Raw genomic sequence first — 285,475 nt, forward strand, 5'->3', positions numbered from 1 at the left:
TGGAGCATGCATCCTTTCCACCTCCTTCTCCCCAGCTGGCTATGCCCCCTCATCCCACAAGCCTCTGCTTCAAGTCCCTGAGCAAACGCTGTTGATGCCTGCCTGGACGCCCCACTCTTCCCACTCAGTGCACATCAGCTGACCCCTAGCTCACAACACTCATGTTTATTGCCCGAGGGCTTTCTGTGGCCACTGGGAACCACTCTGCCAACTGCAGGGCAGGCCTGAAGTGCCAGGGAATTAAAACTTCTCTCAAGAAGCAGCCCTCAAACAACGACTGACAGGACTTTCTGTGTAAATACCCCAGTTCTCTCCCTCCTTGGGCAGGGTAATGCTGAGGGCCTTCGTGTGGCTCTCAGAATTTCCCTTTGGGATTAAGCCCTGGTCACCCACAGTAGTAACTTGCTTGGCAATACACCTTCCTTGGCTGTCTTTCCTGTCTGCCCACTTGCCTCGCAGGATGTCCTTTTTCTCCAAAGCTAATTATGTGCCCTGAGTACTTGTCTTAGGGTCTGCTTGGCAGGAACCCATACTGAGAGCCATTGCCTCTGAAAAGCCTTCCCTGGCATCACCAGTGCTCAGACGGGGGATCCAGACGTCCCTTTCTGGCTCTACCACACCCCTTTCCCATCCCAGTCACAGCACTTATCACACAGTCCTATCATTGTCCAGGTCCCCACGAAAACACGGATGATTCACCAGGAAAGAAGTTAAGTTGGCTTTTGTTTGTTTGTTTGTTTGTTTTGAGACAGGGTCTCATTCCAGTCACCCAAGTTGGAGTGCAGTAGTGCAATCTCAGCTCACTGCAATCCTCCCATCTCAGTCTCCCAAGTAGCTGGGACTACAGGTGCGTGACACGACGCCCAGCTAATATTTTGTATTTTTACTAGAGACGGGGTTTTGCCATGTTTCCCAGGCTGGTCTTGAACTCCTGGACTCAAACAATCCACCCACCTCGGCCTCCAGAAGTGCTGGAATTACAGGTGTGAGCCACCACACCCGGCCTGGTTTTTAAACAGTTGAAGGAATGGTGAATTTCACTCATAATTAATGAAATTCACATAAAGAATGCCAGCTGACAAATGGCAACAAAAGGACAAAATTAGAAAATCAGCATTTTCTAATGATAGTAACTGATTCAGTCACAGACCATCAATGAATGAGGAACTGGACACCCACAAGGAGCTGGTCAGAAGAGGAGAAGTGGACATTTACCTAGAGAGGTGTGGTCACCACCTGAAGCCCATGATCAGGCTTGGCATTATTAGCAGTGGGACAGTTAGACATGAAGTGAGGTGAAATGGAGCACATAGCACCACTCGTGAAATATAATTACTTTCTTACCCCAAAATGTTCCACCTAAATCTAATCCATCCATTGGATGTAAATCCTAGTTTTGGGGAAATATAGGAGAGAGTACAGGAAGTTAAAGGACACCACAGTGAAGCAACATGACAGATCCCAGAGAGGAACATTGCTCAAGACAACTGGCCCAGTCTCTTCATGAGTCACTGCCATTGGGGGTCAAAAAAAAAAAAAAAAATAGAGTGAGGACCATATTAGATTAAAATAGACTTAAGACTGCAGGAACAAAATCCATTTCGTGGTCCTTGATTGGATCCTGGTTGAAACCACCTGTAAAGACATTTCTGGCAAAACTGGAGAGATTTGAATATAAATATATTTTTTGAGACAGGGTCTCACTCTGTGGCCCAGGCTGGAGTGCAGTGGCATAATCTCAGCTCACTGCAATCTCCACCTCCCAGGCTCAAGCGATTCCCCCCGCCTCAGCCTCCTGAGTAGCTGGGACAACAGGCACATGACACCATGCCTGGCTAATTTTTGTATTTTTTGTAGAGATGGGGCCTCACCATGTCACCCAGGGTGGCCTTAAACTCCTGGACTCAAGTGATATCCCTGCCTCGGCCTCCCAATGTGCTGGGATTACAGGCGTGAGCCACCATAGCTGGCCTTCATATTGTTAATTTCTTAATATGAAAATTGCGTGTTATGTAAGAAAATGACCTATGTTAGATACAAATTATTTGATACTTTATAAGTATCGAATACCGATATATTTAGTTGGAGAAATATCATGATGCCTATAATTTATTTCAAAATACTTCACTCCCCAATTAAACAAATATGGCAAATTTTTTCCAATGCTTATACCTAGGTGATAGATATATGGATGTTCATTAAGCTACTTTCACATGTTTGAAATTGTTTTGTAATAAGAAGAAAAACAAAAGCAAACTAAGGACATACCATTTTCTACCCATAGATTCACAAAGAAAAAGTTTTAAAATAGGCTGCGTTGGCAAGGGTGAGGGAAATGGGCACTGTGGTATAACCTCTTTGAAGTGATGTTTGGCAAAGCCATGCCCTTCAATTGCTTCTAGGAATTTAGCAAACAGATTATATAGAAATATGGGCAAATATATATAAATAAGGATATTCACTGCAGCTTTATCTTTATTATAAAAGATTAGAAACAACACATATGTCCATCAGTAGAAGTTAAGTAAATTTTTTGTGATCTATCCATATAGTACAGAGTCCTGCAAAGTATAGGGTAGACCTGTTGTGCTGATAGGAAACTCTTTCCAAGATGTCTTGCTAAGTGAACAAGCCAAAGAGCAGGCCAGTGTCTGTCTGTCTGTCTGTCTGTCTTATTGCTATATCTCTGGTGCCTAGCAACGCACCTGGCACACAGTGGGTCCACAATTAATATTAGTTGAGGGAATGAACACGTATCTGAGCATGACTGCTGTGAGTCAGGCTCCCTGAATGCCAACAGTTTCAAGACATTGATAGGGGCCAGATTTTCCATACCATCAAATTTCCACCCAACAGGATGGCCGCTCCTGGTCCAACTGCTGGCATGCAAACCCAGGTGCCAGCTATTCTGGGTTTTCATGAACCTGGAAATCCAGATGTTTGCGTGAAATTGCTCATTTTAAAATTTGTCAATAAAATAACACTGGGGTAGGCATAAGAGAACATATCTGCAGGGTGGGTCCAAGCCAACACATTGTCAGTTTGCAACTTCCGCATTAGCGTATTTAACTTTTGCCACACTGCTGGAGGCAGTATGTTCAGTAACACAGCACTTGTTGCTATAACAGATACAAACCTCAGTGACTTCACACAATAGAATTTTATTTTTCACTCATATAAAGTCCATTTGGCAGCAGGTGTGGGGAGGAACAAGGAGTTTTATCAACTTTCCCTTGGGGCTTTCAAGTTCCTCCAGGCATTGATATTCAATAGGCAGATGGGAAGAGAGAGTGGAGGATCATGGGGGTTTTATGGGCAGCAGCATTCCTCACTTCTGCCCACATTCATTGGCCACAACTCAGTCATGTGGTTGCCCCACCTCAATGCAAAGTGGAGTAGTCCCTGGTGAGTGGCAGCCACTTTCCAACAACTACTGTGTCCTATGGACTGAGAACACTGGGTGACAGTGATCCATCTCTGCCTCGTGCAATTATCATCATCTCTACTTCACAGATGACGAGTCGAATCTCAGAGAGGGTAAGTGACCTGTGAGAAGTCACCCAACCAGGAGCCCTATCTTACTGCCTCCAATCCAGGGATCTTTCCTCTATCTCAGTGTTTCCCAACTGTGTTAGACCATTCTCACATTGAGATAAAGAAATACCTGAGACTGGGTAATTTATAAAGAAAAGAGGGGTAATTGGCTCATGGTTCTGCAGGCTATACAGGAAGCATGGCACCAGCACCTGCTTGGCTTCTGGTGAGGCCTCAGAAAGCTTCCAATCATGGCTGAAGGCAAAGGGGAAGTTGGCATATCACATGGTGAGAGAGGAAGCAAGACAGAGTAGGGGAAGATGTGCCACATACTTATTTTTTTATTTTGCTTTCTTAACCTGTTCCCGACCACACACTTTTAGACAATCAGATCTCACAAGAACTCACTGACTATTGCAAGGACAGCACCAAGCCAAGAGGGGTACACCCCCATGATCCAATTACCTCCTACAACGCCCCACCTCCAGCACTGGGGACTACATTTCAACATGAAATTTGGTGGAGACACAGATGCAAACCGTATCACCAACCTTGCATCTCATGAGAATCGCCTATGGCACTTGTTAAACCTGCAAGATTGTGACCCTGGGAGCATACAGGATTGAATTTTCCTTCAAGATATACCATGCCCTTTTTTGCAAAATCGAACAGTGAACAACAACAAAAATTTCACAAAAGAGTGACAAAAAATGTATGCTGAACGAGGGAGGCTAATGTAGCAACTGAGACTTGATAGAAAATGTAGCTATAGGTTTTGTGGCAGCCAAGGCAAAAGGGAAACCCAGGGGCCACAGAACATCTGTTACCTGGTAGAAGGAGGTTCACCGGTTCCTTTTGAGTACGGCTTACAGCCTGGGGGATGAGGTACCCAGGAGTCCTTAGCAGCATGATGGATGGGGGTGGGTGGTCGGGGGTAAGAGGGAGGACTGAGCTTATCTTCCTAGTACGTCTATTTCCATCTGTTGTCCCAGGGTCTGCTTCTGTATTTCCTCAATGGTAAATAAATTAAAACACAGTATTTATAGTAATGGAAGTATAGGTGTATTAAGGAACTTTTCTGAAGTTCTTATGAATGTTTAGGGCAGACTTTGTGACAGCAAAGGCATTATGGGCTTTCTTTGGGCTCACCTGGTTATGCCTTAGTAGAAGATGCGACCTGGAACCAATGACTTGACATTTCTGAGCCTCGCCTTTCTCATCTGTGAAAAATGATGATTGTGCAGATGAAATGAGATGATGCATGTAAGGGGCTCAGGTTGATAAATGGTTGCTGTGCCGTTGTTTATATTCTTACCATATTATCATGACCTTATGGCTAGGAGCACAGACTCTGGAGCCAGACTGCCTATGTTCACATCAGCCTCAACACCTACCAGCTCGATGACCTTGGGCAAGGTCACTTAGCCTCTCTGTGCCTCAGTTTCCTTCTCTGTAAAATGAAGCTAATAGGACTATTGTGAGAGCTAAATGGGCTGATAGTTGTAAAGCTCTTAGAACAGTGCCTGGGCATACAGTAAGTGCTATGTAAGTGTCTGTTAAATATATCATAGTCTGTTCCCTCTACCCTTCGAGGCCCTTCAGGGGAAAAGTTAGAAGATAACAGCTTCAACGCGAGACAAGAAATTTCCAGACACTAATTTCTAAAGGAACAGATCTCTAGAATCCCAGTTAAGAGGTATTTGCCCCTTAGAAGACCGAGAAGCAGGAAAGCGTTGATGATGGTGGAATCTTTGGCAGGTGCCTGGCCCCACACGCTGAGCTGTTTGGGGGGCACGACCTACTTCCTCGGGTTCCTTCCATCCTTGCAGGGAGACTGACACTGAGGGCTGGCGGCTTTTCTGGCGCGGGCCAGGAGCGGGCCAGGGGGAGGAGAAGGAAGGAGCTCCCGGGATCCCCTTGCCCCCTCCCCCAACTGCCCGGTGAGTAATGACATTCACGGAGCGGGGAGGGAGGGAGGAGAGGGGCAGGCTCGGCGAGGCCATGTGATGCTGGGCGAGAGAGAGCCGCCGCGCCGGAGCCTCCTTCTTTCCTGCCTCTGATTCCGGGCTGTCATGGCGACCCCCAACAATCTGACCCCCACCAACTGCAGCTGGTGGCCCATCTCCGCACTGGAGAGCGATGCGGCCAAGCCGGCGGAGGCCCCCGACGCTCCCGAGGCGGCCAGCCCCGCCCATTGGCCCAGGGAGAGCCTGGTTCTGTACCACTGGACCCAGTCCTTCAGCTCACAGAAGGTAGAGCCGGGCCGGGAGCCGCCTGCGCCGGTGGCCGGGAGGCTTGGGGAGGGGAGCCCCAGGGCTTGAGGGATCTGACGGCAGCGAAAGACTGAAGGGGGAAACCTGGGGTCTGGGGGTCCCGGAGGTCGGGGGACGCGGGGGTTCCTTCCAGGGCTGCTCACCTGGGAGGCGACAGGCCCTGCCTGGGCCCCAGGAGCACAGTTCTCAATTTTAGGAGCATCTATTCTGCCTCTTTCCCTCCCAGAAACAGCAGGTCTGTCGGGGTGCGGGGCGCAGGCGGGTGGGGGGGTGGGTGCTGAGAAAAGAGACAAAGGCGAGGGGAAGAGAATGGGCACTGCTGGGAAGACGGCCTGGTGGGGTGGGAGGTGCTGCTGCTGCAGGGAGGGAGAAGAAGCGCTTCCTGGGGTCCAGCCCCGGTAGCCCCCTCTCAGTCCCTCCCTGCACGCTGCCTTCCCGGACACTGCAGCCCCCCAGGTCACAGCTCCTCTGCCCCTCTGTCTGCGGGCCTTCTTCTGGCTGGGGTTTGGAGGGTCTGTCCCCAGTCGTCGCCCACCCCCCACCCCGTGTCTTGGGCTGAGAAGGAAGGAGTTAAACTATCCCCTCACACCAGCTCGGCTCAGCCCATCAGGTCTCTGTTTTGCTCTTAAAGGCACAGAGTGGCTTCAGCCCCTAAAATGCTTCTAGGACCTAGGGGAGCTGAGGGGCAGTTGGAAATCCAGTCTTATGCTGGATTCTCAGGGTTCCCGCTTCCTGGGGGTGAGGCAGTGAACTGCACCCCTCAGACAGGGGCGCCTCTAGGGGCGCAATCTCCCATCCTAGGCGGTTGTCCCGTCTCTGGGCCACGGATTCAGCACCATGGCCAGGGCCCAGAGGCAGGTCCTGCCGGGGCCTAAGCGGCACCACTGCCTGACACTCTGACTCCTGTTCTTCCTGGAAGATCCTTTTGTTCCACTCGCTTCTTTTTCCAGATGGAAAAACAGATTCCATGAAGAAAAAGGGCCTTGAAACCCAAAGACTTGGGTTTGAGTCTTGGTCCAGGCTCATTTCATCATCTGGAAAGCGGGATAGTGATAATAACAATAGCTACTTCCAATCCCAACCCCTTCTCAGGGTTGCTGATAGCGTTGTTGAAGAAGAGGTATAACTTAGGAACTTAGTGTTATAAACTGGGACTACTCAAACTTGAGCATGCATTAGAATCCCTGGAGGATCCTGCTTAAAACTCAGACTGCTGGATTCTACCCCAATCATCCTGATTCAGTGGGTCTGGAATGGGGTCCAAGATGCTGCTTTTCCAACGAGTGACCAGGTGATGCTGATGAAGCTGGTCCACCAATCATATTATCCACTGACTCACTGTGGCGCTGTGGACAGGTCCCTTTGCCTTTCCAAAGCCTCAGATTTATAATCTGTAAAATGGGGTGAATGCAGTAACTTCCTCGGAGGGCTATTGTGAGAGTGAAATGTGATATGATGCACAAAAAGTACTGATGGCACTGCCTGGCGAGGGGTCAAGACTGTTGATAATGAGTGTTATGATTTTTTTTTTTTTTTTTTTTTTTTTTTTGAGACAGAGTCTTGCTCTGTTACCCAGGCTGGAGTGCAGTGACACAATCTCAGCTCACTGCAACCTCTGCCTCCTGGGTTTAAGCAATTCTCCTCTCTCAGCCTCCTGAGTAGCTAGGACTACAGGCACACACCACCACACCCAGCTAAATTTTTTGTATTTTTGGTAGAGATGGGGTTTCATCATGTTTGCCGGGCTGGTCTCGAACTCCTGATTTCAAGTGATCCACCCGCTTTGGCCTCCCAAAGTGCTAGGATTACAGGCATGAACCACCACGTGCTGCCATTATGATGTTATTAAAACACTAGGTAAAGGAGGGGTCAGAGTTAATCAAGGTCATACTGGAGTCACACACAAATTCTGCACATGCTTGCACATGCCATGTCTCGTGCAAGGAGCCTGGGGATGGGGGCTTTGGAGATGAATCAGACTGCCCTTCAGATTCTAGAATCTCCTTCCACCTAGAACATCAGGAAGTGGGCCCCAGCAGCTGGGACCAGAGGGGGGCAGGGAGGTGGCATCTCCCATAACCATATCATGAGGGAGTCTCCTGTTCTTTGCCCCATGAAATATTTCCTATGTAGCCTGAGCTCAGGGCTGAGGTGGCCCCGGAGTCAGGATGAGACCATCTGCTGCAGCCCCACTTTGGACCAAGTCTCTGGCCAAGCTAACCTGGGCATCTTTCTGTCTCCCATACCAGGGCCTTCCCCCTACCCAGGGGCCCATGGTGGATTCTAGAAGCAGTGTAGCTTGGCAGAAAGGGCATGGGCTCTGCAGTCATATAGTCCTGGGTTCTATTTTCATCTTGGCTACTTACTGGCTGAATGACCTTGGACAAGTCACTTTACCTCTCTGTGCCTCAATGTCCTTATCCGGAAAAGGGGATTTTACATCCTACCCTGCAGAATTCCTTTAGAAGACATAGGCATATGTTAACTGCCTGGCATGGAGTAGGAGCTGAGCAGGTGAGTTTGCTTCCTTCTCTCCAATCCTGAAGGGCCTTAATTATATAAAGAGGGCAGTCCCCCATTGTCAAGCATCTAAATAGCCTGTCTTTAATGGCACATGAAATGTTAATGGAGAAAAATAGCCCAAGTCTAGGAGTGATGGTGGCTCCATTGGGCATCTGGAGATCATTCCAGACCCAGAGGGCAAGAGGACAGTGTGTGGGCCCAGGACCCAGACTCTATGACCAGACTGCCCGACTTCCATCTCAGCTCTACCACTGACCAGCTGGGTAATCCAGTGCAAGCTGCTTAACCTCTCATGCCCCAGTTATCCACACCTGTAAATTGAGAATATTAATGGTGCCTCCCCAACAGGGTCATTGTAAGGATTCTGCAAATGTATCCATGTCAATCACCTAGAATAGCACGTGGCACATAGAAAGTGCTCAGTTAAGTGCTAGGTGCTGTTATAAAGGCATGGATTTTGGAATCAGCCAGACATGCAGTCAAACCCCAACTCTGCCATTCCCAGCTATGTGACTTTGTGCAAGTATCTTCTTTATCTCTCTAAGGCAGCTTTCTCATATATTTGGGGGAGAGGGTTGGGGAGATTGAGTGATATCATGCATGTTCACACACTTAGCACAATGCTTTAAATAATTGCCTGTTAATAGTGAGCTTTCAAGCACTATCATAGGTCATGATTTGGGGCCACAGCGTTTGAAGGAGGCTCTAAATGCCTAAGATCAATGTTAGGATGCTTCTGAGGCTATTCCTGCCCCCAGCCTCCTCATCCTTTGTGGGGAAGAGTGAGGTCAGGAGGGCCAGAAATGCAGGGAGTCAGACCAAGGTTCTAGCGCTGCCAGTCCCACTAACTGGCTGTGTGACCTAACCCTCTCTGGTCCTCAGTTTTCTCAGAGGGAAATGAAGCAGATGTTCGATACAGCCTGCCTCCCTCCTCCTTCCCCAGGCAGGAAGAACTGCCCTACCTCTCGGTGCCCCCTGCCTTTGGGGCATCCATCTGTCCTCCTACCTGCCACTTTTCAAAAACCAAGATTGCTACTTCCTAGCTGTGTGACTGGGCAAGTTACTTACAATCTCTATGCCTGTTTCCTCTTCTTAAAAGTGAGGGTACTGGGAGGTACTAGTACCAATCTCATTGGAATTCACAGGGATTAAGATCTAATGCGTGTAAAGCTCTACAATAGTGCCTGGCACAGAGGAGATGCTAATAAGAGTTGGCTGCTGTTACTGCTGTTATTTCCACCAGAGTGAGTCTCTGAGGATTGTCCCTGGCTCCCTGCAGCAAGCCTGGTTCATGGTTCCTTTACTGCTTCCTCTCAGGGTCTGCCCTGTCTTGGATGTACCTCTGGAGGGCCCCCAGCCCAGCCTTCAGCTCCCAGGGGCAAGAGACCCAAGTCTGGGGCCTCCCAGAGGCCAGTTCTGACACCCAGACATGGCAGGAGAGAAGCCAGGGGTGAAGGATGAAGCAAGGGGTGAAGGATGAAGGGTCTCTCTCCCACCCTGCCCTTGCCTTTCAAACTCTTAGGGCTGGTCCTCCAACTTGTCCATGCTGCACTTGACCATTACCGCCTCCCTTCACCTAAGAGGATCCCCACAGAGGAAAGCTGATGGGGACAGTAACAAGACGAATCCTCCTGCTTCTCTGCTCAGAAGCCTGCTGTGGCTCCCCAGGTCCCTCCAGGAAAACTCCAGAGTCCTCACAATGGCCTCAGGCCCTCCTGCAGGGTCCTAACCTTACTTGAGTCAAGACCTAAGTTGGGGGAAGCGTATGGGCCCTTCTCAGAATAATGTTTCTAAATGAATAAAATAAAATGCATAGGATTTTTAGATTAGAATGAAAACCAATCGTATTGAAGTATGGCGTTATATAATAATATTTATGTTTCTGTATTAACCCCTTATATAACACGGTCTGGTGGCTGGTCTCATAACAACTGTCATGTTGGAGTCGTGATGAATGCGCATGATATTTTGAGGCAACTGCAACAACTGTGAAGTGATGAAAATATCTGATTGCTAGTGGTGACAATATTGCAGGCACTGCTAAACGCTACCCTACTTTATCGCCTACATTCATAATTGAAGAAAATGCTAACTGTCAGTTTGAGATTACTGAAAATAAACATGTAATTTTCCCATCCTAGTTCAAGGAGTCTCTGAATTAATTCATGGACCCCTTGGCCTGGGAGTGTGAATTAAAAGATCCTATGTACAACCTGGCCAGGTGTGGTGGCTCATACCTGTAATCCCAGCACTGTGGGAGGCCAAGGCAGGCAGATCATCTGATGTCAGGAGTTCAAGACCAGTCTGGCCAACAGGTGAAACCCTGTCTCTCCTAAAAATATAGGCTGGGTGTGGTGACTCACGCCTGTAATCCCAGCACTTTGGGAAGCCAAGGCGGGCGGATCACCTGAGGTTAGGAGTTTGAGACCAGCCTGACCAACATGGTGAAATCCCGTCTCTACTAAAAATACCAAAATTAGCTGGGCATGGTGGTGCGCATCTGTGATCCCAGCTACTCGGGAGGCTGAGACAAGAGAATCGCTTGAACCCGGGAGGTGGAGGTTGCAGTCAGCTGAGATTGCACCACTGCAGTCCAGCCTGGGTAACAAGAGTGAAACTCCAGCTCAAAACAAACAAACAAACAAACAAAAAAAATTAGCCAGGTATGGTGGCACATGCCTGTAGTCCCAGCTACTTGGGAGGCTGAGGCAGGAAAATTGCTTGAACCCGGGAGGCGGAGGTTGCAGTGAGCTAATATTGCACCACTGAACTCCAGCCTGGACAACAGAATAAGACCCTGTCTCAAAAAAAAAAAAAGATCCTGTGTGCAACCCTTTCTGCTTCTACCCTCCTTGTCTATTCCTGACTGCCCTGCCCCAGACACACTGGCTTCCTTGCTGTCTTTTGAGTATGTCCAACATGCTTAGAGCCTTAGCACTGGCTGTTCCCTCTGGCTGAAGCTCTCTTCCCCAGGTCCCGGTGTGGACCACTCCCTCACTTCCTTCAAGCCTTTGCTCAAGTGCCACCTTCTTGAGACGCCTGCCCTAATAGACCACCTTAATTAAAATTGCTACCTTTCTCCCCTGATACCTTGGTACCCAGATTCCCCTTCCCTGCTCTATTTTCTCTTTTTTCAGAAGCACTCACCATCTTTTGACAGACCAAATTGCTTATCATCTGCCTGCCCCCACTAACATGTCAGTTCCCTGAGAGCAGGGATCATCGTTTCGTTCACTGCTGAGTTTCCAACAAGACCTGGCACATAGTAGGCAGGCAATAAACAAGTGGTGAAAAGTGATGGATTTGCAAGCTGTAAGGTGTTATGTTAAAAAGCCATTTGACCCTGTAAATCTAAAACTGCTCTAAAAATAAGACCTATTAATTTTTTTAAAAAAAGAATTTGAAATAAGCTGAGGTCAGAGATGCTAAGTGTCTTTTACAAAGTCACACCGCAACTACATGACTAGGCAGAGACACCAACCCAGCCCATCACATAAACAAGGGCCTGGGTGAGGAGCAGCAGAGCCTGACCATGACAACGAGGCACTGTGGGTGATTTTCAGGCACCCACAGGGAAGCTCGTTTACGCAGAGATAGTTGATGTCTGATCACACTAAGTGATGACCACCTAGCTCTTGTCCAGCCTTCAGGGGGCAGAGATGGCAGATGGCCTTGGTAGCTGAATGCCCTTCCCTTAGGCTTGGCTTCCTCTCTGGGTCCCCCTCCTCCACAGGGTGACACATGGCTGTGGCCTGCAGCTCTGCTAAAGGTGAAAGTCTCCTTGGCTGCCTGCCAGGGTGACCCCAAAGCAGCGCCAAGAAGGATTATCAGGCCTCTAAAGATAGTCCCCTCCCCAAATAGCAGCCCTATCTGACAGCTTCAAGGGAGACCCAGGGCAGGTCATGGGAGTGGCCCCTGGAGGCAGGTGCCCTGCCAAGATGGAAGGCCAACCGTCTGGCCCTACCAAGGGCAAAGGCCTGGTTTGGGCTGTTTCCACCCATTCGGAGGTCCCACCCTGGCCTGGAGGATGGAGGGCCAGGTAAAGACAAGAGACGGGGGCTCTCTGCTCCAGCCAAACTCCAGTCTCCACTACTCTGGGCTTCTCCAGGGCACAGGTCGCCTATGAGCTCAAATATACACATGCATACATGCTCCCACGCATGCACACTCACACTGACACAGGCACACACATGGCACACACTCATATGTGCACACATGGGCACTCTCACATCCACACTCACACAGTCCTTGAATACTCACACTTACTCATACACTTATCCATGCACACCCACACTCACGCACACGCAGACACGCACACATATTTGCTCACTCATACACACGCACTCACACACTCAGACCCAAACAGATGCTGCCCCCGGGCTGCTCACTCTCTGCAACAGTTTTTCCACCTCTCTCAGACAGAATCAGAAGCTCTCTCCCACTGCCGAGGAGGGAGGCACAGCCAGCCCTGTCTCCTGCCTCCTGCAAGGTTGTGAATGTAGCAGTGTCGGCTTGCAGCAGGGCTGCGGGGCACTCCGTGAACACTGAATCCAGCCCCCTTGTTTTGTTGATAAGAAAAGGGAGGCTCAGAAAGGGGCAGCGATAGCTCTAAGGTTACACAGCATTGCTATGGCATATCCAAGATGAGGACTTGAGTCCCTGCCTCCTAGCTCAGGGTCTCTACCTGCACCATGCGCCCCACCTATAGGACCTGCTCTTGACTAATGGAGCAAATAAGTCTGTGAATGAATGTTGGGTGTTTCAGGGTAAGTTACCTTTCCCTTCCCATGATCCACTAAACAGGAAGAGGTGTTTATGTTCACTGTGAGGGTGGGGCATGAAGTCCTCTAGGACGCACCAGGGTGTGTGCGTGGTGTGTGTGTGTAATAAGTGATGCTAGAACTCATATATTAAGCTTCTATGCTGGGGCTGTCTCCACAACACCCCACTTCAACCTCACACTTGCATTCCTCACTTCACAGAAGCTAGAAATCAGAAAGAGCAAGTGACTTGCTCAAGGTCACAGAGCAAATAAGCAGTAGAGCTTATTCCAAGTCAAAGTCTGTCTGCCTCCAAAACCTGCCCTCATACCAGCAGCTAAGACACATTATCGCTACTGTGTTCCAGGCACCATTCCACAGGGACTAATGCACTTAATCCTCACAACAGGCCTCCGAGGCAATTACCATAGGACTTCCACTGGATAAAAGGAGAAACTGAGGCACAAAGAAGTAAAGTTGGCCAGGCATGGTGGCTCACGCCTATAATCCCAGCACTTTGGGGGGTCAAGACAGGTAGCTCACTTGAGGTCAGGAGTTCAAGACCAGCCTGGCCAATATGGTGACACCCCATCTATACTAAAAATACAAAAATTAGCCAGGTGTGGTGGCACTCTCCTGTAATCCCAGCTTCTCGGGAGGCTGAGGCAGGAGAACTGCTTGAACCCAGGAGGCAGAGGTTGCAGTGAGCTAAGATCGCACCATTGCACTCCAGCCAGAGCAACAGAGGGAGACTCTGTCTCAAAAAAAAAAAAAAAAAAGTGAAGCTACTTGTAAAGCCAAGTCATCTAGCAAATAAGTGTAAAGCTGGGATTTGAACCGACGCCATGCAGGTTCTGCCCATGATGCCACTTAACTCGTGTCAAGTTCTGGATGCTTAACTTGTTCCAAGAACCACCATCTCAGCTGTGGGTGGAGACACTGATACTCAAGGGGAATGGGCCTTTCCTCTTTTGGGGATACCCTCCCTCTCCCCTGGACCAGAGTGGAAGGTGGGGAGGAAAGCGTAAGAATGGGGCCACTTGCCATCTTGCCAGGGGATCTTGGACAAGTCCATCCTTCCTTCTGAGTCTCAGTCCACAGGCAGGGGGCAATAGGACTAGGTGATCTCTAACCGTCTTCCAGCTCAGAAATATTGGGCTGGGTCAGGAGCATGCCCCAGCCTCAAGGCTCTCTGGCAGCTTCTACTAGCTCAAGTGTTTGTCTGGGACCCCCTAGAAACGTAAAGACTCAGGAAGGGGCAGGCCCAGAACTCCCTGGAAGGAGCTCTCAGGGCAGAGAGCACTGGTTTGGGAGTCAAGAACCTTGCTTCCAGTTTTAAGTCTGCTGCTGAATTGCTGTGTGACTTTGGGTAGAATACTTGCCCTCTCTGGGCTTTAGTTTTCTCATCAAAAAAAATCTACCCCGCTGTAGGGGCTATTGTGAGTTTCCAACCAGGCAACCAGATGAGAAGGTGTTTGGGGGAAATAAAGGGCTCGACTAATGTTGGCAAATTACTTTTCCCCTCACTTAGTATCCCAAATAATTTGAGGAATTTAGCTATTGATTATGACAATGATAAGAGTTTCTGGCCAGGCACGGTGGCTAACACCTGTAATCCCAGCAGTTTGGGAGGCCGAGGTGGCCAGATCACTTGAGGGCAGGAGTTCAAGACTAGCCTGACCAACGTGGGAAAACCCTGTCCCTACTAAAAATACAAAAATTACCTGGGCGGAGGGGTGGGAGCCTGTAGTCTCAGCTACTCGGGAGGCTGAGGCAGGAGAATCGCTTGAGCCCAGGAAGCAGAGGTTACCGAGAGCTGAGATTGTGCCACTGCACTCCAGCCTGGGCAGTAGAGCGAGACTCTGTCTCAAAAAACGAAAAAAACAAACAAACAAAAAAGAGTTCCTGTTAATTTCCTGGCCAGATCCACTCCTGGGGCCAGGCTGAGTGTTCAACTGTGATAACGATGATCACGAATTGAGTGCCAAGCATTTGTCCCAGACACTGGGTTGGTACTGTCAATACTCTCATTTTTAAAATAAGGAAACTGAGGCTCAGAAAGTTTAAGGACTTTGCCCACATTCACACAGCCAGGAATCCTATCCAGGTGTTTCCAGCTGTCAAATCCAGCCCCTTAGCCACCGGGCCGCACTGCCCTTTGTCCCCCAAGCAGAACTGCGTTCCTCCCTCCACCAGGCACCTGCCCCTGGGAGATATCCCCCCCAAACCCAGGTGCCCAAGAACGGGCTGAAAGCAATCGTGTCCCCTCCTGTGTGTGACCTCTGACCTCCCTCCCCGCACACCCCCGCCCCACCTGGGCAGAGTGTCCCCTGTGTCCGCCCGCCTTCCCCGCTCTGACCCTGGCGCCTGCAGGTGCGGCTGGTGATCGCCGAGAAGGGCCTGGTGTGCGAGGAGCGGGACGTGAGCCTGCCGCAGAGCGAGCACAAGGAGCCGTGGTTCATGCGGCTCAACCTGGGCGAGGAGGTGCCCGTCATCATCCACCGCGACAACATCATCAGTGACTATGACCAGATCATTGACTATGTGGAGCGCACCTTCACAGGAGGTACGGCTGCCTCCCCACCCAGGGGCCCACTCCATACCACAGATCCCCAGGGGCCCCCACAGGCTCAGACAGGGTCCCAGAACTTTGGGAAGCCTGGGAAATTCACTGGAGCCATGGGCAAGTCCCAGTCTCTCCAAAAAGGATCCACAGAGCCACAGGCAGGGTTCAGATGCCCCTAAGAGTCCCAGAGCCACAGGCGTGGCTACTGATCCATAAGGACCCCAGAGACCTCCCCGTCCCCTGGTACTGTAAGGGCACAACCCAGACACCACCCCCACCAGGAGCAGTGGGGCTATAGCCCTTTCCCCCGAGCTCTGGAGTCACAGGCACGGCCCCTTCAGCATGAGTGGCTCCAGACCACCCTCTAGGTCCCCACAGACAGGGTCCAGATCTCCCAGGGGTTCCAGAGCAAGGGCAGGGCCCAGCTCCCTCTGGAACATAGATTCCCTAGAAACCCGTAGGAACCTGAAGACATGGTCCCAGACACCCCAGAACCCTGAGATGGGAGGTCCCAGACAGCCCAGAACCCTGCAGATAGGGGAAGCACCCCAGAACCCCGTGGATAGGGGTGGGCCCAGGCACTCCACAACCCTGCAGACAGGGGAGCTCCCAGACACCCCAAAACCCCACAGACAGGGGACGGCCCTGATACCCCAAAACCCTGCAGACAAGGGAGCACCCAGACACCTCAGAACCCCGCAGACAGGGGAGGACCCAGATACCCCAGAACCTCACAGACCCCCCCATCCTCTCCCCACTTAGGCCCTCATCAGGCTCAGGAACTCACTGCCCATTACAGAGGCTCAGACAGACATTGGGAGGGCATCAGGGCCCAGACATGCACTGTTTTAAAAGAATGTGAATTGGTTGCCAAAGTTTAAAAGTCAAGGGGACCCAAGCACTGAACACCCAGGTTGCAGCTTCTCTTAAATCCCGCAACACTGGGGCCTAGGTGCTCGCCAGGCAGCAAGTCTGGAGCTGAGAGGCGCTAACCCTCAGGGACGGCTTGGCAGAGCCCAGTGAGGAGAGATGACCGGGCCACCATTAGGACCCCTGTCTGCCAGCAGCCAAGCCCGAGTGTGGGTGGGCCCGGGGCCTCTGGGCAGAGACATCTTGGGGCTCAGGGATGCCGGGGGCAGGTGGCCGGGGCAGATGCACCTCTGGCTGCCCTGCCCAGCCCCTGGCGGTGCCCACAGAGCACGTGGTGGCCCTGATGCCCGAAGTGGGCAGCCCACAGCATGCGCGGGTGCTGCAGTACCGGGAGCTGCTGGACGCGCTGCCCATGGACGCCTACACACACGGCTGCATCCTGCACCCCGAGCTCACCACCGACTCCATGATTCCCAAGTACGCCACGGCGGAGATCCGCAGTGAGTGCAGGGGCGGCGAGACGGCCCCTCCGCTTCCCCCATTCCCTGCCACTCCTTTCTTCCAAAGGAAGTCCTCCCCCTCCCAGGCCTTTCTCTGTCCTCCCCTTCCTCCTCCTTCTCTCCCTCTTGCGTTCTCCGTCTGTCCCTGCCTCTCTCTGAGTGCTCAGGGTTGGTTTCTGACTCTGCTGATCTCTCTCTCACTCTTGCTCTTTCTCTCTGTGCCTCTTGCTTGCCATCCCCTTCACCTCCGACTTCCCAGCCTTCCATCGCATTCACCCAGTTTCTAACAGAATATGTCTCTCTTCCTGTCTGCCAGTCTCACACCCATCCCCCTCCCCTGCCCCCTACTCTTGTCCTGCCCTCCCATACAGAGACTATGCGGCTGTTTGACCCCACAAGGTTTGTTCTCCCCGTACGAGTTTCAGCCTTAGATAGTCAGGGCTGTGCTCGGTGGCCAAGGGCACTGAGTGACCTCAGGGTTAGGATTACCAAGGAAGGCTGCCCAGATGTGACAAGGCCCCCAGTGGGGTCTCGGATTGAAGGTCACCCATGAGCATGTCCTGTACTAATGGCCAGCCTGGACATGCTCACAGCCTGTCCTTTTGTATCTGACACCCAGTGAATGGATGTTGGATTAAATCAGATAATCCCTCAGCAACTGTTTACAGACTACGATCTAGGCTTTGAACAAACACCATGGGGTCCTACAGCCAAAAGACACCTGAAGATTCTCAGTAAATAATAGGTGCTCAGTAAATGGTCATGTCATCCTCCTCAAAGGAACGTGGCTAATGTTCAAAGGCAGGGTTGAGGCGGTGTTAAGTTGTCCCTTGTCCCTGTCCCTTGAGAACCACTGTCATTGAACAAGACTCAGAATATTTTTTTTCTTCTTTTCTTTTTTTTTTTTTTTTTGTGAGACAGGGTCTCCCACTCTCATCCAGGCTGGAGTACAGTGGCACAATCTTGACTCATTGCAACCTCCTCCTCCCAGTCTCAAGTGATTCTCCCACCTCAGCCTCCCAAGTAGCTGGGACCACAGGCACATGCTGCCACGCCTGGCTAATTGTTTTGCATTTTTGGTAGAGATGAGGTTTTGCCATATTGCCCATGCTGGTCTTGAACTCCTGACCTCAGGTGATCTGCCCGCCTTAACCTCCCAAAGTCCTGGAATTACAGGCATGAGCCACTGTATGTGACCAAGACTCAGGATTGACCTATACATCTGGCTCCCAGCGACAGCCCCCTCAACAACATTTATGAGGCCCTGGGCAGGGGACTGGGGACAAACAGAAATAGATACAGCTTCTGCCATCCCAGGGTCAAGTTCCATGGAAGAAAAGACAAGTCACCAGGCAATTACAGTGCAGGACTAAGTGAGTTTGAACAAGCTCTCAGGAGGGCAGCCTGGCACTCTATGTCAAACATGAAAAAGCCCACATCTTGGAGATTACCCTGCAGTTACACTTGAACACATGCACCAAGAAGTATGAGCAAAGGTATTCACTGCAGCGTAGTTGGCAAGAGCAAGAATATTGCAGGAAATAACCCAGCTGTCACGAATTGGGAACTGGGTAAATAAGTTATGGGTACTTCCATACAATGGAATACTGTGCAGATGTTTTTTAAAATTAATAGGTGTATGGAATGCTCCCTAAGATACATTAGTGAGTGGAAAAAAGTGAAGGGCAAAAAAAGAAAAAAAAAACCATCTAGTGTGCTATCATTAGTACTCAGAAGGGGGTTAAATGGACACACAGGTGCTTGCACTGCAAGGAGTATTTCTGGAAGGATACACAGAAGCTGCCAATAGTTTGTGTCTTTGGGGAGTAGAACTAAGAGACTGCAGCTGCAGAGGACAGAAATTTACTTTTAGAGTGCATTCTTCAATATTGTTTGAATTTCAACAATATACATGTATAACCTGCTCAAAAATAAATTCATTTAAAAATAATTAATCTGGTGCCCATCAGTGTTATGAGCAGGAGATCAGGGAGATTGTGGACATACACGATGTCCACCCCAGCCTCTGAGCCACAGAAGCCTTCCAAAATGCAGCAGCGACCGAGGATGTGTAGCAGGTAGAAGGGGAGGAAGAGGGAGAATTCTTTCACATTCTGGAGTAGGACAGGGTGTGTTGTGTTTGGGGAATGGAGGAAGTTCAGGGTGGTGCAAGTGTAACCCAAGGTGGGGTGGAAATGGTCGTGGTGCGTGTCTGGGGACAAGGGTCTGGCAGAATTTGAATTTTGTCCAAAGAGCAGTGGAGACACGGTGATGGGAAGTGATGTGGTCAGATCTGCATTTTATGAAGATCTCTCCTCTGAGGGAAGAATGAACGGGGCAGGCCCTGGCTGTTGGTAGGCAGGGGCCTGGCCGAGGGCTGGAGGCAGTCCCCAAGGGCTTCTGGGAGTTGGGGGCACTCCCTCAATCTTGCCCTGAGCCAGAGCAGACCCAGCCCACTCCCTCCCTCCCCCTCATTCTCTGAGGAGGCAGAGAGGATCTCAGGACTCTAGTCCAGCTGGGCGATGAGGGGTGGGAGGTCCCAGAGTGCAGAAGGAGTAGAAGCCAGCCTGCAGCGACCCCTTAATCAGTCTCAGATCTTCTCTTGGGCTGGCCTGCCCTCCTGGAGTCTAAAGCCAGCCACATGGGCAGCACGGGTGACAGGCAAGAAAGAAGATGCTGTCCTTGACCTTCACATTCATAAAACATCAATGAGACTTAATATAGCCCTGAAGCTGAATGATCTGGGAGTGTGTTTACTGGGATTTGTGTCAGGACAGGAGATGGGGCAGTGGGTGGTGAAATCTCAGAGGACAGAAGCTAAACAACCTAAGTCACTAATTCATTTCATTCATTCATTCAACACTCACTGAGCTCCTGCTCTGTGCCGGGCCTGTGCTGGGTTTTAAGGGAACAAAGATGAATCTGACATACTGACGTAGCCACTTCTCTCCAGAAGCTCAAGTGTTAGAGGGAGATATGCACATTCAGCGATAACTACGTTAGCACTAAAATCTCCATGTCCAGCAAGCAGGCAGGTGGTGGACTGCACAACTCTGGGAGGGCTCCATAACATACAGCAAGGTTAATGGAGTTGTGACTGGCAGCTCTGATTAGTGTGTTTGCTTTCCCTGGCCTAACTCTGTAGGGTGTAAATTGGGGAAGAAAGACATCGAGTGGGCCAACGTCCTAGAGAATCAGGAAGGGCTTCATGGAGGAGGAAATCTTTAGCTGAATCTAGAAGGAGGCTTTCAGGAAAGGAGGATAAGGCTAGTTTAGGAAGAAGTAGTAGTACGAGCAGAAGCCTGGAGGTGTGGAGTGATCTGGCACATTCAGGGAACAGCAAGCATGTAGAGTGGCTGAAATGTACATCTTGGGACAGGAACAGCTGAGGAAACTCAGTGAAAGATGGAGTTGGTGAGCGGGAGGGAAGTGGATCCTGAAGGCTCTTTGAAGGCAAGTTGAGGAACCAGGATGTTATCTGAGGGCAGTGAGGAGCCAGGGATGGGTTTTCAACAGAGAGTGGCATGGCCAAGTGTGTGAAGAAGATATCTCTGGCAGGGGTGGGGAGAAGGGCTCGTAAGGGAGAGAGGAGAGGTGGCAGAGGGTGGGTAAAATCATCCAGGTGAGACATTAATGGGGTCTGAACTAAGAGTCAGTTAAATGGAGGAGGTTAAATGTGAGAAAATATGAGAAAGATGGAGGAGGAAGAATCAACAGGACCTGGGAATGACTTGATGTGGAGTGAGGTAGTGGGAGGAGCTGAGGGCAAATCCAGGAATCTGGCTGGGCTTTGTGTCGGGGAGGGGATGCTGCAATTTGGGAAGAATGCAGGGGGAGAAGCAGTGAGGCAGGGAAGATGACCAGGTCTGTGGTCGGGTCTATCGGTTTCTGGCATCTACTACTCGTCCTCAAGGGTAGAGTCTCCTCCTCCGTGAGATTTCTCATCCCCTTGTGCCCTAGGCAGGCAGCCCCTAGGTCCCTCTGCCTTGCGTTCATTCTTCCCTACAGATTAATCATGCTGTACCATAGAGTTTACTTTTATTTTTTTAAATGTGTATTTTATAATATTGCTGAAGTGTATTATTTATTTATCTTGCCTTTTTTTTAGAGAAGGGGTCTCACTCTGTCACCCAGGCTGGAGTGCCGTGGTGCAATCATAGCTCACTGCAGCCTCGACCTCCCAGGCTCAAGCGATCCTCCTGCCTCAACCTCCTGAGTAGCTGGGACTATGGTGTGCGCCACTACACCTGGCTAACTTTTTTTTTTTTTTTAAAGATGGGTTCTTGCTATGTTGCCCAAGCTGGTCTTGAACCCTGGACTCAAGTGATCCTCTCACCGCAGCCTCCCAAAGTGTTAGGATTACAGGAGTGAGCCATTGGCTGAGATTTATGTGCCTGTCTCTCCCACCAGCCTGAGCTCAGGGCAGGATGGCATCTCATCCGTCACTATAGCGCAGCCTGCAGTGCTCCCTAAGCGTTGGCTGTTGACAGTATTACTCCTCTGACCAGAGTTTGGATGGGGCCTACTTCAAGTTGTGTAAGGGAAGTGATGGGGGAGCAACCCAGGTGTCAGAGGGATGGGACCTTTCCTATTCTCTCCCCAGGACATTTAGCCAATGCCACCACAGACCTCATGAAACTGGACCATGAAGAGGAGCCCCAGCTCTCCGAGCCCTACCTTTCTAAACAGAAGAAGCTCATGGTGAGTACCTCCAGGCCTGCTGAGTCCCCTTCCCTACCAGCTGCTCCATGGAAATGAACAAGAGGAGAAGCTAAGTAGAAGATAAGCAGTTCTAAGTAGAAGATCAGCTGATGATATGAAATGGAAAAGCCCCTGGCTTGCTTTTCCAATCCTGTCCCCTGCCATTTACTAGCTGTTAGACCTTGGGTAAGCCACTGCTGCCCTGGGGCCTCAGTTTCCTCATGTGTTAGGTTGTGTCTTTAAAAGCAGAGCATTGGCCAGGCATGGTGGCTCACTCCTGTAATCCCAGCCCTTTGGGAGGCCGAGGTGAGTGGATCACTTGAGGTCAGGAGTCCGAGACCAGCCTGGCCAACATGGTGAAACCCCGTCTCTACTAAAAACACAAAAATTAGCCAGGCATCATGGCAGGCACCTGTAGTCCCAGCTACTCAGGAGGCTGAGGCAGGAGAATTGCCTGAATCTGGGAGGCAGAGGTTGCAGTGAGCTGAGATCGGGCCATTACACTCTAGCCTGGGCAACAGAGTAAGACTCTGTCTCAAATAATAATAATTACAATAAATATATAAATAAATAAAAATAAATGCAGAGCACTGAACAGGGGTTCTTGGGAAAAGGAGGTATTGAAGGATTGCTCTGAGGGGGACCTCAGAGGGATGGGAGGGATAAGGAAGAGGAAGCAGCTAAGCCTCATTTGATTCCACAGGAATCTCTGGAGCACAAATGGCACCACAAAGGTGATCAACCTTGAAGTAAGGGGCCAGTCTTTTATCCCCTCATATCAGTGGGACATTGGCTACAGATTATTGGAGGGAGGGTGAGGGCAGGTAACCTCCCAAGTATTTGTGGGCAATGCAGCTCCTTATTGGCTGAGAGAAGGGACAACTGTGAGCCACTAGCAACCAGCCCTCCCAGCATTGGGGTATAAGAATGTACCAGGGATCTAGGCAGGACAGTCAAGCTCACAGGACTGTTGTAGGCACCAGATGAGGGTGCTTCAAAACAGGGGGGCATCCTATACACTTAGGGGGTATTTGGAGGCTGGGTTTGCAGAAGTTTAGCAAAGCTCCTTCCATCCCTGAACATCCTGGCTCTATTGAGGCCAACTCAGCTTCTCTTGGCCCTGTCCTGCCCCCAGGCCAAGATCTTGGAGCACGATGATGTGAGCTACCTGAAGAAGATCCTTGGGGAGCTGGCCATGGTGCTGGACCAGATCGAGGCCGAGCTGGAGAAGAGGAAGCTGGAGAACGAGGGTGGGTGCCAGCCCTGGGGGAGGTGGGGGCTGCAGCCCACCTAGCCTACTCTGCCCCTGCCCAGTCTCAGCCTCTTTTTTCCCTAAAGGTCTCAGAGGACCTCCCTAGGTGGTTAGGAGGATGGGCTATGGAGTCAGACTAAGGTTCAAGTCATAACTTGGCCACTTCCTAGCTGAGTAACTGTGCTCAGGTTCTCCCCTCTCTGAACTTCAGTTTCCCATCTATAAAATGGGGATAATAGTAGGACCTGCCTCAAAGAGCTGTTGAGACATTGTGTGAAATAATACATGTAGAGTGCTTAGATTAGGGCTTAGCACATAGTAGGTGTTTAATAAAGGTAGGTGAAGATGATGATGAGAGTAGTGATGGCCACTACCCTCCACACCATCCCACTTTCCCTGCCCAAGAATGCATTATGACTCCTTCGTGCTCCAGCCAGACATCCAAGCTCACCCAGACTCTCCTTGTCCTTGACTCTTCCTGCTCCCAGCTGGGCCTCTAGACTTGGACATGCCAGCTTCATTCTACCTCCACACTTTTGCCCCCACAGCCCCTCCCTCCTGGAGCACCCTTCTTATACCACTCCACTCCATTTTGCCTGTTACACACCATCTTTGCCACAGCCCTTCTTCAAACCTCATTCTGAGCCTTCCCATCTTGCTCCATTTAAGACCTGTGAGTCTTGTCTCCTGAACAATGCAAATTTATGGAGCATTTGCAACAGCCTCCTGCATATGCATGACTATGTGTACATATATATCTCTATGTATGTTAGAGTAAGAACAACTTGAATTAGAGTTCCAGCTTTGCTGCCTGAACTATGTAACCTTGGACAAGTTGCTTTCCCTATTGGAGCCTCAGTTTCCTCATCTATAAGATGGGATGGTAATAATACAACTTAACCCTCTCTTGCTGGACTCTTGTGAAAATTCAATGTACTCAACACACTGCCTGTGCCATTACTAGTTTAATACATAAGGCAGCTAAAGGCACGCCCATTCTCCAGGTGAGGAAACTGAGGCTCAGAGAGATGAAGCGAGTTGTTCAAGGTTAGGCAGCTCATAGACATCATGGTTAGGGCCAGAACTTGTTCCCTCTTGATGGGTCCAGTGTTGTTTCCAGCATCTCACAACTGATGCCACAAGCACAAGACACACACAGAGACCTCATGTCTCGAACAGAGACATCATCATGCATACTAAAGCCAGCTGCCTTAAATCTTTTCTGGAAACAAAGCCTGGTATGACTAAGTGAGTAAAAAATAATAACACATCTCAAAGGGGAACTTTTGGCTGGGCTCAATGGCTCATGTCTGTAATCCCAACACTTTGGGAGGCCGAGGCAGGTGGATCACTTGAGGTCAGGAGTTCGAAAACAGCCTGACCAACATGGCGAAACCCCGTCGCTACTAAAAATACAAAAATCAGCTGAGTGGGGTGGTGGGTTCCTGTAATCCCAGCTACCTGAGAGGCTGAGGCAGGAGAATCACTTGAACCTGGGAGGCAGAGGCTGCAGTGAGCCCAGATTGTGCTACTGCCCTCCAGCCTGGGGGACAGAGAGAGACTCCGTCCCCGCCCCCCATCACACACACACAAAAAAAGGAACTTTCCTGTTTCTATACTAATGGTAGCTAAGGGGAGCTGTTGCAGAGTTAATGGCTCTCAGGGGCCAAAAGGCTTGGTAGTTCAGAGATGGGCCTTTGGGGGACAGAGTCCCAGCTCTGCCATGCTCTTGGTGGGAGACCTTGGACATCAGGTATATGTTATTCACTTATGCATTAGTTTCTTAGGACTTCCATAACAAAATACTACAGACTGAGGGGCTTAAAGAGCAGAAACCTATTGTCGCACAGAGCTGGAGGCTAGACATCTCAGATCAAGGTTCCTTGGGGTGGGTTTCTCCTGAGGCCTCTCTCCTTGGCTTGCAAGTGGCCGCCTTCTTGCCGTGTTCTTACATGGCCCTTCCCCTGTGCTGCACAAGCCTGGTGTCTTTGAGTCCAAATTTCCTCCTATAAATACTTTAGTCCGATTGAATGAGGACCCACCTTAAGGTCTCTATTTTAAGATAATCATCCCTTTAAAAGCTCTGTTTCCAAATACAGTCACATTCTGAGAGTTCAGGGGTGTCCAATCTTTTGGCTTCCTTGGGTCACACTGGAGGAAGAATAATTGTCTTCGGCCGCAAATAAAATATGCTAACACTGACGATAGCTGATAAGCTTTAAAAACATCGCAAAAAAAATATCAGAATGTTTTAAGAAAGTTTATGAATGAGTTTTGGGCCACATTCAATGCCATCCTGGGCTGCATGTGGCCTGCGGGCTGCAAGTTGGACAACCTTATTCTAGGGCTTAGGGCTTCAACATGTGAATTTTGGGAGGGTCACAATCCAGCCCAGAAAAATCTATGTATTTAATAGACCTTACTGTGTGTCAGGCACTGTTCTAAGTGTTTCACAGATTTCAACTCACTCAATCCCCGTAACAATCCCAGGAGGTGGGTAATACCAGCGATCCTGTTTAACAGATGAGGATCCTGTTTAACAGATGAGGAAGCACTAGCTCTGGGCTCTTTCCTGTTCTATAAAAGGGTGACAGATTGGGCGCGGTGGCTCACGCCTGTAACCCCAACACTTTGGGAGGCTGAGGCAGGTGGATCACTTGAGGTCAGGAGTTCGAGACCAGACTAGCCAATATGGTGAAACCCTATCTCTACTAAAAATACAAAAAATTGCCTAGGCATGGTAGTGGGCACCTGCAAGCCCAGTTATGTGGGAGGCTGAGGCAGGAGAATCACTTGAACCCAGGAGGCGGAGGTTGCAGTGAGCCGAGATCACACCACTGTACTCCAGCCTAGGCACCAGAGCGAGACTCTGTCTCGAAAAGAAAAAAAAAAAAGGTGGAGGGTGATAGCATGAGTGCCTACGTCCCAGGGCTGCTGCGAGGACCAATGAGCAAATGCATGTAAGGGGCTTAGCACAGTGCTGGGCACACAGTACAGAAGTGTCCATATATATTGTGATCCAGAGAGACACAGGGTCTGACCTGGATGGAGGCTAGGGTGGATGATTCTGGAGAATAGCCTCAGACATGCATTCCTTGTGAGATTCCTAGACTGGGATCCTGCGGCTGACCCCTGTCCTGAGGTCTTCTGAGAGGAGACAGCACTGCACTGTCCCATGGTGAGATAAGTGGGGTTGTTCAAGATGGAGAGGTGTCCTTGCATCCCTCTGGGGCTGGGGGAGGTAGCAGAAGCCCCAGGGAAGTGGTTATGGATTTTAAAGGTCTGACTGGTTGGGCCCACATGGCCTCTGTTGCTCATCCAGGTTCCCTGAACCTGACTGGGTGAAACACTTGTATGCCTTTCATTTCTTCTCTTGTGGGCACAGCCCAGTTTTGGAAGGGATTTTAATGTCACAGTTGAGACCCCTTGCATGGAGCCAGATGGCTTTGATGCAGATTCCTGATCAACCACTACCTAGCTCTGTGACCTTGTGGAATTCACTTCACCTCTCTGAGCTCATCTATAAAATATTGATAATAATAGAATCAAAGTCATAGCAGGATTGCTGGTGGAGGATTTGTTAAGATAGTAAATGTTGAGTACTTTGCACAGTGCCTAGTTCAAGGTAAAATGTTCTAAAAATAATTATTATTACCATTCTTTTTCATTCGTTTAATCAAATATTTACTGAACACCTACTAGATGCTAGGTCCTGGGGATAAATTAATGAGTAAAACTCAGATCTCATTATTGCTTTCATGGAGTTTGCAGTCTTACAGAGGAAAAAGACATTAAGTCAAATAATCCCATAAGTAAACACAGAAGTGCACACAGCAATAAGTGTTAAGATTGAGGGTAAATGAACAGGATTAAGTGGATAAAGTTTCCCTGAGAAGGTGATATTCAAAGTGAGACCTGACGGATGAGAAGCAGCCTAGAGAAGAATCAGGGAAGATATGACCCAGACTGAGGGATGCCATGGAGTGGGAGAGAACTGGTAACTCTTCAGAAACGGGCTGCTGCGTGGGGAGTCCTGGGGACAGTGGTGGGAATGAGGGGAGAGCTGCACTGGGTGAAGTGAGATCATGGGCCTCAGAGTCTACATTTACAAGTTTGGATTTTATACTAAGTACAATGGGAAGTCTCTGGAGGGCTTTGAGGAGGGGATTATATCAGTTAGTTTCTGCTGTATAACAAACCATTCCAAATCTGAGTGACATAAAAGAAGGGCCTTTTATTTGTTCATGATATGTGGCTTGGCAGTGTGGGCTCGGCTTAGCTGGGATGGCTTGCCTCTCACACATGGGGAATGGCTGACCTCATTCCTGCATTTCGGGCCAGCAAATTTAAGACAGTAAATGTTGATTACTTTGCAAAGTGCCCAGCTCAAGGTGAAATGTTCTAAAAATTATTATTATCACCATTCTTTTTCATTCATTTATTCAAATATTTATTGAACATCTCCTAGATGCTAGGTCCTGGGGATAAATTAATGAGCAAAATCCAGACATCATTCTTGCTCTCACGGAGCTTGCAGTCTTTGGGAAAAAAACCATGAGTCTTAGATAGCAGGAGGAGCAAAGCCATCAAGATGCACACATTGCAAAGTGGCATGTGTACAGGAATGGGAGGGACTCGTGGCCCTGTTTGCAGTCTCCATGGGGCTGAGTAGTTCTAGTTTTATATTTGAGAGGATTCCAATGGCTGTGTGAAAATGGACTTCAAGGGAGACAGAGGGGAGGCCGGTGCAGTAGCTCAGGTGAGAGATGATGTTGGCGTGGACCGAGATGGTTGCAGTGGAGATGGTGAGGTGTGAATGGACTTGAGAGGTAGTTTGAAGATAAAATGAGCAGGAATTTACATGGGGGTTGGCAGTGAGGTAAAGGGAATCAAAGGTAACTCCTGGGCCAGGCATGGTGGCTCATGCCTGTAATCCCAGCACTCTGGGAGGCCAAGACAGGTGGATCACGAGGGCAAGAGATCAAGAACATCCTGGCTAACACGGTGAAACCCCATCTCTACTAAAAATACAAAGAATTAGCTGGGCATGGTGGCGTGTGCTTGTAGTCCCAGCTACTTGGGAGGTTGAGGCAGGAGAATTGCTTGAACCTGGGAGGCGGAAGTTGCAGTGAGCTGAGATTGTGCCACTGCACTCTAGCCTAGGCGTTTGGGAGACAGTGAGTTTGTGACACCCAAGAGAGGATGTCACAGAAACCACTAGATATTCCAGCCTGACTCTCAAAGGAGAGGTCAGAATTTGGAGATTCAGGAGTCCTCAGCCAATATATGGTATTGGACATTTTCATCAAGGAAGAGAGCAGAGTGAGACAAAAAGAGGAATCGGGACTTGCTGTATTAGTTATCTATTGTGGCATAAGAAATTGCTGTCAACCTTGGTGTCTTGAATTTTAAAATCATTTATTATGTCACACATTTTCTGTGGATATGGAGTTCTGGAGCAGCTGAGCTGGGCAGCTCCGAGTCATGGTTGCATGATGCAGGTTGCCTTCAAGCTGTCAGCTGGGGCTGCAGTGATTTGAAGGCTTGACTGGGGCCGGAGGATCCACTTCCAAGTTGCCTTATTCATGTGGTTCTTAGCTAAAGGCCTCTGTTCCCTGCTGGCTGTTGGCAGGAGACTTTAGTTCCTTACTCAACATCCTATTGAGATGGGCCTCTCGATAGGCTGCTTGCGTTTCTTTACAGCATGGTTGCTGGCTTTCCCTGAGCAAGTTATCCCAGAGAAAGAGAAGGCACAGAAGCCACATGTCCTTTTTTGAGACGGAGTCTTGCTCTGTCACCCAGGCTGGAGTGCAGTGGCACGATCTCAGCTGACTGCAACCTCCACCTCTCAGGTTCACGCCATTCTCCTGCCTTAGCCTCCCACGTAGCTGGGACTACAGGCACCCACCACCACGCCCGGCTAATTTTTTGTATTTTTAGTAGAGACGGGGTTTCACTGTGTCAGCCAGGATGGTTTCGATCTCCTGACCTCGTGATCCGCCCGCCTCGGCCTCCCAAAGTGCTGGGATTACAGGTGTGAGTCACCGCGCCTGGCCAATCACATGTCTTTTATGATCTACTGCTGGAAGTCACTCTGCCCCATCACTCATTAGAAATCACGAAATACAGCCCCTATTCAAGGGGAGGAGACTTGGGCTCTGCAGAAGGGAGGAGCATATCAAGTAATTTGTGGCTGTACTTTAAAACTACCATACCTGGGCCAGGCATGGTCATGTGCACTTGGGAGGCTGAGGCAGGAGGATTACTTGAGCCCAGGTTTCAGACCAGTCTGGGCAACATGGTGAGACTCTGTCTCTACAAGAAAGTACAAAAATAAGCTGGTGTGGTAGTACATGCCTGTAGTCCCAGCTACTCAGGAGGCTGAGGCAGGAGGATTGCTTGAGCTTGGGAGGTTGAGGCTACAGTGAGGCATCTTCTGGGAGACAGAGTGAGACCCTGTCTCAAATAATAATAATAATGATAATAATAAAAAACATAACTACCGTATCTATGCAGAGGTTCTCCCACACTGAGCAGGGATCAGGGCAGAGGAATCAGCAAAGTGCACTGAGGCCAGTGAAGTAGGAAGACCCTCATGTTAGGAGGAACCATGGGAGGACTGGGTTTTAAGGAGACAGAATGGTGTCAGTGCTGCTGGGAGCTTGAGCAAGCCAGGATAGGAAAGCATGCCCTTGGCTTTCTACCACGGATGTCGGCGGTGACCTCGCCAAAAGCATTTCACTGCAACTTGGGGCAAAAGCCAGACTCTAATGGACTGAAGACCGCATGGGAGGCGAGGAATGAAGATGGTGAGTGTAGATACCTGTTTTGAGAAGGGTAGAGGTGAACAAAGAAGGTGGTGGTGGCTGAAGAAGGACGTGGGGTGACAGGAGGAATTGTTTTTGGACAGGAGATGTACAAATATGTTCTCGTGCTGGTGGAAACTGCAGTGGAAAAGAGGAATCGGGGGTTCAGGACAGCGATGCAGACGCCACGAAGACAGTAAGGGTGTGGTTCAGGCAGGGGCCCCATAGAAAACAGAGGACATCTGCAAACGGGGGAAATGGAAGAAGGCTCAATAAAGGGACTGTTTACCCAGGCACAGGCGGGATGCAGGGACATCCCAAGGCAGAGAGGAATACCCCAGGCCTGAGGTCTTGAGATCACAGGGTCATGAGAGCAGATTCAGGAACCTGGACAGAGGTGGTTGCTGGCAGCCCATGGTGACTCGCAGAGAGGAGCTGAGGGAAATCAGTCCGACGTCACTGCTGCCTGCCCCTGTTTCCTACTTGCCTAACTTTCTGAAGCCAGAGGGCATGAGCCCCGGGGATTAGAGCCAACCAGTGAGCTTCTTGGGGTGCAGAACAACATGGAGAAGGGGGAGGAGGACTTAGAAAGGCAACCTGAAGAGATGCAGGGATGCGGCGCGGAGCAGGTACAGAGGGCCCATGGAGGGCTTGGCCGTGGGGTTAGGACACGCCCTGTATTGTGTCCGCATCAGCAGCATGGAGCGGTTATGCAGCATATGCAGGTGGGGAGTGTGGGCTTTCATGTCTGAAAACTGCTGTCTTCTGAACGAAGCATGAGGTGATGTCATCGGCTGAGAGGAAACTGGGGAAAGGGCGTGAGAAGTGTGAGAAGAGAGGATGAAAAGATGCAATTGTCTCCACAGGGAGCAGGAAGCACTCAAGAAATATAATAGGATTCTGGGCAGCACGGAGTGCCCTCCTGGGCTTTGCGGTCCAACATTAAAGTGTAACAAGTTGGCCTCATTGTGAGATCACCTCCAGCTGGCAGATCCAGAGAAGTGCAGAGAGGGCTCATCCAGGCCTGGGGTTGGCAAAGGGAACACACAACTGGAGAAGAGAGAACAGGGAAGGGGTCAGATACCAGATCGCTGCCCAGGCGCACACACAAACACGGACGCACATAGAAGGCCATCAGCATTTGCCTGCAAACATAAACACAGGCATGAACATAATAGTGAACATGTCTAAGGCAAACATCCAGATGCACCTGGGCTTATGCTGCACTCACATGTGTGGTAATCCCATACCACGTGGACACAGATGTCCATGGGAGCGGATATCCACGTGCATATACACAATCGGCTGCATGGGTTTGTGCAAGCAGGCATGGGGCAAACATGCAGCCTATGCAGGATACAGACGCATGGAGAGATCTGCACACAGACCCGAGTAAAGAACGCACGTACTGAAGGGGGCCTGAGTGGTCATGGAGATACCTGCTGTGTCCATGCTCATTTGTATGTGGAAATAAGTAGCTTAATAGAGTGGTTACAACCACAGAATCTGGAACCAGATAGCCTGGGTTCAAATATAGGCTCTGCTTTGACACATATTAGCTGAGGTTTTGACCAAGTTACCTAACCTCTCTGTGCCTCAACTGCCTCATCTGTAAAGTGGGGATAATAACATCACCTACTTTATAGAATTGTTGGAAGGTCCAGGGAATTACACCACACTTTCCTGGTTCATCTCCTATCTCTTGGGCTGCTCCTTCTCACATCCCTTGCTGGTTTCTCCATGTTGCCCAGTATCTAAACCTAGTCCCTGGGCCCGTTCTCTGATCTGTCTACCCACACTCCCTTGCTGGTAGCATGCAGTCTGCAGCTGGGGACTTATGTCACTTGATCCTTTCACTGTCCCTCACTCCCATCACAATCGCACCTCCCTCTGTACCAAGTGGTGATTCCCTGGTTCATCATTAGGAGAAATTTCGTGCCTGCACATTCGACTCCCTGGCCCTCCATACTCGCTCTGCAAAACCTCAAACCTTGTTGAACCCAGCTCTCCACCTACTCAGCACCTTCACCTGTGAACCTATATGTGGCTGGAGAAACACGCAGGATGCTGGCGGGACTTACTTTGTATTCACGATTGCAAGCCTTAGGTGACCTCAATGCTGCCCCAGGCCTCCCCACTTCACTCTCTAGATGACTCCTTTATGCCTTCTCCTTCCTCCTCAGCCCTCCAGCCACCTCCTCCACATTCTCACTCAGAGTGATCACTTTAGGTTAGCATAAAAATAATTGTGGTTTTGGCCATTAAAAGTAAGGCAATCTGTCACGGAGAAAATCAAAGCATTAGAAAGAGATCTTCACAGCTCTGATCCCCACAATGATCCACCCACTGTATCTATCAATTCTAAGATGCATCTTTGTTAGAGCACATCTTAGCATCTCTGACACTGGAATGTTTCTTCCAGTCAATAGTTTGATTCTCCTTTCTTACTTTTGGATAGGTACTTACATTTAATAATAACTTAGATTAGATGAAATATGGTAGCACATATGCTCTCTTGTTACCAGGGATGGACTGTTCTTGTCCTTGTCCAAGGATGGAAAGGGTTGTCCTTTAAAACCAATCCCTTTCCTAGTGCACCAGATCCCATCCACTCTCATCCCTGTAAGAACACCACATCCGTCATTCTATCCACTCTTCCCCATAGAATCTTTCCCTTCTCTGCGGCATCATCCACAAACACATGCTATTTTATTCCTCCCAGCTTATGAAAATGCTCTTGACTTGTATCTCACTACTGGCCCATCCTCCCCATTCTAGCAAAACTCCGTGGCAGAATGATCTTTGTTCCCCATCTCCAATTCCTCTCCTCCCTTTCTCTTTGAACTCCCTCCAAACCAGCTTTTAAGTCAGCATTCTACTCCAGCTCCTCTTGCCAGGGTCGCCAGTCGGTAAACGCAGTCACCAGTTCTCAGTCCTCCTATTTGACCTCAACACAGCGTTTGAACACAGTTGAGCACTGTCTCCTCCTCAGAACCCTGTCCTAAGTTGGCTTGCCGGACACCACACTCTCCTGGTTCTTCTCCTACCTCAAAGGCGGCTCCTTCTTGTCATCTTTGCTGGTTTCTCTTGGTGTCAATATCTAAAGTTTGCGGAGGGACCCAGGGTTCAGTCCCTTGCCCTATTTCCAAGTCTGGCTATACTGATACTGTCCACTCTCCTGGCTTTAAATACCACCTCCACATTGATGGTGCTTCTCTGAGCCTAGAACCTGCATCACTAACTCCCAACTCATTATCTCCCCTCTGGGGGCCCATCAGGTGTCTTCTTTGTTTGTTTGTTTGTTTGTTTTTGAGACAGGGTCTCACTCTGTCACCCAGGCTGGAGTGCGGTGGTGTGAAAAAGGCTCACTGCAACCTCGACCTTCCGGGATCAAGCCAACCTCCTGTTTCAGCCTCCCTAGTAGCTGGTACCACAGGCATGCATGCTACCGATTCGGCTATTTTTTTTTTTTTTTTTGAGACGGAGTCTCGCTGTGCTCCCAGGCTGGAGTGCAGTGGCGTGATCTCGGCTCACTGCAAGCTCCGCCTCCTGGGTTCACGCCATTCTCCCGCCTCAGCCTCCCAAGTAGCTGAGACTACAGGCGCCCACCACCATGCCCGGCTAGTTTTTTTGTGTGTGTGTATTTTTAGTAGAGACGGGGTTTCACCATGTTAGCCAGGATAGTCTCGATCTCCTGACCTCGTGATCCACCCGCCTCGGCCTCCCAAAGTGCTGGGATTACAGGCTTGAGCCACTGCGCCCGGCCGATTCGGCTATTTTTAATTTTTTTTGTAGAGAAGAGGGTCTCGCCATGTTGCCCAGGCTGGTCTCAAACTCCTGTGCTCAAGCAATCCTCCTGCCTTAGCTTCCTAAAGTAAGAGAGAGAGATGTGAGCCACTGCGCCCGGCCTCATCAGGTGCCTTGAAGGTTACCTATTCATGGATAACCTTCTGATGAGAGCCTTCATTACACTTTAGCCCTTCACCGTGACGGTGACCCTCTTGAGGGGAGACATTGTATTGTGTCATGTCTTCACGCCCAGCACATACTGCCAGGTAGCCACTTGCTGAATGAATGAATCCGTGACCCAGAAGATGCAGAGCGGAAGGAGGGGGCTCAGGTTTTGATGGTAGGGAGCACTGGATTCATGGAATTCCTGAACTGAAAGGAGCAACCTGTTCAAAGGTGCAGAGGCAAGCCTCCCAGGAAAGCAGCCCTCACAGGAAGGGAAGGGAGAGGCATTCGGGCATGGGGTACAGCAGGGACAAAGGCCTGGAGGCTGAAGACAGTGGACCAATGGGCAATTCATGAGAAGTCAAGATTAGAGACGTATATTAAAGCTAAACTCACTCTCGAAAGGGCTTAATAGCTAGGCACAGGAACTTGGACATGAAGGTGCAGTCAGTGGGGAGAATTAAAGATTTTTGAGCAAAGAGGCGATGTAAGAGACCAAAGGGGCTCCAGAATTTCAGGTCAAAACAACTAGGAGAAAATATTGCACAAACAAGAGTTTCCTAAAAATGAGGCTAATTGTTTCTTTCTTAATCCCAAATGCGAGAGTCAGGCTAAATTTAGATGACACAAAAACATGGTGATAAATAATGTAAAACCACGTCGTGAGAGTTATCCTCTTTTGATTACATCAAAGAAAGAGTATTAGTAAGATATTAGTGCTTAACCCCTTTATAACATGTGTTTAATATCTGCCCCTTTCTTAAAAACAAAATGAGGCCAGGTATGGTGGCTCACACCTGTAATCCCAGCACTTAGGGACGCTGAGGCAGGCGGATCATCTAAGGTCAGGAGTTCGAGACCAGCCTGGCCAATGTGGCAAAACCCTGTCTCTAGTAAAAAATACCAAAAAAAAAAAAAGCCAGGCATGGTGGTGCACACTTGTAGTCCCCGCTACTTGGGAGGCTGAGGCTGGAGAATTGTTTGAACCCTGGAGGTGGAGGTTGCAGTGAGCTGAGATTGCACCACTGCACTCCAGCCTGGGTGACAGAGTGAGACTTTGTCGAAAGAAAGAAAGAGAGAGAGAGAAAGAAAGAAAGAGAGAGAGAGAAAGCAAGCAAGCAGGGAGGGAGGGATGGAGGGAAGAAGAAGAAAGAAAGAAAGAGAGAGAAAGAAAAGAAAGAAAGAAAGAAAGAAAGAAAGAAAGAAAGAAAGAAAGAAAGAGGAAGGAAGGAAGAAAAGAAAGAAAAAGAGAGAGAAAGTCTTGGGTGCAGAGACCTTGACAGGCAGTAGTATCCAGCTGGAATTTAATTACATTTGTTTTGTTTTTGTTATGTTTACTTTTACCATTGTAGATAGTTTATAGCGAAGCATTTAATACTACAGTTAATGATACAGTTTATTTTTTCATTCATCAATAATTCAGTAAAGATTTATTGAGCACCTATTGTATGCCAGGCACAGTTCTAGATGCAGAGGATACAGGCACAGACAAGACAGACCAAAATCCCTGCCCTCATAGAGTTTCCACTCTAGAAGAGGACAACAGACAATAAACAAAATGAGAGTGTCAAGTAGATGGTGAAATGTGGCGCTACGTTCTATGGAAGAAAACAAAGCAGGGGAGGGGAGAGTGACTGCTGGGTAAGGTCTTCCTCCACCTCCTTCGCATCTTTGCTCACATGCCAGCTTCTCCTGGGCTTCACAGACCACCAATTTATAATTTCCATTTAAAACTTCCATTTTATTTATTTTTATTTTTATTTTTATTTATTTTGAGACGGAGTTTTGCTCTTGTTGCCCAGGCTGGAGTGCAGTGGCACAATCTTGGCTCACTGCAACCCCTGCCTCCTGGGTTGAAGTGATTCTCATGCCTCAGCCTCCCGAGAAGCTGGGATTACAGGCACCTGCCACCATGCCCAGCTAATGTTTGTATTTTTAGTAGAGACATCTCGGCCTCCCAAAGTGTCGGGACTGGGATTACAGGTGTGAGCCATGGCACCCAGCCAAAACTTCCATTTTAAATTGGTGGTCTGGGAAGCCCATGAGAAAATGGCATGTGAGTAAAGATGTGAAGGAGGCAGAGAAATGAGATCTGAGGATGTGCAGGAGAAGACTGAGGCAGAGGGAACAGCCAGGGCAAAGGCTCTGTGGTAGGAATGTCCCAGATGTGAGGAGCTGCAGGAGTCTGATGTGGCTGGAGAAGAGTGAGGAAGTGGGAGAGAAGCAGACTCTGAGGTCTGAAAGGTACCTGGTGGCCAGATCACACAGGGCCTTACAGGGCTTGGAAGGATTCCCACTTTTACTCTGGCCCCAACAGGTGCATCATCATTAGAGGGGTTTGAGAAGGGAGAAGTGACGTTATCCGACACTTAAATTTTAACATGACCCCTTTGGATGCTGTGCCAAGAATAGATTCTAGGGGACAAGGGCAGAAACGGAGAACTTTTAAAAGGACATTATGATAACTTAGAAGATAATGGTTGTTTGGACAAGGACGGTACAAGTAGAGGCGGTATCAGATTCTGGATGTATTTTGAAGATAACACTGTTGGAAATTGCTGACAAATTGTATGTGGAGGGTGAAAGAGAATTCATGGTGGGGCCGGGCGCAGTGGCTCATGCCTGTAATCCCAGCACTTTGGGAGGCTGAGGTGGGCAGATCACCTGAGGACAGGAGTTCAAAACCAGTCTGGCCAACATGGTGAAACCCTGTCTCTACTAAAAATACAAAAATTCGCCGGGCATGGTGGTGCATGTCTGTAATCCCAGCTACTAGGGAGGCTGAAGCAGGAGAACTGCTTGAACCTGGCAGGTGGAGGTTGCAGTGAGCTGAGATCGTGCCACTGCACTCCAGCCTGGGTGACACAGCAAGACTCTATTTCAAAAAAAAAAAAAAGAAGGAAAAAAAGAGAATTCATGGTGGCTCTGAGGATTTTGGGCAGAGCAACCGCAAGGGTGGAGGTTCCATTACTGAGATTGGGATGAGCATAGTGGCTCTGGGGGCGACAATCAGGAATTCCATTTTGAGTTTGAAATGCAGAGCGTACACCAAATGGAGCTGTCAAAGGGGTAGTTGTATATGTGTCTGGAGTTTCATGACACATATTTGCACTTTATTTATTTGAGATAGAGTCTCACTCTGTCACCCAGGCTAGAGTGCAGTGGCACAGTCTTGACTCACTGCAACCTCCATCTCCCAGGTTGAAGCAATTCTCCTGCCTCAGCCTCCTGAGTAGCTGGGATTACAGGTGTGCACCACCACACCCAGATAATTTTTATATTTTTAGTAGAGATGGAGTTTCACCATGGTGGCCAGGCTGGTCTTGAACTCCTGACCTCAAATGATCCGCTCACCTTGGCCTCCCAAAGTGCTGAGATTACAGGTGTGAACCACCACACCTGGCCACGTATTTGCACTTTAAAAGTCAGCCGATGTATCAGCTATAAAATGAGGATAAGAAAAGAGAAAAAAAATTCAATTTAAAGAAAATAATAATAATAGAAGTAGCATAAGGATATGGCAAAAATCACTGAAGTTGTACAGGAATGAGTAACCCTCAGAAAATACTGGGGCAGGGGTGCAGAAGCCGGAAGAGCTTGTGGAGAGAAGTGAGTGTGCGTGTTAGGGGAGGTTGATCCCCTTGCCTCCTCTCTCTTCCACTCTAGGGCAGAAATGCGAGCTGTGGCTCTGTGGCTGTGCCTTCACCCTTGCTGATGTCCTCCTGGGGGCCACCCTGCACCGCCTCAAGTTCCTGGGACTATCCAAGAAATACTGGGAAGATGGCAGCCGGCCCAACCTGCAGTCCTTCTTTGAGAGGGTCCAGAGACGCTTTGCCTTCCGGAAAGTCCTGGGTGACATCCACACCACCCTGCTGTCGGCCGTCATCCCCAATGCTTTCCGGCTGGTCAAGAGGAAACCCCCATCCTTCTTTGGGGCGTCCTTCCTCATGGGCTCCCTGGGCGGGATGGGCTACTTTGCCTACTGGTACCTCAAGAAAAAATACATCTAGGGCCAGGCCTGGGGCTTGGTGTCTGACTGTCGGTGTCTCTGTGCTGTGTGATTCCCCGTGAGCTCTCAGTAACTCACTGTCTCATGAACACTTGGACAGCCCTCCCCGCCCTTTGTTCTGAGTAATAATATCGTCAGTGTGAAAACATTCCATAGTTTAGAAGTAGACATTGCCAATGCTGTGACTCAAGGCCACGGCTCTACTAAAAGAGAGGAAGCAAGAGAGAGAAAGACAAAAACCAGAAACAAAACACGAATGCCTTTTCTTTCGATGCAAGGTCTCAAGATGGAACTGTGGGGACTGGTTAGAATCTGAGATGAGTCCCAGGATGTTTCATCCACCAGGGCCCAGATTCTGGGATGTGCTGGGGACTCAGAGGGCCTGACCCCTCGCCTCCCCTTCCCTCTTGCCCAGGGAACTCTTCCACAGGACAAAGCCAACATCAAGACTCAACTCCTCTAACCGGTACCTCTGAATGGGGCTGGATAACTGGAGACCCCATGGGAGGTCCCTGAAGATCAGAAGGGGCTTCACGCTTCTCCTGGACATGGACTGGCTTGAGCCAAGGCAGTGGCACTCCAAAACCAGGCCGCAGTGGGGACGGACACCATGAGCACACCCTCTCATTGCCCTTCAGATTTGGCCCATGTGTTGGGTTTGGCGTTAATAGAAATCTCTGAAGGCAGCAGCCATCATCCTCTTCCTACCTTGAGTTTTTCTATCCTGTGAGGTGGGACTTTCAGTAAAAGCCACATTGACCCTCTCTCAGAAGGTCAGTCCAGCCCAAGTGCAGGGGCGGATCTGGAGGTGGACAAACCTAGGTCCCCCTTCCAGCCTCTGCCCAAGCCACCTCCTTCAATACCCCCTCCCAGGGTTGCCCCCATGCTACACCGTGCCATGGAGCCGGGGGGAGGGGGGAAGTCTCTGCATCCACGCCACCCACCCCGGTTGGGTCTCACTTTCCTGTGCCTTTTGCATGTTGGGAAAGGGTCTTGGTGTCACTGCCGCTCATGCACAGAAACCACCGAAAGCCCCAATAAAGCATCCAGGAGGAGCAGTTGCTTTTCATTTCTAAACCTGTGTTGTCCATCTAGTTCTCATTGCCAAGCGCTGGAGCCAGAAGGGGAGAGATGTGAGGTTTCAGTCTCAGTTCTTCACAAGAGCAAGCAAGAGTTGACTCCCAGTCTCAAGTTGCTGTGTCTAGGGCTGGCTTCCAGATTGACTTTCCAGGGCTCTGACCTTAACATCAACCCAGCTCATTTAGGCACAGCATTTTACAGGTTACAGGGCATGTTTACAACCCTTTGCTCTCATTAACCTGTGCAAGGGCCAGGTGTAGTGACTCACATCTATAATCCCAGTGCTTTGGGAGACCAAAGTGGGAGAATTGCTTCAGGCCAGGAGTTCAAGACAAGCCTGGGCAACATAGCGAGACCCCATCTCTAGAAAATAAAATAAACCTATATATGGACCTCAGGGGGCACCCAGGGCACATGCCCCCCACCCCAATTTCCCAGAGGGAAAAATGTATTTTAAATGCCCAAGTAACATTAAATCAGGAGTATAATGTATAGAATATAAGGCATAGTTTTACTTTATTTTGCAAAAAAAAAAAAAAAAAAATTAAGAATTTGCACATCTTTTTCATCAAGGTAAAAAGAAAGCTTAGTCATCCAGGGCCAAGACAGGGCAAAGGTGGAACTTATAGACCATGAACACTGTCTGGCACCATCCATCCCCTTGGCTAATCAAACATTCACACAGGCCGGGTGTGGTGGCTCACACCTGTAATCCCAGCACTTTGGGAGGCTAAGGCGGGCGGATCACAAGGTCAGGAGTTTGAGACCAGCCTGGCCAACATGGTGAAACCTCGTCTCCACTAAAAATACAAAAATTAGCTGGGTGTGGTGGCGCGTGCCTGTAATCCCAGCTACTCAGGAGGCTGAGGCATGAGAATCGCTTGAACCCAGGAGGCGGAGGTTGCAGTGAGCTGAGATCGCACCACTGCACTCCAACCTGGTGACAGAGCGAGACTCCATCTCAAAAACCAAAGAAACAAAAAAATCAAGCATTCACACAGATCCTCCCCATTCTTCATTCAATTTCTGCTCAAGAACAACAACATACTCAATCCTCACAGGATCTACTGCCCTCCTGCAGTGAGAATGTGCTAACCCTCTCTCCAAAAATGAGACTCACAAGCCCTATCAGTCAGTAACATCGCTCTAGATAATGGTGGATTCTCTTCTCATTCCTCCTCTAGCTCTAGAGATCACACCTATACCTCAATCTACTATAATATACAGATGAAAACATAAATTTGACCATCACTAGCATTCCCTATAGTCAATTATACACATACACACACACACCACCCCCAAGCAAAGAAGAAAATACTCAGAACCGCTATAGGTCTCATTTCTGTAATTGATTCCAAGGACAGTGTTGATATTTATAATTTCTCTTTTCTCACTAGCTATTCTAGGTTCTCTTTGCCCTCAGCCAGCACCTCAGTTAGTTAGGGTATTTTACCTAGTGACATGACTCAGACTCTGGTGGTCCTTGGATTGCTACAGTCTTCCATTACTATCGGATGTGGAAGTATTATGTGGCACCGCAGACAATCCCCTATTCTTCCATGCTATCGTTGTGCAGGAGTAACCCAGTTTAGCCCTGGTAATCAGCTCAATCATCCCAGCCTGTAGAGAAACACACTACTTTGCCTGCAGTTTCAAGGGTATGAGGAGCTCAAAATGGCCAAGTGGCAGTCTCAACTTCTAACTTAATTGAGCCACTGAATTATTCCTCAATAGATGGACTCCTCCCTTAGGAGCTATAATTTCTAAACTATTAAAATCCAAAGCTTCAGGGATGTGAAGCAACAGTTTTAGGAATGGGTTATTTGTATAATAGTGAGAGTCTCTTCCACCTCAGCATTGCTAGACTCGACTCGTGTTCTCTGGTAGTGGGAGAAACAGCACTGTGGTTGGTTCAAAGTACATACTGTATCCTGTAGGACAGCACTCCACATTGCAGTGTCTCCTGGCTGTCACCGTAACAGCCTTCAAGAGGTCATTTCAGTATTCGATAAGACCAGCTCCTTCTAGATAAGAGAGTACATGGTAAGGCCACAATATCCCATGGGTATAACTACATTGCTGAATTTCTTTTGTGGTAATATCAACTCTTTGGTCAGAAGCAATGTTATCTGCAATACCAACACTGGAACCAAGGCATTCATAAGTCCATGGATATAGTGGTCGGAGAAGTCAAACGCATACAGAGAATAAGTGAGTACAAACTGCTGCTTCCTCTGTGATGGAAGGGGTTCAATGTGACCTATCTGCTCTCAGATAGCTGGTTCCTATGGCAAGCGGTGTCATATTAGGAATTGTGCACACTGGGCGCTCTGCAGTGGTATTCACTAAATCAGTCTTAATCAGAGGAAGTCCATGTTGTTGTATCCATCTATAACCTCTAGCTCAATTACCATGGCCCTTTTGTACATCAGCCTATTGAGCAAGCACTAGAGTGGCTGGGGAAAGAGAATGACAGACAGCTACAGAACAAGGCATCTTGTCCATTGGTTTCTTGAACAATGGTTTCCTCTGCAGTGGGTACTGTTTGGGGGAACATGTGCATAGGACACAAATACCCTCCCATTCTGTGTCCATTGTTAGGGGCCCATCCACATTCCTTCTCCCACAGAGCTCCTTATTATCAATCTTCCAATCTTCTTTCCATGTTCATGAGCATCCACCGAAACCATCTGTCCCATGAATATGTACAGATCTGTATTCCTGGACTTCTGTCTCTAGCTTGATAGGGCAGACAAGCAGACATACTGCTTGAAATTCTGTTCACTGCGAGGATTTGCCTTCTGCAATGTCTTTCGGAGCATTCCTGTAGTGCTGCAACTATCCACTTCCAGGTGGTGCCAGGCCTGAGTTTTTTCTTCCTCCACCAACTGATTATAGGGCATTTGCCATAAGGCCTCTGGTGTTGACTGAGGGAGAGGCAGCAATGTGGTGAAATAGATGCCATCGTCTGAGCTATGTCACTTTCACTTGATGGTAGAATGATGCTACTGTATATGCCTAGCTTTATGGCTTGATGGATCAGATGATACCCAGTTCATGATGGGGAGATCAGGTTGCATAGTCACCTGGTGTCTCCTGGTCAGGTGTGCAGTCTCTACCAGGGCCCAGTAGAAAGCCAGATGTTATTTCTCAAGAGGACCATTATTGTTTGCAGAAGATGACATGACTTTGTTCCAAGTCCTAGGGATGTGCACTGAGATTTTCCTATTAGTGCTTGCTGGAAGCTCCATACCGGATGCCTATGTCACAGGTGATTTAAACACCACTGGATCTGCTGGGTCATAAGGCTGAACTCACAGAACATCTTACATGGCAGCCTGAATTTGCTTTGGGATCCATTCAAAACTGGCAGTCTTATGGGTTATTCAGTAAATGGTTTGGAGCAGTGTACACAAATGGATGTACTGCCAGGTACAGTGGCACATGCCTGTAATCCCAGCTACTTGAGAGGCTGAGGCAGGAGGATCACTCGAGCTCAGGAGTTCGAGACCAGACTGGTCAATTTAGTAACACTCCCACCAAAAACAAAGACAAAAATAAAAACAAATGGGTGTATGTTGCCTCCCAAATCCAAAGAGGGCCACCAGTTGTGCCTTTTTCTTAGTAGGAGGTGCAGCAACTTATCTTTCACTTGGAGGGGATATCCTGACATTTCCTAGATCCCTGGGTTGCTAAAAACTTTACCAAGCTTCCAGGACTCTGAATGTTCATGGAGTTTACATACCACCCTCTGGTGAGCCTGGATCTTAGTGAATCATCTGGTGTACTTGATGCGTCCTGCTCATTAGTTACAGCATGAGTCATCAATGTAGCAGATCAATGTTTTGTTATAGATAATCAAGATAATCAAGGTCTCTACACACTAGATTATGACAGAAAAAGAAAAGCTGATATAGTCCCGTGGAAGAAAGTGATATGCTACTGCCCTGTCAAGTAAAAGCAAATAAGGTTGGGCACAGTGGCTCACACCTGTCATCCCAGCACTTTCGGAGGCCGAGGCAGGTGGATCCACCTGAGGTCAGGAGTTTGAGACCAGCCTGACAAATATGATAAAACCCCATCTCTACTAAAAATACAAAAATTAGCTGGGCATGGTGGCGTGTGCCTGTAATACCAGCTACTCGAGAGGCTGAGACAGGAAAATTGCTTGAACCCAGGAGGCGGAGGTTGCAGTGAGCTGAGATTGCACCACTGCACTCCAACCTCAGTGACAGAGCAAAACTCCATCACAAAAAAAAAAAAGAGACTTTTGGTGATTCTTATTAATTTGATATATAGAATAAATGTTTTCTAGACCAAGAGCTGGATACAAAGTGCTGAAGACTGTGTTGATTTGCATTAATAAAGAAACCACATCTGAAAAAACTGCAGTTTGAATTACCACCTGAGGGGGTTCACAGTAAAACCTTATCCTTCTTCTGGACCCATCCCTTTTACAGTATTGCTTTTAGTTTACTAGTCTAGTGTGTGAGGTGGTGGTGGTGTGAAGTTCCGGGAGCTTTCTCTTGGCCCTTTTACCCTAAGTAGTCCTCATTCCATGGGTCAAGGAGTCCTGTGTAGGCTCTGCTAGTTGTTAAATTTTTGTTCCAACAACATATTCAGGACCTGGGGTAAAAATCACAGGTGGGTTCACAGAGCCACTGGTCCACTCACTATGAGATGGGTTCAAACCAAAACTCCATTTATCACCTAATCCCAATAAGCCTCATTAAAAATTATTTGTTAATTTATTTACTTTTACATTTCTGTGGTATGTATGGGGTACATGAGACACTTTGATACAGGAATACAATGCATAATAATTATAACAGGGCAAATGGGGTATCTATCACCTCAAGAATTTATCCTTTCTTTGTCTTACAATCCAATTATATTCTTTAGTTTTTTGTTTGAGATGGAGTCTCACTTTGTTACCCAGGCTGGAGTGCAGTGATACGATCTCAGCTCACTCTGCCTCCCAGGTTCAAGTGATTCTCCTGCCTCAGCCTCCCGAGTAGCTGGGACTACAGGCATGTACCACCACACCTGGCTAATTTTTTGTATTTTTAGTAGAGACAGGTTTCACCACGTTGGCCAGGCTGGTCTCAAACTTCTGACCTCAAGTGATCTCCCCACCTCGTCCTCCCAAAGTGCTGGGATTACAGGCATAAGCCACTGTGCCTGGCCTCTTTAGTATTTTTATTTTAAAATTTTGTTTGTAGAAACAAGGTCTCACTATGTTGCCCCAGCTGGTCTCAAACTCCTACACTCAAGCAATCCTCCTGCCTTGGCTTCCCCAAATTTTGAGATTACAGGTGTGAGCTACCATGCCCAGCCTTTTAGTGCTGACACCCTTGTTGAAAATTAATTCAGTGTAGATGTACTGATTTAATTCTGGGTTCTCTATTCTTTCCCATTGGTCTATCTGTCTGTTTTTATGCCAGTACCATGCTGTTTTCGTTACAGTATCATTTGAAGTCAGGTAATGTGATTTCTCCAGTTTTATTCTGTTTGCTCAGGATAGCTTTGGCTATTCTGGATCTTTCGTGGTTCCATATAAATTTTAGGATTATTTTTTCTATTTCTGTGAAGAAAGTCATTGGTATTTTGATAGGGATTGCATTGAATCTGTATATTGCTTTGGGCAGTATGGACATTTAAACAGTATTAATTCTTCCAATCTATGAACATGGAATATCTTTCCCTTTTTTTGGTATGTCCTCTTCAACTTGTTACATCAATGTTTTGTAGTTTTCATTATAGAGATCTTTCACTTCTTTGGTTAAATTAATTTTCAGGTATTTTATTTTACTTGTAGCTATTGTAAATGAGATTATTTTCTTGATTTCTTTTGCAGATTGTTTGCTGTTGGCATACAGAAATGCCACTGGTTTTTGTATGTTGATTTTGCATCCTGCAACTTATCAGTTCTAAATTTATCAGTTGTGATAGTTTTTTGGTGGAGCCTTTTGTTTTTTCCAAATATAAGCTCATATTATCTGCCAACAAGGATAATTTGACTTCTTCCTTTCCAATTTGGATGCTCATTATGTCTTTCTTTTGTCTAATTGCTCTAGCTAGGACTTCCAGTACTAGTTGTATAACAGTGGTGAAAGTGGGCACCCTTGTCTTGTTCTAGATCTTAAAGGCTTTCAGTTTTTCCCCATTCAGTATGACACTGGCTGTGCATCTGCCATACATGGCTTTTATTGTGTTGAGATATGTTCGTTCCTTCTATCCTGTTTTTTGAGGTTTTTTATCATGAAGGGTTGTTGAATTTTGAAATTGTCATGTGGTTTTGTCCTTCATTCTATTGATATAATGTATCACACTGGTTGATTTGCATATGCTGAACCATCCTTGCATCCCTGGGATGACTCCCACTTGGTCATGATTAATGATCTTTTTAATGTGTTGTTGAATTCTTTTTGCTAGTATTTTGTTGAGGATTTTTACATCAATGTTCATCAGGGATACTGACCTGTAGTTTTCTTTTCTTTCTTTTTTTTTTTTTTAATGTGTCTTTGTCCGGTTTTGGTATGAGGGTAATACTGATCTCATAGAATGAGTTTGGAAATAAGCCCTGCTTTTGATTTCAGTAGCATTTTAGGTCCCCAGGGAGTAGCTTCAACTCAGAGCCAGTGTAGAATATACCTTGAAAGCTTTGGGTATTTCTCTCTTTCTTGAAATTTCTTCCTTTTCTCTGGGATACACCCAGGTAAGTGTCAGGCTTCTCCGAAGAGCTTAAAGGAAGATAGTTTATACTTGTGACAGTCACAGTAACTTTTCTCAAGGAGATCTAGCCTTCCCTACATTTCATGGGCCCCAGGACACTCAACTGGGTAAGAGATTACTTCTGCAGGTCACTTCTGCAGGACAGTTCTCTGGGTGTCCTTGGACTGACCCAGTTCTCCCCACTTTCGTGTTTACAATTCTCTAAAATAACAGTAGAATGTGCTGGAATGTAATATCTTCACATAAGAAGGGACTAGCCAGAACTTCCTGGGCTCTGTTCCAATCCCCCCAAAGCCCGCCCAGAACAGGATGCCCTTCAGTGCTTTAGCCCAGTGATCACATTGCCCTGGGGCATAAAACCCAAGCCAAGCTACTTCCGGGTTCCCACTGCTGCAGTGCAAGTGAGGCATACACAGTCAAGACATTATCCACCTTGGGTGGCATTCCTGAGGCTTGGGGGACCAGGCTTCTGTTGTCCTTTGCTGCCTATCTGTAACTAATAAATCTGCTTCATGTAACTTGTGAATATGAGTGTTCTGTCCCATCAGATTCAGACAAGTTGGTAGCCAGTGCATGGTGAGTCTGTTTCACCACTTTATTAGTCTGTTTTCACACTATTGATAGAGACATAGCCAAAATGGGCAATTTACAAAGGAAAGAGGTTTAATTGGACTAACAGTTCCACGTGGCTGGAGAAACCTCACAACCATGGTGGAAGGCAAGGAGAAGCATGGATGGCATGCTTACATGGATGGCAGCAGGCAGAGAGCTTTGTGCAGGGAGACTCCAGTTTTTCAAAACCATCAAATCTTGTAAGACTTACTATCACAAGAACAGCACGGGAAGGACCTGCCTCCATGATTCAATTACCTCCCACTGGGTCCCTCCCACAACACGTGGGAATTCAAAATGAGATTTTGGTGGGGACACAGCCAAACCGTATCTCCACTTAAAGTTAGGTCTCTGCTCACTGGATCCAAAGTTTTTCTGACTATACAGAGCAAGTAAGACTTTAGTAAACTGCTCAAATGTTTGATTTCTAGGGACAATATGATTAATTTACCTCCAGTAAAAGTCCCTGTGGGTCAAAATATTCCAGTGGTTGCTATGGCTCTGCTGCCATGGTGGAGTATTTGCACCCAACTCATCTCTGGCAGTAAGTGCTGCCACTTAGACTCTGCCACACCTCATCAAAACCAGGAAGCCCATTTCAGTGGCAGCACTTCCCACTATCACACCTGGCTATAGAGGAAAGTACTCCAGGCTTTTGAATGGTACTAGCGCTTTCTCTGCCAGTGCTTGCTCAATGCCTTAGTGAAAGGAGTGTCCTCTGGGCCCTCCAGGTGGACTTAAAGTAGCTGATAGGGTCAGCGTCAAGTCATACATAACGACTGGGTGTGGTGGGGTGCCTGTAATCCTAGCTACTCTGGAAGCTCAGATGAGAGGACCAACTGAGGCCAGGAGTTTCAGACCAGCCTGGGCAACATAGTGAGACCTTGTCTCAAAAAAATTAAAATTAAAATTAAAAAAGAAAGATGTTACCCCATGATATTTTTTAAAACCACACATAGTAAATCCATCCCAACATTTCTATTTCCTTAAAACTTTGAATTCCTCCCTTAACAGTATCTTAGGGAAATTCTGGCATCTCAACTTCAATGAATGTAGACCACCACTAAGTCCAGGTTTCAGTTAATCAATCCAGGAAACCATTAGAATCACTTGCAAATGCTGAGATAACATATTAAATCTAGACTCTCCAGAAAATGCATGAATATCCATAAATTTAACCCAGCCTAACATGGTTTGTTCTTGGTCTGGCATCTTCATATTCCATTGCCACACATACTCCCCCAGGTCTCTGTCAATATACATCAACAAAGCATTTTTATTCTTTGGTGTCATAGACTCTCTTCGGGGTCAGACTCTGAACTTGCTCTCCTGGGGCATGTGTGAGTCTGGAAGCAGTGAAGGGTGCTGGAGTTGGCTTTGAGATGAGGCACCCCCTTGCAAGGAAACTGTCTTGGATGAGGTCATTACAAGTCTTCAAGAAAGAGAATGATCTTCTCAGAAGAGGGGGAGGGCTGCTTCCACTGTTAAAGAGGGCCCGGGTTGATTTGGAGGTTCAAGGTTGGCAGATTCATCTGAGTTCACCCACAGGGGTCCAGACTGTATCTGAATAATGGAATGGAGCCCATGAGCCTGCCATTGCTACTGCATGACTGGGGGCACTGCTGTCGCTACTGAAGCTCATGGAACTTCACCACTGCTGCTGAAAGAAAACCTGGAAACCCCCACTCCTGTTGATTGCTAAAATGCTTTTCATATTGTTAGAGCCCAGGACCATCTACAGTCACCTTCAGTCACCCACTGCCACTGTCAGAGCCCATTTCTAGAATCAGAGAAAAAATCAAAAATGTCCTCGTTTCCTCCACTTCCCAGTCTCCACCAGTGTCTTCCACTGGCAGAGCCCAAAGGAAAGCAGGATGAGAAATGCACAAGGTAGGCTTCCCATCCTGGGGATACAGAGAAGCATGCGGAGGGGAAGGGTGGAGGTCAGAGGCAATGGACATCACCCAGGACACTAACCTTGCTGAACTTCAGGTCCCTCACCTCTTGTTAAATACAAGATATTGTATTTAACCTTTTAAATACAAGGTTAAAAATTCATCCCCTACTTACCTCAGCAGATTAGGGTGAGGAACGAAGACAATGATTCTGACATTACTTTATAAATTAATCAAGTGCTATACATTTGCAATGGAATGTTACTATTCCAGTTATTATTACAGTTGCATGGGTTATTAATATTGTTGTTGTAATAGGTACTGGGACTGCCACCTTTGTTTCCCCAGTGACTGGGAGGATTGGCTATTAATGGCTCACAGCTGAGTCCCTCTTGGGACACTGCTTCAGCTGAAGGGAGCTGTCTCATTCAAGGTTACTCCACTTCCCTAAGGGTAGCTCACATCCAACGACTGGTAGGTACAGAGATAGAAAGGTCTGACCCTTCTTACTTCAATTTAGGACATCTCTGAAGGGCCATCCCAGACCCACGACTCTCCACAGGATCGGCTAAGGTTCTGGAACAACTGAGTCATAGTTCAACTTCTCTCTCTGCCCTTCCCTGCATGTCTCACTCCCTTGCAGGTGACGTTTCCAAGAGCACTTCCCAAGAAACCTTCTAAATGTAAATCTCATCTCAGAGTCTGTTTCTGAGGAAACCATCCTAAAGCGATTATTGTGGTGCTTTCAAGCACCGTCACAAACATTTGACTCTGAAGACCACCCTAAGGTGTGGAAAGGGCGCAGAGTGTTACACATACTCCTCGTTCAGATGAAGAAGTTGAGGCTCAGAGAGATTAAATAGCTCACCCAAGGTTGCTCACAAAGTCAGGGTAGAATCAGATCTGAGTACAGCTCTCTTGACTCTCTGACAGGTGTTTTGACCATTTCACTTCCAGGGAGAAAGCAGAGATGCCTATTTGGGGGGAGGTCAAGGATTAGAGCTGGGAGGATGCTTCGAGTCAGCCTCTTCTGTCTGCTGGAGCAGAAGCAGATTAGCCTTGCCCTGGGCTTGGGATCCCTAGCAGGAGGACGAGGAGGAGAATCCATTCACAAACACTCCTGAAGCACCTACCCTGGGCCAGAGTCATTAAATAGGACCCAGTCCCCAACCCCAGGGAGCCTCCAGCTTTGGGGCTGAAGACAGCAATATTGCTTGAAGGTAAGAGGAACTCTGGAAGCAGGATGGAAAGCAATTTTGGCCAGAACAATAAGTGAAATACTGATCAGCAGGAAGAGGGGGAGGTTGGTTTGGTTTGGTCCTGCTGAGATTTGGAGATGACTGCCCACAGCAAAGACAGAGAAACTCCCATCTCGGTTTGGAGACAGGGAGGGTCTTCAGATGTTAGAAGAGCTGGCAACTCTTCCTAGAACCTGTGGAAAGACTGTTGCCCAACTGAGTTTTCTCCATTAAATAGCCAATACACTGTAGCTTTTCTAAGGATATCTGCATGAAGAGAAAGAGTAACACATCACTTCTGCTCATATTCCAATGGTAAGAATGGAGGGCCTCACCCAGCTGCAAAGGAGGCTGGGAAACGTATTCTCTGACTGGGTAGTCTATTGCTAAGGAAGAAGAGAACAGATTTTCATGGACAGCTAGCAGCCTCTAGCATAAGGAATAACTGTGAATGAGAAGAAGATCAGGTAGACTGCTGGAGAAAATGGTAGACTCTGGCTGGGTGTGGTGGCTCATGCCTGTAATCCCAACACTTTTGGAAGCCAAGGTGGGTGGATCATCTGGGGTCAGGAGTTTGAGACCAACCTGGCCAACATAGTAAAACCCTGTCTCTACTAAAAATGCAAAAGTTAGCCAGGCATGGTGGTGCGTGCCTGTAATCCCAGCTACTAGGAGGAGGCTGAGGCAGGAGAATTGCTTGAACGGGGAGGCGGAGGTTGCAGTGAGCTGAGATTGCACCAGTGCACTCCAGCCTGGGCAACAAGAGCGAGATTCCGTCTAAAAGAGAGAGAAAGAGAGAAAGAGAGAGAGAGAGAGAAAGAGAGAAAGAGAAAGCAAGAAAGAAAGAGAGAGAGAGAAAAAAAGAATGAAAGAAAGAAAGAGAAAGAAAGAAAGAAAGAAAGAAAGAAAGAAAGAAAGAAAGAAAGATAGATAGATGAAGGAAGGGAGAAAGGAAGGAACAGAGAGAGACAGAAGGGAGGGAGGAAGGAGGGAAGGGGGAGGAAGGAAGGAAGGAAGGAGGGAGGGAGGGAGGAAGGAAAGAAGGAGAGAAAGAGAAAGAGAGAGAGAGAGAAATAAAAAGAGAGAAAGAAAGAGAAGAAAGAAAGAAAGAAAGAAAGAAAGAAAGAAAGAAAGAAAGAAAGAAAAAGAGAGAGAGAGAAAGAGAGAAAGAGAGAAAATGGCAGACTCAGTATGGGCTGGAAGACATTAGAAACCCCTCACCCACCTGTTCTACATATGGGACACCAAGGCCCTGCATGGGGTGATGTCTGGTTTGGTCAGGATCTCACTGTAAGAGGGACAGAGCTCCAGGAGTCCTTTCCCTGGTCCCATTATTTTTATTTTTATTTTTGAGAGACAGAGTCTGACTCTGTTGTTACCCAGGCTACAGTGCAGTGGTGAGATCATAGCTCACTGCAGCCTCAAACTCATGGGCTCAAGTGATCCTCCCACCTCAGCCTCCTGAGTTGCTGGAACTACAGGCGTGCACCACCATGCCTGGCTCCTGGTCCCATTCCGTCTCTCAGAACATGATGGAGAAAATCGAGTGGGAGACAGGAAATGTCAATACACAGGCATTTACTCAGAAATCCGTCAGCTGCCTAGTCTTCTATGAGTTGCCATCAGGTGCTTCAGAAATGAAGAGGATGGGGGCTATCAGAGTTCAGTAGTCATGCAGATGGACAACACTGCCAGGACTGTGGTAGCAGGTGTCCCCAAAGTTTAGACTGTTAAGAAAGGTCTCTCTGTTATTACAGGATTCCTGCTGGGGAGGGCAGTAGGGGCTTCTAAAGGGCATATTTTCTTTAGCTCGTTGGTTCCTCACTGCCAAAGTCACAGACTCAATTGCCCAGATCACATCAGCCTATCTCCAAAGACCTGTTTGGTTCCTTTCTAGCAACCTACATTACCCAAAGGCCTTAGTTTTCTCATCTCTGAAATGGAGCTGATGATAATAGCTTCCATTCATTGACTACTAACTATTGCACTCTGAAATTTACAAAAAAAAACTCTGTCAAAAAAAAAAGACAATTAAAGCCTAGTGCAGCAGAAAGTATTGTCCTCACTTCGTAGTTGAGTAACCAGCTCAGAAAAACTAAGTGATTTGCCCAAGATCACACAGCTGAGGAGCTGATTGGCAGAACTGGAAGGTGGTCCGCTTGGCTCCAGGTCGAGTGCTTCTAATAACTCTCCAGATGAGAGTCCACTTATGTCCCCGTCCATTCACTCCACATCACTCCCAGCAGCACAGCGGGTGCCTGACAGATGGAGCATGATCAGGAAATGCAAGCAGAAGGCAGGAAGGGTTGAGAGGAGTGGAGGGTGGGAAATTAGCAACAGCAGCTTGTTAGGGCAGGGCCCCAATAACTTTTTCTTTCTTTTTTTTTTTTTTTTTGAGATGGAGTCTCACTCTGTCGCCCAGGCTACAGTGCAGTGGCGCCATCTCAGGCCAGGCCACTGCAACCTCCACCTCCAGGATTCAAGCGATTCTCCTGCCTCAGCCTCCTGAGTAGCCGGGATTACAAGCATGTGCCACTGTGCCTGGCTAATTTTTGTATTTTCAGTAGAGACGGGGTTTCACCATGTTGGCCAGGCTGGTCTCGAACTCGTGACCTCAAGTGATCTACCCACCTCGGCCTCCCAAAGTGCTGGGATTACAGGTGTGAGCCACTGCACTCAGCCCCCAATATCTTTAGAAATTAAGAGACTAACTAGAGGTGGCTCCCAGGCTCCCACCCACCTACCTCCTAGGCACTCCCACACCCCAGATGCACATGCCCTGGGCAGCCACACCCTGACAGAGAAGACATGGCAAGTGGCAGGGCTCAGTGAGAAGGTCCCCAGCCTGGTCCCCAAAACTAACCAGCCCAGGAACCAATGCCAGGCAGCTCTTAGCTCACCTTTGGGCAGATAGCACCTCAAACAAGATGGGGACCTACTTAAGCCAAAAGGACACCACAGACACAATGTGCTCTTTCCTTTTACAGCTCTCCTGAAAAACAGTTCTTATTCTCCGTCATCCCCTAGTGAACCCCGAAACCAGACTGCAGAGTCTCAGAAACTCCATTCCCATGCTGGAGCACTGGAACCCGGCCATTCACTGACTACACTTTTTTCTTTTTTTGAGACAGGGTCTCGCTCTGTCACCCAGGCTGGAGTGCAGTGGCGCAGTCTTGGCTCCTTGCAACCTCCACTCCCTGGGCTCAAGCCATCTTCCCACCGCGGTCTCCCAAGTTAACTGGGACTACAGGTGCATACAACCATGTCTGGCTAATTTTTTTGGTATTTTTAGGAGAGACAGGGTTTTGCCATGTTGCTCAGGTTGGTCTCAAACTCCTGAGCTCAAGCGATCCACCCTCCTTGGCCTCCCAAAGTGCTGGGATTACAGGCATGAGCCACTGAGCCGACCCTGACAGTACATTTTGACTACCCATGAGTCTTTAAAATTTAAAAGTCATATGCATGGGTTTTCCCCCCCTGATTTTAAAGTAAGTTATGGTTCTGGTGGCACATCAGAGACTTACTGAGCACTTGAAAGACATTTATCTAGTACCTCCCATGCGTTAGTTCCTGTTCTTTTTATTTTATTTATTTATTTATTTATTGAGACCAAGTCTCACCCTGTTGCCCAGGCTGGAGTGCAGTGGTGCAATCTCGGCTCACTGTAACCTCTGCCTCCTGGGTTCAAGTGATTCTCGTCCCTCAGCCTCCTGAGTAGCTGGGACTAAAGGCACCCACCACCACGCCTGGCTATTTTTTTTTTTTCATTTTTAGTAAAAATGGGGTTTCCCCCATGTTGGCCAGGCTGGTCTCGAACTCCTGACCTCAAATGATCCACCCACCTTGGCCTCCAAAAGTGCTGGGATTACAGGCGTGAGCCACCATGCCTGGCCTCACTAGTTCCTGTTCTGAGTATAAGTGTTAATTCATTTAGTTCTCACAACCCTTTAAGTTCTAACACCCATTTTACAGATGAGGAAACTGTGGCCCAGGGAGGTCAAGGAACTTGTTAAGAAACAGCCAGAGTGTGGCAGAGTCAGGATTTAAACGAACGCAGTCCATGTTAATCTCGCCATTCCTTTGCTTGTCTAAATGCTTTATATAAACCATCTCTGCCTGAGCTGGTAACAGTGTCAGGGTAGATTAGGGAAACACCTGCTTTTGACCCTCAGCACACTTTGGGGTCTCTCCTTTCACTGTCTATGCCCAGTTAGACTGTAGACCTACTGAGGGCAGGTCTGTATTTCTCTGAGTTAATGGTGTATCCCCTGTGCCTAGCACTGAGCCTGGTACACCTGGTGCTCCTCAGCTGTTGGGGCAGTGAAAGCTGAGTAAGTTGAGGCACTATTAACCCCACCACATGCTTCAGAAACTGACGCTCAGAGACACTGACTTGGTCGAGGACACACGGCTGTGAGTTCTAGTCAATATGAGCCCAGGGCTTTCTGCCTCCAGGTTCTACACTAGACATATACCACTTACTCTTTTTTTTTTTTTTTTTTTTTTTTTGAGACGGAGTCTCGCCCTGTCGCCCAGGCTAGAGTGCAGTGGCCGGATCTCAGCTCACTGCAAGCTCTGCCTCCCGGGTTTACACCATTCTCCCGCCTCAGCCTCCTGAGTAGCTGGGACTACAGGCGTCCGCCACCTCGCCTGGCTAGTTTTTTGTATCTCTTAGTAGAGACGGGGTTTCACTGTGTTAGCCAGGATGGTCTCGATCTCCTGATCTCGTGATCCGCCTGTCTTGGCCTCCCAAAGTGCTGGGACTACAGGCTTGAGCCACCGCGCCCGGCCACCACTTACTCTTTTTATTCCTCTTCACCTTCCTTGTGATGGTAAGATCACTTATTCTTTGCAGTGACTGCATTTATCACTAAAATGGAGTTGCTATAATTTATCTAACTGATTGGCATTTAGGTTCTTGATAATCTTTCACTCTTAGAGCCAGCTGTGATAAAACCTTTGTCCTTAGCTTTGCTCACTTCTTGAAGCATTTCTAAAGCCCACATCCCTAGATTGAAATCACTGGGTCTACATATTTTAAGTGTGTTTTGTTTTATTTTGTTTTTTGAGAAGGAGTCTCACTCTATCGCCCAGGCTGGAGTGCAGTGGCACGATCTCGGCTCATTGCAACCTCTGCCTCCCGGGTTAAAGCAATTCTCCTGCCTCAGCCTCCCAAGTAGCTGGGATTACAGACGCGCACCACCACGCCCGGATATTTTTTGTATTTTTAGTAGAGACGAAGTTTTACCATACTGGCCAGGCTGGTCTCAAAATCTCCCAAAGTGCTGGGATTACAGATGTGAGGCACCGCACCCAGCCTACTACTAGGTCGCCATCTAAACAGGTGGGACCAACTTACCTCCCCTTTTAAAGTATGAGAATACTTGTTTTCTGTACTCTGTGTGTGTTCAACTTTAAAATTCCCCAGAGACTGTATTCGAGGTTTCTGGGACAGTTTCTAAAGGTGTTTAAACTGTAAAGAATTTCTCCTAACAGAACCTACCTTCTTGACAGTTATCAAAAATATTTTTATTTTGGAGACTTTTTAAAAGACCTGGCCAGTCACGGTAGCTCACTCCTGTAATCCCAGCACTTTGGGAGGCTGAGGCGGGTGGATCACCTGAGGTCAGGAGTTCGAGACCAGCCTGGCCAATATGGTGAAACCCCGCCTCTACTACAAATACAAAAATTAGCCGGACATGGTGGTGCATGCCTGTAATCCCAGCTACTCGGGAGGCTGAGGCACGAGCATTCCTTGAAGCCAGAAGGCGGAGGTTGCAGTGAGCCGAGGTGGCATCACTGCACTCCAGCCTGGGTAAGACAAGACTCTGTCTCAAATAAATAAATAAATAAATAAATATTACAAATAAATAAATAAATAAGACCTCTGCAGTTTATTCCTCTGGGAACTAGGTCCAGCTCCCCATGTCCAGTAAACCTATGTGAACACGTGCAACCAAGCCTGAACTACATTTGTATGTTGATGTGGAAAAAAAGGAGGCAGGGCTGCAACAAAGTGCACCCAGAGGTCTGCTCCCCCATCACTCACCAGGAAACCAGCTGCCACATCAGCTGTGAGTGGGAGTTTCTTTTTATGTTGTTTCCAAAAATAAAAGCCATAGTCAGCTTGGGAAGAACTTTTCATCAAGCAGAACAGAGAAACAGAGTAGAAAAGATTCGAAGACTTGGTGAGATTATACAGTCCACCCCCATCGTTTATTATAGGAGGAAATTGAAACCCAGAGACATTGAGTGACTAGTTCAAGGTCACACAAATGAGTGGAAAAACCAGCAGCAGAACCCAGTTCAAAGCCAGCTCAAAGCCAGATGCTCTAACTTCTAGCTGAGCATCTTAGTCCATTTTGTGCTGCTATAGCAGAAGACCATAGACTGGGTGACTTATAAAGAACAGCGACTTATTTCTTACAGTTCTGGAGGCTGGGAAGTCCAAGATCAAAGGGCTGGCATCTGGCTAGGGCCTTCTTGCTACATCATCCCATAGTGGAAGGCAAAAGGGTTAAAGATTTTGGGGGCTAGGGGGACAAACTCATCCTTTATAAGGATGCTCCTCTCATGGTAACAAACCCACTCTCCAAGTAATGGCATTAATCCATTCATGAGGCCAGAGGCCTCATAACCTGATTACCTCTTAATGGTCCCACCTCTCAATGCTGTTGCATTGGGGATTAAGTTTCCAAGACATGAACTTTGGAAAATACATTCAAACCACAGCACTGAGTTTTCTTTATGTTATAACAGGGATTATCTATGGTCTCCACTCACAGTCCTTTAAGGCTTCCTTTCTTCCAATCTCAGCTGCTTTTAAAAATGACAGGAAAGTGAGGCTTCTTGAAAATGGATGTCCGCATAAAAATCATGGTAACATATCTATGTGCCTTTGCGTGTGCTGTCCCCACTGCCATGGATTCCTTTCTCTGCCTAACTGCTAGAACTCCTCCTCATCCATCAAAACCCAAAGAATTGCGGCCTTCTGTGAAAATATTCCCTGACTCTCCAGGGCCTCTGGTTGTTCCCTGCTCTATGTTCTTGGCCCTGACCTTGCACCGACACTCAGAACACTTTACGGCGGGACTGGTTCTTCTCCACGAGAGGGAAAACTCTTCCAAGGCAGAGATGGACCAAATTCAACTTTGCAATCCCAGCACACAGCTTAAGCTACAAAAGGATGGACTTTGAACCATAACCTTCATGAGGAGAGGAGTTTATCATTCCACCCCAGCTCCCAGCTCACGGTGGGAGCCCAAGGAGGGTTTGTTGCTGCCGAAGGAATCTGAACAGGGAAGTTCTGCAACGGGAGGAGATTCTAATCCTGGAGCCACGGAGCTTTCGACAGACACTTCCTGGACGTGCCAAGCAGGTCAGGCTGACAAACGAGTGGGCACTAAAAGGCACAAGAAGCTCTCACATGTGAACAGGCCTCCAGGGCTACAAAGCACTTGCTAAGGTGACCTCATCTGAGTAAACTTTGAAAGTGCTCTTCAGTGTTGCTTCTGTGAGGCCTACTTCACCTTTTACCAAGAGGACTGCTCCCAAGTCTGGCTGATCCAGGCCTCAGGACTGTAAGACACGAAAGTGGCACAGAGGGAAGGAGTAAGTCAAGCTAAGAAATACATGGCTGAACACGCATTTTTTTTTTTTTTTTTTTTTTTGAGATGGAGTCTCGCTCAGTTGCCCAGGCTGGAGTGCAGTGGTGCGGTCTCGGCTCACTGCGAGCTCCGCCTCCCGGGTTTACGCCATTCTGCTGCCTCAGCCTCCCGAGTAGCTGGAACTACAGGCGCCGGCCGCCACACCCGGCTAATTTTTTGCATTTTTAGTAGAGATGGGGTTTCACCGTGTTAGCCAGGATGGTCTTGATCTCCTGACCTCGTGATCCGCCTGCCTCGGCCTCCCAAAGTGCTGGGATTACAGGCTTGAGCCACCGCGCCCGGCCTGAACACGCATTTATGTTACAAGACCTGGGGGAAAAACAGGAGCAACTCTAGCCATAAAATAACCTGTATATGACAAGTTAAATTGAGAAAGAATTACCTACTTTCACCAAGTGGGCTGAGGTTTACTGGGCTCTGTACTTCCTTAAGAATATTAGAAAAGAACACACACAACGCTGAAATGTGGGATTTCATTATCTCAGTTTACTTTCATTTGCTTGTTTACACACACGATCTGTGTGTATATAACAGTGGCAAAAGTCATTCTCTAAATACAGTCTGGTACCCAGACTATGACAGATGCACGTGGAAAATGAGGCGTCAGTGAATTAATCTCAACATACAGAGGCAAAATAAGCGTGGCAGTATTCTATGATCACAGATGCCCCCAGAGCCTGGGGGTGACAGACACTTTTCAACACAATACAGTTTAAACAAAAGACCCAGACTCCAAATGGCACCCAAAATATATTCGTTTCTCTGCCTTCTCTAAAGGAGTGAGAAAGTTCTAAAGGCTTACTCAAGAAAAAGGAGGCAGGGAGACTATGGCCTGCTAAGCACAGACGCTGCGCACTTTACATGCCCCATTTCCCTTCATCGTCTCCACCTGACAGACAATGGAAACAAGGTTTGCCATGATCACACAGCTATCAGGAATACTGCCAAGATATGAACCCACATCTCATGTTTGCTTGAGCCCAAATCATTTCACTTACAGTTGAAATGTCTCACATAGGAACAGAAAGCATGCTCCCAAGGAAAACGCAAGGGGCCCAAGCATGGACAAGTGGCGGAAGCCTCATCGACACAGAAGGCTCTGCAATGGACACTTTCCACATAGAATTAATTTAGTGCTGAGCCTGAATCAGACCCACGTGGGATAAATATCTGGAGATTTAAGTGTCACAGATGAATTTCTGGGGTCACCCTGTGCCTGTTCCCTTTTAGTGCTGAACACAACACTTAGGAGATTTTTTTTTTTTTTTTTTTTTTTTTGAGATGGAGTCTCACTCTGTCACTCAGGCTGGAGTGCAGTGGTGTGATCCTAGCTCACTGCAACCTCTGCCTCCTGGGTTCAAGCAATACTCCTGCCCCAGCTTCCCGAGTAGCTGGGATTACAGGCGTGTACCACCACACCTGACTAATTTTTGTATTTTTAGTCGAGACAGGGTTTCACCATGTTGGCCAGGCTGGCCTGGCCTCAAGTGATCCTCCCATCTCGGCCTCCCAAAGTGCTGGGATGACAGGTGTGAGCCACCGTGCCCGGCCTAGGAGAGCTTTCAATCCCTTCAACAAGCCCCTGCCATCTACTCCACGGCCACTCCCACCACTGGCTTATGGGTGTACGCAACAAGGGTCACATCTTGCCAACACCTCCAAAGCACCATGGTGCCACCTCCCATAGCTCATCACCTGTGTTTCTGCTCCTTTTGGGTGCAACAAATCATGACTCATTGTGACTGATAAAGTTAACCTGCAACTTGATAGGATATGAAATATTTAAAATATATCTTTATAGTAAAAGATTTTACGCCAAAGATTCACCCTCAACCACCTAAGCGTGTGTGAAGCCAGTCAGGTGTAGTGCTTCTCAGTTAATGCTACTATGAGGCTTGACTGGAGAGAGGGGCATCAAGGCGGCTTTAAGGGTGATTACCCCAACAGCAAGGGGCTCAGTTTGAAAGGCTTAAGGAGACAGTCTGGGAGAGAAGAGGGGACATCTTATCACAGGGCGTGGAACTGTGCCTTTGCGGATGGAGATGACAGGATTTCTAACCCTTCCCAGCATTGTCACAGCAAAGGCCACAGAATGACAAAGCTGGAAACTGAAAAGTGCTGCAAAGGGGAGAGAAAAAGGAAACTGATTTCAAGACCAGTTCAACAGGCCCAGGCATGGTTTGGTTTAATTCAGTTGGTGATGCAGGTAACAGGAGGGAGGAGCCACAGCCATGCCACCCTTTAATAAGGGTGATTTTGCAAACAGGTTGGCTTTCTGCCATCAGAGGGAGGCATTTTACTTCACTTCTGAATTATCATAATCTTGTCCAAAAGGTACAGATGCCCTGGGCCACAGCAGAGTGATCAATGTACTCAGCACACGACCCTGAAGCACACTGTTCGGCCTATACCACTGATACGTGGTCAGGGAAGTTTCGGTGAAAGAACGCATTCTGCAAAATTACCCTGATTCACCTTACAATTCATCAGGTTGTTACTAAATGCCTGCTTTCTGGTTTGATTATCTTATTTATTTACAGAAACGGGGTTCTCACTATGTTGCCTAGGCTGGTCTCAAACTCCTGGGCTCCAGTAATCCTCCTACCTCAGCCTCCCAAAGTGCCAGGATTCCAGGTGTAAGCCAGTACACCCGGCCCAGGTTTCACTGCTAACAGAGAAAACAGCCCCATGAGGTGGAATTTAAGATCATAATCTCAGCGCTTAGTTTATAACAACCACATTAGTGTTCTAAACCAACCAACCAACCAACCCTCAAAACAACCTACATGTGCCAGAGTGTAGCACTGGTGTTGTGAGTTATTTTCAGGAGTTTTATCAACAGAGAACAAATGCCATAGTTCTTATCAAAAACTAAAAGATTCGCTCAAAATAAAACAGAAAAAAAGTAATCTTATTGCTCCAAAAAACCAGCATATAGTAATTGAAACATGGACAGAAAATGATCATAACCCACTACATACAAATCATCCAATACTTGGTTGGAGAGGCACTGCATCTAAAAGGGCCTATTTTGGTGGCTAATCACAAGTCATAAACATTTCATGGATGAAACAAATATTACAACCAGAGAATGTCCTTCAGGCACCAGGGTGTTGTTATAAAGAACGCTGCCTGAGCTGGGCGCAGTGGCTCACGCCTGTAATCCCAGCACTTTGGGAGGCCGAGGCGGGTAGATCGCCTGAGGTCAGGAGTTTGAGACCAGCCTGACCAACATGGAGAAACCCTGTCTCTACGAAAAATACAAAATTAGCCGGGCATGGTGGCGCATGCCTGTAATCACAGCTACTCGGGAGGCTGAGGCAGGAGAATCATTTGAACCTGGGATGCAGAGGTTGCGGTGAGCCAAGATCACGCCATTGCACTCCAGCCTAGGCAATAAGAGCGAAACTCCGTCTCAAAAAAAAAAAAAAAAGAACCCTGCCTTAAACAGATGCCTATGCAAAATTGACCAGTGGGAAATACTGTTTTGTTTTGTTTTTTCTGTAACCCAGGCTGGAATGCAGTGGTGCAATCTCGGCTCACTGCAACCTCCATCTTCTAGGTCCAAGCAATTCTCCTATCTCAGCCTCCTGAGTAGCTGGGACTACCAGCGCCTGCCACCACACCCAGCTAATTTTTGTATTTTTAGAAGAAATGAGGTTCGCCATGTTGGCCAGGCTGGTCTCGAACTCCTGATCTCAGATGATCCACCTGCCTCAGCCTCCTAAAGTGCAGGGATTACAGGTGTGAGCCACCATGCCCGGCCGGAAAATACTGTTAAGTAACAGCAGTAAGAGCCATGAAAATCTAAAGACTACCAGAACCAGGGAGAAGGCAGCAAAGGAGTCCCAAGGCTCTGGGCTCCCCTTGAGCCACACCATAGAGGTTTTCCTGATTCTGCCATTTTGCTGAGCCTTAGCTCCCCACTCCAAGGACAAAAGGAGTGTTCCAGATAAAGAGTGTTACCAGGGACAAAAAGTGCCTAACTGGGAATGGTGGTGCTTGCAACACTGGTGATGTTGCCAAGAATAGTCTGAGGACTAAACTCACTCCCCAGACTTCAGCACTACCCACCAAAACTGCCTGGTACACTTTCCCTCTGAAGTAGGATCAATAATTTAGCCAAATAACTAAGCAAAATATATATTTGAAAAATCGATTAGCCATTGTCCTTCTGTCCCCACCCTGTTACTCTTTTATTTCTTGTAACTATCTTGCTTCAAATTCAAACTACAGCTCTGGGGAGGAAGTCCTGGGGAAAAGGCTTTTGGATACCAAAACCCGTATGTCCCGTACCAGCCCAGCAAACCGAACAAGGTGCCAGACACCTTCTGGGACAAGTTGTGGAAATAAACAGCTGTGCACAGAAACATCAACACCCAGATGAAAGTCAGAATGCCCAGGGCCACAACCAGGGTGGTGATGGCGGTGTGGAGGCAGTGGCTTCGGTCCGTCTTCACCTCATGCAGCACGGACATCTCTTCAACAATCATGAGGGCGCAGAAGGTCAGCAGGAAGGAGTGACCTGAGATGTCAAAGCCATGCCAAAAGCCCCCTTCCTGGTGGCACTGCTGCTTGCTCTGGTGTTCCTTTCTGACCCCCTCCAGGGCCGGGGACTGGTAGCAGCTGCCCGTGTAGTGTTCGATGTTGGAGAAGATGGAGGTGCAGATGTACCAGATGGCCGTGCCCACAAGCAGGGTGCTCAGCCGCCGCAGGACCAGGCCAGCCTTGCCGGTCAGATGGTAGTTGGTGAGGGCAATGAAAGGCAGGAGGAGACAGAACGTCCAGGCCCAGGCCATTTTGACAAAATACCTGACAGAGGAGGAAAGTGGAAGTGAAGAGAGGGAACACGGCGGAGAGGACACCATGTCAGGACTCAGGTCTCTAGAGTGCCAGGGGAGGGAAGATGAGAAAACCGATCAAAGCTACAGATCATAGCAACTATCATGCTTTAAGTACTTAACCATATACTTCACTTACTAAGTACTTCATTTATTTATTTATTTATTTATTTATTTATTTATTTTTTGAGACAGAGTCTCGCTCTGTCACTCAGGCTGGAGTGCAGTGGCACAATCTCGGCTCACTGCAACCTCTGCCTCCCAGGTTCAAGCAATCCTCCTGCCTCAGCCTCCCGAGTAGCTGGGATTACAGGTGCGTATCACCCCACCTGGCTAATTTTTGTATTTTTAGTAGAGATAGGGTTTCACCATGTTAGCCAGGCTGGTCTCGAACTCCTGGCCTCAAATGATCCGGCCACTTCGGCCTCCCAAAGTGCTGGGATTACAGGCATGAGCCACCATGCCCAGCCCTCCCCTCCTCCCCTACCCTACCCCTGTGTAAGTACTTTAAATGTATTAACCAGGTAATCCATTCACAACTCTATGAGTTAAGTACTGTTATTATCTGCCTTTAACAGAGAAGAAAACTGAGACAGAGGGAAGTGCTCCACCCAAAGTGGAGGCCGAAAGTGGAGGAGCCGGATTCAAATCCAGGATCTGCGATGTCAAGCACTATGTTATTTACTTAGGAAAATAATAAAAATATATAATAATAATTGAGCATCTAATGCCAGGAGCTTTCACACACATTCACTTTCCCATAGAGCACTCACATTTACCCTGGGAGGAAGGTGCCATTGTTCCATTTTATAGACAAGAAATCCAAGGTTCAGGAAGTTCAGTACCTTGCCAGGGTCACACTCACAGAACCAGCATGCACAGATTAAACCACGGTTTAGACAGCCCCCAAGCTCATGCTGTTTCTCCCATACCATATGTGGTTTTTTATTTTTTATTTCTATTTTTTAGACAGGGTCTCACTCTGTCGCCCAGGCTTGCATGCAGTGGCACAATCACACCTCACTGTAGCCTCAAACTCCTGGGCCCAAGCAATCCTCCTGCCTCGGTCTCACAAATAGCTGGGACTACAGGTGTGTGCCAACGGCCTGGCTAATTTTTTTTAAATTATTATTTTTGTGGAGCTGGGGCCTTGCTATGTTGTCCATACTGGTCTTGAACTCTAGGCCTCAAGCAATTATCCTGCCTCAACCTCCCAAAGTGCTGGGATTACAGGTATGAGCCACTACACCCAGCCTGGTTCTTTCCTAATGGCAGAAACAGTCTTAAAACAATGAGCTTTACTTTAAGCCAAAGACACGGGTTCAGATTTTGACACTCACTTATTATACCTCCTACCTCTCCAACCCTCAGTTTCTTCAGCTATTAGACAGCTGGGAGGAACAAATGATTTTTAAGATCCCTTCTATATCCCAGGATTCACTAGTTCCCTCTCATTAATCAGCATAGAGGCTTGGAACAAAACTCCAGGATCCATGACTACCTCCAAACAACAGGGGTGTGTTGTCAGCCAGGCCACTTGGCTCCCAGCTCACCTAGGCCAGAGGAAGCAGCAGCTGCCTTGTCCGCCTCCCGGTGCTCACAAAGGGCGGCTGACCTAAACCCAGGACAGAGACTTGCGGCCACTACCACTCTCCTGCTCTATTCTTAGCCCAGCCTCTCAGGGTGGGTGAGGAAGGAAGGTGGGCCAAGGACAGAAGGACTCTTTTCTGGGTTCCAATGGCTTCTCAGGCACCACCCCCGGGCCTGTCACTAAAATCTTCACTGGGACTGATAAGGAAGATCTTGCCAGAGCCAAGACCCGTCAGGCATTTGAGGAAGCTGCCTGTGAAAGGAACCAGGGTTTTAAGCAGATAACCAAAGTTGGGCTGACTTTCAGGACACGCCGGAGACACTTATTCTGGAAAACACTTAGGTTCACATCAAGGGAGCAGTTTTATCTTTTAGAATTTCCCTTTATGACTGCAACAGAGTTTTTGTGCAATAAACTTTCTAACCGGGAGTTGTGAAAAAAGCAAGCAAGCAAGCAAGCAAGCAAAGAAGTGGATGGGTGAAGTTAAGGAGATGTCTCAAAGCGCCCAGCTGGGATTGCTTTTCTGGACCACTGCCATGCATTCTGAGTGGCTGAGATGATCCAAGGAGATCCAGGGGAAAGGGCACAGGCTAGGGGGTTCCACTCCTCTGTGAGTATCTCGGAGCGGGGGCTCTGCCTGTCACAGGCTGAGGCGAGGCTCTTCCACCGGTCGTAATGGGATTCTGCCACACGCTGGGGGGATCTGATCTGACGCAGGGTGGGGTCTGTGCAGGGTCTGACACAGGCAGGCAGGGCAGAGGTGAGGTGGCATCTCCCAAACAGGGCAGGGATCGGCTCCTAACTCCAAGGGGAGGCGGGGGAGTGTCGACATGGGCTGGTTCGTCCCCACCCCATTCCACATCCTTACACACAGAGACACACACGACCCCGCTCGTCACCACCTGCCCAGTCAAGCTCAGGCTGCCCAAAGTGGGTCTGCAAACACGAACTGCTAGTGACACCAGCTACCCCGGGGCCTCCCAGGCGTGACACGCGTACAGATGCTGCTGTCACGGCTAGGAGGAGGACCTCCCTCCAATGACTCGTCCACCACGGCAGGTAGCACCGGCTTCTCTGGGCGAGGCTACAGCGGGCCGGCTCTGGCGGGGACAGCAGAGGATCGGGGTGCACTCACATGTTGAGGACGTTGCGCTTGTTGCTGAGGTAGCTCTCGGGCAGCGGGGACAACTCCTTGAGGAGGGAGCCCGCCAGCATGGAGGCCACCAGGGCCCAGGGCAGGTAGCGCCGAACGGCCGCCCGCACCAGCGTCCCCCGCAGCAACCACTCGCAGCGCTCCAGATGCTCCATGCCCGATCTCGTCGGCCACCGTCCTCCGCTCCGTGCCCTCTCGGCCACCGTATCGCCCTTCGCCCGGACCTGCGCCTCCACCTTCCTTCGGACGCATGCGCACCGCCGCGAGTCCCACCCCTTGAGGCGTGCTTGGGCTCCGGAGCCCACGCGCCCCCCCTGGTGGCCGCTGCTGTCTCAGGCCCGTGCTGGTCCCCGAGCTCCGAGCTCCTCTCCTCTGCGCTTTCCCGGCCGCTCCCAGTCCCCGAGCCTCCGCGTCTTACTCTTGTCGGGGAAAAAGCGCTTGTGAAAGTATTTGCTGGAGGCTGGAGGAGGATAAATGTAGCCCTGGAGAATTGGAGCAGTAGTCACAGCATCATTGGTCTTTCTTGGAGCCTCGGAGACACCTCTGCCGTCTTAGCCTTAGTTTTCTCATCTGTAAAATGCCGGAGACAAGAGATCAACCTTTCCCAAAAGCTAGTTTATGAACTCAGGGGTTCATTACGTTGGTACAGGTAGAGGCACATGAGATGAAGTTTCCTTAGGAATAATTATTGTATTTACTTATTTATTTATTTATTTCTTGTTCAGTTAATTAGAGAGGGGGGTACCTCTCTGTCGCCCAGGCTGGAGTGCAATGGCACCGTCACAGCTCACTGCAACCTCAAATTTCTGGGCTCAAGCACTCCTCCCACCTCAGCCTCCCGAGTAGCTGGGACCACAGGTGGGCGCCACCACACCTGGCTAATTTTTTTTTTGAAGGGGTGGCCTGCCCCTCCACACCTGTGGGTGTTTCTCGTTAGGTGGAACGAGAGACTTGAGAAAAGAAATAAGACACAGAGACAAAGTATAGAGAAAGAAAAGCGGGGGCCCAGGGGACTGGCGCTCAGCTTACAGAGGACCCACGCCGGCACCGGCCTCTGAGTTCCCTTAGTATTTATAGATAATTATCTTTACCATCTTAAAGATAAGGGAGTGGCAGGACAATAGGATCATTTTTAGGGAGGAAATTAGCAGTAAGACATAAGAACAAGGATCTCTGTGACATGAATAAGTTTAAAGGAAAATCCTGTGCCTTGAGATAAACCTTTTAGCAACATTGTTTCATCCTATCACATGGGGATAAACCTTGGACAATACCTAGCTTTTCTAGGAACAAAGACACACCCTGCACGCCCAAAATCCATTAAACCTTGAGTTACCACAGCACATGTCTCTTGCAAGGACAAGGTTGGGGGTAGGGTCACAGATTAACAGCATCTCAAATACAGAACAAAATGGAGTCTCTTATGTCTACTTCTTTCTATATAGACACAGTAACAGGCTGATCTCTTTCTTTTCCCCACATTTTTTTTTTTTAATTTCAGTAGAGACAGGGTTTTGCTTCGTTGTCCAGGCTTGTCTCAAACACCTGGGCTCAAGCGATCCTCCTGCCTCGGCTTCCTAAAATGCTGCAGTTACAAGTGTGAGCCACCACGCTCTGCAATTATTAAATCTATTGATTTATTTATTGATTTATTTTGAGACATAGTGTCGCTCTGTTGCCCAGGCTGGGATGCAGTGGCGCGATCTCATCTCACTGCAGGTCTCTGCCTCCCGGTTCAAGCAATTCTCCTGCCTCAGCCTCCTGAGTAGCTGGGATTACAGGCATGCGCCACCACGCCCGGCTAAATTTTTTTTATTTTTAGTAGAGATGGAGTTTCACCATGTTGGCCAGGCTGACCAACTCCTGACCTCAAGTGATCTGACCTCTCCAAATCCTGACCTCAAGTGATCTGCCAGCCTTGGCCTCCCAAAGTGCTGAGATTACAGGCGTGAGCCACCTCGCCTGGTGCAATTGTTACGTTTAAAGTTCATATTTCTAAATTTATTTTCGCCTGGGCAATACAGTGAGACTCGGTATCTACAAAAATTAATTTTAAAAACTAGCTGACGTGGTAGCTCAGGCCTGTGGTCCCAGCTACTCAGGAGTCTGAGGTGGGAGGATTGCTTGAGCCCAGGAATTTGAGGATGCAGTGAGCTGCGATGGTGCCATTGCACTCCAGCCTAGGCCACACAGCGAGACCCTGTCTCAAAAACCATACAAAGAAACACAAAACAGCTATCTATGCATGTTGAATGAAAATGCTGGATGCTGGGGGTTAAGGGAGGTCACACGAAGGTGTTGGAGACTCAGTCTCTCAGTTTATCACAAAGCTAACCCCTCACCCCTAGTTAGGGCTGGGTGTCTATTTCAGTTTCCCAACCTTGGACTCATTCCTTTAGCCCAATGTTACTTTCCTGTGGCAGCTCTAATAAATTACTATAAACTCAGTTTATTTTTATTCCTTTTTTTCTTTAGTTTTAAATAGAGATGGGGTCTCACTATGTTGCCCGGGCTGATCTGGAACTCCTGGGCTCCAGTGATCCTCCTGCCTCAGCCTCCCAAAGTGCTAGGATTATAGGCGTGAGCCACCATGCCCAACCCTAAACTCAATTTTAAACAACAGAAATTTATTCCAAAGTCACAAACCCAGCCAATACACACATATAGAGTCATATCAAGAGATGGGCATTTTAGGCCAGGCGTGGTGGCTCATGCCTATAGTCCTAGCACTTTGGGAGGCCAAGATATTTCGATCTTGGTTCACTGCAACCTCTGCCTCCCGGGTTCAAGCAATTCTCCTGCCTCACCCTCCCAAGCAGCTGGGACTACAGGCATGTGCCACCACACCTGGCTAATTTTTTGTATTTTTAGTAGAAACGGGGTTTCCCCATGTTGATCGCGCTGGTCTCGAACTTCTGGCCTCAAGTGATCTTCCTGCCTCTACCTCCCAAAGTGCTGGGATTACAGGTATGAGCCACTACACCTGGCCCAAAGAAAACATTTATATCAAAATATTCATCTGACTAGCTGCCCAAAATAATTTCATGTCTCTATACCAAGGACAGCTGCCACACTGGGAAATGTTAGCCTGATTTATGCCTACAATGGACTAATGTTTATAGTCTCATGCAGAGAATCAACAAATTAAAGAAAATAATAATTCCTTAAAACCATCTTAAGATGACCTTCATATCTGTAAATTGCATTTATCTGATTAGAGTTCTTATATAGCAAGATGTTTCCAGGCCTTCAGAATGTTTGGTTTAAAAAATAAAATACAGTGATAATTATACCAATTTGGCATTTCATGATTGGGAATAAAAACTACACAGCCAGAAAGGTGTTATTTATGAAGGCAGCTTGTAAATAGTATTTGATACCGTCTCTCTCCTTAGGTTTGTCAGGTGCTCAATTACTGTGGCTTTCCTTAGCAAACAGCATAAGAATTTAGAGCAGGGAGGCTGGGTTTGAGTGCCGGTTCTCCTCCTTATTAGCTGTGTGGTTACCCCAAAGAAAATCCAGATACATCCCCCAACCCAAGAAGAAGGGAAAGACTGCTCGGTGAATACAAACACTAAATATCACCCCGAGGGACTGTCCAAAGAGTGCCTTCTGAAAGGTTCAGGATTTGTGTTTTTGAGAAAGGAAATGGGTTTGTTTCATTTGAAACTGAAGTTTCATTCCTAGAGGGTCCTTCTTTCTTTCTTTCCTTCTTCCTTCCTTCCTTCATTCATTCATTCCTTCCTACCTTCCTTCCTTCCTCCCTCCTTCCCTCCCTCCCTCCCTTCCTTCCTTTTTCTTCTTTCTCTTTCTTTCTTTTTCCTTCCTTCCTTCCTTCCTTCCTTCCTTCCTTCCTTCCTTCCTTCCTTCCTTCCTTCTTTCTTTCTTTCCCCCCCTTTTTTTCTTGTTGTTGGGTTTTTTTGTTTTTTTGAGATAGGATCTTGCTCTGCACTCCCAGGCTGGAGTACAATGGTGCGATCATAGCTCACTGTAGCCTTGAACTCCTGGCCTCAAGCAATCCTCCTGCCTCAGCATCCTAAGTGCTGGGATTACAGGCATGAGCCACCACGCTTGGCTACCATGGCTGAAGATTTTTGAAGACTGGGTTAAACTCAGCCTGAAAAAAATGTTGCAGGTCTCTAGAGAAGTTTTTGTATTTAAAAAAAAAAAAAATTGAACCAATATTGGGAAATACATATTTATGTTGTGAGTGCAATGATGGGCTATAGCCAACTCATACCAGCCTGCAAGAGCTGATGATTAAATTTTCAGAATTTTTGCGGGCCGATTGTCAAACACAGCCGTATTAAGAACTGCATTATAGGGCCTGGGCCTGTTGGCTCACCCCTCTAATCCCAGCACTTTGGGAGGCCAAGACGGGTGAATCGCTTGAGCCCAGGAGTTCCAGACCAGCCTAGGTAACATAGGGAGATCCCATCTCTACAAAAAATACAAAAATTAGCCAAGCATGGTGGTCTGTGCCTGCAGTTCCAGCTACTCAGGAGGCTGAGGTAGGAGGATGACTTGAGCCCAGGAGACTGAGGCTACAGTGAGCTGTGATCATGCCACTGTTCTCTAGCCTGGGTAACAGAGCAAAATCCTCTCTCAAAAAAAAAAAAAAAAGTTATATATGTTAAAAAAAACTGAAAATACTCAAAACTCATTAGTTACTAATTATTTTACTATGTTTTATTATTATCTGTGCTCTTGGGGTAACTTACATCTATTGTTCCTGTATAGTAAGCTCCTACACAACTCTTCCCAACTCTATTCAGTGATGTCACATTGGGAGCTTGAAATCAGCCACTTGGGGGAGTATTTACACTATGGAAATTGGCAAGTGCTACAAATCAGGGATCTATTTGGTTTGTCTACACTGAGAGTCAACTCCATTTGTCAAAATATGGTTGAATTGAAACCATAGTTTGCCTATGGTTACAAGAATCCAACAAAAATCAATAAAAGCATTCTGTGAGAATCAATTAGCTATAGTTATAACAAAGGGTATTTATATATTTCCTCCCTCCCTCCCTCACTTCCCTCCCTCCCTCCCTCCCTTCCTTCCTTCCTTCCTTCCTTCCTTTTTTTTCAAGTTCTCACTCTGTTGCCCAGGCTGGAGTGCAGTGGCATGATTATGGCTCACTGCAACCTTAACCTCACTTGGCTCAAGTGATCCTCCCACCTCAGCATCCCGAGTAGCTGGGACTACAAGCGGACTAAATCAGCCACCACCTCTGGCTAATTTTTGTATATTTTTTTGTACAGATGGGATTTCACCATGTTGCCCAGGCCGATCTCAAACTCCTAGGCTTAAGCAATCCACCCATCTCAGCCTCCCAAAGTACTAGGATTACAGGTATAAGCCACTAAGCCTGGCCATATATTTTATTATTTGTAAATAATGTGCTACACATTATTTTATATTAAGAAACATTTATAATAAACATAGGTAGGTATATGCTTGTATCTATTTCCCTAGAGAGCCAATAGTTCAACTTTTGTTTTTTTTTTTTTTTTTTTTTTTTTTTGAGACAGAGTCTTGCTTTGTCTCCCAGACTGGAGTACAGTGGCACAATCTCGGCTCACTGCAACCTCTACCTCCTGGGTTCAAGCGATTCTCCTGCCTCAGCCTCCTGAGTAGCTGGGATTACAGATGTGCACCACTATACCAGGCTAATTTTTGTATTTTTAGTACGGATGGGGTTTTACCATGTTGGCAGGTGTGAGCCACCACACCTGGCCTTAATAGTTAAACTTTTATCAACAAATCACTGGTTGTGGTCTAGTACACACATAAAAATTTATATAGTGTATGAGCAAATATATATGCTAATAGGAATATAGAAATAATTTTATGGCTGGGCAAGGTGGCTCACGCCTGTAATCCCAGCACTTTGAGAGGCGGAGGCGAGTGGATCACCTGAGGTCAGGAGTTGGAGACCAGCCTGGCCAACATGGTAAAACCCTAACTCTACTAAAAATACAAAAATGAGCTGGGTGTGGTGGCACACGCCTGTAGTCCCAGCTATTCAGGAGACTGAGGCAGGAGAATCGCTTGAACCCGGGAGGTGGAGGTTGCAGTGAGCTGAGATTGCGCCACTGCACTCCAGCCTGGGTGACAGGGTGAGATTCCATCTCAAAAAAAAAAAAAGAAAAGAAAAAAGAAAAAAAGAAATAGTTTTATGACAATTTATGGCACAATTTGCCTCTACCATGTGTGAAGCACTCTGATGAGTTCTACTCAGAAATTTAATTCAATTTTTTAAAATGCTGGTCATGACCCACTGAAATGATTTTATAACTCACTAATGGGTAAGAACCTGTAGTTTGGAAAACACTGCATTAGATTTTGAGGCATTAGAGAACAATGCTGCTACACTTCCCACCAGAGGGTAATAGAAGACCACAAGTATCAGGGTTCTGCCCTGCCTGAGACTTCAGTGGGACCACCTAATTGTTGGTTTCCACTTTTCATTTGTCTATTCTACAAATACTTATTAGAAGTATATGGTATCTGCACAAATAAATGAAAAGATATCCATTCATGGACTGGAAGATTTAATATTGTCAAAGTGCCCATACTGCCCAAAGCGAGCTATAGATTCAATGCAATTCCTACCAAAATTCCAATGTCCTTTTTCATAGAAATAGAAAAATACCTTCCTAAAATTCATACAGAATCACAAAAAAACCCAAATAGCCAAGGCAATCATGAGTAAAAAAACAAAGCTGGAGACATCTTACTACTTGATTTAAAACTATACCACAAAGCAACAGTAATTAAAACAGCATAGTAATGTCATAAAAATAGACATATCAACCAGTGGAACAGAGTAGAGAGCCCAGGAATGAACCCATGCATATATGGTCAATTGACTTTTGACAAAGATGCCACGGATATACAACAGGAAAAGGACAGTCTCTTCAATAAATGATGTTGGGGAAAACTGGATATCCACATGCAGAAGAATGAAACTAGACCGTTATCTCACACTACGGACAAAAATCAACTGAAAATGGAATAGAGACTTAATATAAAACAAGAAGTTATAAAACTACTAGAAGAAAACATACGGGAAAAGCTACACAACATTGGTTTAGGCAAATATAATTTGACCCTGAAAGTACAGGCAAGAGAAGCAAAAACAGACAAAGGCGATTGCATAAAAATAAAAAGCAGGTCGGGCGCCGTGGCTCACGCCTGTAATCCCAGCAGTTTGGGAGGCCAAGGAAGGTGGATCACCTGAGGTCAGGAGTTTGAGACCAGCCAGGCCAACATGGTGAAACTCTGTCTCTACTAAAAATACAAAAATTAGCTAGGCATGGTGGCGGGCACCTGTAATCCCAGTTACTCAGGAGGCCTAGGCAGGAAAATCACTTGAACCTGGGAGGTAGAGATTGCAGTGAGCTGAGATTGTGCCACTGCACTCCAGCCTGGGTGACAGAGTGAAACTCTGTATAAATAAATAAATAAATAAATAGATTGTGCACAACAAAGGAAATAATTAACAGAGTAAACAGACAACGTACATATTGGGAGAAAATATTTGCAAACCATATGTCTTATAAGGGATTAATGTCCAAAATATAGAAAGAACTTAAACAACTCTATAGAAAGAAAACAAATAATCTTATTTTAAAAAGGGCAAATGGCTGGGTGTGGGTATCTTCCACTATAGTCTCAGCTACTTGGAAGGCTAAGGTGGGGAGATGGCTTGAGCCAAGGAGTTCAAGGCTGCAGTGAGCTGTGATCACTCCACTGCACTCCAGCCTGGGCAATGGAGTGAGACCCTGTCTCTAAAAAAAAAAGCAAAAAGAAAAGGCAAAGGATCTGAATAGCTATTGCTCAAAACAAGACAACATAGAAATGGCCAACAGATATATGAAAAAATGCTCATCAACGTAACTAATGATTAGGAAAATGCAAATTAAAACCACAATGCAGTATCACCTTATACCTGTTAGAATGGCAATTAGGCTATTATAAAAAAGACAAAAGATAAGTGTTGGTGAGGATGTGAAGAAAAGACAGCACTTGTACACTGTTGGTGGGAATATAAATTAGTACCTGCGTTATGAAAAACTGTATGGAGGTTACTCAAAAACTAAAAACAAGATTACCATATGATCCAGAAATCCCACTCTGGGTATTCACCCACAAGAGCTGAAATCAGTATGTCAAAGAGATGTCTGCACTCTCAAGTACATTGTAGCACTGTTCACAACAGTTAAGTTACAGAATCAGCCTAAGTGTCCATCACTGAGTGGATGGATGGATAAAGAAAATGTAGTATATATACCCACCGAAATACTATTCAGCCTTTAAAAAAGGAAAGAAATTCTGTCATTTGTGGCAATGTGGGTGGAATTGGAGAATGTTATACGTATTGAAATAAGTTAGGCACCCAAAGACAAATACCATGTGGACAAAGACAATACTTATATGTGGAATCTAAAACAATCCAACATGGCCAGGCGTGGTGGCTCACACCTGTAATCCCAGCACTTTGGGAGGCCAAGGCAGGTGGATCACTCGAGGTCAGGAGTTCGAGGCCAGCCTGACCAACATGGCAAAACCCTGTCTCTACTAAAAATACAAAAATGAGCCGGGCGTAGTGGCAGGTGCCTGTAGTCCCAGCTACTCAGGAGGCTGAGGCAGGAGAATCGCTTGAACCTGGGAGGTGGAGGTTGCAGGGAGCTGAGACTGTGCCACTGCACTCTAACCTGCGGGATAGAGCAAGACTCTGCCTCCAAAAAAAAAAAAAAAAAAAATGTAAAACAATCGAACACATACAAACGAAGAACAGAATGATGGTTACCAAAGGCTAGAGGGTGAAGCAGGAATGGGGAGATGATGGTAAAAGCGTACAAAGCCTTAGATAGAAGGAATAAGTTGGGTTTTTTTTTTTTTCTTTTTGAGGGCTATTGCATGGCATGATGAATATAGTTCATAATAGTGTACTGTACATTTTGAAATCATTAAAAGTAAATTTCAGATGTTCTTGCCATGAAAGATGATAAGTATTTGAGATAATGAATATGTAAATTAGCTTGATTTAATTATTCCACATCGTATTCATAAATCATAACATAACTTGCCAATTTACAATAAACTTTTTTTTAAAAAAGAAGTATATGGTCTCTGACCTCAAGGAACTTAAAATCTAGTGAAAGTGATAATCATTAAATTATTCAGTCAACTACCATTTATTAGCTACTTACTCTGCACCAAGCATTGGGCTAGATGTTGGTACTTCTAATATCTTAGATAGGTGAGTTTCTTTAACAACTGCAGATTTATCACCTTTTAAGAACACAGTTTCCCAGGTTTGAGGCAGAATATTCAAGATGAGGCTGGATCAGCTTGTCAACCAAAAGCAAGGAAATGTTAAAGCAAATAAGGAGATCATTAGGCTGAGGTTGTCTCCTGTGTCTAGAGCTCTTATGTAAACAGACCAAAACTTAACTAGGAGGCATTTCTTGTAAATGACAAAACCAAAATAAAACAAAACAGGCTCAGTCGATCACAGTCAACCAGCCAATTGGTTGTGTAACTAGGGTCTTCCCATTACACCATACCCACATAAGACAAATGCCTAGTTGTAGCCAATTAGGCGATTTCTGTTCTTTGCTTCTGTGGTCAGCCTATAAAAGCTTGCTGCTCACACAGCTAGTAGAGTGAAGCTCTCTGAACCTCTTCCAGTTTTGAGTGCTGCCCGTTTCATGAAGCGTTCTTTGCTCAAAGAAACTCTGTCAAATTTATTCTGTCTGAAGTTTTTCTTTTAACAGTTGCTATAAGCTCTCTAAGACTGCTGTGGTCAGGAGAACACAGGAATCAATAGAAAACCCTCCCACAGGCCAAAGATGGGCAACTTGAGCATAAATAATAACCGCAATGAATGGAAACATACAAATATGTTTAAATCCATTGGTTCATAATGGTACTTGAAAAACTAATACCAACTTTCAGAGGAACCAACTCATTATTTTGAAAACTAGTAAACAAAAGTAAAGAATCAAGCAATTTTTTTTCTGTCTTTCCTATGTGAACTGAACCACTGAGCAGCCAAACAGTAGGTGAGTTTCTTTTTATAGAAATATCTCAATAAATGGCTGGGTGTGGTGGCTCACTCCTGTAATCCCAGCACTTTGGGAGGCCAAGGTGGGCGGATCACAAGGTCGAGAGTTCAAGATCAGCCTGGCCAACATGGTGAAACCCTATCTCTAAGAAAACAAAAATTAACTGGGCGTGGTGGTGCGTGCCTGTAATCCCTGCTACTCGGGAGGCTGAGGTAGGAGAATCACTTTAACCTAGGAGGTGGAGGTTGCAGTAAGCCAAGATAGCGCCACTGTACTCCAGCCTGGGTGACACAGCAAGTATGCATCGGAAAAAAAAAAAAAAAGAAAACAAATATTTCAATAAATGAAGAAGGAATGATAGAATTAGAATATCACCATATGCAACATGCAAGTAAAAATTTAAGTTTGCGACAGTGGTGAGTCACATTCATTAAAGAAGAGTGAGTTGCAGATATTCATAAACAGAAAAGTCTTTATTTGTTTTTGATTTTTTGTTTTTGGTTTTGTTTTTGTTTCGAGACAGGGTCTTGCTCTGTCACCCAGGCTGGAGTGCAGTGGCAAGATCTTGGCTTACTGAAACCCCCACCTCCTGGGCTCAAATGATCCTCCCACCACCGTGTGCCACCATGCTTGGCTAATTTTTAAAGCTTTTTTTTTTTTTTTTTTTTGGTAGAGTCTCACTATGTTGTCCAAGCTGGTCTGGAACTCCTAGGCTCAAGAAATCCTCTTGCCCAGCCTCCCAAAATAGGATTACAGGCACAAGCCACTGCAACTGGCCAAGAAAAATTTAATAAAATAAATATCAGCAGCACTTTAAATCTCTAAAAATTCACCTTATAAGTTTTAAATTTTAAAAATCAGATCATCAGAATTTTGACCTTTGCTCAGAATTTTATATTTTAGGCTTCTTAGAGTCGGATTTTGCAGAAGCACATGGCTTCACATTTACTGTGGAAATGAACTATAACCAAAAATACGTCTGCCTCAAAAAAGTAACATTTTCCTATTGCCAACTGTAATTTCAAACTCCATATATATGTCACTATTTTGGCAAGAGTAGACTCTGAGTCTCTCTTAGGCAAATAAATACTTTTTGAGTTTTTAAAAAATCACCTTTACTTGTCTTTTTATTTTGATGACAGTTTGAGTTTTTGAAAAACATAAAATCACTAAATTTGTGGAATTGTTACATGAAAATCATCTGAGGTTATGATTAGTTATATATATTTATAATATATATAATATTCTGTATTATTAATATATTTATATATTATATATTAATTAGTATGTGTGTGTGTGTATATATATATATAAAGATTAAAGTAAAAGGAAAAGTAAAGTAAAGTAAAAACTACTTGGAAGGTTGAGGCATGAGAATCGCTTGAACCTGGGAGGCAGAGGTTGCAGTGAGCTGAGACTGCAGCAGTGCACTCCAGCCTGGGTGACAGAGTGAGACTCTTGTCTCAAAAATAAAAAAAATCAAGTAAATTGGTTACAGGGAGCTATGGTTTCACCACTGCACTCCTGCCTGGGCAACAGGGCAAGACCCTGTCTCTAAAATACATAAATAAACACATAAATAAATAAATAAATAGGCTTGCGTCACTTGGTTAAATGGCAAAATGTAGGAGGTCTTTATGGGTTAGGAGTATCGATCAAAGATTCCATTTAAAATATACTTTATAATTTACTTATTTGTGTGTTTCTGTTCTGTCTCTCCTGGAATGTCAGCTCCAGAGGGTAGGTCACTTTATCTGTCTTGCTCATTGATGCATCCCAAGTGTCTAGAACTGTGTCTGGCAACCACTAAGCACTCAAAACAATGTTATTTTGTGGTTGAATAAATTAAAACAATCATTATTAACACAGTGATCTGAAGGAAATCATTTTCAAATTTAAATTGCTTCTTTACAACCAGAAGAGAAACAATGGAAAATAATAAAAATTATGAAATTATTATTTTAGAGTGATGCCAAAAAAAAAAAAAGACATTATCATTGTTTTAATCTTAAGAAGTTCCCAAAATTATACATCTCTGTGAAAGGGGTTTTCTGGTCTATCAAGTCTGAAAGACGCTGTGATAAAATGACAATAGTTTAAGTAGAGGGTGCTTGGGGTCAGGGAAGAGTTCTTGGAAGGGATGATTTCTGTCTAAGTCGAGGTCTGAAGGATTGGCGGGAGGAACAGTGGGAAGCAGTCGTTACAGGAAAAGCAACCAGCAGGTGCCCTTTTGTTGGCTGGTGTGCATGAAATAATTCACTCTGGGTTGGGAGTCAGGGGCAGCAGCCCAGTAATTCTCCCAGTGGGAGGCCCTCTTTGTCCACAGCTACTGGCCAGTGAGCAGGAGGATTCATCTCCAGCACCAGCTCCTTCCTTCTGAGCTCTCCTCTGCAATGCCTCCCCACCAGCCACCTCTCCTTCTGCCAGGAAGGGAAGACTAGCCACTCCCTGGGGTGAGGCAGCTGAGCAAAGCTGGTGTCGGCCAGAGGCCAGGCTGCCTGACTGCCCAACTGGGAAGGGCTTGTCTCCACCGGCTGTTCCCTGAAACACACACAAGTCCAGGCCTACCAATCACCTGGCCCCATCTAGGGCACAGGGTCAGCAGGGCTGGCGGCTTTACTCAGCTGCAGGCTGAGTGGCAGGGGGATTCCTGGGACCCTACACATCCCTGGCAGCCTTGAAGACCCTCCAGCTTCCTCCACTGGTCACTGTCTCCTGCAGACTCCAGGAGTTCATATGGAACCAAAAAAGTTCAAAGTTCATATGGAACCAAGAAAGAGCCTGCATTGCCAAGACAATCCTAAGCCAAAAGAACAAAGCTGGAGGCATCACACTACCTGACTTCAAACTATACTATGATGCTACAGTAACCAAAACAGCATGGTACTGGTACCAAACAGCATGGTACTAGTACCAAAACAGAGACTTAATAGACCAATGGAACAGAACAGAGCCCTCAGAAATAATACCACACATCTACAACCATCTGATCTTTGACAAACCTGACAAAAGCAAGAAATAGGAAAAGGACCCCCTATTTAATGAATGGTGCTGGGAAAACTGGCTAGCCATATGTAGAAAGCTGAAACTGGATCCCTTCCTTACACCTTATACAAAAAATTAATTCAATTCAAGGTGGATTAAAGACTTAAATGTTAGACCTAAAAACATAAAAACCCTAGAAGAAAACCTAGGCAATACCATTCAGTACCTCCTATCTTAGGCAGGTCATGGCCTGGGAGGAGAGGCCTGAAAGACCAATGGTAGGTCAGGCAAGGTGACTTATGCTTATAACCCAGCACTTGGGGAGGCTGAGGTGGGAGGATCACTTGAGCCCAGGAGTTCCAGACCAGCCTGGGCAACAGAGAGACCCTATCTCTACAAAAACATTTTTTTTAATTAGCTGGGCTCAGCCGGGTACAGTGGTTCATGCCTGTAATCCCAACGCTTTGGGAGGCTGAGGCACGCAGATGTCTTGAAGTCAGGAGTTTGAGACCAGCCTGGCCAACTTGGCAAAACCCAGTCTCTACTAAAAATACAAAAATTAGCCAGGTGTGGTGGTGTGCACCTGTAATCCCAGCTACACGGGAGGCTGAGGCAGGAGGATCGCTTGAAACTGGGAGGCGGAGGTTGCAGTGAGCCAAGATCATGCCACTGCACTCCAGCCTGGGCAACAGAGTGAGACTCTGTCTCAAAAATAAAATAAAATTAAAAAATAAGCTGGGCATGGTGGTGCACTCCTGTAATCCCAGCTACTTGGGAAGCTGAGGCAGGAGGATCTCTTGAGCCCCAGAGCTTGAGGCTGCAGTGAGCCATTATTATGCCATTGCACTCTAGCCTGGGCAACAGAGTTAGGTGGCTCAGGCCTGTAATTCAGCACTTTGGGAGGCCGAGACGGGCGGATTGCTTGAGTCCAGGAGTTGAGACCAGCCTGGGCAACGTGCAAAACCTCGTCTCTACCAAAAAATACAAAAATTAGCCAGGCATGGTGGCATGCGCTTGTAGTCCCAGCTACTCAGAAGACTGAGGTGGGAGGATGGCTTGAGGCCAGGGGTTCCAGGCTGCAGTGAGCCGTGATGGAACCACTGCACTCCTGCCTGGGTGACAGAGTAAGACTCTGTCTCAAAAATAAATACATTTTTGACTGGGCACAGTGGTTCACACCTGTAATCCCAGCACTTTGGGAAACTGAGGCGAGTGAATCACTTGAGGCCAGGAGTTTGAGACCAGCCTGGCCAACATGGTGAAACCCTGTCTCTACTAAAAATACAAAAATTAGCCGGGCGTGGTGGCTCACACCTGTAATCCCAACACTTTGAGAGGCTGAGGCAGGATGACTTGAGGTCAGGAGTTCATACTAGCCTGGGCAACAAAGTGAGACCCCTGTCTCAACGAAAAGTAAATTTTTAAAAATTAGCCTGAAGTGGTGGTGTGGTTGTAGTCCCAGATATTGAGGAGGCTGAGTCGGGAGGATTGCTTGAACCCAGGAGTTCCAGGCTGCAGTGAGCAGGGTTGCGTCACTGCACTGCAGCCTGGGTGACGAGGTGAGAGAGACTCTGACTCAAAACAAAACAAAACAAAACAAAGAAAATAAAATAAAATAAAATTAAATTAAATAAAAAAGATATCTTTAGCTGTTCCTAGTAGCTTGAGAGATAGGTCAGGCAGTGTCACCATCCCCATTTAACAAATGGGAAGGCTGACTCAGTTTTGAGGCCACAGAAGAGCAAGGAGGCCCTGAGGGTCTCACAAGTCCCTTCTCGCCCTCGCCCTGTTGAATTCTTAGGGTCTGGCACCAGGACATGGCCGCGGGGCCCTAACTCCCGGCCCGCTCAGGAATGTGGGGTGCCCGCCGGCCCGGTGGCAAGGCGGGCAGGCGGGGGGCGCTGACACCGAGGCTTTTCTGCTCCAGCTGCACGGGCCGGCGACACAGCAAATTCCGAGGGCATACCTGGCTGTGCAGCTGTCCCGGGACGACGATTTCCCAGTCCTCCGGTCGCCAGCCCCCCAGGGCACGGCCTTGATCCCGGGACTGCGGGCCCCGCCAGCCCTCGCGCTCCCCGCTGCCAACCCCAACCCCCTGGCACTGGGTGTGGAGGCATCTCTGCCTCTGAAGATGGCCCCGGCCCGCGTGGCCTCGCCAGCTCCACCTTCCAGGAACCCCCTCCCCACCTTTTCAAAGGGTGCTAGTCCTTTCCAGCACCCAGGAGGGTGAGGGGCACCCTGACTCAGCCCTTGATAACCCCTTACTTAATGGGAGGGGAAGGATGAGGAGGGGTGGCTCAGGGGACCCTCTTGTGTTCTGCGTTCTGGGGGTCCGTGCGAAATCAGTCCTATGAGGATGGACTGGGATGAGGGGCCCCTCTTCCCCGAAGGGCTAAGCTATCGCTACCTCCTTCCCACCCTCATCCCCCAGGCCCCACAGGGCGCCAGGACCCTGCACAGGGCAAGGCCTCCAGCCCTGCAAAAACTGGCCTCTGTTTACCTCTGAGCCCATCTCTCCATCCACCTCTCACACTCTTGACCCTCTAGGTCCTCCCTAATCTGACCTTCTTCAGTTCTTTTTTGTTGTTCTTTTTTGTTTTAGGGGTTTTTTTTGTTTGTTTGTTTTTGTTTTCGTTTTGAGACAGGGTCTCGCCCTATCGCCCAGGCTGGAGTGCAGTGGGGCGATCTCAGCTCACTGCAACCTCTGCCTCCCAGGTTCAAGCCATACTCGTGCCTCAGACTCCTGAGTAGCTGGGATCACAGGTGCACACCACCACTCCTGGCTAATTTTTTTTGTATTTTTAGTAGAGACAGGGTTTCCCCATGTTGGCCAGGCTGGTCTCAAACTCCTGAGCTCAGGCAGTCCGCACACCTTGACCTCCCAAAGTGCTGACCTTCAGTTTTTGGTTTTGTTTTTCTGGAGACAGAGTCTCACTCTATCACCCAGGCTGGAATGCAGTGGTGCCATCTCAGCTCACTGCAACCTCTGCCTCCTGGATTCAAGCGTTTCTCCTGCCTCAGCCTCCCAGGTAGCTGGGATTACAGGTGCAGGTACCACCACGCCTGGCTAATTTTTGTATTTTCAGTAGAGACGGGGTTTCACCATGTTGCCCAGGCTGGCTGGTTGCCAGGTGATCCACCTGCCTCGGTCTCTTAAAGTACTGGGATTACAGGCATGAGCCACCACACCAGGCTCTTCTTCAGTTTTTAAAATGAACCTGATTCCTTCTAGCCTCAGAGTGTGGGCCCAAGCGGTTCCCTCTCCTTGCTCTGCCATCTTCCCCCCTCCTCCACATTCCAGCTTCTGGTTTTCCTCATCTGACGTCCACTTATTTTTCTGTTTTCTGCTTAGTTGTCACCTGTTACTAACATTGTGATGGATGAAGTGTTTTGAAAATCCTTGAACCATAGCTCTTCTACAGGAAGGTTAGAATCAACCCTCCAGCTTCGCCTAGATACCTTGTTGGAATTTTGATTGGGATTGTATTGAATCTGTAATCCGGAGTGAACTGACAACACAGCTTTACCAATAATGCTGACATGAGTCACTGACAATACAAATTAGACACAGCTCCTTCCTTCAGAAAGCTTATTTATGCGCTTCCTATTTTATTTTACTTTATTTTATTTTGTGAGAGAAGACCTTATTGGGTCCATTTTACAGATGAAGAAACTGAGGCTCGTGAGTTGATATGACTGGCTCTGGGTCCTATGGTGAGGAAGAGGTGGGGCCAAGACCCCACCTTTGTCTGTTTGGCTCAAGAATCTGCCTATTCAGTCAATTCTGTCCTTGGGTTTGGTAGATGGGGTTGAGAGGGAGTGTAGGCGTGTCTGCTTTATTGGAAGGTAGCTTCTATTTGGGTTGGCGTCAGGGTCATTTGCAATGTGTGTAGTGTTGGGGGGCTAGCAGTTATATTGGGGAGGATATTTATGTGTATTGGGTAGGAAGTGTGTGTTGGGGGAACAAGAGCAGGATATTTCTGTTGGTGTGTGTGTTTTTGCTTAGGTAGGATTTTACTTTTATACCTGTTCAAAGTGCTCTTTTAAATTGAACAAATGGCCAGGAGCAGTGGCTCATGCTTGTAATCCCAGAACTTTGGGAGGCCAAGGCAGGAGGATTGCTTGAGCCTAGGAGTTAGATACCAGCCTGGGCAACATGGCAAAATCCCGTCTCTACAAAAAATAAAAATAAATACATAAACAGATATAAAACATGTAAAACACCCCTGTAGGAACTCCCTCATGCCTCCTCTGAGCCAGTACACCCCAACCCCTTGCAAAAGGAGCCACTGTTCTGACTTCCATTACCCTAAGTTAGGTTTGTCTGTTCTTGTCAGTGGAATCACACAGTATTTCTCTTCGGGGAGGTTAATAGCTGATATTGAACTAACTTTACCTCGTGTGCTAAAAACTTTCCATATCTCACTGAATTTCTCATAATAGCCAAATCAGCTAGCACCTGTTTGTTTGTTTGTTTGTTTGTTTATTAGAGACAGGCCGTCTCTCTGTCGCCCAGGCTGGAGTGCAGTGGCATGATCACAGCTCACTGTACCCTCAACCTCCTGGGCTCAAGCAATCCGCCCACTTCAGTCTCCTGAGTAGCTAGAAGTACAGGCGCATACCACGAGGCCTGGATAATTTTTGTACTTTTTTTTTTTTAAGATGGAGTCTCGCAATGTTGCCCAGGCTGCTCTCAATCTCTTAGGCTCAAGTGATCCTCCCACCTCAGCCTCCCGAAGTGCTGGGATTACAGGTATAAGCCACCATGCCTGGCCAGCACCTATTAATTGTTCCCATTTTACAGATTAGCAAATGCTTAGAGAAAGCCCATGACTTGTTCCAGGTTGCTCAGAGTTATCAGAATCCACAGCTCTGGTCCATGCTCATTAGATGGTCCCGCCTCCCTTGGGGTGATCTGCAGAGGAGGCGCACTGCTATCTGAGTGCAGAGAGCAGAAGACAGAGCCTGGAGCTCAGAGATGCTTCTGTGCGTGATTCATTTCCCGAGTCTCTTTCTCGGAATCTGTTGTGAGACCTCTCCAACCCCGCCTTGCTGGGCCAGGGATCAGCAGCCCAACCACCGCTGTGCTGTGGAGACTCATCAAGCTATGGGGGTTAAGTCCCGGCTCCCAGACTTACTTGTTGTACAACTTTGGGCGAGTTGCTTCTGTCTTTGAACCTCAGTGTCCTCAACTGTTAAAAGGAGGTTAAATTTCTCCTGCTTGGTTAAGAGGTAACAGATGGAAGGTGTCACTGTGTAAATTGCTACTGTTGTTATTTTCTTTAAAAAAAAAAAAAAAAAAAACACATAAAACCCCTTTTTATTTGTAAGTTGAAATGTTGAAAGTCACATAAAACAAACATGGAACCTACTAGGTTATTATGAGGTTAAATAGCTTGTAACCACAGGCCAGATCAAGAAATAGAGGCCCCACCAGGCGTGGTGGCTCATGCCTGTAATCCCAGCACTTTAGGAGGATGGGTGCTGGGATGGAGGCCGAGGCAGGTGGATCACATGAGGTCAGGAGTTTGAGACCAGCCTGGCCGACATGGTGAAACCCTGTCTTTACTAAAAATACAAAAAAATTAGCTGAGCATGGTGGCGGGCACCTGTAATCCCAGCTACTCCAGTGAGGCAGGAGAATCGCTTGAACCTGGGAGAGGAGGAGGTTGCAGTGAGCTGAGATGAAATTGCCATTGCACTCCAGCCTGGGCATAAAGAGCAACTCCGTCTCAAAAATATATATATATATATATATATATCTGTGTATATATACACAGACACGTATACATAAATATTTATAAAAGCCCCTCAAATGCCACACCCTAGCCTGCCTTTATAGTAGCTTTTTTTTTTTGAGGCGAGGAGTCTTGCTCTAATCACCCAGGCTGGGGGTACGATGGCTGGATCTCAGCTCACTGCTGCTCCACCTCCCGAGTTTATGCCGTTCTCCTGCCTCGCTCCAGTATGAGACAGCAGCCATACCTCGCCAGCCCAGTTTTGTATTTTTAGTGAATGGGGAGTTTCACCGTGTTAGCCAGAGGATGGTCTCGATCTCGACCTCGTCCACCGTCGGCTCCCAAAGGCTGCTGAGATTACGGGCGAGCCGCGGCGCCCGGCCAATGTTTCTTTACAGTTTTACACCCAAATGTATAGCCTTTAAGTCTATAGTGGTCACTTCCATCCTTTGTTTCACTTACAGTTTGTCTTTTTTTTTTTTTTTTTTTTTTTTTGAGACTGAGTCTGGCTCTGTCGCCCAGGCGCTGGAGATGCAGTGGCGGGATCTCAGCTCACTGCTCCGCCTCCCGGGTTTACATGTTCTCCTCAGCCTCCCGAGTAGCTGGGACCACAGGCGCCGCCGCCGGCCCGGCTAGTTTTGTATTTTGAGTAGAGCGGGGTTTCAGTGTTAGCCAGGATGGTCTCGATCTCCTGACCTCGTGATCCACACCGTCTCGGCCTCCCAAAGTGCTGGGATTACAGGCTTGGCCACAGCGCCCGGCAGTTTGTCTTTTGAAGAACCTGGGGCATTGGATTTTAAGAGTTTCCGCAGGGCCGGGCGCGGTTGGCTCACGCCTGTAATCCCAGCACTTTGGGAGCCCGAGGCAGGCGGATCACTTGAGTCGAGAGTTGGAGACCAAGCTGACCAGCATGGAGAAACCCCGTCTCTACTAAAAAATACAAAAAATTAGCCGGGCGTGGTGGCACATGCCTGTAATCTCAGTACTTGGGAGACTGAGGCAGGAGAATCGCTTGAACCCAGGAGGGGAGGTTGTGGTGAGCCGAGATCGCACCATTGCACTCCAGCCTGGGCAGCAAGAGTGAAACTCCGTCTTAAAAAAGAGTTTCCTCAGAGCCTGGATCCTCGCTGCTCTTTTCACTCACACACCCGTCTCTCTGGCTTCCTCCCTCCTCCTGTTTGGATTTGGAGTAACACAGATCTGGGTTGCAGTCCTGAGTCTACTCATTCCTGTGTGACTTTGGACAAATCACTTAACCTCTCTGAACCTCTTTCCTCAACTGACAAATGGGGGAGATGACCTAGGTCATCTCTAAAGGCCTTCCCGCTTTCTCAGTCTCCTCTCTCAAGCACCAGGATCTTGCCCCACAGTCTTTTCTCAAAAACAACTTTTTTTTTGTTTTGAGACAGCGTCTTGCTCTGTCACCCAGGCTGGTGTGCAGTGGCACAATCTCGGCTCACTGCAGTCTCCACCTCCTGGGTTCAAGCAATTCTCGTGCCTCAGCCTCCCAAGTAGCTGGGACTACAGACGTGTGCCACCATGCCCAGCAAATTTCTTGTATTTTTTGGTAGAGATGGGGTTTCGCCATGTTGCTCAGGCTGGTCTCGAACTCCTGGCCTCAAGTGATCCACCCGCCTCAGCCTCCCAAAATGCTGGGATTATAGGCGTGAGCTACCACACCCAGCCAAAAACAACTTTACTGGGTGAAAAGAACACTGGGTAAGAGTCAGAGAGACCTGGCCTTGGAATCTAGTTTCTACTGGAACTAGCTGTGTGAACTTGAGCAAGTTAATTAACCTCTCTGAGTTTCCACTTCCTCGTCTATAGAATGGGGATCCTGACACCCAACCCATGAAACTGGAATGAGGCTTACCTGAAGTCATGTCCCTAAGACATTTAGTGTCTGGCATCTGGTGTGTGCTACAGAAATGTTGACTGTTATTGTTATTAGCTATTATTATTTATAATTTACTGACTGCTTGCTCTGTGCCAGGCATTGTGTCAAGTGTTTTAAGATGTACTAACTCATTTAATCCTCACAGTCATGCTATGAGATAGCCCCATCTTATAGATGAGGAAACTGAGGCACAGAAGGGTTAAGTAAATTGCTGATGGTCACACAGCTAAAAAGCCATGGAATTGATCCATAAACCCAGGCTGTCTGGATGCAAAGCCTGCCCTATTACCCACCAAGCTGCACTGTCTCAAATACTACTACTTTCTGGAAGAATGTTCTCTTTGCTTGTCCAAGCCCAGAGATAATTCCAGCAGAGGTGAGGATGGAGCAGTAGCTGAATCCAGTTGCTCAAATCCAGGGATGAGAAAGATGTTCTTACCCTAATGCGAGATGAATGTCCAGGGCATTAACTTGGGCTGGCCCAAGTGCAGTGGCCCACACAGGTAATCGCAGCACTTTGGGAGGCCAAGGTGAGAAGATTGCTTGGGCTTAGGAGTTCCAGACCAGCCTAGTCAACATAGCGAGACCTTGTCTCCACTAAACATTTTACGAATCAGCCACGTGGTAGCACGTGCCTATGGTCCCAGCTGCTCAGGGAAGCTGAGATGAAAGGATCATTTGAACCCGGGAGATCCAGACTGCGTTGAGTCATAATTGTGCCACTGCACCCCAGCCTGGCCGACAGAGCAAGACCCTGTCTCAAAACTAAAATAAAAATAAAAATAGGCCGGGCGCAGTGGCTCACACCGGTAATCCCAATACTTTGGGAGGGAGTTTGAAACCAGCCTGGCCAACAAGGTGAAACCTCATCTCTACTAAAAATACAAAAATTAGCCAGGGGTGGTGGTGGGCGCCTGTAATCCCAGCTACTTGGGAAGCTAAAGCAGGAGAATTGCTTGAACCTGGGAGGCAGAGGTTTCAGTGAGCCGAGATTGTGCCACTGCACTCTAGCCTAGGCAACAAGAGTGAAACTCTATCTCAAAATAAAATAAATAAAAATAAGTTGGGCCACGCTGATTATTTCCTGACCCCACGCCTACTATTTTATCCATTGAAAACCTGCCAAAGTGCAACTGGGACCAGCTTTCTTCAACGGGGGCAGCAGAGAGGGCCTGACTGGGATGTTGCTGTGTGTTTGCTACCAGTGTAAGTTTCTGGGTTTCTGTGGACGCATGAATGTGTGGAGTAGGAGACGGTGGTCTTGTCTGCGTGGCTGGACTGCGAGGTCTTCCTCAATGTCTGTTGCTCAACACTGTAGAGAGGCAGTGTGGGGGTGCCTGTCCCACCTCTCCCACCCACAGGATGTGTGACCTGGGGCAAATGACTCACCTCTTTGTGCCTTAGTTTCTTCATGTATATAAAAATTGGATGATGATAATAATAGGGTTATTCTGAAGATTAAATGAGATTGCCCATGTAATGTGCTTAAAACACTGCTGGCCACTTATGAGAAAGTAGCTAATACCATCAGCTTATATGTAGTAGACATGCTTAAGTATGTAACCTGTGGGTTTCTGTATATTTACACAGGACACCTGTGGTGTACAATGGAGAGGATATGAGGGCCTGGCGGGGACGAGCTCTCTGTGATTTGTGGAGGAGATGCGCTTATATAAGTATGTGCACAAACATGTGTGTGCTTGTGTACACATACGTGTGTGTTGTGTGTACAGCAGATGCATGCGCCTTCTGCACGTGTGTGAGGACATTCACCGCCAGGACCCAGGTTACCACACAAACAGTCTCCATCCCTAGGATAAGTCACTGAGGCTCACGTGTGCCTCAGTACCTTCATCTGTACAATGGGTGGAGTCACTACCCCAAAGGGAGCTGTGAGGCCCAAGTGAATTGAGGATGTGAAGTTCTGAGCCATTGCAAAGTGCCAGTTACATAGTAGTGGCTTGTGCTATGTGTTCTGAGAGAGCCGGCCTTACTTATTGACACTCCTGGGTTCCTAGGTGCCAAGGCTGTTTGTGTGGGCTGCAGAGTTCGCCCTGGTGTACCGAAGATCCCAGCCTGTTGTAGTCAGAAGAGCCAGAATTGGAAACCTACCAAAGCGAAACTGGGAACAGCCTTCTTCACTGGGGGCAGCAGTTTCAGTTCAGTTTCTTCACTGGGGCATCCAAGGCCCAAAGAAGGGTAAGAACTTGCCTCAAGACACCCAGCACGCTGGAGGCAGAGATGGGGTTAGATCGAACCAGTCTCTCTTGTCCTTCTGGCATAGTGGGAGAACCCCCATAGGGGTCAGGGGTTGCAGCCCTCACCCCTCACTGCTCTGCCCTCCCCGCTTTCCCCAGCATCCAGCCGTCACTGCTCCAGCAGGAAGGTGTGTGTTTTGGCAGCCGCACTGTCTGGGCTGCCTGTGGTGGGAATTCCACATGTCTGGAGAGGACCCGTCTGCAGTAGTCCAGTCCCAGCCCCCAGCCCTGCTTCACCGACTGGTCCAGGGTTTGGCCTGCTTCCCCGAGACTAGGTTCAGCCTGGGAATCCTCAGAGGTTGCTAGAAGAGTAGTCTGAGGATTGCAAATTCTTCATCTGTGTTTTTTATATAACACCTTTCTGTTGTAAGTCTATCCCCTTGTATTTCAAAAGTAATGCTTGTTATTTTTGGGGAATACAAGTAATGAAAGAGAAGAAAATTGAACTCTTAACCTAGGACTTCAGCAACTCAGAGACCAATGAGACTTTACACACACACACACACACACACACACGTCCATTATCTACATACTCATACATTCACCTGGGGACACATGTGATCCAAGAACACTCAAACACACACGCATGTAAGTATGCTTGTACATTCATACACAAGTGCATACTCTCATAAGTACACACGTACACACAAACACAATCACACACACACTCCTAGACTGCATACTGTGTGCCAGCCACTGTACTAAGGCTCCACAAATGTTCACTCATTTCATCCTCGAAGCAAGGCTACAATGTAGGCACCATTATTTCTCCCATTTTACAGATGAGGCACACAAAGGTTGAGTAACCTTCCCAACACCTAGTTAGTGAGGGGGTGGGATAATGGAGATTTGAACCCAGATTTGTGGGCTTAATTAATTTGCTGATGAATAGGCTGTGTTTGGGTGGTATCATGACGAACATTCCCCTAGGCTTTTTTCCTTATGCATCTATATTTAGTTTGGTTAGAAAATAGCATCTTTGGCTAATATAAAAAAATTAACCGAGTGTGGTGGTGCACGCCCGTGGTCCCAACTATTCAGGAGGCTGAGGTGGAAGGATCACCTGAGCCTGGGAGGTGGAGGTTGCAGTGAGCCGAGATTGTGCCACTGCATTCCAGCCTGGACAACAGAGCGAGACTCTGTCTCAAAAGAAAAAAAAAGAAAGACAGCCTGTCCAATATGGTGAAACCCCATCCCTACTAAAAAATACAAAAATTAGCCAGGTTTGTTGGTGTGCACCTGTAGTCCCAGCTACTTGGGAGGCTGAGGTAGGAGAATTGAGGTTGCAGTGAGCCGAGATTGTGCCACTGCGCTCCAGCCTGGGAGACAAAGTGAGACAAAAAACAAAGGAAGAGGAGGGGAGGGGAGGGGGAAGGGAAGGGAAGGGAAGGGAAGGGCATCCTTTTTAGATACTAACTGGGCCTGGGGTCAGATCTGGATTTAAATCCTGGCGTGATTGCAGACTAGCTCGCTTGACTTTGGGCTTGTTCTTTCTCCTCTCTGGGGCTCGGTTTCCTCATCTGTGAAATGAGGAACTATAGTGCCTGCTTCTGAGGGTTGGCTGAGCTTGTGTGTAAAGCACTCAACCCTGGGCCTGGCACATAGCAGGGGCTCACTAGATGGGCCATATTAACTGCCTACTCCAAGGCTGGAGGGTGTTGTAGGGAAAATAGTCAGAAAATACTCTCCAGACGCAAGGTGGCTTTAATATGTCAGGATGTGGAAGGCAGAGAGAAGCCTCGGGGTCTGGGATCTTCCGTAGGGGATGAGTATTTTTTCCTGGAATCCCTGCCCTGTTGCTACATCACTACCCTGACCATTTGCCCAGCCCAGCCCTACACGCTTCAGGTGAAAGCAGAGAGAGAGGGGGCAGGAGAGAAAAGCCCATTGAGCAGCAGGCGGAGCCTCCCTGCAGGAGTCTGGCCTGGCTGGAAGGGGAGGGGGCTGTGGGGCCAGGGACGTCAGATGCCAACAGCGCCCAGGGGACCCTTAAAGTCGCTGCGCTGCCAGGTGGGCGAGGGTGTCGGCAGAGGTCCCCTGCCTCCTCGGCTGCCTCCTGAAGCCGCCTGGGCTGCCCGTCCTGGGTATGCACCGTTGGAGCCTCCTGCCTGGTTTCTCATGCTTCTTTGTCTCTTCTCTAAGCCAATTTCTCGCTCCTTCTTCTGTTTCTGCCTCTCTCGCTATTTCTGTCCTCCCCCGGCCACATCATTGTCTCTCTCTCATTCTGTCTTATCTCTTTACCTTTCTATTTCTCATTCTTTTTTCTCTGTAACTTTTTTTCTATCCCCTTTTTAGTCTCCCTTTTTTCTCTGCCTCTTTCATTCCCTGCCATTGGGTTTTCTCTGTGTCTCACTCTCAATTCCTAAATTGCAACAAACAAGGGACAAAAGGACCCCGCAATACGCCTTGGGGTAAGGTGGGCCCTGCCCTCCAAGGGCATTGACTGAGCCCACTCAAGCAGGATTGGTGAAGACGATGTCTAGGCTGGAGAGGGCTGCTGTCTGTCTCCTCGGCTGGAGGGACAGAGCCCTGGCTTTGAAGTGGTGGCACCATCTCACTCCAGGGCCATGTCTGGATTAGCCACTGTCTGGGCATTTTTTCCCCTTGCCCAACCCACTCAGTCCCCCGGGGTGGAAAGGAAGGGGTGCTGGGCATCTGGACCAGAGCTGCATCCAGAGGTCTTTGCCAGGTTCCCAGGAGGCAGCATCCTCTGGGTTAGCACTGCTGGAGAACGCCCAGGGTCTGGTGCTCCCGTATCTCTCTACCTTTCTATTTCTCGTTCTTTTTTCTCTGTAACTCTTTCTTTCTGTCCCCTTTTTGGTCTCTCTTTTTTCTCTGCCTCTTTCATTCTCTGCCATTGGGTTTTCTCTGTGTCTCATTCTCAATTCCTAAATTGCAGCAAAGCGGGGACAAACCTACCCTGCTTCGTGCCTACCCCTTCCAGGCAGCTGGCTCTGATTGCACGAGGCAGACAGACCTGTGACCCCTCCATCCAGCTATGCCCCTGCTACCTAGCACCGTGGGCCTGGCAGGCCTGCTCTTCTGGGCTGGCCAGGCAGTGAACGCCTTGATGATGCCTAATGCTACCCCGGCCCCAGCCCGGTCCGAGAGCACAGCTGTGCGGCTCCCGAGTGGCCTGGGGGTGCCCAGGTACCGCCGGAGGCGCCACTTCTCTGCGAGAGACATGAATGCCTTACTGGATTATCACAACCACATCCGGGCCAGCGTGTACCCACCTGCTGCCAACATGGAATACATGGTGAGTCCCCGTGCCCGCCCCCCCCACCCCCTGCAGTGCCCCTTCTGGCAAATGCAGCCAACTCATCTTGGCCTAGAATGACTGGCTTTTAAGAGCTGGACCACTTGCCTGCCTGGCCCCACTAGCCAGTATCTGGGTGTCGACCTGTGGAAAGGGCAGGAGTTAATCTGCCCATTTTACAGATGAGGAAACTAAGGAAGTTACACAGCTCTTCCCGTGAGTCAGGGGCATGGGACTACTATGTAAGGGACGCCTTTGTGCACCAGGCACTGTACGTGAGTATCATCTCCATTTTCCAGAGGAAGAAACTGAGACTCAGAGAATTAATTTGCCCAAGGTCACCCAGCCAGGATTTCAAACCAGGCCTGCCTGCTGCCACCTGGCATCACCACAACTGTTAACCATCGTAATCCCCTACCCAAGAATTTTGGCTCCCCACACTGGGGACCTGCACAGGGGTGTGTGGCTGGTACTTTCCATGCTATTGTCTCTTTGCCCTAAGGGTTTGACTGACACACCCACACCATCCTCCACAAGCCCCTGGAGGCAGGCTTGGAGCAGTGGGGACAGGTACTGGGGAATCTCAGGCTGAGGAAAACCAGCAGCTGACCAGCAGAGGAAGCTGGGATGTCTCCCCTCAAAGAGGCAGGGCTGGTGGCTCTCACTCCAGGCCCCAAGAAGTCAGAGGAGGGCACCAACCTCTTTCTTATAGCTCCTCCCCTAGGGCCATTGTCCAAAATCAGCCTAGAGGGATGGGTTTCCAGCCCACCCAGAGATGTGTTTAGGGAGTTTGCCATCTGCCCCCTGAAAGACCAACACCTGCCACTCGATAGCCTGAAAACTTAACTTTTTCATCGTATCCATTGACTTATCCTTGGAGTACACTTGGAACCAGGCACCGTGCTAAGCCTTATGGACACTGCTGGGAACAGAATGGGCAAGGCTCCTTCCTTCATGGAGCTGACACTTTAGTGGGAGTAAGAAAACAAGCATCAACAACAAGATATTAATACATGTAAGGTAACGTGAGGTGGCAATACGGTATTGGGAGGGGTGGGGGGAACAGGAGCTGGGACGGTAGGCAGCTAGAACACAGGGGAGTCATTGACTTGTTCATTCATTTGTTAGCACCTAGAACGCCCTCCATTTTTCAAACAAATGGCACATTTATTGAGCACCTGTTGTGTGTGTGTGGCACCTGCCCCAACAGCTGTTTAATGACTGCAGGCGTCACGGAGCAGAAAGGGTTAGATGTTTCACCAGGGACTCCAGGGAGGGCATGAACATGTAGGTTTCATGTTTAGCCTGCTCCTCCCCTCAGTTTACCCCAATGTAGCATGAGGGAAGCATTCCTCTGCTCTCCCTAAAAGACTAGGCCAGACGGCTGGGTGCGGTGGCTCACGCCAGTAATCCCAGCACTTTGGGAGGCTGAGGCGGGTGGATCACCTGAGGTCACGAGTTCCAGACCAGCCTGGCCAACATGGTGAAACCCAGTCTCTACTAAAAATACAAAAATTAGCTGGGTGTGATGATGGGCGCCTGTAATCCCAAGCTACTTGAGAGGTGGAGGCAGGAGAATCGCTTGAACCTGGGAGGCAGAAGTTGCAGCGAGCCGAGATCCTGCCAGCCTGGGTGAAACTCTATCTAAAAAAAAAAAAAAAAAAAAAAAAAGATTGGGCCAGACAACCCCGGGAAGGTACCTGGACCCCTCTTTGGATGCCCCATTTCTCCCTCCCTAGCTGACTTCTACTCACAGAACAGGCTGTCCAACTCAACAGCCTTTGTCCCAGCAGCCCTTCTCTCACTGCCCCAAGAAAGTTTGGCTCCCATTTCTCATTCTCACACCGACCAGGACTATAATGATCAGCGACTTGTTGAAGGCCTTGTTGCCTTGCTACCCTGAGTCCTCAGTGCCTAAAGATGTTGTTTGATATTTGATGAATGAACAAATCCTATCTCAGAGAATCCCAGGAAGTCAGAGCTGGAAGGGAACTCGTATTTTATTGACATATTTTCCGGTGATAAAACTTGGGGAGTTCATACATTGGAAGGTTATAAAACTGTTAAGGAAGATGAGGAGGGCATTCATTATGTACTGATGGGGAATAATCCCTAAGACGAAAGAGCAAGGTGCAGAATAGAATGCTGCCATTTGCATATGTGTATATATATGTGTGTGTGTGTGTGTCTATATAGTGAGAGCTGCTTGTACAGGTACAGAATATATACCTGTATACAGAGGACACAAGAAGCAGTGGTGACTGCCTCTTGGGATGGCATGCAGGGTGGTGGGGTTGGGGGACAAGGATAGGAGAGAGATGAGACTTTCTACTGTTCCTCCTTGGATATCTATTTTTGTTGTTGTTGTTGACACAGAATCTCGCTGTTGCCCAAGCTGGAGTGCAGTGGCACGATCTCAGCTCACTGCAACCTCTGCCTCCTGGGTTCAAGCAATTCTTGTGCCTCAGCGTCCCAGCTAGCTGGGACCACTGGCACACGCCACCACGCCTGACTAATTTTTGTATTTTTTTTTTTAAGACAAAGTTTCACTCTTGTTGCCCAGGCTGCAGTACAATGGTACGGTCTCGGCTCACTGCAACCTCCATCTCCCAGGTTCAAGCGATTCTCCTGCCTCAGCCTCCCAAGTAGCTGGTATTATAGGTGCCCACCACCACACCCGGCTAATTTTTATATTTTTAGTAGAGATAGGGTTTCACTATGTTGGCCAGGCTGGTCTCGAACGCCTGACCTCAGGTGATTCACCCACCTCGGCCTCCCAAAGTGCTGGGATTACAGGTGTGAGTCACCATGCCTGGCCTAATTTTTGTATTTTTAGTAGAGAGGGGGTTTCTCCATGTTGGCCAGGATGGTCTCAAACTCCTGACCTCAAGTGATCTGCCTGCCTCAGCCTCCCAAAAGTGCTGAGATTACAGGCGTGAGCCATCATGCCCAGATGGATATCTTACATATTCAAATTATGCATATTTTCACAATTTAAAAAAGCCTTTGAATTAAACATTTTTAATGTTAAAATAAACACATTTAGAAGACACTGCAAGGCCGGGTGCGATCCACCTGCTTCAGCCTCCCGAAGTGCCCTGTAATCCCAGCACTTTGGGAGGCTGCGGCAGGTGAATTGTTTGAGGCCAGGAGTTGGAGACCAGCCTGGGCAACATGGCAAAACCCTGTGTCTACAAAAATTAGCCAGGTGTGGTGGCACACGCCTGCAGTCCCAGCTACTCAGGAGGCTGAGGTGGGAGGATGGCTTGAACCAGAGAGGCAGAGGTTGCAGTGAGCTGAGATGGCGCCACTGTACTCCAGCTTGGGTGACAGAGTGAGATCCTGTCTCAAAAAAGAAAAGAAAAGAAAAAAGAAAGAAAGAAAGAAAAAGAAAATACTATAAATACAATTTAAGAATTAGTGATTTTCTCATCCTTCTGGGTTCAGTCACTTCCAGGGACTGCTGAGAACTCCTGTATGAACACCCTCGACCCTGCTCAGAGCAGAGCCCAAGCTCAGAGTCAAGAGATCTGGGTGTGGACCCCAGCTCTGGTATGGACTCACGGTTGCCCTTCAAGTCATCAGCAAGCTGAGCCTCAGTCTTCTACTTTGTCACGGGGGTTTGTTGTAGGGTTCCAGGGAGATGGGGGAGAACCGGCACCAGGTAAATGTGCATCTCTGGACACGGTTGTGATGATGGTGGCTATTCCCCTGGAGAATTTCATTGCCTTTCTTTCCCCAGGTCTGGGACAAGCGGCTGGCCAGGGCTGCCGAGGCCTGGGCCACCCAGTGCATCTGGGCACATGGGCCTTCACAGCTGATGAGATACGTGGGCCAGAACCTCTCCATCCATTCTGGCCAGTGAGTGACCCTCTGCCCTTCCTTCACTCAGTCATTCAACAAACGCTCATTGAACACTTACTCTGTACCAGGTGCTGCACTTGACACTGGGATACAGTGGTGAGCAAGGCAGACAAGCTCTCCACCTGCAGGGAGCCTGCATTCTAGTTAGGAGGGGCAGGCAAAACCCTAACAAAGTTGTGTATACATTGAATTGAGGCAAGTCTTGTTTTGAGAACAAACAAGTGCACAGATCGTCATGGAAAGTGAGGAGGGATTGGAAGACTCAGAAAATAGGATAAGGGGGCCGGGCACAGTGGCTCACACCTCTAATCCCAGCACGTTGGGAGACTGAGGTGGGCAGATTACTTCAGGTCAGTAGTTCAAGACCAGTCTGGCCAGCATGGTGAAACCCACCTCTACTAAAAATGCAAAAGTTAGCCCAGCATGGTGGCGCATGCCTGTAATCCCAGCTACTCGGGAGGCTGAGGCAGGAGAATCACTTGAACCCGGGAGGTGGAGGTTACAGTGAGCTGAAATTGCACCACTGCACTCCAGCCTGAGTGACAGAGTGAGACTGTGTCTCAAAAATAATAATAAATCAATAAAATAAAATAGGGCCGGGCGCGGTGGCTCAAGCCTGTAATCCCAGCACTTTGGGAGGCCGAGACGGGCGGATCACGAGGTCAGGAGATCGAGACCATCCTGGCTAACACCGTGAAACCCCGTCTCTACTAAAAAAATACAAAAAAAAAAACTAGCCGGGCGAGGTGGCGGGCGCCTGTAGTCCCAGCTACTCGGGAGGCTGAGGCAGGAGAATGGCGTAAACCCGGGAGGCGGAGCTTGCAGTGAGCTGAGATCCGGCCACTGCACTCCAGCCCGGGCTACCGAGCAAGACTCCGTCTCAAAAAAAATAAATAAATAAAATAAAATAAAATAAAATAAAATAAAAATAAGGGGATAAAATAAAATAAAGATAAGTCTGAGAATGGCAAGCCCACCCTTCTGGCCTGACTCTCTCACCGCCATTCTAACTCCCAAGTCAGACTCTGGGGATCTTCTGATCTGGGTGGCCTTGGGAAGTTATTTCCACTTTCTAAACTTCTAAACCTTGGTGTCCCTGTTTCTAAAACAAAGGTGTTATCCTAGCTCAGTTCTTTCCAGACTTGTGGATTTCACAGGCCTATAAAACTGCAAAAAGACGCCTGTGAAACTGCTACAAAATTGTCAGATTTTTATTTTGCCAAATAAGGACGTTAGAAAAACAGCTACCTTCCCATCTTCGCCATTCTGCCATCACCCCGGGGAGAGTGGGAAAGAATTAAGACCAGTCTTTTCAAGTGAGCTCAGTGGAAATTCAAGGCCCTGTTTGCGTTTTTTTCATGTCCTTGACTGGTCACGACCAGCACCAGCCTCTGAGAGCCGTGAATGGTCGCTCAGAGCCCTACAGAGCAGACGTCGGGTGATGCCTCCATTTCACTTCTCCTCTCCCCTGCCAGTGAACTCTTCCTGCCAGACTCCACCCCTACCCATGGCCATCATTTGAGAGGCTCACAGAGAGAAAGAAAGCGGTGTTAGAGACGAAGCTGTGCTGTCATAAATTACGGATGTGCATTCTTCCAGATTTTCTCCCTTACTAGTCATTTATGTATATTTTTATGTATTTGTGCCTCTGTCAAATATGTGTGATAGAAAAAGCCCTCAAAGGCCAGGGGCGGTGGCTCATGCCTGTAACCCCAGCACTTTGGGAGGCCGAAGCGAGCGGATCACCTGCGGTCAGGAGTTCGAGATCAGCCTGGCCAACATGGTGAAACCCCGTCTGTACTAAAAATACAAGAATTAGCCAGGCGTGGTGGTGCACACCTGCAGTCCCAGCTACTTGGGAGGCTGAGGCACAAGAATTGCTTGAACCCAGAAGGCAGAGGTTGTAGTGAGCTGAGATCACACCACTGCACTCCAGCCTGGGCAACAGAGCGAGACTCCGTCTCAAAAAAAAGAGAAAAGGTCCTCAGGTCTCCCCAGACGGCTTTTCAGACTGCAGAGGGTATCTCAGGGTGTCACACCAGTATCTGCCTTCTCCTCACATCTCGGAGGCCTAGGAGATGGTCCAAGGAGCCCTTCCTTCCCTAAAATATAAGCTCCCCTATCTGAGATGCACCTCCTGCCTGGCCCTCTGTATGACAGTAACACATATGCTTTGTTGAGGACTTACCATGTGCTAGGTACAGGGAGGCACTTCACAAGAGTTCCGAACATGCCTGTGAGGCAGGAGCCACCGCCCTCCTGCTCCCAGATAGGAAACTGAGATGAAGGAAAGGAAGCAAAGTGACTCACCCAAGGTCACCAGCAAGTTGGCGGCCGAGCCACTTTTCCATCCTCTCACCCAGCTTCTTCCGTGTTCCCCGCCTCCCCAGGTACCGGTCCGTGGTGGATCTCATGAAGTCCTGGTCTGAGGAGAAGCGGCATTACTTGTTTCCCGCCCCGAGGGACTGTAACCCACACTGCCCCTGGCACTGCGATGGCCCCACCTGCTCCCACTATACCCAGGTACTCCTCCGTCAGGGCTGGGGGCCCTGGGATAACACATCCTGCTGCCTTAGAAGAAAAGGAATGTGTGGAGCAGATATGAGAATGCAAACAAAGACCTTTATGAGCTTCTTTTCACCAAAGAAGCGCATTCCTGGCAAGTTGTGTGCACACTGAACTGAGGTGAATCGTTTCTGTTTTTTGTTTGTTTGTTTGTTTGTTTTTTGAGACAGAGTCTCACTCTGTTGCCGAGGCTGGAGTGTAGTGGTGAGATCTCGGCTCACTGCAACCTCCACCTCCTAGGTTCAAGCGAAACTCCGTCCCCACCCCCCAAAATTAAAATAGTTATATATATATATAAAGAAAGAAAACGACTGGGTGCAGTGGCTCACGCTTGTAATCCCGGTAACTTGAGAGGCTGAGATGGCAGGATTTCCTGAATGCAGGAGTTTGAGACCAGCCTAGGCAACATAGCAAGACCTTATTTCTAAAAACCTTTTTAAAAATAGGCTTGGCCAGGCGACGTGGCTCATGCCTGTAATCCCAGCACTTTGGGAGGCCAAGGGGGTGGATCACGAGGTCAGGAGTTTGAGACCATCCTGGCTAACACAGTGAAACCCCATCTCTACTGAAAATACAATTAGCCAGGCGTGGTGGCGTGTGCCTGTAATCTCAGCTACTTGGGAGGCTGAGGCAGGAGAATCACTTGAACCCAGGAGGCAGAGGTTGCAGTGAGCCAAGATCGCACTACTGCACTCCAGCCTGGCCAACAGAGCGAGACTCTGTCTCAAAAAAAAAAAAAAAAAAATAGGTTTGATAGTGCACACCTTTAGTCCAAACTACTTGGGAGGCTGAGACAGGAGGATCGCTTGAACCCAGGAGGTTGAGGTTGCAGTGAGCTATGATCCTACCACTGCAATCCAGCCTGGGTGACAGTGAGACCCACCGCTCTAAAAATAATAATTTAAAAAGGAAATGAATAGAAAAGTATAGAAAATATATTGGTTGGCCGAATGCGGTGGCTGATACCTGTAATCGTAGCACTTTGGGAGGACGAGGTGGGCAGATCGCCTGAGGTCAGGAGTTCAAGACCAGCCTGGCCAACATGATGAAACCTCATCTCTACTAAAAATCCAAAAAATTAGCTAGGTGTGCTGGTGGGTGCCTGTAATCCCAGCTACTCTGGAGGCTGAGGCAGGAGAATCACTTGAACCCAGGAGGCAGAGTTTGCAGTGAGCCACTGCACTCCAGCCTGGGCAACAGAGCAAGATTCTTTCTCAAAAAAAAAGAAAAAAAAAAGAAAGAAAGGAAAGAAAAAGAAAGAAAGAAAATATGTTGGCTAATAAAAAAAGAACAAAATCATGTATTTTTGCAGGAACATGGATGGAGCTGGAGGCCATTATCCTTAGCAAACTAATGCAGGAACAGAAAACCAAATACCACATGTTCTCATTTATAAGTGGGAGCTAAATGGTGAGAACACATGGACATGGGAATGGGGAACAACACACACTGGGGCCTGTCAGAGGGTGGAGGGCAGGAGGAGAGAAAGCATCAGAAAAAATAACTAACGAGTACTAGGCCTAATTCCTGGTAATGAAACAATCTTTACAAACCCCCATCACAAGAGTTTACCTATGTAACAAACTGAACATGTCCCCCTGAACTTAAAACAAAAGGTAAACAATCCAAAAAAGAAAAAAAAAAAAGAAACGCAGATACTTTATTTCAAATTATTAAAAACATTAGATGGCTGGGCGCAGTGGCCCGCACCTGTAATCCCAGTACTTTGGGAGGCTGAGGCGAGTGGATCTCCTGAGGTCAGGAGTTCGAGACCAGCCTGGACAACATGGCAAAACCCCATCTCTACTAAAAATACAAAAAATTAGCTGGGCATGGTGGTGCACGCCTGTAGCCCCAGCTACTCGGGAGGCTGAGGCAGGAGAATCACTTGAACCTGGGAGGCAGAGGTTGCAGTGAGCCAAGATATCACCACTGTACTCCAGCCTGGGTGAACACGAGACTGTCTCCAAATAAATAAATAAATAAAAGCATTAGTGACTGTCAGAAAAAAGAAAATATATTGACTAGTCTGAAGGTAGTGCGTTCTCTCAATTGATTGTTTACAGTCAGTTACAGATCCAACTCCCTTCTCACAGCTGCCCTTGACTGAGTTCAGTATGAAATGAAAGAAAACATATCACACATGATAACATGACAAGGCTAGTGATTCATAAAATTCTTGTTCAAATTGTGTGTATATGTGTGTCTATTTGTACACCTGTAACAATATAAAAATTATTCCCTACTGTTATAGTAAAAAGAAAAAAAAAAGATTGAGAAACATTATGTTACAATACAAATGCCTCCGTTTCCTCCCCCAACACCTTGGAACAGGCAGACTGTCTCTCCCAGGAAGACGTCACCCAATGCAACTGTACAACCCCAGGGAGCCCAGGTCCCACTGAGCCCTTCTCATAGCCTCCACTGTCTCTGTCCTTCATCAGATGGTGTGGGCATCCTCCAATCGGCTGGGCTGCGCCATCCACACCTGTAGCAGCATCAGCGTCTGGGGCAACACCTGGCATCGGGCGGCATACCTGGTCTGCAACTACGCCATTAAGTAAGTGCCCGCATCTAAGGCAAAGGGGGCCCTGGGGCAGGAGGGTGGGTCCTGAGAAGTCAAAGATACGGTCCCGGCCGGGCGCGGTGGCTCAAGCCTGTAATCCCAGCACTTTGGGAGGCCGAGACGGGTGGATCACGAGGTCAGGAGATCGAGACCATCCTGGCTAACACAGTGAAACCCCGTCTCTACTAAAAAAATACAAAAAACTAGCCAGGCGAGGTGGCGGGCGCTTGTAGTCCCAGCTACTTGGGAGGCTGAGGCAGGAGAATGGCGTAAACCCAGGAGGCGGAGCTTGCAGTGAGCTGAGATCCGGCCACTGCACTCCAGCCTGGGCGACAGAGCAAGACTCCGTCTCAAAAAAAAAAAAAAAAAAAAAAAAAAAGATACAGTCCCTATCCCTTCTTCATTCTAAGTGCCCTCAATACCATATAATTTGGGTAGTTTTTTTTATTAAGGCCGAGCACGGTGGTTCATGCCTGAAATCCCAGAACTTTGGGAAGCCAAGGTGGGCAGATCCCTTGAGCCCAGGAGTTCAAGATCAGCCTGGGGAACACGGCAAGACCCTGTCTCTTAAAAAAAAATTAGCTGAGTGTTGTGGTGCTCATCTGTAGTCCCAGCTACTGGGGGAGGAGTGAGACAGGAGGGTCACATGGGGGTAGAGGCTGCAGTGAGCCATCATCATGCTACTGCACTCCAGTCTATGCAAGAGTTAGAAACTGTGTAAGGGTGAGAAACTGTCTCCAAAAAAATAAAAGTCAGTTAATAGTCCTTCCTTCCTTCCTTCATTCCTTCCTTCCTTTCTCTTTCTTTCTTTAGAGGCCTTGCTCTGTTGGCCAGGCTGGAGTGCAGTGGCGTGATCTCAGCTCGCTGCAGCCTCCACTTCCCAGGTTCAAGCAATTCTCCTGCCTCAGCCTCCTGAGTAGCTGGGATTACAGGCGTCTGCCACCATGCCCAGCTAATTGTTGTATTTTTACTAGAGACAGGGTTTCACCATGTTGGCCAGACTGGTCTCAAACTCCTAACCTCAGGTGATCTGCCTGCATTGGCCTCCCAAAGTGCTGGGATTACAGGAGTGAGCCACTGCGCCCAGCCTATTTTCCCTTCTCTTTTTGAGACAAGGTCTCACTCTGTCACCCAGGCTGGAGGACAGTGGCACAGTCACAGCTCACTACAGCCTCGACTGGCTGGACTCAAGTAACCCTCCTCACTTCAGCCTCTCAAGTAGCTGGGACTATAGGTGCAGGCCACCATGCCTGGCTAATTTTTTTGTTTTTTGTAGAGACAGGGGTCTCACTATGTTGCCCAGGCTGGTCTTGAACTCCTAGGCTCAAGCAGTCCTCCTGTCAAGGTCTCCCAAAGTGCTGGGATTACAGGCATAAGCCACCCTGCCCAGCCCAATAATCCTTTTCCTTTACCCAAGTTTGAGAATCACGGAGAGAGACAGGACTGACACAGGTGGAAAGACGGTGTTGCTGAAGTCAGTAGTGGAGAATGTGGTTTAGATCTGCCGATACACCAGCCAAGTAGGCTTACAAATATCTCACTACTGAATTAGACCTACACATCCAGTGGCAGGTAACACTGGACAGCCAAAGGCCCCTTCTTACAAGTACAGGGCCAGCCCTCTAAGCTTACGACAAGAAAAATACAGCCAAGAACACATGCTCCCTGCAGGGAGGCAGATCCCAAAGAAAAGGAAGGAGGAACGAGTGTGCTTAGCTCCTCCAGTTTGCTGGGTGGGAGAGAGTTTAGGAGATGCCTTCATACAAGCCTCTTGGAAACAGGGAGCAAACGTAATGAAACTTGCAGACATTACAGATTCTCAAAGAAAAACAAGAACAGGCCAGGTGCGGTGTCTTACGCCTGCAATCCCAGCACTTTGGGAGGCCGAGGTGGGTGAGTCACCTCAGGTTAGGAATTTGAGACCAGCCTGGCCAACATAGCGAAACCTCGTGTCTACCAAAAATACCAAAATTAGCCGAGCGTGGTGGCGCGTGCCTGTAATCCCAGCTACTTGGGAGGCTGAGGCAGGAGAATTGCTCGAGCCTCAGAAGTGGAGATTGCAGTGAGCTAAGATCACACCACTGCACTCCAGCCTGTGCAACAGAGAAAGACTCAGTGTGTCAAACAACAACAACAACAAAAATGAGAACAAATTATTTATTTATTTATTTATTTATTTATTTTGAGATGGAGTCTTGCTCTGTCACCCGGGTTGGAGTGCAGTGGCGCGATCTTGGCTCACTGCAAGCTCCACCTCCCGAGTTCATGCCATTCTCCTGCCTCAGCCTCCCAAGTAGCTGGGACTACAGGTGCCCACCACCACACCTGGCTGATTTTTTGTATTTTTAGTAGAGACGGGGTTTCCCTATCTTAGCCAGGATGGTCTCCATCTTCTGACCTTGTGATCCGCCCGCCTTGGCCTCCCAAAGTGCTGGGATTATAGGCGTGAGCCACCACGCCTGGTAAAACAAGAACAAATTTTAAGTAAACATGATATTTAGAATTCCTTTTTTTCTTTTCTTTTTTTTTTTTTTTTTCTGAGACAAGGTCTTGCTCTGTTGCCCAGGCTGGAATGCAATAACCAGATCATAGATCACTGCAGCCTCAAACTCCTGGGTTCAAGCAATCCTCCCACCTCACCCTCCTGAGTAGCTGGGAGTACAGGCATGCATCACCACACCTGGCTAATTTTTAACATTTTTGTAGAGATGGTGGTCTCATTATGTTGCCTAGGCTGGTCTTGAACTTCTGGCCTCAAGCAATCTCCCTACTTGGCTTCCCAAAGTGCTGGGATTATAGGTGTGAGCCACGCACCGTGCCTGCCCCAGAATTCCAAAATTACGTAATAACCACATTTTACTGTTACATAGCCTTTGATCATTTGCAAACTACTTTCACATTATCTCACTGAAGACATGAAAAAGGAAAAAGGGGGAACACTAGTAAAACATTATTTCTTTTTACAAATTAAGAAATTGAGGCTCAGGGAAGTTGAGTAATTTACCAAATGTCACAAAACCAATAAGTAGTAGAGCTAGTTCAAAAGAATCAGTTTTTGATTTCAAATTCCTTCTATTGCATTATTCTGATGTTCTTGAAGTCATTAGTAGCCTGAAAAAAATTATCAAAATAAGATACTTGTTGTTTGTTAGATATGGCATCTATTGACAAAGTGTCACATTACACCCCAGCTTTATCAGACACAGAAGAATACAAAACCAAATTCCATTACAAATAGCTTCTTTTATATATATATATATATATATATATATATTTTTTTTTTTTTTTTTTTTTTTACAGTGGCGAGGCCACAGCTCACTGCGGCTTCGACCTCCCAGGCTCAAGTTTTCTAGTTTGTTTGTTGACATATCAAATGTTTGAAGCATTGAGTGTTATTACTATAGTTGTTAAGATTTTTAGCCTCTGGGGCCAAGACTGCCAGGGTTCAAATTTGTGTTCTTACTTAACTTCTCCATTCCTGTTTCTTCATCTGCAAAATGGGAATAAAATAATATCCAGTCTTGGAACTGAGTGAGATAACCCAGGTAATACCCCCAGGCTGATAATAAATGGGGAATAAGACTGATTCCTATTGTTATTACAATAGACCTAGGCTTGATTCCCCTCTGCAATGCATGTACGAAGCATTTGAATACATCATTTTATCTCAGGCCTCGGCCTTCCCCTTCCCTTCTTTCCTTCCCCTTTCCTTTTCCCTTTCCCATTTCCCCTTTCTCCTTTCTCCTTTCCTTTGCTTTCTTTTCTTCTGTCTGGCCCTGTCACCCAGGCTGGAGTGCAGTGGCAGAATCTCAGCTCTGCTACCCCCACCTTCCTGGTTCAAGCAATCCTCACACCTCAACCTCCCCTGCGGTTGGGACTACAGGTGTTCACAACCATGCTTGGCTATGTTTTGTTTTCTGTTTTTGTTTTTTGTAGAGACGGGGTCTCGCCATGTTGCCCAGGCTAGTCTGGAACTCCTGGGCTCAAGTGATCTGCCCACCTCAGTCTCCCAACGTGCTGGGACTACAGGCATGAGCCACCAAGCCCAGCCCCTTTGGGGGTTAATACTACCTGGCTCACAGAATTTAAGGATTAAAATATAATGTGAGGCCGGGCATGGTGGCTCACGCCTGTAATCCCAGCACTTCGGGAGGCCAAGGCAAGTGGATCACCTGAGGTCAGTGACCAGCCTGATCAACATGGTGAAACCCCATCTCTACTAAAAGTACAAAAATTAGCCAGGCATGGCGGTGCATGCCTGTAGTTCCAGCTACTCGGGAGGCTGAGGCAGGAGAATCACCTGAACCCCGGAGGCGGAGGCTGCAGTGACCCGAGATCATGCCACTGCACTCTAGCCTGGATGACAATGCAAGACTCTGTCTCAAATTAAAATAAAATAAGCCTCTGTGGTGCCTTGCCCATAGTACCTGCTAAATAAATGGTGGCCATGACTAGAACTAAGTTATAAACTCTTGGGCGTGGGAAAGCGACCGTTTTCATTTCTTTTTTTTTTTTTTTTTGAGACGGAGTCTCCCTCTGTCGTCCAGGCTGGAGTGCAGTGGCGCGATCTCCGCTCACTGCAAGCTCCGCCTCCCGGGTTCACGCCATTCTCCTGCCTCAGCCTCCCGAGTAGCTGGGACTACAGGCACCCGCCACCACACCTGGCTGATTTTTTTTGTATTTTTAGTAGAGACGGGGTTTCACTGTGTTAGCCAGGATGGTCTCGATCTCCTGACCTCGTGATCCGCCCGCCTCGGCCTCCCAAAGTGCTGGGATTACAGGCATAAGCCACCGCGCCCGGCTGACCGTTTTCATTTCTATATCCTTCTACTACAGCGATTGCAACCCTTTGTTTTTTTAAGCAGAACTTTTTTCTAAGTGGTTAAATTAAACAAAAAAAGAACTCCATGTCATCCCAGGTATCACCACCACCCACTCTCCCTGCCCCCAAACTTCTGAGAGCACCTTTTTAAAACTGAACTGATAGCAGCTGGCACAAATTCTGATGTTCAATAGGTGCTCCGGAAGTGTTTGTTGAATGACTAAATGACCGAATGAGTCCTGTTAGGAAACCAGCAGTGAGTGTTTTTCTGAGCACGTCAGCTGATTTCACTCACGGTCACTCAACAATCACGTTTGGAGAAAAAAGATTCTATTTCTGCTCAAAGGTGTGTTCATTTAAGGTGTGAGAAAACAAGGCATTGGGGCTTGGCAAAGATAATGAATGTCTCAGGCCCATGGTGAGATTATCAGGCAGCCACGAGCAAGGGCCAGAGGAGCAACTTTAGGCTCTGAAAGGAGAAAGAGGGAGAAAAAGACTGGGCACGGTGGCTCACGCCTGTAATCCTAACACTTTGGGAGACCAAGGTGGGCAGATCACTTGAGGTCAGGAGTTCGAGACCAGCCTGGCCATATGGTGAAACCCCGTCTCTACTAAAAATACAAAAATTAGCCAGGTGTGGTAGCATGTGCCTATAATCCCAGCTACTCAGGAGGCTGAGGCATGAGAATCGCTTGAACCCAGGAGGTGGAGGCTGCAGTGAGCTGAGATCGCGCCACTGCATTCCAGACTGGGTGTCAGAGTGGGACTCCCTCTCAAAACAAAACAAAGAAAAAGAATAAGAAAATCAACCCTTACAGGGGAGGCACTAATTGGTAAGGCACTAATTGGCCAGGCACAGTGCTAGGTGCATACATACATGTGATCTTTGCTGAATCCCTTAGAAAGAGGAGGTCTTCTCTTGGTTTACAAGAGAAACCAAGGTTTACAGGTTGGGCACAGTGGCTCATGCCTGTAATCTCAGCACTTTGGGAGGCTGAGGCAGGAGGACTGCTTGAGTCCAGAAGTTCCAGAGCAGCCTGAGCAGTATAGTGAGACCCCCATCTCTGCAAATAATTAAAAAATTAGCTGGGCATGGTGGCATGTGCCTGTAGTCTTAGCTACTCAGAAGACTGAGTTGAGAGGATTGCTTGAGCCCAGGACGTCAAGGCTGCATGTCAAGCTATGGGTGACAGCAACACCCTGTCTCAAAAACAAAAAACAAAACAAAAATTAAAAAAAAAAAAGGAAAGAAAAAAAGAAACCAAGGCTTGCAGATGTGACTTGCCCCAGGTCCCAGGGCTGGTCAGTGGCAGCGCTGAGATCTGGACATCTGTGTGAAGGTTGCTCACCTAATGCTCCTCTGTCTCCCTGGGACCTTTTCTCTTCCAGGGGCAACTGGATTGGCGAGGCCCCGTACAAGATGGGAAGGCCGTGCTCCGCCTGTCCCCCCAGTTACCAAGGCAGCTGCAATAGCAACATGTGCTTCAATGGGCTGAAATCCAACAAGCTCCCGTGATTCTGAATTTTCTCTGGGCTTTGGTGTGCCGCCAGCTGGGCCTGACCCTCCATGTCCTGCCCTCAAAAAACTGGGTGGAGAAATAATTTCTTCTTTAAAGGAGATGAGTTAGAATTACCCCCTATTTAATTTTCCCTCCTAGATTCCCTTTCTTAAATGTCCAACATGGGTCAAAAGAAAATGACCTCCTTGCCTGCCTTCTTTCCTAGTTGCATCTTTCTTTTCTTGGGCCTCCGGGAAAGAGTCCTGCATCTTTCATTAATTCAGTTCTCAGAGAACCAAGGCTGGAAGGCATAGAACTGGCACCTTAGGATCAGGCATAATGGCTCACACCTATAATCCCAGCATTTTGGGAGGCTGAGGTGGGAGAATCACTTGAGTCCTGGAGTTGGAGAACAGCCTGGAAAGCATGGCAATACCCCATCTCTATTTCAAAACAAACAAACAAACAAAAAACCTGGCACCTCAGTTTTGTAACTCTCAGGCTTTGCCAAAACCAAATGACTTTGTCCATCCAATGAAAGGAATTCCACCAGGTGTGGCTGTTCACACCTGTAATCCCAGCATTTTGGGAGGCTGAGGTGGGTGGATCATCTGAGGTCAACAGTTTGAGACCAGCCTGGCCAACACGGTGAAACTCCATCTCTACTAAAAAGACAACAATTAGCCAGGAGTGGTGGCTCTCACCTATAATCCCAGCTACTCGGGAGGCTGAGGCAGGAGAATCGCTTGAACCTGGGAGGCAGAGGTTGCAGTGAGCAGAGATCAAGCCACTGCACTGCAGCCTGGGGACACAGCGAGACTCTGTCTAAAAAAAGGAAGGAAGGAAGGAAGGAAGGAGGGAGGGAGGGAAGGAAGGAGGAAGGAAGGAAGGAAGGAAGGAAGGAAGGAAGGAAGGAAGGAAGGAAGGAAGGAAGGAAGGAAGGAAGGAAACCTGCTTTCATTCATTCCATAACAGTCAACCAGTTTCTGGGCAGCCTTTGAGGACTTGTGATTCCCTCCCTGAGTTGGGCGCATTTCAGATCCATGATTTCAAAAAACATTGAAATTGGCTTGTGGACATCCCCCACCCCCACCCCCACTGCATGGTATTGGAGCCACCACAGAGTCTAGGCCCCCCTTTTTACAGATGGGTACACTGAGGCTCAGAGCAGGGTGTAACTTACCCAGAGCTGCACAGCTTGTCTTTGATGGCCAAGGTGGGAGCTCAGTCTCTGACGGCCCCTTCCCACTTCCTGGGCTCTCAGAACTGAGAAGTGAAAACCAAAGTTGGCCTGAGGGGACTCTCTCTGGGCCTTTTTTTCTCTTTCTGTCTCTGCCTCTCTCTTTTTGTCTACTGTCCGTTCTATCTCTGCCTGTTTTTGTTTCTGTCTGTGTCTCTGATTCTTTTTCTTCCATATCATCTTACTCTCATTCCAATAAACCATTTCTCCTCTCCCCACCATCCCACCCAGGGATCATAGCACACAAAAGTCCTTTTGTCTCCAGAGATAGTAAAATCTCCTCCCTCAGACCTTGCCCTGCAGCTGGGGCCCACTCCCTGCCTGTCTGGAGAGCTCCTCCTTTGAAGACCTGGGATGGAAAACAGGCCCTTTTCCGTGGAGTCCCTACATTGTCCTGGATGGAATGAGTTTTCTCATCCTGTGCATGTCACCCCCTCCCATCCCACCCCTCAATAAAGTCTTTTGAGATCCTGTGTAGTGGCTCTTTCTGGTCCCTCCTTCTCTCAGCTCCCAAGAGGGTCAAAAGACAAGGAATGGGAACTGGGTGGGGGAAGATGGGTGAGAGGAAAACCAGCTCAACTGGAAGACCAGGGGAAGGAACTAACAGCGCTTTGGGCCCTGCTCTGCAGAAGGCTAGATCAATGCACAAGTGCATGCACATACACTATTGCTCCATTTTACAGATGAGATAAACGAGGCGTGGAGTGAGTACTAATTTCTAAATGCTGGAAATGAGTGAAATAAGAGAATTAAGAGGTCAGGCGTCGTGGCTCATGCCTGTAATCCCAGCATTTTGGGAGGCCAAGGCGGTCAGATAGTTGAGGCCAGGAGTTCGAGGCCAGGAGTTCGAGACCAGTCTGGGCAACACAGTGAAACCCTGTCTCTACTAAAATTACAAAAATTAGCCAAGCATGGTGGGGCACGCCTGTAATCCCAGCTACTCGGGAGGCTGAGACACCAGAATTGCTTGAACCCAGGAAGTGGAGGTTGCAGTGAGCCAAGACTGCACCACTGCACCCCAGCCTGGGTGACAGAGCAAGTCTGTGTCTCAAAAAAAAAAAAAAAAAGAGAGAGAGAATTAAGGACACTGTTGTGAGTTCATTATTCTTAGACTATATCTTTCCTACTTTATTTTTTGGAATGGGCTCTTGAAGGCAGTATCAGAAATGGAAAACCCAAGAGATCACGTGGAATTCCCACCTTACAGTGGCACTTTTTGCTTGTCTCTTCCCTGGCACGGTGGCTCACACCTGTAATCCCAGCACTTTGGGAGGCTGAGGAAGGTGGATCACCTGAAGTCAGGAGTTCCAGACCAGCCTGACCAACATGGTGAAACCCCGTCTTTACTAAAAATACAAAATTAGCTGGGCATGGTGGTGCGCACCTGTAATCTCAGCTACTTGGGAGGCTGAGGCAGGAGAATCGCTTGAACCCAGGAGGCAGAGGTTAAAGTGAGCTGAGATTGTGCCATTGCACTCCAGTCTGGGCAACAAGACAACAAAACTCTGTCTCAAAAAAAAAAAAAAAAAAGAACAGATTCAATGAAGCTTCTTGAGCCTGTTTTTGTATCTGTAAAATGGGAATATTGACTGGGACAATTCAATGACATTAAGAACATACAATGCTGACAAAACTAACCAGTTCATAAATGCCAGTGGTTGTCATTCTCATTATCCTGGTGCTCAAGAAGGCGATGTGAGACCTGTTGAAACAGCATGGACTTTGGGGTCAGATGATGCTGAATTCCAGTTCTGTGTCGGCTCCTTCCTAGTTATGTGACCCCATGATGCCACTTCATGCAGGGGGTCACATACACTTAAATCTCTAGAACATTTTGAGAAATTGACATAGGGTTAGCAAACTTCCCCCACCCCCATATAAAAATATTAATACTTTTTTTTTTTTTTTTTTGAGATGGAGTCTGGCTCTGTCACCCAGGCTGGAGTGCAGTAGCACAATTTCGGCTCACTGCAACATTTGCCTCCTGGGTTCAAGCGATTCTCCTGCTTCAGGCTCCCAAGTAGCTGGGATTACAGGGGCTCACCACCATGCCCAGCTAATTTTTGTATTTTTAGTAGAGATGGGGTTACACCATGTTGGCCAGGCTGGTCTCGAACTCCTGACCTCAAGTGATCCACCTGCCTCGGCCTCCCAAAGTGCTGGGATTACAGGCATGAGCCACTGCGCCCGACCAAGAATAGTAATACTTTTTTTTAAAAAAATCGAACATACATTTATTTATTTATTTATTTATTTATTTATTTTGAGATGGAGTCTCGCTCTGTCGCCCAGGCTGGAGTGCAGTGGCGCTATCTTGGCTCACTGCGACCTCTGTCTCCCAGGTTCAAGCGATTCTCCTGCCTCAGCCTTCCGTGTGCCACTATGCCCGGCTAATTTTTTTATTTTTAGTAGAGACCAAGTTTCACCATGTTGGTCAGGCTGGCCTCAAACTCCTGACCTCGTGATCTGCCCGCCTCGGCCTCCTAAAATGCTGGGATTACAGGCATGAGCCACCACGCCCAGCCCCAAAATCTAACGTTTGTTATCACTGTTGTTTTACAAAAGAAAGGGCATTTTAGTGCAACCCATGTCCATCCATAGTGGCTGAAGGTCCCTCTCAAGTGGTTGATAAAGCTGAAAAAAGAGACTATGAGGAGAAAATAGGAATGTATCAATTAGCTATTTTAGAGGCAGGGCAAACTATGAGCTAGGTGTTTCTATAAGGAAATGAAATAATTTACCAAAAAACATACAGCAAGGAAACAGTAGAGCTGGAGTTTTCTGATTTTTCTGAGTCCAGAATTTGTTTCACTGTTCTCATTTCAGTTCTCTCTAACAGGATGAATGACCTTGATTTCAGAATCCCCAAGCAGGTGGTGAGATCCAAAATTGAGACAAAAGAAATGGGGCTGTTCCAAAAAAAAAACCTAGGTGGTAGGTGTCTAACATGTCAGGGAGCTAAAACAGGGTGTGCAGGTTTCAGCAGCAGGTTGAATTTAGAATGGGGAAGGAGACCAGAGGAGGCGCCAGACAGGATGACTTTGTCCCATTGGCCTGGAGGCAGACCCATGTTTCTCCACCCCTCATATCACCCTCCAGTTTGTAACAGTATCTTTGAATGACGATCTGATTAAGGTCGGTCTCCTCCATTAGTCCACAAGTTTTGGGGGTACATCTACTTTGCTCATTTCCGTATCACCAGAATCTAGCACAAGGCCTGGCACATAGTAGGTGCTCAATAAATATGTTAGATGAAAGCAAGATAACACCTCTATGTCACTAGCGGTGACACTCCAGGCCTGCAATTTCTGTCCTTCAGTCTCTTCATCTCAAGGTTTAATTTAAATGTGATAACGCCTGTATGCAGCTCCCAGCATCCAGTAGGCACTCACTAAACACAGTTCTCCACCTGCCCCTCCCTCGGTTTTCCCACTACTTCCTGCATGGTGACACACCCATAGTTTGGAGCCATAAAACCCAACCCAGGTTGGACTCTCACCTCTCCAGTCCCTTCTGCTCAGGCCCTGTCCTCAAATTGGGGGGCTGATGCCCCCATACACCTGGCTCTGGGTTCCCCTAACCCCAGAGTGCAGGACTGGGACCCGAGTGGACCTCAGGTCTGGCCAGGTCGCCATTGCCATGGAGACAGCAACAGTCCCCAGCCGCAGGTTCCCTAAGTGACTGGTTACTCTTTAACGTATCCACCCACCTTGGGTGATTAGAAGAATCAATAAGATAACCGGGTGGTGGCAGCTGGTCGCACTCACCGCCTTCCTGGTGGACTGGCTCCTGGTGGCTCTGCTGCTGCTGTGAGCGGGCCCCTGCTCCTCCATGCCCCCGGGTCTCCGGCTGGGTGGGCTTGGCCATGGTCAGTGTGAACGCGCCCCTCGGGGCTCCAGTGGAGAGTTCTTATGGTAAGTGGGGCTGGGGGGAGACTGGACAGGGCGGGGCTGCGGTCAGCTTTGGGAGGCCGTGGGACATCTCCCCGTGTGTTTCTTATGGGCCCAAAGCCCCTCCTAGAACTCCACTGGAAGGGCAGGAAGCCCCACGGAGGCAACGTGACTGCCTCCCTAAGCTCTCAAGCCGGGGCATGGCCTGTTTGGTGCGAGAAGTGCTGGGAGGGGCCCAGAAGCCCTGAGGCAGGAGCTTGGCTCATTTTGTCTGTCCAGAGGCCTTCCTGGGAATGCATCTCGGTGGTCTTTTCAAAATCCCACAGAGGGTGGGGCTTGGAAGCACCGTCCTGCTTCGCTGCGGGGCAAATTGAGGTCCACCGGGAGAGCCTTGCTGGGCCTAGGTCACGTTGCTGGTGCATTGTCAAGCTGGGCGTGGGACCTGGGCGCCTGGGTCCCTCCACACCTCCTTTGGCTCTGGATAATGGGAAGGAGGTAGAAAGCGCCGCGCAGCGTGGAGCGCTGGAAAATGGGAATATCTTGTGCGGACGCGTGAAACTCAGATGCAGGGCAAGAAAGCGTGTGTTACTGGGAGTGAAAGGCTCAGGCTCACTCCTTAGGGTGACCCCCACATTGGAAGTAACCCAATGTCCCTCAGCAGAGGGAAGACAGGTAAATAAAGCTTGAGGCGTCTTTACAATGGAATGCTATCCCATTGTTCAAGGAAAAAACGCATATCTGTGTGTGACAAGGAAGAACCTCTCAGTTACATTAAGTGAAAACGGTACACTGAAGAACTGTGTAGTTGCTGATAGTGAAACGGATATAGATGTATACATGTACATACACGTCATAGATGTATATATGTACACACGCATATACATGTACATTCCACGCATATAAAATTCATGGAATGACACGATGAAATTGTTGACAGGTTTGTTTCTGAGGAAGGAAATTCAAGAGAATCTTTTATCTTTTGGGGACGCATTTTGGATTTTTAAAAGTTGGGTGCATTTTATAAACCTGTTCAAATCACACACCCGCACAGAACTTGGCCTCTGGAATCCAGTAGACTTCGGGTCTAGTTGTGACTCTGTCGCACGACTCAACATTCATGTGCCTCTTGCTTTCTTTCTGAAGTGGAGACAGGACTAGGAGGTGTCTTAAGATCACGGTGGATGCCGTGGGGAGCAAGGGTGATACCACGCGCGTTGCAAAGATGTAATCAACATTTATGTCATCATTTGCTGAAGACAGAGGGCCAGTGAATGACAGAATCAGGGCCTGATCTCCTGACTCTAGTCAGGCAGAATCTGCTTTGACCCCCATCAAACAGGAATATGTGATGCACTGGAAATGGCAGAGGCTGAAGAAACCAGCAGCCTGGGAACCCATCCCACACACCAGCTGTGTGACCTTGGGCAAGACACTTCCCCTCTCTGAACCTATTTCCTCATCTGTAAAATGAAGATAACAACAGGACCTATCTCCCAGAGGGTGGGGAGATTAGAGGAGATAGCATAACTAAAGGGTGAGGCCACCCTTAATCCACAGTTTTAAGACCTAGAGTAAAGATGCCAATGGATGACTTGGTTGAACCTGTGGCCAGAAAAAGACATGGTCTCTCAAAGGGGCCAGACAGCTTCTGGAGAAGGACAGCCCAGGTCATAAGGCTAAGCTAGGGGTGAACAGAAGGCCCCACAGTGTCTCTTAAAGGATGATACAATAATATAACCTGACAGCCTTTCACTGTCTCCCAAGTTTCTGTACCTTGTAGGGTGTCCTCATATCCCTTCATCTCTGCCCCTGTGTCGTACTCATTATATAGCAAGCATTCAGCAATTATTAGAATGGTTGCATGTATCGATGGGTAGGTGGGTGAATGGATGGATGAATGGGTTAGTGGATGTTCTACTATTATCTCTCAGACAGCTGTTTCATTTTCCAAACAGCTGTCTGAGATAAATAATATTGTAATCTCCAAGGACAGAAGAGAAAACTAAGGTTCAGGATTAAAAAAAACCACACACACACACACAAACAAAAAATATCATGACTCGAGACCTGACACAATCCAACTGTTGCTGGCCCTCTGCTCTAGGCCACAGATATAGCTGGATAGAGAAAGGAGAACTCCAATGACCTTGCAGCACATCCATAAAAAATGAGCACTTTTGTCCTGGGGCAGTGGAACATTCGCTGCAGTGTATATGTAACTGTGTGTATGTGTGTGAGAGTGGCTGAAAGACCCTGATTTGATATTTTTGATAAAATACATCTGGGTTAGCATCCTAGCATCCTAGATCCACCTTTCTTTAAAAAAAAAAAGAAAAAAAAAAAAGCTGTGTGGTCTTATGAGTCAAATCATTACCCCTCTTTGAGCCTCGCATGCTTTATCTGTAAAATGAGCTAGTGAAGTCTGCTGGGAGGCTCCAGAAAAAAAAAAAAAAAAGAAAAGAAAGAAAAAAGAAAAATTCACTTTCTGAGAAAAGAAACAAGTGCTCGGAGGAAACAAACCCCTCTCCCAGGCCAGGCGCAGTGGCTCACGCCTGTAATCCCAGCACTTTGGGAGGCTGAGGCGGGCAGATAACTTGAGGTTAGAAGTTTGAGACCAGTCTGGCCAACATGGCAAAACCCCGTCTCTACTAAAAATACAAAAATTAGCCAGGCATGATGGTACGCGCCTGTAATTCGAGCTACTCAGGAGGCTGAGGCATGAGACTCACTTGAACCTGGGAGGTGGAGTTTGCATTAAGCCAAGATCATGTCACTGCCATTGCCACTCCAGCTTGGGCAAGAGAGCAAAACTCTGTCTCAAAAAAACAAAACAACAAAACAAAAAACAAACAAACAAAAAAATAAAAAACCTTCTTCTGGGGTTCCCTAATGGGGATAACATTAATCATCTTCTAAGATGACTATAGTAGAGGTGCATTGGTGAGTCAGGGACATGGCACATAGCACAGCCTCAGTTAGAGACAGAGGGAGACATGGCTGTTATGAGGATCAAATGGAAGAACACATGAGTGCTTAGAACAGTGCTGGGTCCAGAGTAAGCACGCAAGAAATCATCGTTGTGGTTTCATGTTTTTGAGCTTTAGCAGGACGCTAAAGAGCTGCTCTTTGGTGTGGTGATGCTGGGCAGACTTGGCCCTCCCTGGACTGCCGGTGCTTCCACGGCACACTGGATTTGGCTTTGCGGTTCTCCTCATGGCTCTGATCAGATAGTTGCTGGTGTGAATTGTGGACCAGTGCTTCCACGGCACACTGGATTTGGCTTTGCGGTTCTCCTCATGGCTCTGATCAGATAGTTGCTGGTGTGAATTGTGGACCGGTGATTCCACGGCACACTGGATTTGGCTTTGCCGTTCTCGTCATCACTCTAATCAGATAGTTGCTGGTGTGAATTGTGGTGTCTGGCTCTCCCACCAGACTATAAACTCCGTGAGCTCTGGGACCTGAGTAGTTTGTTCAGCCTTGTTTGTCTCACAATGTCTCACATGGTGACTGGCACAGAAGAAATGCTCAATAAGCATTTGTTGGATGAGTGAAATGATGGGCTGAAAACAGCGCTACAGCGATGATCATCAATGTCAGCCAGATCCCACTCTCTTCCCTTCCTTCCTGTCTGCCCTCCTCACTGCATTGGCTTTGGTCCTTGTATTTGCCCCATTATAACCCAAGCTGGCTGTCCCAGCATCAGTTGTTATGTCTGGACTTATGTGTCTGAAGCTGCAGGCAGGAGGAGAAGAGGTTTTCCTCAGTGCCCTTGTTTCTTTTATCCAAAAGCAAAACTTCCGCAGAAACCTCCTGGTTCAAGGAAAACTGGGAAGACAAGTATGTAGTGGGAAGAGATGGGAAAGCCAAGACGGGTCTAGACCAGTGATGTTTCTCTTGGGGTGTGGCACACTCCTGCTTCAGACAGAACTGAGGCTCTGGTATAAGTGAGTTTCTCAGCCTTAGCACTGTTGAAATTTTGGCCTGGAAGATTCTCTGTGGTGGGGGGCTGTCCTGTGCATTGTAGGATGTTAAGCAGCATCCCTGGCCTCTACTCTACTCCCTAGGTGCCAGTAACATCTCTCCCCATCAGTTGTGCCAATGAAAAATGCCTCCAGAAAGCCAAATGTACCCTGGAGCACATATAACCCCAGGGTGTTATAGGAGAACAAGGTAGTTCTAGGGAGTGTCTACCACAGTGGAGTAGAGTAGACTGTGACTCTTGTGGTGTTCTGCATTGAGTGCCAGGACCTTGCTCAGTGCCAATCTGGGACTACCCTGAGTAACTGTGAGGATGAGATGCTAAGCATACATATCTGTGTGCTACCCTGACTCCTGGCCTTATGACTTTTCTACCCTTATTTTCCTTTCAACAAGTTTCCCTTGGTTGTTTATTTTGCTTCTTTGGTAGTTACTCATTTCTGTAAGTACCTCGAATCTCCTTGTAGGAAGGGTAGGTGGTTAGGGGAAGGATGGATGGACAAATGATGTGATGAGTGGGGAGATGAAAAGATGGTGGGTGGATGGATGGATGGATGGATGGATGGATAAGAAGGGGTGGGCTGAGGTGGTCTGGAATAGCAGCACCTTCAAGTGCTCTAGACAGGACAAGTGAAGAGATAGGGGATGTCAACAATCTTCCATCAGGGCAATACTGCATATCTGTTTTTCAGTGCCGGGTGAGCCTAATTTTTCCAGCTATGTAGGCCTAGTCCCTTTGACCAATAGCATCAGCTTGAGGACCAATCCGAGGCCATTGTCGGAGACAGTTTGGTGATGTGGCTCTGCCCCTTGAAGCTCTGTGATGATGGTGCTTTGCTTCAGTTCTCTGTTCCTCAGTTTCTTCACCCATCAAATGAACCTTGGTTGTTGTGAAGATTCCATGAGCTAATGAAAGAGAAAAGGTAATAGAAGCTATAACAAATATGCTGTGTCCTTGTGAACGGTGGATAGGCCCAAAGTCGAGTAGGACCCCAGATGCTGGCTGGCTATGGGACTGTGTTCAATATCAGGCTATGGCAGTTCCCACCCTTCATTCTCAAAATATGGCCCCTCTCCAGCCCTTCCCCAATCTCCCTCCCACATCACCTTCCCATTCTACCTCAATTCAGTCTTCAGCCCCTATGATTCACAACCCTGGTTGCACATAGGAAACTTTTTAAAACAAATTTTGGGACTCCACTCCAGACCCAGTGAATCAGAGTCTCCTGGGGTGAGTTCCAAGAATCTGTAATTTTTTGAGCTCCTTATGTGATTTAGGGTATGCAGTTCAGCTGAGGTATGGAAACCACTGCCTCACTTTGTCCCATTTAGTAAACAGAGGAACTAGATACCCAGAGTGCATTTTGCCTCCACCCAGAAGCCTCCCGTATTCATTAATTCATTGTTCATTTGTTCATTTCTTCAACAAACTTCCATTGGAGGCTTATGGTATTTAAGGCATTTTGTAAGGCACTGGGGGAACACAGGAGGATAAAACTCTGTTTCATGTGGTGGCTCATGCCTGTAATCCCAGCACTTTGGGAGGCCGAGGTGGGTGGATCACCTGAGGTCAAAGACCAGCCTGGTCAACCTGGTGAAACCCTGGCTCTATTAAAAATACAAAAATTAGCCAGACATGTTCGTGGGCCTCTGTAATCCCAGCTACTTGGGAGGCTGAGGCAAGAGAATCACTTGAACCCAGGAGGCTGAGGTTGCAGTGAGCCAAGATCATGCCACTGCACTCTAGCCTGGGCGACAAGAGTCAGACTCTGTCTCAAAAAAACAAAACAAAACAAAACAAAACAAGCAAACAAACAAATGAAACCAAAAAAAACAACTTTGCCTCAGATCTTCAACAGTACCCAGTTTGGCGGGTAGACAGACAAGCCAGCAGCAACCAAAGACAGAGTGCCATGATAAGGACAGAGAAGGCACCATGGGATACAGAGGGACTTAGGAGAAGGGGAAGGGGTCACCGACTTCTTGACCCTGGAGGAGTAGACTGATATCTAAGCTGGAACCTAGGTTTAGCAGGAGTCAGCTGGGAGAAGAGATGGTGGAGAAGAGTGTTCCCAGCTGAGGGAACAGCATATGAAAAGGCCTGGAGCCTGGCCACACACCGCTCTGATTTTACTTGTATTTGACTGCAATTAATTCCGTCCTTTACTGAAAGTATCTTGAGACTTGTCTGGTTGTTTCATGATTGATTAATCTTGTTCCTAAAAGCAGGCTGAGGCCGGGCACAGTGGCTCATGGTGGATTACACGCCTGTAATCCCAGCACTTTGGGAGGCTGAGGTGGGTGGATCACTTGAGGTCAGGAGTTCGAGACCAGCCTGGCCAACATGGTGAAACCCAAAAATTAGCCGGACATGGTGCCAGGTGCCTGTAATCCCAGCTACTCAGGAGGCTGAGGCAGGAGAATCACTTGAACCCAGTTGGTGGAGGTTGCAGTGAGCCGAGGTCACACCACTGCACTCCAACCTGGGCAACAGAGGGAAACTTGTCTTAAAAAAAAAAAAAAAAGCCTGCTGAGATGCTTAAGTGAAGGAATTGCACCTTCCGTTTTTCCTGACTCATATGCCTGTAGTGTACGGATGGGTCAATGATAAGGAAGGAAATTTGTTTTCATTTAAGCTCCTTTTATGTAATGGGCAAGATGCTAGCTATTTGATATGTTTTCTCCCTTTTAAGCCTTTTTCACAATAACCCATCCAAGTAGGAAGTATTACCTCCATTTTGTAAACAAAGAAATTGAGATTCAGAGTTGTTAAGTTGCGTTTCCCTGCATCACCCCGCAAATAGGTGATTAAAATCTACTCTGACAACAAATCTTCATTCTTTCAGTTATCACGTCATAATAACATCCAAGGGGGCTGGGTACCATAGTGGTTAGCAGCTCAAGTCAGGCTGCCTGGGTTCAAACTACCACCTACTAGCTATGTGACCTCAAGTAAATGACTCAATCTTTTTTTTTTTTTTTTTTTTTTTTGAGATGTAGTCTTGCTCTGTTGCCCAGGCTGGAGTGCAATGGTATGATCCTGGCTCACTGCAACCTCTGCCTCCTGGGTTCAAACAATTCTCCTGCCTCAGCCTCCTGAGTAGCTGAGATTATAGGTGCCTGCCATCATGCCTGGCTAATTTTTTGTATTTTTAGTAGAGATGGGGTTTCACCGTGTTCACCAGGCTAGTTTTGAGCTCCTGACTTCAAGTGATCTACCCGCCTCAGCCTCCCAAAGTGCTGGGATTACAGGCCTGAGCCACTGTGCCTGACCGACTCAATCTTTTTTGCCTCTGTTTCTTCATCTGTCAAATGGGGCTGATGATAATACCATTTACTTCATAGGGTTGTTGTGAGAAATAAACAAAGTCAATATTTGTAAAGTGCTGAATGTCTAGTACATAGAAAGTGCTATGTGAATTTGAACTATTGTTATTATTATACCTATAGAGTGTGCACCTACTATATGCAAAGGATTGGATGCTTACTAGGTGCTAGCATCGTTTCGGCTGTTGTAGAAACAACAGAGATGACTAAGGAATAGATAACTGGTCCCAAGATGCAACTGTCTCTGGCTGGAGAGTTAGGACAGGGCTTTGTTAAGAGCCTTCTGGGGCCCTGGGATTCCCAGGGTCTCCTTTTGGGGGTGCTGGTTCATAGATGTTACAAGGGGACCGTGTGGCTCCTCCACAGAGGAGGAGGCAGATGAGAGGCATAGAAAGGGAGGGGACAGACTTATCCTCATCAGAGACCTGGGAGATGGCTCTGGCCCTGACCCTAGGTGGCTGTTTGTGACCTCACTCAAGTCCTCCTGCTATTTCTCCATCTCCTCTTTTTTTTTTTTTTTTCTCTGAGATAGAGTCTCAGTGTTACCCAGTGGCTCTATCTCTGCTCACTGCAACCTCCACCTCCCGGGTTTAAGCAATTCTAATGCCTCACCCTCCAAAGTAGATGGGATTACATGTGCACGCCACCACACCTAACAAATTTTTGTAGTTTTGGTAGAGATGGGGTTTCACCATGTTGGCCAGGCTGGACTCCTGGCCTCTTGTGATCCTCCCACCTCGGCCTCCTAAAGTGCTGGGATTACAGGTGTGAGCCACAGCACCCAGCCTCCATTTCCTCTTTTGAGAAACGGAGGTATGACAACCACCTGGTTCAGCGGTCGTCACACAGTATTCCCTGGGTCCTAAGAGTAAAGAAAGATGCTGCAGGGTTCACTTTGAGGGTAATGTGGGTAGGGACGTGTTCAAATGGACTAGGGCTTAGCCTCCCCCCACCCTTTAACCTCTGGCTCCATCACAGACACTTCTTTTTGACTTTTGTATATTTCTTTTTATTTTATTTTAGAGACAGGGGTCTCACTACGTTGCCCAGGCTAGCCTCAAATTCCTGGGCTCAAGCAATCCTCCCACCTCAGCCTCCCAGTCCCTGGGATTACGTGCTCATGCCACTGCACCCAGCACTGTGTTTTGACTTTTAAATGAAATATTTATTGGAGGGTCTCCACAGTTCAAAACTACTTGGAAAATCAGAAGACCACACCAGTGTGTTTCAAACTGCAATCTTAACCCAGGAATAGGTCATGCAATTTTTTTTTCTTTTTTTTTTTCTAGATGGAGTCTTGCTCTGTCACCCAGGCTGGAGTGCAGTGGCATGATCTTGGCTCACTGCAACCTCTGCCTCCTGGGTTCAAGCAATTCTCTGCCTCAGCTTGCTGAGTAGCTGGGATTACAGGTGCCCGCCACCACGCCCAGCTACTTTTTGTATTTTTACTAGAGACGGGCTTTCACCATCCTGGCCAGGCTGGTCTTGAACACCTGACCTCGTGATCCACCTGCCTCGACCTCCCAAAGTGCTGGGATTACAGGCGTGAGCCACCATGCCCGGCTGGTCATTCAATTTGTTGGGGTTGTGTTAGTTCAGGCAATCTAGTTTATGTAACAAGCAAACGCAAACTTTAGGTTAGAAGTTTTTTGACCTCTGTGGCATAGTCATCCAGGGACCCCTGAAGTCACCCTAGCCCGGGGAGACACTTTCACTTCTACTCACATTCCATTGGTGAGAACTAGTCACATGGCCTTTGCCAAATGCAAAGGGGTCTGGAAGATGTGGTCCGTAGCTGGGCGGGACTAGCTCTAAAGTTCGGAAAGGGGAGCATGAATTCGTTGGTACACAGTTGATTGTCTCTGCAATAGGGTCATGCTCACACATCCCTCCACACACACACGTTAAATATGTATAACAAGTGTAAATATACTATTTAAAAAATTATATATATATTTTTGGTTTGTTTTTGTTTTGTTGTTGTTTTGAAACAGGGTCTTGCTCTGTCACGTGGGCTAGAGTGAGCCACAACCATGGTTCACTGCCACCTTGACCTCCCAAGCTCAAGCAATCCTTCCACCTAAGCCTCCCAAGTAGCTGGGACCACAGGTGCATGCCACCATGCCCAGCTAATTTTTTTATTTTATTTTATTTTTTTTTATTTTTTTTATTTTTTTTATTTTTTTGAGACGGAGTCTCGCTCTGTCGCCCAGGCTGGAGTGCAGTGGCCAAATCTCAGCTCACTGCAAGCTCCACCTCCCGGGTTCATGCCATTCTCCTGCCTCAGCTTCCCGAGTAGCTGGGACTACAGGCGCCCGCCACCTCGCCCGGCTAGTTTTTTGTATTTTTTAGTAGAGACGGGGTTTCACCGTGTTAGCCAGGATGGTCTCGATCTCCTGACCTCGTGATCCACCCGTCTCGGCCTCCCAAAGTGCTGGGATTACAGGCTTGAGCCACCGCGCCCGGCCTATTTTATTTTTTTGTAGTGACAGGTCTTGCTGTGTTGCATATAGGCTGGTCTCCTACTCTTGTCCTCAAGCGATCATCCTGCAGCAGCCTCCCAAAATGCCGGGATTACAGGTGTGAGCCACCGCACCTGGCCTTTACAGGTTTTTTGAGATAAAATGTTTCCATAAAAAAGTACATAGATAGACACAGAGATAGCAATAAAGCAACTGTGACAGAATGCAACCAGTTGGTGAATTTAGGTGAAAGGATACATCAGTGCTCACTATAGTAGTCTTTCAAACTTTAGTTAAAGTTTGAAATTTTTCAAAATAAAATATTGGAGAAAATGAAATTGTCAAAATTTGCTAGACCTATAAATAGAATAAAACAGTAAGATATAACTAAAGTAAGATTTGGCCAGACGCAGTGGCTCATGCCTGTAATCCCAGCACTTTGGGAGGCTGAGGTGGGTGAATCACTTGACCCCAGGAGTTCAAGACCAGCCTGGGCAATATGGCAAAAACCCACCTCTACAAAAGACACAAAAATTATCTGGGCATGGTGGTACACACCTGTAGTCCCACCTACTTGGGAGGCTGAGACAAGAGGATGCTTGAGCCCGAGAGGTGAAGGTTGCAGTGAGCTGAGATTACAACACCACACTCCAGCCTGGGTGACAGAACATAATCCTAGTGCTTTGGGAGGCCAAGGCAGAAAAATCGCCACCACACCTGGCCTTAAAAAATATTTTTACTGAAGTATAACATTCAACACAGAAAAAGGTGCAAATCATCAATGTATCACTTTATGAAATTTCACATTTTAACAAAAGAATGAAATAAAATAAAATAGAAAATATCATAGAGCATTTCATGTAGTAAGAATAAGATACATATGTTTTTGAAATTTTTGTTTTATTTACATATATTTATGGATTTGTGCTTGTGGTTGTGATAACAGCAAAAATTTATGGAGTACTAACTAGAGTTTTATACATATTAACTCCTAATTCTCAAAATGTCCCTATGGGTCGGGCGCAGTGGCACACGCCTGTAATCCCAGCACTTTGGGAGCCTGAGATGGGTGGATCCCTTGAGGTCAGGAGTTCAAGATCAGCCTGGCCAACATGGTGAAATCCCATCTCTACTAAAAATTCAAAAATTAGCTGGGCATGGTGGTGTGCACCTGTGATCCCAGCTACTCTGGAGGCTGAGGCAGGAGAATCTCTTAAACCCAGGAGGTGGAGGTTGCAGTGAGCCAAGATCATGCCACTGTACTCCAGCCTGGGCGACAGAGTGAGACCCTGTCTCAAAAAGAGAAAAAAAAAACCAAACAGCATACTTTGTATTAGGTGAACCCACAAAGTTCAGGGGCCGATTTTAGGTAGTCCACAGACAAACAGTTTTAAATCTTTGTGCATTTACTGTATGTTAGAAAAATTTATACATAGCATATTAAAGCATTAATATAAAATATCTTTTAAAAAGTAATCTATGTCTTCAAAAGACAGGAAAATATCAAGTAAACAACTATAGATAAATAAAGTACAGGTAATAGGCAGAAGTGGTAACAATTGTATGAAGAGGAATACAAGTGTCTAGGGCTTGGGGGTCACACACTAAACTTGGCATCAGAAGGCCCAGATCTGGGACCCGGCTCATTTGTTTTCTAGCGCTAGGCTGTTAAATCCTTGTATAATACCATGGCCCAGGCACTATACTAAACACTTTATAAAAATTAACTCCTGGCCGGGCATTGTGGCTCACGCCTGTAATCCCAGCACTTTGGGAGGCCAATGTGGGCGGATCACCTGAGGTCAGGCGTTCAAGACCAGCCTGACCAACACGGAGAAACCCCATCTCTACCAAAAATACAAAATTAGCCAGGCATGGTGGCATATGCCTGTAATCCCAGCTACTCGGGAGACTGAGGCAGGAGAATTGCTTGAACCCGGGAGGCGGAGGTTGCGGTGAGCCACGATCGCGCCATTGCACTCCAGCCTGGGCAACAAGAGTGAAACTCCATCTCAAAAAAAAAAAAAATTAACTCCTTGGCTGGGCACAGTGGCTAATACCTGTAATCCCAGCACTTTGAGAGGATGAGGCGGGCGGATGACGAGGTCAAGAGATCGAGACCATCCTGGTCAACACGGTGAAATCCCGTCTCTACTAAGATTACAAAAATTAGCTGGGCGTGAAACATGTCTGTAGTCCCAGCTATTTGGGAGGCTGAGACAGGAGAATCGCTGGAACCCAGGAGGTGGAGGTTGCAGTGAGCCAAGATCGCACTACTGCACTCCAGCCTGGCGACAGAGCGACACTCCCTCTCAAAAAAAAAAAAAAAAAAAAAAAAAAAATTGACTCCTTGGCCAGACATGGTGGCGCACACTTAAATCCCAGCACTTTGGGAGGCTGAGGCAAGGGACTCACTTAAGGTTAGGAGTTCAAGACCAGCCTGAGTAACAAAGTGAGACCCTGTCTCTCCAAAAAATAAATAAATAAATAAATAAATAAATAACTCCTTTAATCCTCACAACCGTCTATAGAGGTAGGTACTGTCATCATCCCCATTTCCCAGGAGAGAAACAAAGTCTCAGAGAGATTAAATAGCTTACTCAAAACCAAGCAGGGCATGAGAGGCAGAGCTGGAATTCAACACCAAGGATTGTATCAGAAAAGGCAACACTAACTGATCAACCCCAAACACGAAACACCAGAGGAGAGTTTCTCTCTCCTTCTTGCAGTTGTCCAGCGTCCCCCAATTCTTCCTCACTAGGTGGAAAACAGGGTTTTGTTTTTTTTTTTTTTTTTTTTGAGGCGGAGTCTCACTCTGCCGCCCAGGCTGGAGTGCAGTGGCCGGATCTCAGCTCACTGCAAGCTCCGCCTCCCGGGTTCACGCCATTCTCCTGCCTCAGCCTCCCGAGCAGCTGGGACTACAGGCGCCCGCCACCTCGCCCGGCTAGTTTTCTGTCTTTTTTAGTAGAGACGGGGTTTCACCGTGTCAGCCAGGATGGTCTCGATCTCCTGACCTCGTGATCCGCCCGTCTTGGCCTCCCAAAGTGCTGGGATTACAGGCTTGAGCCACCGCGCCTGGCGGTTTTTTTTTTTTGAGACATAGATAGAGAGATAGACAGATAGATAGATGTGTGTGTGTGTGTGTGTGTGTGTGTATTTTTTGTTTGTTTGTTTGTTTGTTTGTTTTTGAGACAGGGTCTTACTCTGTGGCCCAGGCTGGAGAGCAGTGGTGCGATCTTGGCACACCGCAACCTCCACCTCCTGGTTTCAAACAATTCTCGTGCCTCAGCTTCCTGAGTAGTTGGGATTATAGGTTTGCGTCATCACCACGCCCAGCTAATTTTTGTATTTTTAGTAGAGATGGGGTTTCGCCATGTTGGCCAGGCTGGTCTTGAACTCCTGACCTCAAGTGATCCACCTGCCTCGGCCTCCCAAAGTGCTGGGATTACAAGTGTGAGCCCCCAGGCCCGGCCGGGAAGATGGGTTTTATCTGAACCACTGGGCACTACTGGGATCAGTAGAATTTTCTGTATCATTCTGGGATCCACATCCTCCTCTGAAAATGGGCTTAATAATGCTAGTTCTATTTACCCCTCAGGGTAGCTCTGCTGCTCAAGGGGATAGAGGCAAGAGTGTCCTGCAAACTGCAAAGAGTTCCTTGAATGTAAAATGTTAGTATGTATTGTTAATGATATTGACCAAAGCTATGTTACCGTGTTACAGTGAAGCTTAATTGAAACAGTGCATGGAAGGGCCTTGGTTCACATACAGACAAAGTCAGCTGTGAATAATAGCCATAATAGTAGTGTGGTTATGCAATTGAAAATATTGATTTATCTCCAAATTGGGATATAGTTATACAGGATCTTTCTTACTAGCAAGTTAACACATTACGTCTATAACTAGAAAATCAAGAAGTCTTGATTTCTCGAGAAGTCAGTATAACCATGATGTTTAGAAATACAAACAAGAGGCTGGGCACAGTGGCTCACGCCTGTAATCCCAGCACTTTAGGAGGCTGAGGCGGGCAGATCACCAGGTCAGGAGTTCGAGACCAGCCTGGCCAACATGGTGAAACCCCGTCTCTACTAAAAATAAAAAAATTAGCTGGGCGTGGTGGCAGGCACCTGTAATCCCAGCTACTCTGGAAGCTGAGCAGGAGGAACTCTTGAATTTGGGAGGCGGAGGTTGCAGTGAGCCGAGATTACGCCATTGCATTCCAGCCTGGGCAACAAGAGCAAAACTCCATCTCAAAAAAAAAAAAAAAAAAATTTGGGCTGGCCACAGTGGCTCATGCCTGTAATCCCAGCATTTTGGGAGGCTGAGTAGGGGGATTGTTTGAACCCAGGAGGTCGAAGGAAAAGAAATAAATGAAAATTTCAAAGGAAAAGGGAATAATTAAACACGATTTCAAACAACCTCAAATGTACCTGGAAACAGTTGGAATGGGAAGTCATGAAGGGAATGGGCAGAGTTAGAGAAGGTCAGAGTGCAGCCATGTTTCACATCCCAACTTAAACTCCTCCAACAGCTTTGTGTCACCCTTCAAATACAACCCGAGCTCTTTTTCTTTCTTTCTTTCTTTCTTTTTTCTGAGATAGAGTCTCACTCTGTCGCCCAGGCTAGAGTGCAGTGGCACGATCTTGGCTCACTGCAACCTCCGCCTCCCAAGAAGCTGGGATTACAGGCACGTGTCACCATGCCTGGCAAGTTTTGTATTTTTAGTACAGTCGGGGTTTCACCATGTTGCCAGGCTGGTCTCGAACTCCTGACTTCAAGTGATTTGCGCACCTTGCCCTCCCGTGAGCCACCGCGCCCGTCCCTGAGCTCTTTTCTTTGACCAAAAGGCCCCCACAGGCTCTGGCTTTTGTCTGATAGTCTCTCATCTTTCTCCCTTTGCTCACTGCAGTCAGCCACACTGGCCTTTTAACAATCTTTCAGTCACACCAAGCACATTCCTGCCATTGGGCCTTTGTTCTTGCTGTTCCCTCTATGAGCAGCCTCCCTTGAACGCCCAAATCGAAGCCTGCCCCACCTCCATCCCTCGCTAGCAATACCATTATCCTCTACAGCACTGAAATTAAGCATTCCTTGATCTGTTTATGATCTGTCTCCTTCACAGAAGTTCCATGACAGCAGGGAGTTAGGCTGCCTTGTCTCCTGCTGTATCCCCAGCACGGAGAACAGTGCTTGGCACACAGTAGGCACTCCATAAATATTTGCGGAATGAGCAAATATAGATGGGGACAGCTGAGTCAGTAGGGTGAGCAGCTGGACGGGCCAGTGGTGGAGGGAGAAAACGGCAGCCTCTGCCTGGGCCTTGCCCTGGGTAAACAGGCCTCCCTCTCCCCAGACGGCCACTGTTTGACGACTGTCTGCCATGGGCCTGGCTGAACCTGGGCCGCCAAGCTGCCAACGCCTCCGTATTCTCTGGGACAAGCAGTGGAGGCAGCCATACCTCCAGGAGAGTTTGTGAAGGAGCAGGTCAGAAAGTTGTTCAAACAGGCATGAGGAAGGGCGGAGGAGGGGGGAGAGAGGGAGAGAGCAGGCGGCCCTGCCCTGGGCAGAGCCAGAGCTGGAGGCAGTTCTGGGCACTCTCCTGGGCAGCTTCCCAGGCAAACTCAGCTGTCTGTAGGATTCAGCTGCCCGCAGGGCTCAGTGCTGGGAGCAAGGAGACCCAGGCTGTGGTCCCAGCTCTAGCCTTGACACACACAGGATCTCAGGTACTTGCCATTTGTAGGCCTTAGCTTTCTCACTTGTAAATTAAGAGGCCATGGGCAGATTAGTAGCTTTCAGTTTTTGTTGTTGTTGTTGTTGTTGTGGTTTTTTTGTTTTTGAGACATAGTCTCAATCTTGTTGCCCAGGCTGGAGTGAAATGGTTCGATCTCGGTTCACTGCAGCCTCTGCCTCCCGGGTTCAAGTAATTCCTCCTGCCTCAGCCTCCCGAGTAGCTGGGATTACAGGCACATGCCACTACCACCCAGCTAATTTTTGTATTTTTAGTAGAGATGGGGTTTCACCATGTTGGCCAGGCTGGTCTCGAACACAACAAGATTCTATCTCTGCAACAAATACAAAAATTAGAGGCTGGGCCCGGTGGCTCACACCTGTAATCCCAGTACTTTGGGAGGCTGAGGTGGGCAGATCACTTGAGGTCAGGAATTCTAGATCAGCTTGGCCAACAATGGGAAATCCCATCTCTACTAAAAATGCAGATATTAGCCAGGTATGCTGGAGTGCGCCTGTAATCCCAGCTACTCAAGAGGCTGGGGCAGGAGAATCTCTTGAACCCGGGAGGTAGAGATTGCCATGAGCCAAGACCGCCACTGCACTCGAGCCTGGGCGACAGAGCAAGACCCTGTCAAAAAAATAAATTTAAAAAAATCCCAACTTTCACGTCCTTTAAAAAAGTGAAGGTCTAGCAACCCTGATGCCTATGAAACAACAGTCTCCCAGAGCTCCTTTAGATTCGCGTGCCATAGTCCCCACTATTCCTTGGTGTCCCCACGTGGAAACTTATTAATGAACAGAAATCACCATGTTTGCTGTATTGTTTTTCTTAGAGGAACGTGTGAACTTTACTCACACCCTATGTGTTCCTTTTATTTCAGTTACTTCTCTGGGTATTGAGAGCACTTGAGTGTGGGACCCCTGATCCCTGAGACCAAAGCGAAGTTCATTTATTTGCATGAGCAATCTTCTGTTTCATAGATTTACCATGTTTTTAAGCGACTACAAGAAAAGTTTAAATCATGTCTATGGCTTACATTCTATTTCTATTGGCCAGCACTGGCCTGGTCCCTTGGATTCTATAGCAGTGTACAAGCTTGCTGCTAACTCATGCTGCCTCCATTTTCCATTCTTGCGTAGACCAATCCCAGTCAAATCTCTTGGGCTGGGGTCTTCTCCCCGCCCCACAGTTATCTTTAGTGTCTCCACCCTGGTTGCCTGGCCACCTGTCTGTCCAGAGGATCCAGGCTCCAGAACTCCGGGCATGTCTTCTAGAATTCTCCACATGGGAAATCTCACTCCCAGCCCCCATCTGGCAGCCATTGTGTTGTTTTAATCAGACATTCACATAAAACAATAGTCAATTTGAAAGCTAAATACACATCCATTCTTCTGTCTCCAGCCTGTAAATTTACCCCAAATCCAGTAATTTGGGGGGTGGAGTTGGTGGGGAGAGGATTTTTTTTTCCCCGCCTTCTCCAGGGCGAGTCATATCGTTTTTCTGGAGATAAGGTGGACTGAGTTTAGGGGAAGAACACAGGTCCGTCTACAGTGAAGGCTCTGACTTTGTTTTTGGAGGAGATAGTGTGGTGGCTCCTTTGGGGAGATGAGATGAGAGAATCCTGAAGACTTAGGGGGCCAGGAGGAAAAGGAATCTTGGCAATGACAAAGACACCTTCAAATGAAGGGGCTAATATGGTAGTGGCTGAGAATTTGTGCTGCAGTCAGGAGGGTTTGGGTTAGAGCTACATCCACAGTATGACCTTGAACAGGTGACTTTACCTCTCTGATCTTCAGTATCCTCATCTGTAAAATAAGGATAAGAATAGACTTGATTTCCACCTCAACAAGAAGTTAAACGTGATATCCTAGCACTGTGCTTTGCACATAAAGGCTCTATAAATGTCAGCTATCATCATAAAGAGCCCAAAGTAGCATTTGGAGTAAATTTGATTTGTTTTTAAGATATAGGGTTTGCTGTGTCACCCAGGCGGGAGTGCAGTGGCATAGTCAAAACCCACTACAGCCTCAAATTCCTGGGCTCAAGCCATCCTCTCACCTAAGCCTCACAAGTAGTTGGGACTACAGGCACGTACCACCATGCCTGGCTGATTTTTGTATTTTTAGTAGAGGTGGGGTTTCACCATGTTGGCCAGGCTGGTCTCAAACTCCTGACCTCTGGTGATCCACCCACCTCAGCCTCCCAAAGTACTGGAATTACAGGTGTGAGCCACTGTGCCAGGCCTTAATTAAACTTTTAATTTAGATTCAGGGGGTACGTGTACAGGTTTGTTACGTGGGTATAGTGTGTGACACGGAAGTTTAGGCTATGATTGAGCTCATCACCCAAGTAGTGAGCATAGTACCCAACAGGCAGTTTTTTAGCCCTTGCCCTTCCTCTAGAAGTCTACAGTGTCTGTTGTTCCTCTCTTGATGTCCATGTGTACCCAATGATTAGCTTCCTCTTACAAGTGAGAACATGCAATATTTGTTTTTTTGTTTCTGTGTTAATTCACTTAGGATGATATCCTCCAGCTCCATTCACGGTGTGGCAAAGGACACGATTTTGTTCGCTTTTTTAGTTTTTATCTTTTTGACACTATCCTTGAACTTGGTTGAGGTTTTGTTCTCTTTTATGGCTGCATAGTATTCCATAGCGTATATGTACCACATTTTCATTATCCATTCCACTGTCGATGGGCACTCAGGTTGATTCCCTGCCTTTCTATTGTTTTGTTTTGTTTGAGCTGGAGTCTTACTCTGTCGCCCAGGCTGGAGCGCAGTGGCGTGATCTCAGCTCACTGCAACCTCTGCCTCCTGGGTTCAAGAGACTCTCCTGTCTCAGCCTCCCAAGTAGCTGGGATTACAGGCATGTGCCACCATGCCTGGCTAATTTTTGTATTTTTACTAGAGACACAGTTTTACCATGTTGGCCAGGTTAGTCTCGAACTCCTAACATCAGGTGATCCGCCCACCTTGGCCTCCCAAAGTGCTGGGATTACAGGCGTGAGCCACTGTGCCTGGCTGATGTCTTTCTATTGTGAATAGTGCTGTGTAGAACATATGAGTGCATGTGTCTTTTTGGTAGAACAATTCATTTTCCTTTGGTTATACCAAATAATGAGATTGCTAAATTGAATGGTGGTTTTGTTTTAAGTTCTTTTTCTTTTTTTTTTTTTTTTTTTTTTTTTTTTTCTTTTTTTTTTGGCAGGTGGTCTGCAGCTCACCAGCCAAAGCCCAGGCACAGGTGCAGTGGCTGGATCTCCCAACTCACCGACTCCCGCCTCCCGGGTTCACCCATTCTCCTGCCTCAGCCTCCCAAGTAGCTGGGACTACAGGTGCCTGCCACCTGGCCAGGCTAATTTTTAGTAGAGGCGGGGTTTCACCGTGTTAGCCAAGATGGTCTCGATCTCCTGACCTGCGTGATCCATGCGTCTCAGCCTCCCAAAGTGCTGGGATTACAGGCTTGAGCCACCATGCCTGGCTGTTTTAAGTTCTTTGAGAAATCTCCAAACAGCTTTCCACAGTGGCTGAACTAATTTACATTTCCACCAACGGTGTGTAAGTGTTCCCTTTTTTCCACAGCCTTGCCAACATCTGGTTTTTTTAAATTTTTTTTATTTTTTTACTTTTTAATGATAGCCTTTCTTCAGATATCAAGGGCGGGGACAAAAAAGAAACTTAATAGTCATTTTGACTAGTGTGAGATGGTATCTCATGATTTCATTTACATTTTTCTGATGATTAGTGATGTTGAACATTTTTTCATCTTCGTTGGCCACTTGTACATCTTCTTTTGAGAAGTGTCTGTTCATGTACTCTACCCACTTTTTGTTGGGGTTCTTTGTTTCTTGCTTGTTGAGTTGTTTAAGTTCCTTGTAGATTCTGGTAGATTCTAGTTCCTTATAGAATTAAGTTCCTTGTAGACCTTTGTTGGATGCATAGTTTGCAAATATTTTCTCCCATTCTGTAGGTTGCGTGTTTACTCTGTTGATAGTTTCTTTTGCTGTGTAGAGGCTCTTTAGTTTAATTAGGTGTCACTTGTCAATTTTTGGTTTTGTTGCGATTGATATAGAGGATTTAGTCATAAAATTTTTGCCAGGGAGTTTGTTTGTTTTTTTTTTTTTCAGACAGGGTCTTGCTCTGTCACACAAGCTGTTAATAACTTAACAAACTGAGTCCCCAAGAGGACAGGTGATTCAGCCAAAGTCATACAGTAAGTTAGTGGCAGAGCCAAGACTAGAATGGTGGACCATGGGAGTTGGAAGGGAACTTTGAGGTTGTTAGGGTAGCCTTTCCTAAGGCGAGTCCCCTCAGACAAGAAGGATTCTATTGTTAGATGTTTGAAAAGTGCTGAATTAAAGAAAGCTGCACAAATTTCATTGTCGGAGAACTTCTCAGAGTTCTTAACACATGACAATGCCTTGGCCACTTCCAAGAAATGCCTTCAGTGTGTAGGGCCCTGAATTAGTTTCAAGAGCCCCTCGAAGGGCATTACCATCTATGCAAGCTCTCCCTGCTCTCAGACAGAGAAATGCTATATCTTAGATACACTCCTAGTTGCTTTTAAAAAACAGGTTTCTAGGGCCTGGTGTGGTGGCTCATGCCTGTAATCCCAGCACTTTGGGAGGTTGAGGCAGGCGGATCACGAGATCAGGAGTTTGAGACCAGCCTGATCAACATGGTGAAACCCCATCTCTACTAAAAATACAAAAAAAAAAATTTGCTAGGTGTGGTGGTGTGCACCTGTAATCCTAGCTACTCAAGAGGCTGAGGCAGGAGAATTGCTTCAACCCAGGAGGTGGAGGTTGCAGTGAGCCAAGATCATGCCAGCCTGGGTAACAGAGGAGACTGGCCTCAAAAAGAAAAAAAATATATATATGTTTCTAGATTTTTTTCCCACAGTTGCTTTTCATTGTGCAAATTGTTATCATTGTGCAAATTGTATGATTTTTAAAATTATACTACCAAATTGTTTGTAGCTGTTATGTAGGAAGACGGTTGACTTTTTTTTATAATCTTATTTGTCCTTTTTTTTAAAAGTAAGAAATATTACATATGTACAGAAAAGTATAGAGAATAATATTATGAACATTGATGTATCCACCACTCAATTTTGTCAGATCTTACTAAATGACCATGCTTTCTTTGGCTGTTGTTTGTTTGTTTTAATGACAAATTAAACATTACACTTAGAGTTGAAGCCCTTTGTCTTCCTGACCCATCACCCTGCCACCCTTTTCAGTGGTGATCATGGTCACCATTTGGAATTTATCATGCGTATTTGGTATTTATCTGGTAATGTGTCATTACCAGACACATTTTCACAGTTCTACCATACCTGGCTATATAAGCAAAGTAAAATATTTTGCTTATCTGGAAAATTTATTTAAATGATATACTGTACATATCCCACAGCAACTTCCTTTTATTACTCCTCATGATAGGTTTCTGGATCTTTTCATGATGATAAAAGTTGCACCAGATCACTCATTTAAAATGCTGTGTAGGCCGAGTGCAGTGGCTCACGACTATAATTCCAGCACTTTGGGAGGCCAAAGCGAGTGGATCACTTGAGTCCAGGAGTTCAAGACCAGCTTGGGCAACATGGTGAAACCCTGTCTCTATCAAACAGTAAAATAAAAAATAAATAAAATAAATAAATGCTGTGTATCCATAAAGTACTGTGCAGTCATAAAAAAGAATGAAATCATGTCCTCTGCAGCAACATGGATATGGCTGGAAACCATTATCCTAAGCAAACTAATGCAGAAACAGAAAACCAAATAACGTATGTTCTCACCTATACATGGGGGCTAAACATTGGGTACACATGGACACAAAGATGGGAACAATGGGCACTGGGGAATCCAAAGGGGTTAGGGAGGGAGGCGGAAAACACTGAAAAACTACCTATTGGGTACCGTGCTCATTACCTGGGTGTTTAATTAATTCATACTGGAAACCTCAGCATCATGCAATATACCTTTGTAACAAACCTATACGTGTACCTCCTGATTCGAAAATAAAAGTTGAAGTAATGGGCCAGGCAATGTTTAAAAACATAGGCAGCTGGGCGCGGTGGCTCATGCCTGTAATCCAAGCACTTTGGGAGGCCGAAGCGGGTGGATCACTTGAGATCAGGAGTTCAAGACCAGCCTGGCCAACATGGTGAAAACCTATCTCTACTGAAAATACAAAAATTAGCCAGATGTGGTTACAGGCACCTGTAATCCCATCTACTTGGGAGGCTGAGGCATGAGAATCGCTTAAACCTGGGAGGCAGGTAAAAAAAAAAAGTTGAAATAACAAAAAATAAAATAGAAGTATCTATAAATATCCCACATATATTTATTCTCTTTTGTTTGTTTGTTCGTTTGTTTTGAGATGGAGTCTCACTCTGTTACTCAGGCTGGAGTGCAGTTGCACGATCTTGGCTCACTATCTCAAACGATGCTCCAAAGAATATTCTTATACCTGTGGATGAGAGTTTCGCTAGGTAACATGTAGAGATAGAATTTCTGTATCTTAGATAGTGGGTATCGACACTTTTAGGAGATGTTGCTAAATTGCTCGTTCTTGACTACCAACTTCCACTCCAAACAATAGTTACAGAGTTCTGGTTGCTCTACAGCCTCATCAGCACTTGATTTTGTGAGATACTGAATGTAAAATTATAATTCACTTTCAAATTTGCATTTCCTCTGTTACTAGAGAGGGAGGGGCTCTTTCTGTCATTTGGGTTTCCTCTTTTATGAGTGTGCTTGTTCATATCCTTTGATCATTTATCTATTGTGTTATTTACCTTTCCTTATCCATTTGTAGGCGATTTTTTAGCACTCTTAGAAACATCTTTTATGCATGTATTTTTTTTTTTTTTTTTGACACAGAGTCTCACTCTGTCACCCAGGCTGGAGTGCAGTGGCGCGATCTCGGCTCACTACAACCTCCGCCTCCTGGGTTCAAGTGATTCTTCTGCCCCAACCTCCCAAGTAGCTGGGATTACAGGCATGCACCGCCGCACCCAGCTGATTTCTGTATTTTCAGTAGAGACAGGGTTTCACCATGTTGCCCAGGCTGGTCTTGAACACCTGACCTCCAGTGATCCACCTGCCTCAGCCTTCCAAAGTGCTGGGATTACAGGCATGAGCCACTGCGCCCGGTCACATGTGTTTTTAAACATTGCACTACATGCACTACAGTGTGATCAACACATCCATTCCCTGAAATAATCCATTCTCGATGCAGTGCTGGAATTATTTATTCTTGATACTAATCCTTTCTTGGTTATATTAGTGGAAAATACCTTTGTCAGTCTGTAACTTGTATTTTCAGTCTCTTTTTAAATATCTTCTTTTAGATTTTAATGAAGCTTGATGATTTTTTTTTCTTTTTTCCTTTTTTTTTTTTTTTTTTTTGAGAAAGAGTCTTGCTTTGTCACCCAGGCTGGAGTGCAGTAGCGCGATCTTGGCTCACTACGACCTCCACCTCCCAGGTTCAATCAATCCTCCTGCCTCAGCCTCCCAAGTAGCTGGTATTACAGGCACCTGCTACCATGCCCAGCTAATTTTTGTATTTTTAGTAAAGATGGGGTTTCACCATGTTGGCCAGGCTGGTCTTGAACTCCTGACCTTAGGTGACCCACCCACCTCAGCCTCACAAAGTGCTGGGATTACAAGCGTGAACCACCACACCTGGCCCTTAACCATTTTTCTTCCTTTTTATTTATTTATTTATTTATTTATTTATTTATTTATTTATTTTTGAGACAGAGTTTCACTCTTGTCACCCAGGCTGGAGTGCAATGGCGCCATCTTGGCTCATTGCAACCACTGCTTCCAGGGTTCAAGCGATTCTCCTGCCTCAGCCTCCTGAGTAGCTGGGATTACAGGCACATGCCACCGCACCCAGCTAATTTTTGTATTTTTAGTAGAGACAGGTTTTACCATGTTGGCCAGGCTGGTCCTGAACCCCGGACCTCAGGTGACCCACGGACCGCGGCCTCCCAAATTGCTGGGATTACAGGTGTGAGCCACCGTGCCCAGCCAACTATTTTTAAATGCACAGTTTGGAGACATTAAATATATTCACTTTGTAATACACCCATCACTACTGTCCATCACCTGAACTTTTTTCATCTTCCCACACTGAAACTGTACTCATTAGAAAATAGCTCCCCTTGGGAGGCCAACATGGAGAAATCTCGTCTCTATTAGACCAAAAAAATTAACTGGGCGTGGTGGTGTGTGCCTATAATCCCAGCTACTCGGGAGGCTGAGGCAGGAGACTTGCTTGAACCCGGGAGGCAGAGGTCGCAGTGAGCTGAGATCGCACCACTGCACTCCAGCCTGAGCGATAGAGAGGGACTCCGTCTCAAAAAAAAAAAAAAAAAAAGAAAAGAAAAGAAAAGAAAGAAGAGGAAATAGCTCCCCTTTCCTCCCAGTCCCTGGCAAACCCCTTCTACTTTCTGTCTCTATGAATTTGACTACTTTCCTGCAGGCTAGTGGAATCACACAGTATTTGTTCTTTGTGACTAGCTTTTCCCCTAGCGTAATGCCCTCAAGATCCATCCATGTTGTACAATGTGTCAGAATTTCCATCCTTTTTAAGGTTGAATAATATTCCATTGTGTGCATATGCCACATTTTATTGATCCGTTCATCCACTGATTGACACTAGGGTTGCTTCTACCTTTTGGCTATTGTGAATAATGCTGCTATGAGTTTGAGTATACAAATCTCTCTTCCAGATGCTACTTTTGGTTCTTTTGGGTATATACTTGGAAGTACAATTGCTGGATCATATGGTAGCTCTATTTTTAATTTTTTTTTTTTTTATTTTGAGACGGTGTCTTGCTCTGTCGCCCAGGCTGGAGTGCAGTGGCGCGATCTCCACTCACCACGAGCTTTGCCTCCCAGGTTCACACCATTCTCCCACCTCAGCCTCCCGAGTAGCTGGGACTACAGGCACCCGCCACCACACCTGGCTCATTTTTTTATTTTTATTTTTAGTAGAGTCGGGGTTTCACAGTGTTAGCCAGGATGGTTTCGATCTCCTGAACTCGTGATCTGCCCGCCTCGGCCTCCCAAAGTGCTGGGATTACAGGCAGAGCCACCGCGCCCAACCCTATTTTTCATTTTTTAAGAAACTGCCATATTGCTTCCCATAGAAGCTGCACTATTTTACGTTCCCACCAGCAGTGGTAGGAATGTCAAAGGGTTATAATTTCTCCACATCCTCACCATCACTTGCTATTGTCTGTTTTGTTGTTGTTTTGTAATATCCATCCTAGTGGGTGTGAGGTGGTCTCTTATTGTGTGTTTTTGTTTGTTTGTTTGTTTTGGTTTGTTTTGGAAGCATAGTCTTGCTCTGTCACCCAGGCTGGAGTGCATTAGTGCAGTCTTGGCTCACTGCAACCTTTGCCTGCAGGGTTCAAGTGATTCTCCTGCTTCAGCCTCCCAAGTAGCTGAAATTACAGGCATGTGCCATCACACCTGGATAATTTCTTTTTTTCTTTCTTTTTTTTTTTGAGACAGAGTCTCGCTCTGTTGCCCAAGCTGGAGTGCAGTGGTGAGATTTCGGCTCACTGCAACCTCCACCTCCCAGGTTCAGGCGATTCTTCTGCCTCAGCCTCCCAAGTAGGTGGGATTACAGGTGCGTGCCACCACACCAGGCTAATTTTTGTATTTTTAGTAGAGACAGAGTTTCACCATGTTGGCCAGCATGATCTCGATCTCTGGACCTCATGATCCGCCTGCCTCAGCCTCCCAAAATGCTGGGATTACAGGCATGAGTCCTGCCACTGCATCCGGCCTAAGTGACGTAGCTTTCTCATCCTCTGCCATACTAGGAAAATTGTAAGTATTCATATTAAAATGAAAACTAAACACAATTGTCCATATGTGGTCTTTAGGAATAGAATGCCAAGGACCTCTTAGCTTCTCTGACCTGGGAACTACATTCTCTCTAATGACATCTACGACTGGGTTAGAGGTTTGGGCAGCTGCCGCCAAGTAAAACCTCTAGAACTTTGCTATGTCACTTTCTGCTAAGGTACATTTTCCTATCTACACTGTCCAGGTGATTTATTTTTAACCAATGCAGAGGATTTTTCATTTCTCTCCATGGAGTTCAAACATTTCTCCAGGCTGGGCGGGGTGTCATCCCAGCACTTTGAAGACTGGGGAGGTGGGCAGATTGAACCCGAGTTCCAGACCAGCCTGGGCAACATGGTGCAATCCCATATCTATAAAATATAGAAAAATTAGCCAGCGCTGGTGGTCCACACATGCAGTCCCAGCTACTCTGAAGGCTAAGGTAGGAGGATCATCTGAGCCTGGAGACTTGGAGGTTGCAGTGAGCTGTGATGATGCCACTGCGCTCCAGCCTGAGTGACAGAGACCCTGTCTCAAACAAACAATAATTCTCCAAATCTATTTGGATCTGGGTCCTGCCATCATTTTATAGGTAATACCTCCATAGCACTCACTAAGTGCCAGGCACACTTCTAAGCCCTTTTTATACATTAACACAAATAATCCCCACCACGACCCAATGCCACATACATCATTATGGTCACTATTTTGCAAATAAGAAAACAGTCACAGAGCAGTTCAGTAACTTGTCCAAGGTCACACAGCTAGTCCATGACTGAACCAGAATTCAAGCCCAGGATGTCAGGTTCCAGAAATGGTGCACTCAGCCTCAATACTGTGCTGCCTTCAAATGTTCTGATAATCTTAGACAGCTTTGAGGATCCAAAAGATTGAGAAGTACTTGGGGACCTCTTTTTTTTTCTTTTCTTTTCTTTTTTTCAGATGGAGTCTCACTCTGTCCCCAGGCTGGAGTGCAGTGGTGCAATCTCAGCTCACTGCAACCTCCACCTCCTGGGTTCAAGGGCTTCTCCTGCTTCAGCCTCACAAGTAACTGGGATATTACAGGCATGTGCCACCACGCCCAGCTAATGTTTGTATTTTAAGTAGAGACGGGATATCACCATGTTGGCTAGGGTGGTCTTGACCTCCTGACCTCAAGTGATCTGCCCACCTCGGCCTCCCAAAGTGCTGGGATTATAGGCATGAGCCACTGCACCTGGCTCCCTTTTTTTCTGGAGATGGAGTTTCACTCTTGTTGCCCAGGCTGGAGTGCAATGGCGTGATCTCAGCTCACTGCAACCTCCGCCTCCCAGGTTCAAGCGATTCTCCTGTCTCAGCCTCCTGAGTAGCTGGGATTACAGGCGTGTGCCACCACACCCAGCTAATTTTTGTATTTTTACTAGAGACGGGGTTTCCTCATATTGGTTAGGCTGGTCTCAAACTTCTGACCTCAGGTGATCCGCCCACCTTGGCCTCCCAAATTGCTGGGATTACAGGCATGAGCCACCGCACCTGGCCCCTGGCCCCCCCCCCCCCCCTTTTTTTTTTCAAATAAAGAAAGACCAAAGGTCTAGAGGCTTTGAAAGGCAAATAGTATTAAGTCAGGATTTGATATAAGGATTTCTTTCATTCTGTTAATTTTCTCATTGCTTTCTACTTATGATACTGTTTCATTTGGTAGTAATAATATTTCTTTCTAAAATAAATTGAAGTAAAAAGAAGTGAGTTGATGTAAGAAAAATGTTACAGATATGAAAAAATCATAATGGTCATTAAAAAATTAGTGAAACTTTGGAAAGACTGTGTTCAGTCAAGTGAAGCGAAGTTAGGTTGCAACCACAAAAAAACCCCCAAGTCTCAGTCGTTTGACCAGCGGGTTAATTGCTCACCTGCGGTACACGCCCAGCATGGGTCGGCAGGGGGCGCTCCGCGTCGTGGAACGATTCACATCTACGCTTGCTTTCCCAACAAGGGCAGCACTGGCCTCCTTTAAAGCTTCTGCCCAGGTGTGACTCAGGTTGTTTCTGCTCACATCTCATTATCCGAAACAAGTCACATGGTCACATGTAATTTCAAAGGAAGCAAGAAAATGTAATCCCATCATGTGCCCAAAAGGAGAGCGATAGAATAGTCGAGAACAGCCCTCAGAGAGACTATAAGTAAGGGAGTGTAAAAGGTGGGTCTAGAGAGAGAGGCTGAGTCATGACTCATTGAATTTGTCTGACTTAGAGCATGATGGTCCACCCCACCAAGTGGCCAACACTTGTTCCCAGAAAAGGGAGTGCGATGATCCCCCAGAAAGAACACAGTCTGACAACATTATTCTGATGAGCAGACACTTCTCTCAGGCTGCAACTCAGGAGTCCTTCTGGGTGGGGAGGCGGGGATGCTGGTATTTCCTAAGTGGTTTCAGCTGAACTCTGTGATCTGTTTGTTGTTGTTGTTGTTGTTTTGTTTTGTTTTGTTTTTACTATTCCCTGAAGGGAGAGGAGGCAATTTGGGCTTTGGTTGAGTTAGGGTTTGGTTCTCTCACTACTTTGAAAAGATATCTAGGGAACGGTAATTGGAAAGGAGAGGAATTCAAGGAGAGGGTCCAGGCGGGTAGGGAAACTCAAACAGGGCTTGGTGATTCAGTGATTGGGAGGCCTCCTTGAGGAGTTTTCAAAGTGCTGTCTGAGGGCACCTGGTATCAGAAGTATCCAGAAGCTCATTAAACACTTGGGCCAGGTGCCCCGTGGCTCATGCCTTTAATCCCAGCACTTTGGGAGGGTGAAGCGGGAGGATTTGCTTGAGGCTGGGGTTCAAGACCAGCCTGGACAATATAGCAAGACCCCCGTCTCTATTTTTATTTATTTATTTGTTTGTTTGTTTATTTATTTATGGATTCTCACTCTGCCGCCCAGGCTGGAGTGCAGTGGCCTGATCTCTTCTCACTGCAACCTCCGCCTCCCGGGTTCAAGCAATTCTCCTGCCCCAGCCTCCCAAGTAGCTGAAAGTATAGGCATGCACCACCACACCCAGCTAGTTTTTGTACTTTTAGTAGAGATGAGGTTTCACCATGTTGGCCAGGCTGATCTTGAACTCCTAGTCTCCAGTGATCGGCCTGCCTTGGCCTCCCAAAGTGCTGGGATTACAGGCATGAGCCACCATACCCCACCTCTATTTATTAAAAAAAATTTTTTTTTAAATTAAATCTGATGATTAGGCCCACTGTTGGTCCTGGCACCTGCAGGTAGGACCCGCGACATCTGATTTTTGTTGTTGTTGTTGTTGTTGTTTTGAGACAGGGTCTTGCTCTGGCGCCCAGGCTGGAGTGCAGTGGCACGATCTTTGCTCACTGCAACCTCCACCTCCCAGGTTCAAGCGATTCTCCTGCCTCAGCCTCCCAAGTAGCTGGGATTATAGGCACGCACCATCACACCTGGCTAATTTTTTTTTTTTTTTTTTTTAAAGTAGAGACAGGGTTTCACCATGTTGGCCAGGCTGGTCTTGAACTCCTGAACTCAGGTGATCCACCCGCCTCCCAAAGTGCTGGGATTACAGGCGTGAGCCACCGTGTCCAGCCGCCATCTGATTTTTTTTTTTTTTTTTTTTTTTGAGACGGAGGTTTGCTCTTGTTAACCAGGCTGGAGTGCAATGGCATGATCCCGGCTCACCTCAACCTCTGCCTCATGTGTTTAAGTGATTCTCCTGTCTCAGCCTCCTAAGTAGCTGGGATTACAGGCATGTGCCACCATGCTCAGCTAATTTTGTATTTTTAGTAGAGACGAGGTTTCACCATGTTGGTCAGGCTGGTCTCGAACTCCTGACCTCAAGTGGTCCGCCTACCTCGGCCTCCCGAAGTGCTGGGATTACAGGTGTGAGCCACCTCGCCCAGCCGGCATCTGAATTTTTAATCATGGCCCCAGATGATTTTTATGGACACCAAGATTTGAGAAGCATTGAATGACTGAGAGAAAATTTCTTGTAAGGGTAGAAGCCCAGCACAGTGGTTCTCAGTGGAGATAATTTCAACCCCCAAGGGACATTTATAAAAGTCTGGAGATAGTTTTGGTTATCACACCTTGAGGGTAGGGGAAAGTGCTGCTGACATCTAGTGGCTAGAGGCCAGACATGCTGCCAGGGACATTGTAAGGGACAGTCCCCATGAGAAAGAATTCTCTAGCCCAAATGTCATTAGTGCTGAGGTCAAGAAACCCTGGTTAGCAATTTAAGAGTTTGAACCTTTCTAAATGTTGGAGCACATATGATTTTTAAATCTTCAATTTTTATTTTACTTTCCAAAATTTCTACTATATGCATAGAATCCTTTTCATTGAATACCTGTTATGCACCTAGCACTTGAAGTTTACATTACTATCAGTTCCTCTTGAAAGACCTTTTCAGTCATTCATCCAACAAATATCCATTAAACACTTATTAAAATGTATTCCAGGCAGGGTGTGGTGGCTCATGCCTGTAATCCCAGCACTTTGGGAGGCCGAGGAGGGTGGATCGCCTGAGGTCAGGAGTTTGAGACCAGCCTGGCCAACATGGTGAAACCCCGGCTCTACTAAAAATTAAAAAATTAGCTGGGCGTGGTGGCAGGCACCTGTAATCCCAGCTACTCAGGAGGCTGAGGCAGGAGAATTGCTTGAACCCAGGAGGCAGAGGTTGCAGCAAGCCGAGATAGTGCCATTGCACTCCAGCCTGAGTGACAAGAGCGAAACTTCATCTCATTTATTTATTTATTTATTTATTTTTATTTTTATTTTTTTTTTTGAGACGGAGTCTCGGTCTGTCGCCCAGGCTGGAGTGCAGTGGCGCAATCTCCGCTCACTGCAAGCTCCGCCTCCCGGGTTCACGCCATTCTCCTGCCTCAGCCTCCCGAGTAGCTGGGACTACAGGCGCCCGCCACCGCGCCCGGCTAATTTTTTCTATTTTTAGTAGAGACGGGGTTTCACCATGGTCTCGATCTCCTGACCTTGTGATCCACCCGCCTCGGCCTCCCAAAGTGCTGGGATTACAGGCGTGAGCCACCGCGCCCGGCCGAAACTTCATCTTTAAAAAAAAAAAAAAAAAGTATTCCAGGCAGAGGGGAAAGTATGTGCAAAGGCCCCCAAGACAGGAAAGAAAAACTTTAAAAACGGCTAGTACGCCTGCTGCTGATAGGGGCGGGGGCAAGTGGAATGAAATGAGGTTGGAGATGGATGGAGGGATATAAAAACAAGGGCGTGCATGGCCTCACAGTGTAAAGCGGGAGTTGTATGAGTTTTGTTATAAATGCATAGGAAGTCATAAAAATTTAAGTAGAAGAGGATCTGAGCCAATGTACATTTGTACAAGATCACCCTTGGCCCCTGAGTGAAGAGTAGGGGGTAGGGAAGCCACCGTAGAAAAATAAGTGAAGGGGTGGGGCAGAGGCAGGCAGCGGGGAGGCCGAGGGTGGGGGAGGGGGAGATCCCTTCCCCAACCCTGGCAGGTTTAAAAAAAAAAAAAAAAAAAAACAGGAAGAAGTGAAAAGACTTTTGCAGACCTCCAGAGATAATGTGTAAGGTTGGCTGGGGTGGAGATGGAAAGATGACAAATCTAGATTCTGTTTGGAGGGTGGCAAGAACTGGATTTTCTGATGAACTGGAAGGGATGAGAAACACAACACAAAGATTGTGACTTGCAAGATGTTGGCTTGAATAACTGAGAGAAGGTGGGTGATGACATATGACATACAGATATGACTATTATTCTCTTTGGACGACTGAGGAAGGGGAGGTGAGTCGTCCTACTTCACAAAAATAGTATATGGGCTCCAGGTGTGTCTAACCCAAAGGTTATAATTTTTTCACACTCCTACATCCACACATTAATTTTTTTTTTTTTAATTGAGACAGAGTCTCACTCTATCACCCAGGCTGGAGTGCAGTGGCGCGATCATGGCTCACTGCAGCCTCCAACTCCTGGGCTCCAGTGATCCTCCCACTTTGGCCTCCCAAAGTGCTGGAATTACAGGCATGCACCATCCCGCCCTGTCTATCTTAATTTTTATAATGGGGATGACATTTAATGATAGTGATATCATTATAAATACGCCATACATGCTAACATCTGCTTCCAACATGGAAGCAGCACAAAGCCTGGAACCTTCCTCAAAGACCCCTGTACGTTGGAGCAAGGTGCTGGGAACAGAAGTTTAGTAGGTGGTGGAAAGACAGCAGCTGCCACCCTGGGAATTGGTTTTAAAATCTTACGTTCTGATTGCTGCAGTGGCCATGTGCTGGCGGTGTGTGATGGGGAGATTCTTGTCTAGGTAACTAAACCCAATGAGCTGTGATTGGTGATCAAACCGAGCAGGCCCCCTGTGGATTTGGAGAGACACAGTGCGTCTGGGCCTGTGATTGGCGGGATTGCTGTGAAGTCCCCAAGGCTATTTAAGTTTCTGAACACCAGTTCCTGCATTGGCCACGAGGAGGAGCCCGGGAAGCGCAAAGCGCAGCGCTGCGGAGAGTCTTGGCCGCCTCCTCCGGGACGCCCTCCGGCTCAGCGCGGTGCCTGCCCTGCCCTGCGCCCTGGGGCAACCGCGGGACGAGGTGGGGCGGGAAAGGGTGTCAGGGCTCCCAACTGTGGCCACGCTTCTCTGCACAGTTCCTTTGGCCTCTTCCCCTGGCTCCCAGCCCCACAGAAGACATTGGCTGACCCGAGGGGTGGGGCTGCGGGTTCGCGAAGGTTTGTGAAGGCCCAGATCCAAGTTGCAAAACTGTGGAGTCTATCAAGTGAGACTTAGCAGCCCCCCTCCCTCAGGCGCGCCCCTTGCCCTCCTCAGAGTCCTTCTCTCAAACTTAGCAGCCTCCACCGTGCCCTTTAAGATCCTCAAAGAACTTTTGCAAAGTGGCACCTCATTGGAGCTAACTAAAATGACCTGTGCAGGCAAAGGCCACTAGCTCAGGGGATCGCCCCCTGCCCGTCTCCAGGTGCTATCACATCGTGCTGTGCGTCTTCACTGCACTTAACCACTATTTGTAATTGATTTCGTTTTTCATTTATTTACCTGCTTATGTCTGCAACCCGCCTCTCCACCAAAATGCAAACTCTGTGAGGGAGGGTGTAGGGTTGCCCGACACAACACAGGACACCCAGTTTCATCTGAGTGTGAGATGAACAGCACATTTTAAGAGTATAAGTAGGTCCCATGCATTATTTGGGACACGCTCATACTAACAAAGTATTCCTTGTGTATCTTAAATTCACATTTGACTAGGCATCCTGTATTTTTATTTGCTCATCTGCAACCCTCTGAGGGGGATATTTTGCGTGGTCTTCACTGCTGCCATCTCCACCACCCACAACGATGCACGCAGAAGGTGCTGAATAATGTTGAATGTTTCAATGGATGATTTCCTTCCTTCATTCACTCAGTTATCCATCCAACCTATTTATGTCAAGTGGGTCCTGGGAATACAACAGTAGATGGGACAGAGTCCAATGGAGGAGGCAGACAACCAGTCTAACTACCATCTGACTAAACTATGAAGATGTAAAGCTTTGGGGGCTGTGGGGGGACAGAGGAGGACCCCGGCGTTCTGTTTCCCGGAGGAAGATGACTAAGATGGGACTTGGAGGATGAGAAGGCAAAGAAAGAAGTGTGATGGCTCTCTGCTTGAGACCACGGGGTTCTGGAAGCTACAGGTGGCTGGGGAGGGCAAATGTGCAGTGTGGGCAGGGCAGTCAGAGGTGAGGAGGAGACTCACATTCACTGGGTGTTACCACCCCGCAGCCAGCACAAAAGGGATGCCGTGTTGCTATTATTGTGCCCATCATACAGATGAGGAAGCTGAGGCTCAGAGAAGTGAAATGCGTCGGCTAAGTTTACAGTCTTACAGGGAAAAGCTGAGCTTCAGGCTCACGTCTGGCAGACTCTGAAGCCTGCACTCTTCTAGAAAAGCCACTGGGTTGATTACAACACCAATAGGGGGATGGAGAAACAGGCTCAGAAAGGTGATAGGGCTCTTCCTGTGAATATGGCTCTGTCCAGTTGAGCAGAATACTGAAGCAATGCAAGATTTACAGTTTTTTCCAAGCCCTCCAGAGAGACAACAAGAGGGCCAGAGCAGGACCCAGGAGTCCAGACCACTGCGTCTCCCATTCCTATTGGGGTTGGTTCTCCAGGAGCCCCTTGCAGAGCCCTGGGGCTAATTCCTTGCATGGGTCCTGGACAGGTCTGCAGTTTCCATGGAGACCGCCTCCCACCATCCCTGAAATCTCATTGTGACCAGTATTAAGGGATTAACTCTGCCCAGCAGCCCTCACAGGGTCTGGGGTGCCGAGGGGGGCCAGCAGGAGCTCCGTCAAGGATGAAGAGGTTGTGCACTGTGCGGGACCCCATAGCAGCAGGAGGAGGATGTCGGACTGGGGCCAGGGCTTCCCCCGGGACCCACCAGGTATGGTCCTGACTCCACATCTGCCTGGAATGAAGGATGGGATGGTAGGAGAGAGACACAGGACCAAGGGGGAGGATTCCAGACTGGGAGCAGTGTGGAGGATTTGTACCCTCATCCCCTAACCCAGGAACGTCCAGGGCCCTCATGGGTGAATGACGTTCTGATCAGAGAAGGAGGATCCAGATGACCTCAACAAGGTGAGAGGAGCCCCGTGGAGTCTTAGGGGTACTCCACGGCTGCCTAAGGACCAGATCTCTAATCTCTCCCATTTTGCAGTTGGGGAAACAGAGGCACGGAGAGGGAAAATGACTTGCCCAAAGTCAGTGAGTCAGCAAACTGAAGCAGGTCAAGAATCCAGAGGGAACCCTGACGTTCCCTAAGGAGACAACAATTGGTTAAAATCTCATCGCCACTTCCACCTTGAGCTCCAAATCCTCCTCCCTGAGCTCCAGGCGTGGGGTCCCCTCCGTCCCCTCACCCAGAGCCTGTCTCATCGGCCATGCTTCCCTCCCTGCCTCTCATCCTCCTCCTGACTTCCCCTGCCACCCGCGCCACCTGAGGCTGGCAGAGAGTTCCTGGCAGGTTCTCCAGTGCTGGCGGGCACAGCCACCAGGCCTCCACTGTTCCATCCAGGGAACACCTTCCCACTGGGTCCCTATCTGGATGACTTGGGACATTCTTTGTTCCACACTTCTTCCTCTCTTTGGGATTTCTGGGTCCAGACACAGTGAGGACCCTGACAGCCCCCCTCCCCATCTCTTGTCCTGAGAAGGCCAGGCCTGCGTGGGAGAGGTTTAACCAGACTCCGAAGCTCTCTGGGCCGGGCTTCGTGGAAGGCCATATCAGTGCAGGGGCATACACGCCAGCTCTGCAGCCAGGTGGAGATGGTTCTAACACCACTGCCTTGGCTCACTGGGAAAATGATGTTCCTTCTCTGAGCCTCCGTTTCCTCCCCTGTGATGGGAGACAACAACCCTTCCTTCCTCAAAGCTTACTCTCAGCTGCCGTGGAAAGATCTCCAGGTCGTGATGTGAAATGAACCAAACAAGATACAGAACAGTGTAAGAGCAGAAGCTACTCATGTATGATCTTACGTGCTGTCTGGTCTGTATAAAGAAATCTTGGTAGATACATCTGTAAGGGATGTGGTCTCCCATAGTGAGGAAGTCAGGGAGAACTGGTGAACAGGAGACAGAGGTGGACGCCAGACTTCTCACTATACACCTTCTATGTTTTCTTTCTGAACCGTGTGAATGTAGCACCAATTCAAAACTAAATGTAAAGATGTTCACAAATTAAGTAAAATATTAAATCATAATAATAACACGTACCTCAATAACATGACAGGTGTGCAGCCAAGATTTAGACCCAGGTACTAGAAATGGACTCAAAGGAACAGAGGAGGTCTGTCTTCAAGTCACTGAATACTTAACCTAGAAGGGCCCTTTGTCTTTTCAACGTCAAATTGCCAATAACAACAATAATAGTCTTGGTAGCAAGAATCAGGAGCTCCCTACCTGGGGAACGCGCTGCCAAGCGCTGTCTGAACATTATCTCATTTAATTAGCATTTTGATTTTGTGAGGAAACGATCATCATTCTTACTTTACAGATGGGCAAACTGAGCCTCGCTGAAGTTTTGACTAGTAAGTTGTAGTAAGTGATAGAACTTGGATGCCATCGAAGGCTTTCCAGCTTCAAATTTCAAGCCCCCTACCATGGGTCTCAATATTGGCTGCACAAAAATATAGATGCCTGGCACCTCCCCACCCCTACCCCAAGGTTCGATCATTGGTCTGTGATGGAGACTGGGCATCTGTCTTAAATTTTAAAAAATCTTTTTAAAAAATAGACACAGGATCTCTCTATGTTGCCCAGGCTGGTCTCAAACTCCTGGGCTCAAGTAATCCTCCCATCTCAGCCTCCCAAAGTGCTAGGATTACAGGTGTGAGCCATCGTGTTTGGCCAACATCTGTATATTTTAAAGGTTTCAGATGATTCTATGTCATCTTCAGGGTTGAGTCTCTGCTTTGTTAGACAAAACTTCTCCAGTGGGAAACCAAGGCCAGGGAGGGAAATGACCTTGTCCAAGGACACACAGTGGCTGGAACCAGAGCTGGGGCAGGGCACCCAGCAGCTCACATGAAGCCTTTGGGCAAATAAGAAAAAGGCATCCCGCTCTGGGCAGGCAGAGTTTCATGGGCACTTCGCTCGGCAAGTGGAACAGGGGCCAGATTTCCATCCCTACTCACCCTCTTGGATGGAGAACCTTTGTGCAGTGAGCAACCTGCACAACTATACAGGGCAGTAACTCTGGCCTGAGCCTCAGGACTTCCAAACACTTCACCTTAGTGACCTGACAAATCCCTGGGGCCCCTCAGAACAAGAGGATGGGGAGACCAAGGGTGGCTTCTGGGATGCGGGCTCAGCCCTCACTCCCCAAACCAGAGTCTGGGTCAGGCAGCGGCTCCCATCAGCCTTCAGGCCCCACAAGGGCCGGGAAGGCCGCATTTAATTCCCAAGGTCACCCCTGTGGATAAATTCAGCAACATAAACAGGAGGGATGAACATAAACAGGAGGACAGCAACACCCTCGACCCAGATGTCATAAGCCACCTGGCAGGAGGCAGCCTGCAGAGAGGCCCCACCCACACAGATCCAAGTCCTCCTGGCTTCCTTCCTGATCATTCTCCAGACCATACTCTCTGCCCTACCTCCAGAGCCTTGCAGTCAGCATCTCCCACAGTGCCCTGCTCTCTGCCCTTCTCGTGGCCATCTCTCACTGGCATCCCTGGAAGGGAAGGGTAGCCCTGGAGTTAAAGGCACGGACTCTAGAGACAGACTGCCCAGGTTCCAATTCTACTTCTTGTTTCTCATCAGCTGTGTGAGCATGGGTATATGACTCAACCTCTCTGTGCCTCTGCTGTGTAAAATGATAGTGAAAACATTGCCTACCTCCCAGAGTGGCTGGGAGGATCCAGGAAGTAATACGTGCAAAGCCCCTAAAACAACTGCATATCCATTGGCCATGATGATCAATGTGTATATTTCGCTTCATTTCATTTTCATGACAACCCTAGAAGTTATTATAATTCCCAATTTACAGGTGAAGAAACTGAGGCTCAGAGAGGTTGAGAGAGTCAGGGCAGGGCTCTGCATCTTTCTTCAGGGCCTGATTCCTCTAGAGACAGGACGTGGCTGAGATAGATTATAATGTAGTCTCTGGTTTGCAGTGCATGGCTACTGGTCACATCCTCACAGGGCCCATGGGGCACACAGCCAGGGATTCCATGGATTTGGGTCTTCCAGTGGCTCTCAGGCACCTCTCTGCTTCCAGCTAGCCCTGGGAGGAGGGGGAGTACGGCATGGCAAGGCATTTGCAGAGCTGTCTTTTTCACCAATGTCCTTCAAGACATTGCTCAGGTCCATAGAGAGCCCCCCATTCATTCCCATGCTGGCTGGAGCCCCTGAATACCCGCGGTGACCTTCTGTCCTTGGACAAGTCACTTCCCCCTCTGATCTCCGTCTCCCCATCTGTTCAATGAGGGGATGAGGATGGATCAGTGGTTTTCCAACCCTCAAATAAAATATTAAGATTGCATGTAAAAGGGAGTCGCCGGTTGAAGCTGGGCCTGTGGATGCATACCCTCGGCTCCCGGGAGCCTTGGAACCCAACTTGAAAAGCCCCAGCCCACATCCTTCTAAAGATTCTCCTGGCTCTGACAGTGCAGAGTTCTAGAACCCCAAGCTCAAAGCTGCCGCTTCTCATCCCTGTTTGGAAAGCTCTCCCCCAGCTGCCTTTATCTCTCTTTGGTAACAGAGCAAATTTGCTCAGGACCCAGCACAGGGGGAACAAGCAGACTGTTGACTCTTGAGCAAAGCCTCCTCTTTGGAGAGTAGCCGAGGCGGCCGTGGGATATACGTTGGGAGGCCAGCGGCCTCTTGCATAACCCTGGAGGCCTCCTGCCCACCCAGGCCTTTTCAGGGTTAGGGGTGAGGAAAACCGCAAACTCATGCCCAGTTAATTTTTTAAGGCAAAATCAACAGGTTCAGCAATGATTAGCAGCTGGGTAAGTTGGTCTTAATCAGGATGAGGACAGGGAGGGAGGAAGGAGGCCCAGGGATGGGGCCCAGTTATCAGTTAACCACATGAATGTTGCTTCCTTCCAAACCCGCTGGCCTTCAGCCCCAAGCTCCCTCATCTTCCTCTAGGAAATACTCCTGTGACAAGCCAGTGGCCACCCATCATTGGGTGAACAAACACAACGCCACTCATGGTCTGTGATGAAGCAGAAAGTGCTCGTTGTTAAGACAAAGCTCACCCATCACCGCTGCGTGGCTTTGAGCAAGTCCCTTTCACCCTCTGAGGCTCTGTGAGGGGCCCCAGGTGTGGGCCCCGCGTCTATGGTTCAGTTGACCAGCTGCCACTCCCCTGACGGCCTCAGTGTTTCTGTCCACCAAATGGGTGGGTTAGCCGAGGCATCTTTTCCAGTCTTGAAGCTTTGTGGGTGCCTGATTTGATTAAGCCATGGTGGCCTGCACCCAGAGTGCAGAGGGTGGTATGAGTAGCATTTTAGGAGCTCAAAGAAGAGAAAGGGAGGGGACCTACCTGGTATCTGCCATTGATATCAGCAAGCGGCAGATCCCAGCTCCAGGAAGAGGGCTGTCCTCTCAGATGGGAGGCAGGGGTCCGGTGGGGTGGCTGTGGCTGCAGGGACGGCCTGGCAGAGCCTCTTGGTGGCCCAGACCCCATGTCCCTGGACCTTGGAAGCCGCTAAAGGAAGCAGCAAGACCAGGCCAGCTGGTGGCTGCCTGGACTGGAGTTTGGTCAGTGGTTGGGGACCTATATTGTGAGATAGTTAGGACTTTGTCCACAAACTGGAATTTGAAATTTCAAAGGGGCAAAACTGAAGGGCCCTACCCCAGAGTGGAGATGGCTCTTGGCTTCTTTCCTCCACGACTTTTGTTCTTTGTCTTGATAAGTCCCAGTTTTTCCTGCACCGCTCCCGGAGTGGTGGGTGGGGAAGAAAAGATAGGAGATAGTGGTGTGGTGAGCACCAAGGGGAAGAGAAGATGCCAGGCAGCCCTGGGGTGGCCAGGCATGTGGAGGATGCCCCCGAACCTGCTTATGCCCAGGGATAAGGTGCTTTACCTCTCAGGTCTTTGAGTTCCCATGCAAGACTGAGGCAGTGAAACCAGCAGCTCCAGTGCCTTAGAATTCTGAAGTCCTTTCTGGGATTCCAGGAGTCATGATCCAGGCAGTGCATAGAGGGGTGAAGCCCTCAAGCTCTGGAGGTAGACTTGGGTTCAAACGACAGCCCCTCCCTTATGAGCTGTGTGGCTTTGGACAAGTCACTTCACCTCTCTGAGCCTCAATTTTGTCATCTTTAAAATGGGGATGACAATAGCCCGTATCTCAATGGGCAGATAATATGAGAAGAGTAGAAGGTTTTTAGCACCAGGACTAGCACAGAATTTCTCTGTAAACATTAGACCTTATTATAATGTAAAAGAAAAACAATGTGCTTCACAGTGGCAGCTCCCTTACCACCGTCCACAGCAGAGGCACGAGCTCCCTACACATGCCTCCCCGACTGCAGGCTGACCAGGGCAATCCCTCCTTCCCATCTCAGTTGGGTCTCTCGGTGGGTTCCAAGGTCCTCTGCTATCCCCTGGAATCTGCTGCCTCTTGAGTTGGGGCGTGACAGCCAGTGAGCCAAGGTAAAGAACGGCTGCTAAATTGATGGCATTGAGGCCAGACCTTGTTCATGGCTGGGCATGCGGTACCTGGAGCTGTCCTGAGCAGGGGTCCTGATTCCAACTGATTATGTGGCCAGTGTTCATGGAGTCAATGACCAATGACAGTAATTGCTACTGTTGTACTGTGTGCGTACACCTGGTCATTTAATGCTTGAATCATCCCTACAAAGAAGGTATCAACCCAATTTTTCTGGTGCTGAAACTAAGGCTGAGAAAGGTAGAAGTTGAGGTCACAGAGTTTGGTACATTGGCACTGCCTGGATTTTAACCCAGATCTATCTGACTACAAGGTCTGTGGTTTATTCCCCTAAAGAGAGGTCGGGGGAAGTGGGGGCTAAGAATCTTATCTACTCTCTCATTTAATCTTCACCACAAACTACAAGTTAGACCCATTTTACAGAAGGAGTAACCAAGGTTCGAATTAAAACTTACCTTGTACAGACAGCTGGTCCTGGGCTGGGAATATAGTCACTGGTATACAGGCACCAGAGACCAACACCCACAGGCTAACACCCACTCAGTCCACAGGAAGAAGCTGAATATTTTTTTATAAGCAGAGAAAAAAAAAACCAAACAAACCAATACTGTGACATTTGCTCTGTGACTTCCTGTATTTATTATGTGCTCATACCTAAGCATTGTCAGGATAATGTTCTTCCTCATTAGAGGGCGTTATGAAGTTGCTTTCTTTTTTTCCATTAGTTAAAAGAAATTCCCTTGGAGGAAGGGAATGACTCTTTTTATAATTCATACATAATAATTGTACATATGTATGGAGCACATGTTTTTTGTTTGTTTGTTTGTTTGTTTTTTTGAGATGGAGTCTCGCTCTGTTGCCCAGGTTGGAGTGCAGTGGCATCATCCCAGCTCACTTGCAAGCTCCGCCTCCTGGGTTCACGCCATTCTACTGCCTCAGCCTCCCGAGTAACTGGGACTACAGGCGCCCGCCACCATACCCAGCTAATTTTTTGTATTTTTGGCAGAGACAGGGTTTCACCGTGTTAGGCAGGATGGTCTCGATCTCCTGACCTCGTGATCCACCCGCCTTGGCCTCCCAAAGTGCTGGGATTACAGGCATGAGCCACCGCACCCGGCCCGAGCACATGTATTTTGATACATGCATACAATGTGTCATGATCAATCCAAGTATTTAGGGTATCCATCACTTCAAACATTTATCATTTCTTTGTGTTGGGTACATTTCAGATCTTCTCTTCTAGCTATTTTGAAATATACAATAAATGATTGTTAACTATAATCGCCCTACTGTGCTATAAGAACTAGATCTTATTCCTTCTATCTCACTGTATTTTTGTACCCATGAACCAACGTCTCTTCATCCCTTGAATGAAACATTCTTTTTTTTTTTTTAAGACAGAGTCTTGCTCTATCACCTAGGCAGCAGTGCAGTGGCACAATCTCGGCTCACTGCAGCTTCTACCTCCCGGGTTCAAGCGATTCTCCTGCCTCAACCTCCCAAGTAGACTGGATTGCAGGGGCTTGCCACCATGCCTGGCTAATTTTTGATTTTTGTATTTTTAGTAGAGACAGGGTTTCTCCATGTTGGATAGGCTAGTCTTGAACTCCTGACTTCAGATGATCCGCCTGCCTTGGACTCCCAAGGTGCTAGGATTACAGGTGTGAGCCACAGCGCCTGGCCTGAAACGTTCAAGATCTCAAGATACTGTACATTTAAAGCACCCCAATGTCCTCTCTTTCCACTTCCCATTCTGTCTGCTTATCTAACATGAAGAACATTGTATTAATCTGATTTTTAAGGATTTTTTGTCTGTTATGTGTTAAGTGTTTGTTTGGTACCCCAGTGAAAACATTCTGCATTGCAGACCAATGTGTGCTTCTTTCAGGGGCCTGGGATCATTGCCTTCTTAGCCATTGTCACAAAATACATGGAGTCATATTTAAAATGTAAAGTTGTAACATACATATGTTTAAAATGGGTATGCAAAGCAAAAAGATGGATGTGCAATGTCATGTGTATTCAGTTCTCTGTACTTAGTAAATGTAACTGACTTGTCTGTTAGTGAACTATGGGTGCAAGGACACATCTCTGGCTACTTTGCATCTGTAATCCACAAAGATTCTGGGCAGCTGTATTATCACAGCTTGTTGTTTGTTTGTTTGTTTTTTGCTGGCTGAAGGAAAATTTGTATTTTAATTATTTTTATGTACAGAAAACTCAACAGTGCACATTTAACCCAGGTTAGTGGCAAGTTCTTTAGCCTTTGCCTTTTTGAGCTTGGTGATATGAGCCACAGACTTGGGACCCAGGACATTGCCGCCCCAGTGACGGTGGATCTCATCGTATCTGTCATTGTAATTGGTCCTGATAGCTTCCACCAGCTTAGCCAAAGCGACTTTTTCTTCCGAGTTCACTTATGTGGTGGTGACAGTGGTCCAGGTCTTCCTGTGGACTAGACATCCCAGTCTTGCCTTCCCCTTGATAATGCAGTAAGAGACTCCCATTTTACAACACAGGGCAGACAAGAAGACAACCAGCTTGATGGGATCCGTGTTGTGTGCAATCACCACCAGCTGAGCCTTCTTGTTCTCCACCAAGGTGGTGACGGTGTTAACTCCTGCTGGAAGGACAGGTGGTCTCTTAGAGGAGACGTCCCCTTTGCCAGCAGCTTCCTCGGCCTGGGCCGAGAGCCTCTGCTTCTTCTCTTGCTTTGTCTCTGGTCTGTACTTGTGGGCCAGCTTAAGCAGCTGAGTAGCTGTCTGGTGGTCCAGGGCCTGGGTGAGCTGGTTAATTGCAGGAGGCACTTTCAGCGACTTACAGAGGATGGCTCTCTGCTGATAGAGCGGGGCCATTTCACAAAGCGGGTGAGGTCTCTTTTGGGCTGGATGTCCTGTCCAATGTCAAAATTCTTAGGCCTTTTCTCAAACAGGGGATTCACCACTTTCTTGGCCTCCTGTTTTTTCACAACAGCAGGGGCAAGAGCCACCTTCTTTCCCTTGACCTTCTTTCCTTTCGGCATCTTGGGCAGTGGGAGGAGAGCCATAGCTTGCTTTAAATAAACTATGTGGTAACAATGAACAATAAGAATAGAAGAAATAATAGCTTGCCTGAGGTCACAGAGCCAGCAGATCTTATAGGTGGTGCATCATTTATATAAGGAATGTGTATCTAGAAGATATTGTTTGGCGTTGGCTAAGGGTGGAATGAATCATGTATGTAATAGATTATACAATTTACAGTAATGAGTGGACAGATTTACTTATGGGGCAGGTTATAATGTAGTGGGATGAGAATCTAGAACGTGCCTCCTAGGCAGTCATACAGATTGTGCATTTGGTAAGTCAGGTATGTCGTGGTTTGTGTATCTAATAGCTCTTCATCTGCAGGCTGTCCACCTAGTAAGCTCTTGGATATAACGGGTCATGGCTGTGGCATGGTGTGGTTGATCCTGGTTGATCGTAGACCTTATTTAATTGAATCTAAGATGTCATCTATAGAAAAACGCATTGTTATTTTTGTTACCAGTGAAATTCTGACATGCCATTGATCACATTTCCCTTTAAGCAATGTGGAAGTGTGCCTCAGAGTGGGTGAGGCCATGGATTGCTGGGTTGTGTGGGGAGTAGCTGTGCCTGTGGCCTGCCATAGGTGCCAGGCAGGTGGCAGAGGCCTGGGCTCGGCTCCTGGAGGCTCCTCCCGGAGCTGCCCTCCACTCTTACCCCTTAGTAAGAGTTTACTAAGGGGTAAACTCTTCTGTGTTTACCCCTTAGTCAGATCTTCCGTTTCTGTCCACCTCTGCACTGCCCCCAAGGCCGGTGGAGCCAGATCAGATATTCCTGGGGTAGGCATGGGAGGAACCCACTGGTATATGGTCTTTTTCAGCCCCTTATCAAATCTCAAAGTGTGGGTTGTGGGGGGCTGCCTCTTGCTCCCTGCCTCAGAGTCTTGTCCTGGCCAACTGAAAGCTGAGCCAGGATCATCTTTCCATTTTACAGAGGGAGAAATTGAAGCCCTGAGAAGAGACGATGGAAATAAAGTTATCGGAATAGTGACTGAGCCAGTTCCTAAACCCAGGTTTCCTGACACCAAATCTAGCCTCTCTTGTCCTCCACAATAGTTGCTCCTTCTCCCCTTTCCCTGCAGGATATAGCATTTCCCAGTCATCTCAGCTTCAGAGGTCAGATCAAGTGGGGAGAATAAAGCTAAGCAGGGCAGAGAAAGGGCTTCTAGCAGTGGGAAGAACATGGAGATGCCTCCTCAGAGCACTCAAACACATGCCCTGACTCCCGATTTGCTCACTCATTAATTCACCCACACATTCACTCATTTTCTCACTCGTTAATTCACCCACTCTAATTCTCTCACCCATTTGCTTATTCACTCACTCATTAATTCACCCACCCATTCACTTATTAATTTGCCCACCCATTTGCTCACTTACTCAGTAATTTACCCTCTCATTTGTTCATTCACTCACTCAATTCATGCATTCAGTCAACTCACTCATTAATTCACCCTGTCTCTAATTCAATCACTCCTAATTCACCCACTCATTAATTCCCCCACACACTCCCTCATTAATTGGTGCTCCCACTAATTCACCCACTCGTGCTCACAGGTGTCACCGAGTCCCTCCAACTTGCCCTTCCAGTCAGCAGCAGAGGACAGGCTCCCAGGCCTCCCAAGTCTCAGGCTTTCCTTCCTCTGCCCTCACTCTCTGCCTTCTACATCAAGACTTTACTTCCCCAGATTGATTGGCAGCCCTTGAAAATGTCTGCACAGAAGGCAATGAGGGCTGGAGGGAGTGAGAAGAACAGAGCGCACCATGAGCTTCAGACAGCCAGGACCAGCTGTGTAGTTTTCAGGGCCCCATCCAAAACAAAAATGCACAACCCCTTGTTCAAAAGTCATGATGGATTTTAAGTCATGATGAACCAGGCACCAGGACTTTCTAAGGGTTGGGCTGCCTGTGACTGCACTGGCGATACCCCCACCAAGCCCACTCTGAAGGTAGGAGACAGGTGGAGAGAAACAGGGATGGAAAGGGGGATACACAACAGGGATAGGGAGGAGGAAGAGGATGGAGGTCTATGAGGCCCCATTTGGCGTGTGACTTATGCCATCTCATTTCCTTCTCAGACCACCCTTTGAGGTTGATTGTACATTTTACAGAGAAGGAAACTGAGGCTCAGAGAGAATCATTTACCCAAGGTCCCAGTTAGTAGATGGTAGGCGCCAGAATGTAAATCCAGGTATCTGCCTGCTCTGGGAGGGGGTGGGGGTGGGGGAAACAGGAGAATGTGACGGGAAAATCCGAGATGCAGTTGGCCTGGGCAGAAACACTGGGAGCTGTGGGAGATGGTGAGGGGCAGGGTGGGATCACAGGGAGCAGGAGCAGGGAATTGGAGGTGAGTCTGGCCCTCCCAAACTTCCAGTCCATTCTGCTCCCAGGGGAACCGGGAAACTGCGGGGGAACTGGAAGGGAGCTCCCAGAACAAGGATTCAGAAGATTGGCATCTGGGGCCTGGGATTTAGGTTTCTAAATCATGGGCCATGGGGCAGCCTTATCTCCGCAAGAGCATTGAGGGTAGAAGTCAATGATTTGGGAAGTTATTGAATTAGGGGATCTCAGAGGTAGGCTGTCAGTGCCTGATAGTATCAGTTAGAATGCCTGACTTGGGGTGACAATGGCTTGGAGGGGTGGGTGAGTCAAGGGTCAAATGAGTGCCCATGAGTCATGATGCCTGCCTTGTACAATTGATAACTGAACATCGGTGAGTTAGGGCCTCAACAGTTGTAATTAGCACCCCGGGTGTCAGCCAGAAACCAACAAACAGCCAAATCCCTGCAGCCCCGCCCTGCCTATCCACCGGCGGGGGACCGATTAACCATTAACCCCCACCCCTCCCCGGCAGAGCCTCCACCCCTTCACAGAGGCTAGGCCAAGACTCCCAGCAGATCTTCCCAGAGGACGGTTTGAAAGGAAGGCAGAGAGGGCACTGGGAGGAGGCAGTGGGAGGGCGGAGGGCGGGGGCCTTCCGGGTGGGCGCCCAGGGCAGGGCAGGTGGCCGCGGCGTGGAGGCAGGGAGAATGCGACTCTCTAAAACCCTCGTCGACATGGACATGGCCGACTACAGTGCTGCACTGGACCCAGCCTACACCACCCTGGAATTTGAGAATGTGCAGGTGTTGACGATGGGCAACGGTAGGTGGGGGCAGGTGTGTCAGTGGGGGCAGGTGTGCCTGGGTCCAGGAACAGATCTTTGGCACTCAACTTTGGGGTGGGAGGAGAATGATAGAAAATGGTAGGTTGGTCCTGCAGGCCAGCACAGGTGTTGCCAGGTGAAGCCCATGTGCCCAGGTGCAGTGATCACGGGCATTCTGGGTGAAGGGAGGCCTGCAAGGGCCAATTTCCAGCAAAAGTCGATCCCGGCTATTCCTCCCAGGCCCTTCCATCCCTCACTGCCTCACAGCGGCTCTGCTTGGTGCTTGGCGCAGTGACGTGATGGTGAGCTCCCCCTTGGTGCCCAGCTCCAGCAATTCAGCCCAGCACGGCCGCTTCGTGAACCCCTCGGGCCTAGGTTCAGAGAGACAGCAAGGGACGTTGTATCCCTGGAGACGGTGGTTGGAGACATAACTGCATTTCTTGGTGTCTTTGGGACTTTCCTAGGGAAAACGGAGTTCTCAGGGAAGTCTTGCTAACTACGAAGCCAACTCAGCACTGTGTGTGTGGTGTGTGCGTTCTTGTGTGATGGTGAGTTTCCATGTAGGTTGTATGGGTGGGGTGATGCCTTCAGGAACACATTTGCATATGTGTGTTCATTTGTCTCTGTGTGTGAGTTCTGGGTCTATTTTCCTTTGTATTCATTGAGTGGGTCTGTGTTTGTGTCTCTAGGAGGTGCCCGTGTTGATCTTGCTTATGCATGTAAGTGACTATGTGTGTGTATGTGTGTCTGTGGATGTTGGTACATGTGTGCTGTGTGTGCGGGTCATAGAGCACATGTGTTTGTGCATGTAGACCTGTTGGAGTGCCCTGTTCTTTCTGCATCTTTATCCTGTGTGAAGTTTTGTGGTACTTATATTTGTACCTACTGTGTACATATACAGTCCCACATTACTGGAAGTGAAGTCAGCGGTCTCTGGTGTGCCCACATTTATACCTGCTGTGTACACACACAGTCCCACGATACTGCGGGGAGGTCAGCCGGTCTGTGGGTATTGCCCATATGTGCCTGTACATATGCAGTCCCACGTGCCTACTTGAGTGAGTCAGCGGTCTGTGGTGTGGCCATATGTGTGCCTGTGTACACACACAGTCCCCATGCCTGTGATAGGGGTCAGCGGTCTGTGGTGTGGCCATATGTGTGCCTGTGTACACACACAGTCCCCCATACTGCGGGCGGGGGTCAGCGGTCTGTGGTGTGCCCATGTGTACCTGTGTACATATGCAGTCCCCCGTACTGCGGGCAGGGGTCAGCAGTCTCTGGTGTGGCCATATGTGTACCTGTGTACATATGCAGTCCCCTGTACTGCAGGCGGGGTCAGCGGTCTCTGGTGTGCCCGATTGCACAGACCCAAGTGCAGGACTCTGTTGCTGCCATTCACCAAGTGAGAGTCACATCAGCAACATGTTCGTTTGTCTCTGAGCAGATTTTGTTGCGGGCGTGTCTGTGCAGATTTAGGCATCCCTCCGACATCTCAGGAGCATATCTGGAGGGGCGGGCAGTTCTCCTCCCCAGGGAGGTAGGGGAAAAGAGGAGGCCTGGAAACCCCTCCTGGAGGGAAGGGCCCCATCGGTCCCAGCCTCAGAGGAGAGGGGGCAGCAGCTGGCTGAGGTCAGCCTGCCACCCCACTTCCTTGTGTGTCTTGGAGCCACACAGCCAGTATCAGGCTGCAGCTCCAGCTGAGGCCTGGAAGCTTGTGGTCAGCTCAGCTAGAGCGAGGAGGCAGCCGCTGGGCACTGCCTGTTGTCAGCTCAGCAGGTGCTCACCTGCCCCTGCTATCCAATCACTGTGTGACCTTGGGCATGTCACCTCCCCTCTCCTGGCTTCTGTATCTTCTACAAAACAGGCTTCACTCCCCCAGGCCTGCTGGCTGGCGGGCTTTTAGGCCTGAGGGCCATGCGAGGAGCGCAAGGCGAAAACACACCAGAGATAGCAAACAAGTTGCAGCTGTACTAGGTGGAGTGTCACGTGGCCCCACGAGGACCGCTGCCCTGCCCCGGGCTGCTCCCCGACCCCATCACCTTTTCAAAGCCCAGGAACTGTGTGCTCCTGAGGCAGAGGGCAAGCCCCTGAACTGGATGTCCCAAAGACAAGACCGCCTCCAGCTCTGGAACCAGAAAGATCTGGGCGCAAATCCAGCATAGATCCTTCCAACCTGTGTGAACGTGGCAAGGCAGTTTCCTCTCTGAGCCTCAGTTTCCTCAGCTATAAAATGGGAATAAATAATAGTGTCTGCCTCCCAGCACTGGCCAGACGATAAATAGCCTGGGTGCTTAGCCCTGGTAAAGGGCCTGGCCCCAACATGGGTCGTGTCAAAGGCTCTGAGCATCTGTAAGCAGGGTTCCCACGTTCCTCACTGGAGTTTGAAGTGGTCCGAATTGGGGTTATGTGAAGTTGTCCTCTGAAGTGTTTTGAGTACATCCTGGGCTGGTGGCTCAAAGGCTCCAAGGATATTTCTTCCCCGTCCACTCCCCACCCCAATGCAGCGGCAGCCCCAGCAGACATCTCAACACGTGCGGCACTGGCCGGAGTAGCCCAGCAAGCCTGGACCATAAACCCGTGGCTCTGCTTCACAGCAAGCAGTGGGATGACATCAGGAAGCCACTTGTCCTCTCTAAGCCTCAGCGTCCTCACCTGCAGAATGGAGGTGCTCGGCTGACCTCAGAGGGGAGATGATAGAGCTGACAGCCCCCAGCTCATCCTGCCCCAGAGCTGGGAGCTACTTCCCCAGCCTCCTACTGAATGACCAGGAGCTGTGGGGTCAGTCTCCCCGGGGGTCGAGGGAGGAGAGGCCGAGGGAGAAAGGGCACCCATGTGGCTTAACAATTATCCCCATCTCCAGGAATAATTCACCAAGTCCTGGGGACACCTGGGAGTCTGTGATGGCAGAAATGAGATGCGGCAGTGTCTGCTTGTGACAGAGCCTGGAAGTCCTCTGCTCCGACAGTTATCCTATGCAGAAAAGTTTTTATTTCACGAACTCTGATACAGTGCTTACTATGCGCCAAGCACTTCACATACACAAATGAGTATTCACCGGGTCCCCATAACAAACCTAGGGGAATATCACGTTTCCCATGTTACAAATGAGGAAACAAAAGCATAGAGAAGTAAACGAACACAGCCAACGTCACATGGCTAAAAAGTGGGCAAGCCGGGACTGAACCCTGGGCAGAAGGACTTCAGAGGCTGTGCTGTTACCTACAGCACATGGCCCTCTCTGGGTCTAACTGGATGCTTCTGAGGAATCCAAGGTCGGATTCAGGATTTCTATGAATACACGTGTGTGTGTGTGTGTGTGTGTGTGTGCATGTTTGTATGTGACTGTGTGTATGTTAGTGCATGTGTGTATGTGTGTGTGGATTGTGTGTATGTGTATGTATATGTGTGGACTGTATGTGTGCACACATTTTGTATGTGTGTGCTGATGTGTGTATGTGTCCATGTGTGTGCATCTGTATGGACTGTGTATGTGTATGCATGCATGTGTTATGTGTGGACTGTGTGTGCATATGTGTGTGCACATCTGTGTGTGCATGTGTGGACTGTGTGTATGGGTGTGTGTACTGTGTGTTTGTGGACTATGTGTGCATATGTGTGAACTGTGTGTGTATATTCATGTGTGTGGAGTGTATGTGTACACATGAGTGTATATATGTGTGTTGATATGTGTGTATGTGTGTGTGAATTGTGTGTGCGTATGTGTAGACTGTGTGTGTGTTCATGTGTGGACTGTATGTATGTGCGTGTGTGTGTGACGTGTGTGTGTGTGCGTGGACTGTTGTGCATGTCTGTGCGTGTGTGGACTGTGTGGTGTGTGCATGTGTGTGTGGACTATGTGGTGCATGTGTGTGTGTTTGTGTGTGGACTGTGTGGTGTGTGTCAACTGTTTGATGTGTGTGTGCATGTGTGTGTGACTCTGTGGTGTGTGTCTGTGTGCATGTGTGTGGGCTGTGTGGTGCGTGTGTGTGCTTATGTTTGGTGTGTGTGGACTGTGTGGTCTGTGTGTGTGTGTGCATGTGTGTGTGGACTATGTGGTGTGTGTGGACTGTGACGTGTGTGCATGCATGTATGTGCGTGTCTGTGTGGCATGTGTGCGTGTGTGTGGACTGTGTGATGCATGTGTGTGTGGACTGTGTAGTGCGTGTGTGTGCTCGTGTGTACGTGTGGACTGTGTGGTGCATGTGTGTGTGCTTGTGTGTGGACTGTGTGGTGTGTGTGGACTGTGTGGTGCATGTGTGTGTGCTTGTGTGTGGACTGTGTGGTGTGTGTGGACTGTGTAGTGCATGTGTGTGTGTGCTTGTGTGTGGACTGTGTGGTGTGGGTGGACTGTGGTGTGTCTGCGCACGTGTATGCATGTCTGGTGCCTGTGTGCTTATGTGTGGTGTGTGTGCATTTGTGTGGACTGTGTGGTGTGTGTTTGCTTGTGTGTAGCGTGTGTGTGTGTGGACTGTGTGGTGCATGTGTGGGTGTGTGTGGACTGTGTAGTGCGTGTGTATGTGCTTGTGTGTGACATGTGTGCTTGTGTGTGGACTGTGTGGTGCATGTGTGTGTGAACTGTATGAGTACTATGTGTGTGCTTAATAGTAGTAGGCACGTTAATGGTGTGTCACGTGTGTGGACACAATGTGGGTAATGTGTGTGTAGAGTATGTGTATATGTGTGGATGTGTGTAGTGTGTGGATGTGTGAACTGTGTAGTGCGTGTGTGTGTGCTTGTGCGTGGCATGTGGTGTGTGCATGTGGACTGCATGGTGCGTGTGTGTGTGCTTGTGTGTGGCAGTGTGTGCATGTGTGTGGACTGTGTGGTGCGTGTGTGTGTGCTTGTGTGTGGCATGTGGTGTGTGCATGTGTGGACTGTATGGTGCGTGTGTGTGTTCTTGTGTGTGGTGTGTGTGCATGTGTGTGGACTGTGTGGTGTGTGTGTGTGCTTGTGTGGCTGAAGCGTGTAATAAATTATTAATGGACTAGTGTGTATGTGTGCTTGTGTGTGCGTGTGTGGACTGTGTAGTGCGTGTGTGTTGTGCTTGTGTGTGGCGTGTGTGCGTGTGTGGACTGTGTGGTGCGTGTGTTGTGCTTGTGTGTGGTGTGTGTGCATGTGTGTGGACTGTGTGGCACACACGCTTGCATTTTCCCAGGGGCTGATCCATTGCATTCGTCATCTTCTCCAAAGGGGTCTATCTTTGCTGAAAGATTTGCTGACAAAAAAAAAAGGGTGGTGGGGAGTTCAGCTGCTGATATTTTTTTAAATTTGGAAACAATCAGACCAAACTGCTCCCTTTTATGGTTAGAGAAACTGAGGCCCAGAAGAAATTGAAGCAAGGAAAAGGAAATTGCCCAAGTTTACAGGCGAGTTAGTGGCTGCATCAGCACTAATGCCCAGGACTCCTGGCCCCCAGCCCGAGATCCTCTTTCCACCTGCCTCTATGGCCCTCCTCACATTTGTGTAGATGCATAACTTTTGCCTGTGGGACAGGAAGGATGGGAGACGTGTCCAGACCCTCCTAGGAGGCCACATGAGTGGGACTGTTCTTAGCCCAAGTCTTTCCCGTTCTTCAGAGAATTTGCGGGGCCCCTGGGCACGCAAGCTGAGATCCACCCAGCCCTGGTCCCTTGGTGAGAACTGAGGGACAGGACCTGATTCTGGGGAGAGATTGCAGGGGAATGTTCCTCCCTTCCGCAGCCCCCTCCCCAGTTAGGAGGCAGGCTCCCACCCCAGAAGGTGGCCAGGTTTTCATGCCTTCCTAGAGAAAGCTGGGGCTCATGGCCTCCACCACAGGGAGATGCAGACCCTCAGACACAACTCTGTGAAGTCACAACCAGCCCCAATTTACAGATGTGAAACTGAAGCTCCAAAAAGTCGGGAGGTCACTGAGCGGGGAGGTGATGGAGTGGGAACAACTCCCAGATCTGGCTGAGGCCGAAGCCCTAGAGAGATCCCTGCAAAGCTCTCTTAGATGTCTGACTTTCTGTTCTTCCTGAAGCCTCACTCCCTTCTCTCCTGGTGCAGACACATCCCCGTCAGAAGGCACCAACCTCAACGCGCCCAGCAGCCTGGGTGTCAGCGCCCTGTGTGCCATCTGCGGGGACCGGGCCACGGGCAAACACTACGGCGCCTCGAGCTGTGACGGCTGCAAGGGCTTCTTCCGGAGGAGTGTGCGGAAGAACCACATGTACTCCTGCAGGTGAGGAGCCTCAATTTCTCCAGCTGGGAAATGGGCACACTTGGGCTCATGGCCCCAAGGTCTGTCTTCTCCCTGAGTGGGTGGGTCCCAGAGACAGCTGCCCTTCAGGGCCTTCACGGCTCTTCTGGTTTTGTAGGCTTTGTGAATCCAAGATGAGCATCTATTCTAGGAACCACATTTACTGATCATCAAGCTACTGGCTGCCGTTTATTGAGCTCTTATCATACGCCAGGCACCATACTAAGTCTTCGTGTGTATTTAATCATCCCCTGGAGCCCATTGTTCTTTTTCCCATTCCATGAGGCCTCTTCAGTAGATGAGCCCATCTTCCACTCTGGTGTTTTTTCGGGGACAAATAAGAGATTGACCCCAGGCTACTCCACCGACCCCAGGCCATTCCACTTACCCCAAGGGCTTCCACCAAACCCTAAGTCTTCTCAAGGCCTTGGAGAGCCCTCTTTCGAAAGCATCTCCTGTTCTGGGTAACGACAATAATAAAATCATAGCAGCTGTCAATCGTGAGCACTTGTCATGTACAGACACTGTGCCCATCAGTGCATGACTTCATTTCACCTGTCAACACCCTGTGAGATGGTTACTGTTGTTATTCTCGTTTTATAGAGGAGGAAGCTGTGGCGTGGAGCGCTAGGCATTTGCCCAAGGTCAACCAGCTTGAATCAATGGCAGAGCCAGGGTTAATATTCAGGACCCCACCCATCACCACTGTGTGGCACTGCCTCTACTTCCTATCCGCCTCCAGAGAGAGGCTTATGTGAACCAAGTATTAACTCTGAGCCATAACCAGGAGCCTGCTCTGGGTTCTGGGCTTTTATAGGATGTGGTGGAAATAGCAAGGCTCTGGTACTCAAGAGGTCGAGGTTCCCAACTCAGCTCTAACACCAACCAGCAGAGCGACCCATGACCACATGTTGCCTCTCTGAGCCTCAGTTTCCCCATGTTTAGCAGGACGGGACTGGGCTCTTAGAGAGTTCATAGCACCTCTCCAGCTCCTGGTGGGCTCAAGAGAGAACTCCTGGGATGAAGAGATGAGAGCACTGAGGCTGGGGGGTCAACTGGATAGCCAGGGCCCTAGTTCTGTCCTTAGAGGAGGAAGTTGTGTCTTCTCCATCCAACCATCCAAAGCCCTCCCCAGATTTAGCCGGCAGTGCGTGGTGGACAAAGACAAGAGGAACCAGTGCCGCTACTGCAGGCTCAAGAAATGCTTCCGGGCTGGCATGAAGAAGGAAGGTGAGCCTCGGCCCTCCCCGCCCCCCCACCACTGCCCCACCTGCACCCACATCTCCCCGACAGTCATTTACAACTGTAGCCACACTTTATGACTCAGTGGCAGGCCCCAGGGTGACTGGCTAATGGCTGAGAAGAGGGAGGGCCGGGAAATCTGACCATAGGGAGCGGCTGGGCTTGGTCTTGAGAAAGATTCAGAGAGATAAGCTCCTACTCTTGGCTCCTCAGGCTCCCAGCAACCACCACCCCTGCCTGCCTGTCTGTGCCACCACAAAGCAGCCACATTGTGTGTGTGTGTGTGTGTGTGTGTGTGTGTGTGTGTTAATATAATATTTTGAACATTAGGACAAGCATAGAGAATGACATTGCAAACATCTGAGTACTCACTACCCCAGCTTTACAAAGGGGATAGCCAGGGGTACCCGATGCCTGAGCTTCCTGTCCCAGGGACAAATGCCCCAATTCCCTTAGTATTCATTTGTGGGTGTCAGGTGATCTCCAAAGTCTTCACATTCTAGAAAATGGGAACAAGACCCCAGTCCCATCCTGGACGAAGGAGGAGGAGAAGACCACAGCACAATATTTATTAAGGTCTTGCCAGGCCTCCTGCTACCAGCAGGTATCAGTCACTGGGCTGGCCTTTTTCCACACTTCAGTGGGCTGGGTTCATTTCATCTTCATGACAACCCTGTGTGGGAAAATGTCATGAAAATGAAAGGAGACCAGCCCATTGAACCTATTACAATTCCTCCCTTTTTGTGGATGCAAGAACTGAGGCCCACAATGGTTAAGCAACTTGCCTAGGGCCCCACAACTGCTCCTTGGAAGACGTGAGGTCCCAGAGCTTCTGTTATTGGGACCACACTTCAGCACTGTCTATTATTTTATGCCTTCCAGATCCCAGGGACATTTAAAATTGTTTTCAGCCCAAGCAAGGGAAGCAAAAATCTTTTAACTGCTTTAAAGTAACTTGAGGCCAGGCGCAGTGGCTCATGCCTGTAATCCCAGCACTTTGGGAGGCCGAGGCAGGCAAATCATTTGAGGTCAGGAGTTCGAGACCACCATGGTAAAACCCCATCTCTACTAAAAATACAAAAAAATTAGCTGGGCGTGGTGGCACATGCCTGTAGTCCCAGCTATTCGGGAGTCTAAGGCAGGAGAATCGCTTGAACCCAGGAGGCGGTGGTTGCAGTGAGCCGAGATCATGCCACTGCACTCCAGACTGGGCAAGGCAGTGAGACTCTCTCGAAAAATAAAAAAGTAACTTGAGTTCATTTTCGAATCTCTTCATTCCGTGCTCCTCTAAAGTCAACTTTTCCCAGCTCTGCAACTAGTCCCAGACCTTCCCTTCTAGTCCACAGTTGGGCCGCACCAGCCAAACCTTGGTCTAGTCCTGCTAGTTCTGTAGAAACACCCCTCACCCCCACCACCCAAGCACACCCCAGAAGCAGGAATGTAGGACCCAGCTTGCTCCAGGGCCCACTGAGAAGGAGGGGAGGGGAGGCTTTGGTAGACGCTGTTTCCCCCGTATCTGCTCCTGGCCCCCTGTTTTCTCTGCCCCCTCCCTTGGAAATATCTTCTATGTCTCATCCTTATGGGGCCTTAGTTTGAACTCACGAGCTGTCTTGGAAAATCTGGGCTTGTTGACCCCGATGCAGGAGTGGGTGGTCCCCAAGGCCTGCTCTAAACACTGCAATTCTAACATCTAGACCTCAGTGGTTCTCTAAGGGCAAGAGGGGCTTTTTCAAGCTGCAGGCACTCCCTCATCTCCCAAACCCAGTTTCAATGGGGTTGAGCCTGTCCCATCCACTTCAGCTTCCATTCTGTGGACCGAGAAAGGTTATGAATGGGAACCTGATGCACGTGTGAACAGCTGGAGGCAAGAAAAAGATTGAGGAGTACAGACTAAGGTTCCAACATTTCCTGGTCGTATTAGTCAGTGATTCCATTATCCCAAAAGCCTAAGATTTTAGGCACTACGATTGCTCCTAGGTGTCATCCAGAGGGCACTGCGTTTGAGAGAACGTCTCTGTCACAGTGAAAGCTCAGGTCTGTGACAGGCAGAAGGGAGAGGGGTTGGCAGCCCTCCTGAGTGGATGGCTACCCACCTCCACTGCGTGTGGCCTGGTCCTGCGTGTGGTCAGTTGTTATAAATGTCTCTTTTAGACATCCAGAGTCATTTTCACTTGTGTAATTTAGGGACGTTTCTGTCCCTTCTGGCCTCTAGTTTTCCCATCTATAAAATGAGGACATTGGATAATGAACGCTTCAGCCCTATGAGTCTCGCTCCTCACTCCCTGACCTACCTGCACAAGTCACACTGCCCACTAGGATGGGTGTGTTTGTTCCCTGGTCCCCTCTTTTTTTTTTTTTTTTTTTGAGATGGAATTTTGCTCTTGTTGCCCAGGCTGGAGTACAATGGCACAATCTCGGCTCACGGCAACCTCCACCTCCTAGGTTCAAGTGATTCTGCTGCCTCAGCCTCCCAAGTAGCTGGGATTACAGGCGTGTGCCACCACACCTGGCTAATTTTGTATTTTGAGTAGAGATGGGGTTTCACCATATTGGCCAGGCTGCTCTTGAACCCCTGACCTCAGGTGATCTGCCTCGGCCTCCCAAAGTGCTGGGATTACAGCCGTGAGCCACCGCGCCTGGCCCCTGGCCCTCTCTTGAGCTGCTGCAAAGTCAGCAAACCCCTTACTAGGCTGCTGGAAAGGGGGTGAGAGCCCCAGACCATTCGGCCTTAGCTCAGCCTTGAAAATAGCTGCTTGCTTCCTGGCCCAGGGAAACGGACATGCTGCCCGGAGGATAGGAGAGTTGGCTGATGGCAAGTGAGCATGGGTTAGTCGATGCTGATGCTTGTTTACATGCCTGGGTTACCTGGAAGTTCATGACACATGCAGTCACTTGGTTGTTTTGAGAACGGGCCAGAGTGACAAAGTGTTCAGTTGTCACTGTGGTCAAGCTGTAGGAAATGAGAGTATTCCTAGCTGTGCCTAAGTCTTCTAGGCCCCACCAACCCTCCTCAGCCTGCCGGGAAGCTCCCAAAGCCCAAAGAAAGTGTCAGTGGAAGTCTCACTGGCCCGGAGAGTTGGGACAAGTTTTCATTCTTTTTCTTGATGACCTTAGGAGAATTTGAGGACTGAAATCCAAAATAGTCCCTGAGAACCAGAAAGTGTGAACTGGGAAGGTGGGATTTCGAGACCAGCTGAGTTTATAAGAGGGCATCAAACCTACCCGCTCCCCACTTTACAGAAGAGGACACTGAGGCTAGAGAGGTGATGTGATGGGTCAGGGCTGGAGTCAGGTCTAGAACTCAGGCTCCCCAGAGCTGACCAGAAGCCATGCTCCCTGGAGTGAAACTTGCAGTGATCCGTTTGGGAGGCACATTTCTTGATCTAGACGGCTGAAACTTTCTCTCGACCACAGAGAGGGGCTTCAGGTCTCATGGGCCTGTAAGTCTCCGCCAGAGGATAGTCCACCGTGGCCGGAACGGGCTCCCTGGAGGGACAAAGAATCCAGGGAGAACCCTGGGGGTCAATGGGCCAACAGCAGGCCAAGAATTCTTTCCTGTAACCCAAAGCCAGGGAGACAGACACCTGCCTGAGCCTCCGCTGTCAGGCCCGGGACAAATATCCGGCTCCTGGCATCAAAAACCCAGCCCAGAAAGCAGACCCAGGGTTGCAGGAGGTGAGCGTTGGTGATGGGCCAGGGGCCATCTGATGGAACCTTCCTCAGAAGCCACGGCCCTGCTCCCCACAGCCCCCTACCCAGGAGTTCTCTGGGAAGACAGGCTCATCACCTCTCCGCCCCTGCCCAGGTCGGTTAATATTCAATAGAAGTTACATTAGGTCCCCGACCCTGCTAATACTGAGCAAACATTTGGAAAACATCATTCCGTGACTGAGCTCGCGCCGGGCACTGATAACGCCCGCCTAACCTTGAGGAGCCCTAGCCGCAGCTGCTGACAGCAGCCCTTTCATTCGGCCCGCCGGCCACTTGGCGCCCTGGTGGGTGGGTGCGGGCGCTGGCAGGAGGCTGCCGTGGGAGGGGTGTGGGCAGGTGGGGCGGACGGCCCGGGCAGGGAAACCGTGCTCTGAGCTGGCCCTGTCCACGTGGTGGGTCTGAGAGGAGGCTGTGCTTCTGGACTTCTGTTCCATCCACTGACTCCCGGGCTCAATGCAGAGGATTTGGCTTTTATTCTCTGATTTTAACAGTGTGTCAACATCAAGAGAAAGTCGAACAGCTAGGGTGTCAATGTTCCCTGGAGAAATAGGGTTCTTATAAGAATTAGAGTTTATGACTAGGCGTGGTGCCTCACACCTGTAATCCCAGCATTTTGTGAGGTTGAGTGGATCACTTAAAACCAGGAGTTTGAGACCAGCCTAGGCAACATAATGAGACCCCATCTCTTAAAAAAAAAAAAAAAAAAAAAAAGCCAGGCATGGTGACACACGCCAGTAATCCCAGCTATTCGGGAGGCTGAGGCAGGAGGATCACTTGAGCCCAGCAGGTTGAGGCTGCTGTGAGCTATGATTGCGCCACTGCACTCCAGCCTGAGCAACAGAATTAGACCCCGTCTCAAAAACAAAAAGAGAAAAAGAAAAAGAATTAGAGCTTGTCTCCTCCAGCGCCTTATTTCTCTCACTTCAAAAATATTTATTGAGCACCTACTGTGTACCAGGCTCTGTTCTGGTGGCTGGGACGACAGCAGCGACAGCAGGGTTGGAGTTTTGGCCTTCTGAAGCTTTCCTTCTCAAAGAGAGACAGACAGTAAAGGAAGTAACAAATAATTCTACAATAAGTGCCCTGAAGAAAAATAAAGCGGGGTAGGGCAGGGCCAGGGTCGGGGGCATGCTGTGTGAGACAGGGTGGCTGGAGAGGGTGTCTGAAAGGCGACATTTGTGCAGAGGCAGGAGTGAAATGAAGACGCTGCTGCGCTGTGCGGGAAAGGGAACGCCAGGCAGTGGCCACAGCAGCCCTTGAGTGTACGGATGCATCCAGGCGGGGAGGCGGGTTTTTGGGGACAAGAGTGAGTCGTGGGAAGCCGCTAAAAGGTGCGATCAGAGAGGAGAGGAAGGACCGTAGGGACTTGTGAGGTTGGAAGGCACTGGTTTTGAGCAGTAGGGGACACGACTTGAACGGATCCCTCTGTGAGAGGACTACAGACTGCAGGCACGAGGAAGAAGCAGAGCCCAGGAGGAGGCTGATCTAATCCAGGAGAGACAGCGGCCCGGGAGCAGGGAGGGAGCAGCGGGTCTGTTTGTCAGGATCATGACAGCACTGAGGGGAAGCCAAGGAAGGCGCCCCGGCTTGATGGACTGGAAGAACCAACCTGCCAGTCCCTGAGACGAGAAAGTGCAGGGAGCTGGCTGGCAGGGAGATGCCTACAGGTAGGGAAACTGAGCCCCAGAGAGAGGCTGCGATTGCCACCAGCACACAGAGTGGCAGGTTCCAGACAGGAAGCCGGGTCTCGTGCAGCTTCATCATCTCTCCTTTCCGAATCAGCCAAGCCTCATTCCACAGTGAGGCCTCTTGGACTCTAAGGGCTATTCCATTCACTGTCAGGACAGTGGAAGGATCATCTTCTATCTCAGGCCAGGACTGACCCAGATGGGGGCGTGCAGTGGAGCCTGGGGCCCCGGTGGGCTGAGGCTCCAGATCCCTCAGTGCCTGGAACAGAACAGCCGTGGGAGGGAGGGAGACAGCGCCTGGCCTTGCTGACACTGAGGTTAGTCTGGAGTACATGCAGCTCCTGATGATGTACAAAACCATCAAGGCAGTTGGAGCCCCCAGATCCCCTTGTTCAGGAATCTCCAGGCCATCTCCGTGTCACCCAGAGTAATTTGTTTTGCTTGCTTTACTCACTTTGATTTGGAAAGAAAGGGACCCTTTTGTAGACCGGAGCCTGAACATGTTTAATCTAGTCAAATCCCCTCCTCAATGCTCCAGACCCATTTTAAGCCCATAGCTGAGTCATCACTGTCTTGCACGCCCCTAATGATGGGTGGATCACTCCTATAGCCTCTCCATTGTGTGGGGGGCAGTTCTGATCTGTGGAAAGTTCTTCCACCAGCTGAGTTAGAGGCCATCTCCCCTCAATCCACATGCTGATGTGGGCCTGTTCTCTGGACGCCCCCCACCTCCTGCTCCCACTCCTCATCAGTCACAGACACTCCCACCCCCTCACTCCATCCCTGCTCTCCCTCCTCACCTCTCTCTGCCTCCTCACAGCCGTCCAAAATGAGCGGGACCGGATCAGCACTCGAAGGTCAAGCTATGAGGACAGCAGCCTACCCTCCATCAATGCGCTCCTGCAGGCAGAGGTCCTGTCCCGACAGGTACCGGGGTGACCCTGCCACTCACCCAGGGGTCCCCCACACTACAGAGGAGCTCACCTCCTCCACCTCCATTCTCCCCAGCCAGGCCCTGGAGCAGCTGATGGGAGGGGCCTCAGATATTACAGAGGGATACTGAGTCTGGTGTCACATGGCCCAGTTAGCAGCAAGGGCAGAATTCGAACCTGGTGCCCTGGGGCACGTTCTGATTCATCCTACTGCCTGCATCCCACAGGCCAAGCAGAGTCTTCGCCTTCACTGAGGGCCTGCAATCAGCTCAGCCCTGAGAGAACAAAGCAGTGGTTCAGTGGACAGAGGTGGCAACGTGGGGCCCAGCCCATCCCTTGCTGAGTGACCTTGGGCAAGTCACAGCACCTCTATGAGCCATGGTTGCCTCACTGTCACATAAGGATGATGATTTTTTTCCCTGCTTCTCCTCTAAGGCTGAGAGACTGCTTGGCGCTCTAAAGCTGATAGAGGAGGAGGCAAGGGGCAGGTAACAGGTGAAGGCCAAGAGGGAGCCCTTCTCCCTCATCCCTGCCTCCTCCCTCCCTCCGTTTTTACCCTGAGCTTCCTTTAGAGCTGGAAGGCACCCACTATGCAGCCCCCTCCTCACATCTGATTCCAGGGAGGGGGCTCTGTGCAGGGGACAGAGAGTGCAGGAGGGCCCGGACATCTCCAGCATTTTCTTCCCTGTATCTCTTGAAGATCACCTCCCCCGTCTCCGGAATCAATGGCGACATTCGGGCGAAGAAGATCGCCAGCATCGCAGACGTATGTGAGTCCATGAAGGAGCAGCTGCTGGTTCTCGTCGAGTGGGCCAAGTACATCCCGGCTTTCTGCGAGCTCCCCCTGGACGACCAGGTAAGGATGGGCGTGGATAGTGGGCAGTAGTGGGCACCCGGCAGGGCAGCCAGGGGGCTGCTGGCCCATCTGGGATATAGCCATGGACTGGCTTGATTTTATTTTATTTAACAAAATGCGTAGTGCACGCATGTGTCTGAAACTTTAAATCACCTTACAAATATTAACTCAGTTAGCTCCTCCAACAACTCTATGAGGTAGGTACTAAGGTTCTATTATTACTGCCATCTCATAGGTGAGGAAATTGGGGCACAGAGAGGTTAAGTAACCTGCTCAAGGTCACATAGCTACTATCCAGCACAGCTGGGATTAGAACCTAGTAGGGAAGCTCCAAAGTCCAAGCTCCTAACCATCGTACCCGTGGCTCTCCCAGGGGGATGTTGACAGGGACCCTGGGACAGGGATCAGGAGATTTTGGCTTAAGCTCTGGCTCTAATACTGGTTGTCTGCCTAATCCTGGGCAAATGACTTCCTCTCTCTGAGCCTCAGTGTTCTCTTATCTGTAAAGTGGAAATGCTAATATCCACTTTAGAGTGTGGTTGGGAGGATTGAGGACATTACTGTCCGAAAAGTGTAAAACTCGGGTGATGGAGCAAGCTGCGCAGTGGCGGGACCAGAGCTCGTCTCCCTAAATGTTAGTTTCTTCCTTCTTTCCCACCAAAACAGTTGAACTTAGCATCGTATTTCCCACCGTACATTTTTTTTTTTTTGGAATACTAAAATGTCCCTGGGGGAAGAAAGGGTTGAAGGAAGGTGGCGTGTGTCTGAGAACAGATGAATTTCGGAGATGCCACCTATGAAGCTCCTGCCCAGAGCACCCCTGGGCCTCCAAAGGGGTGTTCCCCATCTAGGGAAGAGGAGCTGGGCTGGGCCACCTCCCCACCTTTGGAGACAGCCTCTGGTGCATTCACTTACCTGTTTCACACCTTTGCATAAGACACCAACAATGCATGTGAGTCTGTGAAAACTTCTGAGAAGTTGACTTCTCAGAGGCCAAGGCTTCCCAAACTCCTTCGGCCCCAAGATTCTCCTGGAACACCTGTTAATACTGCATATAGGGACACTGTGAAAATGCTGGTTTGGCTGGTCCCCAGCCTCACACAGGGGCTGGACCCAGGGTCCTCTTCCATGGTTCCTCCCTCCATTAGCAGAGTCAATAGGGCAAGGATCTTGGACAATCTGCCCCTACCCTCTCCCCTGCTCCTTGTGCTCTGGCCCCAGTCCCCTCTGCTGGAGTCTCTACATTAATGTTTAATCCCTCCTGTTCCTTCCCAGGGGCTTAGCAGGGCAACAAGATACCCCCAACCTGAGCAATTGTTAACCTCGATTTCCCACCCAAACCTCCCTGGCTGGGGCTCAGAGCATTCTCAGAGAGCAATGATGGGTGGCCAATAACAGAGGACAATCATTAACACACCACCCGACCTCCCGGCCCACCCCCCAGAACAGCTGCCATATCAGGGGGTTGAACCTGGAATCAGAAGGGCTCCCAGCTCCCCATTCCTGGTGTATGAGGAGCCCAGCTTGCCCAGTGCAGGTGGGGCATCCCTGGGAAAATCGGGGGCATTGTCCTCCAGAGGGCATTCCAATTCTGTTGACATTGCCCCAGAAACTAGATTCCCAGTTGGTGTGCTTCTTGGGCCTGGATACAACCGGAGAAAGAGACTGGGGCTTAGAGAGAGACAGCAATTTGCCTGAAGTCAGAGCAAGTTAGCCACAGAACTGGGATTCAAATCCAGGTCTTCTGCTTCGTGGTGTGAAGGCCACTGGGGTGACTGATGAAAGGCTTGCACAGTGCCTGGCGCGCAGGAGGCACTCAGCAATCAGCATCCTCGGCCTCCCTCCATACTGGTCATGGAAAGTGGATTTCCCGTCCCAGGCAGTTTCCTCTTTTTCTGTTTTCATCACAAGATTCTATCCATGGGGAATAGAAGTGGCAAGGACAAGTGGCTGCCCAGGAGCAGCTAGAGCTAGAGAAGAAGTCAAGATGTTTGCTCATTCATTCATTCATTCATTTCCCCTTTCCTTCCTTCCTTCATTCAAATATTTATTGAAGGTTTATTTTGTACCAAATACCTTCAGGCAAATCTCTTTTCCTCTAACAACAATTTCACCTCCTTAGAGGCCTTTGTCTGACCTCCCCATCTAATGTAGCCATTCTTGCCCCATTGCTCTCACCATCCTTTCCACTCCCCTCCCTCCCTTCTTCCCTTCCTCCCATCTTTTCTCCTTCCTCTTTCTTTTATGTTGTGATCACCCACTGTGCTGTGTATTTATTTGTTCTCTACTGTCTGTTCCATACTTTCTCCTACAAAATGTTAGTTCGATGAGATTGGACACCTTGTCTCTCATTTTTAAACATTGTGCCTCCATTGTCTTAAAAAGTGTCTGGCATGTAGTAGGCATTTAGGATTTGATAACTGAAAGAACGAACAATCAAATGAATGAACAAACAAAGGCATTTTAACCTTCTAGTTTGGCTTGCTATAGAACCTCCAAACTCCCTAACTCAACCTTGAAGATAAGATACTTGAGGCTACCAGCCTGGTGCTATTTTGTTTCAGGACATCCTTTGGTCCTCAGGCAAGCACTAAAGCAGATGGCCCTCAGTGGGCTGGCTATGTCCTTCTGTGAGCTTGCTGGGCGCCTACCTACGATTCTAGTCTTCGAAGTCTTGCCTTGTACGCCCTGCAGAGAAGGGTTTCATCAAGGTGATTCTCTGCCAGAGGCCAGTGCTTATACCTTTGCTTTGAGAAGGACCAGCCCTGAGACCCAACATCCACCTCCAAGTTCTTGTAATGCCCTCTCAGAATCCTGGAGTCCTACAATGTCAGTCCCTGGAGGGATCTGCCACAGCAACGATTTCCCAGACAGAATTGCACTTCAGAGTCAACTGTGGAGCTTATTAAACACAGATCCCTGGGCCCACCCTAAACATACAGAATCAGGATCAGAATCTCAGGGCCTGAGAATCTATGTTTTCAGACTGGGCACAGTGGTTCATGCCTGTAATCCCAGCACTTTGGGAGGCCGAGTTGGGCTGATCACCTGAGGTCAGGAGTTCGAGATCAGCCTAGCCAATACGGTGAAACTCCATCTCTCCTAAAAATAAAATTAGCCAGGCATGGTAGTGCACGCCTGTAGTCTCCGCTACTCTGGAGGCTGAGGCACGAGAATCACTTGAACCTGGGAGGCGGAAGCTGCAGTGAGCCGAGATCGTGCCACTGCACTCCAACCTGGGCGACAGAGTGAGACTCTGTTTCAAAAATAATAATAATAATAGAATCTGTATTTTTACAAAACACCCTTCATAATTCTCCATAGCTGGTCCATGGGTGGGAATTTGGGTTTTGGAACTTTTTGGGATCATAGACCTTTTTGAGAATCTCAAAAGAGAAAATGAAAAGCACACAGAATGTTTCTTACAGTTTCATCAGGCACACAGAAGAGGCCCAGCGCGAAGCAGCTTCTCGCTCAAGGACACAACAGTTCAGGGGCAGAGTCAGCGCGAGGTCTCTCAGCTCTGAGTGCATGTTCTTTTCCCTTCCGGTTTTCTGCAGAATCCCTTCCAGGTTTCTAGTTTTATGGGCAGTAGTTTTATGATGCCTATTTCACGGTTCAGGCAGGTAGAGGCAGAGGGGAACATTAAGCTGACTTGCCCAGCGTCACTGAGTTGGCTACGGGCAGCTTTCCCAAGGGTACAGGTGGCAAACACTGTTCCTTCTCTTTCAGGTGGCCCTGCTCAGAGCCCATGCTGGCGAGCACCTGCTGCTCGGAGCCACCAAGCGATCCATGGTGTTCAAGGACGTGCTGCTCCTAGGTGAGGAGGCTGCCTGCCCTGGCCTGGGCTCCAGGGAGGGCATACCTAGCATGGCACTCACCCAGGCAAGGAGATTCACATGGTGGCATGCAAGGGCGAGGGAGACTAGTCAGGAGTGGCCCTGTCCTCAGGCTTGCATTGGAGGGTTCCAGGACTCAGTTCTCAACTGGGTACCCCACTCAGATGCAAAGAAATGTGATGTAAGGCATCAAATTCCCAGCAGTAAAGTCAGAGCACAATCAGGATTATCCCTGGAATTACCTGTGCATCTTTTTTTTTTTTTTTTTTTTTTTTTTTTTTAGAGTCTTGCTCTGTCACTCAGGCGGGAGTGCAATGGTGCAATCTTGGCTCACTTCAGCCTCCGCCTGCCAGGTTCAAGCAATTCTCCTGCCTCACCCTCCAAAGTAGCTGGGACCACAGGTGTGCACCACCACATCCAGCTCATTTTTGTATTTTTAGTAGAGACAGGGTTTCACCATGTTGACCAGGCTGGTCTCAAACTTCTGGCCTCAAATGATCCACCTGCCTCAGTCTCCCAAAGTGCTGGGGTTACAGGTGGGAGCCACTGCGCCCAGCCTACCTATGCATTCTGATGCTCTTTCTGGAGTAGGAGCAAGAGGTGGTTGGGAATGGCACAAAGCCCAGGCCGTGTCACCTGTGCCTTCATGGCATATTTTTTATTATTATTATTATTATTTTTTTCTGAGACGGAGTTTTGCTCAGTTGCCCATCTGGAGTGCAGTGGCGCGATCTCGGCTCACTGCAAGCTCCGCCTCCCAGGTTCACACCATTCTCCTGCCTCAGCCTCCCGAGTCGCTGGGACTATAGGCGCCCACCACCACGGCCGGCTAATTTTTTGTGTGTGTGTATTTTTAGTAGAGACGGGGTTTCACCATGTTAGCCAACCATGATCTCCTGACCTCGTGATCCACCTGCCTCGGCCTCCCAAAGTGCTGGGATTACAGGCATGAGCCACCGTGCCCGGCCAGCATATTTATTATTTTAAACGCTTGTACAGCACACACTATGCGCCAGGGACTGTGCTCACTGCTTTGCAAACACTACCTATTTTAATACAACAATGCTATGAGGGAAGCTCGATTATTTATCCTCATCTTATAGATGAGAAAACTGAGGCACAGAGAGGTTAAGTAACTTATCCAACTCTAACCGGCTATCAGGGACAGAGCCATTTAAGCAGGGCAGTGCAGTTCCAGAATCTGGTCCTTTAACTTTGATGCTTTGGTGCCTACCAGCTGGCCTTTGAATGGCATCGATCTTGTGAGTCACATTGGTAACTGGAGCTTGGGTCATGTGAAAGGGGTCCTAGAAAGTCAAGTTCCAAGCTCAGCCGGATTACTGGAGGCAGCTCATCTTCTGAATCTGGGCCTCAGCTTCCTTACCTGTGAAATAGGAGTCATCAGCCCTGCAGGTCCTCCTCCGACAGGCACCAACTATCTTGCCAACTTAAAAGCCAAAACTAGAGGAGAGGGGTCAACCCAAGGTGACTTCCCATCCTCCCTCCCTCCCAACCCTTCCAGGCAATGACTACATTGTCCCTCGGCACTGCCCGGAGCTGGCGGAGATGAGCCGGGTGTCCATGCGCATCCTTGACGAGCTGGTGCTGCCCTTCCAGGAGCTGCAGATCGATGACAATGAGTATGCCTACCTCAAAGCCATCATCTTCTTTGACCCAGGTACAGTGCACACCTCCTAAGCCATCCCTGACTCTCTCTCCAGAACACTCTGCCAGACTTCTCTTATTGGGTTATGTACAGAGTTCACAACCTCATCTCATGTTAACGACAGCTAGGAGAGGCCGTTTTCATTTAACAGATGAGGCAAGTCAAGATTTGAAGGGAGGATATGGCCAGGTGCGGTGGCTCACACCTGTAATCCCAGCACTTTGGGAGGCCGAGGCAGGTGGATCACATGAGGTCAGGGGTTCAAGATGAGCCTGGTTAACATGGCAAAACCCCATCTCTACTAAAAATACAAAAATTAGCCGGGTGTGGTGGTGCATGCCTGTAATCCCAGCTACTTGGGAGACTGAGGCAGGAGAATCACTTGAACTTGGGAGGCGGAGGTTGCAGTGAGCCAAGATCGCGCCACTGCATTCCAGCCTGGGCGACAAAGTGAGACACCATCTCAAAGAAACACAAAGGGAGGATATGACTCGACAGGGCACCCTGACTCCAAAGGCCTGGGCTTTCCCTTCTTTTACTTCTTCCCTCCATCCTTCTTACTCCTTACTTCCCATCTTCCTCTTTTCTTTCATATTTGCTGCTTTTCCTCAAAAAATTTTTATCATAATAATATCTAGAACCTGATGTGGTGGCTCACACTTGTAATCCCAGCACTTTGGGAGGCTGAGGCAGGAGGATCACTTCAGGCCAGGAGTTCGAGACCAGCCTGGCCAACATAATAAGACCTCGTCTCTATAGAAACTAAAAAAAAATTAGCCAGGGATGGTAGTGAGCACCTGCAGTCCCAGCTACTCGGGAGGCCAAGGTGGGAGGATCTCTTGAGCCCAGGAGGTCGAGGCTGCTGTGAGCTATGATTGCACCACTGCACTCCAGTCTGGGTGACAAAGCAAGACCTCATCTAAAAAATAAATAAATAAGTAAATAAATAAATCTACACATACTTAAAATGCAAATACTTCTCCCCATCCTACTTTTCCAGCTCTAAGTCTACTCCCCAAGAGAAACATGTCTGATTCTTTTAATTGTTTCTTCTGGCAGTTTCCTCAACAATTCTAAATGAAAGACTAAGCCTTATATTTGTTGATGTATTCATTTTGGATCGTAACGTTCCTCCTAGGATAGTGGGGGATTTCGCTTTTCTCCATTACCATTCCCATCTTTTCTCCCTCATTTTCCCCAATATATTTTTATTGCTATTTTTGTGTCTCTGTTGCATGTTATGTGCTTTTATCTTTCTTTTCTTGTTCTATCAACTGTAGACAGTATCTCCCAACCCTTCACATTGCAGGATGAAGATAAAGCATTACTACCCTCTCCTGCGGCTCTTGGCTCTCCTCTCCCCATTCTGTCCACTGACGTTCGCACCTGCGTTTATACAGAATGCTTTGTAGTCAGTCTTTGTACAAAACCTGCTTTTGTTTCCCAGTGTCAAAGGTGCCTGAACCCCAGAGGCTTGCTTGCCTTCCCTGCTTACATGTTAGAGGGGACCTACTGTGTGCCCGGCACTGTCCTTCACACTGCAGACAGATTACCTCTAGTAATAATAGTAATGAAAAGGCCGCGTGCGGTGGCTCATGCCTGTAATCCCAGCACTTTGGGAGACTGAGGCAGGCAGATTACTCAAGGTCAGGAGTTCAAGACCAGCCTGACCAACATGGTGAAACCCCGTCTCTACTAAAAATACAAAAATTAGCTGTGTGATTTCAAGGCAGGAGAATCACTTGAACCCGGAAGGCGGAGGTTGCAGTGGGAGCCAAGATCATGCCATTGCCCTCCAGCCTGAGCAACAAGAGCAAAACTTCATCTCAAAAAACAAAAGAAAAGAAAACAAAAAAATATATATATAGTGATGAAGAGGAAGATGAGCCCCATGTATTAAATGCTCACTAAAGAGCTGTTTTTAAACACTTCATGTGGATTATCTTACTTACCAACATGGTACCTGGGAAGCAGGAATTATTATCTCCATGTAACAGATAAGGAAACTGAGGCATGATTAACTTGCCCAAGGTCACGCAACCAGAAAATGGCAGAGCTTGGATTTGAACTTCAGACCACCTGTCAATCCCGATTTCTCTCTCTCTCAAGCCCACATTCTTACCTACCACGTGCTATCCCACCCTTCCCAGAGGGTGCGATTTCTAGTTCTAGCTCCCTCCACAGCCTGGCCCAGCCTGTATCCTCTGTAGTGCTCGGCATGAGGCTGGACGGGCAGAATTGTTCTGCAAAATGGGCAGGATCACTGATGCTGAGTCAGAGGCAGCAGCCTCCAGCAATTTGAAGGGGTGGGGAACCTAGTTCCCCTGGCATGCAGGAGGTGCTCAGTAAACATTTGTGGACTGAATGAACAAATGAACAAACATGATTCAGTGGAGAGAGCTCACTAGAAATGTGGGTGAATGTTCTTTCTGCCACTTCCTTTCTCCAGGGAAGAGGAAAGAAATGCATTACCTCCACAAAGGTCGGGATTAACCATTGAATGACCGCTTAAGTCCCTTCTAGGCTAAGGATCTAGAATTTATTCACTGATTTTTTTTCATTCATTCATCCAGCCATCTAACAAAATATATATATAGTTATAAATAGATATAACGCCCGGCCCTATTCAATAAATATTGACTATGCATGGTGCTAGGTGGTGGATTTGACATGGCAAAGGCTAGGTGCAGTGGCTCACACCTGTAATCCCAACATTTTCGGAGGCTGAGGCAGGCAGATTACTTGAGGTCAGAAGTTTGAGACCAGCCTGGCCAGCACGGTGAAACCCTGTCTCCACTAAAATACAAAAATTAGCTGGGTGTGGTATGTGCCTGTAATCCCAGCTACTCGGGAAGCTGAGGCAGGAGAATCACTTGAATCCGGGAGGCAGAGGTTGCAATGAGCTGAGATCACACCACTGCACTCCAGCCTGGGAGTCAGAGGGAGACTCAGTCCCAAAAATTAAAATAAAATAAAGTAAGATAAAATAAAAATGGCCAATAAGACATATGCCCGCCCCTGCAGAGCTCACCTTTGGATGGCACAACAATTACATCCTGTGTGGTCAGCAGTGATAGAGAGGCCGCAGAGATTTGGAAACAGGAAGGACACAGGATGCAGACATAGGAGGGTAGAAGGGAGACTTCCTGGAGGAGATGAAACCTAACCTGAGTCCCTAAGGTGATAGGAAGCAGGAACTAGGGAAGGGGAGCCTATTCTAACACAGTAGAGGCAGCAAGTGCTAAGGTCTGGATGAGGGGACCTCAACTGTGGCCCAAAACCCCAAGTTCCCATCGTGGCTCTGCCAACAACTGGGTGTGCCACCCAGGACAAGCCCTATCCTTGCACTGTGTCTGGTTTTCCCCATGTGTAAGATGAGGCAGTTGCTAGGTGCTTATTGGACGCGTTCCTCAAGTCCCGCCCTCCATCTCCTATTCCCCACTCTTCTGGTTTAGTGCCTTAGGAAACGTGGCAGACATCTTTTTCTGCCTGTGTCTAGGAAATTACAATTCATACTGGCATACCCTGGTTGTTGAGGTCCCTGAATCCTTGTGCCCACACTGCTGAAGACTCCTTGTGTGACACAAGTCAGGGGACATCTGGGTCTTGACTCCCCAGATGCTCCAGCTGGACCCTACTGCCCTCCCTTGCCCACCTTCTTCCATTGTAGATGCCAAAGGGCTGAGCGATCCAGGGAAGATCAAGCGGCTGCGTTCCCAGGTGCAGGTGAGCTTGGAAGACTACATCAACGACCGCCAGTATGACTCGCGCGGCCGCTTTGGAGAGCTGCTGCTGCTGCTGCCTACCCTGCAGAGCATCACCTGGCAGATGATCGAGCAGATCCAGTTCATCAAGCTCTTCGGCATGGCCAAGATCGACAACTTGCTGCAGGAGATGCTGCTGGGAGGTCCGTGCCAGGCCCAGGAGGGGCAGGGTTGGAGGGGGGACTCTCCAGGAGACAGCCTCACACAGACCTGAGCTCACCCCTCAGCTCCTTGGCTTCCCCACTGTGCAGCTTTGGGCAAGTTGCTTAACCCATCTGTGCCTCAGTTTCCTCACCAGAAAAATGGGAACAAAGGCAATGGTCTATTTGTTCAGGCGCCGAGAGCCTAGGACATGCCAGTCACTGTTCTAAGTGCTGGCAATTCAGTGAAGAACAAGATCTTTGCCCTCCGGGAGGCTGTGTGTGTGTGAGTGTGTATGGATGCGTGGATATCTGTGTATATGCCCGTATGTGCGTGCATGTGTGTATGAAGGCTCACATTTTATGATTTTGAAATAAACAGGTAATATGATAGAGTTTAACTGAAAAGGAATTCTCTTTAGATAGGGCAGGCCAAAGGAGACCTCTCTGAAATGGTGACTCTTGTGCTAAGACCCTAATGGCTGAAAGGAAATGCAAGGCTTAAAAGACAAGAGAGCAGTGGCTCACGGCTGTAATCCCAGCACTTTGGGAGGCCAAGGAGGGCAGATCACGAGGTCAGGAGATGGAGACCATCCTGGCTAACACGGTGAAACCCTGTCTGTACTAAAAATACAAAAAATCAGCTGGGCATGGTGGCGGGCACCTGTGGTCCCAGCTACTCGGGAGGCTGAGGCAGGAGAATGGCGTGAACCTGGGAGGTGGAGTTTGCAGTGAGCCGAGATCGCGCCACTGCACTCCAGCCTGGGTGACACAGCGAGACTCCATCGAAGAAAAAAAAAAAAAGAGAGGAATATTCCAAGAAGAAGGAACTACTTCAAGGGCCCTGGAGAGGAGAGAGTTGTGTGTTTGAGAAAGAAGGGCAAGGTTGTGAGATGGAGGAGATGGAGGAGGTAAAGATGGAGATTGGGCAGAAACCAAATCATAAACATATGGCTTTGTAAACCTTGTCAGAAATTTGGATTTTATTCTCATTGCAACTATTGTAAGGAGAGTGAAAACCAGACTAATTATTTTTATTCTTTGAGACAAAATTTCCATCTGTCATCCAGGCTGGAGTGCAGTGGCAGGATCTCGGCTCACTGCAATCTCCACCTCCCGAGTTCAAGCAATTCTCCTGCACAGCCTCCCAAGTAGCTGGGATTACAGGCACCCACCACCACGCCCAGCTCTTTTTTTTATATTTTTAGCAGAGATGGGGTTTCACCCTATCGGCCAAGATGGTCTCAAACTCCTGACCTCAAGTGATTGCCCACCTCGGTCTCCCAAAGTGCTAGAATGACAGGCGTGAGCCACCATGCCCAGCCCAGACTAATGCTTTAAACAAACCACTCAGACTGTTGGGTACAAAGTAAATTGCAGAGATTCCTGAGAATGTCACTGTCTCCAATCATGTGACAGATGATGAAGGCTTGGACCATGGAAATGGAGCGGTGAAGATAAACCGGATCATCTCTTTGGAGGAAGAGCCCACACCCACAGGATTTGCTGACTGATCAGATGTAGGGAGTGACAGGAAGAGGAAGAGTCAAGGACAGAGTCTAAATGTTTGCTTTGAATAGCAGAAATGATGATGGAGTAGTTTACTGAGATGAGGAGGACAGAATAAACAACTTGATGCTGGGGTCTGGGGGGTGGTAGTGAGGGGTGACCTCAGAAATCCATTGTGGACTCTCTTTTTTTCCTTTTTCCTTTTTTTTTTTTTTTTTTTTTTTTTGTTTTTTTTTGTTTTTGAGACGAGATCTCTCTCTGTCACCCAGGCTGGAGTGCAGTGGCGCAGTCATAGCTTACTGCAGCCTCAACCTTCCAGGCTCAAGAGATCCTCCAGCCTTTCGAGTAGCTGGGACTACAGGTGTGTGCCACCATACCCAGCTAATTTTTCATTTTTATTTTTTATAGAGATGACGTCTCACTATGTTGCCCAGGCTGGTCTTGAACTGTTGGTCTTAAGCAATCCTTCTGACTTGGCCTCTCAAAGTGCTGGGATTACAGGTGTGAGCCACCATGCCCAGCCTCATTGTGGACTTTCATTAAGCACGAGATGACTATTACAAGTCCAAGTTGCCAAGGAGGCAGTTGAATGTATGAGTCTGCTGCTCAAGCACAAGATTAAAGGCAGCTCTGTGGAATTGGGGGAAGATGGAGCCATGGAGGGAAGGGAAGAAGACTGGCCAGAGGGGCAGGAGAAAACCAGGGCAATTCCAGAATCCAAGAGAAGAGCGTGTTTGAAGGACAGAGTGTTTAATGGTGTTACACTCTGCAGAGAGACAGAAAGAAGGAGGGAGGAATGGAGAGGTGAAGGGAGGAGGGGAAGAGAGAGGAAAGAGTCCATTGGATTGGCAGCTGGAGGCTCTTGGCAATTGTGTTGAAAGCAGTTTCAGAGAGCTGGGAGAGTGGAAACCAGATTGGAGAGTGCTCCAAAGACAGCAAGTGGGAAGGTGGAGATAGAGTAGATAACCCTTTGAAATGGTTTGACTGTGAAGGGGAGTATGAAGGAGTTAGGATGACTGCAAGGGAATGATTAGAATGATAGGTCATGCAGTCTGGGCTGCACTCAAAGAGAAATAAAGACAGAGGCTGGGTGCGGTGGCTCACACCTGTAATCCTAGCACTTTGGGAGGCCGAGGCGGGTGGATCACTTGAGGCTAGGAGCTCAAGACCAAACTGGCCAACACAGCAAAACACCATCTCTACTAAAAATACAAAAAAAGTTAGCCAGACGTGGTGGCATGCACCTGTAATCCCAGCTACTCAGGAGACTGAGGCAGGACAATCGCTTGAACCCGGGAGACGGAGGTTGCAGTGAGCCGAGATTGTGACATTGCACTCCAGCATGTGTGAGAGCAAGACTCTGTCTCAACAACAACAACAAAAGGATGGGGTGATAGTGAAAAGAGAGTGTCAGTGAATTGACACCCTCAGTAGGCTGAAGAAGTTTTGCAGTGATGGTACTAGATTAAGGGAGCTGGAAGGACACAAGGTGAAGTCAAAGTAGGGATGTTGAATTCGAGATTTTGGAGGTGCTTCAGTGAGGGCGAGGTTTCTCAACACTGGTACTATTGATACTTGGAACTAAACGATTCTTTGTTGTGCTGGGCTGTCCTGTGCGTTGCTTGGCTGCATCTCTGTCCTGTACCCATAAGGTGCCAGTAGCACTTCTCCAGTGGTGACAACCAAAAATGTCTTCGGATATAGTCAAACGTCTCCTGATGGGCCAAAATCATCCCCAGTTGGGAACCACTGTTGTGTGATAGCTTATTTCATTCTCACTTTGACCCTGTGAACATGGGGTTACTATGAATCAGATGTCACTGAGATTAGGATCAGGAGCCTGTGGTCTGTTGCCAAATAGTTAAGAGCTCTGGGCTTAGTTGTCTCATCTGTAGAATGGGCTAATAATAGTATCCATTCTATAGGATTGTTGTAAGGATTAAATTATGTAAAACATGAAAAGTGCTATACAACAGTACCTGGCACATGATAATTGTTAATTATCAACAGTCGTTATTTATCACTGAGATCGATGTGCTGTAGAGATCTCTTGCAAGCATTGAAATTCCATCATTGTCATATTACTCACCATAGGCTATTATTAAACCATACCCCATGTGGTATTTTTACTCCCTGACACATGTTTAAAGCGGTTACTGTGTTCCAGACAATCTGCTAGGCTCTCAAAGAAAGAAGAAAAATACATCTGAAATTGTAATGCTCATAGACAGAAGAAGTAGTTGTTCCTAAAAGTTGTGTTACAGATAAATTACTATGAGAAATCCAAGGAATGAGAACGAGGAGAATCAGGAGAGGCTTCTAAAGAGAGGAAATATATGAGCTGGGATTTGGGCTTATGGACGTGGAGCGGGTTTGGGGTGGAAAAAACATCTCTGACGGAAGCAACAACGTGAGCAGAAGCATAGAGATAGGAAAACACAGGGGACACATAGATGCTATAAGTAGGTCAGTTGGCTGCAGCAGAGATGTGGGGGATGAGGCTGGAAGGTGAGGCGGGACCAAATGGTTGAAGGACTTGCACGCCAAGGAGCCTTGAGAGCCATTGATTACATCCAATACGCTACTCATTAGAACATTTACTTGATCTCAGAGCTTCCTTATAGGCACCTTGTTTCTTTCAACTCACTTTTGTTCTCTTGGTTTTTTGGGGCCTTCTTAACACCCTCATGAAGCCTATGAATGGGAATGGTACACCCTAGTTTACTAACCCAGGAATAGGTCCCCAACAGGCATTGCCAATATTGGATGGGCAGGTTGATTGGTCACACCTGAGGAAGATGGCGTCCCAAGGCCTGAGGTCTGCATCCCAGACTCTTCATCTTGATCGATCTTCTCTTCCTGCAGGGTCCTCCAGCGATGCACCCCATGCCCACCACCCCCTGCACCCTCACCTGATGCAGGAACACATGGGAACCAATGTCATCGTTGCCAACACAATGCCCACTCACCTCAGCAATGGACAGATGTGTGAGTGGCCCCGACCCAGGGGGCAGGCAGGTGGGCAACCTCTGGGGCTCTACCTTGCAAAGGGTGAGGATGGGGCTTAAGAGAGGAAGCAGGAGAAGGTGGAGTCTAGAAGGTAGAACCAGGATGCAACAATTTTCTGGGTTCCAGGGTAGGGAATAAAGGGCAAGGTTGTCCATTTGTTGAGGCTGTTTATTCAGTAAGGTGACTGACAACCTTTACTGAATGAAGCCATTGTTGGGATGAGGCAATCCACTGGATGAAGTAACCTATTGGGTGAAGATGTTCTTGGGTGAGAATCCCATTAGTTGACATTGTCCATTAGGTAAAAGTGATCATTGACGTAAGGCTGCTCAATTGGGTAAGGCTATCCATTAGACAATTAGATGAGACTATCCATTGGGTCAGGATGTCTGCTGGACTAGACCATCCTCTGAAACCTCCAAAGTGTAAACTTGTCATTGGGCAAGGCTCTTCAAAGAATAAGATTATCAATGGGATGAAGTGATCCACTGAGATAAGATGATATTTTACTGACATTGTTCTTGGAGAAAGTTGTCCATTGAACAAAGTTTGCCAATTGGGTCAAATTTGCTCTCCAAACCTGCCATGAGAGTGAGGCCAGTTTCTATTACTCATCTCCTAAATATCCAAGAAGTGGTATTTTTTGAGCCAGTTGGCCCTGGGTCTCATCAGCTGCTGGCTCCTTCTCCCAGGAAAGAATATCCCTGTCACCCATCCCATTGCCGTTGGTGACAGCCAGGCCTGGGCCTTGGTTTCAGAGAAGCAGTTCAAGTCTGCATATCAAATAAATGATGGAAGAGATGGGTGGTGGGACCTTCCAGACCTCATAAAACTTAGGCTTTATGATCTGGGACTCACAGAAGGTTGAGTCATAAAAGACCTTGGGGATTATCTGGTTTAATTAATTCTCTCATTTTATAGAGGAAGAAATTAAGTCAAGGCGGGGCGAGCTGGGGGTTGGGGGGAGAACTTTCCCAGGGCTCTTCATTTACTCCCACAAAGGCTGGAATTTTGAGCAGCCCCTATCTGTCTGTTTGTCCTTCCAGCCACCCCTGAGACCCCACAGCCCTCACCGCCAGGTGGCTCAGGGTCTGAGCCCTACAAGCTCCTGCCAGGAGCCGTCGCCACAATCGTCAAGCCCCTCTCTGCCATCCCCCAGCCGACCATCACCAAGCAGGAAGTTATCTAGCAAGCCGCTGGGGCTTGGGGGCTCCGCTGGCTCCCCCCAGCCCCCTCAGAGAACGCCTGGTGATCACGTGGTCACGGCAAAGGAAGACGTGACGCCAGGACCAGTCCCAGAGCAGGAATGGGAAGGATAAAGGGCCCGAGAACATGGCCTAAGGGCCACATCCCACTGCCACTCTTGACACTCTGCTCTGGATAACAAGACTTTGACTTGGGAAGACGCCACTGGAAAGTCCTCTACTGCCTTGGACGACTTTTCTCATGTTGAAGCCACTGCCTTCACCTTCACCTTCATCCATTCGCTCCTCCTTCTGCTGCTGCCCCCACCTCAAACGCCCGTTTCCCTCTGCTGTCGCCTTGCTCAGCCATCCCGTCTTCTCCAGCACCACCTCTCCAGAAGCCAAGGAAGCCTTGGAAATGATTCCCCCAGTCATTCTGGGAGCATGTTGTAAGCACTGACTGGGGCCAGGCAGGGTCTAGAAGGCTGTGGTGAGGGAAGACACCTTTCTCCTCCAGCCCCACCGCACCCTCCTTCTTCAGGGACTTGGGTGGGTATTTGGGGTGAGGATTTCTGCAGACCTTCAACCCGAGAAAACAAGCCCAGGTTGGCAACTGCAACAGGAACTTGGAGTGGAGAGGAAAAGCATCAGAAGGAGGCAGACCATCCACTAGGCCTTTGAGAAAGGGTAGACTTCTGGCTGGTAAAGCGGGTGAGACGGGACATTCCAAAGAACAGCCTGAGCCAAGGCCTCGTGGTAGGAAGAATCTAGCAAGAATTGAGGAAGAATGGTGTGGGAGAGGGATGATGAAGAGAGAGAAGGCCTGCTGGAGAGCATAGGGTCTGGAATACCAGGCTGAGGCCCTGATCAGCGGCAAGGGGTATGCAGGGAGCTGGGCTTCCAGAAAATGAACACAGCAGTTCTGTAGAGGATGGGAGGCTGGGAGCTGGGATGTCAGGTCGGGTGGATGATGTAATGCGGGTGAGAGTAATGAGGCTTGGGGCTGGAGAGAACAAGATGGGTAAACTCTCACATCGGAGTGACATCCAGGAGGAATGATCTCCCAGGGCCTGTCTCAAGCTCTTCCTTACCCCCAGGCACTGTCTTAAGGCATCTGATATGCATCATCTCATTTAATCCTCCCTTCCTCCCTATTAACCTAGAGATTGTTTTTGTTTTTTTATTCTCCTCCTCCCTCCCCACACTTACCCGCCCCTCCTAACCTAGAGATTGTTACAGAAGATGAAATTGCGTTCTAAGAGGTGAAGTGATTTTTTTTTCTGAAACTCACACAACTAGGAAGTGGCTGAGTCAGGACTTGAACCCAGGTCTCCCTGGATCAGAACAGGAGCTCTTAACGAGAGTGGCTGAATAACTTCTCCAAAGGCTCCCTTTGTTCTCACTGTGATCAAGTTGGGGGGCTTCTGGCTCCCTTCTCCAGCCTCAGAAACCGGACTCGTTCTTCTGGGAACTCTGCCCACTCCCAGGACCAAGACTGGCCTGAGGCTGCACTAAAATTCACTTAGGGTCGAGTATCCTGTTTGCTGATAAATATTTAGGAGAATTCATAACTCTTGAGAGCTTTTCTCTCTTCACTCCCCAAGTCTAGGGGAGGGGTGGCAGGGGTCTGTTTCCTGGGAGTCAGGCTCATCTGGCCTGTTGGCATGGGGGTGGGACAGTGTGTGCAGTGTGGGGGCACGGGAGGGCTAAGCAGGCCCGGGTTTGAGGCCTATTCTGGAGATCGTCACTCCAGGTGTATTCTGGAAACATTGGACCCTAGGATGGAGCGTCCACCATGTCATCCATGTGGAATCTTGGTGTCTTTGGGGGACATTCTGGAAAATGCCACTGACCAGTGTGAACAAAAGGGATGTGTCCTGGGGCTGGAGGTGTGATTAGGTAGGAGGGAAACTGTTGGACCGACTCCTGCCCCCCGCTCAACACTGACCCCTCTGAGTGGATGGAGGCAGAGCCCCAGTGCCCAGAAATCCCACCATTAGTGATTGTTTTTTATGAGAAAGAGGCATGGAGAAGTATTGGGGCGAGTGTCAGAGAGGAATCACCGCATCCCTACAGCAGTCCCAGCCAAACCCCCCAGTCCCAGGAGAGACTGCGCCCTGCTCAAAGCTCCCTAGCCTTCCTCCACCACCTCATTCAAGTGCCCCTGAAATCCCCTCCAGACAGCTCAGCCTGGTCTGCGGTAAGGCAGGGAGGCTGGAACCATTTCCAGGCATTGTGGTCATTCCCACTCTGTTCTTCCACCTCCTCCCTCCAGCGTTGCTCAGGCCTCTGTCATGGGAGCAAGGTTGAGATAAGAATGTCCCATGGCGTGCAGAGGGCAACAGTGGCCCTTCATGGGAACAATCTTTTGGAGCAGGCGGTCAGTTCTCTGCTGGGAATCTACCCCTTTCTGGAGAAGAAACCCATTCCACTTTAATAACTTTATTGTAATGTGAGAAACACGAAACAAAGTTTACTTTTTTGACTCTAAGCTGACATATTAGAAAATCTCTCTCTCTCTCTCTTTTTTTTTTTTTTTTTTTTTTTTTGGCCACTTGAGTTGTGGTCCTAAAACATAAAATCTGATGGACTAACAGAGGGTTGCTGGGGGGACAAGTGTGGGCACAACGGTTCCCCCACCAAGACACCCCGATCTTCAGGCAGCTCTCAGCAGCTTCTAAAATCTGCATGGCTCTCCTGAGAGCCGACAGAGGAGAGGAGAGGGTCGGAAATGAACGCTCTTCTATTGTTTGTCGTTACCAAGCCAATTACATTTGCCAAATTTTTCTGTGATCTGCCCTGATTAAGATGAATTGTGAAATTTACATCAAGCAATTACCAAAGTGGGCTGGGTCCCATCAGAACGACTCACATCTTTCTGTGGGTGTGAATGTCATTAGGTCCTGCGCTGACCCCTGAGCTCCCATCACGGCCGCCTGATGGGGCAAAGAAACGAAAAACATTTCATACTCTTGTGTGTTTTAACAAAAGTTTATAAAATAAAATAAATGGCGCATATGTTTTCTAAGTCCTTGGATGAGTCTATTTTCTTTCAGGTGTCAGAAATAAGACTGAATCTTCTGGTTCTACTTGGGGACTAAAAAAAATTTTTTTTAAGGAAGAATGAGAATAGTTTTATAGTTCTTTGTGATGTGCAGAATGTTTTTGTATCCATTATAATTTCTGAGTCTTCACATCACGAGGTAAGCAGTTAGACATGATTACTCCCGCTTTCCAGATGAGGAGACTGAGACTTGGGGAAGTGATTTCTCTTGGGTGGCAGAGGTGGACATCTAACCCTGGTCTCTTGATTCCAAGTACTTAGTATATGGAGAGAGTGAAAGTTGATCCCCCCTCTTGAAGAGGGGAGTGATGAGGGAGAGTGTAATGGAAAGATCTGGAAGAATGGCAAGAGGGTCCAAGGGTCTGTCATCCTCCGCCAAGGTCCAAGACAGAGCCCTTTTCTGGGTCACCTCAATCTGCCAGCAATGGGAGATGAGTAGCTGTGGGGACATTCCATAAAAGCAAGTGGTTTTTTTGTTTTGTTTTGTTTTTTGCTTTTTTCTAGAACAAGGCTGTGCACAGTGGCTCATATCTGTAATCCCAGCACTTTGGGAGGCTGAGGCAGGAGGATCACTTGAGCCTCAGGAGTTCGAGACCAGCCAGAGCAATATAAGGAGACCCCATCTCTACAAAAAAATTTAAAAATTAGCCAGGTGTGGTGGTGTGTGCCTATAGTACCAGCTACTCTGAAGGCTGAGGAGGGAGGATTGCTTCAGCCCACGAGTTCGAGGATGCAGTGAGCTATGAATGCAACACTGCACTACGGTCTAGGTGAAAGAGCAAGACCCTGTTTCAAAACATAAATAATAAGTAGAAAGAATAAAAGCAAGGGATGTGCTTGAGAATCTCCAGCCAGATCTGTAGGCACTGGGGTTCTCTCCATGGCTAAACTATTATAGGAGGGCGGCCTTGTGTCTCGGCCACCACAGACCACAGCGTTCCATTCACTCGGGGTTGTGCTGGAGCTGGCTTGTGAGAACTGACTATTAGCTTCTCTTCCCAATTCCGTGTTTGCCAGTGCCACACTGATAGCTTGAGATTGGTTATTGCTGGAGTGTTTACACCACAAGGACTAGCAAACTCTACAAATCAGGGCTTTTGTTCCTGGAGAGCCCGTTGTTAACATTCACCAGCACACCACAGCATTCGGTGATGGCTGGACCGTGGGATGCCAACATATGGGGACATCCTCACTGGGGATGAGGGTAGAGCAGTGTGATCCTTTCAGCTCTTCCTTAATGGAGGGGACAAAAGTTCTGGTCTGGGAAGCACACGTCTTACTGATCAGTGTAACCTTGGGCAGGTCACTCCACCACTCCGAGCCTCATCTGTAAAGTGGGAATGAGATCTTCCTCCAGGGAAGATGTCAGGATTGAATGGAATGAGAGCACAGTAACTGTGAGAGCTCCCGTTACATGAGGAGTACAAGTGAACTCTTCATGCGCCCCTTTCTAGCGAGAGGTTAACCATTAAACTCTCCAGCCTTCAGAGCACCCATTCGCTGTCTGCCTGATCCCCAGGGCCACTCCCGCCTTCCCCTCCGCCTTCCCTCCACTAGTCAGCACCAGGAAATGTTTTCAACAGCGTTGCAACGGAGGCCTTGTTCATGCTGCTGCCATCGGGGACACGAGGGGGTGGGGACCAGCGGAGACTATTTCAGTCTAAATTGTGCTTAATAAACCCATATCAAAACCATAAACCCTGGGCTGCCATAAATTCCTCTACCCTTGGTTCCTCCACCTCATCAGCCCTTTGCCCTGGTTAATCTCAAATCTCAGCACAGGCAGCCAGAGCTTCAGGTTTGGTTTCTATTTCAGTTGCTAAACAGCATCAGCTCAGGTAGCAGACAGTCAAATTCCCATTTTATAGATGATGAAACTGAGGTTCAGAAAGGTGAAGAAACCTGTCCAAGGTCACACAGCTAGAGACCCCAGCCAAGACCTGAGCCCATGCTTCCACCATCCAGGTAGCCTGATTAAGAGATGGGAATTATTGGCTGAGCCTGGTGGCTCACACCTGTAATCCCACCACTTTGGGAGGCCAAGGTGGGCAGATCACCTGAGATTAGAAGTTCAAGACCAGCCTGGCCAACATGGTGAAACCCCATCTCTACTAAAAATACAAAAATTAGCCGGGCATGGTGGTGCACACCTGTAATCCCAGCTACTCGGGAGGCTGAGCCAGGAGAGTTGCTTGAACCCAAGAGACAGAGGTTGCAGTGAGCTGAGATCATGCCACTGCACTCCAGCCTGGGTGACAGCGAGACTCCATCTCAAAAAAAAAAAAAAAAAAAGGAATTATCAATTCTCAAGCTTCTCAAGCTTCTCAGGGAGACAGATTGGAGGTTTCCTCTCATGTCCTTGTTTGGCGGCCCTACAATTAAACCTCTTTCTCTGCTACAAAACAATGGAAAAAAGAACTGGAATTTCTAAGGCGCCTCTTTTTTTTTTTTCTTTTTTGAGTTGCGGTCTCTCTCTGTCACCTAGGCTGGAGTGTAGTGGCGCCATCATAGCTCTCTGCAATCTCTGCCTCCAGAGCTCAAGCAATCCTCTCGCCCCAGCCTTTTGAGTAGCTGGGGTACAGTGTGTCAGCACACCTGGCTAATTTTTTCTTTTATTTTTAGTAAAGATGAGGTCTTGCTATGTTGCCCAGGCTGACCCCTTTTTAGTTCCTCTGAAAAGTTGTTTCCCTAAGCCATGCTACTAGAAGCTTCTTACTCCATCATTCCATCATTGCTCAGCGTGGGGACCAGAAGTAGAAGGGCCCCTGGGTGACAGGCTGCTTGAAGATCCAAAGAAAGTTTCATGAGGTGTGAATGGCCTGTCATCCCAAATTGGTGAGACCGTCCTACTTCCTCATTTGTGGGACCCAGATAACCTTTGATCTACACTTCTCAGATCCATGTATCATACGTAAATTCCAGGATGTGATCTCAGAGGCCTGAATCACAGGATCCCAGGCAGCTGTTTGACGATGGTGGAGTTAGACAGCAAATCATGACGCCAAGGACATTTACTGGGCTCTTCCTCTTTGCCAAACTTGTGGTTCTGTTTCACAAATGAGGAAACAAGGCCGGGCATGGTGGCTCACGCCTTTAATCCCAGCACTTTGGGAGGCTGAGGCAGGTGGATCACCTGTGGACAAATGTTTGAGACCAGCCTGGCCAACATGGTGAAACCTCATCTCCATTAAAAATACAAAAAAAAAAAAAAAAATGGCCGGGCGTGGTGGCATGTGCCTGTAGTCCTGGCTACTCGGGAGGCTGAGGCAGGAGAATCGCTTGAACCTGGGAGAGGGAGGTTCCAGTGAGCCGAGATCATGCTCTGCACTCCAGTGTGGGCAAAAGCATGAGATCCTACAACAACAACAGCAGCAACAACAACAAAGAGGAAACAGGCTCCGGAGGAGAGAGGAAGGGACCTGCCCAACACACAGCTGGTAACCACTCCGTAGCTGGTGTGGCCGCTGATCTGATGCTCACTGTCTGGCTCCAGGGGCCAACATGAGGCCTTGAGGAAGACACTGGTGACTCCGTCACTGCGTGGTGGGCACAGAATTAGTGTGAATGGTGGAAAGTTCCTCTCATGCCAAATGCCGATGGGCAGAGCCCTGCGCCGGGCATGCTGGGATTATGGAGAAGCAATGGCACGAGGCGCCTCCCTCCTAGAGCTTTCAGTTTTCACAAGGACGGGAAAATTAGAAGCAGTTGATGACAAGAGCCAAAGGGGTGAACGTGACAGCCGGTGAGGTGGCAGGGAGGCCGAGGTGACTGTACTCTGGGAAAGGGAGAGGTGTGTGCTTTGAAGGAGGATTCAGAGGCAATAATGAGGCAAGACAGAAGTGCACTGGAGGCTGAGGAGTGAGCGGCAAGTGGGAGGAGGCAGCGGGAACTCTGTGCATGGGGGCAGGACAGGGCTGGCATTTTCCAAACTTCGTGCACATGCCACCTTGCCCTCTCTATGCCCAAGGACCGCCGTAACTTCCATTACTTATTTTTCGTTAAATCGGTTCATCATGATTCCCTTTAAACTTCAGGTCACTGACGTAAATAGGAAACCAGCATCATTTGCCATAAATAAGAGGTGATTGCAAAATTAGTGAAAAGAAAACAATGTTTTTCAACTGCAGCCAGGTGGAATCGCCTCAGGGAAAGCTCTGCTCTTGCTTTCGTGTTAAAAAGGAAAACTGACAAATATTACAGAGATGTTAAGGGCGTACACGTACCCAATGGGGACTTTCTCCTTAAAGCTTTCAGAGAGAAGACTGTAAAGGACAGACTTTGGGTATAATATCTCTTAATACGTTTCCAGTGTGTCTCTAAAACTTCCCCCAGTTCCACTGGAAGCCCTCATCCCACTTCTGGAAGCTCGCTCACTAGGACAGCTGGTGTGCACACAAGTGGTGGGAACCTCAAATACTGGACAGAGGAGTCTGGAATTTCTTCCGGGAAAAAGGAAGCCACTAGAGGTTCTATTTGTTTGTTTTTTTGAGAGGGGATCTCGCTCTGTCACCCAGGCTGGAGCGCAATGGCCTGATCTCAGCTTTCTACAACCTCTGTCTCCCAGGTTCTAGCAATTCTCCTGCCTCAGCCTCCCAAGTAGCTGAGATTACAGGAGCCCGCAACCACACCCAGCTAATTTTTTGTATTTTTAGTAGAGGTGGGGTTTTGCCATGTTGCCCAGGCTGGTTTCCAATCCCTGACCTCAAGTGATCTGCCCGCCTTGGCCTCCCAATGTGCTAGGATTACAGGTATGAGCTGCCGCGCCCGGCCCACTGGAGGTTTGAGAGCAGTGCAGGTTATAGGCAGATCTGTATATATGTATATAAATATATATATGTATATAAATATATATATATATAAATGTGTGTGTGTGTGTGTGTGTGTGTGTGTGTGTATATGTTTTTTTTTTGAGACAAGGTCTCCCTCTGCCACCCAGGCTGGAGTGCAGTGGCGCAATCACAGCTCACTGTTGCAACCTCCACCCCCTGGGCTCAAGTGATCCTCCTACCTCAGCTTCCTGAATAGCTGGGACCATAGGCATCCACAACTATTTTTTTTTGAATTTTCAGGAGAGATGGGGTCTTGCCATGCTGTCCAGGCTTGTCTTGAACTCCTGAGCTCAGGCAATCTCCCCACCTCGGCCTCACAAAGTGTTGGGATTACAGGCATGAGCCACTGCACCCAGCCAGATCTGTATCTTTAAAACATCATCCTGGTTGCTTTGTGGCAGACAATGGAACGGGTGCAACTGTAAGCCGGGAGACCAATGAAGACACAAGTGTGCTGGATCAGGTGAGAGATAGTAGTGTCCATACCAAGATGGTGGCAGTGGAATAGAGAAAAGAGCCAATCCAAGAGACTTTCATTCATTCATTCATTCAACAAATATTTAGTGAGTGTCTATGATGTGTTGAACATTTTTCCGAGTCTGAGAGGCAGGCAGGGGTGAGACCAGAGGTAGCCTTCTAGGCCATGAGAAAGATCCTGGATTTTATTGTGGGTATAGTGGGAAGCTCTTCATTTTTGAATAAAGAAGTTATATGATCCGCTTGATGTTCTTAAAAGGCCACTCTCTGCTGTATAGGGAATGGACTATGTGGAAAAACAGTGGGAGCAGAGACGCCCACAGGTGGCCTGGGCAGTGGTCTAGGTGAAAGATAATGGCAGCATGGACTAGGGTTGTGGAGTGGGCAGAACTTTTAAAACGCCCCCCAAGACGCCTGCCTTTGGTGCATGCACACCTTCTTTCAGTTATCCAATTAGACATGAATCTAGGTGCTCCTGTGAAGAGATTTTGCAGATGTAATTAAAGTCCCAAACCAGCTGACTTTTTGATAGGGTGATATTCTTTGGTGGGCCTGGCCTAATCAGGTGAGGCCATAAAGGGAACTGGGCTCTTTCTATGAAATTAGAAACGTGAGAAGGATTCCACATAAGGGATAGTCTCTGTTGCCGGCTTTGAAGACAAAGGGGGCCACTTGGCAAGGGATGCAAGTGGCCTCTAGAAACTGAGAGACCCCTGGCTGACAACCAGCAAGAAAATGGTGACAGGGTGACAGTCCAACGACCATGAGGAAATGAATGCAGGCAACAACATGAATGAGCTTGGATCCTTCCCTAGAGCCCTCAGGTAGGCACACAGTGCAGTCGTTTAAGAACCCGAGCCGGGAACCCAATCTCGCCACCTCTGGGCTGCTGAACTATAGACCTGTGAGACCACAAATGGGCTGTGTTTTCTTTTTCTTTCTTTTGAAATGGAGTTTTGCTCTTTTTGCCTAGGCTGGAGTGTAATGATGTGATCTCGGCTCACTGCAACCTCCACCTCCCAGGTTCAAGTGAGTCTCCTGCCTCAGCCTCCTGAGTAGCTGGGATTATAGGCATGCACCACCACACCCAGTTAATTTTGTATTTTTAGTAGAGACAGGGTTTCACCAAGTTGGCCAGGCTGGTCTCGAACTCTTGACCTCAGGCAATCTGCCTGCCTCAGCCTCCCAAAGTGCTGGGATTACAGGCATGAGCCACTGTGCCCAGCTGACAAATGGGCAGTGTTTTAAGCATCTACATTTGTGGCAATTTGTTATGCAGCAATAGAAAATGAATACAGGTGGTGGTGGTGAGAGGCGGTCAGAGTGGAGTGTTTTGGAAGTAGAACAGCCAAGAACTTGCTAAGGTGTGTGAAGAGAAGAAGTTTGTGGCCAGGTGGTGCTGTCTGTTGATAGAGGAAGACGGCAGGAGCTGCCAATTTGGGTTAGAAAACAAAGAGCTTGGTTTTGGATGTGCTGTTTGAGATCCCAATTAAACATCCAGGGACTCATTGGATATATGAGTCTAGAGCTTGGGAAAAAGTTGGGGCTGGAGATAAAAAGTCTACGTCATACATAGACGAGAAGTTTAATAGTCAATTGGGCTGAGCGCGGTGCTCACTCCTATAATCCCAGAGCTTTGGGAGGTGAAAAACAGAGAATCTTTTGAGGCCAGGAGTTCGAGACCAGTATGGGCAACACGGCAAGAATCCCTGTCTCTACATAAAATTCAAAAAAAAAAAAAAAAATCGCCAGGTGTGGTGGCATATGCCTGTGGTCCCAGCTACTCAGGAGGCTGAGGCAGGAGAATTATTTAAGTCCAAAAGTTTGAGGCTGCAGTGAGCCATGATTAAGCCACTGCACTTCAGCCTGGATGACAGAGCAAGACCCTGTCTCTATTAAAGAAAAAAAAGTCAATAGGAAGATTGCTCAGCAAAAAGAAGTAACTACTGATACAAACAACATGGGGCCAGGCGCGGTGGCTCACACCTGTATTCCCAGCACTTTGGAAGGCTGTGGGGGTGGGGTGGATCATTTAAGGTCAGGAGTTCGAGACCAGCCTGGCCAACATGGTGAAACCCCGTTTCTACTAAAAACGAAAAAATAAGCTGGGTGTGGTGGCGCACACCTGTAATCCCAGCTACTCAGGAGGTTGAGGCAGGAGAATTGCTTGAACCCTGGAGGCAGAGGTTGCAGTGAGCTGAGATCACGCCACTGCACTCCAGCCTGGGCGACAGAGGGAGACTCTGTCTCAAAAAAGAAAAAACAAGAAAATCATGGAAATCAAACTCCTAATACTGAGTGAAAGAAGCCAGGCTCAGAAGACTACATACTGTATGATTCCATCTCTGTGATGTTCTGGAGAAGGCAAAGCCACAGACACAGATCTGCGGCTGCCAGGGGCAAGGGCTGGGGTAGGGGTTTGAATACCAAGGGACACAGGGGAGGGGTGTGGAGTGACGGAAGTGCTCTGAGAAAAATCTTGACTGTGATGGTGGTGACATGACTGCATACATGTGCCAAAACTTGCAAAAGCACACATTAAAAAGGGCAAATCTTAGTCTATGGAAATTATACCTTAATTTGGCCAGGTGTGGTGACTCACGCCTGTAATAATAGCACTTTGGGAGGCCAAGTCAGGCAGATCAGCTGAGGTCAGGAGTTCAAGACCCGCCTAGCCAACATGGCAAAAGCCCGTCTCTACTAAAAATACAAAAATTAGCCATGCATGGTGGCGCACGCCTGTAATCCTAGCTACTCAGGAAGCTGAGGAAGGAGAATCGCTTGAAGCCGGGAGGTGGAGAAGTTGCAGTGAGCCAAGATCGCGCCACTACACTTCAGCCTGTGCAACGGGTGTGAGACCCCGTCTCCGAAAGAAAGAAAGAAAGAAAGAAAGAAAGAAAGAAAGAAAGAAAGAAAGAAAGAAAGAAAGAAAGAGAAAGAAAGAGAAAGAAAATTATACCTTAATTTAACAAATGAAAGAAATGAAAAGCCAATAGTTGCTTGGGTTCATTGAAGAGTGAAGAGAAGAAACAGAAAATAGGCTGAGGTGGGAGGATTGCTCGGAGCAATCCTCGGGTCCCTAGGAGTTTAAGACCCAACAGGGCGACTTAGTGAGACCCCCATCTCTGCAAATATTAAAAAAATTAGCCAGGCATGGTGGTGTGCACCTATAGCCCCAGCTACTTGGGAGGCTGAGGCAGAAGGATTGCTTGAACCCAGGAGTTCGAGGCTGCAGTAACCATAATTGTGTCACTGCACTCCAGCCTGGGAAACACAGTGATACCCTGTTTCAAAAAATAAAAACAAAAAAGATGAATATAGTTGGCAAATGAAAGGGATTCAAGCAAATTTGTTGTAGACCTACTAGGTGCTAAGTGTGCTGATATACTGGTCTTACCCGCTCACCTTACTGAGATTGCGGGGGAGGTGAAATGTACTAGCCCTGCTCTACGGATGAGAGGAAAGTGGTTTGCCCTGGGTCCACACACAGCATAACAGTGGTGAAGTGAGAATATCCGTGCTGGCGTGTCCTGCACACTATTCCCTTTGTATCAAATGAGTGGAAGAATGAATGAGTGAATATCGCTGCAGGTGCTGAGGTTTCACTAGCAGACTCCAGCCAAGGATCTGAGAACGTGATATTTTTAGCGAAGTTGGGGCCATAAAACTTGTTCCATTTCCCAACTTGTGCAACGCCCAACCCCTCCCCCTGTGGCTCTGAGATTGCTCCCCGGCCTTGGGAAGGGCTCCCCAGGCTTATCTAGGGGGGAGAGTGAAACTGTAAAAGCCTTTATGGCTTTAAGATCACGTCTGCAAGAGGCAGCGATTGTCGCTATAAACTTGAGCTAGCCCTGCAAGGGAGGGCCATACCCTGGGCTGAGAGGAGTCAGGGGAGAGTTGAGCAATGCCAAGGGAGTGGCCGTGCTGAGCTGAGCACTCTGGGGCCTGTGGTCAGGGACCATCATTCATTTACCTCATTTCATCCTCACATAAAATCTTGTGAGGTTTTTTTCTTTTTGAGACAGATCTTGCTTTGTCACCCAGTCACCCAGGTTGGGGTGCAGTGGCTCAGTCACGGCAACCTCGATCCCCTGGGCTCAAGAGATCCTCCTGCCTCACCCTCCTAAGTAGCTGAGACTACAGACACATGCCACCATGCTTGGAAATTTTTAAATTTTTTGGAGACTTTGGGTCTCACTATGTTGCCCAGGCTGGTCTCAAACTCCTGGGTTCAACTGATCCCCCCACCTCAGCTTGCAAAGTGCTGGGATTGCAGGTGTGAGCCACTGTGTCTAGCCTTATTGTAATGTTTTTTAAAATTCTATGACACGCCCTTTTTCACATTATGGTACCTCTGAAATCACGATGTGTCTTTAAATCAATGGCGTCCCAAAATTGCTAAGGGTTAGATCAGGTGGTAGCCCTGACCTAGTTGGTTCTGGTCATTATTTCCAGTGGCTTAACTGGACAACTACAACTGCACTCCCTTTGTATTTCATCAAAAATGACTTAAGGATCATTTGAGGAAGGGATAAGAGTCCCGCTTGTTTCCCAAAACCTTCCATTGACACCTTCTGATAAGATGAAGAAAGCATCCGGGGCAAAACCTGCAGCATAGGAGTAAGTGGGTTGGGAGGAAATCCAGGTTCTTCCGGGAAAGAACGCAGTGGAGCGTTCTTTCAAGAAATGCTGCATGGGCCGGCCGTGGTGTCTCACGCCTGTAATCCCAGCACTTTGGGAGGTCGAGGTGGGCGGATCACAAGGTCAGGAGATCGAGACCATCCTGGCTAACACGGTGATACCCCGTCTCTACTAAAAATACAAAAAAAAAAAAAATTAGCTGGGCATGGGGGCGGGCGCAGTGGTGGGCACCTGTAGTCCTAGCTACTCAGGAAGCTGAGGCAGGAGAATGGCATGAACGCAGGAGGCAGAGCTTGCAGTGAGCTAAGATCATACCACTGCATTCCAGCCTGGGCGACAGAGTGAGACTCTGTCTCAGAAAAAAAAAAAAAGAAGAAGCAGCGCTGCATGAGCAAAGCATTTAATGGAATGGAAGACAATATTGCATGGAAAAATACGGACAATGAAGATTCTGAGCAGAAAAGTAACCTCAATGGGCTGGATGCTGACTGTGAAATTTTGAAATTCCTTACCTAATCTATCTTACCCAGATTTTCCTTTTTATGTGTGCACAAGGGTGATACATGATTTTTTATTTTCTTGAGACAGAGATCTTGCCCTGTCGCCCAGGCTGGAGTGTAATAGCATGATCTTGGCTCACTGCAACCTCTACCTTCCTGGTTCAAGCAATTCTCCTGCCTCAGCCTCCCGAGTAGCTGGAACTACAAGTGCACGCCACCACATCTGGCTAATTTTTGTATTTTTAATGAAGATGGGGTTTCACTATGTTAACCAGGCTGGTCTCGAACTCCTGACCTCAAGTGATCTGCCCACCTCGGCCTCCCAAAGTGCTGGAATTACAGGCACGAGCCACCATGCCTGGCAATTTATTTTTTATTTTTTTTATTTTTTGAGATGGAGTTCCACTCTGTCGCCCAGGCTGGAGTGCAGTGGCAAGATCTCCGCTCACTGCAGCCTCCACCTCCCAGGTTCCAGTGATTCTCCTGCCTCAGCCTCCTGAGTAGTTGGAATAAAAGGTGCCCGCCACCACACCCAGCTAATTTTTTGTATTTTCAGTAGAGACAAGGTTTCACCATGTTGGCCAGGCTGGTCTCGAATTCCTGACCTCCTCCCGCCTCGGCCTCCCAAAGTGCTGGGATTACAGGTGTAAGCTGCAGTGCCCTGCCAATATATAATTTTAAAAACTACGTCTAAGTCTCAAAGAGCCTTTTAATTACAGAAAATAAAAATTCTAAGTGATAAGGAGGCATTGTCATAATTAATTGGCAGTGTCTTTTCTAAGTGGTATATAAAATGCTAGTGCTGTGAACAGCAGAAGCATCTCCGGTCAGGTTACTCCATTTCACAGATGAGAAAACTGAGGACACAGAGGCCACAGGGCAAATCAGTGATGGTGCCAGGGATCTCTCTGACAACAGATTCTGTGCTCTTCCTAACACCTAAGGCTGACATGGACGTGGATTAGCCCCCTGGTTCTTCCTCCCTCAAAGGTCTTGACCCCAGCCAGACAACTCCAACTCCGCCATCCCAAGGGTCTGGGAGGCAGTGAGCTCTCCTATTGTTCAAAACTCAGGCCAGCACGGTGGCTCACACCTGTAATCCCAACATTCTGGGAGACTGAGGCGGGCAGATCACCTGAGGTCGGGAGTTCAAGACCAGCCTGGCCAACATGATGAAACCCTGTCTCCACTAAAAATACAAAAATTAGCCGGGCATGAGGTGGCAGGCACCTATAATCCCAGCTACTTGAGAGGCTGAGGCAGGAGAATCACTTGAACCCAGTAGGCAGAGGTTGCAGTGAGCCAAGATCACACCACTGCACTACAGCCTGGGAGACAGAGCAAGACTCCATCTCGAAGGAAAAAAAAAAAACAAAAACTCAAGCTGAGGAGGGTTAGCAGTAAGCCTTCTTCCCAATGTACCAACCACCCCTACTTCCCGCTGCTTACCTCAGCAACCTCAGTCTGGCCAAGACCACCCCAACCTGTGCTGCCACACGCCCTTCATGCTCTGCTCTTCCTAGGACATTTAATCACCTGGTCTTGGGCCAGGCAGACTGGACTCTCCCCTCATTTTACAGACAAGGAAACTGAGACACAGAGAGGCTGCCGGACTGTTGCGGGCAAGTCAGGGAAGGGCACGGTCTGGAACCCAGGGCTCAAAATTCAGTGTTCTTTCCAACTTCACAGATTTATTAGATCCAGAAGAGGCAGGCTGGCAAGGGACTCAGAGTGAGTCAAAAGAAAGGACTCCCAGGTCAGAAGGATTGGTAAGACCTGAACATGTAATTGTGGGATGATGCCAAAGGTCTTTACCTGAGTCTTGTCAACACGAACAGGCTCCGGGACAGCTGCACTTAGGGGGCCAGTAGAGGCACCATCTTGCTCAAAGAATGGGACCAAACTACACCAGGCATCTCTACCATCCCCATCAGATCCTACCTGTCCCTGCTTAAAACCTTCCAGTGGCTTCCCATCGTTCCTGGAACAATTTTAAATTCTTCACCAGGGCCCCAAGGGTCCTACAGAACCTGGTTCCTGATCATGCCTCTGAGATCATCTCCCCATGGTCACTCTATTCCAGCCCCCTTGGGCTCCTCCCTGTTCCTCAACACACTAAAGCTGTTCCCATTTCACAGCCTTTACCCTAATGTTCCCTTTATCTGGAACATTCTGTCCTCAGCTCTTCCCATGGCCACTTCTAAACATTCAGGTCCCTATTCAAACGTTGCCTCTTGGAGAGGCCTTCCCTGATCACTTAGCTAAATACATGAGGCTTTGCAGGATATACAGTCCCTGCTGCAACTACTTAAGTCTGCTCTTACAGCGTAAAACAGCCATAAGCAATATGTAAGTGAGTGGGTGTGGCTGAGTTCCAATAAAACTTTATTTACAAAAGTAGGCAGTAGGCTGGATTTGGCCCATGAATGTAGTTTGCTTACTCCAGCTCTAACTCATTGTCTTGTTTGATTGTCTTCCTCTATCCTTCGCTCCCTAGACTGTTAACTCCGTAAGAGCAGAGACTCTGAGTCTTGTTCAATGCTGCCGTGGTAGCCATCCTCCAAGATGTCCCCCAGTGATCCCCATTTCCTGGTATTCCCACCATTTTTGTACTCCCCTCCCAAACTGAATAGCGTTGTCCTGTGTAATCACTGGGATATTGTGAAAAAGATGGAGTGTGACTTTTGAGGCTAGATGATAAAAGGCATTGTGGATTTCATCTTGCCACCTTGAATCCCTTGTCCTGGGGAAGCCAGCAGCCATGTTGTAAGGACACTCAAGCAATCCTATGGCAAGGTCCACATGTGAGGAACTGAGGCCTCCTACACCGCCAGCCATGCAAATGAGCCAAATTGAAAGTGGATTCTCTAGCCCCAGTCAAGCTTTCAGGGGATCATGATCCCAGCTGGTATTTTGACTACAACCTCATGAGAGAGCTAAGCTAGAACCATCCAGCTAAGCCATTTTTGAAGTCCTATCACACAGAAACTATGATATATGTTTTCTGTTTTAAAATCAAGGTAATTAGTTATGCAACCATAGATGACTCACATAATTGCCTAGCACAACTATGTGCTGGTCACAGAATAAATAGGCTCAATTAATATTGGTTAATAAATAAGTGCTTAATAAATATAGAAGGATACATTATAAAAATAAATGTTTGAGGCCACTGTGGTGAGTGCATTCTCACTCACTAGGTGCCAACTAAACTTTTATTAAATTAAATGTTTGAGAGACAAATGTATTATTTTTATGTAAATAAATGTAAAAATATACATTAAATAATATAGAAGGGCACAATTAAAACTTTCGAATCCACTGATAGTCCTTGGACAAGATGCCTATATAAGAATTCTTTCAACCTTGAGATCCTAAGATTCGGATATTCTCAATTTCTTCACATAATTAACGCTAAGTCTAGGATTATATAATTCTGAGACTTTAGGCTTCTGTTTCACCAAGTCCATGGCTCTAAAAGCTTGTGATTCTAACATCTTAAACTTCATTTATCAACATCTGTCTTGGCTGAACAACTCTTCTCTGCCAGGCACAGTGCTGGGTGCTAGGGATTCCGTAGAGAAAAGATGACCCCGACATCTGCCCTCCTGTGGCTCATGAGCAGATGCGGACACAGGCAAACACACGGGCACACATGATGCAGGGACCTCTGTCACGTGGTTAAGCACAGCAACTGGAGTGGGGAGTGTGGTAAAGGAAGGAACACCAACCCAGATATTCAGGAGGCATGTGAGCAGAAACTGTCCCCAGAGCAAACAAGAAGAGAGAGTACTTCAATCAGAGAAGGAGGTGGTGGTGTAGACTGTGTTCCAGGTAGTGGGAACAGTCAGTGCAAAGGTCCAGGGGTCAGGGGAGACAGCCAGCATCCAGCACATCTGATGAAACAAAACGAGTTCTGTATGGGTTGGTATAGAGTTGGGGGTGGGGGGTGGTAGAAGAGGGGTGGAGTGGCCAGAGACTGTGGCCAGATGACTGAGAATCTAGTAAACCATGTCAAGGAGTTTGAACTTTATCCTGAGGGCAAAGGGGAGCCAGGGAAGGGTTTTAAGGGGGAGCAGAGTGGCACGATCTGCTTAGTAGTTTGGAAAGATGCCTCTGGCTGCTGTGTACAGGTTTGGAAGGAGGAGAAACAAGAGAAAAGTCTGGAACAAGACCCCAGGTGAGCGAAGAAGAGGCCTGAGTGGCTGGGAGGTGGGCCCCAGAAAGACATTTCACTTACAGTGTGGTAAACGGACAGGGAGTTGGTGGCAGTGTGGGTTATACTGGTAACCTGGGAGTCCGGGACTCCTGGATTTTATGATTCTAAAATTCTTGGTCAGGCACAGTGGCTCATGCCTGTAATCCCAGTACTTTGCGAGGCCAAGGTGGGCAGATCGCTTGAGGTCGGGAGTTTGAGACCAGCCTGGCCAACATGGTGAAACCCCGTCTCCACTAAAAACACAAAACAATTAGCAAGGCCTGGTAGTGCACACCTATGATCCCAGCAACTCGGGAGGCTGAGGCAGGAGGATCCCTTGAACCCAGGAGGTGGAGGTTGCCCTGAGCCAAGATTGCGCCACTGCACTCCAGCCTGAGTGACAGATTGAGACGCCATCTCAAAAAATAAAATAAAGTAAAATTCTGTGATTCTGTGTTCAACACTCCATCGTTCTTCAACACAAAATGTCCAATGATATCACCATATGTGTAGGATGCCCGACCTTACCGCCCTCCATCCCTCTTTTCTGAGCTTCAGTTTTCCTTGTTTACAAAGTGAGGATCATTAACACTGTCCTTGCAAAGCAGCCATGGGAGTGGGAGCTGGTGTGCACTCAGCATCTGCACAGAAAGGTGGTCCATCATGGCAAGCGTGTTTGCCCTAAAGTGCTCAACACACAGGCACTGTCAGGAAAGAGCCAGGTGTTGAGAGAACAAGAGAGATCAGCAGGGAAGAGCAGGGCAGGCAAGGAAGAGCCTGGTCCTTGTCTGTTCCTGGAGACCTGGGCTGCTCTGGCCTCCTGGCTTCCGCCTGGGCATCTGAGAACCAGATTTGGTTGCTTGCTTCTAGGCACCGACAAGTTTACATGTTGGTTATGGGGTTCCCTATTTCAGCAGCTGGCCAGAAACTCCCCTCTCCTGGCCTTAAACTCCCCCAAGGGCTACAGACACCAGCTGGGAGTAGCCAGGCAAGATCCGGTCTTCCCTGGACTGATGTAAGCCAGATCAAGTCCCACAAAGGTGATAGGACCCAACCTGCTCACACTCTAGCGCCCCCTCTAGGTCACACTATAGGCGTTTCCTTCTTAGACAACTGTCCATTGGCTCCAGCAAGAGCAAGCCTTTGGAGACAGAACCCTCACTCCTCTCCCCAAAACACATGGTCTCCTGAACCACACCCAAGGTTTATGTGTGCTCCTGCATTATAATTTGCTTCTCACCAATGGTTCAGTTTTAATTCAGTCCAATCCACAAAACATCCATTGAGGCCGGACGCGGTGGCTCATGCCTGTAATTCCAGCATTTTGGGAGGCTGAGGCGGGTGGATCACTTAAGGTCAGGAGTTTGAGACCAGCCTGGCCAACATGGTGAAACCCCGTCTCTACTAAAAATACAAAAATTAGCGGGGTGTAGTGGCGGGCGCCTGTAATCCCAGCTACTCAGGAGGCTGAGGTTGCAGTGAGCTGAGATAGCACCATTGCACTCCAGCCTGGGTGACAGAGCAAGACTCCATCTCAAAAAATAAAATAAAATAAAACAAAATAAAACAAAATAAAATAAAATAAGTTGAACAACATAACTGTAGCAGGCTTATCCGTTGCTTAGAGAAAGAGATGGGAGGCCAGCCGTGGTGGGCCTGAAGCCGCCGGTGCTTAGTGGATCAGAGTAGGGTCTGAGACCAGAGAGCTCAGTTCATTTCTTTGCATACAATAGGGGCTCTGCAAACACCCGTGAAATTAAATCAAATTAGGAGTTTAGGTGACACAAGCTAGCATGTGCACTAACTATTTCTGGAAGGCGATGAGAGACCAGAGAGCAAGATGGCTTTCGGGGGGATGTGGGGGGGCTGGGTAGCTGGGGTCAGGGTGGGAGGAAGACCTACTTCTCATTTTATGCCCTTTTGTACCTTTTGAAATGTTTTATTTTCACCACGTGCACACAGAGCACAGTCAATCAAACAAACAATCACAATTAAATAAACAATGCAGGGAGCCAGGCTGTCTCAGAACTCCATGGCTTCATGCATGCTCTTCCCGCTGGTGAGATACTCCTTCCCAGCTTTCTCCAAAGTACACATCCTCCAAGATGTACACAAATGTCCTGTCTTCTGGGGCCTGCGCCTGCCTCCTTGTGATGTTTCTTCTCTGCTTACCCACCGCATCCTGCTCTGTGGCCTGGAGGCACCTGTGCCTTCTGACATCACAATGCATTCAGCCAACGGGAGGAATCGGCAGAGATAAAAGGGCAGGATGAGGGAGAAGTGGGCGTGTTTATGCCACCCCCAGCTCCTTCCCTGTTTTGCCTTAATTTTGGCAGTGGCTGAATTTCTCCACAGCCTCAACTCCTGTCTTAGCCTTACTTATATGGCTCCAGCTATCTCTGGGTCAAGTAACACCATTCTGTCTCTCACCCCTTTGGCCTTGGGGTGCCAATAGCTCCCCACTGTTGCCAGTCCCTGCATGCCTCACCTCTGCAAACACTTTCTTCGTTAAGTTTGCTTCAGTTAAGCCAGCAGTTCACAACCTGGGGTGACTTTGCCCCCAGGGGACATTCAGTGATGTCTGGAGACACTTTAGGTTGTCATGACTGGTTGAGAAGACGCTACTGGCAGAGGCAACAGACAGTGCTAACCATCCTACCCCGCACAGGACATCCCCCACAACAGAACCGGCCAGCCCTAAATATCAATAGCACTGAGACTGAGAAACCCCCATAAGTTTTTGGGACTCCCACTGCTCCCTGCCTGAAGCTCGACAGTTCATGGCTGGGATCTGGACTCCTGCTGCCCTGTCTGCATTGTGGTGTGATCTGCCAGTTTCCACACATGCTGCTGATCTCGTCTTAGTGACACAGAGATGAAAAGACCCCAACCTTGCCCTCAAGCTGGCCATAGTGCAGTGGAGAGAGACCCCAGTGAGCAGGGTTCCCCAGCAGCCTTGAGTCCTTGAGGGCAAAGTCTCTTTGTCAGTCACCACATAGCCCCAGTAGGAGAGTAGCAGACATTTGCTAACTGAAACAAAAGGTCCTTTAAAAATATCTTAAAACAAGGCCAGGCGGTGGTTCATGCCTGTAATCCCAGCACTTTGGGAGGCCAAGGTGGGCGGGTCTTCTGAGGTCAGGAGTTCGAAACCAGCCTGGCCAACATGGTGAAACCCTGTCTCTACTAAAAATACAAAAAAAAAAAAAAAAAAAAAATTAGCTAGGTATGGTGGTGAGCGCCTGTAATTCCATCTACTCGGGAGGCTGAGGCAGGGAGAATTGCTTGAACCTGGGAGGTGGAGGTTGCAGTGAGCCGAGATTATGCCTCTGCACTCCAGCCTGGGTGACTGAGCAAGACTCTGTCTCAAAAAGAAAAAAAAAAAAGTCTTGAAACAGACAGATTAGGCTCAACGGCTAAACAAGACCCAGGAAACCTTGCTGGGTTTCCCTGTAACAAAAGTTCCAAGGAAACCACAATCAGGCCAAGATGTACAGAATGAATGAATTCTAATCCCAGGGATATAGGTGGGTCTGTGGGACAGAAGACAGCTACGAGCATCCCATCTCTAAAATGGTTATAATGGTAGTGCCCACCTCCTAAAATTGTATGAGATTAAATTTAATGAAAATCACTTACAGTGTTACCTAGTGCATGTTGAGCACCAGGTGATGGGGCAGCGGCTTCACAACAGGTCTAGGGAAGAGCTCTGCCACTGGTTTACACCCCTGGGCCTCACTTTCCCAATCTGTAACATGAGGAAAATGTAAGCAAGATTAGTGTTTTGCAGAAATTATACCATAGGAATGCTTGAGGGGGGTTCTACAATATGTAGTGTGAATATCATTTTCAACATCAAACCTGTAATTTAATAAAAGTAAAAGATCAGTCTGTTAAACTGGAGTGAAATATTATCGTCAGGCAGGGCTAGGGTGACCAACTCATCCTCTTTTGGCCAGGACTTGTCTAGTTTTAGCTCTGAAAGTCCTGTGTCCTGAAACTCTTCCTCAGTCTCAGCAGACTAGGATGGTTGGTCACCCCAGCAGGTCAAATGATCAGCTTGCCATACTAATTTTAAACATAATAAACAGCCAGCTGCCTGACACAGTGGCTCACGCCTGTAATCCCAGCACTTAGGGAGGCTGACTCGGGCGAATCACTTGAGGTCAGGAGTTCGAGACCAGCCTGGCCAACACGGCGAAACCCCATCTCTACTAAAAACACAAAAATTAGCTGGGAGTGGTGGCAGATGCCTGTAATTCTGCCTACTTGGGAGACTGAGGCAGGAGAATCGCTTGAACCTGGTAGGCAGAGGTTGCAGTGAGCCAAGACTGTGCCACTGCACTCCAGCCTGGGCAACACAGTGAGACTCCATCTCACAATAAATAAATAAACAAGCAAACAAACAAACAATATATGTTGAATACTTATTTTGTGCCAGGCACTGACTTTACAAGTATTAGCTCATTTAATCTTTATAAGAACCCAGCAAGGTAAATATTAACATCTCTCTTTATACAGTGGCACAGAAAGTTTCAGTAATTGCCTGAGTTCACACAACTCCTGAGTAGTAAAGCGAGGATTTGATTCCAGGCCATCTGGGTCCAGAGTTGCCATATTGAATTTGACCTCTACTATATATTTGAATATATTTTTATTTTTTATTTTTTGAGATGAAGTCTCGCTCTGTCGCCCAGGCTAGAGTGCAGTGACACGATCTCAGCTCACTGCAACCTCTGCCTCCCGGGCTCAAGCGATTCTTCAGCCTCAGCCTCCCAAGTAGCTGAGATTACAAGCATGCACCACCATGCCCAGCTAATTTTTGTATTTTTAGTAGAGACAGAGTTTCACCATTTTGGCCAGGCTGGTCTCGAACTCCCGACCTTCAAGTGATCTGCCCGTCTCGGCCTCCCAAAGTGCTGGGATTACAGGCGTGAGCCACCACACCAGGCAAATATATTTTTAAAACATCTTTGGAGACAGTAATAATGTCAATAATGATGATAATAATAATGGAAATATATTTTAAAACATTTTTGAAATAGTAATAATGACAATACATTTTTGAACACTGAAATATGCATCCCAAAGTTTAACACCATGGAGGCCACGTATAAACTAACTTAAGCTGCTTGGTTAGCCCACTGTTGTGCAGACCTTAGAATAAAGCATTTTGGCCACCTCTGCTGAATTAAAGCTAGAATGAGGCCGGGCGCGGTGGCTCAAGCCTGTAATCCCAGCACTTTGGGAGGCTGAGACGGGCGGATCACAAGGTCAGGAGATCGAGACCATCCTGGCTAACACGGTGAAACCCCGTCTCTACTAAAAAATACAAAAAACTAGCCAGGCGAGGTGGCGGGCGCCTGTGGTCCCAGCTACTCCGGAGGCTGAGGCGGGAGAATGGCGTAAACCCGGGAGGCGGAGCTTGCAGTGAGCTGAGATCCGGCCACTGCACTCCAGCCTGGGCGACAGAGCCAGACTCAGTCTCAAAAAAAATAAAATAAAATAAAATAAAAAATAAAGCTAGAATGGAAGACTCAAATGTTTACAGGGCCAGGTGGGTGATGTCAGTGAGTGGTTTTAGAGCAACAGGGAGTGGTGGGGACTGTGGCAAATGGGAATAGAATGCACGAGCTGAAAAGAGGCAGCCAGGACTCAACTCCAGGCACTTGGAATTGGGGACCAGCAACGGCAGATTCTTCAGGAGGAGACAAATATCCATCTTCATCAGCAACTAATTCAATGAAAACGATACAAAAACACAAGGTGTGTGAAAAAAAACGTGCCTGTGGGTCAAACCCAGCTTCTGCTCTCCTCCCACCGCGGCCCTGCCCAAATTGAATGGATGCTCAGATTATCAGGAAAGCGGGACTCCGTCTCAAAAAAAAAAAAAAAAAATTGGACAGGCACGGTGGCTCATGACTATAATCCCAGCAGTTTGGGAGGCTGAGGCAGGTGGATCACGAGGTTGGGAGTTCAACACCAGCCTGGCCAAGATACAAAAATTACAAAAATTTTTTAAAATATAAAAATTAACTGGGTGTGGTGGCAGGCACCTGTAACCCCAGCTACTCGGGAGGCTGAGGCAGAGAACTGCTTGAACCTGGGAGGTGGAGGTTGCAGTGAGCCAAGATTGCACCACTGCACTCCAGCCCGGGCGACAAAGAAGATGCTGTCTCAAAAAAAAAAAAACCAAAAAAACAAAAAAAAAAAAAAAAAACTATTTGAAACTGTGGCGTATTCATTCAATGGAACACTATACAGCACTAAGAATAAACTCTAGCTATGAAAAATATGGATGAATTTCACAAACATAAGCCAGACACAAAAGACTACATCCTGTGTTATTCCATTTCTTTAATGTTTAACAACAGACAAGACTCATCTCTGGTGTCAGGAGTCAGGCTTGTGGTTACCCTGGAGAGGGTGCTAGTAAGTGATTGTGAGGGGCAAAGGGAAGACTTCTGGGAGCCTGGCCGGGTTCCATTTCTTTGTCTGGGTCCCAGTGGCATGGGGGTTCTCTTTGCAATGATTCGTTGAGCTGCACACTTGAGTTTTGTGCACTTTTTGATGTCTGTTTTTTGGTTTTTGTTTTCTTTTGAGTTGAGGTCTTTGTCACCCAGGCTGGAGTGCAGTGGCACCATCACAGCTCACTGCAGCCTCCATCTTCTGAGGCTCAGGCAATCCTCCCACCTCAGCCTCCTGAGTAGCTGGGACTACATACAGGCATGTGTCACCATGCCTGGCTAATTTATTATTATTATTTGTAGAGGCAGGGGGGTCTTACTATGTTGCCCAGGCTAGCTTCCAACTCCTGGGCTCAAGTGATCCTCCCGACTCGGCATCCCAAAGTGTTGGGATTACGGCATTAGCCATCATGCCCAGCCATATGTGTATTATACTTCAAATTTGATGTAAAATTTTTTGAAACACATACACAGAAACCATTACCATTTGGAAATATTTTTCTGGACAAAGCAGGATTGTGTTTGGATAGAAGGGAAAACAAATGAGGAAATAATCCATTCCAAGTACGGGAAGCATCTGACGACCCTTTGCTGAACCGGTGATAAGAATACAATTGTCAGGGCTGGGCTCCCCACTGCACTCCAGCCTGGACAACAGAGCCAAACCCCGTTTCAAAAAAAAAAAAAACAATGAAAAAACAAAAGTGTCTCCTTGGAGAGGCCTTTCTAGGAAATAACCTTCCCAGTTACTTCCTCTTAGGGTGCTATAACTTCCCCTTAGGAAATGCCGATTGCAGTCTGCAATTCTCTTGTTTATTTGGGATTTTCTTTTTTCCTTTTTTTTTTTTTTTTTTTTTTGAGACGGTATCTTGCTCTGTCACTCAGGCTGGAGTGCAGTGGCGAGATCTCGGCTCAGTGCAACCTCTGCTTCCTGGGTTCAAGCGATTCTCCTGCCTCAGCCTCCCAAGTAGCTGGGACAACAGGCGCCCACCACCATGCCTGTCTATTTTTTGAATTTTTAGTAGAGACAGGGTTTCACCATGTTGGCCAGGCTGGTCTTGAACTCCTGACCTTGGGTGATCTGCCTGCCTCGGCCTCCAAAAGTGCTGGGATTACAGACGTGAGACACTATGCCCGGCCCTTTTTTTCTTTTTTTAGTTTATTGTCTATCTCCCCTCATGAAGACAATGATTTTGCCTGTCTTATCCATCACCTGCCACATAGCAGGTGGTCACAAAATATTTATTACATGAGTGAAGAGAAGAAGGGAGGGAGGGAAGGAAGAATATCTGAGTGCATAATTGGGAATTAACAAGGCAAAGCTAGGGATGGGTTGGAAGCTGTGAAGAAGACCGATGGGACTAGAGATGAGAGATCAGAGGGTGCAGCAGGCAAGATGATGTCCATTTTACAGATGAGGCATCTGAGGCTCAGGGATGGCAAGGGGCATGACCAAGTCATCCAGTGGGACAGGTCCTAGATGAATCCAGGTTCCAACTCAAGAGTCAATAGAACCTCAGTTACTGAGCACCCATCTGTACTAACGGATGAGTTGAGTACTGTTATTCCTTCCTAAGGCACAGCCAGGCACAGTGGCTCACGCCTGTTAATCCCAGAATTTTGAGAGGCTGAGATGGGAGGACTGCCTGTGGCCAGTGGTTCAAGACCAGCCTGGGCAACATAGTAAAACCCCCATCTCTACCAAAAAATATTTTTCAAATTAGCTGGGCTCAGTGATGCCTGTCTGTAGTCCTAGCTGCTCAGGAGGTTGAGGCAAGAGTAACACTTCAGCCCAGGAGCTCAAGGCTGCAGTGAGCTATGATCAGGCCATTGCACTTCAGCCTGGGCAACAGAGCAAGACTGTCTCTTAAAAAAAAGGGGGGGCAGGGGGGAGCCAGGCTTGTAGCTCACACCTGTAATCCCAGCACTTTGGGAGGCTGAGGTGGGTGGATCACCTGAGGTCGGGAGTTACAGACCAGCCTAACAAACATGGAGAAACCCTGTTTCTACTAAAAATACAAAGTGAGCCGGGCATGGTGGCTCATGCCTGTAATCCCGGCTACTGGGGAAGCTGAGGCAGGAGAATCGCTTGAACCCGGGAGGCGGAGGTTGCAGTGAGCTGAGATGGCACCATTGCACTCCAGCCTGGGCAACAAGAGCGAAACTCCATCTCAAACAAACAAACAAAAAAGAAACTAAGGCACAGAGAGTTTGAGTGACTTGCCTAAGGTCACACAGCTAGGAAGCAGCCAAATCTCAGGACTTTCGTCTATTCTGAATGGCTGTTCTCCACCACCCACCCCGCCTTGCTGCCAACTCTCTGCTCGGACCAGCACTGTCTATGAATTCAAACTCTGACCCTTTCTAGAACTTTGGGCAAAGCCAGGAAATTCCATGAAACCCCTTCAAGACCTGGGTTCCAGTTCCCCCAACTGCAAACCAAAAGAGAGCAAAACTAGCCCTCCTTGCAAGGTGGCTGTGAGAAAACAGTGATAAAAATTAATTATAGGACTTGTATGTAATAAAAATAATTGCAGGGCTGCTGGTAAACAGCCCGGCTCTAGAGATACAGACTGATGATAACAGGCATTTATGGCCCCGCGGCCCAGCCTTTCTGAGGCTGGGGTGATAGAAGCCGGGTCACGAGGTGGGGGTGGTCACAGGCAGGAAACTCCCAGCAGCCCTTGCCGCAGGGAGGTCTGGGCCTATCTCCGAAGTGGCCTGCACAGTGATTTCAGGAACATTTGGAAGGACACTCCCCTAGCTTGACGGGCCACCATTCATTATCCATCTGGTAGGGTCGGATGTCACTTGCTGTTTGCCTTTCTAAAAACCTGCAAACAAGGCTGGGTGTGGTGGCTCACACCTGTAATCCCAGCACTTTGGGAGGCCAAGGTGAGCAGATCGCTTGAGGTCAAGGGTTCGAGACCAGCCTGGCCGACATGGTGAAACCCTGTCTCTACTAAAAATACAAAAATTAGCTGGGCATGGTGGTGGGCGCCTGTAATCCCAGCTACTCAGGAGGCTGAGGCAGGAGAATTGCTTGAACTTGGGAGGTGGAGATTGAAGTGAACGAAGATCGTGCCATTGCACTCCAGCCTGGGCCACAGAGTGAGACTCTGTCTCAAAATAAATAAATAAATAAATAAATGTAAAAACTTGTAAATAATGGGCATTTTACAGTGACTTTATTCATTTGTTAATTCTCAAGGCCCCAAGGATAGGCAGGGAGCAGATTTTGGTGGTGGAGGAGGTGGAGCAAGGCCCAGAGGAGACAGCAGTTCATTCTTCCTCTATCCAACAGATATTTATTAAGGGCTACTCCATGCCAGGTGCCTCGCTGGTGGAAGGTAGTGACAGGGACACCAGGGACTTGCCCAGGATCACAGGGGGTCCTAGGGTGGGAGGAAGTCAGGGCTGGTCCCTGGGTCCTCAACACCAAGGACAGTAATCTCACTGCCACAAAAAAAGACCAGAGTGGCTTGTCCCTTTGGCAAAATGACTCCCTCTTAGGATTCTAGCCTTCCCTGCAGGCGTTCACAGTTAATTCTTAAAGACATAAAAAATCCATATTAGAACTCTAGTAATTTTTTTTAAATGAAAACGGAACCTACTTATCACAAAAGCTCAACCAATAAAGAGAAGTACAAATAACTAAGTTCAAAATGTGGAAATTTTACTACCCAGAGAAAAACACTCTTAGCAGAGGTAGCAGAGCTAAGCAGTCAAGAGCACAGACTCAGACCAAAGTGCCTGGGACCATGTGCTGGCTTGTAACCTAACCATGCTAGAGTGTAGCCTCTCCTCTGCCTGTTTCTTTACTTGCAAAACTGTATAATGGCAGCACCTGTCAGACATAGTGTATTAAATGTTAGGAGCATGGACAAGCTAACCATTTGTGGAGTGCTTAGCACAGCACCCAGCACAGAATAAGTGCTACTTAAAGGGTTGTTCAGTGTATCCCCAGACGGTGCTACATGCAGACATACCACACCTGCTTATGGTCTTAGGACCTGATTTATATCACACACACACACACACACACACACATATACACACATATATACACATATATATACACACATAAACATATACACACTAAACAAGATATTCCAGGCACCTTGCCATGTCTATAAGCTTCTTTCTATAAGTAAGAATTTGATTTAGGCTGGAGACAGTGGCTCACACCTGTAATCCCAGCACTTCGGGAGGCCGAGGCAGAAGGATCATGTGAGCACAGGCATTTGAGACCAGCCTGGGCAACTTAGTGAGACCTCGCTAAGGTGTTGCAACATGTAGCTGTAGTCCCAGCTACTTGGGAGGCTGAGTTGGGAGGGTCGCTTGAGCCCGGGAAGTAGAGGTTGCAGTGAGCCAAGATTACGCCACTGCACTGCAGCCTGGGCAACAGAGTGAGACTCTATCTCAAAAAAATAAAAAGAATGTACATTTCATATTGGTAGAAACTTTCTGGCTGTTTTCGGTCCTAAAAGGGTGCTTGGCACATAATAAATGTGCAAAAAAGTGTTGAATGAATGACTCTAATTTAGTCAATATCCATGACAGAGGGATCTGTTACATACTGGGTGTGTGACTTTGAGTAAGGCTTGTCAAGCCTCTGAACTTCAGCCTTCTAGGTTTAACGGGTATGACATAGATAACATGTACTGAGTTAACTCTGTGCTGGGACCAATTTGAAGTAGTTTATATGGAATATCTCCTTTAAACCATACAACAGCATTTGAGGTACTATTCTTAGTCCATATTAATGTTGAATTAGCTGAGGCACAAGGAGATTAAGTAACTTGGCTAAGGTCACAAGTAAAAGGTGGAGCTAAGAGACAAATTCCCCAGGCCTCTGATACCACAGTGTACCCACTTACCACCACTCTACACTGCTTTTCTAAGATAACCCACCCTTGGCCACCGACAGTAGAAGGAATAAATACATGGTGGTACATTTGTACAATAGAACATTATACAGCAATTGAGTGGCTCATGGGCTGGGAACTACGGCTCATATCTGTAATTCCAACACTTTGGAAGGTTGAGGCAGGTGGATTAGTTGAGCTCAAGAGTTTGAGACTAGCTTGGGCAATATAGCAAGACCCTATCTCTAAAAGAAGAAGAAGAAAGAAGAAGAAGAAAGAAGAAGAAGAAAAAGAAAGAAAAAGGCCAGGCCATGATGGCTCAAGCCATAATCAGCACTTTGGGAGGCCGAGGCAGATTGGATCACGAGGTCCAGGAGTTAGGGAACCTCCTGGCCTTTCCGGGGTGAACTGAAAAATAAAGCAGCGAGTGGTGGTGGGCGCCGCGAGGTCAGCTGAGGCAGGAAGAATGGCGTGAACCGGGGAGAAGCGGAGCAGTGAAACGAGGTCACGACCGCACTCAGCCTGGGTGACAGGTGGACTCCGTCGAGGAGGAGGGAGGAGGAGGAGGGGAGGAGGCGGCGACTATGGTCGAAGAGCACATTGAGGCCAGGTGTGGTGGCTCATGCCTGTAATCCCAGCACTTTGGGAGGCCAAGGTGGGCGGATCATGAGGTCAGGAGTTTGAGACCAGCCTGGCCAACATGGTGAAACCTTGTCTCTACTAAACATACAAAAAAAAAAAATTAGCCAGGCGTGGTGGCATGCACCTCTAATCCCAGCAACTCAGGAGGCTGAGACAGGAGAATTGCTTGAACCCAGGAGATGGAGATTGCAGTGAGCTGAGATCGTGTCACTGCACTCCAGCCTGGGTGACAGGGCAAGACTCCATCTCAAAAAAAAGAAAAATGACATCCTGGATTTTTATGGCAACCCTAAAGTTTGCATATGTATGATTCCATTTACGTGAAGTTCAGAAATAAGCAAAACGAATAAATGGTAATAGAATTAGGAGCATGGTTTCCTTGGGTGGGAGTAGGAGTGAGTAGAAAGGATATTAGAAAAGCTTCACATCTTGATCCGGATGGAGGTTACCTGTGTGTATACACATGTAACAATTCACCAAGCTGTACACTTAATGTTTTTACCTTTTACAACACTTGTGAATTACAACTCCATTAAAAAAATATATTTTTAGGCCAGTTGCAGTGGCTCACGTCTATAATCCTAGTACTTCAGGAGGTCAAAGAGCAGCTTGGGCAACATGGCAAGACCCTGTCTCTACAGAAAAATTAAAAAATTAGCCAGGTATAGTTGTGCACACCTGTAATCTCAGCTTCTTGGAAGGCTGAGGCAGGAGGATCGCTTGAGCCCAGGAGATCTAGGCTACTGTGAGCTGCGATTGTGCCACTACACTCCAGCCTGGGCGACAGAGTGAGACCCTGTCTCAAAAAAAATTATGTGTATATGTATGTGTGTATATATATATGTATATATGTATATATATGTACATATGTATATATGTAATACACAAATTTTTTAAATCCCACAGAGTGATATGCCCTATTAGAAAATCTTTGATAATGTTCTCTAATGGGATGTTTGCAAGGTTAAAAGGTGATAAAGTTTGTGACTCTCTTGCTCTATTTTAGGCTCTCATAGTAAGAGCTCAGTGTTCAATGTAAACGGCATTGTTAAATGTAACAGCAGTATTCATATAGCATCGTTATTATCACGGCTTTTTGTATTTATCTCTATTGCCAACAGATTGGAGCGCCCCCTAGTGTTTAATGTGTTATAGTACCTCAGTTATTACAAAGAGCACCCTAAACCCAAGTTTGTAGTCTCAACGCCAAAGGGCAATGCTTTTCTTTTCTTTCACTCCAGTGCCACACAAAAAAGGACCAAAACATGACCTCCTGGGAGCAAAGAAACACCAGGTTGCCTAAGGAGAGGTGAACTGGCCCAGGCTGGAAACAGAGCAGGTCAAATCTCCCGCGCTGATCAGTGCTGGGATCGTGCCTGTGAACAGCCACTGCACTCTCCGGTCTCTCAAAAAAAAAAAAAAAAAAAAAAAGTAGCAAAATTCACATCAGATCAATGGGTCCCAAGGTCAACTCAAGCCCTGCCCATGATCACTCTCTGAAACGTGTCAGAAAGAAGGCAGAAGGGAATACGCAGCTCTACCTCCCTTTGATGCAAGCACATTGCAAATATCATCTCGTTTCACAGGAGCTCACATAATATTTGAAGGTGGCATCATACGGACTACAAAAATGCTTTTGTATTACTATGGTATTATATTGTATAGTCACAGCTAGCTTTCAGTGACAGCTTCCTGTGTCCCAGGTACCCTACTAGGCGCTAGATGTCCATGGTTAGCTTTGATCTTTAAAATGACCTGGGAGGAATATATTCTTTTGTAGCCTGCTTTTTTCCCTTCAGCAGTACACTTTGGGCATCTTTCCATGTCAATAAATAGAGCTGGGTCGGAAGTACCTGATTCAAAGGCTGAGAAACTTAAACAGTCAGCAGCCACTGCCCAGGTGAAGATCAATAATAGTTAACATTTATTGAGTGCTTTATTACACACCAGGCCCTCCACTCATTGTTTAAGGTGAACTCTCTCGCATTTGATCCTTGAGGCAATCCCAAGGTAGCTTCTATTATTATTCAGATGGAGAATCTGAAGCCCAGAGAAGCAAAGGAACACAGTTGAGGTCAGACAGCTGGTGTTTAATGGCAGAGGTGGGATTCAAACCCAGGTCCCTCTGATTCAGGCACTGGGCTCTCGGCCAGCACATTTGGAGGACAACATGGAGGAGGATGCAAGGGGAGTCTTCCAAGTGGGGAAAGGATCCACTGACAAAGGCTGAAGACAGGCAGGAGGGTGGTGTGGGCCCAGGCCATTGTCCTCTATGGAAATGACAGTAAGGCTTCCTGGAGGTGACACCATTTGGACTAATTCTATGTCTCCAGCCGATAACGGAGGTCTTTTTATAACTTACCAATTCCTGAGCATATGTCCAGTGAGACATACGTGGATTCAAATCCTCATTGTTCCACTCTAGTTAAAAAAAAAAAAAAAAATCAGCATTATCGCCAGACCTACAGTGGTTTGCGCCTATAATTCCAACACTTTGGGAGGCCAAGGCAGGTGGATCACCTGAGGTCAGGAGTTCAAGACCAGACTGGCCAACATAGTGAAACCCCATCTCCACTAAAAATACAAAAATTAGCTGGGCGTGGTGGTGCACGCCCGTAATCCCAGCTACTCGGGAGGCTGAGACAGGAGAATCGTTTAAACCCAGAAGGTGGAGGTTGCAGTGAGCCAAGAACATGCCACTGCATTTCAGCCTGGGTGACAAAGTGAGACTCAGTCTCAAAAATAAAAATAAAAATAAAAATAAAAAATAAACAGCATTGTTGAGATATAATTGATGTTCAATACATACTGAAATTGAATCATTTGATGAGTTTCAACATATGTACATATCCAAGGAACCATCACCACAATCAAGATGCCAAGTGTTTCAATTGCTTCCAAAAGCTACCTCATGCTGGTTTATAAGTCATCCCCTATTCATCCCACCACCCCATTTCCAGGTAACCATCATCACTATAGGTTGCTTTCTTTCACTATAGATGGCTTTACATTTTCTGGGATTTTATAGAAATGAAATCATGCTATATGTACTCTTTATTAATTTTTTTTTTTTTTTGTATACAGAGCCTATCTCTGTTGCCCAGGCTGGGAGTGCAGTGGCGAAAACTTGGCTCACTGAAACCTCTGCCCCTGCGGGTGTTCAAGCAATTCTCCTGCCTCAGCCTCACTAGTAGCTGGCATCACAGGTGTGTGCTACCATACCTGGATAATTTTCTTGTGTGTGTGTGTGTGTGTTTAGTAGAGACGAGGTTTCACCATGTTGGTCAGGCTGGTCTCGAACTCCTGAGCTCAGACAATCCACCCACCTCGGCCTCCCAAAGTGCTGGGATTATAGGCATGAGCCGCTGCACCTGGCCAACATGTACTCTTTCTGTCTGACTTCTCTCATTCAGCATAATTATTTTGTCATTTATCCATGCTATTGCACATATCAATAATTTGTCTTTTTTATTGCTAAGTAGGATTGAGATATATATGCACATATATCAGATTGGTGCAAAAGTAATTGTGGTTTTGACTGTTACTTTTTTTTTTTTTTTTTGAGACAGGCTCTTGCTCTGTTGCCCATGCTGGAGTGCAGTGGTGCAATCTCAGCTCACTGCAACCTCTGCATCCAGGTTCAAGCGATTCTCCTGCCTCAGCCTCCTGAGTAGCTGGGACTACAGGCATGCACCACCATGCTCGGCTAATTTTTGTATTTTTAGTAGAGACAGGGTTTCACCATGTTGGCCAGGCTGGTCTTGAACTCCTGGCCTCAAGAAATCCGCCTGCCTCGGCCTCTCAAAGTGCTGGGATTACAGGCATGAGCCACCATGCCTGGCCATTTTGCCATTACTTTTAATGGCAAAACCGCAATTACTTTTGCACCAACCTAATAGATCTCACAGGTGAAGCACGGTGGCTCACACCTGTAATCCCAACACTTTGGGAGGCTGAGACGAGCAGATCACTTGAGCCCAGGAGTTTGAGACCAGCCTGGGCCACATAGCGAAACCCTGTCGCTACTAAACACCAAAAAATTAGCCAGGCATGGTGCTGTGTGCCTGTCTGTAGTCTCAGCTACTCAGGAGGTTGAGGTGGGAGAATCACTTGAGCCCTGAAGTCAAGCTGCAGTGAGCCATGATTGCACCACTGCACTCCACTTTGTCTCCAACAAACAACAAAGAAAGATACAGATGCCACAGTTTCTTTATCCATGTCCCTGGGCATGTTATTGTTTCCTCCAGTTTTTGACTATTACAAATAAAACTGCTATGAACATTCACGTACATGTCTTTGAGTGGACAAATACTTTCATTACCCAGGAATACAACTGCTCGTCACATAAGCGTATGTTTAACTTTTTAAGAAACTGCAAACTACTTCCCGGCCTGGCTTTTTAAACTGTAATCATTTTAGATGCACTCATTTTTTTTTAACCTGTGGATCTAATAGCTCGTTTTTTAGACTGTCCGGGCCTCAGTTTTTTCATGTGTAAAATGGAGATAATTGGCCAGGTGCGGTGGCTCATGCCTGTAATCCCAGCACTTTAGGAGGCCGAGGCAGGCAGATCACTTGAGGTCAGGAGTTCGAGACCAGCCTGGACAACATGGTGAAACCCCATCTCTACTAAAAATACAAAAATTAGCTGGGCATGGTGGCGCACACCTGTAGTCCCAGCTACTCAGGAGGCTGAAGCAGGAGAATAGCATGAACCCGGGAGGCAGAGGTTGCAGTGAGCCAACACCATGCCACTGTACTCCAGCCTGGCGACAGAGCAAGACTCCGTCTCAAAAAAAAAAAAAAAGGAGGTAATTATATCAGCTTTGAAAGATAGTGAAGACAGAGTGAACTAGCACATAAGCACATATGCAGCACGTAGAACAGGGACTGGGACATAGTAAGGGTTCCATAGGGGTGGGTTGTTGTTGTTGTTGTTGTTGGTTTTGAGATGGAGTCTCGTGCAGTGTTACAATGTCAGCTCACTGCAACCCCTGCCTCCCAGGTTCAAGTGATTCTCCTGCCTCAGCCTCTCGAGTAGCTGGGATTACAGGCACACACCACCACGCCTGGCTAATTTTTGTATTTTTAGCGGAGACTAGGTTTCACCATGTTAGCCAGGCTGGTTTCAAACTCCCGACGTCAGGTGATCCACCTGCTTCAACCTCCCAAAGTGCTGGATTACAGGTGTGAGCCACCACGCCCAGCCAAGGGAGATTATTTTATTACAATTGAACCACAGCCGTCCTGTGATCTGGCCACTTACCCCAGGATACAGCATCCTCAACGAGACGGCAAAAAGCCACTTCCTTTGCACTTAGTCAGTGCTGTTAGCCTGGAGGAATAACAATAGCACCATCGACTGTGCCAGGCACTATCCTTGGTACTTTTGTATGTTGAATCCTTGCAAAGCCCTGTGAGGTGGGTCAGTGTTTGCCTTCTGTATCACAGATGAGAAAACTGGGATGTAGTAACCAGTCATTGGCCAAGGTCACACAGCAGTGAAGTAATGGTACTGTGAATTGAATCTACGTAGTTTGATTTAGGATCTAGAAGTTTCTCTAATGGATTACCTAGCTCAGAGCTAGTGAAATAGCCCAGTCACAAAATCACCTCCTGATGCCCAGAATCATCTTCAGCTCCTCAGACACAGAGCCTGAGGCAAAGATTAGGTACTGTGTGATTTATAAAGGAAAGAACCTGTAAGGGATGAAGGGAAGCAAGACAGGGAGGGAAACAAGCAAAGATGTGGTCTCAGGTAAAGTCTAGCAAAAAGGCTGGCTTTGTGTACCTCTGTACGAGTCAGCTGTTGGCTGCCAGCCACCCTGTGGGTGAGAGGAATAAACTCCAGGGTGAGGCGATTCCTGAGATGGCAGTTCTCAGTAGAAATGGAAATAGTAAGCCATTAGAAGCCAACAACTGAAGCTTCTGGGGGGATGGTATTGGTGTGCTAGCCCATGAAGGGCTCAAGAGGTTCCCAGAGGCATGCTTCTTGCCTGCCTAATGAAGCAAGTTCTAGAACATTCTGGAACATTCACTTCCTAGACTTGTTTTGGAGAATCCTCCTTCTCACTGAGAGCAGGATGTTGAAGAAACCTGGCCTGTGACATAATCAAAGCACACCTTCATTTTTATCTCCCAGTGTCCCTTCTAAGATGAATTTGGTGGAGACACATTTTCCCTGCCACTGAGTGAAATCTCCCCCTTACTCTTCTGCTCGTTCTGAGGAAACAGGTAATTCTATGGTCACTTTAGGTCACAAATATACTCAATTTAGAAATGACAATGTCCAGTGAAGCTTCTAACCAAAATTCCCAATTTGATTTAGGGTTTAAACCTTCTCCCCTCGCTCTCAGGCCTGCTGCAGGGAGGCGGTGTGGGTTGCTCCTTCTCTATCTCTCCTTCCCTCATCTACACGTGGGGTACAGTGGGGGGTGTTGGAGATAGCAAGGGGGGAGAAAGGATCTCTCTTGAGCTGCAACCATCCTGGCTGGCTTAAAGCTGCCCCTTTCTGTCGTGGGCTCCATGGAGACGGCCACTGTCACAGGGGCCCTCTCACTCTTGACCTTGCGGATGCACCTCTCCTCATAGGGGTCCCTTGCAAGTCATTCATCAGCCCTTAGGAACTCAACATCCAACTCAAGCTTCTTGCTGCTGCCACACCTCTGCCCCTCCAGGAGTCTCTAGGGGACAGGACCCAAGAGGACCCCTTGTAGGTGCTCTCTGCCAACGCCGGTCCACGGGAAACACACCAGCCAGCAGCCTGTGCCCTGAAAGTCCTGGGAATGTGGCTGACCTTAGCACACCCACACTGTGGCCCCTGCACCGATTCAGCCAGGCAGCCTGTTTCTCTCAGCCTCTAGATGCCCATGCCCACATGAGACCACTGGGCCCGCTCATAATGGCCACACATTAATCTCTACAAATAGTAGCCCCTCTCATGGAAGAGCCCTCATGACCCCATTCCACTCTTCCGAGGAGATGGCCACCAAAGAACTCTTTGCCTCCTCTTCCCATCCTAGGAGAATGTGGGGGATATAGGGGTAATAATAAATGCAGGGGTTTTGGGTAGTCACGGCCAAATTTTAGCAGCTATGGGTTTTGACTGGGGCTCTTAAAAAACAGTTACTGGTTGTCACAGCAGAGCTTTCTAGAAACATCTTACAAGTCACGTCCACCACCCCGAGCTTCCGTTTTTTCATATCCTTACTGGGGTGACAACACCTTACTGGGGGTTTGTTGTGAGGGCTGAGTGAAGTAGTGAATTTGCGGAGCTGACACTCCAGGATTCCACAATCACAGACCTGCAAATTCCATCTCTGTGGGACCATTTAGAAGTGATGTGGCTTCTCTGAGTCTGTTTACTCCTTTGTCAAATGGAAGAGCCTCTACTCCATCGCATCTCTGTAAGGTTAGTTAAGTGAATACATATGACATGCTTAGCACGGGACCTGGCACCTGGTAAGAACTCAGTCCATGCTAGGTGCTATTAATACAATGGTGGGTGGCTGGTACTGATGGAGGGGATGTGGGACCTCCACCCCTTCCATTTCTCTCACTATTCCAGGCCCTGTTTTGGAAATGCTTCAGCCAGGCTGGGATCCAGGGCCCCTGGGAACAGAGAGGACATGCTGTACCTCCAAGCAGCCATGCTGACTCAGGTTGGGAAATCAGTGTGTGACCACGAAAACACAGCCAGGTTCTTCCCACTTCTGGGAAATCCGCACAGCCAACCCACGGGCATCTCTTTACCCCGTCCCGAGAGGTGGCCAGCTCCGTTCTAGGACCTGATTGGGCGGTTTGTGAGCACAAGGCTGGCACACTGAGAAAAAGGAGTCTCTTGCCCCTTAGGGAACCCCAGGCCCAGGGGTCACAAGCTTTGCACGACCCTCTGATTGGGGTCAAACATGTCTGGTGTTTGCCAAGCCTCTGACTTCCCCCAGCCCGCATCTGGACACTTCTCAAGCCAAGCCAGGCTCCGGACCACTGGTTGGGCAACCCATGACCTCAAACTGGGTCAGACCCATCAGATGAGCATCTGTTTAAAAGTATAGGACATTTTGTTCTTTAGAATCCCCAGGGTCAGAGTATGAACCCTCCCCGTCCCCGATTCAAACTCCTCCCCCACCACCTACTGCCATTTGTTTACTCTGTTACTTTGAGCAAGTTTTTCAGCTCTCTGAGTTCTAGTTTTCCTATCCACCAAATGCAGACTAACAAGTACTTTCACCTTCCAGGGTTGATTTGAGATTCAGGTAGTGAATGTCAAAGGATGGCACACACATTAGCAGGCACTCCAAAAGGGGGAGTTATTATTGCAAACAGGGCACTAGACACCAAGTGAAAAACAGTATGGTACATATGGTACAGTGGACAAAAGGGCAGAGCTGAGAGCCAGACTGCCTGGGTTCCAAACCTGCTAGTCAGGTGTGGTGGCTCATGCCTGTAATCCTAGCACTTTGCGAGGTCAAGGCGGGTGGATCACTTGAGGCCAGGAGTTTGAGACCAACCTGGCCAATAAAACCCCATCTCTACTCAAAATACAAATAAAATTAGCCTGGTGTGATGGCATGCACCTGTAATCCTAGCTAATCAGGAGGCTGAGGCAGGAGAATCACCTGAACCCAGGAGGCAGAGGTTGCAGTGAGCCAAGACTGTGCCACTGCGCTCCAGCCTGGGCCACAGAGTGAGACGCTGCCTCAAAACAAGACAATACAAAACAAAACAGGCTGCCTTGCCAACCTACTGTGTGGCCACAGGGAATCTCTCTAAGCCTCAGTTTTCTTCTCTGTAAAATGGGAATAACCATAATATAGTTATGAGGATTCAATTAGATTAGTTGCACTGGAAACAGTGCCTGTCACATAGTATTACCTAATAACCGTTAACGATTTTTTATTTTACTTTTTCCAGTCTCGGCCCCAGTTGGGAAGCATGAACTATTTTTAATTAGCCACACAAGTTAGCAATGTCGGTAATGGTGCTGAAATCACACAGGTCAGTGTTTTGAACAAAATTCACCTGGAAGTCATATTTAGTGAGCACATACCTATCTACCTGGTGCTAACAGAAGTCATACATTTAGATACATGTATATGTACATGTATACACTCATATGGACACACACATACTGTGAAGTAGGTATTGCTGTCTTCATTTTTTAAAACCTTTATATTATAGAGCAAAACAGATGCAGAAAACCACACAAATTAAATTTGTAGCAGCCAGATGCAGTGGCTCACACCTGTAATCCCAGCACTTTGAGAAGCCGAGGTGAGTAGATTGCTTGAGCCCAGGAGTTTGAGATCAACCTGGGCAACATAGCAAAACCTGAAACCCCATCTCTACGAAAAATACATAAATTAGCCGGGCATGGTGGCATGTACCTGTAGCCCCGGTTACTCAGGAGGCTGAAGTAGGAGGATTACTTGAGTCTGGGGAGGTCTGAGGCTACAGTGAGCTGAGATCACACTGCTGTACTCCACCCCGGGCAACAAAGTGAGACCCTATCTCAAAAAAAAAAAAAAAAAAAAATGTAGTTTAGTGAATTATATTAAGGCAAACACCCTGTAACCACCACCCAGGTCAAGAAACAGAATTTTTTTCAGCCACCTCAGGGTTCCCCTCCCCACCTCACCAGGTACTCCATACCAATCACAGCCCCTCCCCCCAAAATAATCACTAATCCGACTATTAATTACTTCCTTGCGTTTCCTCATGACTTACTCATCTGAGTGTGCATCCCTAGATGTTATTGTTTAGTTGTGTCCACTTTTTATTTTTATTTATTTATTTTTTGTTGACATGGAGTCTCATTCAACTGCCCAGGCAGTGACACGATCTCGGCTCACTGCAACCACCGTCTCCCGGGTTCAAGAGATTCTCCCGTCTCAGCCTCCCCAGTAGCTGGGATTACAGGCACCCACCATCATGCCCGGCTAATTTTTGTATTTTAGTGGAGATGGGGTTTCACCACATTGGCCAGGCTGGTCTTGAACTCCTGACCTCAGGTGATCCATCTGCCTCGGCCTCCCAAAGTGCTGGGATTACAGGCGTGAGCCACCACACCCAGCCATGTCCAATTTTTAAAAGCCTCTTGTGTGTGTGTGTGTGTGTGTGTGTGTGTGTGTGTGTGTGTGTGTTTTGTTTTGTTTTTTAGGAGACAAGGTCTCACTCTGTCTTGCAGGAGGGAGTGCACCAGTGCAATCTTGGCTTACTGCAGCCTTGAACACCCCAGGCTCAGGTGATCCTCTTACCTCAGCCTCCAGAGTAGCCAGGACTACAGGCATGTGCCACCACACCTGGCTAATTTTTGTATTTTTTTGTAGAGACAGGGTTTTACCATGTTGCCCAGGCTGGTCTTGAACTCCTGGCCTCAAAAGATCCTCCCATTTAGGTCTCCCAAAGCGCTGGAACTACTGGTGTGAGCCACAGTGCCCAGCCAAAAGCCTCTTTTATTAATCCAAAAGCCTCTTTTTAAAAATAGTCTACAGGTTCTCCCTTCCATCCTTTTCTCTTCCTTGAAGTTTATCTGTTGAATTCAGGCTGTTTTACGTGTAGTTTCTCAAAGTCTGAATTTTGTCAATTGCATCCTCATAGTACAATATAACACGGCCCTCTGACCTCTGCATTGCCTGCAAATTAGCAGCTGGATCAGACTCAGGGTCCATCTTTTTGGCATGATTATAGCTGGTGCTGGACTCCTTTCCAAGCAGCTCCTACAAGGCTGGAGTTTGTTCATTTTTTGATGTTAGCTGCCATTGTGTACAATGGCTAGATACATTCATTCACTGTAAATAACAAAATGGCAATATTGCATCATTTTGTTTTCATGTATTAGCTGTAGTAATTTTATAGGAAGCTTCTTCCCTTTATCTACTATTTGGTTTCCCAGTGCTACAGTTCATTTAGGAAAGGCAGGAGAATGACTAGATTCTTTATTTACCTAGTTTTCAAGAATACAATTTATTTCCATGCCATCGTCAGAAGGTGATTGATTTGCTGGATATCATTATGAACCCAGGGTTTTAAACATATTTGATGAGTTTCAATCAACTGCAAGTATTATCTTTGTTGCAGCTAACATTGTTTCATCTGCAGGCTGGCTTCTAAGTCCTTTTGGTGTGACCCTGGTAGCCTTTGATAGCTTCCTTGTTAACTGACATGACAAGATATTCCAGGCTCATTTTGTATATCTCCTGCTACAGATCTGGAATGAGTAATTTCTTCAAGAACTCTTTTTATTTTTATTAATCAAAACTATTATCTGGGTGCAAGATATGCTCACTGCTACAAGATGACCATGGTTTAAGTCTTTTTTAGTAGCTAGAACTAGGTATTGTATATATGAATACACGCATATACATTTCCTTTAAAAGTAGTCTCAAGTTCACATTGATATATCCAATGTAAATAGAGTTGTATAGGATGTTTATGGAACCTATTCTGTATTACATCTGTAGTTCCTTTCTTCCACACTTGGAATCTTTCGTTTTCAAGGATACAGGGGCTGATATAATGGAAAGATGCTATAAATACTGGTTAAAATGACTCAATAATTCACAGGGGTTAAAAACTCCTTTAAACCTTAGGTTGTGTGGCAAACATCTTACACTCGCCCACTACTGGAGCTGGCAAAATGCTTTCCAGTTTCAGCCGCTGTTTTCCCAACAACACGTGAATACATGTTGCAATTTTAGCACTCTCCGTGTCTCAGGCCCGTCAGACACCTTGCTGCTTCCCTTCTGTTTCCACTGCACAGAGATGCCAGTGACATGCAGGCCTTGTAGCTGTTGGTGATTTGTCCCCACTTGTGTTTTGGAATTCATGAAGATGCCTTGTCACTTAGTTTTGTGGTAAACATGTTTATGAATTTTTTTCTATTTTTGTTTGGGGGTTTGGGGAGATTCAAATCTATGCTAGGCATTATTGCCTCCATCTTTCCAGAATTCCCCAGTTGGTATTATTTTCACAGATGAGGAAACTGAACCTCAGGGGAAATGTGATTTGCCCAAGATCACACAGCCAGTGACAGCACAGAAATGTATGTGAGGTTACCTGCTTTCATGCAAGGTACAGAGAAGATACCTGATATGGACCACTCCCTCCTCATCTTCCTCTCTATTTCCACTGGTCAGTGTCTTTACAGGATTCTGGGGGGTTTGGGGGGGGCTTTTGGTTTGTTTTTTGAGGTGGAGTCTTCCTCTGTTGCTTAGGCTGGAGTACAGTGGCATGATCTCGGTTCACTGCAACCTCCACCTGCCGGATTCAAATGATTCTCCTGCTTAAGCCTCCCGAGTAGCTGGGATTACAAGCACCCACCAGCACACCCAGCTAATTTTTGTACTTTTAGGAGAGATGGGGTTTCACTATGTTGGCCAGGCTGGTCTCGAAATCCTGGCCTCAAGTCATCCTCCTGCCTCGGCCTCCCAAAGTGCTGGGATTACAGGTGTGAGCCACCGTGCCTGGCCCCATGATTCTGTTATTGACAATCAAATGAGATTATCCATGCAAAGAGCTCATCACTGTACCAATGAAAGCATTCAATAACTGGTAGCAGTTAGTATAGGATTTTACAGTTGATGAAACCAAGGGCTGGAGAGACAGATAATTGTTCCACTGTTACACAGCTGGTAAGTGACACAGGCTTTCTCAGGTCTGTCTGACCAGAACCTAACATTCTTTCTCCCACACTAGTGGTTCTTAATTTGGAGCAGCTTTGTCTCCCAGGTGGTATTTGGCAATGTCTGGAGCTATCTTTGGTTTTCATCACTGTGAATGTGGAGTGCTACTGTCATCTAGTGGGTAAAGCCTAGGAATGACATTAAACATCCTACATCTCTCCCACGCCCCCGAAACAAAGACTTTTCCAGCTCCAAATGTCAATAGTGCTAAGGTTGAGAAATTATGCCCTATACTGTGGTGCCATCCTAAATAAGCCTTACCAGGTGAGGCATGGTGGCTCACACCTGTAATCCCAGCACTTTGGGAGGCTGAGGCAAGATCATCTGAGGTCAGGAGTTCAAGACTAGCCTGGCCAACATGGTGAAACCCATCTCTACTAAAAATACAAAAATTAGCCAGGCACAGTGGTGCACACCTTTAGCCCCAGCTACTAGGGAAGCTGAGGCAGGAGAATCGCTGGAACCCAGCGGGTACAGGTTGCAGTGAGTCAAGATTGCACCACTGCACTCCAGCCTGGGTGACAGAGTGGGACTCTGTCTCAAAAAATTAAAAATAAAAATAAATAAGTCTTACCTTAGAATCAATACTAAGGCTGGTCCTAGGAGATTTTCTGAGCTCAGAATCACAGGCCCTGAACATAGACAGCTCAGTCATGTCTAGCCTCCTCCAGCATGTACGCAATGCAGTGTCAAGATTTTTTTTCTTCAGAGGCTGGATGAAACTAGGAGAGCAAGATTTTTGGAACCTTCCAAACCAAGACACAGGGCAAGCAGCCCCCGGTGATCTTGCTGCTTGAGAGTGGGTGATCATCACCGATAAACAGACATTTCATGATACAATGAGACAGAATCTCTCTCTGTCACCCAGGCTGTAGTGCAGTGGTATGATCTTGGCTCACTGCAACCTCTGCCCCCCAGGTACAAGTTATTTTCCTGCCTCAGCCTCCTGAGTAGCTGGGAATACAGGCGTGCGCCACCACACCCAGGTAGGATTTTTTGTGTTTTTAGTAGAGACAGGGTTTCACCCTGTTGGCCAGGCTGGTCCTGAACTCCTAGCCTCGGGTGGTCTGCCCACCTCGGCCTCCCAAAGTGCTGGGGTTACAGATGTGAGTCACCGTGCTTGACCTGCACATGCTGTTCTATGACATCCTCCCAAGGACCCCTCTAAACAAGGGCCATATTCCCATTTTATACATAAGGAAATGAGTCTTTTTAAGAGGTTGTTCAGACTCCATAAATTCTGAGTGTCCAAGGCAGAGAAGACAGACATCAAATACCAGCTCAAACACTTAGTCATCATGTGCCTTTGGGCAATTTTTTGTCCTTCTCTGATCCTTTTTCCCAAACTGTAAAAACAGAGACAGGGCTACAGGACCTTTAGGACAAAGTAAAATTTGGGACCATGGTGTCATACAGGCTTGAATTGATACCTAGCTCTCTCTTTCATATCTTGAGCCCTTAGGAGACTTTCTCTTTCTCAATATTTTACATTATTTTACTTTATTATTATTTTTTGAGACGGAGTCTCGCTCTGTTGCCCAGCCTGGAGTGCAATGGCATGATCTTGACTGACTGCAACCTCCACCTTCCGGGTTCAAGTGATTCTCCTGCCTCAGCCTCCAGAGTAGCTGGGATTACAGGCGCCAGCCACCATGCCTGGTTAATGTGTCTATTTTTAGCAGACACGGGATTTCACCACGTTGGCCAGGCTGGTCTCAAACTCCTGACCTCAAGTGATCCACCACTCTGGCCTCCCAAATTGCTGGGATTACAGGCGTGAGCCACCAGGCCTGGCCTCTTTCTGGATTTTAGTTTCCTCTTCTGTAAATGGGACAATGCTAACTTGCTGTTCACAGGGTCATTGTAAGGTGAAATTAAGATCATACAAGCACAGTGCCTGGTATATATAATCATTCAAAAAGCAGAAACTCTTTTTGTTGTCATTGTTTATCGGAGACTTTCTAATCCTGAGATAATCTGGTTCTCTAAAATGTGATAACGGCCCTCAGTTGAGAGAAGGGGCAGGGATTTCTGGGGCATCTCTGAATCCTCTCCCTGACCTGCCCTTGAGACCAAGTTCTTCTCCTGCTGGCAGCATCTAGGATTGCCATTTGGGCTCCAGGTACCAGTAGTAGGTCCTAGGTTTGGGTGGAGGAGAGGGGCTTATTCCAATACCTAGGACAGAATGATTAGGACAGGGTCATCCCTCACCCTTTGCCACAAGAGCTGCCATTTGGCAGGGCGCAGGAGCCCGGGCAGCCTCCTAGGTGGTTGGGATTACAGGCCTGGCTAATTTTTGTATTTTTAGTAGAGACAGGGTTTCACCAGGTTTGCCAGGCTGGTCTCAAACTCCTGAACTCAGGTGATCCACCTGCCTTGACTTCTCGAAGTGCTGAGATTATAGGCATGAGCCACCGCGCCCGGCTGTTTTGGGGGTTTTCTTTTTGAGACAGAGTCTCGCTCTGTCACCCAGGCTGGAGTGCAGTGGCATGATCTCGGCTCACTGCAACTTCTGCCTCCCGGTTTCAAGTGATTCTCCTGCCTCAGCCTCCCGGGTAGTTGGGATTACAGGCGTGTGCCACCATGCCCAGCTAATTTTTGTATTTTTAGTAGAGACGGGGTTTCACCATGTTGGCTAGGGTGGTCTCGTCGTACTCCTGACCTCAAGTGATCCACCTGCTTCAGTCTCCCAAAGTGCTGGGATTACAGCCACTGTACCCGGCCTTACCTTACGTGTTAAAAGATTTCACAGATGTGATTAATGTAAGGATCTTGAGATGGTAAGATTATTCTGGATTATCTGGGTGAGCCCAGTGTAATCCCAAGAGTCCTTACAAGAGGAGGGAAGCAGGAGGATCAGTCAGTAGTAGATGTGACAACAGAAGCAAGAGGTTGAGGTGATTTGAAGAAGGGGCCATAAGCTAAGGAATGCAGGTGACCTCTACAAACTGTAAAAGGAAAGGAACTGATATGCTTCCTCAAAATCCCCGGAAAGAATGCAGTCTTGCCAACACCTTGATTTCAGACTTTTGACCTAGAGAACAGCAAGAGAATATATCTGTGTTGTTTCAATCCATGAAGTTTTCAGTAATTCCTTGTTACAGTAACGGGAACATAATACATAGATTTAGCAAAGAAAACAAAATCCAGGATGCCCAGTTGTCATATTTGAATTTCCTATAAACAACAATTTTTAAAGTATAAATGGTCCCAAATGTTGCATAAGACACGTGTGTGTGTGTGTGTGTGTGTGTGTGTGTGTTTGGAAAGGAACATACTTAAATGTTTATCTAAAATTCAAACTGTAGTGAATGTTCTATATTTTGTCTGTCAATCCTAGAAGTGGTGAAACTGAAAGCAGGAGTCAAAACTCATGATTCGCAGGTCCCCTCCACACTGCTGCCCCTTGCCCCTCAATCTAGTATCTGGCAGAAACTGCCACTTTCTTGTGGCCCTCATGGGTCACTTACCATTTTCTTGGGACTCCTCCTGCTCCTGGGGTAGGAAAACGAAAAGACTGTTTAAGGTCGTCTCTTTGGGCTCAGAGTTCTCCTGGACCACCAGAATTTCTCTCTAGAAATGGCTTAGTGTCTACTCTGCCTCAGAGGGACCTAGGAGATTTGCCTCAAAGTTGCAGTTGCACAAAATACTTGCGGGGGGATCTTATTGGACTGGGGTGGGAGTTAGTAAAGCCTTTGTCTGGAGGGAACGTCATGAACCCCAAAGCAGGAAAAAAGTAATTATTGAATCAGGCTCCAGAGCAAGAATCAGGTTTCAGATAACGAAACAGAAGCCCAAGGAGGAATGGGGACTTGCTCCAGGTCACTCAGTTAATGACAGACAGACGTCCCCTGGTTTGGAATCTCCCCTTTTGGAGCGGCCAGTCCTGACAGCAGCCGTAGCTAGGGGGAGATCTAGAATGCTAATCCTGAGGTCTGGGTTTGAAGCCCTTTACTGCCTTGATTGCCAGTTTCCCTTTCCTGAAATAGGAGAAATGCATAAATATGAGGAGTTAATGAGATCATTGGATGTTAAACAACAGGTGCATGTTAGCATGCTCCTGGAAAATGGCAGCGTCTTTCCTTCCTTCTTTGAGCCTCAGTTTCCCCATCTATAAGTCGCGTTTGACAAGCGGCTGGTACCCAGCCATTCCAGGTCCACAGCACGGAGCTCTAACAGCCAGGGGGCGACTGAACGCCAGCGTTGCGGTGAAGTGTCACACATGCGCGCTCCTAGGCGGAGCCCCGCCTCCCACGCCCCGGAACGTCACTTCCGGCGCGAGGGGCCGGACAGGCCGGGCAGGGAGTGCGGGTCGGTTCAGTGCGCGCTGCCGGACGAGGCTCCCGCCGCCGATTGACCCGCGCTCCGCCCGTAGCCGGGCCGGTGAGTGCCCGCGAGCCCGTCCGTGTGCCGTGGGGGCTAAGGAGAGGGACCCCTGAGAGGGAGGGATAACCGGAAGTGGGGACCAGAGGAGCGAGAGACCCCAGGAAATGGGGACACCTGGGGAGGGGGTGACAGCCGGAAGTGGGGGCCTCGGAAGGTTGTCCACGGGATGTAGGGTCTGGGGGCTCTAGGAGAGATGGCTTCCTGACCTCCTCTTGTTGAGAGGAAGGAGTGAAAAGGAAAGTGATGCTCCAGAAAGCGATGGGCTTCAGGTGGGGGAGATCTCTGGCTTCACCCTTACCAATGGTGTCTGTATCTCAGTCATATGTCCGCCTGTCAGCTCATTCACCAGCCTGTGACTGAGCCCTGCTGAGCGCTCGGCATTGCTGAGACCCTGGAGAGTCAACATGAAGCTCCAGGTGGAGGGTAGAGATTAGAAGACCTGGGTGGGGCTAGATGCATCCTTGCTCTGCCTCACCGGGTGTGCCCCCTTGGGCGCATCGCTTAACTTATAGCCTCCGCTGATGTGTACAGACCACTGCCATGTGCCAGGCACTGGAGGTGGCGGTGGACATGGAAGACAAGCCCTCTGCCCTCGTGAAACTTACATTCTAGGGGACAGTCCTTTTTGTCTTTTGTAAAATGGGAACAGTAATAGCGCTCTCACCAAATACTGTGAAGATTAAATGAGGAAATGGGTAAAGGGCTTAGCAATGCTTGATACATGGTAAAATGCTCAAGTATGCATTCTCTTCATTCCACTATGATGTAAGCTTCATTAGGCGAGGAATTATATTTGCGTCTGTGTTCCCAGTGCCTGTGAGCACAGTGCCTGACATACATGGTAGGTGATCAGTAATTATTTGATAAATGAGTGGGTGGTAAAACTGACTCTGGAGAGTTCTATGTAAACGCCCATGGCATTGGACTGTAATTCTAAAAAAGATAGGAACCCAGTTCTGTAGAAAACTGGAGGGAATCACCCTCAGGGAGTTTGGGAAGGATTCACAAAGGAGGTGACATGGCAGCTGTGCCTTGAAGGCCATGAGCTGTCGAGTTAGGAACAAATTAGAAGAGGAAATTCCAGGCAGAGTGTATCAGAAGTGCACGAGTTGTTCCAAGGATGATGGCTCATAGTTTGTTTTGACTGGCATTTAATGTGCATCAAGATGGGATGAGATGGAAAATGAGGCTGGAGAGGGGCTTTGAGGTGAGGCTTATACCTTGTGAACACTGTGGTTTGTCGCTCAGGTAGACACTAGATGGGACTGCAGGCATCTCTTGGTGGCTTCCATAAAAACAAAGCCATAGGTGTTCCATTCCTCACTTAGCATATCTCTGCCAACCAGACTAAAGTCATTCAACAAATATTTATGGAGTGCAGACTATGTGTCTAACACCACGTTAGGTGCTGGGTTTAAGGTGATGAACAAGACAAACTTGGATGTTGCTCACAAATTGCCAACAGACAATTGCAACAGGGTGGGAGAAGTGCGGGCCGCCTAACCTGGCCTGAGGGTCAGCGAAGGCTACCTACTCCAGGCCACCAGCATCTCTCAGCTGGATTATTACAATAGCCTCTAAATGGTCTCTGCTCCGGTCCTCACCCCCTTAGAGTCCATTCCCAAGACAGCAGAGTGGTCCTTTAAAAAAAAAAAAAAAGTGTATATATAAATATATAAATATATATATATAAATATATATATTTTTTTACTTATTTGAGATGGAGTCGCGCTCTGTCGCCCAAGCTGGAGTGCAGTGATATGATCTCAGCTCACTGCAACCTCTGCTTCCTGGTTTCAATCGATTATCATGCTTCAACCTCCCAAGCAGCTGGCACTACAGGCCCACACCACCATGCCTGGCTAATTTTTGTATTTTTAGTAGAGACAGGGTTTCACCATGTTGGCCAGGCTGGTCTCGAACTCCTGACCTCAGGTGATCCATCCACCTCAGCCTATCAAAGTGTTGGGATTATAGGCGTGAGCCACCACACACAGCCTGAGAAAAAAATTTAAAAATTAGCCAGTTGTGGTGGTGGTGTGCGCCTATAGTCCCAGCTACCTGGGAGGCTGAGGCAGGAGGATTGCTTGAACTTAGGAGTTCGAGGTTGCAGAGAGCTATGATTGCGCCACTGCACTTTAGCCTGGGTGACACAGCAAGACCCTGTCTCTTAAAAAACAAAAAAGTGCATGAGTTCGGGTCCTCTAAGAAGCAGACACTAGGATGAGATTAGACATGCTAGAAATTTAGAGGCAACCGTTGTGAAGGACAACACCTGGGAAGGGAGCTGGTGAAGTCAGGAAGAGCCACGGGCAGTGATGCAGATCAGCTCCTGTGAATGTTTGGGCAGCAAGTCTCCGACTGCAGGGCAGTCCCAACAAAGGTTTGGCCAGGCCCTCAAGCAAACACTGCCTGTTGGAGGAGTCCCATGTCTCACTAAATCATTGGCTAGGAGCAGTGAGGCCACAGAAGGGCTGCGGAAAGTTGTGGCTTCCCCTGGATAGTGGATCTAGAGGGACAGCTACTGGAGGCCCTTTATCAATTACGTTTTCCCAGCAGGAGATCTGACTGGCACATATGTTACATGGGTATGTGGTAAAAAATTCAAACAGTACAGTAAAAATCCTCTTTCTCATCTTAAATCTTCACTTGTCCAGTTCTGTTCCCTAGAGATAACCATTGGTAAGTTTCTTATTATCTCCTTCCAGAAGTTTTGTGTGCATTCACAAGTGTATATATATAGTTTAAAAACGTGATTTTCTGTACACTATTCTGCAACTTGCTTTTTTAACGTATCAATTCATAAACATCTGCCTAATTCCTTTTCATGATTGACTAGTACCCCATTCGTATGGTAATATTACTTAACCAGTCTCCCCTGATGGGCAGTTAAGGTGTTTCCAATCTTTTGTCATTATAATCAATACTTGTGAAGGCCATGTGCATATTTTGCACATATGTACAAGTATATGTCCTAGAAATGGAATTGCTGACCCAAAGGGCATGTGGGTTTACATTCTGAAGATATTGACAACTGCCCTCCAAAGAGGCTGTCAATTTATACTCCCAGCAGCAGCAAACATATCAGAGTATGTTATTTTATCTTATTTTTGCCAATCTGAATCTCAGAGTTTTTTGTTTGTTTGTTTGTTTTTTAAGACAGAGTCTTGCTCTGGCTGAGTGCAGTGGCGCCATCTCAGCTCACTGCAACCTCTACCTCCTGGGTTCAAGCAATTCTTCTGCCTCAGCATCCCAAGTAGCTGAGATTACAGGTGCCCACCACACCCGTCTAATTTTTGTGTTTTTAGTAGAGACGGGATTTCACCATGTTGGCCAGGCTGGTCTCAAAGTCTTACCCCAGGCGATCCACCCACCCCGACCTCCTAAAGTGCTGGGATTACAGGTGTGAGCCACCACGCCTGGCCTCAGAGTTGTTTTAATTCACATTTATTTAATGATGACTAAGGTTGAGCACCTATTAATACATTTATAAGGAAGGCCCTGGTATTTATGAGGGAGTATATAGTCTGCTGTAGCTGCTGGCTGCCTCCCTGGGGACTAACAGCAGCCGGACTGGGGTCAGACTTGCGTGTGTGGTTTAGATCCCGATCATTGCCCCCAGTTGAGAAACACTGCCCTGAGGTTACTTGGCTTTTACAGAAGTGTTCCTGTCCCCTACACTGGGCTGCCCTGGGATTTGAAATAAGCACTTGTTAACTTTGCTTAGGGCTTCTGTGTTGGCAGGGACCCTGGTAGCTAATGTCAGAAGAAAGTGACTCTCTGAGAACCAGCCCTTCTGTGGCCTCACTCTCTGAAAATGAGCTGCCGCCACCACCTGAGCCTCCGGCCTACGTGTGCTCACTGACAGAAGAACTGGTCACGAAAGCCCGGGAAGAGCTGCAGGAAAAGCCGGAATGGAGACTTCGAGATGTGCAGGCCCTTCGTGACATGGTGCGGAAGGAGTACCCGAACCTGAGCACGTCCCTTGACGACGCCTTCCTGCTGCGCTTCCTCCGAGCCCGCAAGTTTGATTACGACCGGGCCCTGCAGCTCCTCATCAACTACCACAGCTGTAGGAGAAGCTGGCCCGAAGTCTTCAATAACTTGAAGCCATCAGCCTTAAAAGATGTCCTTGCTTCTGGGTTCCTCACCGTGCTGCCCCACACTGACCCCAGGGGCTGCCATGTCGTCTGCATCCGCCCAGGTATCTCCCTAGACTGTTGTGGGGCGGGTGTGTCTAGTCTTTGCAATGTGTCCATTCAGCATCCTGTCCTCCTTTCCAAGTCCCTTTTTTACCCCTCCTTTGTCATAGTCAAGGCTTTTTTGATTGCAGATAACAAAAACCTACTCAAACCAACTTCAGAAAAAAGGGAGGATTTAGTCAAAGGAGACAGGAGTACCTCCCAGAACCAGAGAACTGAAGGCGCGGCAGTTCTTACTAGGGCCTAGAACCAAGAACCAGACTGCCACCAGGAGCCAAGACAGCCATTCTCCCTGTCTCTGCCTGACAGTCTGTATCCTTCAGCCACATATTTCTGCCTTTTGCGTATCTTCTTCACACTTTTTTCTGTGTATGGCTGTCCCACTCCTGTGCACACAGTTAAATCTGGCACCCGCTCAGCTCTCAGGTTTGCCTGACCACCCACTTAAGTTCCTCAATGCAGATTCCAGATTTCTAGCGGGGAGCATCAGGTGGGGCCTAAGAACCTGCCCCTGGCCATAGGATGGATACAAGCATGGCTGCCAGGGCCCTCCCTGAGCCCTCTTTGTGAATAGGTTGAGGTACAGGTATCAGTGCAAGGGTGTGGACTGGGCAGACACCTGGAAAGTGCCTCCTCTGTGCCTCCTCCAGCCTTTCCTTCCTTTCCTCTATTTTGTGAAGCCACTGACACGATTCACTTTGGATTTTTTTTTTTTGATCTTCGCATTTCTTGGCAGTAATTAGGATACCTTACATTTCTTTTTTTTTTTTCTCTGCAAGCTCCGCCTGCGGGGTTTACGCCATTCTCCTGCCTCAGCCTCCCGAGTAGCTGGGACTACAGGCACCTGCCACCTCGCCCGGCTAGGTTTTTTTTGTATTTTTTAGTAGAGATGGGGTTTCACCGTGTTAACCAGGATGGTCTCGATCTCCTGACCTCATGATCCGCCCGTCTCGGCCTCCCAAAGTGCTGGGATTACAGGCTTGAGCCACCGCGCCCGGCCGGATACCTTACATTTCTTTGTCATGGCAGTTTACGAATGGGGGCTCTCTGCCACTAAAAGAGCATTTAGAAATACTCCCCAGGCTGGGCGTGGTGGCTCAAGCCTGTAATCCCAGCACTTTGGGAGGCCGAGACGGGCGGATCACAAGGTCAGGAGATCGAGACCATCCTGGCTAACCCCGTGAAACCCCGTCTCTACTAAAAAATACAAAAAACTAGCCGGGTGAGGTGGCGGGCGCCTGCAGTCCCAGCTACTCGGGAGGCTGAGGCAGGAGAATGGTGTAAACCTGGGAGGCGGAGCTTGCAGTGAGCTGAGATCCGGCCACTGCACTCCAGCCTGGGTGACAGAGCGAGACTCCGTCTCAAAAAAAAAAAAAAAAAGAAATACTCCCCAGCCAGGCGCAGCGGCTCATACCTGTAATCCCAGCACTTTGCGGGGGTGAGGGAGAAGGACTACTTGCGGCCAGGAGTTTGAGACCAGCCTGGGCAACATAGTGAGACTTTGTCTCTACAGAAAATTAAAAAAAAAAAAGAAAAGAAAAGAAAAGAAAGAAATGCTCCCCAAAGAGCATTTCAACACAATGACCAGGGGCAGCCAGAACCCAAGATTTCTGATTCTTAGGCCTGTTCTCTTCCATGACACCAAAAGCATTATAAACTTTGGAATGTTCTACTCCATTCCTAGCCTCAACATTTTCCATCAGACCACAGCTGAGAGAAGAATGGAAAGTAAGGATGCAATGTTCTCCCTAAGTAAGCCAGGGAATGAGAACACACTAATAGCCCTCTTCTGCTCATTCATATAAACGCCCTCTTGAAGGGAAGTTTGATGGGGAGTGGACACCTCCATGCACTTTCCTCTGCCTTTACTCATTCCCCAAACTCTCCATTCTCTTCAGACTTTACTATGATGTACCAAGACCACTGTTAATGGCTTACCTGCTATTTTAGGTACTTGCCAAAATTAGTGTTTATTTTAAAATAAGCAATGCAGTACAGATTTTAGGGCACCAAGAGACCTGGAAACCAGTCAGCAGGTTTTTCTGCTGCTCCTCTGTACTCAACTCATAAGAATATTACAACACAGTCAGATATTACAACACTGATTGCACCTTTGCTTGCACAGTTTCAACCCTTTGCTCGTGAGATGAATTTTTTCCCCATATGTCTGGAGCAGATCTGGACCCCTTTCCACCGACCCAGCGTTTTAGGAAGAGGCATACAGAGAAACGTTTCTTCTCAATTGGGTATCAGCTTTGCCTTTATTAAAGCTCTTTTGAGACATGTGATTGAAAGGGATGATATCCAGTTACATAGAGGCAGGGTTAATTGGCAGCAATGTTAAACAGCAAGCTGGCACAATTCGGGGACAAAGATCTTTCATGAGAATTTTGCATATATCAGGCCAGGTGCGGTGGCTCATGCCTGTAATCCCAGCACCTTGGGAGACTGAGGCAGGTGGATCATGAGGTCAGGAGTTCGAGACCAGCCTGGCCAACATGGTAAACCGCCCCCTGCCCCCGCCACCCTGCCCCTCTCTACTAAAAATACAAAAAGCTGGGCGTGGTGGTACATGCCTGTAATCCTAACTGTCCCGGAGGCTGAGGCAGGAGAATCGCTTGAACCCGGGAGGCAGAGGTTGCAATGAGCTGAGATCATGCCACTGCACTCCAGCGTGGGTGACAGAGCAGGACTCCGTCAAAAAAATAAAAATAAAAAAGAATTTTGCACGTATCACACATCCCATTGTTGGCAAACGTGAGGTTTTATCTTTTAAGAAAGAGGCACATAGATTTTGCTGGGATTTTCTTGAGAACAGTGGTTAACAGTAAAAAGTGGGCATTTTCATTTTTTTTTTTTCCCAAAGAGAGGAAAGAAATCATTAAATACACGGGGCGTATTAGAAAAGTATCCACCTTGGAAAGAGGAGGGGAACACAGCACTATGCTCCATCCTCACAGTACCCCTGTCAAGGTTGTGTATGAGTCAAGACTCAGCTTTTTTTTGAGACAGAGTCTCGCTCTGTTGCCCAAGTTGGAGTGCGGTGGCGCGATCTCGACTCACTACAACCTCTGCCTCCTGGGTTCAAGTGATTCTTCTGCCTCAGCCTCCCAAGTAGCTGAGACTACAGGTGTGCACCACCATGCCTGGCTAATTTTTGTATTTTCAGTAGAGACAGGGTTTCACCATGTTGGCCAGCCTAGTTTTTTTTTTTTTTTTTTTTTTTTTTTTGAGACAGAGTGTGGCTCTGTCGCCCAGGCTGGGGTGCAGTGGCCGGATCTCAGCTCACTGCAAGCTCCGCCTCCCAGGTTTACGCCATTCTCCTGCCTCAGCCTCCCGAGTAGCTGGGACTACAGGCACTACAGGCGCCCGCCACCTCACCTGGCTAGTTTTTTTGTATTTTTTAGTAGAGATGGGGTTTCACCGTGTTAGCCAGGATGGTCTCGATCTCCTCACCTCATGATCTGCCCGTCTCGGCCTCCCAAAGTGCTGGGATTACAGGCTTGAGCCACCGCGCCCGGCCTGTATTTTCAGTAGAGACAGGGTTTCACCATGTTGGCCAGGCTGGTCTTGAACTCCTGACCTCCAATGATCCACCCGCCTTGGCCTCCCAAAGTGTTGGGATTACAGGCGTGAGCCACCACATCTGGCCAAGACTCAGTCTTTGTGTGGCAAGTGACAGAAAGCCAACTCACATTGGCTGAAACAAACAAAAAAAACTCAGTTGTTCAGATAACTGAAGTCCAGCCGTATTTCCACTCAGGGGCCCAAACTCTGGCACTGGAAAGCTGTCCCCACCACTGCTGTCCTCAACAGGGGCTTCATTCCCAGGCCAGCTCTCTTGCCTCATGGGGCCTGTGAATCTCAGACTCACCGCCTCAAAACTACAAGAGGGAAGAGAGATCTCTTTCCAAAGGGCCAGGGTCCTAGAATTGAGTCTCCTTGACTCTGCTTGACCTGGCTTGGATCACACACTGTGGCCAGAAGGATGTGCTGTCAGATTGGCCAATCACTGGCCAATCAATCCCCAATCACTTGCTCACTTCTGGAGTCAGGAGTCAAGTCAGTTCTATCCAAATTGCATGGCTAGAGTGGAAGGAGGTGGTTCCATAAGGAAAATCAGGTTGGTGCTATGAAGACAAGGGGAGATACATGATGTCAGAAAGCACAGATGTCCATGAAGGTAGGCATTATCACCCTATTCTACTTATGAGGACATTAGGGCTTAGAGTGAGGTATTATAGTAACATGCCCAAAGTCACACAGTTAGTAACATTCAAACCTCAGGTGTGTCTGACTTCAGAGTGCATCTTTTTTTTTGAGACAGGGTCTCACCCTGTCACCCAGGCTGGAGTACAGTGGCATGATCACCGCAGCCTCAATCTCCTGAGCTCAAGTGATCCTCCCACCTTGGGCTCCCAAGTAGTGGGTCTACAGCCACACCCCACCACACCTGGCTAATGTTTGTGTATTTTGTAGAGATGGGGTTTCGCCATGTTGCCTGGGCTGGTCTTGAATTCCTGGGCTTAAGCAATCCTCCCACCTCGGCCTCCCAAAGTACTGGGATTACAGGCATGAGCCACCGTGCCCAGCCAGAGCTCATGCTCTTAACCTCAACACTCAATTGTATTTGCATCGCAAAATGTGCTGCTGTTTGGAGTTAAGAAACCAGCTGCTGCTTATTATTCCATTTACTAACCTAAATAGAGTCATGGCTACTAGAGTATCTTTCTTTTCCATTTTGAAACAACAGTGATAGGAGATAAATCTTTGATCCCTTATTTATATTAACTTCTGTAACATACTGTCAATCTCTTATGACCTTAGACAGATGGATACCGAGCAACTATCCAATTACCGAAAACATCCGAGCCATATACTTGACCTTAGAAAAACTCATTCAGTCTGAAGAAACCCAGGTGAATGGAATTGTAATTCTTGCAGACTACAAAGGAGTGAGTTTATCAAAAGCATCTCACTTTGGCCCTTTTATAGCCAAAAAGGTGATTGGCATCCTCCAGGTAAGACCCCTATCTGTCCTGCCTGTTTCGTTGTGGCTTTGGCTTTCCCCAGGGCCTGTCCATTTACTGTGGGTCTCACATGATACACAAACTGCACATCCCACACCTGCAATCTGAAAAACACAAAAGCATTATGTGAAGAAATTTAAAAGTCCTATTTACCACTTGTTCTCATCAGTCTCTCAAGGACTCTCTGAAATAGGTACTTCAGGAAGGCAAGAATCCAAAAAACTAGGGAACTGCTTTTTGCCTTTTTTTGGTCTGGAAGGCAGAGGAAAAATTCTCCTAACAAAACTGGCTGGGCGCAGTGGCTTACGCCTGTAATCCCAACACTTTGGGAGGCTGAGGCAGGTGGATCACTTGAGGTCAGGAGTTTGAAACCAGCCTGGCCAACATGGTAAAACCCCGTCTCTACCAAAAATACAAAAATTACCTGGGCATGGTGGCAGGCAACTGTGATCCCAGCTACTTGGGAGGCTGAGGCAGGAGAATCACTTGAACCTGGGAGGCGGAGGTTGCAGTGAGCTGAGATTGTGCCATTGCATCCAGCATGGGCGAGAACAGCAAAACTCTGTCCCCAAAAAAATTTTTAAAAAACTCTTAAGAAATTATGCTTCTGCGTAAGGTGCTAGAGCCCCTCCTGCCCTCTGTGGACCTGGGAGATATAGCGTTCTGTTGGGCTGTATTTTGGTCAGATGCTTCACACCTCATGTTGTTTCAGAACATTCACTGGGGACTGTGGTGCTCCCTCCATATCTACACTGTGTTTAATGGCTTGTACAGTGCTTTACAGTCATCAGGGCCCATTCAGTCCCTCAACGAATCCTCTGAGATAGGCAAGGCAAGAACTATTTTTCCTTTTTGATAGATGGGGAAATGGAGACCTAGAGAAAATATAGCTGTGACAGGTTTTGATTACTTGTTCAACACCCGCCACATGGGGTGTTGTCCTTTGTGAACTATGGGGCACCAGTGATATAGTAGCTCTTTTTACTGGATTCCACAAATGTTTCAGTCCCTGTGGTGCACCAGGTTTATTATTTTAAAAAATCAGTTTACATTCGGACATTATCAAACATTTGGATTCTGGCTTTGAGCCAACCCTGGCTTTCCTTCGCTGGCACTGCTTTTGATGCCTCCTGCTGAATACCATGTAGATTGAAGTGCCAGGATCAAGAGTGTGGATCAGTGTTAGTACTGTAAGATCATCTGGAGAGGAGAAAAAATTAAGTAAGTTTGGGAAATGCTGTATAGCATGTCCCTTTCAGTTTAAGAATGTCCAATTCTTAAACTGTAAGAATTTACATGTTAAAGGCTCTGAACAGGACTGCAGTTAAGGAAACCACTTGATTATGCTTAGCGGACTGCGTTTCTCAAACTGATTTGCCTGCTGTGGAGCCCTGTTTTGTATAACCTCTAATATCCTGAGAAATATACTTTGGGCAACACTGATCTAGAAGGTCTGATGTTTGCCGGATCCATCCCTGTAGACTCAGACTGTTTTCTGCTATAAGAGCATCATCTCTTCGTATGTTTGCTTCTCTTTTTTTTTTTTTTTTTTTTGAGATGGAGTCTTGCTCCGTCATCCAGGCTGGAGTATGGTGGCACGATCTTGGCTCACTGCAACCTCCGCCTCCAGGGTTCAAGCAGTTCTCCAGCCTCAGCCTCCCAGGTAGCTGGGATTACAGGCGTGTGCCATCACGCCCAGCTAATTTTTGTATTTTTAGTGGAGGTGGGAGTTCACCATGTCGGCCAGGCTGGTCTCAGTCTCCTGACCTGAAGTGATCTGCCCGCCTCGGCCTCCCAGAGTGCTGGGATTACAGGTGTGAGCCACCACGCCCAGCCTCCATTTGCCTCTCTTCTAACCCAGTTTTGGGTCCCAGGAAAGACTTTCCCTGAGGCCCATCTTCTAGTTAGGCCCCACGTGGACTGTCATTGAGGAGGCCATAAGGATCAGATCAGACTGATGTTGGGGCTGAAAATGAAGATTTAACTCTGGGGAGGAAGGAGTGGAAAGATTCTCCAGATGTTCTAAACCCCTTTGCCTTTCCCATACAGGATGGTTTCCCCATTCGGATAAAAGCAGTCCATGTTGTGAATGAACCTCGAATATTTAAAGGCATTTTTGCCATCATAAAACCATTTCTAAAGGAGAAAATAGCAAACAGAGTAAGTGATGATCCTATTGACTTCAGATTTTTCTTTCCCTCCATTGATTTATTTGTGACATCTGGTACTTGTTTATTATTTTTGCCCTGTAACGACTCACTTGGAAAGTACAGAGTTACAGATAAAATAAATGAACAGTCCCTTTTGTGAGGGGAAGATGGAACAGTAAATTAATAAGAATTTAATATTTGCCAGTAGGGAGAGGAGAACCAGGATTTTTATCATAAGAGCCTCCCTGGGCAGTATAGCAAGACCCCATCTCTAAAAAAAATTTTTAAATTAGGTGGGTGTGCCCGGGCAGTGGCTCACGCCTATAGTCCCAGCACTTTGGGAGGCCGAGGTGGATGGATCAGTTGAGGTCAGGAGTTCGAGACCAGCCTGGCCAACATGGTGAAACCCCGTTTCTACTAAATACAAAAAATTAGCCAGGCATGGTGGCACATGCCTGTAATTGCAGCTACTTGGGAGGCTGAGGTAGGAGAATCACTTGAATCCAGGAGGCAGAGGTTGCAGTGAGCCGAGATCATGCCACTGCACTCCAGCCTGGGCAACAGTGGGACTCTGTCTCAAAAAACAAAAAAGAAATTAGGTGGGTGTGGTGGCACATGTCTGTAGTCTCCATTACTCAGGAGGCTGAGGTGGGAGGATTGCTTGAGCTCAGGAGTTCAAGGCTGCCATGGGCTTGAACAATGGGCTATGGTCTTGCCATTGTATTCCAGCCTGGGTAACAGAGTGGAACACTGCCTCTAAAATAATTTTTTTTAAAGTTATGGTCATTAGAACTATGGGGTTTAAAAATGCTACTTAAGCCTTTCCATTTGCCTAATATGTTGTCCTGCTGTATAGTTTGTGGAGCAATTCAAGGTTTATAAGCTGTGTGAGTTTTTAGCTTACCTCTTACTTAAGAAGGGATAAATGGTACTTTGAGTCTTCCTTTCTGACCCAGAGGAGCCACTTCCCTCTTCAGCCTTTCCCAGTCCCACTGATTGAAATGGGATGGGTGGTATTTTTCTCCTTCCCGAGGCCTAGGAAGATGACTGCAAAGACTGGGCCCTGAATTTTTCTTGCTTTTTCTTTTTTTGAGACGGAGTCTTGCTCTGTCACCCAGGCTGGAGTGCAGTGGTGCGATCTCAGCTCACTGCAACCCCTGCCTCTGGGGTTCAAGCAGTTCTCCTGCCCCAGCCTCCTGCTGGGATTACAGGCACGCACCACCACGCACAGCTATTTTTTGTATTTTTAGCAGAGACAGGCTTTTACATGTTGGCGAAGCTGGTCTCAAACTCCTGACCTCAGTTGATCCACCCGCCTTGGCCTCCCAAAGTGCTGGGATTACTGGCATAAGCCATCGCACTGGCCCCTTGCTTTTCCAAAGTAACATATATAGATAGAAAATCCCAAGGAGGTAAAGGAGGGAACTTGAAATCCAGCTCCAGATTCCTAGGCTGTTTGCCTGAAGATTTTGATTCATCAGCTCAGGAATCTGTGCTTTAAAATCCCCTTAGGAAATTGTGATGCACAGCTAGATTTGCAAACCACTAACTTAGTGGCTTCCCTGCCTGGGTGTGAACCCATGTGGGTCCCTAAAGATTCTGTTTGGAACTTTTACCAAAGCAGCCTTTGGACAGATCTTTTACATCTGTGAAATGCCCTGATTTGGGGTCCATGATGTTCTTCCTTTGTTCCTTCATAGGTTCATTCATTCAGAAATACCTATTGATCAACTCTATGTACAGGCATGTTCTAGATGAACAAAACAGACCAAAACCCCTCCCCCTAGGAAGATTATGTTCTAAAGGGAGCCACAGTGAATGCTATCTAGTATTAGAATGTGGTAAGTGCTACAGAGAAAAAGCAGAGAAAAGGATAGCGTGTGTGAGGTGGGAAGGGTTGCGGTATTCAACTGAGTGGTTAGAGGTGGCAGCCTTAAGAAGCTGACATTTGAGCAAAGACTTGAGAGAGTGAGCCATCTAGGTATCTGGGAGGCCAGCAAGGACACCACCCTCACGTGGGAGAGCAGCATGCTGGGAGAGCAGCTAGGCTGGCTTAGCTGGGTCAAGACTGGAGGGGCAGGTGGTGAGAGCACTCAGAGAAGTAATGAGGCCAGACTGTGATGGGCCTCAGAGTCTGAGGTGGGAGTGCTGGAAGGCTGTACATAGAGGCACGACTGTAATCTGAATTTCACTGAAAAGAACTTAGATTGCAGAGGGACAAGAGTGGGAGCAGGGAGACCAGATAGGAGGCCACTAGAGGAATCCAGGGAGAAGCGATGTGGCTGATGCCATTAGTGTGGTGGTGAGGCGGCTGGATCCTGGATACATTCTGAAGCTCCAGCCAGCAGGGCGTATGGTATAAGGAAAAGATAATTAAGGATACTCCAGGCTTTCTGGGCTGAAAAAGTAAGGGCAGAGTTGCCATTAACCTTTCCTTTCTTCATTCAACAGATATTTGAGCACCTACCATGGAGGAAATTTCTGCATTCCTGATTAACCTAATGACATGTGTGTTTTCATTTCATTCCCTTTTAGTTCTTCCTCCATGGGTCTGACTTGAACTCTCTCCACGCAAACCTTCCAAGAAGCATTCTCCCCAAGGAGTATGGGGGCACAGCTGGGGAGCTGGACACTGCCACCTGGAACGCGGTACTGCTAGCTTCAGAAGACGATTTTGTGAAAGAGTTCTGCCAACCTGTCCCTGCCTGTGACAGCATCCTGGGCCAGACGCTGCTGCCTGAGGGCCTGGCCTCAGATGCACAGTGTGACGACTCCTTGCGAGCTGCGAAGTCACAGCTGTACTCCTGCTACTAGCCCGTCCCCCAGGGTCACCATCTTTAATTCTTTTCCTTCTTTTCTTTGGAGAGGCACAAGGAGAATTTAAGGGGCCAAGGATTCAGTCTTGCTCCTTGTAATTAAACTGCAGGATGGAGGAACAGCCCATGAGATATGAGGGTGAGCCCATTTTGGGGTAAGCCTTTGGTTACTTGAATTACTCCATGGAAGACATGGAAAATGTCCCCACTGATTCTTAAACATTTGGAATCCCAGTCTGCAGCTATTAATCTGGAGGCTGTATCTGTTTTGTTCTGCTTTTTGGTTGGGGGTGGTGATCTGGTTCTTACACATCTTGGAAGCAAGAAAAATCAGGACCAGAGTCACTTTGATCCCACTTTTCCAGGAGAAAAACAACCTGTTTGGCCAGTAAGAACTACTTGTATGAAATAATTTGGCCAAACCTGCAGTGTGACCAGACGTGAGACTGGGAGTTTGTGTTTTTCACAGGAACCCTAAGTACAGACCTCTGCTGCTCATCAGGAAACTTACTGGAGATCAAGGCCCCAGCTGCTGTCACTGGATTTGGAAAGCACCTTAACTGAATCATGCAAGCATCAGGACATAAGCAGCACTTTGTGGTCAAATGTGGAAGCCGGAGACTTCAAAGCACTCTGGGACCCATTGGTTGAAGCTTGCAATAGAAACTTAAGTTTTCCCAAATCCATAAAGCCTTAGCCCTGGTTCTCAATAGAATCATACAGGGACCTAGCAGGAAATGATTTTACTCAACCTAAAATGCTGGATTCCAGGCCTGTGTAGCTACAAGAATTCTGGCCTGGATCCCAGGTATGCAACTATGGACAAGACATGGGCCTCTGTAGGCCTCAACCTTCTCCTCTATAAAATAAGGCTGGATGAAATGTCAGCTAGGGCCGTTTTGGCTGCTGAGGCTGTGGGATTTGGTTTAGTTACTGAATGTTAGATTTTCTGCCTAGAAAGATATCTAGATACAAGTGGTTGGATCCTGTTTTTGTTTGTGGTACACATGTCTTTCCAAGAGAGATGTGTCAGTAATTAGCCCTGCCTTTAAAGAAACTGTTATGTGTATTCCTGGGACTCACTGACACCAATTTTCTTTCTATAGTGATGGTTAAATTTGGAAAATATGGCTTTTATGAGGCCAGAAAAGGTGACCAGGATCTTGTATGATGAATTCCTTCCATCCCTGCGACTCTGTTACTATATTGTAAACCTAGCTACAATGGTTAATTACTTGAGATTCTTAAATTCTGGTCTCTGGGCCGGGTGTGGTGGCTCACGCCTGTAATCCCAGTACTTTGGGAGGCCAAGGTGGGCGGATCACAAGGTCAGGACTTTGAGACCAGCCTGGCCAAGATGGTGAAGCCTAGCTGTACTAAAAATACAAAAATGAGCTGGGCATGGTGACTGGTGCCTGTAGTCCCAGCTACTGGGGAGGCTGAGGCAGAAGAATCACCTGCACCACTGCACTCCAGCCTAGGTGACAAAGCAAGACTCCGCCTCAAAAAAAATTTTTTTTTTTGGTCTCTGGAAATGAACACAAGTGCAGATTATTGCTGGGTCACTTCTGGGCCCCCCCTGCCCTCCCAGCCCCACTTGAGTTTCTCTCTTTGGTGTGGGTGAACCAGTCAGCCTGAATGTTCTGCATTTCAGCTCTTTAGAACCTCCCTGCCAAGATTTTAGTCTTAGCCCAAACATCAAATTAGATGGTTCACATGATGGCTTTTGACCTATTTCCTTTCTAATGTATTCCACATGCTCATGGTGTTAAATAGTGAAAAGTACCGTGTGTTGTGTGTGCACCTTCTCCATGCATCTGTTAGACTAACCAGTCAAGGTAGACAGCTCAGTTAGGGAGAAAACAATACTCTGAAATTTGAAGGCCAGTCTGTTGTTACTTAGCTGTTCATCTCTATCGCCTTTTTAAATGTCTGGAGAAGTTGTTGGTGGAAAATACTTTACTTCATGAATACCAATTCTAGAGGAAGTTCTTTTCACTATGGATCGTAACCCTGGATCCTCTAGGGTCCTGGCTGAGCTGGAGTGCCAAAAAGCACTCCTGGCTGCTTCTAGTTCCATCTGATGATGATGTGACCAGCACTGCTGAACAGGCCCAAGTAGGGCAAGTGGGATGGCTAAAGGAGGGGGTTCAGAACCTGGTGGCCTGGATGGGAGAATTGGGTGGAGGCTTTCTTAGGTCCCAAGAAGGAAGACAGATAAACAAAACAAAAACTAGGTAAAGAGGAATGAATCACTCAGCCCTGATGTTTCAATTCTACACTGCATTCCTGGCCGGTGGCATTTGTTTTAATGTAGGCATGGCCAAAGCTCTCCTAGAGAATTATCTCGAAGACCAGAAGTGATTTGGAGAGGCCTATTTCTTAGGTTTTTCCAGTTGGACAAGGAAGGAGTGGTTTCACTCAGCTTCTAGTAGTTGGAGCCTATGTTTATCTGCCTCCGAGAGCTGCTTGCTTTGTTCTGGCTCCAAAGAGATATCAAATAGTTTTGGCACCTCAGGAAGCTTGAACCACGCTGTAAAACCACTTCCCTGGGTGAAAATCAAGGTGGTCTCCTTGTGGCTTCAGCAGGGTGTTTGCGTCACACTGTCTCAGCAGGGTGGGAATAACCAGCTAGGGAGCACACTGGTGAGGCAAACACATGAACCTCAAGAACTGGGAGTATGTTCCTTCACGGAGACGTTCTGGCCCATTGCACAAACACTTGGAAATTAACTTTTCCCTAAATTCAAGGTAATGTGGTGTCGGAGGGAAATGGGACGGTAAATTAGGAGACGCAGGCTCCATCTTTACCTTACTACGTGCCCTTGGGTGAGCTGCTTAACATCCCTGAGTGATTCTGTGATAGAGATCTATACTCCAAACTTTATTCCTTATATTTAGTTGGCTTCACTGCCACAGAGACACTGTACTCTCTTTGTAGAAGCTTTTTTCCTTTTTTTCCCCCCTCAATTGGCTTGTTATTTAGGAAATTTAGGTCTGAATGAATTGGTACCTAAAAGCTTCCAAATGTATCTATACATTTCAGAATATGGGAATTTTCTTCCTCTTCTTCCCCCATATCCCAACATGGAATTCTGGAAAATTGTGCCTCTTCCCCTGTCCTGCGCCTTCATGGGGGAGAGACTGGATAAAATCTACAGAAACAGCCAAAAGTGCCACCCTGGCTTCATGTCTTGAGTTTCCAACTTGCTCTTGGCAAAGGTTGCTTTATTTTTTAAATTTTTTTCCTTGCATTTTCTTTTTTATTCTATTGCTGCTGCAAAAATTAAGGCAAAAGTAGCTTTAGATCTTTCATATTTCATCCTGGTTTCACAAGGAGTCACTTACTTAGGAGGTCTATAAGTCAGGTTACAAGGCCGGGCGGGGTGGCTCACACCTGTAATCCCAACACTTTGGGAGGCCGAGGCGGGTGGATCACCTGAAGTCAGGAGTTTGAGACCAGCCTGGCCAACATGGTAAAACCCCGTCTCTACTAAAAATACAAAAAATCAGCTGGGCATGGTGGCGGGCGCCTGTAATCCCAGCTACTTGGGAGGCAGAGGCAAGAGAATCACTTAAACCCAGGTGGCGGAGGTTGTAGTGAGCCGAGATAGTGCCACTGCACTCCAGCCTGGGTGACAAGTGAAACTCCATCTCAAAAAAAAAAAAGTAAAAATTTTTAAATCAGGTTACAAAACACAATTTTTCCAGAAATATGACAGTAAGAGGCATTTCTCTAAATACTATTTGACTCTCAGATCATGGGATTTTTTTTCATTTGGGTAGCAAAAGCTAGAGTACTGCTGTGGTGATTATAATACCTTTTAAAAGTTTTACCATTTTAAAGTTGCCAACATTTAAGGTTTTCCTTTGAAGCCTCCTTTAATTTAGGGAGTAAAATGTTAGCTAAACCAATTATATACTATATACTGTATCTCCTGTGGCCATGAGAAGTGTGGAGATACCGAACAGAAACATGTCTGCTGTTCAGGAAAGATGTCGGTTCTGGTAACACCTCTCCGTATTGGGATCTGTTAATTTTGTAAATCTAAATTCTTCTGCTCTTGGCCAGGTGTAGTAGCTCATGCCCTGTAATCCCAGAACTTTGGGATGCTGAAGGGGGGCGTATCATTTGAGGTCAGGAGTTTGAGACCAGCCTGGCCCACATAGTGAAACCCCATCTCTACTAAAAAGTACAAAAATTAGCTGGGTGTGGTGGTGCTTTCCTGTAATCCCAGCTACTTGGGAGGCTGAGGCAGGAGAGTCGCTTGAACCTGGGAGGCAGCAGTTGCAGTAAGCCAAGATGGTGCCACTGCACTCCAGCCTGGGCGACAAAGCAATACTCTGTCTCAAATAAATACATTCTTCTGCTCTTCTTAGAGAAATGGTTTGCTTAAAATGCTAGTAACAAACATCAGAGCCAGTAGGAGTTTGGTTCATGGGAAGGATCAATGTGATTTGTGGATGGAGATGATAGTGATGAAACTCCTGCTTCATGAAGCTGTTTTTCTTTTCATCTCACTGGGCAGCAGATTTAGTGAGGCAGTGAGATGCTGCTGCTGTGGATTCTTGTGGCTATGCCTCAGCTTCTTGGCCTATCAGGTAGGAACCTGTTACAAGTGAAATATCTGAAACCTCTCTGACCAAGAGCCTCTGATGGAATGGGAGGTGAGCTGATTTTCTGACCAGCTTGGGGCACCGTTTCAGCCACTGGTCACATTCCTTGCTTCAAACTGAAATTCAGTTCGGCTTTGAGCATAGGGATACATGGTGGATTCATGTACTTCAGTGTTTGTTTTGACCAAAGTTTATTTTTCTAAGTGCATTTTCTAAGTCAAAGTGGTGAAAATAGGTAATTTTAGTATGCATGACTGGGTCTGAAACAATAAAAATCTCTGAAAAGTTAAATGTGCGTGGGGTTCTTTTGTGATGATGACAGTTTGGATAAAGGTTCCAAGGTTCATTATTCACAGCCCGGGGAGACAGTCTCCTCTGCAGGTGAGGGAGGGAGGGGCACTGTGATAGGACAGTGCATTCTATAGACGCGCCAACTGCCTCTGAAGACCATACGCAGTTACGCTGCTGCAATAGGTACAGGAGAATGCAGCTAGCTACACAGAGCAGTAGAGGTGATACTGATATACAAATTTTCACATTCTTGAGGCCCAGCTACACTTCTTGGACTGGCCTTAAGTCTTTCCAGTGATAGCCAGCCATTCCCTGAATGTGCATGTGGGCTGGGCACACATATGTTAAGGACACTCATAAATAATCTCTTTTAACTTTCAGCTACCCTTAATGAAGTCATGCTACTGTTCCTGTTGGGAAAATGTAGCTTGCCCAATGACACACAACTAGCCAAATACTAAGGATGGGATTCAAACCCAGGAAGTGTGACAAGCTCACTATTTTCTCCTGATGGCAGGAGACAAATAACCAGTCCCCAGATAGAAAAGAGAGAGAAGGTAGGATAGAGTAAGAAAGTACCAGACATTGACTTTTTTCCTGGTTTCTTGAAAATACAAGCAGTGGTTGTTAACCTCTCTGAAACCCAAGCTGTAACTGAACATTTTATTCCAGAAGTAAACCCAGACTCCATGAGGGGTAACTGGATCATGGCTTGCCCAACTCTGGTCCCATGCTTGCTAAGCTGTTTCTATGTCCCCTGTTTGGTACTCTGTGCCCCAGAGTAGACAAAAACTAGGTCTCCATGGTAGATCTGGTGACTTGATGAGTCAGTTGAGAAATACTCTAACACAAGAGGTACACTTTTGATGATGCAACAGGTTAAGTACTTATATTGCAGCATAACCAGCCCTTCAGGTCAGCCTTCCAGAGGAAATTGTGGAACTTAAGTTCAGTCTGTTTCTCACGTATAGAAAAATGAAGCTAACTGTTAAAATCCTTTTCTCTCACAGCAGTCTTACGAGGCCCTTTGCTATGAGTCAGTATTTTCTTGATGCCTCCTGCCCCCTCCTTACACAGTACTGGTTTGGTACCCATGCACTCAATGGCAGCAAAGTTTCACATTATTGCATTTAAAGGGTGAGTAATAAGACCCTTTAGGGTGCCACTCTTCTGGGGAAAATGTTTTTAACCTAATAGTCATGCTCCTTCCTGAGTAGGTGCCAGCCACTAGGGATATGCTGACCTAGTAAAAAACATGAGTCACTCCCTTCAGGTGACTACTAACTTGACTTTGTCAGTGATGGGTAGAGAGGCAAAACACTCTGTGCCTGAGAGTAGACAAAAACTAGGTTCCCATGGTAGATCTGGTGAGTTGGTGATGAGTCATTAATGAGCCAGATGACTCCCCTACATGTCTCTAATAAATCTTGTCTCTTATATTCTTATGGGCCAAGAGACAATGAGGTCTAATTGAAAAAACAACTCTTAAGCCAAGCCCCGGCTCTTACTGAGTAACCACAGGGTTAGTAACCACTTAGAGAAGTCATGAACTTCTCTAAGCCTCAAACTGATATATAAAAGGAAGGACGGAGGGAAATAATCACCACCTTACAGGCATGTGGATACTGTCTATTTAATGCTTGGTACACCTACCCATCTAGGTGGTTTCTATTATTCTTCTTCACCTGAGAACATAGGCATGCTGTAGCTTGAGTCATCCAGCAGCAATTAGGACATCACTGAGTTGGGTGCCTAGGTAACAGGATGGACAGACCAACACAACAGGAGTAAAGAGATGAACAGCAGCTTCCATTAATAAGCATAAGCCTACTATCTGTTATCAATCTGCACAGATCAAATGCAAGACTCATTATGTGAATACTCGCTTAAGCCTGAATGTGCAAAACGAAAACAGCCGGGTGCAGTGGCTCGTGCCTGTAATCCCAACACTTTGGGAGACTGAGGCAGGTGGATCACCTGAGGCCAGGAGTTTGAGACTAGCCTGACCAACATGGTGAAATCTCATCTCTACTAAAAATACAAAAATTAGCCAGGTGTGGTGGCACGTGCCTGTAGTCCCAGCTACTTAGGAGGCTGAGGCAGAAGAATTGCTTGAACCTGGGAGGTGGAGGTTGCAGTGAGCCAAGATGGCATCACTGCACTCCAGCCTGGGCAACATAGCGAAACTCTGTCTAAAAAGAAGAAAAAAGAACCAGTTACAGATTTCTTTGTTCCTTCTCCATTCCTCACTTGACTAGCCGAAAAGAAAAAAAAAAAAAACACCTCTATACTGAGAACCAGGTCCATGGCTACTCTTTGGCAGGCAGTCTCTTTGATTATCAAGAGAAAGTTCTACCTCCCAACCAGGTACCCCGCAAGACCAACCTAGAAAAAGTAAAGGAGTCCAGCATGGACCTAGAAGCTTTCTCCCAGCTTTAACGAGGTAAAAGTGGCAGCCACTGCTATTGCCTTTGATGAGTTCCTAGAGCATGTCCCTGATCTGAAAGCCAGGGCCCCAACCCGCGTTCCCCAAGGCTAGGCAAGCCCTTTCATAGTGATGAAACACAAAGGTAGTCATCTGGAATGAGATGCCACCCTGAGATCAGATGACTCAAAATACTCCCCTGCTTTAAACGATGATCCTGGCCTTACTCAGAATGCTGGCTTACTTATGCTTGTGTATAATTCAGCACTCACATGTATAATTCACTTGAGTCTTGATTAAACTACTGTGTTTCCTACTAACAGGCAGACTTCATTACTTCTTAAGGTAGGACCAAGCAAAGCAGGGACACTGCCTCCCGGCTTTTAAAGGGCATTTGTTACTTCAAATTAATATCAAAGTTATCATCATGAGAAAAAAATAAAAACTTTATTGGACTTTGTTACATTGATTTTACAGTTTCACACTGTTTGTATTTTGAATCACATTAAGGCAGGGGATGGGGCACTGTAATGTTTGGAAGTTTAGGACCTTTAGAGCACTTAAGCTGACCCCGCTACTGTAAAGAAAAGTGGGGTGTCTGCTTGACACCGGCAAAATAAGGGGCTACATGTCCCCATCTATCCCTCAAATCCCTTGAAATGCTATACCCTGACATAAACCACTGGTTTAAAAGACAATGATTCCAATAATTTATATCAAGTCCTGCTTCCCTACCCCCCACCTCCACCCTAACTGAGCTTGTCCCCTCTGTGTTCCTCTGTTTAATTCTGTAACAACATCTGAAATCCAGCCTCCATCAGATTCTGGCTAAACATCTCTGACCTTTGAATATTGTCTTATTTTAGCCCATAATGAGATCAGCAGCTACTGTCAGTGCTGAAAATGGGTTACACTTTGCAAAATAATTTTATTCTTTAACAATCTTGTATACTGGGCACCAATACTGAGGCTCAGCTGCCCATGGTCATAAAGCATAGTATGTACTCAACAAATACTAGCTGACCAGTTTGACAGCCAGAAAACAGCAAAGCTGGGATGCAAACCCAAGCAGTCTGACTCCCAAGCCTCTTAACCATTCTTAACGGACCACCTACCTCCATTCTTCTTCAAACACGTTCTTCCTGTTTGCCACCTGAATAAACGGAACCCACTATCCACCCAGATGGTTAAACCAGAATCACTCAGAAATCTATCTCTCCCTCATATTATTCATAACTGCCAGTGTTAAAATTCTAATTGCTGGCCGGGTGCAGTGGCTCACGCCTGTAATCCTAGCACTTTGGGAGGCCGAGGCGGGTGGATCACGAGGTCAGGAGATCAAGACCATCCTGACTAACATGGTGAAACCCCATCTCTACTAAAAATACAAAAAAATTAGTCGGGTGTGGTGGCGGGTGCCTGTAGTCCCAGATACTAGAGAGGCTGAGGTGGGAGAATGGCATGAACCGAGGAGGCGGAGCTTGCAGTGAGCCTAGATCGGGCCACTGCACTCCAGCCTGGGTGACAGAGTGAGACTGTCTCAAAAAACAAACAAACAAAAAAAAAACTAAAATTGCTAAGTAGCCCTCACCTGTCATTTTCTCCCCATTATTCCACTTTTCTATTTCACATCTCATATGGACTGCTCCTGGTCTCATCTCTCTAAATCCATTATATAAATCAGCCCAAGTGACTGAAGATAAAATTTGTTCACGACACTATGAATATGTTTTCAGCCGCCCTCAACATACGGTCCAAACTCTTTACTGAGGTTGATAAAGCCCTTTATAATTCAGTCCCTGACTACATTTCCCCATTCCAGCTTTACTGAACTTTTTTTTCTCATCTTCCTGCCTTTAACGTGCAGTTTTATCTACTCCAGAAACGTCATCTCATTTCCCATCTCTCTCTCAGCTAACTTCTAAGAGTTCTTGGCTTAAATATCACTTTCCCCAGAAAGCCTACCATTACACCAAATACCTCTCCTTTGAGTTCTCTCCGATTCCTAAACCACAGCACTAATTTGCCATATTATAAATGTCAGCTCATTTGCTGTCTGCTCTAAGCTATTAAAGTCCAAGAGGGCAGGGCCTCTATCATGTTTAACACTGTGCCCCAAAACCTACAGGGTCTAGTGCAGAACAGACAGTAAATCTTTGTTGAAAGAACTATTTTATTCTACCTTTTTGCATACCACCTCTCATGAAAATGTTTCTTGACAATGCCTTCCCTGTCTCTCATCTACCAAGTGTCTCACCTAGAGAAGATATTTAGGACAACTTTTGAATAAATTCAAGACTTTGCTCACTAGCCAGACAATAATTTTCAGAAGGAATAGGAGCATCCAGACTAGAAGCCTGATAAAACCTGGCTATCCAGAAAATAAAGAATGGCTGCGAACTCATAAAAGTTGTTGAAAGAAAGGGCATTAAAATCTTAAAATTCTTTTTTAACCAAATACCTTCGTAGTGCAAATATAATTAATTCACATGCATTTTACTTTTACATACTCATAACAAGATAATTACACAAACTAAAGCTGCAGTGTTTTCCCAAGTGAATCTTCATTTTAACCAAACTCACAAAGCATTTATTGAAATTAATACATCTGGCAAAGCACCAGACTTGAATCAAGCAGTATCAATACTACAGTGTACAAAAAGTAAATTAAAAAACTCAAGATGTAGAAGCAGTAGCCATTCTTCTTGGGAATCAGCAACCATTCTTCTAGGGAAGGGACCCACATACACAATCCTTCCCCAAGAACTTTGATGCTACCCCTCTGAAGAGTTTAAGCACAAAACAGAGTGCTTGTATCATATAAGTAAGGACTTTCATAGAGGAAAACTGTAATATAAATGCTTTTTTTTTTTTTTTTTGCTTTTAAAGGATACTGCAATATAAATATATTAAGCATGGCCTCAAATATCCAACATTTTCCTATCTTACATTTTAAACCAAAGTTGAAAGAACCTACAGGCTTTATAAAGAACTCTCTTCACAGCACAGCTGTAGTTCACTTTAAACAAAAAATGTTCCCTTTGTGCTATATCCTTAAAAGTAAACAAAATATACAGATAAATGAGAAGTTTAGATTCTGCATCAAGCATTATTCAATCTCACCTTCTGATATAAACCTGGATACAGTCAAACTTGCAAAGCATTCACTTAATATTTTAGTTGAAGCAAACTTAAAAGGTATATGAGTTTTCGGTGAAGGAGACCTTTGTGAGTTTCAGTGGTGTCCTTGGCACTCAGAGGTTCAGCTGAAGTCCCGACTGGTGAGGACAAGTGGAGCCACAAGGGTCCAGACGTAAAGCAGGAGGCAGACCCAGCTGGAGCTGATCTTGACCCACACAGCTGGCCACTTGCTGGTCATGCTCTGAAACTTTGCATCAGGGCTAAGAAAACAAGAGAGAGTCAGGTAGAAGAGACCAGTCTACCTGACTTCTGTCAGCCTTCTGCAGCCCCCCAGCCAAGGCCAAGAAATTCTCCAGTGAAACTTGGCTGACACTACCCCCCAGTAGGGTTGTAGAGGGGCCAGAGGAAGCTGCTATTTTTAGTAGTTATGACCAAGAACTAAAGAACTCATTGACTCTGTCTTTCAAATGACTTTTCCTCTTGCCAGCATGAAAGACTATCAGGGCAAAGTTCTTTAGATGTTCCTAGTTATTGGCAAAAGTCTAGATTGAGATAGCCTCCCTGAAACTTTTCTTTGTTAGTACATTATTATTTGAACCAGAATGCTCTGACATGGCCATCTCTATACACAGAAAATTAGTGAACAAAGATGGGTCAGATTGCTTTATGTCATGATTTTCTCTCAATTAACTCAACTCTGTAAGAGCTCCCAGCGATTTGCACTGCAAAGAATTCCAATGGGTTTTAAATGCTAGAGGCGATAAAGTCAAGAGTATTTAACCCAACTTCATAATATGAGTAAGAGCAAGGGTTCTGAGATCAGGACAATGGATGAGATTTTATAGGCCATCCAAGGGTTTTATGATCTTCCGTCTGTTTTGTCTGTGTCTCCTACCTGTACCAGCTGGTCAGGGTCATCATGATGTACAAGGAAGCCAAGCAGAGCATGAGGTGGAATAAGGAGTAGCTATACTGCACTCCCTCTTTCTCGTTGTCCACAGCCCGTCGAGGCTGTCCATCTTCTTCATCACTGGCACCATTGGTAGTTGTATCACCAAGGATGACGCTGTCACTCCCTGACAGGGTCAGCTTGTCTACTTGGCTATTAGTGGAAGTGCGGATGCTGGAAAGTGATCCCAAGGAAGACAAATCAGAAAGGGGCCATGACAATGAACTGCTGCCACTGGCCTGTATACAAGACACTTACTGCTGAGCTGTTCCTACTTTGGAGACTGAAAGCTTTCTGAAGATCCTGCTTAAAGTTCTGAACTGCCACCTGTCATCATAAGATTAATGGCACTGTCATCAGTTACTACTTGTTATGATGGCTTAATTGCTTAGGAGTTTCATAAAACACACTATGCTCTCAGTGTCTGTTTCCGTGACTTCACAAGTGCTGCTTCTATGATTGGAATGTACCATGCGCCAACCTCCTTCCAGCTAACTTACTCATCCTTCACTTCTCTGACTTGCTGTCATGTCCTCTGGAAGGCCTTCCCTGACATCACCCCTCACTGGCTACGTTATACAAGACACTCCTCCGACTTCCCACAGCTTCCTAGGCTTCCTTCTGTCACTGCACTTATCACTCCTGTCTTCCTTGCTATTCAAAGAATGCCTTAACAATGACCTTAGTCTATGTATTTCCAGCACTACAGATGTTCACTAAAAGTTTGTTAAATGACTGAATAAAAATGAAAATACAAATAAAAGACAAAAATTACATGATGGTTTCAATAGACACAGAAAAAACATCTGACAAAATCCAATACCTTTCCATGATAAAAACAGCCAAAGTAGAACTGCCTCAAGCTGACAAAAGGAATAAAGGAAAAACCCAGAGCTAACATCATACTTAACAGTGAAAGACTAAAAACTTTTCCCCTGAGGTCAGGAACAAGACAAAGATCCTACTCTCACCATTTCTATCCAACAATGTAGTAAAGTTCTAGCCAGAGCAAGAAAAAGAGATAAACGGTATCCAGATTAGAAAAGAAGTAAAACTATCTCTATCTGTAGATTACCTCATCTTGTATATAGGAAATCCTATGGAATACATACACATGCTAACTATTAGAACCAATAAATAAGTTCACCGAAGTTGCAGGATACAAGATCAATATATAGAAATTAGGACTGGGTGTGGAGGCTCACGCCTGTAATCCCAACTACTTGAAAGGCTGAGGTGGGAGGATCGCTACGCTAGAGGACAGAAGCTCAAGACTGGCCAGTGCAACACAGCAAGACTGTTTCTGAAAAGATTAAAAACTAGCTGGGCATGATGGTGTGTGCCCGTCACACACCTGAGCCTACTCAGGAGGCTGAGGTGGGAGGATCACTTGAAACCAGGAGCTTGAGGCTGTAGTGAGCTATGATCACACCACTGCATTTCAGCCTGGGTGATAGAGCAAGACTTCTCTTTAAACACACACACACACACACACACACACACACACACACACATCAATTGTATTTCTTTCTTTTTGAGATGAGGGCTCACTCTGTCACCCAGGTGGACTGCAGTAGTGCAATCATGGCTCACTGCAGCCTTGACCTCCTGGGCTCAGTTGGTCCTCCCATCTCACCTCCCAAGTAGCTGGGACTACAGATTGCACCACCACACCTGGCCAATTTTTATAGAGATGGGGTCTTACTATCTTGCTCTGGCTGGTCTCAAACTCCTGGACTCAAGCGATCCTCCCACCTCAGCCTCCTAATGTGCTGGGAATATAGGCATGAGCCACTGTGCCTGGTCACCAATCATATCTCTATACACTAGCAATAAACAACCCAAAAGTTAAGCTAAGAAAACATATATTCATTTATAATACCATCAAAAAGAATAAAATGCTTGGAATTTAGCATAAAATGCTTAAAAACAAAATAAGTTTAAGATTTGTATACTAATAACTAACTATAAACCACTGAAAGAAATTAAAAACCTAAATAAATGATTTAAGTAAAGAAGACTTTAGTAAGTTATCTTCATGGTCACAGACTGGAAGCCTTAATATTGCTGAGATGACAGTACTCCCCATAAAAATCCCAACTACATTTTTTTTGCAGAAATCGACAAGCTGATCCTGAAATTCACATGGGAATGCAAAGGACCCATAACTGCCAAAACAATTTTGAAAAAGAACAAATTTGGGGCCGGGTGCGGTGGCTCAAGCCTGTAATCCCAGCACTTTGGGAGGCCGAGACGGGCGGATCACGAGGTCAGGAGATCGAGACCATCCTGGCTAACACAGTGAAACCCCGTCTCTACTAAAAATACAAAAAATTAGCCGGGCGTAGTGGCGGCGCCTGTAGTCCCAGCTACTTGGGAGGCTGAGGCAGGAGAATGGCGTAAACCCGGGAGGCGGAGCTTGCAGTGAGCCGAGATCGCGCCACTGCACTCCAGCCTGGGGACGACAGAGCGAGACTCCGCCTCAAAAAAAAAAAAAAAAAAAAAAAAGAACAAATTTGGAGGACTCATACTTCCTAATTTCAAAACTTACTACAGGCTGGGCATGGTGGCTCACACCTGTAATCCCAGCAATTTGGAAGGCCGAGGCAGGAGGATCACCTGAGGTCAGGAGTTCAAGACCAGCCTAGCCAACACGGTGAAACCCTATCTCTACTAAAAATACAAAAATTAGCCAGGCATAGTGGCAGGTGCCTGTAATCCCAGCTACTCGGGAGCCTGAGGCAGAAGAATCGCTTGAACCCAGGTGGTGGAGATTGCAATGAGCTGAGGTCGTACCACTGTACTCTAGCCTAGGTGACAGAGCAAGACACTGTCTCAAAAAAAAAAAAAAAAAAAAAAAAAAAATATATATATATATATATATATATATATATGTACACAGCTCTGTAACTGACGCAAGTAAAGAATTTTTCATTAAAGGGAGTGAAGTTTTTTAATTTCTTATGCTGCTTTATGAAAGCAAAACAGTTTCTTCACTTTATTATCAACCTCCATGAAAATCTTGTTCTAACTACCTTTTAACTTACCTAGAATACAAAAGGCAGAGAACAAAGACAAAGAGTCCAATAAAATTATCTGAATCCAGTAAAGACCCACTCTTTGATAGTGGAGTAGGGGTAGGGACCACAGCAGTTGAATTTCCAGGAGCCAGTGTTGGTGCAGTTATGCGTGTAATAAAGCTCATCAGGCTGGGGTTGCAGGAACGATCTGAAAATGAGAAAAATTTTATTATCCTTGGTTACAGCTCATCTTGTTTCAAGATAGGACTTGGGGAGTTCCTTACATATCATTCAGTCACGATGTGAAACATGGGAATGCTTTACTTAAAAAATCTGAAACTCAGCAGTCAGTAACACATTTGGTCACAATCAATGACTTAGAATTAGGAAACAAAGAAAAGAACAAATCTGTCAAATTCCATAAACATCATTATTGATTTTATTGGTTTTGTAGTTTGACTGACAAATCTTTTTAATTCTTTAAAAGAGTGCCAAGGTTTTAAGCACAGAAGTTTATCTCTATTTTGGTTTCTACATAGTTACTTAAGAACAAAAAATAAGTTATCATTGGTGGAGGGGGGGGGGGTCTGCATTTATCGTTTTCCTTTAAAAGAAGCCCATAGAATATCCTCCTGAGAAACAATCCTACAATAACTACAAAATAAGATTTCCCACAGCTGTTTTTTCTACAGCCCGTGACATCAAACTACAATTCAGTCAAAACAAAGGGCCAAAACAAGGCTGCCCTTGACCAGAGCTCTTAACTAGTTTGACTCAGCCTAGGTTAGGTAAAGCCTAGATCATCTGAAGGACTCTAACCCTTTAGGGTGTCAGTTATAAATAGCTATGAATAGATGTGGGGACTAAAACGTGAAAGGCAAATACCTACAAACCTACAGTGAACACTGTACGTTTAAGTTTTGTTTGCTTGTTTCACATTTGCTCTAGCTCTAGTTTTTATACCACCTATGTAAGGGCTGATTTCCTACTTTCTTTTTATCAAAAAAATGTGTTATTGACGTTCCCTTACCAGGTTCATTGGACATGGCTGACCAGGTGAGGTACATAGTGTAGAGGGTGATGAGGGAGGACTGCAAGAGGCCGGAGCGAGGCTGGTGTTCCTATGGAATCAAAAGGAAAACAGTGGCAGAGGGACTGCCAAGGGCTGACTTTCCAAAATGCAGTACACTTCTCTGGGATTCATTCAACTATCAGTAACTGAGAACTTTCGGATTCTTCCTGAGAGTTGAAAGGTGACAAGTAACCTTTCAGTTCAGTTAGCTTGCAAAAGAACCCAGAAAGACGAAGCAAGTACTACTGGTTCTCAAGGCATTTCATGATCCTAGAAATTCCTGTTCATCACAGAAGGCCTTTGATTTTCTACTCCCTTGGTATAGTGAAAAGATTGAAGATCAGCTTTGCAACTAATTAGTAGCTGGGTAACACCTATCACTTCTTTGAGACTTGTTTTCTCACTTTTAAAAGGAAAGGTGATGTCTAGATAGAATTTTCATATTTCATATCTGTAACTCCATGAATTTTTTTAAACTTTTTTTTTTTTTCCCCGAGATGGAGTCTTGCTCTTGTCACTCAGGCTGGAGTGCAGTGGTACAATCTCAGCTCACTGCAACTTCCTCCCGGGTTCAAGCTTTTCCTTGCCTCAGCCTCCTGAGTAGCTGGGATTACAGGTGCCCGCCACCACGCCCGGCTAATTTTTGTACTTTTAGTAGAGAAGGTGTTTCATCATGTTGGCCAGGCTGGTCTTGAACTCCTGACCTCAGATGATCTGCCCACCTCGGCCTCCCAAAGTGCTGGAATTACAGGCATAAGCCATGGCGCCCAGTCGGAGTTTCGCTCTTGTTGCCCAGGCTGGAGCTCAATGGCGCAATCTCAGCTCACTGCAACTTCTGCCTCCAGGGTTCAGGCTATTCTCCTGCCCCTCAGCCTCCCAAGTAGTCTGGATTATAGGCATGCACCCCCATGCCAGGCTAATTTTGTATTTTTAGTGGAGACGACGTTTCACCATGTTGGTCAGGCTGATCTCAAACTCCTGACCTCAAGTGATCCACCCGCCTTGGCCTTCCAAGTGCTGGCTTACAAGAGTTAAGCCACCACACGTAGCCTAAACTCTGGTATTTAAAACTCAAGAGCATGAGTTTTATTTTGAAATATTAAAATTAATTATTTTTCACAGTTTAATTCCCCTAAAATATCTTAGCTAATGACTCATAAGAATCATTTCCAGCCGCGTGCGGTGGCTCACGCCTATAATTCCAGCACTTTGGGAGGCTGAGATGGGTGGATCACCTGAGGTCACAAGTTCGAGACCAGCCTGGCCAACATGGTAAAACCCCGTTTCAACTAAAAACACAAAAATTAGCCAGGCATGGTGGCAGGCGCCTATAATCCCAGCTACTCGTGGGGCCGAGGCAGGAGAATCACTTGAACCCGGGAGGTGGAGGTTGCAGTGAGCCAAGATTGCACCATCGCACTCCAGCCTAGGGGACAAGAGTGAGACTTCATCTCAAAAAACAACAAAAAACGAAGACTCATTCCTGGCCAGGCGTGGTGGTTCATGCCTGTAATCCCAGCACCATGGGAGGCCGAGGCGGGTGGATCACGAGGTCAATAGTTTAGCCTGGCCAAGATGGTGAAACCCTATCTCTACTAAAAATACAAAAATTGGCCGGGCGTGGTGGTGGACGCCTGTAATCCCAGCTACTCAGGAGTCTGAGGCAGAGAACTGCTGGAACCCAGGAGGCAGAGGTTGCAGTGAGCCGAGATCATGCCACTGCACTCCAGCCTGGGCAACAGAGTGAGACTCCGTCTCAAAAAAAAAAAAAAATTTTTTTTAATGATTGTGAAATTCATTTAAATTATGATATAGGCATGAAATAGTATACTGTTTACTTAAGTTATAATTATGAAGATTTTATAATATGGAAAAATGTTCAAGTGGATAAACTTAGACATAAATTCATAAGAAAGGGTACCTAGATTTTAAGCTTAGAATTAAAAACCTTTCACAGGAGGAAGTAGTAGTAAACAATCATACCTGAATTTTTGGGTGGATCGATATAATAGAAGCCACAACGCAAAGGATCAGGTTAATACTGATGAAGAACTTGTTTTCTGTGCAGCCATCTGGTTTGGTGTAGTATGTATAGAGCAGCCCGACACAGATGATTGACAGGATATAAAAGGCGCTTGTGAAAGACAGTAAAGCTGGAGAAAAGGAAACCAATATGAATGATTCAACTGTAATAAATTAATAATGAAGGCGAATTTTCTTCCACTCCATATAAAAATGAGGAGACATTATTTCACTTTTCTGTGGTAAATTACAGTACAATTACAAAGGCCTCAAGGTTAAAGTATCAAGATTGTATTTAACTGACTTGATGTTAAATTCCAAAATTCACCAAGCAACTGAATTCACTTCCTGAATTACCTAATTTGATTTCATGGGTTGATTACCAGACGTTTGATCACTCCAGCTAGAGTGAACTGCTACCTGTATATTAATTAATGTGTATTGTGAGCTTTTCTTGGGAACCTAAATGATCCCTACACCCTCAAAATGACCCAGTTCACAGCAAGCTCCATGCCAGGATGGTGTTAGAGGAAAACAGAATAGACACACAGGTATTTTTTTATGACAGTTTTTTCCTCTACAGTCACTGGCTATCTAAACCTATTTCCCATCACGAACAATAAGACTACATCCCTGAACTGGAAAAGTGGCTCATTTGCTATTTTTTAATATCTAAGTAATGGGTCCTTTCAATTCACAACAATCAGCTGTGTTGGCTGAGCATGGTGGCTCACGCCTGCAATCCCAGAACTTTGGGAGGCTGAGGTGGGTGGATTGCTTGAGCCTGAGTTCCAGACCAGCCCTGGCAACATGACAAAATCCTGTCTCTACAAAAAATACAAAAATCAGCCAGGCCTAGTGGCATGAGGCTGTAGCCCCAGCTACTTGGGAAGCTAAGGTAGGGGGATTGCTTGAGCCCAGGACATAGAGGATGCAGTGAGTCGAGGTGGTGCCACTGCACTCCAGCTTCGACAACAGAACAAAACCCCATCTCAAACAACAAACAATTAGCTGTGTAGTTCTGAAAATTAGAAAACATGAAACAGCACATACAGTACACTCAGACCAACTGCAAGAATCATGAGCTCAGTTAACTTGTATTCAAGTCAAAGCCCAGATGTAAGACAACTAGTTTCTACTTATCCCAATGAATTTTGCATGTCTAAAATTAAATGATGTACATTAAGTTATTAGCACACTTCTTAATGTTTTCCCATCTGAATATACAAGATTTTTCTACACTTGTTATTATAAAGTATGACCAATTTGCAACTCATTAAATTCTTCTAGAGTTGTATGATCCAAAATGAATTAAAGAAAATAACAGCTGGGCATGGTGGCTCACGCTTGTAATCCTAACACTTTGGGAGGGCAAGACAGGTGGATCAATTGAGTCCAGGAGTTCCGGGGCAACATGGCAAAACCTTGTCTCTACAAAAAACACAAAAATTAGCTGGTCGTGGTGGTGTGGGCATGGTAGTGTGGGTATGGTGGCGTGCACCTGTAGTCCCAGCTACCTGGGAGGCTGAGATGGAGGACTGCTTGAGCCAGGAAGGCAGAGGTTGCAGTAAGCCATGATTGTGCCACTGTACTCCCAGCCTGAGTCACAGGGTGAGAGACCCAATCAAAAAAAAAAAAAGAAAGAAAGAAAGAACAAAGAAAAGAAAGAGAGAGAGAGAAAAAAAAGAAAAGAAAAGAAAAAAATAGATAAAAATAAAATTGTCATTACAAACAATTTAAATGACCAACACTAGGGTAAAGGTTAAATGAATTACGTATACTCTGCTATGGAATGCCATGGAATTGTATGGAATGGAATACCATGCAGCTTACAGTAAACTCCATGTCAGGAGCTTGAATGCAGGTTAAATGAGTAAGACATACCTACACTCGCTGGTAAGGAAGGATATTCATCATGTAGGAAATGAAAAGAGCCAAGTCATGGAACAATATACAATACAATCCTGTTTACATTTAAATACAAAAGCAAGGTGAATACATAAATACATAAAGGTTCACAAGAGTGGCTACATCTGGAAAGGAAAATGGGTTGCAGATAGGTAGAGATTTGCATGTTTTAGTCTTTTTTTTTTTTTTTTGAGACGGAGTCTCGCTCTGTCGCCCAGGCTGGAGTGCAGTGGCCGGATCTCAGCTCACTGCAAGCTCCGCCTCCCAGGTTTACGCCATTCTCCTGCCTCAGCCTCCTGAGTAGCTGGGACTACAGGCGCTTGCCACCTTGCCTGGCTAGTTTTTTGTATTTTTTAGTAGAGACAGGGTTTCACCGTGTTAGCCAGGATGGTCTCGATCTCCTGACCTCGTGATCCGCCCATCTCGGCCTCCCAAAGTGCTGGGATTACAGGTTTGAGCCACCGCGCCCAGCCATGTTTTAGTCTTTATAAAGTTATAAAGTGCTATCATTTGTCTTTATGGTAAACATAGTATTTTAAAAAATATATGTAAATATTTTTTAAAACCAAATCAAATGAAAATAAAACTGGGCAATTCGACAGTATGTACTGAAAGCATTTAAAAATATTCATACACTTTGACTCAGAAGAGTCAATTTGTCCTAAGGAATTTGTCCTAAGGAAATAATCAGAAATGTGTGCAAATGTGTATCACAAGGTAGGTAGCGCTCTACCAGAGCCAAAATACATTTGCAACCTACTGTTAAATCCTACTCAGTCTAGAAATTTTAAGTGCCCCTTTTCCACCAGAAAGTTTTTCATAGCAGGTATGGGGTCCCTTTCTGAAGAAGGCCATAAGGACTACTCACTCCTATCCGCCTAAAGTAGGTGGCCAGCTGTCCCATATGTTGAACCCATCTGAGTTTCCTCTCCATGGAAACAAGGTTATCAAAACCAGAACTAAAGTCACTAAATATAACTGTTTTTCCTTATCTAAACACAAGGAATTACATTATGACTCTCAAAATAAATAAATTGGGAAAACCCAACGATTTATATTATCTGTGCTACTGTCTTCCAGTGATGCATATAATTCAGAGCCAAATTCAGGAAATTATAGATTTTTTCCCTTTTATTTAATTTTATTATTATTTTGAGACAGGGTCTTGCTCTGTCACCCAAGCTGGAGTACAGCAGTGTGATGACAGCTTACTGCAGCTCTGAGCCCCTGGGCTCCAGAGATTCTCCTGCCTTAGCCTTCTGAGTAGCTAGGACTATAGGTGTATGCCACCATGCCTGGCAATTTTTTTTTCTAATGCAAAGATGAAGTCTCAATATGCTGCCTAGGCTGGTCTTGAACTCCTGGATTCAAGCCATTCTCCTACCTTGGACTCTGTCGCTGAGGACTATAGCTGCTGGGACTATAATCATGATTTTTATTGTACACCCTGCTTAATGTAGCAGTATGGCTAACATAGGTGAGTAGAGATACCTACCGGCATACCACAACCTTGGGTTTCCTTCTTCCATTCGATTTACCCATGATTCATTCCAAGAATGAGCAAAGTCTACCAACAGCACCAGCTGAATGAGGATGAAGAGGGCGGCCCCTATCATGCCAGCAACAAACCAGACTACAAGAACCAAGAGAACAAGTTATTCTCTACCATAGAGTAACATTTCAGAAGATCCAACATTCTGAAAGGATTTCAATTAAAACGAGAGAGGTGGTAGACATTCTGTCTCTAGCAGTACAGCAAGATTCCAAACTCAAAGGATTCTTAAAAGCATTCTACTAGTTTTCAGACCTTTTAAAATACGTTTTAGCTTGTGCCAAGGGGAGCCTGGGACCTGAGTTCCAAATGATACTGTAAGTCTTTTCTTTTAGAGGTGGGAAAATCCTAGTAGAAATCTAAAGATGTCACCTGATGCATGCTAAGGAAGTAGGTTAAGACAGATACGGGAGCACAAGAGTTCTAAGTCCTTATTTTGACAGGCTCTCTGATTAGCTTTGTATTGCATCAAGTGAGAACACAAACTATTAAGATATTGCCAAAAGATTAACATACGGTTCCAGAAAACCTGAGAGGTGCAGTGAATGCCTCCTGACTTCAAAACCACATATTAATGAGTAGCAGCCAGGCATGGTGGCTGACACCTGTAATCCCAGCATTTCGGGAGGCTGAGGCAAGTGGATCACGAGGTCAGGAGTTCGAGACCAGCCTGGCCAAGATGGTGAAATCCCATCTCTACCTAAAACACAAAAACTAGCTGGGCGTGGTGGTAGTGGGCGCCTGTAACCCCAGCTACTTGGGAGACTAAGGCAGAGAACTGCTTGAATCCAGGAGGCGGAGGTTGCAGTGAGCTGAGATCATGCAACTGCACTCCAGCCTGAGAGACAAGAGTGAGAGACTCTCTCTCTCTCTCTATGAGAGAGAGATGCAGATACTGAGTCCTATTAATTGGATACCATCTCATTTAATTGTCAGTTCTGCAAAACAGTAATTAAAATGTAGGTTTCTTTCTTTCTTTTTTTTTTTTTTTTGAGACAGAGTCTTGATCTTCACCCAGGCCGGAGTGCAGTAGCACGATATTGGCACACTGCAACCTCTGCCTCCCAGGTTCAAGCGATTTTGCTTCCTCAGCCTCCTGAGTACCTGGAATTACGGGTGTGCACCACCATGCCTGGCTAATTTTTGTATTTTTAGTAGAGACAGGGCTTCGCCATATTGGCCAGGTTGGTCTCAAACTCCTGACCTCAGGTGATCCACCCACCTTGGCCTCCCAAAGTGCTGAGCTTACAGGCATGAGCCACTGTGCCCGGCCTAAAATGTAGCTTTAACTCAATCATCTATAAAGTTTATATAGTTTAAAATTAACCCCCTCAAAGGTGAACTCTACCTGAGCTGAAATAGCCCCCAGGGATGTAGAAAGATCCAACCATGATTCCAATAAGGGCAGCAATTTTGAAGAACCAAAACCTATTAAAATATAAAAATGCATTTATCAAATGCTAAATTTTTTCACTATTATACTGAGAAAAATTCATTTCTGAAATGCAAAAATAATAGCTTAATAGCTTTTTCCCCCCAACATGATTGTCTAGACTATTTTCTTCATTTGACTACTCATTTAATAGGCTAATTTATTTAATATTTCACACAATTAAAGGACAACATTAGCATAGAGGACAAATCACTCACATTTATTACCAGAGAAAACTGAAAATTTAGAGTCACCCTACTTTTACCACTTAAAGGTAGGCATTTTTCTAGCATTCTGGGAGTTCTAAAATAACAGTGTTAGGTACACACAGAGCCATTAACTGTAAGGTCTGAATGAAAAGTAATCACAAATCCTCTGCTTACAATACAGGGCACAGATACCTTGCCCACAATGACACAGCTTATCACTGGCACCTGATTTTCAGTTCATGATCTTTGGTGACTGCCTTGTATGGCAGAGTGGAAAGAACCAGGCTTTGGAGCTAGACAGATCTAAGTTTCAATCTTAGCTCCAACCTCCAACTGGTTAACAGGTCTCAGGCAATTTATTAACCCCTCTGCAATTCAGTTACTGCATCTGTAAAAAGGGGATTATAATACATATTAAGTTTACAAAACGCCATTCAGTCTTTTGAGAATTAGAAATACGGCTGGGCACGGTGGCTCACGCCTGTAAGCCCAGCACTTCAGGAGGCAAAGGTGGGCGGATCACCTGAGGTCTGGAGTTCTAGACCAGCCTGGTCAACACGGTGAAACCCCATCTCTACTAAAAATACAAAAATTAGCCAGGTATGGTGGCAGGTGCCTATAATCCCAGCTACTAGGGAGGCTGAGGCAGGAGAATCAGTTGAACCCGGGAGGGGAAGGTTGCAGTGAGCCGAGATCTCCAGCCTGGGTGACAAGAGTGAAACTCCATGTCCAAAAACAAAAAAACAAAAAAAAGGGAGACAATTGGAAACATAGGTAAAAGGTGGTCAGGAGTCAGAAGCAATAGAATATGTAAATCAGTAGCACATATATATTCACTGACTTCTTGTACACTGTTTAACTTTATCAGGTACCTGTTTATCTTTAAACAACGGAAAAAAGAAAGTGTGTGTCTATGTAGTATCTAACATAGTGCTTCAACTATTTAACAGGTGTTCAAGAAAAATCTAAGAACATGAAGCAAAGGAATTTAAGAGAAGAAAATAAAAAGACAAGACTCCCTATCCCCTCCATGTTACAGCAATCTAACTGAAAATGACATTAAAAAATTTCACATGCATAATAGACCAGAAATATATCTGAGTCACTCATTTACATATTCCATTGATTCCATCAGAATGGCAATATTAACTGCTGAAGGGAAGGAAGAGCCACACCATAATGTAACCAGTTAATCATAAATCTAACATACCCATTGTGTACTGCTGCTCGGGGATCTTTACTTGTTTTTACTTTCAACATGAGCAGAGAAAAGACAAAGAAAAAGATGGCCATTGCAAAGCTGATCCGATACACAGCTTTATAACCAACCAGCACATCACAATCTTTATCTGCATTTATATCAGCCTCATGGATTTTAAATCCCCCTTCACAAAATCCAGGAATCTGGAAAAAAGCAATTTCAATGTTATCAGAATATTTATATTTAGACAGGAAAGACTGGATTTAGAAAATTAACTACTTCAACAACTGCGAGACTGACTATGGAATTTTTCTCTGTCTTCCGATGCATTTACAATCTTGTTACCAAACAGTATAAATAACTTGTATTTTAAAAATATAAATGCTCGTTCGGCTGGGCAAAGTGGCTTACGCCTGTAATCCCAGTACTTTGGGAGGCTGAGGTGGTTGGATCATGAGGTCAGGAGTTCAAGACCACCCCTGGCCAGCATGGTGAAGCCCCGTTTCTACTAAAAATACAAAAAATTAGCTAGGCATGGTAGTGCATCATGCCTATAATCCCAGCTACTTGGGAGGCTGAGGCAAGAGAATTGCTTGAACCCGGGAAGCGGAGGTTGCAGTGAGCCAAGATCCTGCTGCTGCACTCCAGCCTGGGCAACAGAGTGAGACTTTGTTTCACAAAAATATGCTCTCTCTTCTTTGCTCTTTTAGGTTGAAGAGGCTGTGTGCCACTTTCCCGTGAGATTTTCCAGCTACCACTGAGTCCTTCCAGAGGTGAAGAACTAGTCCAGTTTAGATGCTTCAACCTTTAACACATAAGGAAAGAAAATGTTTTGGAGGCACTCTTTTAATGTTTTTTCTCAGTTGCTCGACTGGAGCCTAAAGATGTTCATTCTGTATTTCCGGAAAAGGACTAACGTCCTCATATTTCTGTGTTCTGACCATACCCCGTATAAGTAAAAAATCTCCAAATTACAATGAACTTGATTAACAATGAAGAATTAAACTAGAATTTTGCAAAACATAAAAATAAAAATAACCAATACATTAAGGGCATTGTTACTTCTTACCTTCTTCAGGTACGTTTCCATCTCTTTTCTCTGCATGATATAGGATACAACAGTGCTCAGTAGGAGAATGAAAGCATAAATGAGGCGAGTCAACGTGGAATTCTTACTGTTAGGACAGCAACTACACAGCAAACATGAGGCACCGCTGCAGAGGCATGGAACCTGGAATGAGCACACCATGGTCACCTGAGAGCGCGTTCAGTAGACTCCTTTATGACACAGATGTCACAGAAGAGAAAGCAAGGCAAATCAGGCCTTACAGTTTTAACTGAGAGAATCATGGCTGGGAGGAAGTGGTTAAAAGTATGGGCTCTGGGCCGGGTGCGGTGGCTAACGCCTGTAATCCCAGCACTTTGGGAGGCCGAGGCGGGCGGATCACGAGGTCAGGAGATTGAGACCACCCTGGCTAACACGGTGAAACCCCGTCTCTACTAAAAAAGACAAAAAAATTAGCTGGGTGTGGTGGCGGGCACCTGTAGTCTCAGCTACTCCGGCGGCTGAGGCAGGAGAATGGCGTGAACCCGGGAGGTGGAGCTTGCAGTGAGACGAGATTGCGCCACTGCACTCCAGCCTGGGCAACAAGAGTGAGACTCCGTCTCAAAAAAATAAAAAAATAAAAAAGTATGGACTCTGGAGTAAATATTATTTCTACCACTTTTTATCCCAGCAAGTTACGTACTCTAACCCCATTTCACCATCTGTAAAACGAACTCAATGATAGAATTTTCCTCCCTCAGACTGCTGTATTAAATGAGCACCTCAACACTACCTGAAACATATTAACAGCTCAATAAATGTTAATTAAATTCTGAGAGCAGAATTGTGCCACTGCATTCCAGCCTGGGCGACAGACTGAGACTCCGTCTCAAAAAAAAGAGTAACCTAGATCTTTAGTCTGCTAAAATCTGTTAATGACCACACTACATGAAAGAAGATATAATTTTATTTCCTTTTTTTTTGAGACAGGGTCACACTCTGTCACCCAGGCTGGACTGCAGTAACACCATTTCAGCTCACTGCAACCTCACCCTCCTGGGTTCAAGCAATTCTCCTACCTCAGCCTCCCCAGTAGCTGGGATTACAGGGATTACAGACACGTGCCACCATGCCTGGCTAATTTTTATGTAGCGACGGGGTTTCACCATGTTGGCCAGGCTGGTCTCAAACTCCTGACCTCAAGTGATCCGCCCTTCTCAGCCTCCCAAAGTGCTGGGATTACAGGCGTGAGCCACTGCACCCAGGCTTTGTTTAGTTTTGTTTTGTTTTAAAGACACAAGGTGTCACTCTGTTGCCCAACCTGGAGCACAGTTGTGTGATCATAGCTCACTGCAGCATCAAACTCCTGGGCTCAAGCAATCCTCTGGCCTCAGCCTCCTGAGTACAAGCAAGCACCACCATGCCCAGCTAAGAGAGGATATAATTTGAGTCACTACGCTTGATTAGGAAACTGCCTGAAAAAAAACATTGCTCTGAGGGGTGACATTATCAAGTCATATTACAAGGACAGGCTAATTCAGAATTAGCAGACGTAAACAATGGATAACTCTGGCCTTAAAATATGGTCCCAGGAATAATCTTCATTTTTTATAGATGGTATCTTGTGTGCACTTTATGATAATTTTGTGTGGTCTGCAGCAAGGTGCTAACATTCATTCTAAAAAAGTTCAGTTTTCGGCCGGGCGCGGTGGCTCATGCCTGTAATCCCAGCACTTTGGGAGGCCGAGGCGGGTGGATCACCTGAGGTCAGAAGTTCGAGACCAGCCTGACCAACATGGTGAAACCCTGTCTCTACTAAAAATACACAAAATTAGCTGGGTGTGGTCGTAGGCACCTGTAATCCCAGCTACTTGGGAGGCTGAGGCAGGAGAATTGCTTGGACCTGGGAGGTGGAGGTTGCCGTGAGCCGAGATCACGCCACTGCACTCCAGCCTGGGTGACAGAGCGAGACTCCATCTCAAAAAAAAAAAAAAAAAAAAAAAAGTTCAGTTTTCTCATCTGTAAAAACGAGCATAATACCACCTACTCGAACATGGTTACTGAGTAAAGAATGAGATGATGTCAGGAATATGAAGCACCTAGTATAATGTCTGACATATATATCAGGCTCAATATATCGTGGTAGCCATTATTATTTGTAATTGCAATAGCAATGGGAAATTGACCAGCCAGTCTGTCTCCATCCAATTCTTAACTACAATATAGGCCAAACACTGCAGAGGCATGTCCTCCACAAATTCTTATGTTGAAGTCCTAATCCCCAATACCTCAGAATGTATCCTTACTTGGTCATTGCAGATGTAGTAAGTTAAGATGAGGTTATATGGAGTAGAGTGAGCAGCTAATCCAATATGACTGTGTCCTTCTAAAAAGGGGAAAATGGGACAAAGACTGCCAGCAAACCAAAAAAACAAAAAACAAAAAAAAAACTAGGGGAGAGGCATAATACAGATTCTCTCTCACCAGCCTTAGAAGTAACCAACCCTGCTGACACCTTCATCCCAGACTTCCAGCCTCTAGAATTCAGAGATAAGAATCACTGGGTTTGGCCGGGCGCGGTGGCTCAAGCCTGTAATCCCAGCACTTTGGGAGGCCGAGACGGGCGGATCACGAGGTCAGGAGATCGAGACCATCCTGGCGAACACCATCCTGGCGAACACGGTGAAACCCCGTCTCTACTAAAAGATACAAAAAACTAGCCGGGCGAGGTGGCGGGTGCCTGTGGTCCCAGCTACTCGGGAGGCTGAGGCAGGAGAATGGCGTAAGCCCGGGAGGCGGAGCTTGCAGTGAGCCGAGATCGCGCCACTGCACTCCAACCTGGGCGACAGAGCGAGACTCCGTCTCAAAAAAAAAAAAAAAAAAAAAAGAATCACTGGGTTTAAGCCACCCAGTCTGTGGTACTTTGTTATGAAGCCCCGGCAAACTAATAAACTTAACTTACCTATAGTTGTCTTAAGAATGTAAATATCTCGAAGGGGAGACTATCTTTACAATGTTACATCCTTTGTAGCTTTACATAGCAGGTACTCAGTAAATATCTGTGCGACAAATCTGTCCTACTATATGTTATATCATGTTCCCATTTCAGTAAATGACAACTCTATTCTTCCTGTTGCTTGGGCCCAAAGCCTGGAGTCATCCTGAATGCCTTCCCTTTTCCCAAAATCCTCATCCAATTTGTCAGTACATCAGCTCTATCCTTAAAATATATCCAGAATCTGACCATTTTCACAGTACCCTTAGCTATCACCTTTGTCCAAGCCACAACTATTATCTCTCATCTGGATTAAGTTCAAAAGCTCCCATCTCACAGCTGTAGGGATCCATTCAGAAGCTCTGAGTTGGCCGGTACAGTGGCTCACACCTGTAATCCTAGCACTTTGGGAAGCCAAGGCAGGCAGATCACCTGAGGTCAAGAGTTCAAGACCTGCCAGGCCAACACAGTGAAATCCCATCTCTACTAAAAATGCAAAATATTAACCTAACGTGGTGGCACATGCCTGTAATCCCAGCTACTAGGGAGGCTGAGGCAGGAGAATCACTTGAACCCGGTAAGCAGAGGTTGCAGTGAGCCAAGATGGCGCCACTGCACTCCAGTCTGGGCAAGAGTGAGACTCAGTCTCAAAAAAAAAAAAAAAAAAAAAAAAAGCTCTGAGTTGTTATAAAGATTATTTTAAGCTGAAGGCATCTGAGCTTCAACAGATGCAGGAAAAAGAAAAAAAAAAGCCTTCTGGGAGCTTCTCTTGTCTGACTAAAAGCAGCAACTTCTGGGAAATGAGGCTGCCATAAAGTCCCTCTCCAGAGAAGTTTTAAGGCCATGAAGAAGCTCGAAAGACCTGCCATACCTGCATAAACAAGTACTACCACAAACTTTTTTTTTTTTTTTTTGAGACGGAGTCTCACTCTGTCGCCCGGGCTGGAGTGCAGTGGCCGTGGCCGGATCTCAGCTCACTGCAAGCTCCGCCTCCCGGGTTCACGCCATTCTCCTGCCTCAGCCTCCCCGAGTAGCTGGGACTACAGGCGCCCGTCACCTCGCCCGGCTAGTTTTTTTGTATTTTTTAGAGATGGGGTTTCACCATGTTAGCCAGGATGGTCTCGATCTCCTGACCTCGTGATCCACCCGTCTCGGCCTCCCAAAGTGCTGGGATTACAGGCTTGAGCCACCGCGCCCAGCCAACCACAAACTTTCTCATTTCCTATTCTAAAAACAAACTTGTCTTTCCTAAGGAAACCTATTTGCTCTTCTCATAGAAGCCTTTCTCCCAGCTTCCTTTTTCCTACTAAATTAGAAAGTCTTGGCCAGATGCACTGGCTCACACCTGTAATCCCAGCACTTTAGGAAGCTGAGGCGGGCAGATCACCTGAGGTCGGGAGTTCAAGACCAGCCTGACCAACATGGAGAAACCTCATCTCTACTAAAAGTACAAAATTAGCTGGGTGTGGTGGCACATGCCTGTAATCCCAGTTACTTGGGAGGCTGAGGCAGGAGAATCGCTTGAACCTGGGAGGTAGAGATTGCAGTGAGCTGAGATCCTACCATTGCACTCCAGCCTGGGCAACAAGAGTGAAACTTGGTCTCAAAAAGGAAAAAAAGAAAAAAAAAGAAAGCCTCAAGTTCTAACCACCCCCTTTGAGTTACTATTACTGAGCACTCCTGTGTGAACATGTCTTGCATGCATAAACTCTTGTTCCTCTAAATAATCTGTTTTGTCAGTTAAATTCACAAGCCCTAGAAACAGAACCCAAAAGGTTGGAGGAAGATTTTTCCCTGCCTACACTGCTTTACCCTTACTTTTCTACCATCTATTCTCCACACAGCAACGATAATCCACCTTGTCAAAACACAGGCCCAGATCATATCACTCCTTTTTTCAAACTCTATAACAGATTCCCATATAACTTAAGAGTAAAAGCCAAAGTCCTTAAAAACCTACAAGACCATATAACGGGTATCAACATGATTTTGCTCTCTACCTTTCTGATTTCACTCTCTATTATTCTTTCCCTTACTCATTCCACTCTCTGGTATATAGAACTCCTTACTGTTTCTATTGAATAAAAGGGATTAATGAAATATAAAGGCACCATATAGATAGAAATGCCTGGATGGCATCAGTTCAAATCCTAGCTTTCAATCAAAGCCAAAATGCATTTCAAGTTATCATGATAGAAAAAAATGTTTCAAATTAACAATTCACTCCTTAACTAATGACTTTTGTAACTATATTTTTAAAGAATGTATGTTGTAAATAGTGATTTTGAACCACTAGCGGATTGTAAAAATCAACTCACCAGGATTTTTTTTTTTTTGAGATGGAATCTCGCTCTGTTACCAGGCTGGAGTGCAATGGCGTGATCTCAGCTCATTGTTAACCTCATCCTTCCCGGTTCAAGCGATTCTCCTGCCTCTGCCTCCTGAGTAACGGGGACTACAGGCGCGCACCACCATGCACCCAGCTAATTTTTATATTTTTAGTAGAGACAGGGTTTCAGCATGTTGGCCATGATGGTCTCGATCTCTTGACCTTGTGATCCACCCGCCTCGGCCTCCCAAAGTGCTGGGATTACAGGCATGAGCCACCACTCCCGGCCTTCAACTCACCAGGATTTTCTAATGTGATAGAAGATAAAAGGGAAATTGTACAGTAGATGGTATAGGATTATTTCATAAACCTTTGTCTCCATATAGGTGCACCAGATCAATTATGTACAATCTTTCTTTAGGTCAAGGTCAGAAAAATTAGAAAACCACTGCTCTCAAGAAAGCCCTTAAAAATAGTGGAATGAAGCCAGGCATGGTGCCACACACCTGTAGTCCCAGCTACTGGGGAGGCCGAGGTGGGAGATCACTTGAATCCAGGAGTTCAAGGCTGCAATGAGCTATGACTGAGCCACAGCACGCCAGCCTGGGGTGACAGAGCAAAACTGTCCCCCTCCAAAAAAAAAAAAAAAAAAAAAGGAGAAAGAGCTGAAACAGAATCCCTGGTGTAATACTGTGAAATATAAGTACGTTTGGTTCCCACTTCCTGGCATACAATTTCTAAAATCCTTGGAATAACCAGTGTCTTTTTGTATGCTAATGAGATGACTGGTGACTGGCAGTCCCCAGGTAAGCTTCATGATGGGGGAGGGTCATAGGAGGAGGTTGGGATTTTTCAGTCTCACCCCTGAACCTCCAAGGAGGAGAGGCTGAAGGTTAGGCCAGTCACCAAAAGCCAATGATTCAATGAATGCTGACTACATAATGAAGACTGCATAAAAGCCCAAAAGGACAAAGTTCAGAAGAACTTTTGGCTGGGCATGGGGGCTCACACCCCAGGAGTTTGAGACCAGCCTGGCCAACGTAGTGAAATCCCGTCTCTACCAAAAATACAAAAATTAGCTGGGCGTGGTGGCCCACACCTATAATCCCCGCTACTTAAAAGGCTGAGACATGAGAATCGCTTGAACCCAGGAGGCAGAGGTTGAAGAGAGCCAAGATGGTGCCACTGCCCCAGACAGAGCATGGAAGCTCCAGACCCCTTCCCCTATACCTTGTCTTACATATCACTTCATCTGTATCTTTAAAAATATATTAATAGTAGCCATAAAAAAGAAGATCATGTCCTTTGCAGTAACAAAGATGCAGCTGGAGGCCACTATCCCAAGTGAATTAATACAGAAACAGAAAACCAAATACAGCATATTCTTGCTTACAAGTGGGACCTAACACTGGGAACACAGACACAAAGATGGCAACAATAAACACTAGAGATTCCACGAGTGGGGAAGGAGGGGAGGGGCAGGGGTTGAAAAACTACCTATTGGATACTGTGTTCACGGCTTGGGCAACGGAATCATTAGAAGCCCAAACCTCAGGATAAGGCAATATACCCCTGTAACAAAACTGCATATGTACCCTCTGAATCTAAAATTAAAAATATACAAATACACAAAATAAAATAGTTTTATAACAAACCAGTAAACATGTTGCCTTGAGTTTTGTGACCACATTAATCAAAGCCAAGGAGGGAGGTCATGGAAACTCTGATTTATAGGTGGCCGGTCAGAAGCACAGGTAAAACAACCTGAGGCTTGCCATTGACACAGAAAGTGGGCACAGTCTTGTGAGACTGAGCCCTCAACTTGTGTGATTTGATGCTATCTCCAAGTAGAGAGCTTCGGAATTGACTTGTAGGGCATCCCCTGCAGAGCGACTGTTTGCCTGATGTTTGGGAGAAAATCCCCACACACCACGTATCTGGTGTCAAAAGTGTGTTGTGAGTGCAGCAGGAGAAAACTGAGTGTGCTTTTTCTACACACTTGGTCAATTACATCAGCTGGAGAATGAGGAATCAAGGAATCACGCTACTCTGAAGAGGGTAAATGAGGGAACTCAGCATATTCTTTTATAGGCCCCAAAATTTTCTCTTTAAAATGTTTACAGTTTACTAGGTGATTAAACCCATTTACTTACTCACTTCACTGTCACAAACGTTCTCGAAGAGAGGAATGCTGGGGTGATTACCCTCGGATAAATGACTTATAGCAGTCCCAAAATATTCAGGCCCTGGTTTCCAATTTTGAGTAACAATCTAAAGCCTTCTTTCCCTTGCACCAGAACTGCAGACAAGCCTCCGCTAAAATCCCAGCTTTGCCACGTACTCTGCAGTTTTGGCAAATCCCGTGATAGGGGATAAAAATGTTACTTGAGTCACCCAGAATTAAAAGATGGCACCTTTAGAGGTGCTTCGGGAGGAACCGGAGCTCCCGCGCTGGGAGCTCTCATTCCTTGGTCCCACTCCAGCTCCGGAGGAACCCACAGTCAGGAAGCCTCGCAGGGCGGAGCCATCCGAATTGTAAACAATGGCGGCCGACCTCCTCCGTTTCCCGAGGAACCCAGAGGGCGAGACCCCTGATCCCGACCTAAGGGTATCGCGGATTTGGATTTGGGTCTGGGGCCCCGGACACCCTGTGTAGCCCAGGGCCTCCTGACATCCCGAGGGCCTCTGGAGCCAAGGCCCGTGCAGGTCTGGGTTTGAGGCCTTTCCCCACAAACCGCAGGTCCGGCGAGGACTCGGGACCCCGAACTCACCCAGCTGGCGAGGGAGAAGACACCCAGGACAGCCCCCATGGTGACGCCAGTGATGGAGGTGGCAGGTCCTGAGGCTGCTTTCTAATGCGGTGGTAAGTGCCAGCTGAGGCGTCTCCCCAGAAACCGACGGTTCCTCAAGCCGGAAACTTGGCCCTCCACCGGCGCACGGATGCGTCACGGCGTGGCCCCGCCCACCGTCCACGACCGAAGCGGCCGAGCCGGGAGGGGGTGGGGGGCCTGTCATTGGCTGAGGGGGAAGGCGGGGCTAAACCATCCTGGGATTGCAGGAACTGGGAAGGTGTCATTCCTTATATCATTTGTATTCATTGTGCAAAGATCTGGAGGTTACAGAAGTGTACAGAGAGGCACGGTATCTACGCTCAGAATTTATTCTCTAGTTAAGAGATCTGACACCATGCCCCAATGTAATGAATACGATGAAGCAGTATGGGGGAATAGGCTTTCAATAAAGGTGTATTTAGTGCCTACTATTGTAAGGGGAAAGTAATTTAGTTGGGCAGTAGTCTTGGAAGACTTCTCTGAAAGATTTATTTTTTAATCTGCGAACCAAAGGATGAGTCCAAATTAACCAAGAAACGATGGGAATCGTTTCCTAAAATGTGGGATGCACCCCATTTGAGAAAAATGAAAGGCTCTAAGGGTGCATGAACAGAACATTAAGCGATATTAAACAGCAGAATGAGAACGTCCCATTTCAAACCAATAGGCTAGTTGTTTGAGGCCAGTATGGTATTTAACATTTTTCTAATGTTTATCTCCCTTTTTAACACAGTAAGGGCTTCATTTTCCAAATCTCTCAAACAGCCAACCATGCCTGCAGTTTAAAAATATTGTTTTGTTTTGAGGTGTGTGTTTGCAATAACCTTTTCATTTCTACCAAGCAATGCTGATTTCTCATTTAACCAGTGATGTAAATATTCCTTTCAAAACACATGTCAAATTTGAGAGTTCACTTAAAGAAGAAAATGAAAACATTATTTACTTACATATATAATAGTTTAGTTGGAATGTGGCAAACGATGATGTCTGGACAATGAGGTGTCACTCTTCTCCTGTGGTGTGTTAACCTTCCCTGATTGATAAAACTCACTGGAAGGGGATTAGTAATTGAATTCCTTCTGGATTATCAGCCTTTAATCTGATAAGGGAAATTCATGAAAAGCCCTTCTGTCCATGAGCAGTTCTCATGGACAGAGCAATCATCATTCCAGTGTGGCATATTTGGGGATGTTATTTCCTGGATTCCTTGAAAATGTATTCCAAATTCATCTTTTACAGAAATGGAATGAGGCTCAAAGTGTGCCCAAGGCCATGAAAAGTGTTGATGAAAGAAGAAAGAAAACTACTCACATTTAATAATTCCTACCTCTCTTTTCCCAGATCCCTCTCCTCACCGCACATACACAAATACCAGTTCAAGTCAGGTTGCTTCAGGACCACTGCACTTTCCAGGGAGCCCTTAACATTCTTGCTTCTTTCTGTCTGAGTATTGTTGGTCTGGACTTAAGAGAGCTAAGACTGTGATAAATTTTATAGATCAAATTCTACCAGAAACATACCTGTAGTCAAAAAGAATTAGGTTTATTTAGCTTGTTCAGAAAGGGAGAACACATACCAAAGAAAACATAGGGTGTCTTGGTAAGAGGTAACTGCGGATAACTTATTTTAGGATTTGGGTTTATGCTGGGTAACTAAATCCAAGGAGAGTTTAAGGAAGTGGAGAACAGTTTTGGATTGGACACAGTCAAGGAGTAGAGGCAATTCAGTGATCAGTTATCTTACATATTTTTATCCGGGAGGTAGAAGGATTAAAACAAGGCTAGATTTGTTCTTGGAAAAGAAGCAAAACCCACTCATATTAGTCAGAATTGGAAGATGTTGAGTCCTATTTGTGGTACCAGAGTGGCTTTGTCTGTATCTTGCTCCAACTACATGGTGGTCTTGTCTGATCTTTGTTCATATTCTGTGATCATTGTTTATGTTCCATTAGAAACATTAGGTCTAGCTGTCAGCTGAACAGTTTTTCACTTTCTAACCTGCAAACATTTGTCCTCCCAAATGTAGGATCCCACCCATCTCTTAGTGTTTCTGGCCCTAACTAGTTGAGTGTGTCACCTCTACTTGGCCAAAGGGAGGAGAGCAGATCTTCGAGATCATCTAATCCAATCTCCCACCTCAGGCAGGAACCCCTCAGCAACATCTCTTCTAGGGTAGGAGACTCACTGCCACCCAAGGCAGCTCCTCCCATCTTTACATATCCGTTGTCAAACCTGTCAGGCCTCTGAGCCCAAGCTAAGCCATCATATCCCCTGTGACCTGCACGTACACATCCAGATGGCAGGTTCCTGCCTTAACTGATGACCTTCTACCACAAAAGAAGTGAAAATGGCCTGTTCCTGCCTTAACTGATGACATTACCTTGTGAAATTCCTTCTCCTGGCTCATCCTGGCTCAAAAGCTCCCCCGCGGAGCACCTTGTGACCCCGCCCCTGCCCGCCAGAGAACAACCCTCTTTGTAATTTTCCTTTACCTACCCAAATCCTATAAAACGGCCCCACCCCTATCTCCCTTCGCTGACTCTTTTCGGACTCAGCCCGCCTGCACCCAAGTGAAATAAACAGCCTTGTTGCTCACACAAAGCCTGTTTGGTGGTCTCTTCACACGACGCGAGTGAAAAAACCTAGGTTTCCCCTTTATGTTGTTGAAAAGATAACACACGTACTTGGTTATAAAATACTGCGTAAAGGAGCACACTGTGAAAATGAAGTGTCCTTCCCACCCTTTCCCCACCCTCATCTCCCAGATCTGCTTCCGGAGTTGCTACTGGAATATGCATATGCCAACATTGTAGCTATTACCCATCACTTCTTTTTACATGTGATGGCATTCTTTTTTTTTTTTTTTTTGAGATGGAGTCTTACTCTGTCGCCCAGGCTGGAGTGCAGTGGCACAGTCTCGGCTCACTGCAACCTCCGCCTACTGAGTTCAAGTGATTGTTCTGCCTCAGCCTCCAGAGTAGCTAGGATTACAGGTGCCTGTCAGGCCTCTGAGCCCAAGCCAAGCCATCGCATCCCCTGTGACTTGCACGTATACGCCCAGATGGCCTGAAGTAACTGAAGAATCACAAAAGAAGTGCAAATGGCCTGCCTCGCCTTAACCGATGACATTCCACCACAAAAGAAGTGAAAATGGCCGGTCCTTGCCTTAAGTGATGATATTATCTTGTGAAATTCCTTTTCCTGGCTCATCCTGGCTCAAAAAGCTCCCCCACTGAACACCTTGTGACCCCCACTCCTGCCCGCCAGAGAACAATCCCCCTTTCACTGTAATTTTCCTTTACCTACCCAAATCCTATAAAACGGCCCCACCCTTATCTCCCTTTGCTGACTCTCTTTTCGGACTCAGCCCGCCTGCACCCAGGTGAAATAAACAGCCATGTTGCTCACACAAAGCCTGTTTGGTGGTCTCTTCACACGGACGCGAGTGAAAAAACCTGGGTTATTTTCCCCCCATATGTTGTTGAAAAGATAACACATGTACTTGGTTATAAAATACTGCATAAAGGAGCACACTGTGAAAATGAAGTGTCCTTCCCACCCTTTCCCCACCCTCATCTCCCAGATCTCCTTCCGGAGTTCCTACTGGAATATGCATGCATATGCCAACATTGTAGCTATTACCCATCACTCCTTTTTACACGTGATGGCATTCTTTTTTTTTTTTTTGAGACGGAGTCTTACTCTGTCGCCCAGGCTGGAGTGCAGTGGCACAGTCTAGGCTCACTGCAACCTCCGCCTACTGAGTTCAAGTGATTGTTCTGCCTCAGCCTCCAGAGTAGCTAGGATTACAGGTGCCCACCACCACGCCTGGCTAAATTTTTTTTGTATTTATAGTAGAGACAGGGTTTCACCACGTTGGCCATGTTCCTGACCTCAGGTAATCCACTCGCCGCTTTTTTTTTTCACTTAACTTATTCATTCATTCAATAAATATTTACCAAGCTATTACTATGTGTCAGGCACTGTTGCCAGTGATGAGAAAATAGTAGAGAACAAAACAAAGTGCCTACCCTTAAAAGATCTTATGCTGTCGGGGAAAAAATCAAGCAACAAACACACACGTATATAACAGACACTGAAAAAAGCTGTGAAAAAAGAAAGGAGAACACAGAGTTGGTGGAGGTCTATTCTCTTTTCTTTTTTAAATTTTAATTATTATTATTTTTTTGAGACAGGGTCTCACTCCGTCACCCAGGCTGGAGTGCAGCAGCATGATCTCACGTCACTGCAACCTCAGCCTCCTGGGTTGAAGCAATTGTTGTAACCAAGGGAGTTATAGGGAAACGCCACACTCTGAGACTAATTCAGGAGTCCTTTATTAGCCGGCGACCGAGACACGGCTAGCGCTCAAAATTCTCTCAGCCCCGAAGAAGGGGCTGGATTTTCTTTTATACTCTGGTTTGGAAAGGGGAGGGGGAATCGAGCTGAAGCAATCTCACAGAAGTAAAAACAGGCAAAGAAGTTAAAAAGACAAATGGTTACAGGAAAACAAACAGTTCCAGGTGCAGGGGCTTTAAATTCATCACAAGGTGATAGGTGCAGGGGCTCTAGGTGCTATCTGCCGGACACAAATGCGGGGGCTTTAGAGTACTATCACCCAGGCGAATTCCTAGAACTGTGGACATAGCTTGCCGCAGTACCTTATCAGTTAATTGCACTCTTTGATGTGCTGGGAGTCAGCTTGCACAAGTTAAGTCCTTGAGGAAGGGGGTGGGTAAGGAGCCCTAGATGTCTTACAAATGAAGGAGCCAA

The 285,475-nt window shown here is 47.3% G+C and overlaps 6 protein-coding genes, 1 long non-coding RNA gene and 1 pseudogene across 20 annotated transcripts; 4 read left to right on the forward strand and 4 right to left on the reverse strand.

Moving 5' to 3' along the window:
• The first annotated feature begins 5,360 nt into the window (after positions 1 to 5,360).
• GDAP1L1 (ganglioside induced differentiation associated protein 1 like 1) lies at positions 5,361 to 38,825 on the forward strand. Of its 2 annotated transcripts, none has more exons than XM_031656784.1 (6): positions 5,361 to 5,474; positions 15,464 to 15,656; positions 16,853 to 17,026; positions 21,630 to 21,727; positions 22,863 to 22,977; positions 37,406 to 38,825. In XM_031656784.1, exons 2-6 carry the CDS (start codon positions 15,551 to 15,553, stop codon positions 37,747 to 37,749), a joined length of 837 nt encoding a protein of 278 aa, XP_031512644.1. In that variant the 5' UTR covers positions 5,361 to 5,474; positions 15,464 to 15,550; the 3' UTR covers positions 37,750 to 38,825. The 2 variants fall into 2 exon arrangements, with proteins under 2 accessions (XP_031512644.1, XP_003904761.1); XM_003904712.4 differs by lacking the exon at positions 5,361 to 5,474 and adding an exon at positions 5,487 to 5,786.
• An 18,616-nt stretch (positions 38,826 to 57,441) lies between these two features.
• FITM2 (fat storage inducing transmembrane protein 2) lies at positions 57,442 to 111,189 on the reverse strand. 2 transcript variants are annotated; one of them, XM_021921032.2, is made up of 6 exons: positions 111,101 to 111,185; positions 108,972 to 109,035; positions 107,277 to 107,359; positions 96,952 to 97,066; positions 64,543 to 65,130; positions 57,442 to 61,787 (listed from the first exon to the last, which is right to left on the reverse strand). In XM_021921032.2, exons 5-6 carry the CDS (start codon positions 64,713 to 64,715, stop codon positions 61,172 to 61,174), a joined length of 789 nt encoding a protein of 262 aa, XP_021776724.1. In that variant the 5' UTR covers positions 64,716 to 65,130; positions 96,952 to 97,066; positions 107,277 to 107,359; positions 108,972 to 109,035; positions 111,101 to 111,185; the 3' UTR covers positions 57,442 to 61,171. The 2 variants fall into 2 exon arrangements, with proteins under 2 accessions (XP_021776724.1, XP_021776725.1); XM_021921033.2 differs by lacking the exon at positions 108,972 to 109,035 and having other exon boundaries at positions 111,101 to 111,189.
• Positions 90,517 to 106,558, forward strand: R3HDML (R3H domain containing like). The gene is made up of 5 exons (XM_003904710.5): positions 90,517 to 90,777; positions 94,520 to 94,638; positions 97,032 to 97,164; positions 99,651 to 99,766; positions 105,984 to 106,558. Exons 1-5 carry the CDS (start codon positions 90,517 to 90,519, stop codon positions 106,108 to 106,110), a joined length of 756 nt encoding a protein of 251 aa, XP_003904759.1. The 3' UTR covers positions 106,111 to 106,558.
• On the forward strand, positions 111,096 to 189,742 carry HNF4A (hepatocyte nuclear factor 4 alpha). Of its 4 annotated transcripts, none has more exons than XM_021921030.2 (10): positions 111,096 to 111,247; positions 162,982 to 163,156; positions 164,310 to 164,404; positions 170,636 to 170,742; positions 171,448 to 171,603; positions 175,336 to 175,423; positions 176,965 to 177,120; positions 180,779 to 181,015; positions 185,387 to 185,539; positions 186,577 to 189,742. In XM_021921030.2, the coding sequence occupies exons 1-10, from the start codon at positions 111,199 to 111,201 to the stop codon at positions 186,717 to 186,719; spliced, it is 1,359 nt and encodes a 452-aa protein (XP_021776722.1). In that variant the 5' UTR covers positions 111,096 to 111,198; the 3' UTR covers positions 186,720 to 189,742. The 4 variants fall into 4 exon arrangements, with proteins under 4 accessions (XP_021776722.1, XP_021776723.1, XP_021776721.1 ...); XM_021921031.2 differs by having other exon boundaries at positions 185,387 to 185,509; XM_021921029.2 differs by lacking the exon at positions 111,096 to 111,247 and adding an exon at positions 156,710 to 156,953.
• LOC103887995 lies at positions 152,923 to 153,767 on the reverse strand (annotated as a pseudogene).
• A 16,177-nt stretch (positions 189,743 to 205,919) lies between the features above and the next one.
• Positions 205,920 to 233,225, reverse strand: LOC116270812. 2 transcript variants are annotated; one of them, XR_004179077.1, is made up of 4 exons: positions 232,551 to 233,225; positions 218,760 to 218,818; positions 208,060 to 208,168; positions 205,920 to 206,636 (listed from the first exon to the last, which is right to left on the reverse strand). It is a non-coding gene; the product is annotated as an uncharacterized LOC116270812 (long non-coding RNA). The 2 variants fall into 2 exon arrangements; XR_004179078.1 differs by lacking the exon at positions 232,551 to 233,225 and adding an exon at positions 229,655 to 229,835.
• Positions 233,226 to 233,354: 129 nt separating this feature from the next.
• On the forward strand, positions 233,355 to 252,572 carry TTPAL (alpha tocopherol transfer protein like). Of its 7 annotated transcripts, none has more exons than XM_003904708.5 (5): positions 233,355 to 233,463; positions 237,211 to 237,670; positions 242,496 to 242,689; positions 244,748 to 244,858; positions 247,384 to 252,572. In XM_003904708.5, exons 2-5 carry the CDS (start codon positions 237,226 to 237,228, stop codon positions 247,660 to 247,662), a joined length of 1,029 nt encoding a protein of 342 aa, XP_003904757.2. In that variant the 5' UTR covers positions 233,355 to 233,463; positions 237,211 to 237,225; the 3' UTR covers positions 247,663 to 252,572. The 7 variants fall into 7 exon arrangements, with proteins under 7 accessions (XP_003904757.2, XP_021776719.2, XP_009214341.2 ...); XM_009216077.4 differs by lacking the exon at positions 233,355 to 233,463 and adding an exon at positions 233,633 to 233,735; XM_009216078.4 differs by lacking the exon at positions 233,355 to 233,463 and adding an exon at positions 233,634 to 234,673.
• Positions 252,573 to 254,185: 1,613 nt separating this feature from the next.
• SERINC3 (serine incorporator 3) lies at positions 254,186 to 280,860 on the reverse strand. 2 transcript variants are annotated; one of them, XR_652310.4, is made up of 11 exons: positions 280,644 to 280,860; positions 272,573 to 272,734; positions 271,513 to 271,706; positions 270,010 to 270,089; positions 268,605 to 268,742; positions 265,163 to 265,332; positions 263,138 to 263,228; positions 262,135 to 262,315; positions 259,034 to 259,261; positions 258,121 to 258,398; positions 254,186 to 254,324 (listed from the first exon to the last, which is right to left on the reverse strand). XR_652310.4 is itself a non-coding variant. In XM_003904707.4 (10 exons), the coding sequence occupies exons 1-10, from the start codon at positions 280,680 to 280,682 to the stop codon at positions 258,260 to 258,262; spliced, it is 1,422 nt and encodes a 473-aa protein (XP_003904756.1). In that variant the 5' UTR covers positions 280,683 to 280,860; the 3' UTR covers positions 255,422 to 258,259. The 2 variants fall into 2 exon arrangements, 1 of the variants encoding a protein (XP_003904756.1); XM_003904707.4 differs by lacking the exon at positions 254,186 to 254,324 and having other exon boundaries at positions 255,422 to 258,398.
• Positions 280,861 to 285,475: the final 4,615 nt, after the last annotated feature.

Source organism: Papio anubis, chromosome 16 (genome assembly GCF_008728515.1).
Source record: "Papio anubis isolate 15944 chromosome 16, Panubis1.0, whole genome shotgun sequence".
Taxonomy (NCBI): domain Eukaryota; kingdom Metazoa; phylum Chordata; class Mammalia; order Primates; family Cercopithecidae; genus Papio; species Papio anubis.

Bases quoted from the DNA above. Each gene is read 5' to 3' on its own strand.
- GDAP1L1 (XM_003904712.4), top strand. From the start codon at position 5,607: ATGGCGACCCCCAACAATCTGACCCCCACCAACTGCAGCTGGTGGCCC. The intron at 15,657-16,852 runs GTACGGCTGCCT...CGGTGCCCACAG, and splicing joins GGAGCGCACCTTCACAGGAG to AGCACGTGGTGGCCCTGATG. The intron at 21,728-22,862 runs GTGAGTACCTCC...TCCTGCCCCCAG, and splicing joins CTAAACAGAAGAAGCTCATG to GCCAAGATCTTGGAGCACGA.
- FITM2 (XM_021921033.2), bottom strand. From the start codon at position 64,715: ATGGAGCATCTGGAGCGCTGCGAGTGGTTGCTGCGGGGGACGCTGGTG. The intron at 61,788-64,542 runs GTGAGTGCACCC...CTCCTCTGTCAG, and splicing joins AAGCGCAACGTCCTCAACAT to GTATTTTGTCAAAATGGCCT.
- TTPAL (XM_003904708.5), top strand. From the start codon at position 237,226: ATGTCAGAAGAAAGTGACTCTCTGAGAACCAGCCCTTCTGTGGCCTCA. The intron at 237,671-242,495 runs GTATCTCCCTAG...TTATGACCTTAG, and splicing joins TGTCGTCTGCATCCGCCCAG to ACAGATGGATACCGAGCAAC. The intron at 242,690-244,747 runs GTAAGACCCCTA...TTTCCCATACAG, and splicing joins AGGTGATTGGCATCCTCCAG to GATGGTTTCCCCATTCGGAT.
- SERINC3 (XM_003904707.4), bottom strand. From the start codon at position 280,682: ATGGGGGCTGTCCTGGGTGTCTTCTCCCTCGCCAGCTGG. The intron at 270,090-271,512 runs GTATGTTAGATT...ATATTTTAATAG, and splicing joins CGAGCAGCAGTACACAATGG to GTTTTGGTTCTTCAAAATTG. The intron at 268,743-270,009 runs GTAGAGTTCACC...TGGTTCTTGTAG, and splicing joins TGGGGGCTATTTCAGCTCAG to TCTGGTTTGTTGCTGGCATG.
- R3HDML (XM_003904710.5), top strand. From the start codon at position 90,517: ATGCCCCTGCTACCTAGCACCGTGGGCCTGGCAGGCCTGCTCTTCTGG. The intron at 97,165-99,650 runs GTACTCCTCCGT...GTCCTTCATCAG, and splicing joins CCTGCTCCCACTATACCCAG to ATGGTGTGGGCATCCTCCAA. The intron at 99,767-105,983 runs GTAAGTGCCCGC...TTTCTCTTCCAG, and splicing joins GTCTGCAACTACGCCATTAA to GGGCAACTGGATTGGCGAGG.
- HNF4A (XM_021921029.2), top strand. From the start codon at position 156,839: ATGCGACTCTCTAAAACCCTCGTCGACATGGACATGGCCGACTACAGT. The intron at 163,157-164,309 runs GTGAGGAGCCTC...AGCCCTCCCCAG, and splicing joins AACCACATGTACTCCTGCAG to ATTTAGCCGGCAGTGCGTGG. The intron at 177,121-180,778 runs GTACAGTGCACA...CTTCCATTGTAG, and splicing joins CATCATCTTCTTTGACCCAG to ATGCCAAAGGGCTGAGCGAT.